General features: G+C 41.7%; 1 protein-coding gene across 1 annotated transcript; it reads right to left on the bottom strand.

The window, feature by feature from the left end:
• Window positions 1–64,945: 64,945 nt before the first annotated feature.
• Window positions 64,946–193,036, bottom strand: TLN2 (talin 2). Its single transcript, XM_026052863.1, has 63 exons — window positions 192,973–193,036; window positions 188,708–188,809; window positions 180,034–180,095; window positions 179,210–179,342; window positions 168,913–168,995; window positions 167,007–167,144; window positions 165,942–165,987; window positions 154,490–154,660; window positions 153,921–154,018; window positions 153,101–153,230; window positions 151,565–151,717; window positions 150,613–150,755; window positions 149,053–149,180; window positions 144,726–144,789; window positions 143,319–143,423; window positions 141,396–141,551; window positions 140,643–140,744; window positions 138,122–138,198; window positions 136,308–136,488; window positions 135,247–135,360; window positions 134,716–134,824; window positions 133,850–134,058; window positions 132,920–133,018; window positions 131,349–131,516; window positions 129,833–130,127; window positions 127,347–127,513; window positions 126,125–126,253; window positions 124,451–124,564; window positions 122,997–123,110; window positions 122,312–122,446; window positions 121,260–121,388; window positions 120,515–120,617; window positions 117,821–118,029; window positions 116,836–116,955; window positions 115,704–115,901; window positions 113,876–114,015; window positions 111,554–111,647; window positions 108,195–108,284; window positions 107,035–107,157; window positions 106,356–106,499; window positions 106,007–106,168; window positions 104,766–104,906; window positions 104,422–104,603; window positions 103,219–103,351; window positions 100,924–101,025; window positions 99,093–99,263; window positions 98,399–98,545; window positions 97,518–97,619; window positions 95,581–95,700; window positions 93,431–93,577; window positions 92,196–92,362; window positions 90,833–91,016; window positions 89,865–89,990; window positions 88,366–88,482; window positions 86,217–86,402; window positions 81,771–81,878; window positions 78,294–78,399; window positions 76,849–76,973; window positions 70,639–70,764; window positions 68,627–68,689; window positions 68,327–68,509; window positions 65,978–66,103; window positions 64,946–65,094 (listed from the first exon to the last, which is right to left on the bottom strand). The coding sequence occupies exons 8-63, from the start codon at window positions 154,623–154,625 to the stop codon at window positions 64,966–64,968; spliced, it is 7,629 nt and encodes a 2,542-aa protein (XP_025908648.1). The 5' UTR covers window positions 154,626–154,660; window positions 165,942–165,987; window positions 167,007–167,144; window positions 168,913–168,995; window positions 179,210–179,342; window positions 180,034–180,095; window positions 188,708–188,809; window positions 192,973–193,036; the 3' UTR covers window positions 64,946–64,965.
• Window positions 193,037–210,467: the final 17,431 nt, after the last annotated feature.

The raw sequence follows: 210,467 nt of genomic DNA, 5'->3' as shown, positions 1-210,467 counted from the left end.
AGAAAAGCCAGAACGTGGATGCAGCAGTAACCGTATCCCGGGTTCAGGAAGGGTCACAGCCAGGCACTGCCACCAGGCCCTTTTGTTGCCAAAGCAGAAGCTTTCCTTATGCCCGACTAAARACGGGATGGTTTCTCACTGCATTCCCTTAATGTCCAAACTCATGAAGACAGTAATAAAAACTCTTAGGTGAAACCTTCCTAGAGACTGAAATCTCTTGTCCTCTATACAGACATTATTCATTAATCCGTACCTATTGGTCACTAGGAAAATACTATTTAAACCCATCAGAACATAAGCAGCAATGCACTTGTGTGGATTTTTAAAAGCACCAGGCAAGGGGGCTGTTGCAAAAGGCTGCAGATTTATTGGCAGCCAACTTTTCCCTTTGCCGTTACTGCGAAGCCAATTAGAGCAGATTAGGGCCTTTCCAAAGCGAGTATAGTGAAGTATTCAAAAGTCATCTAATTACATGGCATTCAAAAACCTTGATGCATTAYGAAATTCTTCTTTTCTTCACTTTGTTCCTTGGTTCGGACGACTTACTGCTCTGTCACCAAAAAATCCTTAAAAAGTGTCGAGCCTCGTGGCTGGGAATCCTGTGAGGTGGCACTTTTGCCGGAGGGTAAAGCAAATATCTTGCGAAATGAGGAGAACAGTCTCCTGTCTGGCTAATGTGGGAGGGGTGCTGAGAGGCTCCCACAGAATTCCCGCACAGCTCCRTTCTTAAGGATGACAGGGAACCTCTGGGACATACGAAAAAGCATGAGGCACACGGGGAGGAAAGGAGCCCAGAGTTAAAAAAAAAACTGCAGGATGCCATGACCTCCACAGAAAAATAAAATCTCGTGTCCTCATTTACATGAAAATGTTGAATTAATAAGCTTTGTTTGTATCAAGAAACCCTGCATCCATGGGGCTGAATTTTAATGGCAATTTAAACTTTTTTTTTTTTTTTTTTTCTAGTAGAGAGAATATGTAAAGCACAAACACGTGCAAACATGCTCATCCTACCTTGCACTAACAGCTTCCCCTGCCTGGGAAGTTCGCTTCCAGCTGGCTAAGAAAGGCGGGCTTAGACATCAAGTTGCTTGTGTAGTCTCTCCCTCTTTAATTGATACCTGAAGAAAGATTGTTTGCAGATTAATTTTGTATACTGAAAAAAAAAAAGTTGATTCTTTGAGATAACATCGATTCTGCAATAGTGCAATTACTATTTTTTTTCCTTCCACCTCATTCATCAAGGATAGGTGCAGGAACTCCCTAACAGCAGTTTTAATTGCTTGTGGGGAAATGAGAGAGGTTAAGAGAAATGAAATGCCTACTGCCTACTCATTTTGAATTCTGGACATTTAACCAGGCCCTTTACAAATCCAGATAGTCACCTAAAGGAGCCAGAGAAATGTGTGTACCTGTAGATGTATATATATGTAAAGAATATATGCACATATATGTGTGTGTATTTCTTTCAACCCTCCTTCTTCGTTACATAAATAGGTGATGGGAACAGGCTCTTAGAGGTTAAGGACTATATGGTGTCGCTTCCCAGGGCAGGCTGGAAGCTGTGGGTATTGTGATGCTTCTGTCAGGCCATATATCCACAGGCAGGGGCAGAGCTTGCCCAGTAACTGGGAAAGACTTCAAACATGCCCTTCCTGGGAAGGCTGGAATTATTTTTTTTTTCTCCATAGAATAGGCAGGAAATGACACCGAACTTCATACTCAAACCGGTTCTGCCAGTTCTCTGAAAAGTCATCTTAAAAGATTATTAAAGATTCAAATTAGGTCAGTCAGAGTGAGTGCAGAGCCCTGTAGGCTTCACCTGGGAAGAATCGGAGTGTTTGCTCAGAGGGAGGCAAAGGTAATAAAATCACAAACTCACTCAAAAGGTCTCTGAGAGCTGCAGCCCTGGGGAAGCTGGAGGGTCCATGCTGGGCAAAGGGAGCCACACACATGTGTGGCCTAACATCAAGCAAGAGGAGACCAAAACCACCTGTATTCACCTGAAAAACAAAGGAAAGGATAGGCAGGCTTTACCATCACAGTTAGTGTGGGGTTTTTTTTTTCCTGTAAGGATCTCAGGGAGCTTTGTACAAAATGAGCCCATGGACAGTATTTCTAGATGTGTCTAAATGGCAGAACCGCTCCCAAGGGCCCTGCTCACACACGCTCGAGCCTTAAGGCACTCAAGCCTTAAAATAGAAGGTCGCAGACGAGCAGTTCTGTRTGCAGCCCAGCGGGCAGAGAGCGAGCACAGAAATACCCCCAACATGCCAGGGACACTGCATCAACGCATGTTATACCCTCTAAAAGACCTTCCATAACATTATAAGGTAACCATCAGGAACATCCTAACTTTTAATTGTAAAAACTAGGAGGTGATGTGTTGGAAAACAAACCTCCAAATTCTTCTAAAACTATTAAAATTTCCCCCCTTCAGAGGGAACATGTTTCTGTCYGATTTGTCATTCAAGAAGGCAACTCTCTGCAGCCTGTGAGCTCCTTAAGGGTAAAAGTATTTATAGGCCTCTCTCCTGCACCTGTCCTCATCTATAACCCAAGGGTCTACTCAGATGCCTCACCAAATGCTAAGGAGCTCATGACCTAACTCATGACCTAAGGTCTTAAAATATCTCTGGGAAGGTTTTTTTTCTGGAAGACTCTTTTCRCCCTTGTTACACTACAGTTAACTGTTACTTTTCAGATGAGCAAAATGACTTCTCCCAATGTTTTGCATTTAAACCTCCCTTTCAAACCATGAGGTTTGGTGTAGTTGGTAGTTACGAAATCCTAACTTCATTCACTGAAAAAATAAACAAGAACTGAGAAATGGAGAGGCAAAAAAAGGGCCACGTTTGGTAACATGTTTTCCCACATCTTTCTTTTTATAGCTTCAGAAAGTCTTAGCCCCCCAGAAGTTAAATTCATCATTGAAAAACAATTGCTAGTGGATCATGCTGGATATATTTGCCACCCAGTGAAAACTGTTGCACTCACTTATTTGCATTTGATTATAGGAAACCTGGTGCTTGAAAGAAATGTCTTTCAAAAAGACACCCAATCCACCTCAATTTAAAGCACATTATGGTGGAAAAGAAAGCAGAAGAAGAGAAGCAGCAGTAAAGGGCAAACAAAATGTAATGTGAAAGAAAAAAAAGGGGATAAAACCTAACATACCCAGACACATAAGGAATTGTGAAYGAACAATTTTGAAAGGACACAACTCTTGTCTGGTGAAAGGTCCCAGTCGTGGCCTTACCCTGGCACACAGGTCGCATTTAACACACCACATCTCCTCCTGATTGACGCTATGGCAACTGACACCAGACCCAGTCCTGCCAAACACAAGTTGAGAAAAAAAGCTGTAGAAATGTCCACTGTGGTGGACAGCAAGAAAGACTACATCTCCAAAAGACCTTAATTCCATGCTCATTAAGTGGCTCATCTGCCAAGGCTTTGAGCTATATATAGATAAATACACCATCATCGTAACATCTACTGCTGCGTCTACAGGATTACAAGTTGTTCTGCACGATAGCTTTGCAGCTTGGTGGGGGATTCTTTTTCTTTGCCCAAAGAAAAAAAAAAAAAAAAAAAAAGAACAGCTACCATTATCAAACCCCAAACAGATTTATAGCACTATTCTTACTGGTACAACAGCGTATGATGGAATAGAGCAGGAATGGAGAGGCAACCAAGAAGCCTGAGGATACTGGTGATATCCAGCCCCTTGTGTCACAGTATGGAAGGAGATGCTGTAGAGAAGTATCAGGGCAGGCAGCTATTTCTCTCCTCTAAGCTGCAACGGGAAGACTGAAAGTGTTTTTGGAATTTCCTGAAACGGTTTGGCAGAATAAGAGTAAGTGAATGAGCAGAAGTTTGGGGACTGCACCCGTGCATGCTCCTCTCCTGCCAGGAATTACCTTTGTCTTGTGGAAGGTGTCACACATCAAGGCTTTCATTTGAATTTGGACAGGATGTAGGAAAATACGCCCACACTCACGTAGCCTTCATTCAACCTACCTGCTCATGCCTGATGACCTAGGAAAGGAGGTGGAAGTCTTCAGAGGTGCCTAGCCAAGAGGAAACACAAGCACAGGGGATTTAGGCTGTGTCAACCTGCATATTTTCAAGCAAATACTTTTTTAAAAGCAATTTTTACTTATTACCATACAATACTGGAACACACACACATGCACAACTCAAATTTATTCCCAGTTAGGACCTATTCCAGGATATTTTTGGACAAACATAAGCAAAACGCTTATTCGTCCCTTAGCCTCCATATGGACACTTGGTGATGCCAGTGAATGCCAAAGGTGCTGATATCTGGGATGTGGGCTCCTGCCTACATAGCATCAGATGGCAATCAGCTAATTTTAACAGCAGCTTTCAGCCAATACTAGCAAGGGCCAAGTGGTATCGAGGCCTTAGATCTAGTTTCTCATCTTGCTCCTCCATGCACTTTAATCCTTAAACTACAGGCCATACTGTAATGTAGGCAAAGAAAAACTCTCTATTGAAACTGAGGATTTATTTTCCTCATCTGCTTGGAGTTTTCTTCAGGGAAGAGAGAAAAAAAAGGGATATTCAGTGTTATTTTATAAACAATTCTTTGTCGTGTAGCAGAACGAATAATATTTTACCCCCTTCACTTTAAGCCTTGCATTTGTGCAGCCTGAAAGTTGTTGCTGCCACAGCAAAAGAGCTGTGGAAATGTTTAGTCTCAGCTCAAAAATGTGTGTGAGTGCAGGTACGGCGGGATCAAATACATCCCTCCAGCATTTCTCTGCAGGCAGTCCCCAGCCTGAGTTTGCTCTTCCCATCCTCCCTGCTAACAAACATGTAGTTCATATCGCTGAGATCTTTGAGCTGGCAGCTTGACATGTTATTCCTTAAACTTGACAGATGAGATTCAGCAATAACAAACACAATAAATCTGTCCCACTGGAAAAAAATACATGTTAATTTGTCCTCTCCTTAGTTCTGTATCCTTTTCATTTGTTGCTTTGAAAGTTTCCACTAATTTCTTAGCAGTTAATGCTTTTTCAGATACATACTCGATGCTCCCATTAGTCTTCCTGCTATTATAGCTACAGAAAGCTGCTTGGGCAGAGCTTATGGACACAGCTTAGGTCTAAGACTAAGAAATATAAACAAACAGAGTTTATATTTACACATCATGTTTTCCCTTCCTTCCAGTGAAACTGAAAAGAAAAAGTCCCTAGTTGTGGTCCTGGGATTCATATCTATTTGATGTGGAATGTACTCGCTAGGCCCCTGAGGGACACACTTCTACGGTCCAATGTAAGGGGCAAATTAGCAGATCCATGGGGAGATCTGAATTACCAGGCTATCTAATTTCCATGAAGAAAATCATTTTTCATTGGAGAAAGATGACTTTTTTTTATGACTTTCATTTGCTTGGGAAGACTAGCCAAGGAGCTGGAGACAACATTGCTGTGGGATGCTGTACAGCAGCCTGAGGGGCAGCAGAGGAAAGATCCTATTAACTATAGTTATAGTTTAGTTATATAGCTATATATAACTATATAACAAAGACATTGCAATAGTTAATTCAGTATATCAAAACCTGGCTGTTTCTGCACGCAGATCACAGTTTCAAGCAGCTTAGAGTGCACAGCACTTTTTCATACCAAAGGTAAAACGGCCTCCATACCTCCAATGTCCACATCAATTTTACTGAATTTCACATTATTTAAAGTAGGTCTGCAGCCTCCTGTCATACATATCCCACCTAATCACTGGTGCTGTAGCAGCGCTTATTAAAACAGCAGCTGCGGGTGCCAACAGTGAAAATGTTTGAAGAGCTAATCCTCTGCATGTCAACATGCTCAACGTCCACCTCGACCGCCGTGTGGCCTGCACGCATTGTTAATGAAGAACTGAAGCCTGGCCCTGCAGGGTCCTAGCTGCTACAGCTGGATCACAGGCCGGAGCCAGCCAGAAGCTCACGTTTCATCAGCAGCTATTCTCACATTTGTTGGCCTACAAGGACAATGAGCTGAGCAGAGAGTTGGGCTTTGCCACTGTCACTCTTGGAAGTTCATGGCTGATGTTGTTGTTTTGCACAGAAGCGTCTTGCCAACGTCTTCCTTTGTTGGACACTGTTTCCCCGAGGTTTTTGATGAGGGGGGGTGACCCTTCCCAACAGAGGGGCACGACTACGCTGCACTCGGACAGCAACACATCAAACCCAGATCCTGACGGAGCAGGAAAGCCACCCCCTCCTCTTCATCTCAGCTGAGCCRGACTCATCCATCCTGGATAGGGACAGGAGTGGCCCTGCTCCGTCCACCTGGTCTCAGCACCCAGAGGACGCTGCTCTGCATGGCAGTAGCTATTCCCCTAAAGGAATATTCAGAAGAGCTCAAAAGATCTTTATCAAATCTTCTTTATTTCTCAAAAAAAAAAAAAAAAAGAAAAAAAAAAGAGATTCTCTCTTTCTCTTCTTTTCTTCAAGAACTTTCTTTCTCAAAAAAAGATCCCACCTCTTAAAATATTGCTATATTGCACAACACAGAGGCAATCCTGGGGCTCCTTTTGCCCAGGCTGTCTTGTCTTCAGTTTTCACCACTGCCCCAATAAATGAATGGGTTTCAAGACAAGGCCTGGCCAGTGTTTGTTCATCTGCTTCTGYGTTACTAGTAAAATTAGTAACTGGCCACTGGCCTGCTACAAACTGAATGCTGATACCAAGTCTGTACTAGGGAAAAGAACAATGCGGTTTTAATATTCTGCTAAGATATTTGCATTTGTGCGTACAATAGATTGGTTGTATTTTAACATCTCTTGGTTTACTGAACTAAATCACATGTCAGGAATTGGTATTTAAGCTGAGCAGCTAACTTACATTAGAAGAGCAACGTGCCTTGTTTTTGTTGGGCCTGTAGCACAAACCCTAACAGTTTCACACATTATTTTCCTTCTGAAAACACAGCTTGAATTTCATTGTGTTACTCTCCCAAATGCCTCTAATGAGAAAGGTATCTTGTACACATTACACGAGCCCTTCCTGTTTGCACTAAAGACTTACTGTATTACTTTGCTATGAAGTAAGATACAGGTGTCTGTTTCCGTAATTCTCTGTGGTATAAATGTATTTCCTGTACTTAAAGCAATGATATCTTTAAAATGCAGTRGTGGTGGTGTTATTTTTTTCCTTCCCACAACATCACTTGTTACCAGGTTCACTTTACAGCTCCTTTGGGCGTGTATATGTATCACATAATGGGCACCTTGTAAAAATCTCCAAGCAAGTGCCAAAGCAGCCGGCGTCAGCACTGCGAGCAGCTTGGCTGAAGAAATACCCRAATGTAGAGTGGCTGATTCAGCACTCACAGCTCTTGCAGGACCCAAGCACTGCACAACGTCCCTGCAAGTCACTGTGGTGTCCCATGCAGGCTCAGCACCTTGCTTGGAGCACATCTGTTATCACTAATACGGGGCTGCTTTGGGCAGCATTGGCTTGGCCTCGGTTTTCTAACAGGGAAACCTGCAAGAACCAACTCTTTTCTGCAACGTCCAGTGTCACACTTGAACTGCACGTTGCCCGTGTTGGCCTGAAAGAAATTACAAGCAAACCTTCTTGAGGAGCACTTACCTGCTATTGGTCTAACTCGGGTGCTTCTCGCCAGGTGCCCCATGCCAGCATAACTTGCTGTTTCACCAGAACACCTCCTTGCTGGGGGAAGCRACACAGGAAAACAAGCCTGGAATGCACAGATTTCTTGCAAGGGATTAAAATCAGCAGGTCATTGGGCAAGAGTTTGCTTTGATGAGAAAGCATCTTCTTATTAGGCTAGCCTGATTGCTCAAGGGGAAGGAGGACAAGGCACATTCATCTTAAGAGAATCTCCCCATAACTGTTGCTAACARCTGGGCCCAGTCCTCAGTGTTAAAATGACAATTGAGTAACTTTGACCTACAAACAGTAAATGTCATTTAAAATACTTCTGTGTCCTAAAGTACATCATCAAGTATGCTAGCATGGCTTTCCTTCACTTTGCCTTGCTCTCCAGGCCATGAACACCCACATGGACACAAGGCCCTTCCTGATCCCATGGCATGTTCCCACAGCACAGGGTGCAAGTGCAGCAAAGCATCATGCAAACAGCAATGGAAATTCACAGGCACTGTCACGGTCAAGGCATTCCCATTGTTCTAGAAGTACCAAGATGAGTGGTGCTAAAGCGAGGTGCTTTGGGGAATTGAAATTCAAGTGCAAAAGAGCTTGCAAGGTCTGTAGAATCTAAGGCAGGCTGCGAGGTCCTGGGCCTGCCTTGCAGCTCCCTGTCCTGGGAGCCTTGTTCCTTCCTGGCATCCCATCTAAGGCTTGTCTGACCCTCATGATCTGACCTAGCTGCCTACATAGGGTTTATCTCCCTGCAATAACACAGCTTCGTGTCAGTGTTTCTCTGCCCCTTTCACTAACAAGAGTCCCTGCTACCTCCATAGCTACGGACTCAGCAGTGACCCTCTTGGGGGCTTTACCTTTTCTATCAAAGTCCACCTTGTGTCATGACACCTGTAGCCGAAGTCACCACGGTCCCTGTGCCACACATGCCACACACCTGCAATGCACAGGCACTCCCTGAAAGAGATATATATTCATTTATTGTTTGCAGATTTTAATAAATCAACCCGTTTTGGCGAAATGCTTGCGAGGCTGAGCAAACGTGRTGTGTAACACGAGACTTCCTTGCTGTTGAAGCGCAGCACACAGGGCTTTGCAAGGCACRAGTGGAGGCTGCTTGCTAACGCAGTGTGTGCTGAGGCCTCTTGGCATTACTCAGTCAATGAAGCAGTTATAGCTCCTGAGAAAATTCATCAGGTCTTTAAAAAGGCTTTACAAAGCATGACTCAAACATCGCTTTAACTGACTGTTCAACAGCTGTGGAAAAATGATGTTATTGCTCTGATCAGCAACACAGACTTTGGTTACTAAGRCACTAGGCTGCCGGGCCAGGCCTTGCTCTCAAGCTTTGCCATAGATGTTCTGTGTGGACTCACAAATCCCTCAGGAAACAGGGATTAGGCTGTTGCTCTTTCTCTATTTGATTCAAATATGAGCACTCATCTCTCAATGTCTTTGTCTTCTTAGATCTTAGGGCAAAACCAGCCCATTTTGCACCTCAGATGCCCCTGGAACAGAAGTTCAACTTACGTTTATAGACAACGTACAAGACAAAACCCAGACCCAGAATAGTGGGCTCTTTGTTACCTCACAGCACATTCTCCATTTGAACTTATAAAAAAAAAATCTCAGAGTTTGTGGGGTTATTCAGTCCTGGAATTCAATGCAGAACCTACACTGCTTGTTTTTAAAGCAAAACTAAACACTGGAGATAAAAAGAAAAATGATCAGGTTAGTGAGTGACTTTCCCTGCCAGCCAGGGGCTTGCAGCTCACAAAATGTTGGGGGAACTCTCCATTCAGGACCGGGAGTCTCAGCTGCCGCATTTTCTAAAGGATCTTAAAATTTTCATAATTCAGTTAAAAAAAAAAAATAAATAAAATCTTAACTTAGAAGATATGTTCTTAATTTAGAGAGAGAAAGACATTCTCAATCTTTTGTGTGTGTGTGTTCTCTGATCATTTTGAATTTTTCAAGCCATGAGGAACTGGCCACATAGAAACAAAAATTTCCTTCCCCAGCTGGCAGAAATTTGGCATCAAAAGCATGGCAACAAAAGCATGGCAGGGACTAGAATAATTTCTGCTGCTATAGTCTTCACAACTGCCTGTTTACTCCAGAAATAGCTGAAAACCTRCCTTTCCGCAGAGAGTTTCAAGTGACTGAGGAAAGAAATCTACTTTCAGGACATTAGAGTGCTTAAATTGATATTATAGGTGGACAGAGAACGTACTCTCCGTGGACACAGTGTCTAATAAATATGTAATTTTTCTGAGTTCCCAAGAAAGCTGCTATCAGAAGTCAATGGGCATAATCAGCTAGGGGCATTGCAAACCCCTCACTGAGTGAAAGAGAGGAAAAAAGAAGATTAAATCTACAACTACCCTTTCAGCGATCGCTATCTTGGGCTGTGATAAAGTGCACAAACATAACAAGAAATACGTTTGCCAAAGGGAGTCAGAATGGGGCAAGGGAGGAGGCAAAGTGTTCTAACCCCCATCAATTCTCTAAATATTTACTCTGAAACCAGAACTATGCGAGGAATCTCCACCTTCAAACACGCAAGTTTTTTCATGCTTAAAAACAGCCAAATGGATGAAAATCAAATTTAAGGAGAAAAATACCCCAAACAACAACAATCACAAACCKCTCCTGGACTGCAGCTTTTAATGCCAAGCTTCTGCCTGGAACAAATTTCAGTGGTTGTACATTAATCCCCTAAGACCAGCGTAGAAATGCTGACAGCTGTAATAGTTCTTCACACTGGTCCTTTCCTTATACAAAGTTGCTAAAATTGGATGTTTAATTATCTATGCCTTGTTATCATGCTTAACTCTAAGGCAAAATGAATACTCACCCCACTCCTTTTCAAGAAAAGCATCAAAAACCTGTAAGCAACCCCCAAACGGGCCGTCTTTGAGCCTGGACCCCTAAGTTCCTTGTGAGGTAGGAAGGACTGGCTGAAGTCCCACAAACTGCAAATTTTCCATTTGGAAAATCCAATGAAAGTTAATTTTAGCCTGTAGCTGGTGGGAACAGAGGACATTTGATTATCAGCAGGGAGTTCTCCAAGTTTGCTGACGGGTCCCTGGAGAAGAGCTGATTTGGGGTTCTCTTTACAGGAGGTTTTGATGCACATCCCTAGAGGGGCTTTAACATATGTAACTTATCTACTTACTATGTTGCTGTGGAGCTACCCTGGCTGGTAAAAGAAGGTATTTCTTTACTCATGTATTATATCTGCCTTAAGGCTGGAAACAGAAAAATGGCCATGCAGTGTTAAAGCTATTGTGCAAGGGAGTTTAATAAAATAGTGGTAAGGGCCAGGGGTCTTTTGCTCTTTATCGGTTTCAAGGGAGACCCAAAGGAGCAAGGGACACAGAACTGGTGGGGAGGGATTTACCTCCTTGCCATCACTCACAAGGGCAGGAATTTCCAGATTTCAGGCTGAGCTGATATGGAGCTGGAGGGAGCAGGGTAATGGTGAAGGCAGATTTTAACTGGCAATCAGCTAGGATTTTATTGTGCTTTTTTACCAAACTCAGCTGCTCCTCATTTCCATCTTAATTTTAGGTGAACCCAAGCTATAGATGCAGTAAAAGTTAGAGATTCAATTTGATAATAACTTACACTCCTTAACAGCTAATTCTGAAGTACAGTAAATTACCAACTATTTTTAATTTGTCTTGGTAATTTCCATAATGGAAATTAAAACCAAAACTAAGCAGCTCTCTCCTAGCTGAGCTATAGCCGAAACTTTCTGTAGAACAGTTTACCATGAGACAGAGCTGTGTTCTGTTTACCATGAGACAGAGACCATGAGAAAACTTACCATGAGAACTGTTTACCATGAGACAGAGAGTGTTCTGCAGGAATATATTCCTATCAAATAGATTACTATATTTTCTATAAAAAAAAAATAGATATTTTGGTATATTGACACTATATTCCAGTTTGTTAAGGGAGAAATCATAACAAACATAGGAAGACAACACTGAAGTTTAGAAAACACAAAAAATGAAGGAGCTTGTCATCAAAGAATATGGATTCTAAATAAGATGAACATTTCATTATTTATAATCCTAAAATCAGAATATATAATTAAAGGCTCTTATATTCAGCTGTTCAGTCACAGAAATTAACAGAAATCTTCAGTGTTTTTGCACCTAAATATTCTCCCCTGCAATTTTAACTGGGTAAAAATGAGAAAAGCAAACAAATTAATATGACATAAAATTCTTCACTTTTCAAAGTGAGGTAATGCACATTGGAAAGAATGGTCTAAATTTCAGCTATCCATAACTGCTCCTGAGCAAGCTGTGGGCTGACCATGGACAATTCTGTTAAAATCTATTCTCTTTTCACTAGCGTGATGTGAAGGTTAACATTCAAGCGGAAAAAACAATATTTATAATATTCAAATTCTAATCTAAAATGAAAGGACTACCTTCAGCTGTATTAGGCTTACCTCCTGGTCAAGCAGTGGACAGAAGCAAAGCTGGGAAGAGATTGGGAATGATTCTAAGGAAAGGGAAAGCTTCTCTTTGCAAAAAGTATGGGATAGAGGAACAAAAATGTTTGTTTTAGGAACTAACAACAATTAAGCTGTATAAAAATAATAAATGGTGCAGGAAAAAGTCTGGAATTTCTTTTTGGCTACTCGCATGTTTGAAGAAAAAATGAGACGTTCAACAGGAAGCTGGAAGACAGAAGTCTTAAAATGGATGAAAAGAAAACATGGACAAAAGCTGCTTAACCCATGAAASTTATTGCTTCAAGTATAGCTGTGGCTGAGACTTCAGCACATGCAGACCTGGGCTGGATAGTTATGTGTTCAACAGGAATCTAAACCACCAAAAGTATCTTGCACATGGCATTTTTGCAGCCCTCCATGCTGTCCCTTTTCCTCCTGAAAGCAAGAAGATGAACCCAAAAGCTCAATCAGAACATACAGCCTCACACTTCAGGGAGGAAGCCAATATTTAAAGAGAAACCTGGAATGTAGGCAGCCTATGTCCAAATTGTGCTCTACAGATTTTCACAATTCTCTCTGAAACATCTGGCTCTGGCCATCAAAGACAGACTTCTGGACGATATAAATCACTGCTCGGAGCTGGCATGGGAAGTCCTGTGTTTAGCTTTTGCCTTCACATTGTGGGTATTTTGCTTTTCTGTTCCCCTATCTGTTAGAGACGCAGTCAAAGCTTCCTGTGTTTATGGAATGTCTGCAAAAGCCACAAGATTTTTTTTTCCTTTTTTTGGGTGGGGAAAACTGACCCAAGTGCTGAATGTTCAGAGATTGTCTCAGAATTCATTTGATGATTAAAAACAGGCTTCAGGAACCAGAATATCCCTCTTTTCCTACCCCCAGATCTATGTGTTGATGTAAATGCATGCACTTTTAAAATGGATGATGGGGTTGTATCTTCTTCTTAGTTAAAGGGGAAATAGAACAACATATTTTTTCCCTAGTAGCAAGAACTTGGCTTGTGTCAGCTTTGAACTTTGCGAGTTCTGTTTCCTTTGTGTTTGGATCCCAGCTGGGCATCCTCTCCCACTGTGCACACACATGCAAATAATCTTCAGTGTTTTCTGTGGAGGGGAAGGAACAGCAARGAAAGAGCCAAATGGCCTCCCACTCCATGCAAAATGCTGGCTACCCCTTTCACCAGCCCTCTGAGAAGGGACTACCACAGGCCTGGCTCTCACTCTCTATTACACTCTTGGACTAAAAAAGTGAGAATTTGTTGAGACAAGAGTGGAATAAAGAGGCAGAACCAACAGTCCAAACACCCCCAGCAATAGAGGTGAAGCACTGSGCTGCAGCAATTCCCTTCCATGGAATACTCCCCAGAAACCACAGGCAGCTGCTGTGTCCTGCTGCAGCCTGGCAGTGCTTTCATCCCTGCTGCAGCACCGAGGCACACGGAGGTTAAACCTCTTACCTGTTCTAGACTAGGCAAGGAAGGACGTGTGGTCAGGCCCTCTGAGTATCAAACTAGCTGATCCAGCTGCTGGAACAGCTTCTTACCTTGCCTTCATCATTCCATCATTCAGGTAAAGATTTCAGGCAGATATGGCCTCGCACCATGTAATACTGAGAAATGAATGTTCTCCTGCAAGTCCTGCTTGTTTCTGACGCATCAGAAAAAAAAAAAAAAAAAAAAGAAAAGAAAAAAGAGAAGCCCCTTTGCTTGCATGGACTTGGCAGTACGCCTTGAAAACCAGCTCCACAGCAATTGCTAGGGAAAGGGGATTTCTGCCTCCTTTAGAAGCCTGCTTGAACACATCTCAAGTGAGATGTCTATACTAGCAGGGAATACTCCAGGAGATCTTCCCCAGCCCTGGACATAAACTGAACTGCAAATTTAATGCTTCTAATTTTTTTTGCCTTCTTTCTGAAGAAAAGTGTCTCYGATTTCCAGTTCTGAATGCTACTAACACAGGCTACCGGCCATGGCACATACATGTCAGACAGGTTTGGAGCACAGGAAACAAAGACACTTCTGCAAGTTTTAGACTCCTGTGAATCTACCTCTGACTTGCAAGACGGAAAAACTCAGCTCTTTGCAGTTCAATGCAGCTCTCAGTAGCTGTTCCACATCTCTGTTTTCCATCCCTCTGTGTGTGCCTTTGTCTACATCAGTTATAAGCTCTTAACATCTGCAGCCATCTGTTCCTGTGATTTTGTTCAGTGTTTAGTGCAATGGGGCCCTAATTGTTATAATACAAAGTAAGTGCAGCCACAGACTCGATTGCTAGAAATCTCTTGTAGAGAGATTTAAAAGCAGGGCTGTGTCCAGAAGYGGTCTCCCAGGCAAAAGGGATTTGCCACCAGGATGATCGCTGCTGTGGAAGGTCTCACCAAAACAAAAGAGGGAAAAAAAGGAAAAAAGAAGGCAAGAAAGCAGAAGCTCAGCACAGAACTGCCTTTGGATGATACTGATGAGACCCTGTGTCCATTAGCTTCCTAACAAATGTTAGTACAAATCTCTGCTCTTTCTCCCATTCTCTTGCTTTCTTTTTTCAATGAAAACTTATATTGGATTCTTTAGAGAGCCCTCCAAACCAAATTTATAGGAACAAACATTCCCTTTCTCCTTTTTCCCATGGAGCTCTGCTCATCCAAAACAGAGCTACGGATTGTCACCTGGCAATACCTGGGCTGCACAGTTGAACTCAGCAAGTGAAGAACACGTTCAGCTCAAACTGTAGAGGAATTTCAGGTATGAAAATAGTTACTCATGTGGGGCTTCAGACGGAATACAGGAGTTATCAGCTCTTGCAAAGCTTAATAAGGAGCACACAGACCCCTGTTTCATGTCACATTCGACATCTCTTGTAGTATATTTGAGCCCTCACTAATGGCACTCCAAGGAAGGAAAATACGAAGACCTTGAACTTTGYTGTCAGCTTCTTTTCCAATCACTCCCTTTACTGCCTTTGCTTCTGTAAAAAACAGGGAAAAAAAAACAGTAAAAGTGATGGGACAAAATCAGCAAAGCACACAAACCCCGCAGAACAGTAAACACCCGGGAGCCACAGCAGTCTAGTTCAACTGCTTGTAAGTGGAAGAAGGTTTTAGCACATAGGTCTGCCCCTGAGCATGAAGAAGGTTAGGGCCTTCCTGCTCGGATGGTCTGATGTTCCCTGCTTGGATGGTCTGATATTCCCTTTAATAACCCTGGAAAAGACTGGAGAGGGCAACGGTATCATTTGTTAGAAGCTGAGATGAGAGAAACTTGGACTATAAAGGGGAGGGAGGAGGGATCAATCCTTCTGGTCCTCAACTTACTGCTTTTTAAAAGGTCAGATTTACTAATTTACTAATGTGACAAGAGACAGCAGCAGCAAGGACTCTGTTTCCTATAGTAAGGAAGATCAGTGTAGCAGCCTGTCCAGCAGGAGATGCCAGGGGGAGAGCAGTCAGAGAGCAGTACTCTAACTCCTCCAAGCAATGCAATGCTTATTCTTTTTCTTTTTTTCAATAGCCATGAACTCAAGGCAGTAATTCTTCAACTGCATAAGCTACCAATTTGTTCTATGAATTATATTTCCCATTAATAATTATGGGAACCACTCCCTGGAATTCAGATGCTTCGCAAGGACAAAACTATTCTACATGGAACACATTCACATTCTGTGCTGATGGGCAGCAGCACTGGCCTCTAACAAATAAGGACAAAAGGCTAATTTTAAAAAAGTAACTTAATCTTTTAACACATCCAGCCTTTATTTTTACAAATATATTTTCAGAATTAGGTATTCTTTCAAATATATGTGCATACAGCACATTCTGGAAAGCATCAGGAAGGAATAAAGGAATTATTATCTTTAAACTGATGGGCCTTCATAATGGCAAGACAGATGAAAATAATTTGAAATTACTTTTCTGGAACAATCATCAAGAATAAGAAAGAGAAACCCATGAAAGAGACATTAACGAAGCACTGGGAAACCAACAATAGGGARTATTTGAGGTGATAAATTTTTGAGAGCCTCTAATTAGATTATTTTCAGAGARAAACTGTCTAGCAAACAAAATTATTCACCATTAGATTATCTCATGATAAGGTCCTGCTGAAAGAAACCAGTTCTGTAACACAATTAGCAATGAGAAGACAGGAACAATCCTCGCTCCTGGAAACTCGTAGGGCAAGAAGAATTTGTCTTCCAAACACACAAATGTTTCCTTTCRTCTGTTCTGATACTGTGTCTTCGCGTGATGCAATTAATTTCTTGAAATACCACTGGGATTTTGTGCCAAACAGCTTTTAGTAATGGATGTCTTGAGCAACACAAGATGTAGAATTATGAAGCCACAAATGTACCAAAGGGCTAAACAGACACTTTTCCTCACCAGCATGTCCAAGGACAAGATCTTCTTTTGGATCTCGAGATTTTTTAGGTTGTATTTTTATTTATAATCACAGAATTTAGCAGAATTAACTCAAAAGATTTATTTTTATTAGGGTCTATAWGTATACTGCAGAGAAATAAATGCAAAGTTCTCTGCTTTGCAGTTGGTTGCAGATCTGTAGGGTACTGGGAGCCCTAACCGGTAAGTCAAAGAAAAGGAAGAAGAAATGCAAAGGAGGCCACAGTGAAGAATTTTGCTACTTAGAGGCATAGAATACAGGATGTTACATTTAAAATAGAGGCTACAAAAAYGTATGCAAAGCCCTGCTAGGATAGTTAAATGTTTCCATAGTGACTTTTTAGATATGGTCTGCACAGGCTATGGTGCTGCACCACAATGAAAGTTAGGCTGGACATTGGAAGGGGAAAACCTGCATCYTCCTGAACTACCCTGTCCTGGTGAGTGTCCGGATGGGCAGAGCCTTCCTTGGGTACCTGGCACCGTGGAATAGAGGCGCATCCACACACAGRGCAGCCCCAAGTGATCCAAGGAAAACAACAGGGGAGGTTTCGCCTCCAGCTGACGGTGTGAAGCAAAGGAACCTGTGCTCAGGGCTGTGCCCCGACAAAATCTTCTCTGCAGTGATTTTTCCTTACAATAAAACCACACTTTTACATCACTTTGTAAGATCAACAGGTTGAGTGAAGTGACTTTGGAGCACATAACCACGACAACTTGCTAGGAATGCAGGCTTTGAGGCAAACTGCAATTTCTGAAGCAAGACACTGCTCCTCCAAGTGCCGTAAATGAAGTACAGTCAGAAAAAGACTTGGGACAAAACGCTTAAAAATTATTTAAATTATTTTTTATAATCTCAAAAAATTGCTTGAAAAAGTACATTAAGTGTGCCAATTCTCCACGGATTAGATAACTTATCTAAAACCAATAGGCAGTGAAACGTCATATCCTGTAGAAATGTCCCAGCTGGATAGGACGGATACGCCCCGGGCTGCTGCTGCCRGCTGCAGACTCTGGCAGCAGTGCCTGGGTGCAGCAACCCTGCGAATTTCCCACAGCAGGATGACAAACATTCCCGCTAGGGCTGTCACCAGCAGCAGACCCCGCTCCCGGACTGCTCAAGAAATCCCTTAATTCCCTCTGCTCCGCACTGACTTGTAGGAAGAGCCGATCCCAAGCCAGCTCCGGAGGGGCCTGGCTTGCTCCGTGACACGGTCCTGGGCTCCGTGGTGCCTCTCTGCTGTCCTGCTGCTCCTTCCCAAACAGAGCCTGCATCAAGTAAACACGAAAGCTGCCTTGCTGCTTTGTCACACATGTACATGGGGACTATAGGCCACGCACCCTAGGAAGCCGAGCAAAGCAGAAGGCACAAAATGCAAGTGTAAAATCAACCCACAAAGGCCACGKTTTTTTAAGGCTTATCATCTAAAACAAATTCCCTGAATAATTTCCTAGGGCACTGCCGCAGGGGATCATGCAGAACCACCCAGATTTCTCTCCCGTTCCCTCTCGATCAGAATAGAGAGAAAAAAGTCAGGCRGGTTTGCAAATCTAATCAATATTAGGTCTGACAGAAGTCTCTGCAACTTGGTTGTCTGGAAGCTTAAAACCATTCGTTTGCTTTTAGGAAAACTATATAGCATCTGGTTGATTAATTATCCCATTAATTATGTCTCTCCAGGTTCAGTGACAGCTACACAGACACAYGAATGTGGTGGCAAACACACCAATGTGCTTTATTTATTCCCTCTGAGGCACGTAAGATAAGTTGGAGCCTATTCATGGTTTTGAGGACAACCACTTATCTCTTGGCATGATTACACTGTCAGTCTGTCAGAAATCTCTAAAATCCCTAACTATCCAGTTATCTATATGGGAGATCTATTATTTTTTTCCTGGATATATGAGCCATCTTTTGGCATTAACAAGACTGGGCAGTGTCAGACACTTTACATGCACCATCTGTGACAAAGCTCAGTAAATAGGCAACTACTGCAGTAAAAAAAAAAAAAACTCATACCTGCACATGGAAGGTTCTCAATATTCAGGCTCCATTTCAGCAGGGAATTTGCTTGTGGCTTGGGCTCTACTGCATCAGAGAGCTACAGAGCAAAGCAGAAGTTAGTTCTRACAAGAAGAAGAAAGGAAACCACATTGCTGAATCTTGTCAGCAYATCACTTTCCTACTGGGCATTCCTTTAGTAAAGAGGTACACGTTTAAATCAGTGTTTCTCAATCTGTACTCCACAGATCACTGTCAGTCTGGGGCAGACAGCAGACGACAGTCTGCAACATAACTAGAAGAAAATGCACCGCGTGCCAGGTACCATGTGCTGTATCCTGTGTGCTGTGTCCTGCAAGCCATGTACCACATGTCRCGTCCCACGGGCCGTGTCCCACATGTTGTGTCCCATGTTGGGCTGCGTCCCAACAGTGCACCCAGGGAGGAACAGGTAAATTCCCCGGGGTGCAAAACGAGGCACTGGAGGCAGAGGATCTTGGAGGCGCCACGTATTGTTTGTGACCCACATTGCTGGCAACATGATGGTATCTCCTTGCCATACAGGATCAAATGCAATTACGATGGCTCCTGGGGAAAGAGACACCAAACATAAAAGCAGCAGCTTTGACTCAGAGGATGCCTAAGCCACAAAGTGCTAGAGATGGGGAGAATATCTGGGAAAGGATCTCTACAATTGCACCCTGTTCCTATATGTTGTTTTAGGCGTCTCCTACTAAGGAGAAGACCCTCGGCTCACGGTGACATTGTGTGGCTGCTCTCCTAAGGTCAGCAATCTGCAACCGCTGATCAGAAAAGCATTTATGCACCAAGTGCAACCACACAGGAGTCTGGGAAAAGGGGGGAATCCAGCCCGTATCTTTGGAAAAGACTTTCCTTCCTTGCTCCCACAAGGAGGAGGGACAAAAGCAAGTTGCCACTAGGGCAGCACAACCCTGCCAGYTCTTGGCTTTGCAACTCTGCTGGGACACTTTTATATCTTTATTAAAACAGGTACAGAGCCCCCTTAAAAAATAGGAGGGGGCTTTATAAGCAAAGTTGGCGAATGTTCACAGAGCCTATCTGGGAAATAAAATAGTTGCATCACCTATAAAAGATTATTTTAGGTGAAATCCAGAATATGAATTGGCAAGAGAGAGGGAAGTTTGAAGTAGCTTGGCATCTAATATTCTATATACATTCTACTATAAATACCAATATTTATGACAGTGGAAAAGTGGAAAAAAGGCATAATTCTAAACTGCTACAGTAGACATCCCCAAAATTACCCTGCTTGCATCTTTGACAAATCTCTGAGCAGGAGCTGTTTCATTGCCTGGTGCGGGGGGCTCTTGTTTTCAGCCTGCCCTCGGGCACCATCCTTACAGGATTCAAGGAATACCTTAAAACTTTGTTTTGACATGATATTGGTTTGCGAATCACTGCCAAAAAACCCCAGTGATAACGTAACGCAGCACATGCACAGTTAGATGTGGATTTCAGCATCAACAATCACCAAAATGCTGCAACAGCCCTAGGGACAACTGGAACTTTGTGGTTCAATGTTACATCATTGTGCAAGGTTTCCCTAACCTCCTGGCTAATATTGGGGTAGAATGCTTAAAATTCCAGGTCTACCTCTTGAGCTTAAGGAGAACATTTGTTGTTGGCGTCGTGGGTAATTCTGATTCTAGTTTGTAAGTTATAATCATCAATTATGCTAGAGATGGAATCAACAAGTCCCAAAGCTGCAACCTTCCTTCTCCCACTCAGTTCATCAGCAGACAAGCAATGCCCTCTTGGTACCACTTGTCTGCTTGGTTTAAGGTACAGGAGATTCACATGGTAAAGAGGACAATCAAAAAGGTATTGGACACCTACAACTGTGGACATCACCTTCAAGGCCAGGGGATCAAGAAGGGTTGCACTGCTCTTCCCTTGGGGATCTACCGGGAGAAGCCAGTGGCCAAGTCCCCAGTACACAGCCCCACGGRGGACAACCCCAGGACTTGTGCCCTGCCCTGTCCCTGCTCTGTTTCTACAATAAACGTAGMTGAGATGAACTACACGCAAGCAAGGGCTGTGGGGGATTTGTGCCACTGCTCTGGCACGCTCTGCCTTTTCCCAACACCTGTGGAAGGTGTTGATAGACTCTCAAAACCAAATCCAAATTATATGTTTTTAAACACGGGCTATTTTCGCTCATGGAGTGCAASGAGGGTTTCCCAGGGGGATTTGTCCACCTTGCTGTATCATTACCCACGTGCTCGCAGCGTGGCCCTGCAGCACCCACMGCACCTTCCTTGCTGTTACCTCAAGGGGTTGATGGCACCAGCTCCACACCACCTRACTAGATCAATACTGCTGTTCACCACTAGCCAGAGCTGGCTCGTCACTCAGGCTGAGGGGCTCCAGATGCCCTGATGGATCCTGCAGCCGTCGCTGCAGTTTGATGGCATCGAGGTTTGCAGGAGCAAGGCACAGACAGCTCCAAGTGCAACATCAACCAGCCACCTAACTCGGCAATCTGAGATGGATCTGGCCTAAATGCAAGCCTGCTGGAACGAAGACTTACTTGTTACTCCTTCCTACCTGCATATAGGCCAGTCTGAATTTACTGCAGGCCATAATTTAAGCTCCCATTTGCATCACAGCATTTATCTCAAGCCAGGCCACTCATTTCCTTAGGCAGCAGCCGCCTTAGAGTCAACAGCTGCTTCCTGCCCTTCCTCACCCCGACTCGCAACAAGCAGCGCAAGGACAATCTGCCCCTTTCTCAGCACCTGMCACGTGCTGCCCCGTTCAGACGCCCATCTTCAGCCCCACACCAGCAGCCCCTTCCCGCTCGGACGGCCTCCAAGGTGCTGAGGGCTACGTGGGCCGAGGTGCCGAAGGGCAGCGCTGGGGCAGGCAGACAAGCGCTGAAGACAACCACTTACCAAGCYGTTCTCAAATGGATTTTACAACCTCTTTTGTCCTGTAGAGCTGTGTATTTAAGGCAAAGCATTATACCTTCAGTCACAGCCTTCCGTTCTAATTATACTTTCTGCGCTAGTCTAGTCTCTTCAAAGAAACATCTCCCMAAAACCCATTTTCTAGGCATTTTATTTGTGAGGCACAAAAAGCAGAGATGAAGCAGCAGATCATGCTCCAAACAGCTTAGAAGGAAATTCTGGGATCCCCAGGGGTGTTGGGAAACATGTGGGTTTGGGATGAAAAGAGCCAAGCCAAGAGCTAGCTGGTCACTTCCAGCTTTCCCACCATTTTGTTCCTTAATGGCCAGCCGGCCTCCGCAAGCAGAAGGAAACGGTAGGATGCACCAGACAAGACTGGGCTCAGCCGAGGGCACCCGGACCCTGGGACGCTGCCAGAGCCCGGGCGGCAGCGCGAGGGGAGCTGGCCCCAGGCCCGGCCTAGCCCTGCAAATCAATAGAGCTGCTTATTTAAACCAAATGGCTGGCAAGGATATCGGCTTCGATTGTTGCAGCCATTTCCAAAAGGAAATTAGTACCGTTTCAGGAGATGACAGCAAAGCCATGTGAGAACAAAAGAATTCTTTCCAACAAACTTTTTATTCGTTATTGAACATGCTTTCAGTTCACTGCTTGAAGCCCAATAATCGACGGCCCCCATTACTATCAGATTTGATTACCAGAAAGCCCCAGAGGCTGCCAGATAGATATTCCTCCCCAAGTGCTCCTGACAGCAGCAAGCTCCTAAATATATTTGTAGCCATGAACGGCATGTGTCCGAGCTTCCCGGTAATGCGTGGGGATCAAATCCCTGGGATTAGCTGTCATGGCTGCGCGCTGCATAAGGGCTGGGCTCGAGCCTGTGCCCGTCGCCCACAGGGGTAACTGCAGCAACAACACTGATTTTCTGCAATCTGCAATGTGAGCCCTCCTTCTAATCTGCTTTTTCCCTTTGTGGCTATAGCAGATATATAAATCACTCCGTTACAAGGAAGGGGGAGAGATGGAGAGGAGAACAGGCCTCCTTAACCCCTCGCCTATGACTGRTGACACAAAAGCGAGCGTTCCTCTCCGTAAGGAGACGCTTTTCATGGCACGGTTGCTCCCTTTTATCTGTTTTCACGGTTGTCATTACTTTTGTTAATAACTTCCTCAGAGATAGAAACATCTTATTTGGAGGAAAAAAATGTATATATAACCTTTGACAGGTTATTGCACTTTATAGGGAAGGATTTAAAATGACACAGCAGGACAAATTTGACAACTTAAAAAGGGCACTGGCAACATGAGGAGAAAGTCTCTTCTTTTTACACCAGGTAACCGCRTTATTTGACAGCGGGTCAGCTTCACGGTGCAATTTTTAAAGGTAAGAGGAAAATGCAGACAMCGATTTTGCCCACTGTCAGTATAAGAATACGAACCTTTTAAACAYCCGTAATTAGGCACTAGGAGACTTCTGTTTGAGCAGCGCTTAAAGATCAAGAGAGACAAAGAGGGAGATATACAGCAAGTGTGAATTATACTCGGACTGCATTTTTGTCATAGCTGTTGCAAGAGTCATGGATTCCAGGGCATTTGTGTATTTTAATAAAACCTGTAATTCCTGACACATAGGGAGCTTTGTCTATGSACACGGCAGCAAAAAGGAGCTAATTTCAAGAGAGACCTAGTGAGCAGCAGCCAATACTTTGCTCTATAAAGACAGGATTCCTTTCGCGCAGCACGAACTCTGTTGATTGAGAAGCATGAGGAGCAACTTACTATTTTTAGTCTGTATTTGCAAGGAAACGAAACCTGGGTGGCTGAGGAGGGCAGGCTGCTGAAAGCTGGCAGGGGACAAGCTCTTTGTCGTGGAGCTGGGCAGGAGATTTATAGGGTAGCACGAAGGAAGCTAAAACGTTCGGGAGATCTGTCATTGACTCCTGCACTGACACATAGTGCCGGAGCCCCTCGGACATAGTGATGATCCGAAAATTGGTGCAAGGCCATTGCACTAACAATCCCTCCACTGGCAATGGATAGTTACCCTTTTTAGATGCAGCTCAGAGCCTCACAGGGAGATGTGCTGGGCAAACACTACTGTATCCTGCATTTTTTTTCCTATTCCTGTAATGCAATTGGAAAAAGCTTTGGACAACCAGTCCATGTTCTTTGTTTGATTTAAGTCTGTCTATTGTCATGATAACCTAGGAGGAAAGGGGCACTAAGGGCTTTCCCAGAGGCTCCCTCAAACTGCTCCTTTCCCGCCGGGAGCTCCCATTTCCGTGTGCAGGGATGGGTGCCCTCGTGTCCCCGCACCCATCCAGCCATCCGTGGGCTGCAACTGAGGCCTCAACCCCATCATTAAATAAGTGGCCTGCCCTGCATCATCCACAGCCAGCAAGCACATGCAGTCGGTGCCATCAGCTCGGGGATAATATCCATTTCCAGAAAAGACATCAGAGCAGGAAATAAGGCTCATGCTGCTCCAGGCACTACCTGAGCTTGGAGTCAAAAGGTGCTCTTGCTTCAGAAAAGCTCAAGTTGTAGCAACAAACAAAAAGGGATTAAAACATGAAAAGATTAAGAAAAGCAGTTCAGAATCTGACCTCAGACACCACAGCACCTCTCTGGAAGTGAGCCAGATTGCTCCCCTACTTCGCCCATAACGATAGCAATCAAAGCATCATGAGCTCCAGCAAGTTTCCTGGTAGAGGATGTGCTACCTTCCCTGCCCAGTACAGTAATGCATCATTAAGAACAGCAATGCATAATTATGTCCCACGTTAGAAGAGCAGACTAGCCTATTTTGGGGCAGCAGTGCAGTTCTGCCCTGAAGAACATGACTGCTGCGTTCAGAGTCGACTCCCGCCGGAAAAATGTGCTACTCCTCCTTGTTGGTGGAACTGGGGCAATATTCCCAGCCCTGTAATCAGTCACGRAGTGCAGACTCAACCTCATTGCTGAAGACGCAGACTGCAAGGAATTGTACAGTGTATAATCAAGAGCATGCAAAAGGCTACTTCTCAGTGTTCAGAAAGGTTCCTATTTATGACCAAAAAGAACAATAATGATATATCTGCTGCAAGGAGTACTGAGCGATTCTGGCCACTAAAATGCAGAGCAAATCCTCACATTTTCCTTTTCCAACTTCCCTCATTACATAGATATTCAGAACCTTGAGGTCACACCTACCATAGACGGGGACGTCTATTAAATCAAATCTAGTGATAGTTGCACTGTATAACTAAGTACAAATATGAGGCTGCTCCAATCACTTCAGTCTCAAGTACAAATCCCAGAACCTGACTAGCAAAATCAATATCTACCCCATGATAGGAAATCAACAGCACAAATGTAAYTTTGATATTGATGTTTCAGTACAAGGACATTGATACTTCAGTGTTTTAGACTGTATAACAGCACACAGAGCAGTGTCTAACTCAAACCTCTCTTCACATTCACTCTGGCTGAGGGTACATGAGGACCCTTGAACAACAGGTTTTAAGGATTGCTACAGAAATGAGAGCAGAGAGGGTTCTTAGCTCAGTCTGAACTTGTTTTCAGTCAAATGCAGCTCATCCCTACCCACACTGGACAGTTGTCCATAACGCAGTGGCAAACAGCAACAAGAGGCTCCCGGCTTTTTAACCGTGCAAAATGCCACAGGCTCTGGCAGACTTTCTGCTCCCATTTCTGTCACACCTCTAWGCGCTTCTCAGTCTTTCATCACTCCAAAGCTGAGGTGCCAACAGCTTCAGTGGGTGGCTCAGGAGAAGCYGACAAGCACAGGAACTTGGAAACACAGGCAGTGCACGCCGTGCACACCTCTGTTTTCCTAAGAAACATTGTGCAGAGTCCACCTTTTTTTCTCAGGCAAAAAGAGGGTTTTCAAAGACAACAAGTGGAAACCTGGTGTTTGAAAGCTCAACCTTTCCACCTAAAATGGGACATGTGGAAACTTGCACCAGGATGCAACACTGCTCTGCCTTCAGGAAACCCCACCAGCACTCTAGACATCAGGGAATCTATGGAGCACTGGTTTGGTGGCAGAAAAAAAGAATAAAAATGAGAATAGGCACTAGAGCCAGCTTGGCAAAGTGCTATTTCTAGATTTCATGCATCAGAACYGCACAACTTGCAGGAAGAGGTGGAAATTTTTACCTCTGCATATTCTCTAGCCTGAGAGAGAATATATGGAAACAGAATTGTACTGAAATTGTGAGGATACATCCTGAAAAATGGAAAAACAACTCATGTCCCATTCACACAGTATAGAATCCAAAAGCATCCGACATTACCATCTACTTGTAAGATTGTCTAGATTTCCTAAACTTAGGAAGTAATAGGTAGGTGAAAAAATTGATCACAATTATGAAAAACACATTTTCTTGCTTATGTAACTAGTATTTCTCCACAGGAAGATTTTTCAAATCTGTAGTTACTTTTGCACTGGCAACTGCAATCTATTTTTATATTTCCTGTAGCTGAAAAACACAAGCAGACTCCTCTAGCCCAGGGCATTTCTCTCTCAATTGTCATATACTGCTGGGCTAAGGCAATGTCTCTTGCAAGACATGATGAAGTTTATTATTATTAAGTAAAACGTTTCTATTGCACTTTAAAAAGGGGGGGRGGGATTTATTGATTTTGAAATAAATCATTATTTGTAATGCACTCTTCCTTCCCTGTCAGAGCCAGCCTGTATCTGAATCTGTTCAGCCAGGAGGAAGCAGGTCTCCATCTCAGGTACAACAGAGGTCCCAAAGAATTAGGGGTTTCAGAACAGGAGATGCGACCATGGAAATGCCTGGTGCCTTTTCCTGTTCTTTGACAGCTGGAGTCTCAAGATCCCCAYCAGGATCTCAGTGCTCAAACTTCCACTGAAACCCTCTTTGGGATCAGGGCTGTAATATCTTTGCATAAGGGCATTGGGAACATGGGAGATGGAAGCATTTGCAGCAAAAGAGCTCCACACACAGAGCTGAGAGCTATTTTTTCTCAATATTGAGTCAGCTCCTGCTGCTTTATGACCCCTAAGCCAGGCAACCACATGAATAAATGCTAGTTCTCTGGGAAGTGGAGCTGTAACTTCCATCCTGATGGTTTGAATGGCACCAGGGCACATGTGAATCCTGCCAGGACCCGAGCTGTGACCTGGGGTAAAACCACCTCTATCCTGGTCAGGTAAAGAGTTTCCTCCTCTTTTTACTGCTGAGGTATAAGCACAGCAGAAGAGGTTTGACAGCCTGGTTCACTGTTCATTTCACAGGTTCCCTCACTAAAATATCATCTTTCTCAAAAAGATCATTCCCCTTAAAAGCAGTTTCTTGTGCCAAAATACCAATGCTTTTCATTTTCCTTGCAAAAGAACACAGAAAGTATTTTTTCATCTGTGCTTAAAATGTCTTCGTGTTTCAGTTCTTCAGTTTAAAAACGATGAAATGGAATTTAGTTACTGGAAATCAGCAGTTTAATGATGATTAATTTAAAGATGTTTTGATCTTTTGGAAATAAGAAAGCTGAAATCAAATATGGTTTTAATTCAAAATTGTAAGCTTTCTTTTGACTCAATTCCAAACGAAATGGAGGAATAATGTTTGCAACATATTTTTCAAAAGTTTATCAATTAAAATATTTCCAATGGTTCAAATATTTATTAAAATGACTTATTTAATATTTCAAATTAAAATATCTCAGAAAGAGGGGAAAAGAAGGCACACTTTCTTTGCATTCTCACCTTTAATTCTCACCTGTGGAATTTCCTCTCCTGCCTTTGCTCTGGCACTGCTGAAAGCAGCACGGGAAGTGGCGCCTCTCTCCTAGGGACCTGCTGGCACGCGGCGCTTCCACGTGGTGCTCGCAAGCATCCCATGAGGAAAGAGCAACATCCTTGAGCAGGGCTGAGCTCTTGATCCCGAGGTGGCATCAAAATTACCCTGCTAAATGCTGCAGGGGAGGCACCAGGGTGAAAAATTGGGGCTAAGCCCAGCCTGTTTTCCGTGATGCATCCCAGGGGCCGCCGCGCCGCGTGTGAAACCGAGCGGGTTCCTACAGCCCCGGCTCCTGCCGACTCTATAGCACTCGGTGGGCCGGCCACCAAGGGAGACTTGCACCACATGCTCATTGAGGAACTTCATTTCTCCCATTTTTAAGCTTGCTGCTGTTAAGTCTGCATAAAAACAAAAAGGAAAAGTGCAGAGGAAAAGTTTTGCCAAGTTGCTGTCAGTTTGGGTAAAAGCAGAGCCCTTGCAATAAAAGCTGGAGCAGATGATGTGCGTTCCAGTCCGGGAGTCCAGTAAATTTTCCCTTTCATCCATCCACCCTAGCCATACCACAGGCATTTATTTTAACAAGCAGCTTGAGATACACATTTAAAATACTTACTTTCCTCAGTCAAAAGTTTCAGGATCAAGGCTTCCCTTTTWACTCTAAAGAATGACTGGTTGTGCCTTAAAGCTTTGAGCTGATGAGGTAACACCAAAAGTTTGTGATTAGCAGCATGAAATAAATGCACTTATCAATTATAAGAAATGTTTGTTCTGCAAATACGAGGAGAGGTTTCAGATTTCCAGCAATTCCCCTTTACCCAGTTCTACAGTCTCACCAGGGCTCTCTGCTTAGGGCTCCAGGGACTCCACGCTTGCAGCGCTGATAACAGGAGGAAGGCTGAGCCATGTGGCCAAAGGGAAGGAAGCACAAGCCAGAATCACAACACGCCTCTGCGCTCGGGGCTAGCATTAATTCAAAGAGTTCCTGGTATCAATTCAAGGTTGCCTTTAAACAGCATGGCTTTCGGCTAGCTAATACATAGGTATCAGCACGCTAGTATCTCCCCTCCAGAAAGCTCTTCTGCAATATGCCTGCTGGTTACAGATAGGTTAATTGGCAGGCAGTGCTCTCATCCTTGCTCATGTTTTACCACAGYGCTGGCAAAAGCTGTCCACAAAGGGAACGCTGTCCGGGCTCCATTTGGAAGCTGCTCTCCTCTAGACCCTCTTGGTTTGCTAGATCTTCTGGCTCACGAGCTGCTAAACACAGAGCAAAACCTGTTTTCAGGGGCTGAAGCTACTGGTCAGTGTTTACTACAGGCTACGTCCAGGGATCCTGCCCTGGAACGAGTCACGCAGTTCAGTCTCTGGGAAGATCTCCAAGGGCTGCTCTTAGTACCAGTAGCTTTTAGACAAGGATCTCGGTCGTGGTTATCAAGTTGTGCTTATAGAAGGCTAAGATAAGCCAGAAATAATTTGCTTTGGCAGCCTGGCAATGTTTGCACAATACCTATTTACATTACACCTGGCTCATACCAACACAATGAGCTACTTGCTTTCATTATCACTAAATACATTAGCAAGCCTGAAAGAATGTGGCTGCTGGAAAGCAAGGAGGATCCCACCGTGAACCTCTGCTGGGAGCAAAGAATTCTTCTTCTGCAAAGTACCTGCATTTTTTTAAACCTCAAAAGCCAGAGCTGGTCTGAACTGAGATAGGAAAAGGGAACTGAGCTGCAATACGAAACCAGGGTAATTAGGAGTTAGCAAACACCCTTCGCACACCAACCAGAGGCCCAACAGATTCATTTTACTTCTTGCTTAGTCAGCTGCTTAGCTTGATTCCACAAGAACTACATTTCCCCCRCCCAAACCTTCCACTCATAAGGGCCATGTCCTCTTCTCCCTGTAAGGACCATCTATTTCCTATAATGAGCTTACTAAATACCAAGAATATCCTGAATATTTTAAAAGCAAGTAGTTATTTCAATGCAAATAAGGAATGCGTATAATTTCTGATATGAATGCAATTTGTTTTTCAATTAGTGACTCCCCATTGGTGAGTGACCTGAGGTTTTCTTGGTCCTCAATGTATTTAAAAGGTTTGTCACCCAGAAGACATAAGTAAGGACAAGCATAATACTTAAACACATTTTTGGACAAAAACATACTGGTGATAGAGTCAGAAATATATCATACTCCTGAGTCTTTCCATACACAGAGAAAGGCACAATACATGATATGGCCTTTGCTGTGCATGGTGCTGAGTTTGATTTTCTGAAGATACAGACTAACTTGGCTGCCTGCATTCTGGCAGCAGCAAGTCACTTCTTTTGATCCTGTATTTAATATAAAAATAACTGATCTTACCGGTGTGTGCAGTGAGCTTCTTGAGGCAGACCCTCTCTCCCCAGYGTTTCCGCAGCCCTGAAGCAAAAAGCCTTCTCCTTTGATACTGCTGCGTCCTCTGCAGGAAACTGTTAAAAAAGTAGCATATGACTAGGAACTTGCCAAAAAGAAAGATATTGAGAAACCTGACTGGTGTTTTCTCATTTTCCAGGACTCCATGCTGAGGAACCCATTCACTTGTGCACACATATTCAAAGGGACTCCAAGGAAAAAGGGAGAGAGCAATAGGTTCTGGGGATCTAGATGACAAATCAGCTGCACACAGGTACCTTGTTTCTCTACTTCATTCTTGCAGCCCATTTGTTCAATTCCATTGCCATGAACTGGATTATCAGAGTTTTTATTTGCGTGATTCTACCCTATGTGCATCCTAATTAAGAGTTGTCTGGGTATGCAGAAAAGAATTAATAAGACGAGATTATGGCAATTTTGCTAATCTTCCTAAATCAGGGGCCACATTCCTCCAGAAAGGTGAATATTCTACAAATCCTAATATCTGCAGTTCAATTGAAGTACCGCATTGGTGCTGGAATGCCTTCTGATTCTGACCTTACATGACACTTTCAATCTTTTCCCCACACATCCCAGTTTAAACAAACCTCCCTTCCCTAAGCCTGCCAAAATGGGTGATTCTCACGCCTTCCCTTTACCTTGGGAGCTGGCTCTGGTGTTCCTCTGGCTGCTGGGTCCCTATAGAAACCATCACGTCTTGCATCACCCGTGCTGAGCCTGCAAACAGGGGCAGAACTTGCACAATAGAGGGAAGCAGTTGAGGTTTCCCCTGAGCACTTTATTGCAGACCCGTCACAGCAATAAGCCCTTACTGAGAGATTCATAGGCCTGTGCATGCTGAAGAAACAGGCGTGTTGCGTTGCTGTTTCCACTGATTGTGAAGGGAACCGAGATAAAAATTGGCATCCCAAATGCAAGCAGACTGTACCTTGCCATGTCAAGGAGAGGACCTCTGTTATACGGGCGACATGCAAGCGCCTTATCCAATATCTCAGCTCATTTCCTGCTCTGTAATTGTTCGGGAGTTTTCCGCCACGGGAATTCTGCTGTTCGTAATCCCAGGCATGAAGGATATGAAGGGAAGCTCTTGGCTGACCGTCCGGAGGGAGCCAAGAGCAGGGAAGATGCTTTATCACACCACAACCACGTGCTGCTGTTCTTATAATTCTGAGCAACAATAAAATTTTCTATTTTGTTGACTTCCAGGACTATCAGGAACAGTCCTGGAAAGGTAAAAAAAAACAAGTAATTTTCAGAAGTGCAAAAGTGAAGTTCGATGCTCTCCCAGCTTTGACCTCAGCAGCTACTTAGAAACTTAACTGCTGCCCGAGCACTTTCCTGGCTGTTTTTTATGCACAACTGTTGCTCCGTTTCCTGTCGAGTAGGACACAGGACACAGAATGTGGCTCCTTCTTATCTCTGAATAGTCGGAGCACTGCACAAATGCCCAAAAAAGCCAAACCGAAATCCAAACCAAAATAAACGTGAGCGACGCTGGAGCTCTTTAGTCTTTAACGCTATCCTGCTCCCCATTCCTTATCTGCAGCTGTGCTAAATGGGTTGAGTCCCCTGCACTCCCGAGATTTGACAATGCTTATTTCCCCCCTCCTTTTTCCTTCTGAGACTGTTCTCACCCCATAATTCATACATGCCAAAGCCCTTCACTTCAGCCGGTATCATCTCCCTCTTGCTTCTGACTTGGCCTGGGATCTGAAATGGACTCCCAAAGGTTTGGGAGGGAAGATCTGAAAACACAGACTCAGGCAGGAGCAGGAATAGGGGGATCTGAATCCTTCCTTGGTTCCTCATTGCTGGACACGGCAGCGCTCTGCAAACAGGCACCTTCTCCACATGGTTTGTTACGCTTGGCTAAGGACCCTGCATAGGTTCCCCAACTGCTAACTTTCATTTTTATTGTGGAATAGGTAATTTTAACAAGAGATTTTCTTTCTTTTCTTTTCTCTTTTTTTTTCCTCCCTATCCCATAAGACTTTTTTGGTTATGGCTGACACTGKTGGTTCATCTTGGTTATGGTTTGGTTATGGCTGACACTGGTGGTTCATCTTGGTGTCAACCCCAACACTTGGGTTGTCAGAATCACTGGGTCAYATTTTGGTGTACATGGTTCTATCAAAATCACCAGAAAAATACGTTAAATACACGTTAAATAAATAAAAAAAGTCACCCCCCTTGTCCTCTTCCTTCCCCAGCTTCTCAGCAGAGCATTTTGGTGACAACAGAACTGCATGTAAGCCCAGATCCCTTGATACAAATATGTATCCTTCAAAAGACAGGGTCCCAAACATACAAAACCCCGACACAGACACACCAGCAGCTGCGGGGACACAATGCCAATTTTCTGCCCAGCGCTGGTTTAGATCTGTCCTCACAGCATCGTGTTTCTTTGCCTACATCCCTGTGAATGTTTGGTCTGACATCAAAAGTAGAAGCTGCTCTGGAGCACAAATTGCTCTCTGAGTTATTTATTCCCGAGCCACTTGTTCAAGTTTTTGAGGTACTATTGCAAATCAGTGCAGGAGCCAAAATGCCAAAATACTTGGGAGGCTCACTTCTACAGAAGGAAATCACTAGGCCAGAGTGGAAAACATTCCTTGGGGCCTACTTGGATATGAACACTGAGGTACATGAAACACAATATAACTGGAAAAACTCCTGTTTTCAGAAGTGGATTGTCCCCAAGCTCTGGCAGATCTGATAGGCTTTAAAATCCACCACCACATGAGAACTTGCATCTGCTTCAGAAGGAAGCCAAGAACGGAGAATATTTCAAACTCTGTCCGAGCAATCTCTGCGTTTAACTTTGCTGCTGCACGAGCTGTGAAAAATCAGAATTTCCTCTGGGAATATGTGCCTGTATGTTGACACTAGCAGATATAAATAGCTGCAAGCTGTATCAATAGCTATTTTGAGAATGGATAGAGTCAAGCATGGGGGTATTAATTCAAGAGAGCAGGAAAGGGAGGCAGCATAATTAGCCCAGATGAAATATGAGAAATCCTCCATGTAAGAAAGGCTGGACAATGTCTTGTAAGGAAAAGCTAAACCACGCGGCTTCTCACAGTGAGGTAAGATCAACAAATCCGTCTGGATTCCCAGCTCTCTGACCTCACCAGCTCTTTAAACCTCACAGAGCTGAGAGAAAGGAAAATGTTGGTAATGCCTTGGTGACATCCCTGAATATGGCCTCCTCTTTCGACTTGCTTTCCCCAGAGGTATGAAACACAAGACTGGCACTCCCTTTCTTAAAAGGGATAAAGCTGCCTTACTATCACGTTCTCATTTTTTTCTCTCTTGAAAGCTGGTCTATATAATTACTCCTGCTCCATCTCCGGTTTGGAACAGCCTCCCAAGTAGCAGTTCAGTAGGAATAGTTAGCATAATGGCTTTTAAGTCCAGGCACTGTAACTTTAGGAGGAGGTCGTAAGTGCTATACTCACATTTCCCCTATTTCCTGTTTTCTTTCAGATTAGGAGTGCCTGATGCTGGCTCTGCACCTCCCAGTCACAACGTGGGAGCCCCCAGGACGGATGAATCCTCAAAGACGACGTTGCACGTGGCTGGTTTGAGGTTTGGGGGTTTATTGTACCATTCTGTTTGCTTGCTGGCTGCACTGATGTGCTGTGCTGGAGTCAAAATCCCACCTTATGGTTGGTGCTGCCTCAGCACACGTGAGCGAATGAGTGTGAGAGAATGGAGGAGCCCCATCGACCTCTTCCTCCTGCTTCCTTAAGCATGAAAGGGATGGCAAGGGCCAGCTCTACTGCCTGCATCCACAGCGTGCCCTGTCACATGGTGGCACAGCTGTGGGTTGTACACCACATATATTGGAGCATAGGAATTCAAATTCCTTCACCTCTCTCTCAAATTTACTGGGTTTTCTACAGGTACTTCTGGTTTTATACCTACTTTTTCAGGCTATGCTGTGTTGCAATCTTGAACGCTGGAAAACTGGTCTCTCCCTAGACTGTTCAGTAGCTCCCTGAGTATTCCACCAGCTTACACTTTATCCTGCAAAAAGATAACAATATATTTTCTCTAAGGTCATCCCTGGAAGCTGAGCCATCCCCTCCATTTATATTTGTGCCACATCTATCACAGAGGCTTTCTCTGACCCCATTCATACAAACTGAAAAACACCCACATAAAAAAGAATATGAGCTGACTGAGAGCAAAGCAACAGGGAGACCCTGCAAACCTTCCAACATCCTGGAGAGCTCTCCTTATGGGAAAGCTGTTACAAATACCATCTGCACTGAGCCTGCTCGGATTTGTGTTTGTCACTGCGGTGAAGAGGAATTCCCACCGCGTTCCTGAACATTTCTGCTCTTCCTGGGACAGGGCTAATTGCTTTATCTACTGAACTCAGATACCCAGAGAACAATAGTAACCTGGGCACTCTGAAAATAGCCAGGAAAGGGATATGAACTGGGAATATTTGTAAATCCAGGACGGTACAGGAAAAATGGTTTAGAAAACGCAAACAAATAGACATACTTTTAAAACACAGTCGTGATGGATATGCCATAAAATCATAAAGATGCTTTAAATTATCATCCCAGTACCAACTTAGAGGGAATCTTACAGGACATCTCTTTTACTTGCACAATGCGTCCTGCCTCCCTATGCTTCCTTTCCCATCATCATTTCCCTCCTGACCTCGAGGTCAATGTCTTGATGCTCTTTGTGCTGATAAATAAATGACATGTGGTTCCTCTCTGATGACCCATGCAGGGCAGGGTAATCATGTTATGCTGCACGCCACAGAGATAAAGAGACAGCAACAAAATGTACGAGTCAAAACGGACCGTGCAGCCAGAAATCACTCCACATTATCCCTCTGGTTACATTCCAGCCTAACCCATTTAGCTCTACCACAGGTTCCCTGAAATAAAGGAAAGCAGAATAGCACCTTTTCTGAATTCTGCAGGCTCCTGTGGTGGCAGGTTAGCAGATTTCCACCCAAACGTACAGCTTTAGTGAGTGAAAGTAGGAGGTTTATGCTGTTCTGCAGGAGATTTATGCTGTTTTGTGAGATTTTGTGAATGTAGAGACAAGCAGCTGTCGTGCACAGAGAAACACACGGCTTCATGCAGATGACTTCCCTAAACACGAGCACAATGCTACAACACTGGAACTTAATGCAGACATCTCTGTGAAGCTTAATCTAAAACTCTTTTCTGAAGCAAAGGTGGGTTCAGAAGGAGATTTTCCAGGGCAGAAAGAGCGTGTGAGGAATCAATGGCGATGCCCAAAGCAGCTCAGGTCAACCAGCCTGTATGAATCATAACATTAAAAACACCTTGCACTTTTAACACAGACAGGAAAGGGCATTCTGTAAATTTCAATGAGTCAATTTGAAAATGCTTCAGGACAACACAGGCAGACACACGTGTCAAACTGGGGCGTTTAATCCCCTTTCCCAAACCAACCGAAATATCTCTAGGAAAAGAATTCAGGAGATGGGATTTGCACCCTCCGTTTCAAGTAGGCAACATCCTCTGCTTTGCTAATATTTCACATACAGTAATACTTTGAGAAGAAACCAAAATTCCACTGGAGAAAAAAAACGGGAAAAGCAAAGAACTGCTTACTTACAAATTGGGAAGAGCGAGCTCATTTATCCTGTTACACAGCACTAAAGAAATTCTAACATTGTTATTAACATAACTTGAGAATATTTCAGAAAAACAAAAACTTTGAGAACTTCTTTTTCCATTTCTAGACTCATTTGAATGAGATCATGTTGAGAGCCACTCAAAAAAAAGAGTAACTAGGGCTTGAAATGAGCTTGAAAGGAAAATATAATTTCAGAAAACAAAAGGTTTAGGTAATTACTTCAGAACACTGTGTTGTGTTTGTTTCTCTCTACATGTTTCCTTTCTGCTTCTGCTCAGGCCTCAAACCGTAAGCTGTTTGGCAGGGGGATCTTTAGCAACTTCCTACCTTGATGCACTGCCTAGCAAAACAGGCTCTCAACTTTGACCCAAACCAAACCATGAATAACCAAACAAAAAGCATGCCAAGGAAAAGGCCCTGAAAACAACTCAGGTTCTTGCAGACCAAGAATAAAATTGTCTCTGGAATTTCAGGTTTAATTTGCCAGCTATTGCCATACTAAGAATTATTGCACGTATGTCCTGAAAAGAGGACAGACCTGTTACACCCCTAGCGATAGAATTCACAAGTATAGCAGATGAGTAATTATTCAAATAGGTGTTTGTCATGAACTATCCACAAACAGAAGCTGCTAATCTAACAGTGACACATCTGAAGAAAAATCTGTTCACACTGTGATTCAGAGACGAGCCATGATGCAAACCCAGCTGCCCTAGTCCCCATTCATAATGACAGCCCCAGGAATATTGCACAAAAAAGAAAGTCCAGCAGCTCGTTCCACTGTTACTTTTTCCACTTTGGAGTCTTTTGTCTGTCTTCAAACCGCTTCAGGGCTCAGGGAGGAACAGGCTCTTATAGATGATGCTCCTTATTGTAGGCTGTCTAGGATTTGACTTGTCTACCTAAGGAAATCAATGAAAACACGTCTTTGGCAACAGTAGTCTCCTATATAGACTGTTGCCGACGGGCAACTCCTACAACAGACCTTAGAATAACTCAGTTCTTTTATTCTAGGCTGTGAAGAACATCCACGCACGTGCAAGACAAGGCTAAGCCAGGGAAAGAGAATCCTCATCAAGGGAGTTCATAATTTTTTACTTTGTGGCTTCACCCAAGAGTTTTCACCTCCTCTGAAAGTATCAACAGTTGATGCTGCTGGCAGAGCTGTGTGATTTCTGAAACCCTTCCCATTTACCCTTCACAAGCTCTACAATACAGTATTGATGTGGTTTGAATTAGACCTTCCTGATAGCATTTAAAGCACTCTTTGATGCATCGCATGTCTTACTGATTATATTTGAAAGACATCTTGTAATTCCTCCTAGCAACATAATTGCATTTTTGATTCATGCATTTGTTTACTGGCGTTTTGATCTGCACTTGGAGTAATTGAGCTGGCGAAGAGCATAAACAAACGCATATGTCTGCTGGAATTTAAAGGCACCACTGTGCTCAGCAGTGTGCATTGCCCTCTTCATTTACTATTTTAGCTAGTCACTAACAACCATTCCTAACCTATAAACTAAACCAAGATTCTGAAAAATTAGGAAGAATTTGGAGAAATTTTAGATCCACCTTTGCCTACGTACAGCTTTTCAGATATTCCCTACATTTTAAGGCATTCTAGGTTCTCCTAGAATTCCCCTCTTTTCTCTGTCCAAGATTTCTGGAGTTGGTGCTGTGTATGTAGGGCAGCCAGGTCACCAAATGAGGAGTGATGACACCAGCACCGTGCACATGTTCCTGCACAGCTACATCCTTTCAGCCAGCCCACTCACTTTTAAGATGGTTCCGTAGGTCGTCAGGCACCAGTATAACCTCTTTTGGTACTTCTTCTGCTATCAATAAGGTCTTCCTCCAGCTTCTGTGCCAACACTGTCCAACAGAACACCACATTGTCATATTATTTTCTCTAAATTCAAGGTATATCAGGACTCAAAAAAAGGCCTACACTCCTAGAAGAAAATTGGCTAAAGCGGACTGAAAAAAAGATCCTGCTTCTACACTGCCTTTGCTCTATAGAAGCACTCCCAAGCTCCCAGTCACATTAGATAAGAGATTTGCAAGTAGCCCACTCTGCTAACTGCTTCTTGCCTTGCTTGCAGCAGCATGTTGGGAAGTACATTATGGGCTGTGCAGCTGCTGTAATTGACAGTCCACCGTTATCAGGAATATGCACTTCAAGCTATCATGAGATCCTCCTCTTTCAGCACAGGAGCAAAGTGGTCTGTTGAAATTGCCACTTGGCAATAGCTTCATGTGTGAACGGCCGCCAGGGTTCAGTACCTGCTGCCAGCAGAAGGTKCAAGGGAAGAGCTATAGGGAAGAGCAACTGCTCTGAGTCTGCACGAGGTCTGTGACCGCAAAACAGCAGGAGRTGAGAATGAAGGATGGGGACAGCTTCCAAATCAGGCTATCGGGCTGCAAATTAGCCATTTGCTAAGTAAACCATTTTCTACTCTGACTCCACACACCTTCAATCGGCATTTAAACATTTCACTTGCCATAAGCAAGCTGACCTGAGCCTTACATGGAATTTATCAGCCTGCAAAGAATGCAGTAAAGCTGCCATTCTTTCTCCATTTGAGGCAACTGTTCTTTAAGTGCTTAGCAGAAAGATGCTAAAAATCCTTAAAGAAATGCAGGAATCCAAAACTCAAGACCAGTTTGTAACAGAGAAGAAAACATTCATTTCTGCTGTCTAGTAATTTTTTCCCCAGAGTATATTTTTACATTGCTAGACATGACATACTAAGAAAATAYGACAATTTTATTCATCGATCTAGCAAAACAAAGTTGCACAGCTCAAGTACTAGAAGCAGTACCAGAAGAAAGGAAAAGATACCTTTAGATGCCACTGGGTTAATCTGTTTCTAGGAAGCGGGCTCCCTATGCAGCATGATGAAGCCCACGGCCCCTGCTTGCTGCGTCTCAGAGCAGCAAGATAAGGCAGCTGCTCCATTCAAGGACTTGCCTGGGAGAAATGTGGTCACAGGATTCACTCCTGCTAACAACCTGAGTTGGTTTAGATGGGTCATAAGCAGTGTGGGTTAGAGGAACCCCCTGCAGCAGCTGGGGCTCTCAGGGGATGGGAATGCAGGTGCAGGGACCAGGCACAGCAGAAGGACCTGGCAGGGGGCAAGCGCTGGCTGTTGTCAGCAAAAGGGACCTCATTTTACTCCTTGGCACAAGACCCACGACAGCCCCGCGGAGTGAGCAAGCTCTGAAAAGAGTCAGAGCAGCCAACTTCCACCTAGATTTTAAAAGAGAAGTTTTGACTAAATAGGCCCCACTAAACAACAACATTTTTGTCTGTATCAGAGGTAGCTTTTGCAATGAAGTGACCTTTCGGAGCTGGATGCATCTTTGCATCCATACAGACAGTCCTAGTAATCCTGTGTGCTGCCAGAATGACTTCTACCTTATCTTCACTGATATAAGCAGGGTAATGGGGGAGGAAGAGTCTGATTTAAGCTAAATACTGATTTAAACTAAGTACTGATTTATACTAAATACTGTRAAACAACCTTTCCATTAGAGTGTTTCACAACAGGGTTTGGGGGCTTCACACTGACATGCAGATTGGAGCTATGAACACTCCATTTCTGGCTGCCAAATTAAAAACTCCTTATCAAAATAGAATGAAGCTGAACGAAAGGAATAAGCCCTTTGCATTTCATTTTCAGAATATGAGATGCACTGCTCTGCATGTGTCTGTTAAAGGTGGTGTGGGTGCTTGAACAAAAGTCACAACATTTCTAAAAAATGAAAAGAAGCAGAGGATAAAGCTAATAAAGTTTTGAGAAAAATGTTTGCCCCAAACCTTCCATTTTTCCACTCTTTTCCACAATTAGTCTTTCAGACTGAAAGTCTCCTTTGCTCTTTGACAGTCTGTCTGTAAGGGATGTTCCTGTCTATCAGCTTTTCACCAGCTTGCAGAGATTGCTACGTGGCAAAATGCCACTAGGTTGGCGGGTCTGTGGGCAAGTGTAGTTGTTTTACCAATGAGACCAGACATAGTTATTCCAGAGCAGCATTTTTTCCAGCTCCAAGTTGTTTTGGAGGAGGAGAAAAAACATTATCTCTTCCTGCGTGCAACTGTTTGTTCTCCAGGTAGGTATCCAAAAAGCATCTCCTGGTGCTTCCATTGAATAGCAGTGAAAGGCTGCTCAAAGACTGGATGGACAGAATAAAGTCCATTTTGGGGCACTAAACAGGTACAGCCTTTTAGTGCGGTCTAGCTCATACCTAAGGGGCCACTTACACAGGATAGTAGAGCAAAAACTTGATAGGATTTGATTTTAAGGCACTGCCCAAAGAAACACTTTGAGAAGAACAAGATYCAGTGTAGAAGAGTAGCTGGTGCCTTCCTCTCTGCATTTTTCTAATTCTGTTCATTTAGTATTACATACATTCAGAACCAGAGTATTAATGTGTTGCTAGTGCCATTAATTGAAATAAGCTAGTGCTTATTAATTCAAATAAAGCTGTGATACACATTCAGGCAGAAATTTGCTCTCCAGAGCTAAAATGTATCTCCTTATCTCTTCCTTACAAGTGTCCTGGTTCCTACACATACAGAAATCCACAGGAGCCTTTACGTGGGCTTTCATGGTCTTTTCAACATTTTGAAGCTTCTCAGGAAATGACRTTAGACATTAAAAATGACATTAAGAAATGTCTAATAAAGTTATCTGAAGCAGCGATCAAGTTTTCAGACTCAAACACAATTCTTAAAAATCTCCGTGCTAGGAAGCGTTAAGAACAGAGTTATTTATCTCCAGTTAGTTTGGGTCAGAAAATGATTGGCAAATGAGGAAAGAGCTTAGGAGAAGACACTTGTGCTTGGCTGGGATATGAGTTTGCTCTCTGTCTCCTGCCTCCTTTTATATTCTCCCCCCAAAAAAAGTTAATATAACCAACCACTTTTGGAAAAACAAACAAACAAAAACACAGTTTAAATAAAATACTAGGAGTGCTTGAACTAAAAAATAGAGCAAAAATGTGATTCTCACCTGCAAAAGCTGCCAGGAAAAGTTGCTGTCCTGCTTATCTGGCACGATGTGGCTCACAGGGGTTTCAAATCTTCTCAGGCAATTTGGCTTTCTTTAGCATATGGCATTTGGTGAATTGTGTCATTTTAACAGTATAATTTCCTCATTTGGAAGAAGGTAATAGATTAGTGCAGGTGCTGCTTTCRAAAATTGCCCCTTAAAGAAAACTCAAACTTTTAAATCTCATCTSGTACTGCAAGTTTGGGACAGTGCCACAGGACAAGAGCAAGGGAATAAATGGTCCCTTGAGTGTGTCTGCTCCCAGGCTTCCTCCTTCAAGAGGATTTCTATCTCTTCTTTAAGTAATGAATGCACATCATTAAACAAGACACCTGTTCTAGGCAGGGTTGGCAAGAGGAATCGAACCAGATCCACTGAGGGCAGCCAGTGGGAAGCCTCTGCAGTGCTGGGATGGGGCCATGGCCAGAGCTCGTTCACCAGCATGATGCTCCATCTCAGTGACAGCAGGCAGAGCTCCTAGCCTCCTGCGGGAGCATTGGGTTTGGAATTTGGGGCAGGAAAAAAGAAGAAATACCCCCTCTCGAGCCTTGGTTTGTTCTCCATGAGGAAGCTGTCCCATGGCTGGATAATGCTCAACACACGATGGCTCAGCTACCAGCTCTGCTTGCTAGCCTGCAAAGCCATCCTCAGCACACACAAAATCCTGGGAAAATGATGCATGGGTTGCAAGCCCAGCCTGACCCCACAGGGCTGGTGCCTCTGCATGGCTGCAGCACCAAGCCAGCCCRCCATGACAGCCATTTTGTGTCCTGGTGGTGGCCATTTTGCGTTCACCACCAAAAGAGCGGGAAACGCTCCCTGCCTGTTCCACAGCACCCGGCTTGGCCCCGGATTAAGGAAAAGGCGGCAAGGCAGTCAAGCCAAGACACGAGGAAAACAGAACTTGACAAGACAGCTCTTCACCTCACCTTTTTAGCCCCATCAGTCTGTCCTTTGCAGGCGTCAAGGCACGCGTGCAGCCAACAAAGAGGTAAGTCATGTTACCATGTCCTTTGCAAGCTGCTTCAGGAAGAGCCTGGCACTTGCAACCAGAAGCATTTATTTTAACTTAATATAGTATAATGCTGTTCCTAAAACCTGTATTTGTGCAGAAAAGAATGGCTTTTTAGTGTCTACACAATTATAGGGCACAAAAATCTTTGTAAAGCAAAGTCTCTGCAACCTCCTGCAACCTGCAACGCTTTGTAAAGCAAAGGTCCTGCAAAGAAAGTTGAGGTAAGCTAGTGTTGTAACACTAAAATACAGTAATCTTTCATATTGCTAAGTACCATTTTACAAGCAGTTGTGCCCAACACATGCCTGCTCAGTTTACGGACTGAGGTAAATCATGTATTATGAGTTACAGCATCTTTCAAAAAATAAAAAAATGAAGAAAGCAGAGCCCTGTATCCTGCTTTACAACATCCCAGCATTGCTACCCGGCTTGGCGGAGCCGGGGCAGTGCTGCTCATGAGGAAACACGGACAGGCGCCCACCTCGCAGTGGCACAGGGCCGCAATCCGGAAAATCCCACAGGATCATGTGCTGTGCATGTGGACAGACCTCTAGACCAGGTGCCAGCAGATGGCACTCAAGAATACAGCAGCAGTACGAGGTCCGGGCGCTGCACAGATGCCACAACACACGGGCTGCAGCCGGCCCTGCTTCCACAGCCAGCAGCAATGAAGCGCTTTCTGTGACTGACGTTTTTATCCACAGATCTAATTCCTGTCTCCAATTTAGGAAATCCTTGCGTGTATGCTGCACGTGACACAAGAACTCTGTCAAATAGCATTTTGAGGATTTTGGTTTAGATAAGGCTGCGTTTTTTGGGGCGTGGGAATGTAGGGGGAGCTGTGTCATTAATAAGCAGGATTATTTTTTATTTTTTTTTCCCCTCCCCAGAAGTTTTCTTGCCTCTTATTTGGGTCCCAGAATTTGGATTTGAGGAAATGGACCCGGAATGGTTATGGGTTAGGAACTTTTGCTTATTTGCTTTAAAGGAAAACTCAGGTCAGTAGCCTGCCATTCCTTACTAAGCTCACTGGAGGTGGTTATTCCTACTCGTTGTCTTACAAAACGCATTAATCATCTTTTGTAGCAATCAATCATCTTGTATAGTACAGTTTCAGCTAAAACAACAGATAGTATCTGCTCGCTGGAATTTTACCTGTGGAACCTAGGTTTGCATGGAAAACCTGGTCTCCACTCACTGATGTGACTGAACTGGACCCTCCTCATGCCCAGCAGCCAAGCTCCCTGCACGGAGGAGGGAATTGCTTTGGGGTGAGGCGAAGGCTACATCTCAACAGACAGGCTATAAGCATGGAGTTGCCCCTCAATCTGCTGCCAAAAACTCTCTTCTAGTGATTAATACCTAGACTCCACAATTTGGAGAGTTTTTGTTTTTCTTTTTAAGCCCCGATGGGGCAATATATCCACTGTCCTTACGCTCTGTGTTCAGAGTGCCTGAGTCATACTTCTGCTTGTATTTCTTTGGTCTAATATGGGCAGGTAAGAAAGAAGTCTGTCAATGCCAAAAGCTTTTTCCAGAACTCTCCCTGTAAGGCTTCAGACTGAGTATTAAAGTCTGGGCTAAAGTCCAGGACACTAAATCCACAGAGTTTTCATAAGCTAAATAGAAGAATTTAACAACATTTCTGCAGCTTTAAGTGTATCCATAGCACTATGGGACTGAGTGTGGCATAGATCTGAAGTTCTTTGAAAGGGTCAAATGCAATTTCCAGTATAAATATAGCCATGCAGTAGCTTAATAACTTAGCATTTAAATTGCATCTGCTGAAAGCTTAGTATACAAGTTAAAAAGGCAGTTCTATTTTGGTTAAAAAAAATGGTTTAAAATGTTAATACCATTTCAAAATATTTTTGTGGTTTATTCTGTGGGCCTTTTCTGTGTTTTTTTTTTGTTTAATAACCCATGGAAATAGGGCTTAATTAGAAAGCTGAAACTTTCATGTTGGTCTCTTCCCCCCAGGAAAGTCAAAAAGCAAGCTCTTGTCACATACATACAGCAGCTCTGAATTCCAGCCTGTAGTGATGTGAGCCTGCCCAAAAATTTATTGCCATTTTCCACAGACTTCACCTGCCAGTCATGAATGTCTTAATTATTTGGGTTTAATTACAATAACTCCAGTTGGGATACCCTTGCAGATGGCTTTTCATTCACACTGCATCTGTTCTGATTGAGTTGTTAAAAGAAGGGGACTGAATTAATTAAAAAAAAACCAAAACTATTTGAGAATCACACGTCTACATTTAAATCTAGGCTATCAGTTTCTGGTAGCCTGGAAATACATGTGTTGAGACTCAAGCCCCAGTTCAGGTACCCATTTGTGTTGTAATTTTAACCAAGTCCTTGTGTTCTGAGGTTTTTTTTTTTTTTTTTTTTTTTTCTCTCTCTCTCCTTTTTCTGGAATAGCTGGTGGGTTTAGTTACACATTTACATGTTACAAATTTGCCTTTCCTTTATATGGAGTACACAACTATCTTTGTCCTGGGGACCTAAGATAGCACTGATCCCCGTGTAATACTGGTGTGTCGTGATCAATTTTGGTTCAATTTTGCTCCAACAGATTCAAAGTGGAAGCTTTTGGCCTCTGTAGCATTTGATTAAGTTTTGCCTTTACTGTCTCTGCAGTCAGGAGCTAGACTGAAGCGAAGGCAAGAGGTTAAAAAATGAGATGGAGTGGGGAAGGAAAGGAAAAGCCAGAAAACAGTGGTGTCTCATTAGGCTGAAGGCTGATACAAAATTTATCTCCTTTGAAACATGGGTATATTGTGGCCATAAGAACGGAGTTCCAGAGCAGCAGTGAAAACTAAGAAAACTCAGGCAAGGAATACATCTATACTAAAAATACAGAAGCACACAGGGGTGTAACTGCCACTCAGGGCTGCAAGGGGTTAGGGAAAAGACCATTAGGAAAAGGCCAAACAAAGAGATAGAGGGAGATGCACATATTGCAAATGAAAAGACCAGCTGGAGTGGTTAAAGGGCAGGGAAAATGAAGTTGTTGCAACTGAAGGAGGGCAGAGAGAACTGGACACTGTTCCTGAAAGGACTGCCCTCTCTTAGACTGTGCAACAACCATGACTCTTCCCATTAAGGGAATAGGAGGGTCATTCCTAGAAAGAGTATCAAGCTCAGCAAAAACTTGCTGAAATAAAACAAAAAGTCAAAGTCCTGTTGGAATCTGTAGAAGAGTAATAAATAGAAATGATGTTCTACATTATCAGGAAAGGTGACCTGAAAGGTAACTGTGCACATCATCTTCCCATGTGCAAATCCCTTGCAGAGTCAATGATCACATAACTGCAGGGGGATTGATCTTTAAGCTTTTGGTCAGAATTTCACAGAAGAAAAGTAGGAGCTTAACTGGAGTGGAGAGGAGAGGTCTGACACTTCAGCTGGAATCTGACTCACTGTGGTCTAAACTTGCAGGACTCCTGTTGTTTCCTCAGGCGAGGGGGAAATTCCAGCAGAGTCTTGATTCTGATCTCAAGTCATTTAATGGCAGGATTACTTCACAGGCTTTGGCTGAACTACTTCCATTTGTGCAAGGGTAAATGACTTCTGCATTAGGGCTGAGATGCCCATGACCTCCCAGTTCTCTAGCATCCTGAACGATGTATGTATTTTAAAACCAGCACAGGCTCATACAGAGGTTGGAACATCCCTGGAGATCACTCCTACTTCAAAACAATTGGCACAGCGGAGAAAGAGTTTGCAAAGAGCTGTGGCTCATTCCACCTGTGCCTTCTGCCCTCTCTGAATGCTGAGAGWTCGCCGGCCTACTTAAAGCTGCTGTTGGCCACACGCATAATTTAGTGTTTATTTTAATACAAGTGAAACAGGTACCACAAACAGCAACTCACACGATCACAAAAGGAAGCGAACGCCAAACGTGCACAGAAGAGAAGAGCATCCTTTGATGAAATTCAGTCTTCAYGAGACAGCCGAGAGCTCAGCCCTCCGTCTCGCCCACGGCTGCAGCGCGATTGATAGCTCTTGGCAGGCAGCTGCTGAGGAGAGGCGAGAGCAGCGGGCTGAGCTCGCAGCCACAGTCGATCCTGGCAGATACGATTTCATAGCCATACTTGGGATTTCTCACTGGGTCCGGCTGCTCTCTCAAGCTGAATAAGGAAGAGAGAGTGAACATTGTCTCACATTGCCCTTTTCATATTGAGAGTATTTGAAATCTCATTCTAGAAAATGACAGAACAAGTCAAAACTGTGACAAAATACTATGATGTCGTTTTTAGCGTTAAACCTTTTTCATCTCAAACACTTCCTTTCTCTTCTTGTCTGAACTTACTTTTTAAAAAAGTATTTTTTTTTCTATAGAAGTGAATGAAAATACTATAAATATCAAAGCAACTTTCTTTCAAGCCTGAAAGATTCCAGCCTAGCAATATAGATTACATTTGGTGTTAAATAGATATCCCCCCTTACTACTACTGTCATGCAAAACTTCAGGAAGGCAAGACTGAGGTCTCTTGAGGTCTCTTGATATTAATACAAATACAATATTCCAGTATCAAATTCTAATGTTAACTTCCCTTTTAAAGGACACAGTGTGCTCTTATTCATGTAACTGGACACTAATGAAAAATGTTAACCCACTTTTTTTCTAACATTACATTTAGGGGATATTATTTTTAGTATTTTCCTTACTTAGGAAACTCTTTTAGTCTTTCTGAAGGTTCATCAGTTATTCATGCAACAGGAGTTAATCATGGCAGATGTAATCTCATTTTTGTATGCATTAAAAGGCATTTTTGTAAGGAATTAAAGAAGCTGATGGGCTTAATAAATGTTTTTAGTGAATTTGCCCTGTGTTACGCAAGGTAAATATCCATATCAAACCTAGTAAATACAAAATCATGATGAAGGGAAGATGTTTATTAATAGTTAAATACAATTGTATCTACACTAGCAAGAGAGCTGGTGTAAGAAGAGTAGCAGATCTGTTGAGTAAAACATTTGGTATTCAGGCCCACTCTTTGCCCACTCTTTGCATGCACTTTGAGGAGTTTTCCTTCAGAATTTCTCTAGTCTTACCTCTGTCTGTGCTCTGACCACATCTCCTGGTTTAGATTGATCTGAAAGGTACCTACTGAATGTCTCTCCAGATCACTGGAGAGAAGCACCGTGAGGTTGATAGTGAGATTCACAAGGAAGTACTATCCTGGTCTGATTTGAACTGTTAGCAAAATGCATCCTCCATCCCTATAGGTTGTGCAAGTRGGGGATGCATTAAGTGCTTTGCTTCTGGTAACAGCAGAAAAGCCTTCAGTACCATTACATGTCAGTATCTGGTCCAGATCAGATCAATAATTTCTWAAATATATATAGCCTGACTTCTTTTTTTCCTTGTGTTTAAATGCTATTTCAAGTTTATTGCTTGCTAGGATGGCTTTAAATCATTTGAGTTTAGACTTCTGGTGGCACCTGAGGCTTGTAATACCACACCATAAATGTACTCTGCTACCCATTATCTTTAGAGCTGAGAAAGTTTCCTTTTCAGTTTTTTTTTCTTTATGAACTGTCTCTGACTCTTTAGTTGACATGGTCAGTCTTTACTTTCCACTGACCTGTAAACTAGAAGGGAAAATAAAATATGCAGAGCTGATGTTAAAATACCATGACATACTTCAGTGGTTTACTAGGGAATAAACAAAGGATAGAGCTTGCCTTTTATAGATGCAAGCTTCTCTGCGCCAGAGTCTTATAATCTGCCTTTGCCAAAGTTTCATTACACACTCAGTGTTTATGAGCCAGTGGAATCACAGCCTCAGTTAACTTCCATCAAAAAAATAAGTCTGCRTTTAAGCGCCTCACCAGAAGAGATTTTCCATCATGGGGAGGCTGTCACGAAGGAATCAACTGCAACATAACATATTGTTGATGAATACAGATATTCTGACTCCTGCTGAGAGACAACATTTATACATAGACATTTCTGATCCATCATAGCAAATACCTTGCTGCATCAATGCTGAGGACAGTRGGCATAAATTCTCGTGCCTAGGGCTCACTGGAATACCTAGAGAAGTGTGATTAAAGTCCCTGCTAAAACTCAGAATGCCATAAACCCCAGTTTTATTACTGCCATTATTCCCAGAAATATTTTTAAAATGCCAAAGCTGTACATTTGCACAAAAATTGCAACAGCTGTGCATAGCTACTCAGAATTAAGTTTATTTCCTTGCACCATTAGCAAACATTTCTTTTCCCTCTTTTCTTGTCACCAYTCTGTTACAGATGCAGATACAACTAAGGTCGTGGTTTAAATTCAGCTCAGCTTCCCAAACATAACTCAGGCTTTGCCAAAACCTTGAGCTGGCAGAATTTTTCGGGACAGGCAGAGAATTTTAAGGCAACCTGAGCAGCTCTATTTTCAAATGCCTCTTTCCCAGCTCCCCATAGAGCCCTTTGATGGCTACCAGCAGCTGCCTGAAAGTACTGAGGTTTGGCATGTCAAGAGGCAAGTGGCAACGGGAGGCAGGATCTGGCAGGCAGGAAGATGATGTATGTTTTGGAGTGCTTCGAACTGACCGCTGGAATGAGCTAGGGAGCAGAGCTTTAATCAAAAGCCACTAGTCTGGAGCTATTTTAAAGCTGCCTCAGCAGCTCACCTGGCAACAGCCTTACACATATGCTGCAGTATTGCAAAACATATTCTCCTACTGTGCTCTGACTGTGCCCACAAAATTATGGCGAAGACTACCACTGTTAGACTTCTGTTGCAGAGTACTTCCCACTACTGCTGTTTTTCTACAGCTGAATGCTAGCTGCAGAGGTATTCACCACAGGCAGTTTTTGAATATGTTACTCAAGCAGTTTAAATAGATTATGTGATTAAAACCCCCTCCAAGATATTCCTAAATCAGGAATAATTTACATCTCCAAATGAAGATATCCAAGGCCCTGTAAAGGTGAAAATCTTGGTCACACCTCTAGCAAAAGAATACAGTGAGCTTTTAATACATATTTCAGTTTCTAAGTCACTTATGTCATTACACCCAGCCTCATCCCTACCATTACAGAAATTCTGCTCGCTGACAAGCTTCCTATCACTCTTGGCTCACGCTGGCTCCAGCAGAAAGGAAGGAYGTGGGCTCCCCGTGCTGAGCTGAAGCCACGCATTGCAGCCACTCCAACAGCAATAGATGGCCRTGCACATTGGCTGATTAAGTAGCCCCAAGCTCAATCTAGCCTTTGGATATGAACAAAAAACAGATGTTTTTGCAATAGCAATATATATCTCCAAACTGTGTAGACTGACATGATCTATGATAAGCTGATTTTAATAAAGCCATTTTTCAGTTAATACTAGTCAAGAGCCTGGCCCCTAAAAGAGCCTAGCCCAAACAGCCATCGCTGCATTTTATAACAGTTGCACTAGTGTGTTTTTCCAGGTAATTAATGTTGGTGTTGGTTTCACTCTTGGAGGAAGGAAAAGAAAAAGGAAAAAAATAATTTCCTTGCTTTGGATTCTTAGTCCAGAATATATATTTTCTAAAAATTAATAAGCAAGGAACCACAAATGTCATGGCTTGTTTACAGGTCCTGGACTATCTAGACCCTGCAGTGCAGAGAGGGGGCACACTTGTTCTTACAGAGGAAAGTTGCATGCAGACCAACACTAACCTTTAACATTTACATCTAGGGATTAGGTAGCTGCTGCTCTCAGTATCAACTGTGAAGCATTTGACACCAGCAAGTGCCAGACCAAGTATTTGACTGATCTGTGGATGATAAGTCTATCTCCTCCAGCAGCAATAACTGCCTCAACCTACCCAGCACCAATTAACATCTTAACTGCACACACATTACCTAAAGATCTAGAGAATTTGACAASTGATTAGATTAGACGGTTTGACATTATTTTTATCATGGCCCTACTCATGTAGTATCTCCCCTCTATACAGRTATGCTTAACAGCATTGTCTGGTAGGGAACAAGCTTCAATTTGTTACTGTTGCCTCTATTTATTAATTTATTTAATTTTGTTCTTTTATTGATGAGTGGAAACATGCATACTCTTAGGTAATAGCTATGCACTAGATTATACYTTTATGCTAAGCTAGTAAGTATATAACATACTATAGGAATACCTAATAGAGTTGCTGGAGTTGCCTAAWAGAACATTGCTGGGTTGGGATGTCCTTTTCAATTGGATACTCAGGCAGATGAACAYACAAGTGCAATTTGGAAGCTGCTTTGAGCTCCTTCAGAAAACATGGACAACACACGTGTTAAATACTAGGGACTTYTCCCTGCAGGACATTTGCTTGGCATCATTCCAGGTCAGATTCAGTTATCATCCCTGTAAAACCCTCTAGGAACTAGATGGCAGGGGATTRCCTTGACCACTGCAGTAAGTGCTGTAAAGAGATAAGGAGAGTCCCTCCTGCAAGCTCCTGTTCCTACGTATGCTCCAGAGCCGTACAAATGCATCCAGATGGCACAAGAGGAAGGAATGAAGGGAAGTGTGTGGTAGGTATTACTGAGGATAGTGATGCACTTCTCTCTGGGAAAGYTAAAGACTGCAGCACTCTCCCCTACCACGAGGCAGTCTGAAACCCTGTGGGATGGACAGTCTTGAGGGACCCCACTGGAGCTTCTGCAGGATCTTCACTGAGTAAAAATAATCCTGGTGCTTTTGCAATGCCTTTGATCCTAAGACACTTCATGCACTAAACCAGCTATGTTAAAATCACACCTTATCCATTGCTGGCATGCTGGCACTTGAAGAGCTGAGCTCCTAGGCAAGCAGCGTGCCACCCCACTCTTGCCAAGGGAAGGAAATGTGGTGAGGATGAAGAAGGCAATTACTCAGCCTGGAATTTGACCAGAACACAGAGGACACCACCCAGCTGCTTGCAGAAAAGAAACTCATTAGATCTCTAGTTACAAAACACAGAGAGATTAAAAATCCCTCTAACACAATAAGCTTTTGAGAGAGGCTTGAAGGCAAGAATTGCAAGTTCTYCCTGAACACCACAACTATCAATCAGCCCTCAGGACTGAGATACAGCACAGCCCTCAGCAGGGGCACCAGCCCTTGGTCCCACCACGGGCAGCAAAGTACCTCAAAGGGCTGCCCCGAGCCACGGGTGCATCCCAGAGCGTGTCAGGATGGGGAGYGTGTCAGAACCTGATGAGACCACTCATGGTGCTGACACTGGCTATGGAATGGACTCCTGCACTGGGACAGCCTGTTATTGGAAGCTTCCCATCCCTTGAGCATCTCTATGTAGAGGGACGTAACCTTGTTCTGATAAAAGAAAAAAAGACAGAAAAACAAGGCRAACTTCATTGAAAGAGACATCTGCAGTGACGGGTTAAAATCCATAGGTGGCTGCAAAACTGAGTATTGGTGTGGGATCAAAAGATAGCACTTATTAATACACACATTTACTACTTGAGTAGGAAAGAAATACACAGAAACCAACTTAAGTTGTTCTAAAACCTCTTTTTTCCCTTTTAAAAGGGCCAGCATCTCTTTCAAGCTGCTTGCAAACTTTGCAGATTGAAAGCAGAGCTCTCTAGTGCATGTCTAGTAGCACTCRGGGAATGCTAGCAGGGTGCAAAGGCTGTACAACCAGATGGGGACTGTGGGGAGAAGTGGCCAAATATGGTACTGCTTTTGCTTCCAAAAAAGCCGCAGGTGGTGCACGTATCTGAGCAGCAAGTTTGCATCACTGCACGCAAACTGGACTATAACGGAGAGCCTTCTCCACGCAGCTCAGTTCTTTACCCTACATTTTTACAGCAAAACCTACAAGTGATCCTGCTTGTTTCGTTTTTGGAAGCAGTGGCTTGGGAAGTGCATGGTAGCAAGAGCAGGTTGCTTCAGCACTGGAGCAACCAAAGCACTGCCAGAGGCTCCGTATGCTGGCACCGGGGAAGGAGCAAGTCTGGCACAGAGGGGGCTTTCAGGGATCTGCTGCAGCAGCCACTGGCATCACAGGCAGCTGTCAAAGACCACTGGGATGGGTAGTGCTTCACTGTGGTTAAGTTAAGAAGAGAATAGAAGAGGTGCATCGTGTGGGAGTGCAGTCCAGATCACTGTGACAATGGAGAAAAGGGTTAACATCTTTACTTCTGCATATGATACATATGTCTGTGCCTGCCTTACCATGAGGATTATTTGCATCTTGGAGAAGAGCTGATCCTGATAAGAGAAGAGGAGTATGCAGACCTGGTGTTAGGTTCCTCCTGGTGGCCTGTGTCCAGCTGGATTTCACACAGCAGCAGCTACCCAGTTAGCCCTACTTGGGAGACTGGGCACTCCTAGGGGAAAAAAAAAGAAATTCTTTGGAAGGAAACTTTCCCTTCTCCTGCTAGTGGTGCAGGTTACCTCAGCAGAGAAATTTCTACAATTGGGGTTCCTTTTTGTGATGAGAGATGGTAAATTCTGAGCCACACCTTGAGGTGCAAAGAAAACCACAATAGTTTAGCTGAGGGAGAGGGGAAAGAGGCACCTCTCCATCATTTTGCTTCCAGGGTCTCTTACACAAACCTGCAGAGGTCCAAGGAGAATTCATAAAGAATTCTGTTTAAGCAGAACTGCCTGCAACAATTTGAAAAGCAAATTAATAGAAATTATTAATAGAAATTAATAGAAATAGAATAGAAACCTCAGTTCAGTGTTTTGTGCCAAATTGGACATCAAGGTGATACTTTAAGGTTTTTTTTTTTCTTTTGTGAGAAGCATATGCACAAAGAACATGGAAGTAAAAAAGTCCTTGAAATAACACAAAGCTTCAGACCCTGTTCAAGGAACAGGTGGTTTTCTCAAAAAAACTGTTTATCTTAGGCTCCTTTTTTATTTTTCCCTAGGTTAGAGGAAAAAAGTTCTCTGCTAGCAYAGGAAATACCCTCTTGTCCAGCGTTCCCGCAGCTGCTGTCTGCAGTAGCAGCACCTGCAGAGGCTCTGTGGGATGCGGGGTACGAGCACAGCTCCTGGCAGGAGGAGGGCCAGGAAGCTGCCCCGCTGCCCTCCTCCCTGCCCAGTGCTCTGGAGAAGCCTGCGCCAGCCCTGTCTTGGAAGGAGGCAACGTTCATAGACGGATCTACTTAGCTCAGCTGTCTTTAGAGAATGTAACAAAAGCAAGTTAAAAGAATGTAACAAAAGGCAAACTAGTATTGACATTCATCCCATTTTCTAAATAATTACGTAATTATTTTACTTCAGGGCCATATGGAAGTGCTGGAGTTAACCCTTAATATCACTCTCTGATGACAAAAGTGGATGTCATTATCTATACCCAGTATGAAAACAGAATCATGGCAAGAACCCCTAAGGTATAAAACAATCCAGATCTCAGGCTTGAAAGCTACAAATAAAATGGAAGTTTTACACAGTGAAATAGGGACAATTCCTGCCTAGCACTAGTGACAATCAGGAGGGGAGATCTCGGCATATTTTGGCAGAGGCATAAATTCCACCCAGTTCTTTGTTCTTCTGTTTCCCACCATTTGTTGAATTCTTCTCCTTCTCTAAGATTTATTTAAGAGCTCTTACAGATGTTTTGTATTTCTTCTGATCACAGTTAAGCACTACTTACATTGTTGTTTTTTTAAAAAAATATGCAATATATAATTTTGTGTTAAGCTCCATCTTTCCAAAACCTGTGTTCCCTTGTGCCTTTTGTTCTCATATGTTATCCATTATAAAAATGAACTTGTTAACCAGAAATTATCCACAAATATTTTTAAGCTTTGTTCTTTCTGTCTGCCTCTATACATTTCACCTAGCTTTATAGCAAAGGGTACTATGTGGAACTGTGGTCACTAGCATATTTGCAGTCTCACACTTGGCCCATCATAAGCTGATATTTATGAAAGACTGTGATATAGTTCAGCCTTGCTTGCTTAAGAAGAGCCCAACAGTAGTTGTGCTGTGGGATCAGGTGATGGAGCCCAAGCAGCAGCTTTTCCAGGCATAGGACCAGCTCACATCACAAGACACACAGAAGCAGGAGGAATCAGAATTACTCTCTGGAGAAAAAGAAATACAGAGCAAAGAATATTCCTATTGCTTTCCACTGCCTATCCCAGCAGCTGGACTATGCGAACAGTATCCGTAGCTGTGAGCTGGCTCTGAGGACCATCGTCYGTCTCTGCTCTCCTCATCCAGGATGAGGTCCCTGACTGCTGCACTCGGCTGTATCCCAGAGCCTGGCTGGAAGGATGCTGTGTTTCGGACTACTGTGCTGCCAGAAATGCTAATAAACCAAGGCAGCCCTGAGCAGAGACCTGGAGCAGAATTAGCAAAGCTAATTGAGCTTGGGAGGCCCAACGGGTCTGTGAGCAACAGCTGGGAGAAAAGTGCTCCAGGAATCTATCAGATTACTATGATGTTTTCCTGCATTCTTCCTTCCTCCTTCCTTCTGCTCTCTCAGCTCCTTTCAAACAAAGCCAAGTTAAGTGGTCCCAGGCACCCATATGCCAGAAACACCAGTCAGGATTGATAGAGATTGTTTCCTTTTCTCTTACATTCAGTGCACGTRCAAGGAAGAAATAGAAAGTGAAAAAGGCAAGTTTCACCCCAAATCACCTCCTGCAAATCAACCACTTCCTCTTCAGCTCAGTGCTTTCCTGTGGGCCAAGAAAGCAGGAACCTGGGCACGCCGGCAGGAAACCCTTCTCCATAAAACACTTCCGCAGCACCTGGACGCAGCTCAGCATCCAGGAAGTGGCAGCACTGGTTGGCATGCGGGGGGCTCTACATGAGCCTCCATGCTCACAGTCATCATGGGGGGATGTAGCCCAAGGTGAGAGAGTATGGCTTGTTTTGTGATTCTACAAAGAGCTTTTTTCTTCTGCATTGAATCTCATCTGTGATGGTGCTTGCGCAGCAGCCAGAAGGTGACCTCGCATCCTGGGCTGCATATCCCGGTGAAATGCRGCAGTGCAGCTGGAGAACGAAGCCGCTGAATTGTCCTTCAGCATCTGGTAAACAATCCATGGATAACTGATGTTATCTTGTCGCTCAGAAGAACAGGAGTTACCACCACAGTATCTACAGCATTTCCAAGGGAAGAGACCACCCTGCTTTGGAGTAAGGTTCAGTCTTATCTGCACCCAGGGCAGTTTGCTTGTAGAAAGACTGGCTGTGAATGAGAAACACACCTGATCTGGGAGCAGATAGGACTAAGAAGATGAGTACACCAGTTCTTCTCCATTTAATGTTATTCTAAGCTATTCTTCAATTATATATCTGTAGACTTTCTGCAAGCAGTTATTTTAAACAGTGCTTAGAGAGGAAGATGTGCTACTAACTCATCAAAAGAGTGGATCTCCTGCAAACCTTTAAGAGGTTATAACAAACCTTTAAGAGGTTGATGACTGCTACAAGCAGGCATTTTCCATGCCATTTTAAATGTTATCCTGGGTGCTGGTTTAAGAAATTCTTACTGTGTGGCTTATGAGAGCAGCCATTGATCCAATAACCTTTATTTTGGTGGGATGAGGCAATGGCCAGTTCCCGCTCAGGAAATGCAGCGGGCTGAGCACAGCATGAGACGAGAGGCTGAAACTCCCAAGTCAGCATTTTGTTTCCATTCCATGGAGGGTAAGATTTCAAGCTGCAAAACAGTCCTTTAAGTTTTCTCTTTTATGAGGTCAGGCTTTTGTATAAGAAAGAGAGGGGGATCTTTGCCAGAGTCCRCACTGGGCTTGCTCATGTTTTGATTTGTGTTATGGTTGAGAGCTCTGTACAGCAGGAAATGCGACTTGGGGCAGCAGCAGCTCAGGCTTTGCTGGAAGTGAACGGGGGCTGCAGCACCGAGACCGCTCAGCGGCAGAGAGACTCTCAGCTCCTGCTGCACTCCAGAGGCTGCATCACTCACATTCCCTTCCCTTCTATGCAGCCCTCAGCTGCAAGTCTCTGATTTGAGCAGTGCCCRACAGGAATGAAGGAATAAGAGAAAAAAAAAAAAATGGAGAGTTGGCCAGGCTCAGAGAAGGTTAAAGATGCCCACACAAAGCGAGTGGGAGCAGGCTGTAACCTCCAGGACCGGATGAGAGGAATCCTGTAGGATATTACATGCAACCATTTCCATCATCTTCCTTTAATCAACTGCAGCTGATTAAAGGCCACAGGGGCCTCCAGGGAAGTTTTAGAAAGTCTATTWAAATTGTTTGACAGGATAAGGGCACCAGAAAGTGTCCTGTAGCGAGGGGTACTTGCGGGAGCAGAGAAGTGAACTGGATGCGTGGCCGACCTTGGTGCAGGCGCCGGCAAGACTGCGGGCACAAGTCTCTGCTGGGTAGGGCACTTTAAAGATACAGCAGTCAGCAGAAATAGCTCGGACACAACTCAAACACTGCAGAGCTGTACTTGTTCCTGACCTTGCAGTACTTCTCACATGAGACACAGCTAAGAAACCATCCCTGTGAAGTACAGTCCCCCTTGAGAAAGTCCAGCAGCATGTTGGAAAAGATTCCCCTTCTCTGGAGGTTCAGAGGAGTTTGGCAGCCTGCAGGGACCTGCAATGTTGTTGAAAGGGTTCCGTTCTCATGAGAYGTCAAGTCTAACTCTGGTTCTCACACACACCTCAGTGACTGCTTGGAGGGGATAGGGACAGGAGGCACGTGAGGTCTAGCTCTTATTGTGAGCATGTTAGCCTGGTTCTAAACCTTGTCTCAAAAACAGGTAGATTTAACRCCCTCTAGGCGATGCTAAATGGACTGGTCATTAATATCTTCTGGTAGTTGTGAATTTTCTTTTGCCTAAACCTATTAAGAACCAACATAATTCCTCTTATGCCAACACCCATCTGGATTTAAATAACTCCCTCTCTCCCACCTCTACACTTACCTTTTTTTTTCCATGTAGACTCCTTCCAGATTCTCTAGCTAGACAAACAAAACTCTTCTCCCCTCTGYTCCCAGGTCAGACTCTCCTTTCTAATTCCAAATTTCAACGCATAGAAGTGTTGCATTCTGACAACTCAACATTTCTCACCACAAAAGAATTTCTGTAGAAGGGAGAAAACAACCAGAAAACCAGACCAAACAACAAAAAAATCCAGCCTGCCCCTAAAAAGTCACCAGGGTTTTTGGCACTGGCCTGAGCATCAGCGCCAGGGAGCCAGCTTGATTCCAGAGGTCCTAGGGCTCATCAGAAGCCTTTGGGCATAGAAGAGCTCCCAAGTGGTTTGAAGCAAACAAGTGCCACTTCCTTGGAAAACCCAGTCAAAACGATGGAATTGCTGTCCGTGAGACAGGACAGAGAGCTGCTAACTCAGGAGCTTTCTCCCCGGCCTGTGTAGCACGTGTGGCAGCTGAGCTTCAGCACGACACAGGATCCCTTCCCGGGGCTGCAACATTAAGAGTCTGCTTTTAGTTCAGAGGAGAACAAAGTCAGAGGAATTTGATCCCAAGTAGCGAACCAAAAAAATGCCAGACATTTTCTGAATGTCTGTGTTATTAGAGGACCAGCCAGGGATGAGTTATTTGTCTCTGAGCTATACAGCTGGTGAAGTTCTAAGAAATGAAGTCACAGCGTTGAGCGTGCCCCGGCTGCAGCAGGCGTTTCTGTTTGAACTCTAAAGGTGGCCCTGGCTGCAAGAAGTGCAAAAACGTCTCACCAGCCACCACCCACTTCTCTCTAATCTCTAAGATCAAAAGGCACTCACAGCAACATCTGAGTTTACCTCATTCTAAAGAGGATTCTGTAATTCAGCAAACGAGTCCTGCTTTCGCCCTCTGCAGTGTCACCACAGGTGTGACAGCTCCTCAACRCTTGGGAAAGGTTTTTACCAGGGCAGTAACCCATCCCAAAAGCAGCTGGATCCAGCAGAGCTGCAGCCTGTGCTGTGCAAATACCACGGTTCATCTGCACCAGCAGGGAATAACTACAGASTGTACATTCCCGCCTTGGAAGAAAGGCTCTGAATCAAGTACCCAGTGCTTGCCTCCCTACCTCAATTAACAAACTTTTAGATAGTCTCTAAGAATGTGAAGGTAATCCAGCACCTTTGGGGTGCCAGCACTTACCTGTTAAAGGGAAAACCAAGCACATGCCCCTGTCCTTACCCCTTGCAAGGCAGTAGAGATGCAGCAGGATCCTTCACAGCATCTACAGAAGGGCAGGAGTCGCTACCTCCGTCTGCTGCTGCTCCCCAGGTGGGTGTTTCTCCAAGCACAGTTTTGACCCGTCTGTGCTGTGATGCTGCTCCTTCTGGCCACTTTCCCAGGACTATTCAAACACCACCCAGGCTGCGCTGCCATCTCAATTCCATGGCAATAATGAGACCCACCAGGCCTCAACAAACCTTTCAGCAAAACCCAGAGAAGCCTCTATCTGCACAGGCTCAGCCCCAGCAGGAAAGCACAGAGAACTTGCTCTTCAGTGTCCGAATAGCTCCTTCTCTGCTCCAAAGCCAGGGGCTGTATCAGCACATTCAGTGCAGAGGGGAAGGGATGGGGAACACCAGAAGGTAACCTGCCGTCCTCACCTGCGGGTGTTACTGGTCTGCTTGGGGACTAACCACTGAGAGCTGCTGCTAGCAAATAGAGGGGACTGTGGGTTAAATGTTTTCTTTTTGGTGGCTGTTACTCTCAGGAGCAGTAATAAACTGCAGTTTTGGAACCGTTCAGCAGATACAGAGTTTTTSCAGATCGAGGATGGGAGTAAGAAACTCCTTCTAAAATGAAGCTTTTGCATCTAGTCYCTTTTCAGATAAAAGGACCTCAGACAAACCAAAATACGAGCAATGTGGTCTTATAACAAAATGCAATCTTGGTAATGAGTCTCCATTAAGAGCCACTCAGATGATTTGGAAGAGAATGGAAATGACTCCTCAACAGTCAGGAAAATAACCACAAATCTCTGTGGCTTGGACAGAGAGATCAGAGGTCCCGCAAGCATCACAGACATGTGCCCAACTCGTGGTGCCAAATCCTGGTCTTACAGGGCAGCTTCACTAACACAGGACCTGGGCCTGCTGTGACTAGTGTYAGCTGATAAATGTCACTGCAGGATTTGATCTTAATTTGCAGGAGACGCTGTCCCTGATTGTGGTGATAAATAACAAGACCAGTACATGACTGCAGCTAAGCCTGCACAGCTTGACACATAYTGAATCTTTCAAGAAGGAAGAGTCAGCCATGGGCACATAAAAGTAGATAGAAACAGATTACGCCAAAACTAGTTATAAAAAAAAAAGAAAATAGAAAAAACATTTTGCTGAAATCTCAGAAGACAAATGAGACAAAAGTTCAGTTTAGGCCTGAAGAATATACCCATTTTGCCTCCTAACATGCCTCAGTCTTCGGTCCTAGGCCAAATATTCCCACAATAACTGCCCTGCGTGAACTTGCTGCATTTCAAATCTAATCATCTTTAAATTGTTAGTAAAGCAATGCATTTCCCCCCCCACTATATAACAAGTAAAATTACAGCACATATATGCATTTATAGCATGTGCTTSAGGGACTCAACATTTCACACCACTTTTGCCATGTATGCCTGTTCTTTAGACACAGCTCACAATCTGCACAGCMCAGAAAAAGAACTAAAAACTCAGGCGAAATCTAGAGAAACTCTCCCAACATTTTTAAAATACAGCGTCATCTCAGCGCTCTTGCTGGTAAAAAATGCAAACAAAAGAGGAGTGCTTGGAAGAGACAAAGCGCTCGACCTTATATAGCTGAAGGCAAAGAATAAGCAACTGCAGAGAGACGCAGAAATCATTAATGTGGTGGTGGTAACGTCCAAGTCTCGCATAGCTGCCGATGACTAAAGGCATTTGTGAGCAAACTTCAAAACTGGTTCTGTGGCTAAACAGCCAGACTGGAGGCCTCGGTGCCTCAGCATTTTGATTATATTTTGTAGGCTGCTTTGGTAAAGCAAGAGRTCTCTTAAGTCCAAAATATTAAAGGAGCCACTTCTCTCATAGAAAAAGTCAGAAAAAATGCAGAGAGAAGTAGAAGAGGGAAGAGAAGCGAGGTTGGTGCCTTAGGAGAAGTGGTTAAAACCTGAAGCGAAGCCAAGGCACTGAGCACAGATTCTTGCAGATTAAATTCAACTCCAGAAGACAGGATGTTTGTCTAAAGCATTGGCAGTGAAAGACGGGGTTGTTCTTGGCACTAATCACAATCRCTGTTTAAGTCCCTCTGCTATATAGTTACAGGGAAAGAATGCATTTGATTTCTGGGGAACTGACCGAGTATAGAAATATTAATCTCCCTCCCCCTTAAAAACTCCAACCACTTGCGAACTAAATAGGAATACAAATATTAACTCTTTCCTGGACAGGGTTACTCCTATTGCTGCTCTGTTTAGTTCCTGGACCACAGCAACTTCCTGAGCTATTAAGTTCACTGTGGCCTCCTTGGAGGACTTGTACAAAGTGGCTCCCTCCCTGCACTGCAGTTTCACTGTCCATCAAGTGAGACATACCTGCAGTGCATCACAAACTGCAGCTGAAAAGCGTTCTCTTCTCATCCACGGTGATCTTGCAACAGGGATTACAGACAGGATGCTTTTAAGCAGCATCAGCAGAGCTGGGGGGACACCCACAGCCTCCAAGGGCCTGAAAAAAAACCAATTTTGCATCCACTCAGCCAAGCGCCAAATCCCATTCAGGTCACGCTGAATAACTGTATTGCTGAGAGAGCACATGAAGGACTGGTTTTTGTTTGTTAGTTTTTACACAGTACAAGTATATGCTACAGCATTTATTCCTAAATTAAGGAATAAATATCTTTTCAGTTCCAGGAGCAGGGGCCGGTAAAGCTTAGTCGAYAACAGATGTGTTTCATTTTATTATGAATGTAAAGCTGGAAAAGGTACAAGTCAGTTCAAACATGGATTTATTGTGTATGAAGTATTTAGCACACTAAATATTTAGTATTTTAAATATATATTTTGAATAATTTAGTCTAAAACATAACTAATSCTTCCATATTCTCAATATTAATGTTGATGTAACCAATGCTGTAAGAGGAACTTCTTCAACCTTATTTGTGTGGAATGTGTGGTAGGGAGCTACCATGTCATCAGCAAGGTGACACGCACCGTGTGGCTGGACCCACGTGACAAGCACCCAATGCCATAGAGTGCGGTCATGYCAGCGCTGTCCCCGGCAGCTGCCACCTCGGCGCGGCGGGAGCAGAGCTGCAGAACAGTGACACYGCTGCCCAAGGTGTCCCCTGCAGCCCCATGAGCAGTAACTGTCCTGGGTAGGACAGGTACTGCAATGCAGACCAGAGCACACACAACAGCAGGGCAACCAACCTTCCCCAAACATCCCAAACAAAAAGCAACACAACATAAAGCATCTGACGCCCTCAAATCGTGTTTCCATCATGCCCTCATGTTTCCATCTTTTGCATACTGCTAATGTGTAGTTAACATGCACTCACTTTTAAGGCATATAACAAAACGTAACAAGCAGAGCTTCAACCTGAATGGTCTCTTCTCTCCCCTGGACACTCTGCGTTTTTCCCTGCCTTGCCGACAACTTCTGCCTTATTTGGCTTAAGTAGCAAAATGATCCATTAGCTGACAACCCTACAACACAAGTCACAAATATCAAATACCAAAAAAAGAATTCCTTAAGGAGCTTATTGTTGGTAAACACAAGAAATACTTATTTTCCTGGCCGCTGGTGACACTAGACATTGGTGTGGCTCTAGACCCTTTTGTGCCTTTGCTTTGGGTTAAAGCTTCAATGGGAAGATGCAATGACGGGAGCTGACTCCAGCTTATGACGACAAAACTGCCTTGAACRCAAGGTTCTTCCAGTGCAACCAAGTTCACTAATTTGAGATAAAGCAGAAGTCTCCAGTGGTTCATGCGGGATGAACCACTAGGATGGTCCCGTGCGGATGGGCGCAGACTCCCAGGATGATGATATTCCTAGATGCCAGGGCTGCCCACACTGTTGGCTCCGCGTARGAAGTGTCAGATTCAAGGGCCTGGCCTGGGTGGAAGCAGCTGACAGACAAGGCAGTCCTCGGATCAAAAAAAAACCAGCGAGTGTTGCTCAGGCTGCAGCTCCAGACCTGCTCCTCCTGCCCAGGCTGATCCTGACAGTGACACATGGGACACGCGTCCCCTGACCGAACAGGACAACTGCTCGTGTTTAATTTGCACCACTGCGAGTACTGAGACCTGCCAACTATGGGCAATAACTCTCCTCCTGTCATTAATCAAGATGCAATTGCATTAGGATAGAATTTTAAAGGCACAAAATTATGCAAAATCATATAATAAAAATAAACTGTGGGGAAGATCAGTTAGTTATGGCACAAGCCATACTTCCCTGGGGAGGATCTTTTACAAGTTTAGCTTGTTTAAAAACAAAAGTCTACTCACGCCTATTTAAGTGATGAGACTTCTTGAATATTTATTCATCCCTTCATTAGGAATTACATGATGAAGCTGCAGAAAATCAAAGGGAAAGGAGCAGATGAAAGARAAGCCCAACCTTCAAATTCTGTTTCCTAACTACTCTTGCTTTTGAGGTTTCTGCTGCAGGAAAAGAGAAGTCGAAAAAAATAAAATGTTTCATTCAAATTATTAACCAGACATTTGAGTAGAACAACACTGGACTATTTGTACGCAGACAACTTTGAGGCATTTTGCTTTTAATTTGCATACAATTTCTTAAAGTGAATTCCACATAAGAAGGGTGAGATACAACAGCGCTTGTTTATCGTTTCACAAGTTAAGAGGACAAAGCAAACACCCGCCCTCCTTTCAGGCAGCCTCCAGCCCTTACCCCAACTTGCCACTTCTTGCTGCCAGCCTCCATGCCCAATCCGAGCATGGACCAGTCCCGCACTCCACAGATGTGCACACGTGGACTTCAGTGGTACTCAGAGTTGTAACAGCAAGAATAAACCAAAATAGAGTCTTTAGATGAGTTTATAACCTCTAAATGCTTCCCAAATCAAGCCCCAAAATTCACAGTAAAAAAATACTTCAGTTCTTCAGCTCAACTGCTCATCTGACTGTGGTTCCTCTGTGGAACAGCTGGTAGCTAAGGAAAAAAATAACACTTTTTGCCAAATACAATGGTGCAATAAATCTGAAATCAAGAGACCTCAAGATAACTGTACTGAAATGGACTTCCCAGTCAACCTGATGGGGGACACAACTGGACCATACTCTTCTCCTCAACACACTGATCAAGTTTTCTAGCTATATAATTTCTGCACTTGACCAGGCTTTTGGTTTCGTACAAACTGGCATGTACCATCCTCGTTGATGACCAATGCCAATTCCTGATTAAAATATATTACATTATTATGCCTACAATAAAATACTGGCTTGGTATTAAGGACAGCATCATCCTCTTTCTTCATACTTAAAATGAGACTTTAAAAAAGAAAAAAAAAGTTAAACAATGCTTGAAAGGGGAACATTAACAAATCCGTTTTAATGATCATTCCAAAAAGAGCGATGGGAATGTGAGGCTATCCAGGTAAACAAGAGAAAGAGCCATAAACTGCAAAGCTTGACACACCAGCAAAGCAAAAGCAGCAGAAAATCCATATTGTAAGAGCTGTCTTTTCTTAGGTCTTCCAACAATAAAAAAATGACTTACCCTTCTACCTCAAAGTTTACAAGAAGGATTTGGTTTTGGTATAGGAATTCCTAACAGAGCTTTGTGACACTGCTCAATGAATTCACTGTGTAGAAGATGAGTGGAGAATAGATCCCTTGTGCTGAAATGGGAGCTACAGAAGCCGAAGGCGGGCGCCCACACCGCAGCACGTCRCCACCTGCAATCCAACCGGGCACTGGCTGCTTTTTTCCTCTCAGTAATGTGGTTTCTCCAACAAGTCTACTGAGTCTACAATATTTCTGTACCAGAGAAGACTTTAACAAAAATAACAAAAAAAAACCCCAAAACAACTTTGTACACTTTAATATTCATTAATTCTCTAATCATTTTTGCTATATATTTAACACTAGTGTGACAAAATATCTGGATAATTATATTTCATGCATGTAACTTAAATGAGGAGCTAGCACTATCTAAACTGCTAAACCTAGCACTAGAGGGTTACTTTTGAGTCTACAAGACGAGTATTTCTGCAAGACCAACAACTAGATGGGTATGCATATAACAGAAGAGGCTCAGCTCGATGTGCTTGGCAGCTATCTGAATGACAGCACAGCCTTTGGAAGGACTGGAGTGGCAACATCCTTTGGCCTAAACACACCTGACCTATTGTTTCGGAAGGCTTGAGTGAAGGTGGAAGAATCTTGCGGATTATTGTTAGCAAAAGTGTTTATGCAGTCAGGCAAAAAGTGTAACTTTTGCTAGTTTGTTTCTGTGGTTTGTATTTTTACTTAGACATGGAGATATGTTTTACTGACTCTACCCATGTTGCTATTGTCTAGGTCACAACAGAGACCTTGAGAACAGGCAGTACATTTCTGCAGCCGACCAGAGACTGCTGCTCAGATGGCTGCTGTTCCTTCTCTGCAGTCCCCTGGTGAGTGCATTTTCAATGTCAACCATGAAAACAAGCTTCCAGGAATCCAGATTTTCAACTAAAGGAAAGTGTAAATCACTTCCATTTCTCCTACAATACCCACAGGTTTTAAAACAAAATACTAGAAATTAAAAGAATAATGAGTTGTGATTATCTTCTGCTATACTGGGAATTTCCCTTTTTCACTTAGCATACATTCTAACAGAAATCCCACAGTACAAACCAGGTAATTTCAATTAAGAAACAAAGCAAAACAAAACACAAATTATTCAGTCCAATGTCAGAGCATGTGTACGTGTGTATAATACTGTAAGAGTAGTCACACATTAGAGGTATATAATTCAAACAGCATTTTCCTTCATGAACCTGCTATTACCGAGGCAGTGACAAAGCTTCCATTTCTCTATTTTCTGAGCTCTTAAAAATGGATATTGCCACATTTTGTGACCCTAAAATACTGCACAAGCAGAAGCTTGTTGGTATCAGGTAAGGACTAATAGTACTAGTGCAAACAGGTACAGACAGTTCCTCCAGTTTTGGGATGAACCAGCTATCTAATACTGAAAGAGGACAGGCAACTTCAAACCCACACTCGTGTTTCTCCACTCAGACGTGCATCCATCTCAGGCTTGGTCTTCTTATCACAAGGGTGGGGTGGGGGCAGAACCACCAGCTCATGAGATATTTATCACATGTATCATTTCCTGGCTTGTTCTACTAATATTACAAATGTCTTGTAACAAGTCAAGGAACGATGAATACCTCAAGCTTCAGGTAAGTGACAATAACATTGACTTAGAACTTTTGGTAAAAAGGGAAGCATTCTCTCCTGAGATAGCAGTCAGGGAAGGAACAGGAATGATGAACTTAGCACTATACCATCACTTGATCATCATGCACCTCAGCTGACCAGATGAGAAAGAACAAGTGTTTATTGCCCTCTGCTCACCCAAAGCTATAGTAGGCAGTTTATTTAGGTAAGTGCTTGGCAARCCATAATGTTGTCAGAGCAGTTCTCACTGTACTGTCCCCCTTTAGCTTATTTCTTTAAAATAAGGAGAAAAAAAATWAAAAAAAGGAAAAAGGAAAAAAATCTCAGCAGGTTAACCCTCATCTTCTCTCAGCTCTGTGGGTAGAAATTTATATTGCTGCTGGCGAATTTGAGCCAGTTTTTTCCTTGCTTCCTCCAGCTCTCTCTCTTTCTTCAGCATTTCTTCTTGGGCTGCAATGATCTAGGAGAAGAAAGAAGCATGAACTATGGTAGCAAGGAAYAGTGTTTATAAAACATTCTTCCTTCCCCATGACACCAGTCCGAGCAAGGCACCAAACCCTCTCCAGGAAAGTACTGAGTATCAACAACTTCAGCAAGAATTGCTCTTTTTTTTTTTTTCTTCTTAATTCAGGCTAGTTCCATGACTGTGCTATGAAGAAGTATCATAACCCCACTTGAATCTTTTAAGGGAAAAACCATCCATGAGCAGTCTTGCCATACATCCAGTATGGATTTCACAGCACAGTGCTCCCCCTTTCAGTGTGGGTGAGCAGAGGTAGGATAAACACTATGCCTTCACATGGTAAATCCMAGCACTCATTCATGCAGGTACCCATAGCATTTTCCTACATCTAGAAACAGCAGCACTGCAGGCACACAGAAAGGACAAAAGTCAATATCTTTTAAATGGTGACCACAGTATGTGCTACTCTGCATTTATAACTGGCAATCCACCAATTGGTATCATTTAACAGCTTTAGGTTTTTGTTGTTCCTCCCCCCGTTCATATTTATTAAAACAGTAATGAAATGCTAGCAATTCTCCCATCTCCTGCTTTCTTATTCTTTAAATATACACAATTAGTATCCCACTAATATTTGGGTATACTTAAAAAACACATGGAAATATTTGAAAAAACTTCTTCAAAAATTATATGACATGTTAATATCTTATTATGTCAGTGATTATTGAACAGCGAGGCATAAAGTGATAAACTACTGATTTCTACCTAGCTTTACRCATTCACCACATTTTATCCATTTCACCACACAGACATTGTAGCACTGGGTTACACTTGCACAGTGTAGCTTTTGCCTGCTTGAGCTCTTCGTGCTTGTACCCACCTGAGCAATGCCACCCACAAACTTGGTTTTGACCACAACGTCGTCATCCTCTGCCTTCCCAAAYGCTGCTTTCTGGGCTGCCCTGACAAGGTTGTCTGACGCTCGCTTGACGGCATTTCCTGCAGCCTTGGGAAAAAAGGAGGAATTTAATGACAACAATGTATATTTGTAACTTCAGTTCTTCAGGGCATCAAAACTTTTCTGCCTTTGCTTGACACCATAGAAAAGATTTAGGGAGTTTTTTTCCTCCTCCTTTTTTTTTTTTTTTTTTTTCCCTTATCCAGTGAGAAGCACATTTATCTTTCAAAATCAATGCTGCAGAAAGGAATGCAAAACTTCTATTAAAGAAGCTAGAAATAGGACTTCTGCTCTCTCCAGTCTAAAATAAAACCGCGGACAAAATCCCAAATTATGTTCTGCACAATCCTGATATGCACTTTTACCAGTGGAAATTCACCACGTACGTAGCCATGATCTTCATTAAAATTGATGCAAATGATCTAAGTRAAAAGTCACTTAAAATTTGCTTTGCTCAGTCTGGACATAATCCCGAAAGAATRGAATTATTTCCATTTATTCTGTTAAATTTGGGCTTTAAAGTTAAACAGAGTCTTGAACAAATCAGAACTCATGGGAAATACAGCTCAAAGGACTTCTCAGAGCTTCTCCTTGTTTGCGGGAGGAAGAAGGGGAAAACAATAAGCCCAACCTCCTATACCTAATCTATTGATTAAAGCTATAAGAAAACATCTGTGCTGGTGGCACAGACTGCTGAAATGCCACAGGAGATTTGGCAGATGCACCAATAAGAAATATTTGGCAAACATCAGCTTCATTGTTTGTTCCGAGATGAACACAACGCCTTGTCAAGTGAGAAAGTTCACTTCAAAGTTGCTTCCCCAAATACAATGCTCGGGTTTGCACAATGTTGAAACAACATCGACTTTTTTTAGAGCTTCTGGGCTTGTCTCCTTCAGCCTTCCCAACTTTTCATATTCCATGTCTTTAGTGACATTTGTCTGAACTGAACATCCTGTTTTCTAATTCTTGTTATATGCTTAAAATTCCTCCAGCCCTATCTTGGCACTTGGATATGGAAGTGTGGGTTGTACTACAGGCACAGCTCCTGAAACCTTCCCCACAGGCCGCTGAGAAACCCCACCTACACAAAACCCTTATCAAGCACTAAATCCTAGGGATAACATTGACGTGACACTGTTTTCTATAAAAATAGATTTTTCATCCACCCATGTGTACATTTATGTTTTCCCCTTAAATATTAAAACTACTGTTACATTTTGAAAAAAGYGATTTCACTTCTGCTCAAACACTCAGTCTTACGTATTTCCATTGGCATTGATTCTACCTATCCATAACCAGCTATCTTATTGAGGGCCATCAGCAGCATCTGTGGGAAAATGGAAAGTTTCCCTCTCCAAGATGCATCACGKTATTGGTATGAAAAGGAGCTGAAGTGGTTGTTAACCGGAAGGCTGGACCTGCAGCACCGGCACTCACCAGAGGCCACAGGTATTTTGAAAACCAGCCCCCTTGAACAGGACTCCTGGGGACAACACTCGCCCCAGCAAGGCAGTGTTCATCAGTAACACTCAAACTAGCTCAAGGCAAAAGGGCCAGTTTCATCAAAAAAAATCTGTCAGAGTTGAGCTGAGATGGTGCATCAGCTTCTGCAGAGATGCTGCCAAAGTGCTTTTTGGTCTGAAAATCATTCTCCTATTTTAGAAGTGTTCTGTCTAGAGCGGCTYTCCTGACTCCCAGAAACAGAAGAGAAGCGACTGCAGCCCCGTCGGGCACTCGGTGCTGACCATGGGCATAACCCYGTGCACAACCGTGGGCAGTCAGAGGGACACGTGTGTGCAGCCAAGGCAAGGGTGCCCCATGCCTGCAGCCCCGCTGGGAGGCTGAGCCCCTGCACAGTAATCCTGCAGAAACCAATGGCACTCAGCTGCTATGGAGTAAAACATAAGAAACAAAAACTCTGAAGCAAAAAGACAACCTACATGTTCCTTCTGATAACACGCACCGCTCCAACTTGTCATTAACATCACACGTGGCAATATCTTGTCAGTTCGTGTGCTCCTGGGAATGATCACTGGTATGCATCTATCAGTGCTGCACTTAGAGCTAGGTGCACACCAGCCAACGTTTCTATCTTTCTGTATCTTTTAGTATTCATTAAAGATGAATAAAGCAAGCAAAATGAGGCAACCTTTAGTTGCTGATGAATAATAAATGCACAAGCACTTCATCCTTAGTAAAAGCTGTCCCGAACCTCACAAAGCCCACCCTGAATCACTACAACTTTTCAGGGATTAAGAACACCAGTACCTGCAGCCTCCTCATGGCTTCAGAGTCATGGTCAGCCTTCACTTTGCAAGCCACGAGCAGCTGTGCTGTCGAAGCTGCGACTTGCTTGGCCGATGAGATGAGCTTCTCCTCGCTAGCGTGGCCTTGCACCGAGGCATTAGCTGCTTCGCAGAGATTGCTGGTCGCTGCTGCCACCATTCTGGCCTAGGGGTTGGTTACAAAATGTGTTCACACATTAGTAAGTTCACACAGGATTCTCACTTGAGAGAAGGTACTGGTTTCTCTGCTATTTTAGAGGTCAACATGAAAGAAGATACTCACAGCAGAAATAAGTCCCTGAGACCACTGTCCGTCATCAGCTGCATTTGCAGGGATTGCTCCAACCTGAAAAAACAATTCGGAGCTGGCTTACAATGAAATAGAAAACACAATGGCTTTCTCTAGGCTCTAGATAAACAGAAGTCTGAGTAAAAAGATAGACACCTGAGCCTGCCCCACAGCACAGAGACTGACCTCCCAGAGCACAAAGTCCAACTGAAAAAGAAATGGTGATTTGCCCTCACAAGCACAGTCAGAGGCTCTCAGGCTTTAATACATATATTTGTGCTACCCCAAGGTTTTGGGCTGCCCTGCTAAATGAATGAGCATCCACAAAAACTCTTTCCTTCCCAATAACAGTTTTTTGTTGTTAAACTAAGTGTGCTTCCATTGCATACCTGCCTGCTCAAGTGGTGCCCAACTTGCACCACTGATTAAACCATCCCACTCTTGGGGCACATTTAGCGATCTGAGATTACTTCACCTCAAGTTTCAGCCTAAGCAGCAGCTGAGTCAGTAGTTCTTATTCCCTTGGCCTTAAAAATAACTTATTTCCATCTACCAACATGTCCAGATTTGCATCATCCCTGACGTGCTTCCAATTTCTGGCATTATGGCAAAATAAAAAACAGACAGCTCCACCTAGACAGCCACCTAGAGTCCTTGTGTCCACTTATGCATTTGAGGGAAGCAACTGATTTTTCCATACAGAAAACCTTTTGCTGCACAAACTCCTGGTTACTATATAAGAGTGAAAGAACCTGCTGGTTACTATAGAAGAGTGAAAGATACAGCAAAACGCCAAAATTCTGGAAAGCAGGTTGAACAAATTACAGAGGGACTGAAGTGATTTTTACAGCATGCAAGTGCTGTTAGCAAAAGACACAAGAATGTGTCTAAGACAGCAGTCACAAGAAGCTAAAACTGATACCAAGGGCTTATATCAGGATATACTGTGTAATTACACTGGTGGTGTTGAAAAAAGAAAAGAAAGCTACACAGCATAATAAAACATGGAGAAAACAGGTCTTATCAAAGTAGACAGCACAGTAATTCAGCTGAAGCAGCAGGGTTGGTCAAAATCACCATTTTCTCGACTGTTTCCATAGGCACACCCTTCAACAGCTAATTATTAATACTTTGTATTATGTGTATTATGAAGTTCTATAGCTACTGCTTATGGGTGGTGTTGTCAGTCAGTAAGGTTAATGTTGTTGTAAAACAACTGCTTTGTGTTTGTGCTCAAAATAAAGCACAAGCCCCAGGAATCCTAGCTGAGCCCGGCAGGCAGGTGAGCTCTTCTGTGACAGGATCCGAAATGAGGGACCCAATCCACACAACTATGGGCCCTGCAACAAACTGCTCTCATGGGCACCAGAGCTGGGTGATGTTCAGGTTTGTACTAACTGGGCGGAAAGGAGTGAGGAGGGAAGCACTGAGGTCTGTGGAATACAAAGACCTGAATCCTGACAAGACCAAAAGGAGAAAGACACAMGTTAGAAGCACAGTTTAGTTTGTTCTAAATATATTTAGGCGCCTGTCCACTTAAATTACCCAATTTGCATGCAGGCCTGTCCCCAGTGTATCACAGAACAAAACACTGACAATTAGTGATGCCCTCTGCTATTCTAGTTAGAGTGCGATTGTTTATTCTGATGCATTTCTTGAATCCCCAAGTGCCCTGTGGGAAAACTCATTATCAGCTTGAATGACAGCCCTTTCCAGAATATAAGGCTATTGTAAAAACAAAACAAAATAACCAAACAAACCAATATCCCTCCCTCCCACCACCCAAAAAAGCCCAAAAGCAATAAAATCATCTGAAAAGCCAAATATCTGACTGCACTTGCTAAGTTTAAGTGAAATGTACTTTTTTGGAACCAATAGAAACCTAGGCCATGTAACCAGTCAGGTAATGGCAAAATTTATGTTTCAGTCATTCCCAAGCTCCCTTCCTCCTGTTAGCAATTTTGTTATTTTCCCCTCCATTATTGTTACTTGTTCCATTCACCCACCTTTCCCTGGGCCACCAGTTCTCTCTGGGCTGCTGAAGCCGACTTCACCAGKGCACTGGTAGCAGCTGCAATGGATTTAGCTGCTTCCAGGATCTGCTCTTCAAAATCCAGAGTCTCATCTGCTTGCTATAACCAAAAAAGGACACAACATTATTCGTCAGAAAGGGATTTCATTCATCAGCGTGGTTTCATGTGCAAGCTCTGGGACGTTATGCAAGCTGAGGCAAGATTCTGAAACACCAGAGTAGATTCCAGAGGAGCTTTGGTATCATTTTCTGCAAAGTYGCTTCTTGTGGTCTAATCTGTGAGTCAGCCTAAGTGGACTTAATAAATATTAAGTAGTTCTTATAGCTGATCACATGTAAAATGGAACATCACTCAGAAGATGCCTCAAAATGATTTAACTTGCTGATACGTGACTTCCACTTTCAGAACTACAATCAGAAAAGTGCAAGTCTGAAAAGAAATCAGTGCTTTTATATCAAAACTGCATTTGCAGGGCTAAAATACTGTCTTCCAGGACTGTTAAAGCRAGTCATATAGCTTATAAGTATTTAAAAAATACATAAAGCATTAAAAAGTGACAGAGAGGTGTATTTTCTCATTCACCTGTGCTAAGAAATCTAATGTAGGTACCATACAAGTGCACGAAGTTAAGAGCCTTTGGAAAGAGCCATCATTCCAGAGAGAGCAGTACTGGGAAGCAGTCCAGGGCAGTCCTCTTGGAGATAAGGARTTCCAAAGGTCTGTCTGGACCAAGTATGCGTTTCCCCAAGCACGTGCCAACAGAGAGCTCAGCTGCTCCTAACCAGCTTTCTTGCTAGTTAAAAGGCAAATGGATTGCTCCATTAAAAATACAATTCTTCCCTGGCTTTCTAATCATTTAGAGTGAATGAAAYAGTTAATGGAATACGTACACCGAAAGGGTTAGGATTCTTTTTCATACAAACCAAATCAAGTTATTTTGACTGTGATCAAATCATAAGCCTCACAGAATCCAATGCAGTGTGACCAGTGGGTACTATAGCGCAACAAAACACCTTATAACAAGTCGGGGTTTTGAAATAACAGGCTTCTTTCAACTTCCACAAGTACAGCATTCTTGTATAAAATAATTATAGGAACAGGAGCCACGTGAGCTTTGGGCTAAAACACAAAATTTATAGAACTCTTTATAAAACTTTTATTTATAGAACTCTTACGTCAATCATGACATCACAAAACAACCAAATAGACCAAACTGATGAGTGGGAATTCACTTTCCTTCAGATTTCTTTTCATTATTAAAATAAACACTAGTGATTTTGGTTCAAGTAGACTAATGACTTAAACTGGCTATCACTGAGCAATATTTTTGATGATATTTTACCTTAACAGACCATTACTGCCATCTTCCTTTTGTCCAAGGCTTCTGATTTCAAGAATTTATATAATTTTTATTGAAATTATTATGCATTATAAATGTCTACTATGATAAAATATTATGCATATTCTTCAAGAGCCAGTGCTGCCAGAAATTCAGACCTAAGGGGAGTAAGCAATTCAGTACCTAGTTATTTTTTTAAGGAGCTATTTGTTTATGAAGTTGCACAAAATGCCCATGGCCACACTCTAATCCATTAGGCAGCTGCATTTTGTACCTCGGTGTTTTTCAGCTGAGAAAAATGGCCATTTAAACTCTCACATAAATATTGCAGGCAAACGCTAAGCAAATAGAGCAACTTTGGAAAGGAGCACTAGGGAATCAAATCTGCGTTACTGAGAACGCTCTTGTTCAGTGGCTAAATTACTGCCGTSCTGGAGCAGCAACTGAAGCTTGGCTGGAGAACGGATAAACCTTAGTATCTCACTAGATAACAGCTTTCCTTGGCTAGGCTGAATTTTTCTTTCYGTTTATGTTGCACTATGGGAGGCAGGAGATAAATTGGTTTCCAAAACTTCCAAATCCTGTATTTACTGTTGTCTTATGACTTACTTCATTCATGGGAGGAAGGGGAAAAAAAGAAAGACAAGCCTCCCAAAACTAAAGGTTTTTATTGACAGGAGATCCCCTCTGTGAAGAATTTAAACAAGCCACATTTGAACTATGAAAGTTGGGCCAAGTTCTCTGGCAAATTCTTCCTCATCCTTCCTTGTAATGGAGAATGCTGAAGAATTAACTATGTCCTAGGGCCAGGGGCCACGCAGAAATGGTGCTTGGGCAGCGCTGTGGAGATTTCTACCCACCTGCCCCACCTCTGAGCCCCCCTTGGCAATAAGGACACACCACAGGCGAGACCTGAGCAGAGCAAAAGGCCCAACAAGAGAAGTGATCGTCCCCTCATTGCCATCGCTGACAACCACTTGTAAATTGTCTCAGGTTCATGCTCATCAGCAGGGCTCTCAGCACATCACTGGTGACAGCCTGCCCCAACATCAAATCAGGAACAACGATGCAGTATGTGACAAATTCACCTTGCAAGGTTTTAATTCCAAGAGGGCAACTTAAGTCCATTTGAAACAAACGGATCAGTGAGACAAGCGAGTAACTCCCTTCCCAAGGAGTCACATTGAAGCTTGTCCTTCTCCACAAGCTTCAACTAATAAGCTGTTATTGACTGTGCGGGTATACATGGATTGGAAAAAGGCTCACCAGAATGGACAATCGAAAATTATTAGACTACAACATCTGAAATAAAATATCCTCAACATGTTGATTGCATCATTTAATAACATAGTTTCAGATGTTTTTCCATTTTTCTACATGTAAGCCACTTTCCTACAGGACCTTTGTGATCAGGGGTTGCACAGATAAAGCCAAGATCAGCTGGAACCAACAACCCCCAAAAGCCCTGCTCAACGTTAGAGGTTATTACCATGGACAAACCATTTTTTTTTTCTTTTGAAGAACTTGTCAGATTCTATTTCACAAAGGAAAACCCAACAAGATAAGTTACTGCACTGAGCCATGGAAAACACAATAACCACTTCAATGAGAGTCAGTTTTTGGCATGGCTGCGTCTCTGTCATAAAAGGCCCTACGTAACTTACAGATGTTGCCAAGAGCAACTCTACTTAAAGGAGCACTTCCATGTATATATTTAAAATCAGATTAGAACAAGAGTCTGCAGGAAGTCTTCTAAACCTGCTTGTGAGCGAGTGCACTCCTTCAGATGGCCTTACACTATGTTATAAACCCCCGGAGACAGGGCAGGACACTGTAGGAATATGTTTGATATATAGTTGGATTAAATAACAACCTAATATATCAAACATATCACACAGAGTCCTGCAGAAAAGGCATCCAGGTTTGATTCATCTTGGGAAAAAAAGGACAAGCTGCTGAAAGCTAACAGCAGGCTACTGTTATTGACTACTCAGGATCCTTGTTTTTGAAGGCATAAGCCCACATGGAAGCATGAAGAAGGTACCAACAGAACAGGGTAAAACACAGCAAAGCTCTCGGGTGTTGTACCTCACCTACAGCACCATGTTTCTTCAAGGACTTTTTTTCCCCCAGTGTTAATCAACTTGTAGCTTAATGTAAGACAATATATATTTTTTTTCTTCTTCAAAAAGTTATTAAGYTTTGGGGGTTATTTTATAGCCAATAGCTTGTTTAAAAGTCAGAGAAAAAAAGGCAACATGTGGCCCTATTGCAGGACATTCAACCCACTAAAAATGGAAAAGAAATAAAGATTCCATGCTCAAAATATACATAGCTGTTTAAAGGAAGTGAGGCAGACAGAACTTGCTTAATGAACAATCAAGCTCTCACAGCTCCCACCTTGGACACTGAGCAGTTGTTGTTACGTGTAGGATTAACAGTATCCACTTGGGAGAGACCTCCAAGCTCTTGCAAGACACCAAGCTCACAAGACAGACCATAACCATGGCTGGGGCTTGTCATTTAGAAGCCAAGTCATTTAGGAAAGAACCTAAGGTGTCAACAGTGGGAAAAGATCTGTCTGCTCTGCAGCCAGACTGCCGTGAATTAATGCTAACAAAATGTGCACCATGCAATAAGGCACGGGCACCCATTTCCAAATTTTCCTGGAGATGACTGTTCCCTGTGGCAAGAAGGATGCTCCAGCAGCTGGAAGTGTGCAAGTYTCACCCTACAACTCTCAATCTAACAAGAAGCCTCCCCCTCCAACTGTTTTCTTACATTACTAGGCTTATTATAATTCTTAATTATAGACTTATTGACCCAATGATTGAAAATTTGAAGTCTAAATCAAATCAGCCCTATTCCTCTTTCCCCAAAACAGAAGCTCGCCCAAAAATAATGAAATCATCAACTAAAAGGGGAAGATGATGGGTTTCCTGTAGGCAGACTATTCTGAAATTAACTACTAAGGACTTGCCTAGATCTTGACTTAATAGTGATTATTGTCACCATTAACAGCAGGCTGGTCTGGTTGGGTTGGCAATTTATTCCAGTGTAGAAGACAGTTACAATTCCTGCATTTCATAGACAACATAAGAAAATCAGCTGCATCAATGCCGCTGYCAGCTTAGACATGCACAGCAGCACATCACAAATGCTGGGAAAGACCTGAGAGCAAAGGAGCCTGCTCAAAGCTGGGAATGCTGCTCTGGGAGGAAAGAAGAACACTGGGGAGCGCTGGTTCTGCCCATGCTGTAATATCAGTAAAAAAGAAAGTGGTAATTGAAACTGCTCTGGGCCACCTACTTAGTACCTTTCATGCATATCACAGTCTGCATCGTGGCAGGGATTTAACATCCAAAGGAGGATGCAAGCATTGTTTAATCCCCACATTAAACAAATGGGTATGAATTTGCCTTTCAGAAAGTGACAAATAAATGGACCAATAGATCACAGGCAGACAGGATACTCAAATTAACATGGTAAATGAGGGGCAGGTGTGGGATCTGTGTTCAGTGGAAAATTACAATGACCTGGAGAGGCTTCGATGCTACAAGGGAAATTGTTTCATGGTTACCTGGCAACTCGCATATGCTATTGTGCAGGGATTGTATAGAAAAGGTGATRGAGGACCCTTCTTCTCTTTACACTAAGCCTGTATCCTCTGCTCTGCAGAACCTCATTAAAAGAACCATTTTTCTTTATGAAAAATGGATGTACTTGTTAAAAAAATGGGGAACAAAGCATTTCTTTTTCATGAGCTAATTAATTCCCATCACCAAAAAGGGGAAAAAAGTGTCCTCAGAAAGAGAGAAGCTACTAAGAGTTCTTCCATCTCATGTTCCCAAATGACAGAATATCACCTGGGCATTGAAGGCAACAATCCTACATGGAATGCTTTTGAGGCCCTGCTTTTTTAAAACACATTTCATTTAACTTGGAAATTAACTTTGCATCGACAAAGCAGCTTAAGAACGTGCACAGATACACAAACCTTTGGTTACAAAGCTACAACATGAGTTTCAGCTTGAAGAAACAGAATTGCAGGTGACATACAAGTTTCTTCTAAAAACCTGCCTGTTACCCCACACTGAGCAACAAGGAGCAATTGTGAGATCCCATCCTGTGGGCCACACATATCATAACAGCAGCGTCACGTTCCCTCAACACCACTYCTGAAAATAGCTGGCCTCATTTTATAAAACATTCAGAGGCACATTTGAGCAATGTGCAATACCACTGAATGCATAGCAAATATGAATTTGGAATATATTTTCCTTCAAGAAAATTAAGGATGGGCAGCCAAACCACGTAACTGATATGATACCAAGGCAAATACTCTTCTAAAAAGAAATTAAACACTGTATGTTTATCTTAGAAGATCTTAAAGGTCTTTTGCACGCTGCTCAATCCCTTCCATATTGTTGCTGCTTTCTCCCACTATGTTCCACACGTTTGTATGAGAACAAAGAGCCTTCAAMGGGATTTAAAGCAAGGATCAAAGGATTTAAAGGAAGCGAGAATGACTTTTCACATCAGGAGATGTGTTCAGAAATAGAAAAATAAACAACCAACAGTAACGATACTGTAACTCTTAAAGGCAGCTCTGACATTGGGTTTTTCTTTCTTGACTTGTGGACAGTTCTTGGGCTCCCTCACTGCCTGGAAAGCCTCTTTCTAACCTCTTCCTTTGGGGTGACGTCCTGCCAGGGCGGCTTTAGCGGCACTAGGAGCACTAGAGCTGGATTCGTACCAGCACTGCGGGCAGCAGAAAGCAGCAGGGCGCCACAAGGGCTGCCAGCATCTCGTGCTTTAAAGAGTCAGTGGAGATGGACACTCACCTTGGGCTTGGCTCGGGGCTTCAGCTGCTCCAGCTTCTTTGCTGCAGCCTCGATGGACGCTGCAGCCCCAAGCAGCTCCGTCTCCGCAATGACCGTTGGGTCTTCGGGGTCCACCCACTCTGTCCCTGCATTAACAGAGAGGAAGACAGGAATTTCAGTGACACTGGGAGCTGCCATTCCAGCAGGGAWGTCTGCAATCGCCCCACGTGTCAAATAGAGTGTGCACAACACAGAACGCCCRTTTCTGTGAATATTGTAGCTTCTGCCACTGTGAGCAAAAGTTAAAGTCATAACAGAAAAAATATTTAGCAAAAATATTCTGTTATGAAAGTAATGCTTAATGGACTTGTGGAAGCCAAGTGGCTTCAAAGGTGTGCTGTCCATGCTGGGAGCAGAACTAGTCATTACTCTGCTCTGGGTGCCAGGAGGGTTTCTACAAGCTCTTCCTCAAACAAGCGGTAAGGAAGTTTATCATAAGGGCCAAGGGGCCACAAGACTCAGCAAGCATTCCTGTTCCAGACTGAGAGAAGCAATGAAAAAGTCCAAATTAAAATCACATGGGAGAAAACTTAAGTTCACAACAACGAAGGGCAAGATGGAGACAGAAAAGGAGAAACTGTGTGTACTAGACGAAGTAAACRTCAGCTAAAATATTAATTAGAATGAAGGAACCGTGATCAGGAAGGCAAACACTGCATTTTACATCAAGARTAGCATAAACCATTTCTGAAACACTGAACTCTAAGGGAAATAATCCTGAAGGCTCCCAGATGAACACTGCAGAAGCTAAATAAGAGTTTCTGCTACAGGCGACCCGATGCCATGGAGCTGCGAACCCAGCGAGGTGGCTCCTGCTGCTGGTCTCGCTGTATTTCCCATTTCAAATACTGAAATGTTACCTACGACAATGTCTCAGCTCAAAGAGYGTGCGGGATGGAGGAATTCTGTCTTAACCCTTAATCTTGGAAGGTTATCAGCAAAACAAAATATTTCTGATAGCAGCAGAGCATATAAAAACTGAAACCCAAACTTGTAAGACACATCAGTTGGGAGAAAGAATTTCACGTACCTGTAAATAATAATTAAAACAGGCAGAAAACATGTTACTTTGCATGAAAAATGTAATTTGATATTAATAAACATGAATAAAAAAATACAAGAAATGAGTAAATGTTGCAACCAAAAATAAGGATAATAAGATTTTAGAGAAGCATTCAGGGAACAAGACGATTCTGATATGTGCTTGGCTTGTTGGTAAATGATAATGGAAAATTAAAAACAAGAACTGCAGAAAAAGTCGGTGTTCAATAAATATACCTGACAGAAACGGTACCTAGACTCTTAGAGCATCACAGAATTTTCGTTTTGTTTCAACAACAAAAGGAAAAGCCACCTCTGGTGTAAGAAGCTCAKCACACACTGGGCCGGCTGTGCGCCCCACTCACCTTTCATTGCCTCTGCTGACTGTATGAGCTCTGTAACAGCCCCAGCAACTCGCTTGGAGAAAGCGGCCAGCTGATGCTTTAGCTCAGGGGTTGGTTTTTGGAGGATCTAAAGAAAAGGAAACAAGCAATAAGAAATACTTGGCAAGGATACTAGAGAACRCTGGAAAGGTCCCAAGACACATGAGTTACATGAAGATCTAATGTTCTRTGCAGCAATCACTGAGAAAAAGAATGAGTCCTGTAAAAAACGTCTCTATGAATATGTAGGAGCTGAGGGTTACACTGCAAACYGTTAAATGCAGGCTAAGCATGAGGCATCGACTCCTGCAAGGGTAGATCAAGAGGTCAAGTCTCCAAAGACACAAAGCAGCTGTGTCTGCACTTCCTTAATGGTCTTCAAAGAGCCTGAGTGCAGCTCTGAAAATGCAGGGCCCAGTAGTGCATGTGTCCCCCTTTGCAGTAGATGCCCGGCGAGTCCAGCTGTGCTGCCCCCTTGGCTCCTGGCAAGGTTTGGTCAACTTTGAACTGTAGCAGGGCAGGAAGATTCAAATACAGTCAAACTGAACTACAGGCTAGAAGAATCCTAGGACAGTTAAAAAAAGAAAACTCATCTGGTGACAAATATTTGACTCAACCCAAAATGGACCACAAGGGAAACACAGCCTGTTGAGGTGCAGCAGTCATACAAAAAATAGGGATGAATTTGCACTTCTTAGGGCTCGGGGAATAACTTCTGCTTCCTGAAATTCAACACTGCTCAAAAGCAATGAACTAAATACTGCTCAAAATGCTGCAGCTCAGAGCCACAGGCACTGCATGGCTGCATGCAGAGCAACTACTGACAACCCACCTGCAATCTGAGTTTCTTGCTCATTCAGGGAGAAGGAAAAGAGAATATTAAAAGTCTTTTCAGGTTAAACTATCTGCCAATGTTCAAACTGATATATGTGTTCTTATAAAACCCARGCAAGGGTGTAAGGTGATTTTACTGGGACTAACCTTTAAACAACTTCTTTAACTTMTGTTAATCTGTTTTCAAGTTAACATTGGGCAGGGGCAGAGAACACCCTGCTGGTGCACACGCTACATGCGGTGGTCACTGGCGTTTTGGTGTTCCTGTGGAATTGGGACAYGTCACAACACAGATTTTAGGTGAAACTTGACAAAGTAGCTCCAACCTCCGAGAAGTCGAGAGCTTCCAGAAACTCTGGATGCAGCTTGACAGCTCCAAATCTCCTGCTACCCCTCTAGTGGGGTGTCCCCCTTCCCAGMAACAGCAAAAACCTGTAAAAACCTGTGCAGTTAAAACCAGCAGCACAGGGGATCCATGGAAGGTGTAGGCCCTTCCTCCCTAGTGCCTGTTACAAAAGATGTCCAGCTGGTATTTAATCCTCACRTGAACCTTGCCAGGTCACAGCATTTAATAACACAAGAGCTGCCACAGTAAATAGAGGTGCTTCACCTTCCCAACAGCCCTGGCGCTGCTTTACACCTATACATATTGCTTATATGTAACTGTAGTTATAGTTTATTGTGCTAAATTAACATCTTTGGCAAKGTATTAACAAGGCAATACACTAGCTTAACAAGTCTTCCATATTGCATTTCTGTGCCAAAATCCCACTGTCTTCAAAGAACGCCTGCTCAAGAGTGTCCTTTGGCATCTCAGCATTGAGACACCCAGACAAACCACATCTAGCCTGACAGCCAAGGGCAGGTCAGGGAGAACTTGCACTTCTGCCCAAAGATACCACCTTGGCTAATTACTAGAGATTTCTTATTTGAGACTATCTATATTGCAAAGGGTTAAATGCGATAGTCTAGCACACCCATATCTACAACCAGCCTAACAGTGATCAGGAAGCATAAGGATTGTCTGCAGCCAAAATTATCTCGCTGTCACTTTCTTCCATGCAAAGAAATCAAGTTGGAGTTCAGATGATAACCCACCGAGACTGTGTACAGCAAGAGAACAGCTCACTGAAACACAGAACAAGCAAACAAACCAGCTGGCTCCCATCCAGCCTGTTTCCCTGCCACAACTAGAATTCAAGGGAAAAGAAGGCACATCCCTGAGCAGAAGTCTGTAATTTACTCCGTTCCACACTTCTCTGAAAGCCATCTTTTTCCATGTGCTTTCCAAATCCTGTTTACATTTATGGAGCAGAACATAGATGTATTGCATGTTTATGTGACTAGCTCTAGGCAAGCTTTTGCAAACAGTCAAGACGCTGTTGTCATTCCATCCATCTTTCTTTCCACGCAAGCATTATGCTCTTCAGTTGTGCCTGTGACCGGGGTCAGAGACACTTTTAGGGGCCAGCAAACATTTAGGGGAGGGGAATTTTCTCAGCAATTTAAGGCCTTATAAGTAAAGAAGCTTTAGATAAGAAAAGTCTCTTTCTCCAAGGAAGTGGAGCAGAACGTGGATGCAAACAGAGGGAAATAAAAAGAACAAAAACTGAGGTCTTTGATCTCTTTGGTATATAGCCCAGAACAAGTACCATGACCTAGGAAGGGAGACCCAATGCAAAAAGTGCAAAAAGTTCCCCAAATATCTCTAAACTAAAAATACATTAGATATCTGATGGTAAATAATTTACTATTGCACAGCACCAAGAATGTCATTTAACAGCTCACTCCTTCTCGCACTCTCTTCCTCGCTAGTGGCGAACACAAGTGTGACTGTGACTTTACTACTATTTTACGTGCATCTCAGCAAATGAATTCAATTCATTAGGCAYGCTGTATTCTGAGCAGTAAATGTACAGTAAATGTAAATGGCTTGGGGATATGCTGATCTGCAGCCAGTGGGTGCAGATTTCCATTTAGGAGGCTTAAATATGTCAATTTAAAGTCACATAAAAGAAASCTTTGAGAGTCCATGGAACAGCTGATCTAAGTCATCACCAGAATTTTGACTATTTTTATTTCAAATTTTGGATTCTCTACTCTCCTCCCAAAGAAAACAAAAACTAAACACGTTGACAGTCGGAGAGTTTTTTGCAGGATGGTGCAGGCTCCATAGTCAGGCTGCCCAGCACTCGGTCCCTGCCTTTTGTTTTCCTGGGTCAGGACTGCAMAAGTCCCATGAAAAACAGGGCTTTCATTAAAGACCTCAGTCACACACAGGTGTGTCCCTAACATAGCTAAATCCAAGCACAGTCTTAAAGGAAGGTTGAAGCATCTAATTAATTCATCAGRGACCATTTCTAGTTCAACTCCTGCAACTCCTCTAAGTTCAACTTGCTGCCCAGACCCGCTCCAGAATTCAATCCMATAAAAGTATTTCTACTCTTGTTTCTCTCTCACGTTTTGAAGAGCTAAGTCTGCTTTAGTTTGTTTTTCCAAATAATGAAACAAACATCATCTTGAGACACCCTGTTAAAACCACATCCCTAGCAGTCACTACAGAGGCCGTTTGGGGGGTTTTGCCCCTCAAAAGGGATGCGACAGAGGCACCGGGGCTGCTCTTACCAGCAGGACGTGCTCCAGGAGCTCCAGGTAGCCCAGGGTACACTCTGTGCCGTAGCGCAGCGCCCGCTCACGAACATCCTCGCTCACGTCCGGGTGATACGACGCTTGCTGGGGAGGCAGAACAAGGTTAACACCCCAAAACGGCTCCCGAYAGAGGAGGTCAACACAGACAGGAGAGCAGGAAGAGGAGACTCGAGTTCTCATCGCATGCGGTGACATCTGCACCAGCCACCTCTGTCGCCAAGGCACAAGCAGAGCACCGCAAAGTGGCAGAGCTCCGGCRCGTGGAGGGGCATGTGAGACACACACCTTTTCCAAGCAGTCCCCCCTCCATGGGATGCAGCAGCTTGCTCTTTCTTGAGCCCCTCGCCAGTCAAAAACGGATACAGAAATACCAGAAAATATCGCATGTGGAAAAGGTCTCGGGGCTGGAATGCGCTCTGGGAGTGCGTATGCTCTGTGCAACTGTGCGAGGTCTGTGCTAGTGTGACCCTTCGCTCCTACTAGCATCAAAAATCAAACCTTGAGTATAATTGGGCCATCCGTAAGTGGGCATTTGCATCTTTCAGGTTAGAAATGTGCTAAAATGATTTTAGGTTGTAGCTTCTATAGCCTGTGCAGTGTGTCCGGAGGGAAAGGGACCAGGAATGGCCCTTGGCTTTGAAGGCCAAAGCATCGGGCTGGATGCAGGAGCGCGGCTGGTGCCTGGTTCAGCCATCCCTGTTCCCTTCTCCACTCCGCAACACAAACATCTTTCACTTCCTTGTACAAAGCCTTGCAAACACAGGAAGAGTGCTACAGGAATAGTATTGTTACACATAAAGTGGAAAAAAGGCAAAACAAACAAAACTTACCTGCTTTTGGGTGTGTTATCTGTTAAGACATTATAAAAAGCTAATTACAGGCTTTAGCTTGATATAAGGTTTAACATAGCAATCAATTCTTAGCACTGAGAGCGCTACGTTTTTAAAACRAGTGGAGAGCACCAGAGTTAGTTCTTTAACCTCAAGACTGCTGGGAATCATAATGCCTGACATATTGAACTTGGTCAGTTCAACCATTTTATTCATAATAAATGAAAAATCATAGCTTGTTCAAGCTCTGTATTTCCAAAATAAGCTTCCAGCTCACTGGAGACTACATTTTATTGATCGTAACTGCTGGTTGCTGATAAATAGAATTTCCTTTAGCATTTCCTCTCCCACCACTCTCCTCCTCCCGCAGCCTCCTATTTTCAGCTAGGACTGAGGCTCTTGCTGCTCATTTACCGGAGGGCTCCCTYGGATGCTCCACGTCCCGGGTACATGAGCCGGGTTTTGGGCTCCCTCTGCTGGGAAGGTCTCGAGGAGCAGAGCGTAAAAAGGCCGGGGCTCGTTGGTTTTTCATCATCCGGGAGCAAAATCCGGAGGAAAAGGGAAGGCAGGAAACAGGGTTCAATTCTCACTGCCTTCACCTCAAACAAGTTTCAAAGGGCCAAGTACCCCATAACAGTTTATTTAATTTTCTGCATTCAAATAGAGCAGAAGGCACCCCAGTGGTCCGTACAAATTTATTGCATGCACTCTAATAGGAACTCTTCTGCACTGAAATATTAGTGTTACATGTGCTACTATAGCAATTGTCTGTAAGGGAGAAACACAAACTTCTTTCCTGCTTTGCACACGCAGCCAGGGCTGCTATCAGAACACATGGGCTGCTTTTTTAAGGTTCAGTGAATCCCAACACAAAACTATTCACTCCACCGCAGACTAAAGAGGTCATAAATTCATTTTTAAAAGAAGTTTTGCAACCTAGAAACAAAACAACATAAATCTCCTTATTAGGTAGGATTGTAAGAGCAGCTTTTCCCTTTCCCAGACTTGTGCAGTGTTCTGGAGCACCTCGAACTGACCCGTGTGCCCAAAGACCAAGACCCCTAGTGCCTGCATATTCATTATTGTATACAAATGGTTAATAAACACAAAATTGTTATCTAAAGGTCTGCTCTAACCTCCAGTAAATGTAATTACAGTGTTTCCATTGACTTTAATGAGAGCTGGCTTGGTTCATTATATCCCACAGTAATCAGTCTATATTTTTTTCAACATGGCATCTAGTTAAGAATGCTGATATAGTAATGACCTCTGTGTAATCATATACAGCAGGGAGAGCACAAGCACACAGATGACCATTAAGAAGTCAAATCCTTTACGTGACTGTCCTTAGGCAGGTTGCACTGAAGTCAGCCTTAAATTTAAATTACCAACAGCAGGGAAGTCTACCATAGTTCTCTTTCACACACACATTTGGTTGTATTTTAGCCTAAAGAACATCAGTTMCTTTATTTCTTCCCTTGCTTATTTTATGCTCTAGTTTCATTGTACTGTGAAGGCAGAACTGTCAAATATCACCCAAAAAGGTGCACCGGATTGCATGGCTTTTACAGCACAGTGAGGTGGAGGCTGCTGATTCTTAACCCTGGGATTCAAGAGGCTCAACCTATCATGGAAATGCCATGTTCAGTAATTAGGTTTTGGAAATGAATGTCAGGAAAACTAATTCCCAGGACAACGTTTTCAGAAACAGGATTTTTCTGAATATTATCTTATAAAAACTATTTAAAGTTTTYATTAAATGGAATAGTTATTTTGTGCTACATCTTGGTGGTGCACACAATTAGCGTTCCTCTAGACTCTTATTTCTGCTTGTTCAATAACCACTCTTGACTTTAGGGAAACTAAAGAGATCAAAACATATCTGTCAGAGGAAGGAGCCCCTTACTACTCTGAACCACAGCACAACTGGTGAGCCCTTATTCTTGCATTTTCCTTACTCATTTAGATTACTGACGTCCAATTCATAAAAGAATGAATAGCCCAAGGACTCCTTTTTAATATATTGCTACAGATAAGTAAAATGAAGCCCAGTGCTTCCTTCTGCAGGCTGCAGTGAAACAACTCGCTCACTGAYCATGAGGGCTTTTCCAGCACCCACCTGGCACAAAGTTTTATCTTGTTGTCCACTAGCAACCCATAAAATATCAATTCCTTATGCAAAACACCAGCAATGGAAACATAAAATGATGAATCCTTTAATATTAAAGGTCTAACCTTAAGTATCAGGCTGCCTATTGTGTGTGCACAAGCTTATATATAACATTTCCAGAAAGAGATGCTTTTGTTCCTGGGGAGTTGCTGCCTGTCTGCAGAGATCCAAGCAGACGTGCACCTCCCCTGGCCTCTTCCCAGCGACAAAGGCTGCTCACAGCGATTCCACRTCCAAAGGGATGTCTTTTGTCATCCCGCTGCACAACTACAAAGTGTTCCAGCCTCTCTTGGAAGCTTCGTTTAACTGAACATTGTTAAAATATTCCTCAGGTAATTAGAATGGTGGTTTAATTTTCCCATGCAAATTAGAGCTATTTTACTCTGTTGAGCTTCTGAGTTTAGGGAACAGAGAGGGTAGAATCAAAACCTGAGGCAGATGAAGAGGTTAAGGACTGCCAGATGCTAAAAACTCACCAAGAAAATGAAGCTAAAATACAAAAAAAAGTCAATTATTTTGTATAAAACCAATTTTAAATTATATTAGAACTTGCATTTTTGTATGATCACATTTGATGATTGTGTTAAAAAAAAATAAAATCAACACCTTCCATCTCATTAGGAAAAGCTCATCTGGGATTGACTCAGGCAGGGATTTGAGCAAATTCACAAAATCACTCACCTCACACTGCACTATTATTTTCCTGTCATTTTCTACACGTTCAAYGGTAAAAATAAATATCATTTATGAACAAAGGCACCATCACTTCTTCAGACTGAAAGAATTGAGTTAGTCTGTATGGGATTTATAAACCTGGCATTTCTGTTTGCAACTAAAACCTTTATACCATCCGAACAAAGCCAAATGAATATTAAGCCCACATATATTATACCACATACACACACCCTCGCACGCAGAGTCTGCATATCTGTTTTAGAAAGTTGCCCAGCTCTGCAATTTTATAAAAGAGAATATCGGTATTGTTAATACAACGGAAAACCACATTTTTCAAGAGCTCAGGTGAAAAAAAGGCATGAGCTGGTGGCTTTGGCTGGAGTGGAAATGACTGCTAAACACAGATCTGACTCTTGCTGCTCACCCGCGGACTCCTAGAATACTAAAATCACATTTTTGGCYCTAGCATTATTCTCACATTCTACTGTCAGCACAGATCCTCTTCTAGTTCAGCAAAAGACTGAAGAAAATAACAGTCTTTGATGAGTTCAAACTTGCCATTTACACCCAAGTAAAATAGTATCAGCGCTTTTTTTGGCATAGCACAGAAAACCCTTCCCAGTGCAGATGTTCCCTTAAAATCACCCAACCCTTTAACTTTCTCAGCTGCAAAGTCAAACACCAACAACAGAGCAGGCCAGAAAGCAACAGGGAAGGGCTGTGGGGGCAGGAGTGGGGGCGCGTTACCTTGCAAGCTGCCAGCATGTCGGCCACCGCCGTGCGGCTCAGGTTGGCCGTGGCGATCACATCCTCCTGCCTGCACGAGTTGCCGGCCGCAACAGCTTTCGCCGTCGCCATGGTGATGCCTTTCGTCATGCGGATCGACTCCTCGGGTGACGCCGTCTTCTCCGGAACCTCGCTGGACTGGAACACCTGGAAGCGAAAGGAAGCGCGAGTGCCCCTGCAGTCCGGGAAAACAACCCAACCCGGGACACAGAGACAGCGCCTAGAGGCGGCCTGCAAACGGGAACCGGCGCGGTTAGGGAATTAGCAGGGTGTTGGGCAGCGTTTGATGTCGTTGCTGCCTGTCACGAGCCCCTTCCCGAGAAGCCTGCACACCTACAGACTGCCGAGAAACCAGGCGGCGAGGGAAACGCGCGGGGAGCCTTAACCCATTCCTTGGCTGTTTGAACTACCTGCACCACAGACGCTACAGACAGCTGSCACAGCGATGCAGCACGCAGAGAATAAATGTGAAGTGAATTATATTCTCTTTTTCATCCTGTCTGCTGCCTCGGTGGGTCTAGTCACACAAGGATGCTTCCCCAGCAAAGGCTGTGCCCTGCCAAGCCCCCTCTGCCAAAAGCAGCCTCGTGCTGGACATACCCAGAACATGGATAAAACACTGAAGTGGCTCTTGAAGTGGAAGTGCAGGAGGGTGCAGCATCGTCTTGTACTCCGTGGTCTCTCTTAGAAACCTAAGGATGTCCCGGTGCAGGGCGAAACATGTGCAGAGACACACACTGCAAATTACCTGACAACACGGAGCACTCAGCAATACCCACAGCCATTAACTGTGGTAACATACGGATAAYAAGAGCTGGTTAATCCTACTTTTAAGCTCCCATTTCCTTTTCCAAGCTTTATCGTGTATTTAATTGCCAGCCCCAACGTCTAGGCAAACACGAGCCTGGTCCTTCCCACGCTCCTGATCCCCATCACTCCGTTCCCACCACAGCCACAGTCATGGGGACAGGGAAAACAACGAGGGGCAGCATTTTGGAAGAGGCACCGCAAGGCTGGAGAACCAAATGGAATAAAGCGCAACCGCTCTGCCCCCTGGACTGTCCTTAGATTAGAATTATGGGAATTATTTAACTTGGATTTTAGTTAGCCAAGTCTTCATGCAGAAGCAGGACAAAACTGTGCAATAAAAAGGGTAAAGTGCCTTCCAGATCAGGTACTAAATCAGGAGGTTTTATTACGTGCAGACACTGCAGGAAATCCCGGTAATTATGCACAGATGTTTATTTGGGATATTTTTAATAAAAACTCATTCCTTCCTTACAACAGCATTGCTCACRCAAAGAAAAATAAATATTCTATGGAGAGTGCTTAACAAGGCAAAACTGTGTCAGCACAGAGGATRAAAATTCTTAATCCACAGACTATACAACAAAATATTTTCTAATGGAGACTGTCTATGCATCTTTTTTCTAAAATTTATTTTAAGCAAAGAAAAAAAACAAAAACCAAAACAGGCTTCCTCACGTACTCACAAGTATTAACTTATGCCACCAACAAGTATTCAAGGCAAACAATAACTGAAAGCAGCAGCTGGATGTTATGCTCCTATCTTAAAGGAGGAAAAACACCATAGTCAAGGCCTAACATTTAATTTGGGAAAAGATTCCATGCTGATTTTAATTCCTGTTCAGACAAAATATTAGATACGAGGTTTCTTATCACTGGTAATATGATTTCATAAGAAGAAACAAAGAAAAAGAAGATTAAAATGCAGGTGCAATAAAGCTTTGATGCTGAAGAAACACTTCCAAAGCCAGGACCAATAAAAAGTGAATAGCCTTTAACTCAGAAAATAACATCAGTAGCAAAAGCTGAATGTCTAAATAACAAAGAACCAGTTGCTTCCAGAATTTTAGGTGGCAGCAGCATCTCAAACCTCAAAGTGAGTCTTGGTGACATCTGAAATGAGATCAGCTTAACTGACATATAAGGGCACTTGGAGAGCTGATTTCCAACAGGTGGTAGGGACTAAATTGCATCCAACTCACCACAGGGCAGTAAAACAGAGTCCCAGAAGCCCCTGGCAGCCTGGCTTCATTTTAAGGGCGYATTTTGAAAAGCTGACACACAAGACTGCTCTGTTCTTTACCGTGAGCTCCTGCTTGATGTACTCTATGGTGGCCTCCAGAGCTCTCGTCCCTCGAGTAGCTTCATCTTCCACTGCTTTCACTGTCTTCAAAAGCGACGTCACATTTGTCACCATAACCTGAAAGAGACAGAGGGGCCAAGTGAAGAGACACACRATTCTTTCCTCCCACCTCAGAGACAGACAAGTCTAACATTAACACCTTAACGTAGCCCAAGAGGCTCCCAAGGCTGCGCTGGCTGCGGGACCAAGTGGGAGCTCTGGCTGCCCACAGGCTTCGAGAGCTCCCCAGAAGTTGCAGGAAAGCAGCCCAACCTATTGCAGATTGGTGACTTCTCAGACGAAGATTTGGCCAAGGTTTCACAAGCAGGAAAACTTCACCAGATCTTCCAGGGCAGATTTCCCATTCAGATTAATTCTCTTAGCAACTTTTCTTCCTGCTTCCTTACACCATAGCTAGGCAGAAAAGGGAATCCAGGTACATTATTTATGTTTGACTGCCTTATCTTTTCTATTCTCTACAAGCAGAAAAACAACTAAACGCCCTCAAACCCGATTCAAAGGCAGAAGCAGTGCTGCCGCTGCTAACAAATCCAGCAATCCGGATGCAGGAAAACCTCACTGGTTCTGTGATCCCTGCCCTTCCCACAKCCGGGTGCTGACAGGCAAACCAAACAGAACGGGCAGCCTCACGGCACCTCGCAATGGAAACACAGAGAGCCCTTCCACGCAGGAAGGGCAAATAAGCAACCAGCTTTCTGGATGAGATCTTTTCTTAGGTCGTTTTTAAGGAAAGCCTGTGCACTGTTCTCCTCTGCTCCAAAAGCAGGAGGCCCAGGTGTTTCAAGGAGGCAGCAGACACAACAACACACCTGCTTTCTACCAAGCAGAAAGATGAAGCCACCACRACACGCACATTATGGGAGAGTTGCTTAAGCCTCAACATATAGAAAGGTTTTCTAGATGCTAAATTTCAGGATGCTTGTGAGGCAATGCCATAATGCATCTCAGACACYGGGAAATGAATACACAAAGAGACAACAGCAAGTGGAATCAGCACAAGGGTTTGAGCTCGGACACTGAGGCACTTGGAAGCRTTTTCTGGAGAAAGGGATCAAACATGGTCCACAGCAGCTGCTGGAGAACACAGAATTCTTTTTTTGCCTCTCATCTCAGCAGCACAACCACAAGCTTTGCCTGAGCATGAGAAACCGTCCTTGGGGACATAGGTTTGCAGAAGAAGGAAGGTTGTCTTCAGAAAGATTAGACCTTATTCATCAAAAACACAAAAATCACCCACCCTGGAGCCTACAAAAAAAAACAATTTTTTGAGTTTTCTTGGAAACTCAATCGCCTCTTATTATCTACCTCAGTCATCCCAAGATGCTAATGAAAAAGATGGGATTCCAGTGAAGCAGAAATTGCTGAAATCCAAGCTTTAGATGTGTAGCTTAATTTGGTGCTCCAAATCCTTTCAAACAAAATGCAAGACCAACTTTTACCTTGGCAGCCCCCTTCAGCTGGTACATGGACGGGTCATCTGCTGGTTTGCTGGCAGCTCCTTTGGTAGCACCAATGAGATCAGAAAGGGCCTTGGCAACATCCTTAATAGCATTGATCAGGACAACCTGCAGGAAAGAGAAATACACCCACATTAAAGGTTCAGGCAAAAGGAGGAAGGGARGATGTGAGCTGTGCTTTTTACAGACCTCCTAAACAAATGCAGTGTTGGTAGGTAAAGATTGCATGATATACAAATACCTCCCAGTAAAATATGCCACATTCTGCAAAATGAGCTGCGTTACTAACTATGGTATTTCAGACACAAAAACTTCCTGTGAAGAAACATAATTCTTCAGTGCCTCAAACAGATTTTTTCCAATTAATCTGCTAGCACAGGCAGATCTGCAACACGCTTGTCAACTTCCATTTCACTGCAACCCGGACAAGAAACACAAGAAATGTGTGACATAATCCACACTGAAGGCTTAAGTTACTGAGCTAAATTAAAAGCAATTCAGATATAGCTACAGAAGCCCAAGAATTCACTGGTATATAAGAATAACACACAATGCAAAGTCAATGAAGAGCTTTTAACTGATGCAACCTATTTACTACAAAATGGCTTTTGAAAGGCGCTCCCTGACTTAATTTAGAAAGAAGAAAGCCTGCACAACACACACACACTTTGCCCAAAGCAGCCCAGGGGCACCACACCTGCAAAATACATGGAGAGGACTCGAACAGCAGCTTGGCTGATTCCCCTCCACGCATGAGGCTCTTGATTGTATGACAGAAGAGCTTGGCCTGACTAAACCTGACAAAATCCCACAGGAGATGAAACGAATTTTCCAGGTTGTTTGGCAGCACAAAGCCCACAAAACCTTAACAAATGAAAGCCCTCTCTCCAGTCCCCCTTTTCAGCTGCCCTGGTCTCAAAGTGCAGCAGAAAAACCCGTAACCAACTCACCTGTGTTTCAGGATCATCTGAGCCCAGGCTGGCTGCTCCCAGTTTTACCACTTCTGCGAGCTGGGTGATGGTGTTAGCTGATGACTGAGCTGCTTGGGCCAGTTTGTCCTGACTTGAGGCAGCACCAGACACCAGCAATTTGGTATCTTCAACTAAAGCTTTTGCTGTTTTCAGGATATTTTCCCTATAATAGAAAAGAGGAAGCAGGAAAGTGGAAAAAGAGAAAAGGAAAAAAACGTGTTTTTTAATGTTATCCTGACTAACAGCTACATAAAAGAGCTGATACGAGTCACCACAACARTGGGCACACATGATAATCTTAGTACAAATAATTTGTTTTTAATTTAATTGCAACTAAAAAAACCCTCCAACTATTTTAAAACAGTTGCATTATGTTTCAGTGTTTCAGGCTGTAAATGGAAAAAGATACAAGGCARTTCTGTGAAATAACCCCTTGAAAAGTAATACACAAATAGGCCCATAAAGGAAGACTGCATTGGATTTTTACCTGCCAAGCTCAACTCTGGCAATGCTGCCTCTTTACCAAATACAAAATATTTGAAGATCAAGAGAAAAAAAATAATGGTGCAAATTAAAATATTCTGGAACAAAAAGACACTGCTGAATTTACACCAAAACGCGGCATTCACCACTGGTCATACCCATTACATTTCCTAACTTTGTTTGGTTGATTTTAAGTGTCCTAAAAGCATATTCAAAATTCACAGTTCTTTACAATTCGAAACCATTGAGGCCAGTCTCCAACATCTGCCCATAAAGCAACTAACGAGCTCATTAACCTAGCAAGGTTAAGGCAAGCAAGCCCTGACTTGGTCTCTGTACAGCAGCAGCAACTTGCCTGTCACTGCATCTCCCCTGTTTCTGGAGCAATAGCAAGGTGGAAAATAACTGCTGGCCAAGCAACATCTGTGCAGGCCAACCAGGCTACTAAGCAACAAGCCAGCGTCTTCATTGTGAAGCCCTGGGTTTTGCTGCAAAGGAAGTGGCAGCCACTTGCTGCAAATCTCAGTATTTTAAAAAATGCTATGGGATTACTGTTATATTCCAGATGCTACTGGAAGGAAAAACTGTTTTCTCTCCGCAGAGGGGAGAACAGGCAGTGGGGCTGTGTCATTTCCAGCATGTGAGCATTACTTAGTGACACAAACAGTGTGACAGTGAAAAGCAATTCTYGGAAAAAAAATGTGTATTGCAAAGTAACATTTATTCTCCTCTACCAATACCCCACGGATACTTCATTCCTATAAATTTGCAGAGATTCCAAGACCAACAAAAAGGAAAAGCTGTGAATGTGTCCCCACGAGTCCCTCCCCCTGGCAGGGGCCACGTGCTCTGTGCCCACCTGTGGTCTGCGAAGGACTCGTTGTTCTCGGCGTTGAGGGTTCCCGCCGTGGCGAACATGATAGTGGTGTCCAGATCCGCAATGATCCCCGACACGGCGCTCGCCGCTGTAATACAGGCCTGGGTGCCTTTGTTGCCTGCTTGGAGGGCAGATAAAACTAAGGAAACCTGGAAACAACATAAAGCAGCATTACAACAAAGCCCCCTTATCTGCCGTTCAATTAAGCTAACTCTTGCAACGCTGATTTGTGTTAAAAACAATAAGTGAAATTAATTTTACAATTTCATTTTTGCAAGTTTTAATAAACCTCTTTCCCCTGCTTGCTCTCTTTGTGCATTAGTCATTTTGATTATTTTTTCCACAGCAGGAAGCCTGCCATTGCTGGTATTTGTCACTCATGCAAGGACAGGCCTGGCACACAACACCTTAACTACATCTGCTCTGAGTATAAATAATGACACTCCATAATCAATAGCATAAGCCCTCATCTTCCCAGTACAGAAGGAAAAGCTTCCCCAGCTACAATAAATAAGAATTCCAATTATCTTGCAACACTCTGCAGAGTCAATAAGGACCTGGCTGCATCTGCTTCAGTRTCAAAATTATTTTCCATGATTTCTGTCATTGCTTGGTAACACGATAAGGATGAAAAACTCTGTGATTCAGAAYGGGCACCAAGACAGTGTGAAAGYGGGCACATCCCTACGAGCTGACGCTACAGAACTCACAGGGTCCTGCTACAGAGGTGGGGTGAGATCTCTCCCTTGGGTAGATACCCACCTTGCACAGAGCAGGACGGCACCACGGTGGCCAGAGCCGGTGTCCATCGCTGCGCGTTGCCGCACRGCAGCGCTGACATGTGGAGGTGCCACCAACCCTCCACTTGCCCAAGGAYGGGTCGCTCACCGCCAGCCACCATCCGCTAAGAAACCTGCTGCATCTACAGGATGTTTTGGGGCATGGTGTCCTGCACGAGGCCACAGCACCATCACGCTCGGCAGCTTCAGCAACACCAGCTAACACAACTGCTGCGGGCCCTTCCCGCAGGGCTCTGCGGGAACCCACACCGGAGCGACAGGTGCCTACACAGGGCAACGAGTACTACGCACCTGAACTCACCTGTGCAACCCCAGTGCATCTGCATAACATCAAGTACAGAAAAAGTGACCCACATGTACAACCTGACCAGGTTAGTTGCTGAGGAGCTTGGGGAACAGGCCCCGTTGGTGCCTCACCTTCTCCGTCACRGCACGAGCACATTCTATCAGCTCCCTCTTGGTGTAGCTGTCCGTGGGGCAAATCTGCAGGGCTCCTGCTTTTTGCACGAGGAAAATACAGCCATGACCAAGATCTTGCACCCGAGTCCTGATCTGGAACCCTATCTAGAGGTACAGGGAAGCAGAGATACAGGGGAAAGAGAAGTCAAAGTGAATAAGCACAGTGGGGGTTTCCAGGAAGTGCATGCATTTGGTCTAGGCTACTCAAAAGGGGTTGAAGAGTATGTGACTTGGTTCATTCTTTGTAGAGCATCACATAAACACTCAATTTACTAGAAATGAGCTCATTCATGTGCAGCAATGACAAAGGCTGCCCTCTCTGCTTCTGCTTTATTATTAATCTTACAACACAGGCTGTGTGGTCCCTGTTCACAAGTGTGCACTRGTTTTAGCACCTGCATGTATGTACGTAAACAGTTTTCTGTGGGGATCGACAAGGAAGCAGAAATCACAGCCATTAGTTTCACAAATGAGATTATTTCTATTTCAAGCAGAAATTCACATGCATGAGGGGTCATCTGTTCAATAGCATCAAGTTGAACACAGGCCACTGCCTTTCATTTAGCAACTTGGCACCAAGACATTTACAACACTCAACTCTTTCAGTATTGAAATACAATTACTAAGTGAAAAAATTATTTGAAAGTCGTTTGGATAATCTGATACATCTGGTGATGGTGAGATACTCCCTCACCCCAGCTCACCAAAGCTTTGTTTCATTATGCTCCATAACTACAGGAATTCCATCAACAGAGAGGGGCTGTTTAAACCTGCTCCAAGCAGAACCGCAGCATCTATTGCAACTGGTTAATGGACATGGGGCAAAAGGCAGGGACTCCTCAACTAGAACGAGGAGCTGAAATTGCAGGGAAAACCCCAGGACATTCTGCTGCTGAGATAGGAAAGCAGCAAAAGACAACTTTGCAGTGACTGTGTCCGCATCTCCCCTTTGGGACAGGAAGCTATACCGAAATCTCGTGCAAAGGTAAGGCAAGAAGTGCACCCGCAATTCATCAGGCCAAGTGAAACTTAGGGAAAATAATACAATAGGGTTGGCTTTTATTTGCAAGCTGGCTGCAAGTGATGTCTGCAAGACCTTTTGGAGATTCTTTGCTACAGAGTTGTCAACTGTTCCTTCAAGCTGTTCTAAAGCTGAATTTCTAAAGCTATTTCTAAAGCTGAATTGAGCTTTTGATAGGGAGTTTCTGTTTCTCAATCAAATAATTCTTATAACAAAACCCAAGGCATGAAAACCCACCCTTGTGCAGTAAAATTTTATTCCTTTTGTCTAATCAYTGATGCTTGTTTTAAAAAAAAATCTGATTACTCTTAACAGCTCTAGCAGGAAACKTGCTCCCTAGATAATTTCTATATATCAAGAAGATAGGAGGACTTCAGAAAAACAGAAGCTAAATCTGTTTTGAATGTTCAATTTAGTTTTGAATGTTCACTGAAAACACCTCATACTAACACCTAACTGCTGTCCTTGCACACCCCTGGGCACGTGCAGTGGCTTCATGGCACTTGGATCCTATGCCTCCWTGAAGAGATGTACAGTTTTGCTGCACCATTCTACCCACTGAAAATAAACTGGGCATCCCAGTTTGGCTGCACAGGCTTTATGCCTTGAATGACCTTCTCACTGAAAACACAGATCTGAAGAGAGCAACCTGCACAGCTAAATGGCACCTATGGTTGTAACGTYGATCACAGCATGGTTTCAGTACACCAGCGTCAGGCCAATTAAAACTCCTCTGAAGGGCAGATGGGTTTTACCACCCCACATCCCTAGCGGRAGCAGGCAGAGGGAGCAAGTCCCTCCACGCTAGCACAGACCAGGCAGCTCCCCTGCCTGGAAACACATTCCCTGCGTTCGCTGTGGAATCATCTCCAATACGCCGGAGAGAATGCACRTTGTTACCACACGGCTCCACACCGCTTCCCTCTCGGCCCATGCAAGAGATGTATCAGACCTGGCCACAACTGCAGCTCGGGGAGGTGAATTTCCCTTGGGATTTGGCTCTGTGTTTGTTCTACTCCCTATGGTAAAAGGCCACCGTGTTGGCACCAGTGTGTACATAGAGAGAAGAGGTCTGAGAACTGCAGACCTCCTCTGGTTCAGCTGTAGCTGCAGCCATTCGGCCCTGGAGGGCCAAATGCCCATAGTCAGTGGTCATTTGTGACGCAAGTCCTCCCAGCTCTTCGGGGTTAGTAACCGACTTAGTCATCTGAAAAAAGAACACAGGCAGAAGAAAAGGACAAGCATGAGAACGACTCGTTAACACACTCCAGCCTAAAGCACACTCCTTTGGGTGGCCACACCAGGGAAACAGGGGAAAACACTTGCTTATTTTAAGGGATCTGACTCCTGGTGAGAATTCCATGAGCAAACTCAGGCAAACATGCTTTATATTAGAGTCACGCGAGTCAGGCACTCGCAGAACGTCAAACAGGAGCAGTTAGAGCTGGTAATTCACTCCTTGGCAAGGGGGAAATAGGGCAGCTAGAGCGACTGGGGCTGCATGGGGCAGCAGGTCTGGCTGGGCACGGACATGGACATGTTCCCAGGACCAGTGCAGAACAAATCCCATCTTTTATAAATACAYGGAGGGTGACAAAGGAGAAACGGAGTCAGAACAACGCAAAACGCGATGGWGGTGTCAGCGTAAAAACCATCTCACTAGGAAAACCTACCTTTTAAGCAAGGATATTTCTTCTCTCCCCAATTTATGTTAGCAAAACCCATGATCTGCCATCTTCACAGCAAAACTAGCTTTGGATAATTTCCTATTGTTTGCAAATAAGCTGTATCATCATAGATGGCACTATCACCAGCATTTCTTGACTGCCTTAYGAAATTCTAAGCACATCTCCATAATCTTTTACCTAGCATACAAGGGAGCCCCTCTCTGCCCCGAAAAACCCTCAAACAAAAACTACTCCCCCAAACTCTTCAAAATTCAGTTATCTAAAACATCACTGAAACAAGGAACACTCAGTTAGGTTCCTCTTTTTTTTTTTTTTTTTTTTTTAAATACAGCTGTATTACAGAAATCCAAAAAACAGAAATTTGCCCTTTTTATTCATATTTGTCACTATTAGAGTGGTCTCAAAAAACTGATCTCAGTTCATAGGCAAGTTAAACAAGAATACACTGTGAAGGGCTAATCTAAATAAACAACAAACATAGGATAAGATTTCAGTGATAATTTGAAGGACTAATCAAAACATGTTGAAATATTTTCCTTTCATTTCTCAGACAAAAGAAGCCAAATAAAATGTATTCCGAAAGCTTACATTTCACTATACRGGTCTTACACCACAGAACTAAAATCACCACCAACTTCCAAGTTAAACATCTTTTCTTTAAACCAGCAGAGAGTTGGCCAGACAGATTTCACATAGTGCTAGCAGACTGCTCCTTAACACAGCTAATGAAATGAGTTGATTGGCCTTTTCTTCAGTCTTTAGAGGACTCTGTTATAAAATATTCTGGCAGAGACAACCTTGTTTCAAACAGAATCAGGTTTCAGGTCAAATGAAACTTGAAACAGAAATCTGCCTCGAGGCCCATGTTGATGCAAGTGATACAAGCTCTGCATTGATAGAATCAAGCACTAATTCCCCCACTTCTCTACTCCTAGCTTAACCACTATATATTTTTGCCTCTTTACAATCATATTCCTAAAAAGTGTCTTTCCKTATCACAGTGAACACTGCTACGTTCTGCAAAGTACAGACTTAGCCTCTTGATGGCTGTTTCCATACTGGTTTTCTTGGACAAAACAACAGATTAGAAACCTTTCATAAACAAAGGTGTCTAGAAGAGCCGAGAGACACCCAGAGACCGAGCACGACTCTTCTGGAGGGCTGCTAAGGCTCAAATGCTGCATCTACAAAACCATAACATCTCCTCCYGATTACTCCTATCCAGGAAGCCTATAGAAAACAATTATCACAACGTAGCGTATAACACTGTGTAAAACACTTCGTGTTCCTTGTGTGTGCTCGACAGCTTTTACTTATATCTAGCCAAATTTCTTACCATTTCTTGTGCTGTTACAGCAATGGCTTTAGAGTATTTCACCACTGTGGTCTGATAATCCACAAACGTTCCTCTAGGATCTGGGGGCGTGCCTTCATCCAGCTTCATGAAAACAGGAAAAACATGAAAAAAATGACCTCATAACAAGTTACTTCTACCATTTAATAGTAAAACTGTATTCCAYGTTCATTCTTATCAGAGATCTTGAAATATATCAAGTCAGTGCACAAATATGTATGGGGAAACTCAGGAAAACTAATGTCAGGACAGACCACAACTTGCACAGTACTTCCAGCACAGTTTGCAAGTTCAAATTTAACTTTTTGTGCAGGTTCCCACCATTTTTTGTAGCACATTAATCTAAAAGTGACTGTGCAATGCTTAACGCTCTAAGAGCCAAGGAGCTTGAGATATGAAAAAAGATTTTTGTAGTCCCTTTGCCTTCGGCAGTTGGACGTTTCCAGCACAAAACTTCTCAGAACGCAGCAATACACTGTGGTCGCTGCCGGCTTCCTTCTGCAACAAGTATGTCCCAACACAGACCTGTCTATCACTGAGAAGACTAATTTCAAAGATAAGTAGATATGGTGATAAACACAAGGGKTTTTTTTTTCTTTTTTTAAATATCGGTGTATGGAATAGACAAATCTTCCCAAACAATTCTATCCACTGGTGCTGTCTATTCTGGCAACTGAACACTCATCCCACATGGCAGTTCCAACTTGCAGCCTGTGCTATTTGTCAAACACTTCACATGTACTGCGGTGGTTGGTCATCACGGTGCCTGGGTGAAATGAAGCAGCACCAGCTCCTGCAGCTGCTAAAGTGTGGGTGAGTATTCAGAGAGGAGGTGAAAAGACACTCCAGAAGCCTGCGCTCACCTTGCTCATGGCCTCTGCGATGGAGTCCACCATCCCCCCGACCATGCCGACCTCGCTGGCAGCTTCGTTCAAGGTGACCATGATGTCATCCACAGCCTCCTTCATGAGCTGGGCCGCCTCCGTGATGGCATCGTGCGTGTGCGACGCCTGCGGCCCAGAGACGGGGAARGGAGGGTTTATTGGGGACCGCGCTGGGCACAAGGCAGCACCTGCTTTGGAAATGTTATTAGCTAAGGCAGCACCTAAGGGCAGCTTGGAAAACCTCCTTCTCCTTTATCAAAAAAAAAGTTTTACGAATTGCTTTCAAGACATGTATATACTAAGGGAACCAATGTATATCCACACTTTTTTTTCTGTATTGCATGCTCTTTGACCCTGCCTATTTACTCAAGCTGCCACCCATTCAATACCTCTTCACTATTTTCCATAGCAGTCAGAATTACTTAGATCCTTGTAACGTCCTCCTCGTAATCAGAACATTCTTCTTTTCCATTAATAGAAAAATTTCTATTAACAGATTAATAATAGATTAATAGAAAAGGATTTCAGAAAAGGATTTTAGTTACCAGCATCAGAAAATAACACAAACGCTTGTGAAAATACAATGTTAATGCACAGCATTTCCACTCTAAAACGGCAGGAATCATTTGATGGCAGTTTCTCCAATGAGCCATTTGTTAGACACTGATCCTACCTTGGGGTTTCCTCCTCCTTCCTTGGCTGCATATAACATCTGTAAGGCAGATTCTGCCAGCGTCTTACTCTGATCCAACACAGTCATCTGCTGCTGATGATCTAACGTTTTGGATGCCACCCCGACTGCTGCTAAAACCAAGGGTTCAAAGTAACTTGACAGCTGCGTAACCTAAGAAAGCAGAGACAACAAAAAAGTTCTTAATCCAGTTGCTTTACAAATGGGACTGGAATGTTATTCYCCAATTAACATCAAGCAGTGGGTTAGGTCATGTAGAGCAGTTCCCTAATGCCTCAAAGCTGTAGGAAACGTCATTTATTACATATTCCTACGTGATTCTGTGGCTCCTCAGCTTCAAATGCTGTGATAGAGCCATGTTTATCCCTTCAGATGGAAACAATTGGAGACACGAGACTGTCAGATGAAGTTACTTTCAAGCTGTTAAGAAATCAGATAGTATTTAAGGGCCTAAATCTCTGCCCAAGGGAAGGATTTCTCAGCTTTCCTTCTTGACAGACACAACACTGGGACTGGGCAGCATTCGGAGTCTTTTGTGGCACACCAGGCTACCCTCTCCAAGCCTCTCAGTGGGGTTCCAGTGCAGACCTGAACTGGTCTCCTACAGGATGCTGCGGTGTGCAGAACTGTGGACGTCACCTTAGGACACAACCTCAGCTCATTACATACAAGCAGCTGCACGAGGCAGCCCGGCCAGGCCGCGCTTCTCACTGCGGAGCAGCAGACGGGTAGGAGCAGCTGCTCCAGAAAGAAGGTTTGCCAGGGAAAGGGCATCTTCGTTCAGTCAACGACCCAGGTCAAAGTGTTTGCAAGATCTAAGGGCACAGTCCTGATAACAAGTTATGCTGCTGGAATTCAGTCTTCAGAAATGTGTGCAGTCAGTGTCTGTTGTCCTAAATTTCTCATCTAATTCACAGTTCTACTACAGAACATCTGCTTCTAGCTATAAACTTTGTGAAAGAAAACAGGAATTTTAGGTGCCTGAAATTTTTTTACAGGGTACTTATCTGATGTGTCATCTATAAAACTGTTTGGTTCCTTTACAAAATACAGAAGAATGAGGTTTAACACCTTCTGTTGGCTCTAAGATAGTATTGCTTTGGGCTTTTTATTCCAGAAAATGCAAAAACAGCAAAGCATTGGTGTACCTGTAACCTCAGTAATTAAAATGTTGATGCCTCTGCAGGGGCTATAAAGATGCTTTAGAAGGCCAGTCCACCAAGGGAAAACAACAGTACTTAAAGCCAAAAGTTGCTGAGGTTTTTGAATTGAAATGTTTAATCCATCTATATGGCTACAGGGATAACAGAGACAGTAAAATCTGAAGACTGAAAATACTTCAGTAAGCCTTCTTTTCTATTTTATTTTCTTAAGAATTAAAAAGAAAATAAAGTGAAATAAAATGTTTGGAATGATTTCACAAATAAGATCTTTTAAACTGTGTTAAAGGAAATAGTGGGAACCAGACCTTTTGCATCAGACAAGAAAAGGAGACTGGAGAAGTCTATGCTGATGTGCTTTATGTGCTTTGATCTAGACMTATCAAATATATGCAGAGGGGCAACACGACCACCAAACCTCCCACGTCTCACCAATCCTGCAAAGGCTCCAGGGTCAGGAAAGCCATGGATCCAAACCACAAGCAGCAGATACAGTACCAAACAACTGATGGCTCTCCAAAGCTGAGCAGAGCTACGTTTGTTAGTAGAGCTGACACTGTTTGCATGGCTATGTAACAGTACCATATGCAACCGTTTACATGGCTGTGTGACGTGCCAGGACTCCCGGGAGCTTTGGGCAGGTTGGGCTGTACCTTGTGCCCRAGCTGAGCTGCCTCTCCGCGAGCTGCCGTCGCTATGGGATCAATAAGGTGCCCGATTTCCTGAACAACCGATGTCAGCTGCTCCTGTAAAGCCTGGCAGAAAGACAAACAGTMAGTTCTTACCCTAACTGCTCATTTATCAAGCTATATCAAACCAAAAAGTTGCCCTCAGACCAAATGAACCACACTATAGGATGATGCAGAAATGCAAGCTACTGAATTTACAAGCCTGTTCTCTTCCCATGCACCCTATTTCAGCCATAGGAGCCCTAACAGAGGCTGGCAGCACCTTAAATGTATAAGGCAAGTCAGAAAGGGAGAAAGGGGACCGCGACAGCCCCCTACCACTTGAGCCCAGAGTGGCAATGCYGGAACAGGGACCCTTCCTCATAGCCACGTGCCTGCCCCCTCCCAACAAACCAAACCCTCCGCTTCTATTCTTGCCCTGTGCTGGTCAGAAAAACCACAGGAGCTCCAGTTAAAACCCAAACAAGCATTTCCAAAGCAAACACAGCACCGGAGTGGAAACTCTGCTGTGCGCTGCAAATCCTGCAGCAGAAAGTCATTAATATAAAAGGRAAAGGAAAAATATGCATCTGAGTGCAAGAGTCAAGGCCTGACATCCTCAACACTGTCTGAGGGACAGAAGGATGAGGGTAATTCTAGCACTTGGTTGTATTTCTATCTTGCTTTACAAAGTATCTTAAATAGTGCTTGTTGCAGATCAGCCCTCCATCCAGAATTAAATGATTGAAATAGCAAAGCCCTACATGCATTAAACATTTTCTGTGGAACTTATTTTGCACCGTTTCATTTCTTCTGATATGTTTCTAATACGCAGCATTACGGTCCAAATAAACCACTGGAGTACATAAATATGGATGTGATTTCAAGAAGCAGCAGAACAATAAAACACTGAATACCAAACACAATCTGGCCGCCAGTTGCTCGCTGCTCACAGGCCCTCTGCCCTAATGGCCCTTACTCCAACAGAGGAAGGCTGAAAAGGCACAGAATTAGCCTAAGTCACCACCAGGCAGGGGGTGGCACTAATTTTCCTATGAACAGACATCAACAAGAACTCAAGAGCTCATTTATTGAACAAAAAATATAATTAAAAAAGGCATTGAAATTAAATCACCAKACTTCAAGTAACAGATTAACTGGAAACCCATCCCGATTCCTGGGCAGCACTGCAAATCTAAGCCAGGCAAACATGAAACATCTGTCAGTCGTGTGAGAAAAGGCAAGCAGAGCAACAGGGAGGTGGTGCTTGGAATGTAAAAATACCATCACTGTATTTGGCAGGTGATTCTGTAATCTTTGAGGACCACATTCCCCATAACCCTCTTAGGTTCTGTGTTAACACGGAAAGAGACATTTGACCTCTTTGGAATAGTAACCAGAACTTGGACAATTTAAAAGCCAAATCCCCCTAACAAATCACCAAATATGTATTTAATGGTATGAGGTGGCTTCAACTGCCTCTTTCCGCTAGGAAAAAATACTGAAATATTTACATAAAGTACTGGAAAAATGAAAAGGCAAAAAAGAAGGAAGGAGTTTTATGCCAGCTTCCCTGCGGGTAATTAGAGATCATTTTCTCCTGATGACTGTAGCTTCTTCATGTACAAGGAAGAAAGACTAGCGTTTATTAATATTTTAAGAAAATTTTCTCTTTAGAACTATCATTTATTAAAATGCTCAGTACATGCTACAAGTAACTACAGTAGCTTTTCACTCATGAATATATTTAGTGCTTATGGATTTYTTTGCTTTGCTCTTTCTGCTTTACAATTTCTGCTTTCTAAATTACCACAATAAATTAAAGAACAATTTTTCCCCCTAATGAAATAAAACCAATTTTAAAGTAGTGTCATTAGGCCTGCTCTGAGAAGCTACGACATTAAATCTTTGCATAAATGGTTAAGAAAACCATCTCTCCTACTCTGTTGGGGTTTTCTTGTTACTTACTCTCTCCTGCACCTGAGAATCATTTTTTTTCCTCTCCTCTCTGTTTGCAGGAAGCTCCACTTCTCACTTTGCAAAAGCCAAGACACAACTGGAGTTTAAACATTTTCAGCTCCCAGCTGCCTCCTTCCCAGGACAGCCTCCCACCTACAGCCTGCCCTGGTTGCACAGAAGCAACTGGAGAAAGCCTCCCACCAGCACGTTTCCCAAAGCAAGGGACTCTGCCACACACGTGGTCCTACCTGGGAGGTTGTCACGGAGCCTCTTTGTGCCCCGGACCGGCAGGATTCGCCTCTGCGGGGCCTTGGCCCTTACCTCGAGGGAGATGTCGTCCCTGGTGGCCAGGCTCTGGCTCACGGCCGCCAGCGACGCCTGCTCGATGTCCCGGATGCATCTGTTGATGCCGTCGATGGAGTGGTCGCACTCCCGCTGGCCCGGCGCCTTGTCCCTGCAAGACAAGGGGCAATTCCAGAGGGGGCAATTCCAGCGTTCCGGCAGGAATCAGCCCTGGCCAAGGCTGCGCCCAAGCACAGCTCCCCAGCTGACACAACGTGACCCACGTGCAGGAGGCAGCACTAGTGCTGTGGTACTGCAGGGGTTTGATGCACACGGAGTCCTCCAAACCTTCCACAAAAATCAGTGCCAGGCTTGGGGGAAAAGGGAGTGAAGAAAATATCAGCTGCCCCCATGGATTATGCAGTCAAGTTAACTGTCTTACATGAAAACAAAGAAGCAAACAACAAAAAGACTCGACCCATCCCAACCTCCTCAGGATAGTCTAGGCATCAGMCACATAAAGAAGGTCAGAATAAAAGAGCAACAGAGACAACAAGAAAAAAGATTATCCTGCACTGTGCAACAGAGCATCTCAGAAGACAAATCCTTTGGTATTTTATTTTACCCTCAGTCGCCGGTATCTTCTAAGAGAATTAGTTTTTGGATRATTGGTCCTGACATGCAGTTGCTTTGATAATCACTATCAAAGCTAAAGGAACTCTAACAGCTTTCAGGGCATTGTTTTCGTAACATTGAGTTGATTTATATTAGGCAGTTGAATAAGCAACAAAAAAAATTTCAAGGAGACACACAGTGTGGTCTTAAGAAATATTCACGTTTTGCAACASGATTCTTTCAACTAAACAGAGAAAAGTATTTGTAAAGAATAAGGTAGTAAAGTTAGTTTATATGTTATCTGACCTAAAATTACTGTCCCCTACATTCCAGATGGTGGTAAGTTTAAGTTWAGCTTTAAACAGAAACAAAAAGCATGGGACTAGAGAAGGAGAACAGAATACAATCAAAAACAGCCCTACACCGCAGAGCAGCACAGTCCTTGATTGTGATTAAACAGTAACTGGTGAGACCTGGTGCACAGAACATAAATAATTTCCATCAGTTGGGAAAGCAAATAAAAAACCAACACAGCAGTATGGGCAACACGGCACTATTATTTCTTTTCCTTTTATTGATTCAGCTGTTGAACTATTGCAACTTAAACATGGAGCTACAGGAGCTTACCTGATGGAGGTGATGAGACTCTTGATGGAATCGGAGACCGTGTGGGAATGGCCGGCTAGCACAGACCATGTGGGAGGGTCTTTCGGATTGATAGCCAGAGAACGAGCAGTTTTGATTAATAAGGATGAACTCTCCAACATGGTTTTAGCAGAAACTAGAATTGGCTCCTGGGCTCGTGATCCCTGCAACGAATAGAGGAAGACAGGGAGTTTCAAACTCAGTTTCATAAATACACTCCAAATTATGGGACTACTAAATCCTAACAAATATTTCAGGCCATTTTACACACAGGTGCACACACACGCAATTTCAATTTTGAGGGTGGAAGGAYAACACCTGCCCACCTCAGTACTGATCTGTGCAGGTATACTGACAAATTCTGGATTTGAAGCAAACGCTGTCAGATTTTCCACAGCCTCGATCAAAGGGGCAGTAGCAATCCTGCACTTGTTGCGGTTATCTTCGGAGAAGTCACCATCCAGGGCCTGGAAAGGAAGTCAGAGTTAAGCTCTGCAGAGGCTGCTTTGCAAAACTGAAGAAATTCTTTAAACTTTTAAAGTGCTCTACATTTGTAACATTGGAGACTGGAAAGTTGCTCCAGATGCACCAAAGCATTTCCTTACTTAACTGCATATTTCTTCACTCAGATGATTATTGACCTCAAACGTAAAACAGCTGCCCTGTTACACAAGACTAAATAAACATTTAAAATAATTGGACTCTGATAACTCTCATAAATCATGCCTCAATACTTCACACTCCAAGGGCTCAAGGGGCTGGCAAATTGATTCCTTCTTGAAGGCTTAGCTTTGTAAGTCAGACCGTTAACTTTCTAGTCTCATTTTCACACAAGTGAGCTAATCTCTTCCATAATCTCATTGGAAAGACTGCAATAGGAAGGACCTTCTGTATAGCATCAAAACAGATCTTTCCTGTCCAAATAGCATAGCTATTTTAAAAGAATGTTAGTGACAGATCAGCTAATGACTTGAAGAGGGATTCAGATTTACTAGTCCTGTGTGCCTTTGAAAGTAGCATTATTGCTTGCAAGAGAAAAATCTTCTCCTACCAGGACGCAGGCAGGTATCTGGAAAATAAAAGATGACCACTAAAAAGAATATTTTAAGCAGTAGCAATTCAAAGCCACTTCTGGTCTGAGTATTATTACTGCTAAGTATGGTAGACCTGTCAGAAATAGCTCCACAAACTCTCAATACTGAACAGTCAAACCACTGATGATAAAGTGGCCATTTCTGCATGGAGAAGCACCATCACGGAGCCTTCAATTGCAGGCTCCTCAGGCTATATTGGCACAACACCACCTTACACTCCATGGGCTGGCTGCCTCTCCTAATAGTAACACGGCCTGATTCTTTCCATTTTGACTACACCCATTCTGAGCGGGGACAGTTACACCACTGACTGTTTTTGAAGGTCTGAAATGGAAAATATTATTTGGTTGGTTTTTAAACTCATTCCGCAATGGGTAAAAAGACACTGCTAACCACTCTGATTCAGTCTCGACAGGAAGAAAGAAAAAAAAAAAAAAGGAGGAGAGCAGAGCACAGCTGGGCGGCACGTGTACCTTGATGGTTTTTACCAGGTTGGCGGTACTGTTTGCAACCTCCTTGGCCGACTGCACGAAATGTCTCTTGGCAACAGGATTCGCCGTCTTGGACGAAGCAATGCGGCAGGCATTGCACAACGCAGAGGTATGTTTGGCCACGATTGTGGCAGCTGATAACACCTGTAAACACAGAGGGTACAAAGAGGCATTCAACAGTCAGAGGGGACAGGAGAGTTACTATAGCCTGGCTGAGGAAAATCTCAGTTTAAGGCCATGGAACAGTTTCAAACCTAGTCTCCCTTTGCTTGGTTCACCAACATGAAGCTCCCCTAAGAGCAAAGGCCTTGCTGCAACCCTCTGGAATTACCTGTGATGGGCTGCTCGCTGGATCCACCAAATTCTGGCAGGCCATCTGGATGGCTTGATTAGCTCTGGCAAATTGGATTGGGTCAACAAGGCCCTGCTGACCAGCCTGGCTGTTGGGATCTGAAATGCCAACCAAGTAAGCAGCCTAGAAACAGAGAAAGGAAGAAAAAATATTAGGAAGTGTTACATCCACCTCAACTCTTGGCTAAGCTGGCCATATATCATTGCATATGGTCAAAGATTATCAAGAAGTCATACTGAAAAGTACTATTAAAATATTTTGACAGTAAATCCCYAGTACCCTCTGAGAACAATCATGATAGTAGTTAAAGTTATGAAATCTAATTAGTTGAAACAGAATTGCCCACTGTTTCTTTAGGCAGCTGATATCCCCAGAAAAGTTAGTTTCTACTAAGATAGCCTGGAAAGAGCTTTGCTGATAACCACCATCAGTTATTTAGTTACTGGATTAGCCTTAGTCAGAAGGGGGGTATTTGGTCAAACTTAAGTAGCAAACCAATATTACTTCTCTTCATTACTCTGTTTTATATCTAAAAAACCCAAAAGCCTCCTTCCCACACTCCTCATGCATTTAATTATTATTACAACACAAGTTTTAGGATAAACATATATACTTGAACTTGATATATATACTTACTTTATAGATTTCAGTAGCTTACCTGAGCTGCTGCCTCTGTAAGACCACAAAGAGCTTTTGATGCAACTCCAACGCATTCACCAAAGACTAAGAGATCCCCAGTCTTGGCATTCTGGGAAATGCCAGCCATAGATTCTCCAAGAACCTCAGAAAGTAACACASACACAAAAGCAAATTGCACAATATGCTTTTCAATATGCTTTTCTGTAGGTCAAGGACAAGTGATTTCCAGCTCTAGAGCTAGTTCCGCTCCACAAACCTTATTCAACTCGGCTTCCAGAAATTTCAGCCAAGTGACGCTTACTAAACCAGGCAGATTGCTCTGTGTAGAGTTAAGGATGAGGCACACAGATCAAAACTGCATTGAAACCCCAAGCATAAGTACAATCACAGCTCAAACACAAGGATAGAGAAAGTACTCATGAGTACTTCTGTTATGCAAAAATCAGGCATACTGCTTATCTGCAGAGCACTGAAAACTTTCAACACATCCTGGATCTCTGCTTTGCCCCCAAACTCAGTGAAACTCAGTAAAATATAAGTTGCATCTAGTTTGCTGGAACCATCTGAAAACTAGAAATCCTGTTAAATTTTAAAGCATATTCTCACTGAATGCTCTTTTCTTTCTTCAAAAAAAGAAGCCTGACTGCAGTACAGCGCCAAAACAAGATGACAGGCACATYCTCAACCACTAAGCATTCTTTTTGTATTAGAGAAGGAAAGGAAGAATTTGAGACAACTCCAACACACTGAGTAATAAGGAAACCAAAAGCAAAGCTTCAATGAAAGATGTATGGCACTGCTTAAAAATAGCATAACATATTTCACAGAAATCTGCTAGTGTGCTGAAATATCTGGACTGCTCAGCCTTTCTGCAAGCTGTTTCACAGAGAACGCAATGATATTTCATTGCCAAGGCTCCCATCTACACGTCAGGCATTTCTAACATGGCTGCAGTCAAAACATATCATGATAGTAGGACATACTGCGTGATGAGGGAAAGCTCTACCAGAAAGTACGTGCATGTTACCAAGACAAAACACCCTCCCAGGCAAACAAACTGGGAGAGATCCAGTAGAGATCCATGTTGGGCTGAGTTACTGCAAACTCCAAACAATGAAAACCCAGTTCATCTTTGAACTAYAGCTCAAAGATGGTACAGGAGCAGGGAAAGGAAATTACCTTGGAGTTTTCCATTACGCCCTCAATACAATCAAAATACGAGAGGTCGCTCACWGGTTCATTGGGGTTGTCCAGCATTCCTTTAACTGTCTGGGGAAAAAAATGCCTCAATTATTAACAGAGCCTAAAATACAGAACTGATCAAATTACACATGCAGTCACAAATGCCTTGATGACAACAGTGAAGTCTTTCCTACAAATGAACATCTCTCAGCAAGCAAATGAGCCAGTCCCTTAGAGCAGACACAGAGAACAAGGTGCTATGGATGAAATGCTACAGCTGCATCAACTGGACTCCAGTAACTAATTCATTTGTGTGCTATAAACCTGCTGGAAAACGTTTTTCACCAATGTCTAAGCTAACATGGTTTACACTGTTTGTCAAGTGACCTAGAGTGGCTGACACAAGAAACCTGATTTTGTGTCAGTTCTGAATAGCCTAAAACATGCTTGCAACCAGAATTAAAACATTATAAATAGAGGCAGAAGTGATAGAAAAAAAATGGCCCCTTTTGTTGAGTGCTGTCTAGAGACGTGAAGAACTACCAAGGTGAACTCAGGTACTYCATCTGTCTGCCTCTCCTTGCTGTCAGCAAAACCCATTTACACTGCTCCTTCTGCCAAAAAGGTAAAGGTACAAATTTAATGCCTTTTTCTGAGGTGAAGTGAATCAGATCCCTCGAAATAAAGTAAAAACTAGGTCATATAATTGCAGAGAAGAATTCTGGCATTTAGATAAAAAGATTTGCAGAAAGCTGCAGAACAGAGGAGATTATTTCTTCCATGCTTAAAGAAAATCCAAAAAGACTTTTTCCACACACAGAAGAATAAACCTCACCAAATATCAGGGGGAAGAGATTTTACCTTTGAGTTTTCCAGCAAATAAGATACTGTAAGAACAAGGAGATGTGAGGAAGAGGTCATATCTAGTGAACAGTGTCCAGTTGGTTCCCATCTGTTTCTCAGCTTCCAGAATTTGCAACAGCTCTTCAGTGCTTCAACCTTATGTAACAGCTTGTAAAAGAAGGGCTCTCCCAGCAACATTTGCACTACGCTGGAGACTGAAGCCCTCCAAGTGCAGGGAAAGGGCACAGGAGAAGACAGGCCAGCCCAGCRTGACCCTGCCCGTTGCAGTACAGCTGCTGCTCCATGGTTACTTCTTTCTGCTGATGGTTGGGGAAAGTGTAGCTCCCTGGGCCACACAGGAGGTCCCCGGACTCCCTGGGGACCAGACACGAAGGTCCTCTCAAATCAAAGCACCTTTCCAGAGTCCCCAGGCAAGGCCACAGCAGCCCAACAAAGCTCCTAGGCACAGCTCAACCAGAGCTCAACTCCTCTCAGGGTTGGAGAGTTGGACTCATGTTACAAAAAGCCCAAATTATCCTGGAATGTGCTGAAATGCCCTTGCTACCCTTTCCATACCACAGGGCAGAACCAAACTGCTTCAAAGTTCTTTTAATGCTACTTAAACAGGTCAGGTTGAGTGCAAGAGAGAAGGAGAAAAGGCTACATCTGCCCCTGTCAGCACAAATGTTCTTGTCCAGGTGTCACCATGTTCACCTAACAACCTAGTGCTGCACCAGTACTTATGGAAACACTAACAAGCCAATATTTTGGAAAATACTCTAAGAAATATTTGAAGTATATGAAAGAGAATATAAGAATATTTGAAAAGAGACCAACTTCAGAACAGCTAACTACTAGAACATAGATTCTATGTTGCACAAAGGATTGAAATCTAATACAAGTGTCACTCCTTTCCACTGCCTTGATTTTCAAGGAAAATTAATTACACTTTTCTCCTGAATTAAAGGCACAWAACTGGATTTAACCTCTAGTCTCCATCACAGCATGCCAGTTCCAAATCGCCTGTCCCTCAGACATAGTAGAATATCTGAAACTACCAAGTCTCCATATCAAATTCATTTTGACAGCTCTACCTCTCATCTCTTCTACCAGAAAAAAGGCATCTAGATGCTTCTTGTCAACATAAAACGCATAAAAAGATTTGATTTTCTATTTGACACTTAACTTGATTATTTACTAAAGACATTTGCCAAACATGACAGCAAAGCCTTGAGGATGCTGCAACCTGGACATGTTTTCCCTTTCCCTCGCGCACAATATACATTCACCGAGTGAGCAGAAATGCACCTTGCAGGGGGGCAAAACCCTGCCCCACAACCAGGCTCTTGCAGTCAGTGTCGACAACAGGGCCGAGCGCAGCTGCGACTTCACTGAGAGCTGCCACTGGGGCTGACCTTGCTGGCCACTCAGTGCAACCCCATTAGCTCAAGGAGGAGGAAACTGCCAACAAGGGCCCCCCGACCAGAGGGCAACCTGGCATTTCTAATAAAATCACCCAAGAAACTTGGTTTCAACCAGAACTGCCAGCATACAAAGCTATGTGGCAGGTTCATTTTGGCATGAAGAAACTAAGATGGGAAAAAGGCAGCTAGAAAGTCCTCAACATTTTAAAGCAACAGTCAGTATTAAACATACACACAGAGAGCTGTGCCACGACTCATGAGGGACCTTATCCTTCCTTCTGCAATATCTGCCCCTTCACACTCACTCCATTGTGACAGGTAACACTGACTCTAATTATAAGACCCAAACAGCTGTTTTTCTAAGAGAACACTTTCCTGGCAGTATTAGGGGACAAGACTGCATTCATAGCAAAGCAAGTATGCAAGTCACTCTGAAGTTTAGATCTGAGAGTAAATGACAAGTACTGAGTTTAACTTAACGATGCTACTTCCTATTATGCTGAGCAGTAGTTTGACTGATGCAAAACCTCAGAAGCACAGCAGGACCTGCTGCCCCTCTGCTTAACCAGCCACAGAGGCTCGCTGCTCACGAGCCAGGTCTCAACTTGCAGATACTGCACTGACAGCTGCTCCACGTTAGTGTGGCTGTTACAAAACAAATATGGAACAAAAAATGAAATGAGAAAAACACAGGAGTGCCAGGATAAAATGTGATAAACACTAGTGGAGTCAGAGGGCACTGACCAGCTGCTATAAGCATAAGATCAGTCAAGACACTGGAGCATCCCCCAGTGAATTGCTAGTCCTGGAATGTCCATCCCTTCTCACTTCTTTTTTAATTGACAGTAAGTGTGAATAATATCTTTTGAAGAGAACAGGAGATGAGGACAGGGCAGTGCAACATCTTGCAGCCAAAACCACAAGATTTTCAGGGATCCTTTATGCCTAACTTGTGTGCAAGAAAAAAAACTTCTGAACAGATACTAAGTAGGAAGACAATGACAACAACTAATGAGACAATGCAAACAGAGGGGTGAAAGCCAATCTTTGGTCTGTTTTAATTCACTATGGCTTTTGAAACAAAAGTACCTCCAGTTCCCGGAGCGCGTTGTCACATTCCTTCTGCCCGGGCGCCTGCTGGGTGCACAGGGTGATGAGCTGGTTGATACTCTCAGTCACAGCTCTGAGGAGAGTAAAAGAAAGGCATTTTTCAAGTTAGTTTATTTTATTTCAGCTTTACCTCACGACCTGTACACTGAAAAAAAGTTTTCAAGCTCTGATATTCTGCTTTTCTATTCAGTGATCAGAGTATAACATCCATAATAGTTGGCCTAAAGATCTCCTCCTTCATAAGCATTACAGGAAAAACACAAAAGAAAACCTAACCCTTCCTGCAGTGTTTGATAATGATCTACCCCTGAAAATCTAATTTCTCAGTGTTAAAATATTACTACTTAGTATGTAACAAACAAGCTTAATCTGAGAGCAAGATTTGTCTACCTCAGTGATGTAACTTATTGGCTAAAATGGTATTTATGACAACAAGAAAATTAATTTTCTTCTGGTCTGATATACTGAATAATTTATCAACTAGCAGCAGAGAAGATAATGATTATTTGTTTTGGTGTCTTTTATATCCTGAGTGCCTGAAAGTAGAGGATTATTATAACTCTTCCTGAGGTGCTGTGCTGAAGCGTTGTGCATTGTCTGACATATCTCACATATCCAGAGGGCTTTTATATTACCAATAGTTTAGGTAGTATTGGGGCAAAGGCTCAGAAAGTCTATGGGATAGTTTCTCATTTATCATTTCCCTTCTATACCCTGAATAACAAAAAAAAACTAGCATTGCAAAGTTGCCATATACACAGAATCAAAGACCAACGCAACACCAGATTCCTGGTTTAAAAACAACAAAAAGCAAACCAAACCCCAAACTTTTTTGTGTATGAAATACCTTGCTCAAGACATTCTGAAACCTGTTACTTAATGTCAAATAAAAGCTAAGTATGGAAGATGACTTTGCTGTTTTGGTCTAAGGCCATTTTTCTTGCCTCTGGGCAGCAGGTCCATCTTTGCGTGAGCCTGTGGACCATCTTCTGATGACTTTAGCCATCACTTGCAAGGAGCCCACCAGCACTTTGAAGAGTCCTAGTGCATTTTACTTGCTTCGCAGTGAATCAAATTTGGAGCTGCAATAGCCTGGCAAAAGCACTAAGGCATAGCTATGCTTTTCCATAGCACATGTGGCTTCACCAACATGCCACCAATGCACGGGATGGATTCTGAATCTCTCAAACCTCATGGTGATTTCTATGCATTAGAAAAAAATCATAGCATTTATGCTTATTAACAGATGGCAAAATCTAGTTCTCCTGCCAACTTCCAGAGAAACTTAATGCAAAATTATCTTGTTCTCTGTTGATTTTTACCAAAGGCAGACAATGCAAGCTGCCTCAGAGGATATTAATGATGAAAATAACTGATAATCAGCTTGAGTTGTCAGCTCTGTAGAAAASACAAACCAGCCTCGTGAATATTACTGTTCAGCAGGCACCTGAATTAACCTGATGTGCATTTCTTTTTTCCTCAACATTCAGGAGCATTAGAACACAGAAAGTGGCCCCAAAATATCCTTCCCAGAAGTGAGAAGGGACTGCTAGGATGCCAAAAACCACATTTGTTTTCCTCAAACAACAAAACTTGAATCTGTACTGCAGATTTTGAGAGGTCAGCAAAAACTGCTCTAGAAGTGGGTAGGACTTTTGAAATGGGTAAGACCCTCAATTAAAACTGGAGTGAAGAGGGAAGCAAGAAAAGAGATGAGATTAATCAAAACTCCACGGAAAAATTAGGAAAAATGACAAAATAAACCAGCTTATGTGTGAGAAACAAAGGAAGCTGYGCAGCTTTTTAAAATTTTCCCCGGAAATAATATAAAAATACGTGACCCGGACCCAGTGGGTCAGGGCAGAGCCTTGCCAAGCTCTTCAGACCTGCTGAACAACATATACAAGAAAACTACTCAATTTCCTTCTGTGTTTGGGATTGAAACACTTAGAATTATCTAGCACATTATCAGAACACATATGGGGAAAAAAAGTAGCCAAAGTACTAGGTTAAAGAAGAATCAGAAGCCGTCCCTTCCGTCCCATGTTTGGTTCAACAAACCACAGCAAATCTTCATCTGATGGTTATTTCCACAGAGTGTAGTAAATCAAGCCAGATAGGAAGCTACTGCAAAAATAAGCAACTTGCCTGGGACCTAATTTAATTTAAAAGTAGTACCGGTTCCAACCACACATTTAACTGGCAGTATCAAAAGAACACATAAATACATTATAAATATTGCAGTGGTAATTTGCAAAGCAAACATCTTAAGAAACCCTAAAGTAAGCAACACATCTTTACCTTGCAGCTGCTGCTAATAGATTCTTGGCATTAGGAGCTCCAGGGTCAACAGAGAGAGACTTGGCAGCCAGTAGCAGCTTGCTGGAAGCCATGGAGATGTTCTTGAGGTTTCCTATCACTTGTATCTGGTCCTCTTTAGTCTGGAAAGCCACAGCAACATAACATTAACTGCAGAGTTTGCAATAAAGGGAGCGTGCTAGAATTTCATGAGCTGCAATTGGAAAGCCAGTTTGTTTATCCACCTGAAGCTGTTGGTTCTGCACATTCCTGAAGGGAACGGGCCAAAGCTGCCGCTCACCCAGACAGGTGCCTCTAGCTCCATTCACACAGCAGAGACAGAAACCAGTATAACAAATAGCTTGATTTCTAACAATAGTGGTATTCACAAAGGAGCAAGGGGAAAATTTAACTACTTGCTGAACAATGCTCTTGTTGTCCAGACCCTCATGTGGCTCTGCCTGGCACAACTGGGCCACGTTATTCAGTGTGTAATGTCTGTATTCCAGCATCTCTGGATAACCCACAAACACTCTTGTATCTAACAGATCACTTGCAGTGAACAATCTCTCATGAAACTCCTTTATTCCATGAAAAAGACTTCCTATAACCTGGCTCTGATAAGCATTAACTTGGACCTGCTATTACTTGTCATTTTTAAGCCACTGCTTGCAATAGAGAATCTCATCCAYGCACAATCACAGGAGAGCACTGCATGATCATGGCAAGCAGCTAGCTGAGACTAAATTCTTCTCTCAATGACCTGTAAAAGAGAGGCAGTTCCTTTTAACCATCTGTTCAGGTTCTTATGTAAAGGCACTGCATTTTAGTCAGCTGACATGAATAGGCTTTTATCTCTATTTCATCTCTATCTCTCTACCTCTTTCCCTCTGCTGCATTCTGCGTAATCATCGGGCCATCCAAAACACCCAACGTTGCTTCTGTTCTGGACACAGACAGCAAGCACCCTCTGCCCAAAGCTCAGCCATTCATAATGGAGATGTTTAATCCACTGTGTGAGCAGGATACACAAATTCTTAAGGACCACAAGGTCATCAGCAAAAATCTCACTTCAAGTAGCTATTTACAGTTCCACCATCTTTGTCTTCATGCAGTAACCTCATAAACCAAGTKCTAAGACTAAGGCCTATGGCTAAGGAGAGAGCCAGTTCTTTAAGTCTTCTATAACTTCAGAGAATCAGCTGATGTCTGTTGCCTACTTCACTTCATGGATTTGAGCCTGAAAGATCTGGTGGAATCAGCAGTCATTGCCTGACYTCTCTGTTCTGCCTACAAAGCATTTGCTTTATAGAGACACTCTGTAACCAACTTCTAAGACCTGGCACRTATCTTAGAGCTGCTGGCTACTATTTCTTTTGGCAATCACTGTGAAGTTTGCAAGTCCTTACTAAGCAGTGCAAAACAGGCAATTTGCAGATTTTTTTTTCCCCTAAAAGTCCTCCTAGCTCACCTTGGATTATATATGCTGTCCTTTGCTATGTGAAATCACCTCCAGAAGAGCAACACTGTAACTCAGTACATCTACAGCTAACTGAGATGATAGAAGATAGAAGCACCTTCAAGATAAAAAACTAAATAGGCRTATAAAGCTACATTTCTGAGGGAGACCAGGAAGAAACACCAGTATGTCATTTTAAATGCAAATAGCGAGGTGATTTCTCTTTATTCCAGAGAGTCAAGTCAGGGATGTTGGAAATGGTCATCCATTATCCATCATTTCTGGGCAGACTTGCAGCCTAACACGTTGTACCATACTCCCAAGACAGGCCTTGTACCAATTAGCACAATAAACAMAGAAAAAAAAACTTACTTGAGCTTGGCCAGCCATTTCAATACCAGCATCAAGGAATTCATCAAAATCATCACTGAATTTTCCAGAGGCTGCAGCCAATTCTCCGCTTTGGCCCCGCGTAGCATGGACAACTTCTCCCGCCGACTGGTTCAGATCTGCTGCTGCCTGGTTCAGTTCACTCTGAGCTTCTTGGAAAGACTTGGAACTTGGTGGTAGCTGGGAGAGAACAGGAACTGCATTTTAAGGGCTTCATGACTGGAAAGCTCAATGCAGCTCAAGAGCACTAATGCAATACAGCAATGAGAGCTTCACAGACAAGCTAGAACAGAGCACTGCATCGGCACTGCTAGCGATAGTGYTCAACCAGAAACCTCTACAACCCTGAGCTTAGCCCTGCTGGAAGCAGGGAGAGAAACGTACGACTTCAGGAGCCAGCTGATACTTTGATTTCAGAGAGGAAGTTTTCAAGGGACAGACAAGGTGACAGTTATTTTATGGTTCAGCTATGAAAGCCGAAGTGATGGGCATTGAAGAAAAAAATATCTTGTTCTCCAAGTCATCATTCATGCTCTTCAGAATCACACAAGCAGTCCTCCTATGATTACAAATGCTGTCCTTACCTGATTTGACTAAACACATTCCACAAACATGTAAAAAGAAAATTCCTCCTTCATTTGCAGAATAGCAGAGCCGCTTGTAGGTGAAGATTATGTTGTGCAAAACACAAAACTTTCCAGGCAAATTACCAGTGCATAACAGGGTTTTGTGACACTGATGCAGTGAAACAGAGACATAACATTCTATATTTTTTACAAAATTACTACAGATGCATCTTTCTGAACTACTCTAATATTCCCTTAACTGAAACAACAATTTCTCAGAGAGCAATCATTTTCATGGTGGAATTGTGTCACAGCTGGCATTTCCTAAAGACAAACTAATGGTGGTCTAAGACAACTTAGATATTGCCTTCCTCAGTCACAAAAATATGCAGCAGACCTCCCCATGAATGAGAATAGTATTTGAGCCTGAGATATGGCTTTTATACAAAACTTACACAAAGTAAACTTAAAGTACATTTGCTATTGAATAATTGACAGACTTGATTTTACTTTTTCTCAAATGATTTGTACATTAAAAGAGATCTCACCGAATCAACAAGGAGTTTCTTGCTGGATTCTCCAATACTCTTCAAAGCCACGTCCACATCCTTTTGCCCCGGCAGACAATTCACGCAGTTATTTAACGAGTGAGACACTGCTTTTGCTACCTACAACACAAGTAAAATATAACCAGACTGAGAATGGTCGAAGTGGTCACTGATCTAAAGGTACAAYCTATAGCTGGGCACTTTGGAATTCTGACTAATGAGGCCATTTTTAAGTCTTGGGTCTTCCCTGGTTCGCTCACCTCTAGTCCTGCAGTTGTCATGAGTCATGTTACCCATTTGATAGYTTAGTCTTGGCCGGGCCGCTTTCTCACTGCTACTGGAACACGGGAAAAAGGTTCTAGTATTGSAGCTAAGGAAATGCCCCTAAGCAGCCAAGCCCTAAAAATTAACCATATATGAACTAGAGAAAACCTTTGCATGCAGCTTTTCTCCAGGTCCTGACCCTTTTATTTAAAAATCACTCTCCTCCTGACAATTTACTTAAAATACAGAGCTCTTCAAGCAAGTTAAAAACAAAACAAAAGGTCTTACTGTTTTTTTAATAGGCACTGGTGCCATCTGTGTAGAAAAGCTGATGAGTTGCAGCTCACACTTTGAATACGTCATTTAGTAACATTGAGTTTAACAGCTCTGTTTTGCAGTCCAGAAGTTCAACAGCTCTATTTTGCAGTCTAGACGTCCACTTTACAAATATTTTGCAGAGTGAAAGCACTAATAAATTGTGTCTTCATATAAGCTCTTTTTTTTGCTAAGATAGAAGGATGCCTTTCAGCACCAGCTGCATTATTTGGCATAAGCACCATGTTACCACCTGAGACTCATTGGAAAGAGACAACAACCTATGATACTCTACACCTGTGATACTCACCTGTATTTTCTGTTTTTCTCCAATTCAGTGCTTTTGCCCCAAGCAATCTCAGGGGGCCTTCCACAACCCAGGCAAGCACCTTGTACCACAACTCACCTGTGCTAATCTCTGCTGACTGTCTGCRTCCCCTGGCGCGGCCAGCGCCTGCTTGGCCTCCTGGATGAGCATGGCAGAGCCCTCCATGACGTCTCGCGCCGAGTCCAACATCGCGTGGGCTGCCACCGGGTCTGTGGTAGACGCTGCAACCCCCCGTGCTGCCTGGGCCAAAGTCTTCAGAGCCTGAGCGGTTTCTCTGGCAGCAACCCCTGYGTGTGCATTTCACCAAAGGCTGTTAGCATCCCCAGAAACATCATCCTTCCCTTTCATGAGAGCTGAGTTTGCAGGTAATGAGCCCATCTCAGAATAACATTTCAAATGCAGTTTAATACATCACTCAATGTGAACATGTTTGAAATTCATAGTATCATTTAGCCAGGGAAATGCCTGTAGTGAAGCCGTAATGTAAATATAAAGAGAACATTCCAGGGCAGTTCTAAATGACCAAATAGGTCGTATAGTGAAGCAAGAGGAAAGAATAAAGTTTAAAAAAGTATATGAGGAAGTTATATTGTAAGCTATGGGTGCAGGTGGTAGTTTCCACAAACCACGTATGTGACTTTAGAGCCACAGCACCTCTGCCACTTCTGAAAAGGTGACAGGGATCTTGAAAAAAAAATAAAAAATGAAAAAAATCTATGTACTAACTTGTAGCTCAAGTTCAAGTAACTTAAAAAAAATAGATCTTCAGTCAGCTCCATATACCCCAACTTCATTCTGAGTAGAAGCAAATGAAAATGAATGAATGAAGCCAGAGATGAGTCATGAATGCATTCCTGTGGTCTGTCCACCGACATTACACGATCTTCATCAGCTCCAGAGCTACAGCCTCTGATCATAAGAGCAATGGATGCATGATGCCTTTTTTGAAATTTAATTTAGACCTTGATGAAAAYCAATATAAAACATCTCAACAGAAGATTACTTATAAGCCAATAAAACTGTAGACAGTCTATTCTATTAGATATTGCTTTAAAGCAGGTCACATTTTTTAGGTGACAATAATGTTGAAATCATGCTATTCCTAGCAAAACAGAACTATCAGAAAGGTTCGTTGACTGTAYGARTCCTCTTGGTTATCCACATTTAGARGTGGTAAAAATTACTAGAATGTTCCCATATCCCTCTTACAAATATTTAAAAAGCAAAGTCAGTGCAACCAAAAACAAATTAGAGTTCTCAGGTCAGGTAGCATTTTAACTGGTAAGCTGTTTGCTTTTCATTATCTTCTAAGCTTTCTGCACTTAAAAAAAATGTTCAGATAGTATGAATTGACAAGTGACACTACAAGCCAAAGCAAAGGGAGGCCGGACAGCAACAGTATAGCACCAGGTTGCTCAATAACAGCCTTTGTGTTTAACAAACCAACATGAGCKCTCTGTAATCTCCATTCAAGTAAAATTTCAGGAACAGTACCTTCATGTTCTTTTCCCTTTATTTACTGCATTAGTAGCCATCTTYTAAGCTTGACTTACTTTTTAGTTTATAATAGCTCTAGAGTAGGAAAAAAGTCTAATTGTTTTGCTTTCAATTAAGTGCTGTTTATATCCTCTACAATCATTTACGGCACAAAATGAAGAGCAATTTTAAAAGGCAGTTGCAGAAAAAGGGAATGAAGCAGCAAAGTTAAACCGTAAAGATTTTATCACTGAGAAACAGCGGAATGGGACATACCACCTACAAACACTGAGGGCTTGCCTGAGCACAAAATAGTTCTTGTTTACCAAGATAAGATAGAAAATAGTCACCCGAGTACTAAAAAGGAGTATTCTGCAGCTGAGTAACAACTTGTTATTGCTTAAGATTTCCTGATTGAACAGCTCTTGTAGCTTGATGTTAAGAGAACTACTAAATTCAGCCACAAGTATCTGCATCCCTTCCCCAGGTATCCAGTGCTAGCTTCTGCATAACTTCATGAAAGAAATAGGGGCCATCTTAATCCAATTGCACCTGCTTCAAGTGAAAGCAACTGTAAGTTATATAGCCCTGATGCAATTATTTCTAATGAAATGATTGCCGTCATGTGTTTCATCAGTAATATTAAGAAATTCCTCATGCAGCATCAGCACTGCTTCTGCTTCCTACAAAAAGGAGATGGAACGTTTTACAAGCCAAGCACAAACCCTCTGCCTCCCCATAAGAAGCATTTTCATAATCAGGTCTTTTCTGCTGCTAAAAAGACACAGGTATGGAAACCGAGGCAACTCCTAAAAAAGGACAAGGACACATTCCCTGTGGGCTTTAACCTAAACTATGCAAGTATGATAGAGTCAGACAGACTAGCTGTGTTGTACCATCTAAAAATGTTTCACATCACCAAAGCATCCTGAGTGTTTTAAAACACAAGCAGTAAGCATGTCCCAAGGACCAGTTTAACCTTCTAAGAGAACACAGCAACATTTTCAGCAGCACTGACCTTTAAATTGCATTACATTTTAATTCTGTCCTTCACAGAGAGTTTTGATGGTGTACATTTTCAAAAACAACAGATGTCTCAATCCATTCTGATTATACACATACAGCAGACTGCAACACTTTACATTAGCAATTTTTAGCAACTTGCAAAATACACTATCTGCATAAAAATCAGGAAGAAAGCAATTCCATGGCTTAAGTAGCCCAGGGCAAGAAAACCTGCTAATAAATAGATTATGCAAAGCAGATATTTCTCAGACATTGGGAATAGAACAGTACCTGTGTAGTGCTCGTTGCCTTGAGCAGCACAAGTTAACAACTGGGCCATTGACGAGCCAACAGCTTTGGATGTACTTCCCAGGTCCTGAGCACATTTCTCGAGCTATAAAAATGGAAAGGACAAAATTCTGTGTTTATGCTCAAGTACAAAACACTTTAAGTGTATGAAAAAATTCCCTACTTTCCCCCAAACAAGATTCCACTTCAGCTACTGAAAAACACACCCACACCCACCCCAGTTCTCTGAAACCCATTAACATGCCTTCCACATCCTGGCTGAAATAAAATCATTTATCTGCTTGTGTGGAAAAACAAAACAAACCCTCCTCCCTTAACTGTATTTTAAAATTAGCAGCAAAAAACCTTTCCCAAACATGAGGAGAGATGGTGGTTTTGGTCAAATTAAAAATTTCRCTATTTAAGCTTAACATAAAGTTTACAGTTCCCTTTGTCATAATAATTTCCTAGTTGAAAAGGAAAGACACTTTGGAACAGGAGACCAAGTTTTAGTTTGTGCAATACGGAAGGAGCTCCTGCTGTCTTACATGTTCTTGCTATAAAATATGCTCTAATTGATATAATGCTAATATATTCTGTTCACAACCGAATCAGTGCAAAATTCTGTCAAAACGACTATTAGTCAAGGCCTCCTGACTGGTATTGCCTGAAATATTTTTTTTTYTTAAACACCCAGCATTATAGGGTTTTGTGTTTGCTTTTAATGAAACTGTTCTTTATCAATCACCGTTTCTCCTGGAAGAGGTTTTAACTGGCCATCCACAGCTGCCATCTTTGCATCTTGCAGTTCACTCTTCAGTGTCTGGACTGTGTTCAAAGCAGAATCAATCTCCATGGGGCCACACGCTTCATGAGCCTATGCAGAAACCAGATCAACAGAACAGTTACCATCTGCAAGCCTTTTCTACTAYCAAAAATGGTAAATGCTTCAGATAGGATGTGCCAAACATCGTCTAACAYGACGGTGGGTCTCATGACTTCAGGAGCACCTGAAGTGCTACCCATCATAGATGACAAATTTCCACACAATCTTCTTAGCTTGTGAGCAGATTAGCACATTGTTAAGAGCCACCAGGGAACGAGCTGTACTCAGCTTCTGTACCTGAACCTTCCTATATGACTCTATTCAGGTACAGAGAATGTACAACTACTGCAGACTGGATTTCATCTTTGAAAACCAGCCTAGGTCTAATGGAGAAACTGCTCATGGGCCTGTGATGAGGCAGCCACACAAACAGCAGTAGATGCATTAAAAGTTAGCTCAGGTGTGCTAACATATGCCCAAATCCTGGGTTTGGTTCTCAGCGTGCACCAGGAAAGAGATTTGTCAGAACCTTTTGTCCCTTCTTTTAATGCTACACAAGTTTTAGACTTGTCGTGTCTAACACAACTACTTCCCTGAGAACTGGAACAGCTCTACAGTCTGCTGTCACTCCTCGGACTGCAGTAGAGAGACGGGTTCTCTTGAGCATGTACAGGAGGTAAACCTCCTTTCCCCATCTCTGCCTTCAGATATAACAGCTTTGAAGGGCTGCTTAGTGCATGTCTCCCTTCAGACACAGCAAAGAGCATAAGATTTTCAGGTTTCTTGCCACTTCTTTCTCCCTTTCAATTATAAAAACAGAATCCACTTGGAACTCAGAGGAAACTAAGCACAGAGATACTGAGCAACAAACACTGCCCAAGCATGACCGTCTCCTTGAGGAAAGATACGAGTGGACCAAGCCATGGCCATGAGCTTGGCCAAGGYGCTCTACCTGATTGGAACTGGTTACCTACCTTTTGGGAGGCAGTTCGTAGCTCAGCTAAGCTGGTGGCAAGATTCTTCGCACACTGACTTAGCTGCATTGCTGCTGCTTGATCAGTCACTGTGGGGACAGCAGCTTTAGCAGATGCCACCATTTTACTTCCAGGCTGTTCAAAAAGGGAAAGAAACAATTCAGGTTTTAACATCTTACTCTTTAAATGAGGCTTAGGATTGCAGGAATAAYCAAACAGAAAATGTCTGTCTTCTCCATTCACCCAACCACCAGGAGGCCTCTATACCTGTAATGCCCATTAACCACACACCTCCTTGYTCCCACTCTGCTCATCCCCTTGCAGCAGCCTGTCATGATACTCCCATGTCCTCCAGAGCAAAAACTATTTGTGCTTTACTACTTGAAAGGTGCATTTTCCCCAAAAGAGAAATGCCACTGACATGATGGTTGATTTTCATATCCTTCAGTTCCCTTGTTACTTATATTCACTATTTTGTTATGTTTTACTCTCCACTGCTTCAACATACTTTAGCCATTTGACCTGAGAAACTAAATTTTCRTTAGTAATTGCCAGCCGCAGCTAAAGAACTTATTTAAGCAGTTCTCAACAGCTCTCTGCTAATTTACCATAAACAAAAACATACAGCATCCATAAAATGCCTTTTGCTCCAAGGGAATCTACTACAGCGAATGATTAATCTCACCTGAAGGAAGTTCTGGCTGGAATTTATCAGGGCTAGCTGGGCACTGAGGTCTTCTGCCTGAGCTTGACTTCCTCTTACCCCCTGCACCAGCTGAGGAATGTGATCTGCAACATGCTGTAGGAAACGAAGGAAGCCTTTAGCAGCTAAACATCCCCCAGGCCCCAAAGGAAAGCCCCCACCTTCCTCCAAACCAACCCAGAGTACTCACAGCTACAATACCCTTGTGCCTGCGCTGAATTTGTTTAGGGCTGCATGGAAACGAAATAATACGAGTGGATTTTGAGAGGCTTTCCGCTGTTGCTTAGAAATCTTCATTCATGGTATCCATTAGTTTAAAAACTATGACAGTCAAGATTCTTCCATAAAATTATGTTGGCATAAAGTATTTTCAGTGATTGCAAAGCCAGCAGTGGAACTATAAGCAGCTTAGATTTTCAAGGGAGTGTTTAGCTTTCAGAAAAATATTGTCTTTTATACTCAGTACCTCAGCCTGCTTCTCCTTGACCTCTAACAATAGGAAGTTTACAGTATGCCTACAACGTGCAGGAACGCCTGTCGTGAAAAGGTGATTCTGAAGCTGCCCCAACKCCAGCTCACGAGACTTGACAGTAACACTTAACTCATTAGGCAAATCAGCCATCTTCCCCCACCTTCCCTAAATTACACGTTTACTGCACTTTCTCTATTGTCTAATAAATCAGCATCCATGTCAAATCATAATGATCTATAATCAATACAGCAAATAAGCTTTATTATTATTATTCATGCTATAATATGAGCTGCCTAGAACACAGTGCTGAGACACACTTGAGGTACAATTTTTTTTTCCAAAATTTCTTAGGAACACCAGCAAGACAAAAAACCTATTGCTATTGCATGCTTTTTGTGGAACATTTAGGTATTTATTCCACAACAGCCTCCGGTGCCATTTGACTGCACAAATCATGCAACAGGCACTTCTGACAATCACAGGGCTGGTCCCGATAACTGCTGGCCAAAGCTGTGCACTGACCTGCTGGCCCTGTGTTCTTGCCACTGAACCAGTTCCTGTGCAACTGCCTCCACCCGCCCAGTGCTTCCACCTTAGCTTCCATCTACAGCAGTGTGCACTGATTTGCAGCACAGCTTTTGCCTGCAGGCCTTGCCTCAGGTAAATCAGYTGGTATTCTGCATGTAAATGCAAAGATAAGTACGTCTGCCACCCCCTTCTAGTAAAGGGGTTAGCAAGGGCATTTGAAACAGGCACATACTCAATAGCTTAGCTTTTCAAACCTCCCCAGTGAGTAATATGTGGAAATTGTGGATAAAACAATAAATGTTTTACAGGATACATACTGACCAATAGCTTTTAAATCTCCCTKGAGATCAAATGATACAGATTACAGAAGGGAATCTTCAGGTTTCCCATAAAGTTGGTTCCCAAGCTATTTGCCAGTGGGCTGTGATGTATTTACCTTGCAGCTCTGCACAAGTTGCTGGTGGGCTGCAGCATTCTTATTGGAAATGGCTGCATTCTGAGAAGCTGCGATTGTCTGAGTGGCAGCAGCTGCTGCTTGCTTGGCTGCAATCTGGGAGAGAGGAAAAGACAGAACACTTGCTAATAAAAAGTCCAATGAATTCAGAGAAAGAAATAGATTATTTAGGTAACATTAAAATTAATAACTAATTTTTTTAACTGTATTAATTTGTCTTGAAGAAACTCAGGGTCACTGCTATTCAAGATGAAAATGAAAAATACTTTTACAAGCTGAATAAAGTTACCCATCTCGACCTTAATAATAACACAGGGAAAACAACATTGGGAACCACAAAGAGTCTAAGCTATTCATCCTTAATATTATGGTTTGGCAATATTACCGAAAGATCTCAGTTTGGGAAAGCAGAGATCTCTAATGACTTATCTCCTTCAAAAGGAGACCAGAAAAAGCCATCCAAGAACATTTAGTGACTTCTGCTGCGACACRAGCACCACTGGCTACAGAATCACAGGAATCGAGGCTTTGTTCTACTAAGGTTGCTCTTAGGAAGGAAAGATGCTATAAAATGATGTTCTACTGGTATTGTTGCATCTAAAAGCACTAACAAGACTCTGTCCAAAATTATGTCTAGGATTTTATCATCAATCTTTCCCTATCACAAAACTAAATATTCTATACAACATCAAATACTTTCCAACATGTTGCACAACACTGCTCTTCATCTGCCCATCAGATAGAACCAAAATGAGGTTTATCCTCATTACATGCATCTGCATATTGAATCCAAACAAAAAGAAACCTTTCTACGGTCTTTTTTCATTTAAGTTATGAAATTACACACACAGTACAATAGTATACTAATTACTAATATTAATTTTCCAAAATGCTTAGGATGAYATGTCTTAGAATAGATTTGATAACCATCTTCCAGAAGATGGTTATCTACTTTGACCACGCTTCATTTCACTAGACTCATTTTATGATTATTGTAAAAGTACAACTAAAAATTATGAATTCTGAAAAGCTGTTTTTATCTGTCCTTTTTTCCTCTATATTTTAATTGAAAACAGCAATCTGAAACCTTCACCAGACAAACTAAATTTTATCTTTAATGAATAGTAAACTGCCTTTTTGCCCTTGGCTGTGCCACCAGCTATTATGTATCTTTTCACTTTTGTTTCTGCTTCTTTGATTCTCTGAATAACTTAACAGCTTAATTGGATATAGTGCAATTTCACATAACTTTGCAGGGCAATTTACATGAAACTCTTGACATAGAGTAGTCAAATCACCAAAGGATATTTTGTGTAAAGGACAGATTCTAGATAATTTAAAACAGTAACGAAATAGTAGCCCTCAGCTGTTTTAACTTTATGACTAACCCCCAAAATTCCTTTCAACTAAAATGCTTTAATCAGTTAACTTAATCAGCAATAGAAATTCCTCAGTTTTTCTGATCYGAGAATTGTATCATCATACGTTAGCACCTCTCACATTCCAAGCCTATTCTACAATAGAATTGACAATATTACCTTCTGCTTGCCTAGCACTCTAACACATGCAGTTTAATTGCTTGAAACTCAATTGCTTGCAATTATCTACAGATATTCCCAAGTAAATTGAAAAAAATCAGGAGATCTAGGTTCCAACCTCTAATCTGTTGACAATTTTCTTCTTGATGGCGTTCTGTGCAGCAGCATTCGTGGCCACCCGCAGCCCCTCTGCCGCTTCCCTGAGACGCTGCTGTTGATCCTCATTTTCAGGATTGGCTGCAGCTCCCTATATGAAAATTTCAAAGCAAAAACCATAAGGCCTCAGAAGTGGTTCCTTGGACAGAATATAGAAGAATATGAGCACCTCAGTCCCAGATTATCTCTATTATAACTGTCTYGATTTTCTTTATATTTTCTTTAATTGAAGTTAGAATGAAAAAGATTAAACTATCCAAACAATGTGAAGCCCAACACCTACTGCTAGTGCAGACTGCAGCTGTACATATGAAGTAGTTTTAGAGACGGTGTTGAACTTTTACTCCATATCTGAGAGTTATTTCTCTCCACCTTCTCCAACAACAGGCATTACAAGGGTTCCTCATTTAGGCACTGAAAGTAACCCCTTAAGTAAACCCCTTGCACCATGTTCTGTAACAGTGTACTTCAATTGTTCCAAAACTGACATTCATATAATCATTTCTTGAAATTTAATATGCCTTTCAGTAACTGTAATTTAATGCCTGTGATTTGATGCAACAGTTTTTCTTCACTTGAAGTCTGAAAAAGTCCTGGAAAGGATATGCTCTGTTATGTGCCTTCTGAAAGCCCAGGAGATTGTCTGGCCTTGATCAAAGAAGGAAGGGGAAAAAGAAAAAAAAAAATGCAAGATCTGGGAAACTACTCAAGGAACATATCCTATCCAGTGATTTTTAAATAGCTTTTTAAGCAGAAAAAAGCAGAGAGATGACTAGATAGATTCCCCTCTGGCAAGAGCAGACAAAAGGAGCAAGCATGGCGAAGGCTCCCCAGACGGAGGAAGCTGTTCCCAAGGCAGACAGAGAGGCTGCTCTGCCTGAAGGGGAAGGGGATTTGGGAGGGAAGGGGAAGAAAAGGAAAGTTTCTTTGTTACTGCTTCTGTCAGTTGTATGGGATTGTTCTGTTGGTTTTGAATTGAAAGACTAGCACAACATTTTGCACCACAGTAGCCACGATGGATGGGAATTACCCTCCAAAGTAATGCAGAAAAAGAAAAAAAATCCAAACAGATAGTTAATAAATAGAATTTTTTAAAGACACCCAAGATAAATGGTTAACTACAACAAGCAAAAACATCTCTACCATCACTCAGTTCTTTTTAAGACCGCTCAGTCTCCCGGTACCTTTGCAGCTTCAACCATGCGGGCTGTGGAATCCGCCAGGAGCTTCGCGGCAGCCAGGAGCTTCTTGGAGTTGTCCATGTCGATCTCGGCTTCGGCATCCGACCTCATGGCATTGACCAGGTCTGAGGTGGCCTGCGCCAGCACCCGGGCCTGCCGCACCATCTCACCTACAGCAGCAACAGTTACACTCTTGCTTCCCTCCTCTGGGCATTTCAGTTTGGGTTTTAAGTCATCGCAACAAGATGAAAACAAGGTTATCCTTGCTGCAATGTTCTTTTGGATCAAAAAGGCTTGGTTAGTTCATGGTTTAGAAGCTTTGTAAACACAATCTTGGATGACAGCATATTTGAGGGAAACAGATATAATGGAGATTGAAGAAATAGAGAATTTTAATTCTAAATGCTAAGATAAAACCCCCAAAATAACATTGCTCAGAAGTAATTCTACAAATTTTGTTCCAGAAAGGCCTGGTCCCAGTAAATTCCAAATTTTGCTTTCAGATTACAGTAGAATTTTCACTGCTTCAATCAAAATTATTGTCTTTTACCTCTTCTGGAATCTCCCTGAGTTTCTCGTGGGGAAGTATTTTCTGTCTGAACAAGATAAACCAGATAAAGAGCCCTGTCAAGAATGACCTAGCACCAGCTAGACTTTTTCAGATTAAAATAAGGGTTAAATTATTGAAGTCCAGTGCTGCTCATGCTCAAACAGACACCAAACAGCGATGCATAAGTGGATACATACTGTTTTTAGAGCAAATTGATTTGATCAGTTTAACACCCACTTGAACTCCTTCACAACACATTTAAGCCATTAAAGCCTTCATCTTTCTGCAGGTTAGCCAAGCAGGCAGCGGGTGTTTGGGTTAAATGTCTCCTGCCAATTTAATGCTCTTCAAAGGAATTATTGACAGGAAGAGAAAAAAAAAATCAAATAAAGCAGCTTTTTTCAACTGTTGTTCAGCATTATCTTGGCTGCTTTGGAACTGAATGCCTCTGACTGGGCTCCCCTGCTCAGACACGAGCAAGAAGTTTGCTAGCAGTTACCAGCTATTCCCTAATCTGCAATTTTGCATTAAATTTCTTAAAACAAAACACAAAATYCCACAATGACGGCTTACCAGGCAACCACTCTAAGCAGTTCACTTGGCATAACACATTTGAATACCTCTTGCTGAAACATTATGCCATCAAATCAAAGAGAAAGAATAACCCACTTGGGCAACATTACAGCAGAAATATCACAAGCCCAAGTGTCTTTGAATTCCAAACAGCTCCGAGTTGGACCCACTACAAGGAGGCAATAAATCAGAAGTGCCAGCTGGAATCGGAACGTCTTCTGTGAAACAGCAAGTGCAGTGCAGCAAGACACTCAACTGAACACAAAATAGATGCTCTCTACAGCTCGCTCTCTTACTGCTTCCTTCTGCACAGATGCYGCAGGATTTATAAATAACAAATATATAAACTTGATTACTATTTATATGCACAAGAAAGTGTGTTAGTGGTTCCTTACAACAGCTACCAAGCTGTAGAAATCTTTCYACAACTGCCATTTGGAAAATTAAGAATGGCTTCACAGATAACTCTACTGGGCATTTCTTTAAAACCTTAACCCCTCTGATTTCTATCTTTCTTTAATTATTTAAAGTAACACCCATAAGAGTAAAGATGATTCCACTGCAAAAGACTAGCTGGTTCCTATTTTGACTGTATCATGAATGTAAATACTTAATTTCTTGGTTTTGTATTCCTGTATCACAAATAAAAGGGATGAGAAAGGAGACTGCGAAGCCACACCATTTCTAAGATAAAGARAACTGGATTTAAAGAAACTCATTTTAAACTTGATAAGAAATGTCCTGATATTGAAGTTGTTACTGCCCCTTCGTATCATTGATAATTCAGAACATTCAAAATATACTGATATTTCACTATTCTAATGAATCTCCTAGATCTTCACTAACTTGACTTCACATTGGGTTAGTTAAATATTAAGCATCTTAAATTTGGTTGGTTCTGGAAGGAGAGACTCTTAGAAAAATCACTGGAAAGACAAACGTAAAGTTCCAAAATCCACAACATAAAATTCAAGCATCAAAATCAAAATTCATGCAGTATTATTATTGGTAGACAAATAAAATCAATCATTGACAAAATACCTGCTTCTAGATCTGTCTTCATAATTAAAAATAAGACATTCCTATAATTTTTTGACGAAACACAGCAGTGGAACAGACAACAAAATACTAGATTGCTCCTTTGGCATAATATTAAAATAAATATTCTGTGAAGATCTCTCATTTAGGATATGATTAGAGTATTTTCCTATTTTAACATTATGGTTTGAGTGACTGCTCCTGGGGTCGTCATCCTAGAAGCACAGCACACCCGACAGAAGGTTTTCTGGATCTGCATTATTAGCAATTTTCCCTTCTCGGGGAACCTGCGATTCACCAAAAGCTCCCATCCATTCGAGAGACTCACCGGCATCTCCCATTGAACTGAAAATACTCTCTGTGACACACATGATGGTATCTGTAGCCTGGTCATAGCGTCCAATGGGCTCTCCCCTGCTTGCAAACTGGCGGACGTGCTGCAAGAGGTCATTCAGGGCCTGGCTCACCACGCCGGCGGCCGCACTGACCTGCTTCAGTAACTCAGTGTCGTCGGTGGCAGCCTGGCAGGCCCGCACGCAGTTCTCCACGGAACGGTCCACCAGCTTCCCCGCCTCAATCAGCTGTTCCTGGCACACTGGAGAACTGATGGTGGGACTCACAACCTTCATAGGGAAGGGATGTGGGGTATTTAGAAGAGGTTTAACTCAGAGTTTCCTCATTACCAACAAAGCCAGTGTTTTTGTTTGTTTGTTTGTTTTACTTGAGTTCACTTAATGTTTTCCCTAACTGGAAACACCAGAGCACTTAAAAAGGTTCTACTGAGCTTTCCATTCCTGTAGGTAGCGTCACAGTACCTAAATTAGGAATACTGGGCATTCTATTGGATATTCAGACTCATAGAATCACAGAATGCTTAAGGTTGGAAGGGACCTCAGAGGTCATCTAGTCCAACCCCCCTGCTCACACAGGGTCACCTAGAGCTCGTGACACAGGGCTGCGTCCAAGCGGGTTTTAAAGATCTCCAAAGAAGGAAACTCTAGATATTCCTATAATACTGGGTACTCATACAGTACATTTAGTCTTACTTTAGGTGCTCAGATCAGAGATCCCTCCAACCTGTTTCATGCTTTTGTCAGTAGCTACTGAACTCAGCTAACACTGGGCAGTGGTTCAGAAGGGACAGAAGGCACAGAACAAAGCTACCCAAAGGAGCTCTGTCCASTGGCACACTTCTGTAGCCTGGAATTCCCAAGTAACACAAAATCTGAATGGGAATGGGTTTGTAAACACCAATCTTACCAGCCTCATTTTGTTTAAATAAACCTTGGCAGAAGGAAATGCTACAGATTGGCACAAGACAAAAAAGCTGAGTAACCTACAGGTGTCGGTTAGAAACAGCCCTCTCCCAGTTTGTTCAGGCATATCCAGGGCAACACAAAAGCTGTTCACACCTTACGGGAATAGGACACGCCACCGAGTGTTTCTTCCTGACCTCAAAAAATTCAGCAGCAGTGGGAATACCAAGCCACATAAACAAGCTTTCATACATATTCATCACAAAAAGCCCCTTTTTTGGCAAAGCTATAAATAAGGAAATATTGAAAAAACCCTTTATATCGGCAATTACTTTCAATATAATCTTCTGGGATGTTTTACAATTAACCCTAYGAAAACTGACCTTTAGACAAAGCAAATGTGAATTGTTTCATGTCTAAAATTAAAACCAACAGGTTTTCCAAAGGTAAAAAGGGCAAACTTATGGGTGACAGAAGTTAACTAATCAATAGTTCCAGTACTACACAAACGCAGAGCCACRCTCACAAGGTATATTGCCCAAGACCATGGAATGTACACCCAAAGCGATGCCTCGCTGCCAGCCTCACCTTGGCACAGGCCACGAGCTGGGACGTCGAGAGCGCGCACTGCGTGGCGGCCGCGATGACCCTGTTCTGCAGGACGGTGTCCTCGGCCACCTGCGCTACGTTCTTGGCCTTCAGCACCAGCATGGCAGCGGCGTTCGCAACAGCTTTGGCCAGGCTCATCAGAACATCCTGATAAAATAAGGGGAAAGCAAAACGAAATATAAACAAAACATAGCATGCACTTGGTCTATGTTGACAAACGTGACAATCAGAAAATACTGCTATTCAAGACAAAAAATACACCAACAACAAATCCACACATGCTCCTCTACTGACTTGAACAGTTTACTTGACTGAATGAGCATTGAATTGAGTTTTGAATTGACTAGGCTTCTATAAAGAAACTACATCCCAGATTTCTACATCTATCTCTCCRCTTCTTGAGTGCACCACTACTGCAAAAAGCTTGTGGACTTCACTCCCAAATACACACACAAAATACCCACAGGAAGGATGGAAACCTTGAAATGCAATCAGATAACTGAGGGTAGAGAGCATTTGAGTTAATACACACAGCAATGATCACTACTGCACCTTTTTTGAAAAGATGCAGCTTTCAGCCACATTATTTGCATGTTCATAACATAAATATAGCACCATAAACTACTGCTCCAAAATATAATCCRTAATAGTTTCTAATTCCAAAATCTTCTCCCCACTTATAAAAACACATCTAGCTGTTACCGAGGAGRCACTCAACAATGACACTTGAACATAATATTAAAACACCGTGAGGTGCTCTGTAAAGGTACATGCTGTTAAAATTACGTGGCTTTCTCACTAGAAGACTATAAAGATACACTTAACTAGAATTTTGTCTTTGCAGCAGAAAATTTTTATGTTCACTCTTTAATAAGATAAATTTGTTTTGTTTTTAGAAGTGAAGGCCAGACAAACCGTTCAAATTCAAATGAGAACTGTGAGGAAGCTTGCAAACAGCATTACTCGTGGATAAACGCCTTCAAATTCCTCTTAAGTACACTCCAGAGACCCACCTGGTGCTGTAAATAACTTCCCTTTGGTTTTGCCTTCCAAGGCAAACCTGTTCCTGACACTGACTGAAAAAAGTGCAGATGTTTCTAACAGAGCACTTAAGGACGATGGTTTCAAATCAAAGGATAACTGTGCTATTAAGACATGCAAGCATTATGCTTTTAACAACACTAATCTTAAAAGATAGTGTTTCTAATACAGTAACCTTTTTCTAAATTTACAAAAATCTTGAATAGAGTGGAATTTGAGCAGGATGCCAACAGCAGGAGCCATACATCTTGAACAGAGAGGATATGSTAAACAGCTCTCCACGAAGAAAGAAAACATCTATATGGCACGCTGAATAAAGCAGGAGTTCCTATGCAATTATCTGCATCATTCTGTGATACTATAATAAAAAGCACTTTCGCAACGAGTTAATTATCATTAAGCAACATAAAATCTAGCATTTCCTAACACTAGGATGCCTGATTTTTATGTAGTGGCTTCTTCATGACAAAACTGCACAATTCCCAGTAAACCACAGCTCCCCTCCTTACCTGGAACCTTTCATCTGTTTCATTCTCTCCAATTTGCCTCAGGAGCTCCCCGCTAGCTTGCCCAATACTTCCAGCTGCTGTCAAAACTGTCTGTCGAGGCTGGAAAAATGCAATGGTGAAACAAATTAAATTAAAATGAACACACACACATTCACACACCCATATTTTACTTGAATTTCCAGATTTCCTCGAGGAACCTGTGCATTAGCATCAACATGACAGAAACCAAACAACCCCATCCCTCAAAAAATTACCACCCATCCAGCACCACACACATAGTATTAAGCAACAGAAATTTGTTAAACTGCTTTTCTTTTTTCTTTTCCATATACAGAGAGACTACATGGGTTTCATCTGCAGTGCTCCCAGAAAGTGAGAAGAACACAGAAGAACTTTATAATAAACATTTTTGCAGTAGCTCAAGAGAAAGAATGCATAATGGACAGTCAACTGATTTTACCAGAAGTAGATTTCATGTTCTTTAACCAAAATACATGAAGAAATTTAAAGTAAACTGACTGCTAACTCATACCAAAGCATCAAGCTAGTCAAGATGGTCATGTCAAAGTTTCCTAATTTCTGGAAAACTAGAGGTTATTTTCTTATCTTTTTATATGCTAAAGCATACAGCAAATAGAGGAAAAAAATCAGCAACAAATACATCTTCATTTCCCGTTAATTTGTGATTGAAACATAGTAATTTTTAAAAGTGGCTTTTAAAAGAACATAGCACCAAAATAACTCGAAGTATTACATAAAACTGCATATAAGGTAGAGCATTCCACTATATGGACAGATGCATAAAGATAAAAAGTCAAAAAACCTGCTTGCATTGGGGACATCACACAGGACTGAGCAGCTGAGGCTTAGAAGCTCACATGTCTTGCTGCAATTTCAGAGAGAATGTCTGARGACATCTCATGTTCTCACCTCTCCTGAAGTGGGCTGCACTGCTTTCAGCAGGTCTGAGACAGCACCAGCCAGCGTCCGAGCAGCTTTCAGGAGATCTTCTCCACTTCCAACTTCGTCATCCATCAGGGCAGCGAGCAGTTTCACACCTTTAGACATCTCAGTGAGGTTTGAAGAGATGGTTGTAATTGCACATCCCACAGCAGTGTAATCGGTGTCAACTGGGTCACCTGTCGAGTAAATTGTTTTTATGAGTAGAAAGCTTCAGAGATTTATTAAAAAAAAGAAAAAGCCATCACAACCTGCAGTCTGGTGAGACCAACAGGTACATTTGAAGACGGTCAAACAATATCTAAGGAACTTAGGTGTCACTTTTAAATTTTAACTCTAGCATTTTTCCAGTGTCTGTATTTTTCTAATAGAACTTTTTCTTCTCCCCACGCAATTTGTTGAGAAGTCCACAACTTCATCTCTTTCCTGTTTCAATACTAAAAAGAATCGAAGGTAACACAGTATGAACCCCCTTATGCCACTTAACTCCTTCAACTCATGATATGCACAAATAAACATCTCTAAYCTTTCTCTTAACAACAGTCTAATTATATTTTATCTGCAATAACCTTGCAAAATTTCTACTTTGCACAATTCACTTGGTGAATAAACAAAGTACAATTCCTTGGTCACTTATACTAGTGTTACAGATGATAAATTGAGGATTAACACTGCGATTGGGAGAATCTATAGGCTTGTTCCACAAATCACTGTATTTAGCTACTGTGGTATTTGAAAGAAAATGTATCCCCAGTTGTATCCCAGTCAGTCTCTATGTTATTTAGCTTGATGAATGTGTCTGAAGTCTGCCAGAGAGAACTCCCTTTTAAATTTACCTGCTGTAAGGTTAACAACAGATGCAGTTCCTGCAGTAATAGCATCAACCTGAGAGTGTATTTCATGTTTTGATTCATCAACCTTGTTCTGAACCCATACTCTTGATGCCTGAAGAGCAACAAAACAAAAAGATAAAAAAAACCACACAGCTTACAAGAATTAAGGACTGCAGCGAGGTCCTGTAAGTTAGGATCTCATATAAATACAAAAGGTAACAGTTTCTCTTGCAGAATCCCTCACTACACAATTGCTGTCGTAGTTCAACAGCTGCCCTTTAAGGTGAATGCCCTAAAGACAGTGTATCCAAGCAGGCTAAAGATTTTTGACTAGCAGTTCCCATGAACAGTAGGCTCACACAAACCTGTGCATGSACAAATTCCTTAATGCAAGCAAAGATTCTTTCCCCCCCACCTCAAAATGCTACTTAAAAAGCCACAGAGATATCATTTCATACGGAGGCAGAATAATCCCTGGTTTGAAAAACAACCTGGTCCCGAAGACGCATTTCCACGAGGATGAGATCAACTCACCATGTCCTGCCCCAGAGGTGGCAGGTTATCAACTTCGCTGAGGTCAGCCTGTGCCTGCTGAACAGCGTGCATACTGGTGTTAATGGTGCCCATCAAAGCCTGCTGAGCTGAGGTCTGAAAGGCAGAGCAGGGAAACACTGTGTGCATGTTCCACCCAGTGTGTCTGGTGGCTGTTACATTGATGGTAAGAGGCAGTGAGTTACAAACACATCAATCTGTTTTGAATAGCTAGGCATTCCCCAGCAGCTTCAGCCTGTGCTACATAGAAAGTGAAGCTCGCTTCAACACTACTCACGTTCTTGTCCCCACATATGCCATTTTTCACTCCTCTGTTCTTGCATTTTACRTTATTTACAAGATTACGAACTTTCGCAGATCAAACCATGCCCAGGCACATRAAAGTACCAAGCTGTGAACCTGGCCTGTGTCCTAGGAATTCAAACATGCATAGTGAATTTATTGCAGGGATACCACTATTGATTTCCTAGAACATAACAGTCTACAGGTGTTACCAAAGACAATTCTAAAACTGAATTCCCATCAATATGAATAAGCCAACAGAAAACTGAAGTATTTTAGGCAGAGTAGGATGGCCATTACACAAACTACATCTCTGTTGGCATGACAGGGACATTGATTATATACTTTACAGACTCTCTAGCCCATTGATAGTCTTAAATTAAAGGAGGAAAACAAGCACCAAGTTCAAACCTGCCTGAGCACTAGTAGAGCAGTATGTCGGTGACAGGTAAAATATCARCTCTTTTCTTAAAGTGCTTTGCTTTTACTCATCCTTTTTCTAAGCCTTGGATAACAGTTTAATGACTTTGAAGTAAAGGGAAGGCTGAAAGAGCCATTTTAAAGAGGAGAGGGAGAAGGAATAAGTCAAATGAGATATCCTAAAAACTTCAGGGATGCTCAAAACGTGTTCAGTAGGACAACCAGGTAGCCACACACTACACATCCTTTTGCTCTTAGCAACGCGGATAACACGCTGCCTCTTACTGCGTGTGGCACAGGCCACTTGCAAACGCTCCTAACAAAGCAAGAAGGCTCCTCACAAGCGGGGGCATGTGTCCTCTGTGCATCTGCCCCAGCGTGACCTGCTGCTGGGGTGAAGGCATCATGCCAATGTTGAAGGTCTCCGGGCCGCTGGAGCCTGAGCGCATAACGGCCGGCAGCGCCACGGAGCCGTGCTCCACCTTCCCGGTGCGGTTGAACTGCTGCTGCAGGATGGTAGATCTGGAAGAGCCAAAGAACAGAGAGAGAGTTCATCAGCTCCTGCAAATTTGGATATTTTCCTATTAAATTGTATTGCAGAACATCTGGAAGAGCTAGGGAATTGTGAGAAGTCTTTATCCAACCATTTTAAAACTGCATTTTAGAAAAGTTAAATTTGAGGCTTTTGAAAGATCACATCTCACAACAGTAATGAACAGGCAGGGAAGAACAATCTTGCTGAATGTGGTACCATAGTTTTGCCCCTCTAAGATGCCTGGCAGAGATCAAGATTTATGGCACAACAGACTGCTGTGTTTCACTTGCATCATTAAGCTGATCAGTAAAATACAGAAGGACAGACACTTTGGAAATGTCTATGCAAGCAATTCCCAGATCCATATCTGGATCTGGAATAAAAACGGATGTTCTTCCTTCATCACACACACACACACACTAATCTAAAAGCCTGGCGATCTATCAGATAATGGACTGGGAAGGGTGTTCTCAAGCATAATAAARTTATTGTTATCCACGGTCATAAACTGCTTTGCCAGCTGTCCTGTTCATATTTAAATACAGTACAGGCTTTAGCAGCTAGAAGTGTTGGCAGGAATTCTGGCTTTCACAGCAATAACGCGTTACAAAAAAAGAGCCATTTCAGTTATGGAAAAAAACTTTGCGTTTATCTTGTTTGGGGTTTTTCTGCCCAGGACTTCACTAAGAGTATATTCTGGAAGCCATTTGGAAAGGATAGTGTCAAAAGGAAGCTCATCTGACACGTGTGACCTGTCAAAAGTTGAAACTTCACATAAGGCCACATTAAATACCTAACCAACCCATCTCCTGTAAACCATATGTTTAACAGTAAATCAAATACTTTCTCACACACACACCCCATAGATATTGTTATCCTTAGAGCTCCAAGAGCAGCCCCAAAGAAGGGGCTCATTACAACCCAAATTGCCCTAAAACTCTTTCTCTCTTTCACTGCACAAAAAGGTTTAATATTCTTTGTCAAGAGCTCCATGATTCTACATTTTGCAGCTCACCAGCAACTCTGTTAATCTCCCATCAGAACCACCAATGAAGTCACAGGCTGATCTAGCAGGGCCAAAATCTTATCTTTACCCACAGCAAGTTTCTGACCAGTTTGTCTAGAGTGGGTTGGGATACTGAACCAGCAGCGTTCATGACAATGCAATTAAATTGATAAGACTCAAATTCCTTTGGAAGACACCAATTTAGCAAACAAACAACCGAGATCTTGTAGACTTCAGTGTTTCCACAAAGACCAARCTAATAAAATATTCTCAACTCTGCAATCTTTCTTTCTTCCTTCCTTCATCTTAATTGAATAACAGCCAGAGATCCATTATTCAGGGGTCAAGTTACTATGAAAATACACATTTGCCCCAACCAGTAATTTAATAAAGAAAAGCATGCTATTTTATCTCAGAATGAAACTGGGAGTCTGAAGAACTGCCTGGACAAAGTACCTTTTTCTGCTAAAGCATTCTACAAGGAAAATAAATAATTTTTAAAATTTGCTCTTCAAAGTAATAACTGTTCTACTTCATTTGAGGAAAAAGACTACCACAGCTAAAAGGTGTCACGCTTACATAAAAGGGTATTTCCTCCTGTTGTATACACTCACTTCTTAGGTGAAACAGATTCTTCCAACATGGTCGATTCCTCATCACCTTCAAGGCCAAATCTATCTTTACTCTGTTTCTGGAGGAGAAAGAAAAAGAAAAAAAGAACAAGATAGACACTATGCTTATTTTTTTTTTCCATTCTTTCCAGCATTGCATTGGTATTTATCAAAAACCTGATCAAATGATCTTGCTCAATGCTGAACATCACCCTTTGGCAGAACGTGAAATGTAACCTGTGCCTCTGAGGAGGGGCATGTCAGCATCCAGCAGCACAGCTATATGCCCTGGAAGATGAAGTGCCCAAAGAAAAAAGCCTATTGCAGCTGCCCAGGGTAACAAATCAGGGTTTTTCTGAATAAGACTATGGAAAATAATGCTGCGATACCCTCTTTACTTTCCAGAACAGCATTATGGAGTTAAGAAGCACAGCACATCCAGGCACAGGTATGGCATGCTCATCTGTTCCCTGCCCTGTTTCAACTCAGGAATGTGGTTGGACTGAAATTCAGCTCCCTAGCACTAAATTATAAATCACCTTCAGCAACCCAAAGTATTACTACCTATGGCTACCGGCCATGGGAGATATATAAAGCTACCTACAAAACAATAAACATAATGCTATATCAAAGTCCTTTTATCGTAGTTACTTCAGATGTCTGACTTCTTGAGGCAGTTTTTCATGCTGGTATAAGGGAGGAAAGGTTTCACCATGTAAAGACTGTCCATTCCTCCTGGTGACCTTGGAGTGCACCTGCCTGGGTCAAACACCCTCTGCTTGCTACTTTATATGAATATTCAGCATGCAGAACTAGAGAACCATTCACTACGGCCTCAGACACATTTAATGAGAGCTCCTCACACAGATCCATGCATATCCACCAACTCTATCCAGAAAAATTCCTTACCATTTGATTTTATGCATGTACTTAAAACGCCTACTCCTCAGCAGGACTGCATCTGACTTCCATATTAACATAGTTAAAAAATAAATAGATAAAAGCTACTTCACATTCCCTGTCCAATGATGTATCACTGGCACGTTGTAGGGCAAAATTTCCTTAACACCAAACTAGTTTAGCAGAAAAAAAGAAGTGGTCACAATCCACAATAGAACACACGAGCTGAAATCCCTCAGAACGCACCAAGAATAAACATTATGCAACTGAGAGTAACAAAGCCCAGCTTAAGGCAGTGGCACAGTGGTAACTTGGACTTGACAGCTAGAAACTGCATGCTTCTCACATGAGTCAGGAAGCATCAGGGGTGTTTATTACTTAACCTGTTCCTACTTCATTCACTTCAAAACTAGCTGTGTCAGCAGATTGTAAAGAAGAAATCAAAGGATTGGCTTTAGAAAGGGAATATGCACATCTGCATTTTATCAGCATGGAAAGACTGCTTTACTTTGGAATTAGACAATGAAGCCACTAGTGAAGTCATTTTTTACATCATCTATGGAAAGCTGTAGTTTATTTAACACACATTATATCCAGGACTGAAGTGGGAGGYGCTTTAAAGAACTTTAGCAAGCTGCCCTCGGCCTTGGATTTCACTCAACTTCATGTCACATCCCAGACTGTTCTCAGGAACAAAGGCAATAGCTCCTACTGAGCTGCCTACTTGGCTGTCATTTCTTTAGCTATGAAGAATTTGTTATAATTGATAACACTAATTCGTTTGAACCTTAACTAAAAATTCATCAGAAACAAACAGTTATCCAAAGCGCTACACTAAATGTGCTCAAGCAAATGACCAAGCTCTGTGCTTAATGGTAAAAGTTGGTATTTTCTGTTATCAAGCTTATTCATTTGTGAATATTTTAAATACTGGAGGTATATACCAGACTCTCCTGCTTGGCACACTTCAAAAAAGTTTAAAAGACAGCCTTTATAAACTCTCATTTTCCTCTGCAAAAATGAAATATATATCTCTGCTTTACAGATCACAGCATTTCTTAGGTAATACTATGACTTATTCCTAAAGTCTGGCCAAAATACTTCAGCTTTGTTGCAGAATATACATTCACCTGAGGGCAACTATATGATAGCCTTTAATGTAGTTCAACCTGCTGCTTCCATAGAATCTCTTCTTCCTCCCACCTGGTTCACCACTTAAGTTCCCAGCTCAATATCCTTAGTTGAGGAGAGAGACTCTGGCTACTGCAGCAGCTCCCCTGCCCAAAGATGCTGCAGTGAGGTCGACCCACACTGTCATTCACAGCTTTGATTTTTTTCCCATAAATAATCACCTAGATTAAGCTAAAGGAATATTATTTATACCTAAAAAGACCCAAATTATTTACATCTAAAAATATTTACCTGAATTATTTACGTAAATTTAGGTATAAATAATTATCTAAACATAGGTATAAAAATACCCAAATTATTTGTACCTAAAAATAAATTACATGAAACTATAAAATACAGAATTAATTTCATAAGACACTGTATGTGATTTTTCTACTTCTGTTCTTACTGTACTGATTTTACTGCATTTTTATTAAATGTCATCCTAATATACCTTCTTCAGGATGATATCAATGTAACCTGCAATTAGTTGAGAGATCTGTTCTCCTTCAGTGGTCTGTACTGAGTAATAGCTTTCCTGATACTCGCCAAAATCCTGGAGGTGAAAAAAAGAGAAGTTAACCCTTCAGAACCAGAAAGTAAAAAAGAGTGAAAAAAAAGAAATAAAATTAAAGATTTAAGCTTTATTTTGTTTTTATTACATTTTAATAAAACCAACAGTCAGTGAGACTATTCCAAGATTCATAYAGTGAGTAAGAGATCCTTTTTATTACAGCTTAGTCATAACTGTATAGAATGAAATGCCAAAGGACCCACAGATACCTAACCTGACTGACACAGTCACTGGACAATGGAGAAGTTTTCAGAAACTCCAAGTGTAATCATTCACACCATTAATAACGTGCATCTAATTTCTCAAGTGAATCATCAGTTTCTAGTCACCGAATCTTGCTCTACCACACTGAACACCCCTTTCACATGAGATGCTCTCCTTATAATGGGCTAAATAAGCTAAGAAACTCACCATGTATATGCAAGTTCTTTAAATTCATAAAGGTAAGATGTTTCCATGACCCATCAAGCTTCACTTATCCCCATAACCTGCACATGCAAGTGCCCTAAGGATTAAGCAGGTCTTAATAAYGATGGCTTTCCTAACTGAAGAGTGGTTAGGCAGAGAACACATTTAAGCTGTGCTCTTTGAGAAGAGCTTGCTCCTCCTTCCAAGCAGATACAGGCAGATTACCAGGGTGAAGCTTTTGGGGGAGGCAGCCCAGCGTTTCACAGTTGTCAGGGGCCATTCCTGCAACACTTCCTTGGTCTTCTCATCCACGCGCATGACGGAGTCTTTGGTGACCCCCAGCAAACGAGGAACCAGCTTGTTTTTGCCTTTCATTTTTTCCTATAACAGAACATGAGGGATTGTTTTACATTCAAATGGAGCATGCCAGAGGAGAAAGGAAAAAACATGAGGGAATATACTGGAGAGAGGGAGAGAGAGAAGGGGAAGAGAAAAAAAAAGAAGCAAATGATTTTCCAGAATTGTGTTAACATTAAGATCTGAGATCTGCCAATTGGCTGCAATTAATTACTTCATTATTGTTTTGATAAATACACCATTGGGAGATGACAACACAGAAACAGCAGAGGACTGTAGTTTCTATCTAAAGCGACTCTTATGTCAGTTATTAGCAGTATTTAGCACAAAGAAATGAACAGCAAAAAAGCTAATCAGAAGATTAATGTATTACACAAGAACAAGTGAAAAAACCAACCAGCTCAGAAAAGCAACATGGTATGTACTGAAATTAAGAACCAGCTACAGGTCTTTGGCAGCAAGTCCCAACATCACAAGGCACAGAGCTCATGCAGCCCTGGAACGCTAGTGCAAGTCCTCAAATGCTGGTGTTTAAGAAATCAGCGATCCAGAGGTAGTGTTTTTGCTTAGAGTAAGCTCACATTGTTACTCTTCTGACATACTTAACATGCAATAGGTTTTTATCTCAATGATGATAAACTTAGACTAGGTACAACTCAAATATTTGACTTGTATAGAAATAGAGTACATCAGGAAAGGGCACCTACTACCTTTAATTGATCTAAGTCGCTGTTTACTGAGCTAGGAAGTAACTATTACACATGGCAGCACAGTTGAGCAAGCATGAACATTTTTATATTCAAAAATTGCAACTGCATYGGATCTATTAGGTAGTTGGGAAGACACTCCCCTTCCCACTCTTCACCTTGCAAAAAGAGAGATTTTAAGGAGAGAAATTGTAAGGCTGCCAGATGCTGTTTGTTAGTGTCTTGGGCATTATGCCCCTCAGCTTTTCAAGGCTGGGAAAGAGGAAGGGGGAATCTGTCAAGCTGATCTCTAACAAATAGCAGAAAGATACCTAATCAACAACATACATTGTCTGAAGTGGATATTGTCTTATGASACTGAAAAGCAGCATAGCGTGGAAAAATTCATCACCGCCACCTCGCTCATATTCAACAGCTCCTTTAGAGAGCTGAGATTGCTTTCTCCATTAAAGGTGTCTAAAAAGACTATTTCACTTAAAGAAAGCAAAAGGAAAGGTCATTCTTTCACTATAACTGGTATCCTTGGCAGATTTTTCACTGTATTTGCACCTTTTGTTTGYTTTGTGGGTGAAAACCTGGTTTATGTTTATTCTTTTTTTCCATCTCAGTAATAACTGAATGTTCAGACACTAACACTTCAGTCCAGTCTGATGATCCCAGCAAAACATCAGTTTCTAGGTACAAAATTTGAGCTATATTTTTTGGGGTTTTTTTTGGTTGGTTTTTTTTTAAATACTTTTAGGACCACCCAGGCCTTCTCTCACTAAGGGCTAGGAGAAATTAATCATGCAGCTGATGATCTTGTCAGATGCAGTTTCCACATGTAACAGATTACAAGGTTTCTGTAAACCTTTTCACAAATGATGTACTTTGACAGTAAACAATAGAGAGTTAACTTAGAAAATAAAATCATGGCAGACGCCAGACTGCCTTTCTGGAATTCAACACGACAGGGATGTAAACTGAAATTATCACTGTCCCATGTAGTAAATTCCCAACACAGCTTTCAAGAGCCTGAAAAAAAATAATTTGACATTTTGTTTAGGAGATCAAACATACATATGGCCAGCAAAATCCACGTTACCTTAACAAGGAAAAAGGACACCCCATAGGTCCGCAGGGAACGTGCTAGCTTCACATATTTCACTTTGGCTTCTATTTCAGTCATCTCACCACAGTTTTTGTGCTCCTGTAACAAGAGTTAAGTATTAGGTAGATATAATCCATCTGGAATGACAACTGACAGAAATAATTCCATGAAAAAGCAAAGAAAAATATATGGTAGCTTTTATTTGTTTAAGGATGCCTAGTTAATAAGCACTGCAATTAGAATATTTGAAACCGTGCTGGGTAGAGACAGCAGCAAGTCTGTATCTCACAGCTCCTCACACTCAGAAGACACAAATAACCTGGCTGAAAGGAACAGTTCTTTGACCAAAAGCCCAAATGCAGTCATTGCAAATAAAGAAAAATCACTTGACAAACTCAAGAACTTAACAACGTAGGAAAAAGGTGAGTTTTTCAGAAAGGCAGCTTGCTGCTGCTGAGCCTCTGCCCAGTTCAGTGCAACAACTCATGAATTTCTCGTCCACATCTTGATGTCATCATTGAAGCTACCTGTACATATCTCCAATGGGAAAAACTACATGCTCTGAATCCCATACTTGGGAATGAATTAATAAAATAATTCTGGCTGCAACTACAACATTATCACCACTACCAATTGAAGGTAGTAACAAGGCTGTGTTAATCTTATCTCCAAGGCAGTGTGACAAGCTGCAGGTCCCATAGACCTACTGAGACACAACGTTCCTAGACAGAGCCTAAGAATCAAAGGAAAGAACATGAGCTATTCTTGCTGTTCAAATTACAAAACCCCAAATGAAGATCACAGGTCACTGGAATGTTCTTCTAGAAACTCTATAACTTGGTTACAGCTGTTAACCTCAAAAATTTCCTCATCTGTTTACATTGCCAACTTTTTACCTCTCTCAGCACTGACATTTAGCACAGCTAAGACTATTTCCATCAGTATTACTATGCTCCATGCTCAATTGCCTCAGTGTTTTACAGCATRGTGCATTCCAGGCACATCACTAAAAGTAATACTGAACTCTATTATTTGAAGCTCATGCTTAAATGATGAATGCATGAAGGGGTCAGTGGAAGAAATTCAGCTGACTTTCCTAAATGCACTTCTAGTTGTAGTAGAAATAAACATCCTTACATAACAGTGAGACAGAATAGGGTCTTAACAACACTGAATATTTGCTTGCTCTCCTTCAGAATAAAGTCAATAATATTAGTGAAAAAAAGAAGGATTAGGACAATAAATCCGGTGAAGAAAAGCTAACAGATTTCTTAGGCAGTCTTTCTTGTGCAGTCAAGTACATATACAAAGTACATACATAGGTACAAATATCCCCTCTGAAAAAGTGCTCATGTTTTTCTTAAAATAGAAATGTTTGAAARTTTTTAGCTTCACAATTACCTGAAATATTCTCTTTTCAGCCCCTCTTTGCTTGGTATATTCTTTAGGGAGGAACTCTTTTAGGCTATGGAGAAAAACAAACAAAAAATGCTAGTTAATGGTGCTTTCATGAACAAGGATGATTTCTACACTCCTTTATCAGCACTAAAACCTCCATGCTTCCTAAAATGGGCATAAAATACCTATTCAGTGAAACAAAACCRTAGCTGACTAAGTAGGCTAAGTTCAAGAGAATAACTGGCTTAATTAAGAGAAACATTTTGGCTGCATCCTCACGTGATATCTCTTCATGTTTTGAAAAGCCATCAARAGTAAATAAGAGCTGGGACACTTTCCACAGTTAAACCCTACGATGTATTTGAGCACTCCAAGGGTTCACATCCATTTCCAAAAACACTGACTGGGGAAAAAACAGGAAAGCCTAGAAGAAGGGGTAAATCAAAACTTGAGCCAGTTCTGTGTCTAAGTTCAGGCACTGCTATTACTTTCCAGTAGCACTTTGATTTATTGATGTGCAGGACAGATACTCCTTTCCTCTCAGTTTTCCAAGAAATGTTAGTACAATGATATKTACTGAAAAACTGAAAAGCCAGTAAGTGGACACTTAATACCAGTCACTATCTTGAAAACAAAGTAATAAATAACTAGGCCTAATTTTTGCAGCACTCAGATAGTAAGGTCTCAGGATACAGAATAAACTAAGTCTCCATGATAGATTTGGGTCAGCATGCATCTTCTAATGTCTCACAATGTTGTCCAGCTGCACCTCCTTGCTATGCAACAAACCAAACAATTTATCTTGGCCAAACATCACCTCAACTTCAAGATATATCATCATCATGTTTAATGGATGACAGCCCTTTCTGGAACAGCATCTTCCCAACTGCCACACTTGAGTGGGATGAAGTGACACCGTCTAYATTCTGCAGCTCATATTCAGCCTCAAGTGAACTGTATTTCACAAACTTTGGGATGYTCTCTCTTGAGTTCAGTATAAAACAATAGAACTCCCCAGTTCAAAGAACTGCCCTCTATGATTCCCCTCTTTGGAGTACTAGGAATAGCAGCAGAAGGAAYGATGCAAGAAAGTCCTCATTTTGATTTATTCAGTGCATAAGTACATTACTAACACAGAGAGCTTTGGCTTCCTACTACTGTGGAGAGCTAGACAAGAGTTTTGAGAACAGCTTCCACTCTGGATTTTTAATGAAGGAAGGTTAAAAAAGTCCAGTCTGTTTTACTTTGTTTCTGCAGACAACAGACAAAATAATTGCAAGATTAAGTTAGGATGCCATGCTTTCTTCAGAAATACTTCCAGTCATGAGATCATTCACTTGGTTCATTCCACAAACTCTGGCAATATAAATAAAAGCATAAGCAAGAGATCTTACTAATGGCTCTTCCAATGTCCAAGCAATTATGGTTTACTAATACTTGATGATGAAATCTCTTCTCAGGACTTATACGAGACAGAAATGTGCAGGGGAGTATTTTGTAGACAGGGATTGAATACGCCTTATTAGTCTGGAAAATGTTGCCTCTATTCAGAATTTGCAAGTTTAGTTCACTTAGTACAGTTTAGTTAAAACTGCTTCCAAGGCTAATGAAAAACAAGCAGTTAAACTCTGTTTAATTCTACAGACCAGATTTATGCATACGAATGCAAGTTTAACCAATACACTTTGAACTCTCATCTTTTATTAAGAGGAGTTAGCTATTTCTTAGCTATTCCTATGTAAAAAAGAAAAGAGCTATCAGATGACTTTAAGAAGGTCTGCCTATCTTATTAATCAACATGTATTTCCTTAAAAGCAGCCTGCCAAACAAATCTTACTTGGAGAAGGAAAAGATRAGAAAACAAAGTGACTCTTTCTCCACTACGCATCAGCCCTTACTTGCTCTTGCCAACGAGGCTGGCAGTTAGAACTAATGCTTTTCCCTTTTATCAACCTGTTTTTCAACTTGCTTTTCCATTTATCAACCTGTAACGACATATAAGCCACCTTCACYAGAAAGGTAAAATAACAGCAATAAACAGACTCCAAATTTATTTTAATACCTATAATCAAGGCATTGTCACTTTTTTTCACAACAAAGTTTTACTTTTTTTAACAGGTTGTTTAAAAGAGCTGGCAAGACCACCCAAAGTATATAATTTAGTCTTACTTCTTTAAATATACATTACTGCACTGGACAATGAATTTATTTCACATTAACAGAAAAAGTTTATGTACACATTTTTATTAGACTTGCATTTTAACTGTTTTTCATTACCCTAAAGGTATATCCCAGTGTTCCTGGAAAGTGTAAGATATGAGTTTGCCCAAGAGATTGGATAAAAGAAGTGAGCTGATTGCTGAGCACCCTTGGAAATAAAAAGCTGGAGTCAAGAGCTCCCAGTTGCTCCTAACAGTTGGTCTGTAGATGCAACTCAAAAACGTAACCCTCCTCCGTGCTCTTCTTCAGAGCTATTTGCAATTTGATAGGCTACAACTTTCACAATTTGCTTTGGCAAAAGCTTCTAGGAAATTGCAGCAGCCAATATCAGTGTTAACAAGTTGCATTCAATGATCTTCATCTATGCCAAAAATCATTTATCAGTGACAAAAAGTCAGGACTGAAAAAAAGTCCATATAAACATCCTGCAAACAAGCAAAACTAAACAAAGCTGCTTTAAAGCAGTGCTAAAAAGGAAACAACTCTACTTTGCTAMAAAATGCTTTCTGTATGAGCAGATGGAATATCTTTAAGGGAGTCTGCTGTGCATTGAGGTTCCAATACTGAATGAATAGATGCTTCTCAATCATATTTTAAATGGAACTATAGTATAAAGTTCATATTAAAGATAACTGYTTCCATACTTGAACAGAAGCAGTGTTCTTCCAAAGAATAAGAAACAGTTGGACAAAATCTGTGTAAAAAGGCCCCTCAATTTTTAAGGGGATGAAAACATGAAAACAACCAAGAAAAATGTTTTCTGAAAATCTGCATTCTACACAATATTAGCTTGTCATGTGGCAATAACCTTAATGGTTCCACGTCAGAATACTTTTTTGGAGGAGCAATGGAGGGAGAAAGAAAGAATAAATATTTAGTGGACAAATCCCAGAAAAAAAGGTTGCGTAACCATGCACAGCCCAGGAAAGTGAGCATCGGGAGCACAGCGAGGCTGCTGCAATGGTGTCAGTAGCTCTGTCAGGAAAGGCTCCCAGGCCTCTCTGCAGCAAGGCAGAGATGACGAAGAAAAGCAGATCACTCTAAYTGGAACTGAAGCAAGTGTCTGCATATGTGATTTGTTTGCATAACCGAGCAAAATGTAACAGCTGCTTCAGGGAACTCTTTCAATAACAATGTGTTTTGAACAACCAAGCTGGTAGCAATGCATGCTCCAAAACATATCATTWAAAAAAGGATTTCCCAAGGTGCAGACTCAGGATCGCCAAGCTAAGTATCTAGAGGTCGGCACCCACCATGGATTTACGCAACAGAATAAAAACCAAATACAGACTCAGTTTTGGGCATCTTTAAGGTTTCTGTGAGCTTCACACAACACCAGTGCTTGAGTGACTGCTCGGTAAATAGCTTTTAACTTCCTTCATTTCCTTTCTCCACCTCCTCAGACAAAGAATACRGTTCTGGACTTCCCTTTTTACAATGTCATAAGACAGTGAATGTGTATGATTAAYGTCACTAACAAAAAAGCCTGGAAAAATTAACCTCTGTGCACAGTAATACAAATATTAKTTAAATAACTAACAGCTTTCCATTCRCATGCTTTTCTAACAACTCAAGGATCTGTCACACGTACTTGTTAATGCTTAATTCACAGATTGCAGTACTAAATGAAGGCAAAAGCACACTTCAAAGCAAGAGGAGAATCCCATTTCTCCCAAGTAATGGGGGCACAAACTTTTTTCACACACTCAGGTTTAAACCATGATGACCGACATGTGGCTCTTTAGCTTTTGAGAGGCTCAGCATTGTCCCCATGCAGGACCTCACATGACAGAATGGGGCTGCACTGAAGCAGTGGAAGCTACTCAGTAGCCTCAGCCCTGAGAGAGGTCTAGCATGGCCAACACCACATTGTCAGGGACTCCAGATGCAGGTAACTGGCACCACTGGCACAGACAGGGCCATATGTTGCCTATCAACCACTGCCAAAGGTTCCCTCAGCAGCTGAGACTGTTGATTTATGCAAATAAATCTCCTGCAGAAAACACAGATCTAGATACCTCTGCTTTAGGTACTAAACTGTGTCTAGGTTTAGTGACATGGGGTTGCAGTGAAGTGACATCCAAATTTAGAAGTTAGCAAAAGTGTTTACTCTAAAAATCCAGGTTTGTGTTTGTGTTCTACATGAGGTCCAAACTGGATCTGTGCTTGAAAGCCTCCAAACTCACAGGCCTTCTCAAAGGAGACGGGATGGGAGCCATTCAGAATGTCATCACGAGCCTGTAAGAGGTAAACAGAGACACATCAGTCAACYGCCACATCTCTGAAATTTCCTGAAAACTGGAACATAAGCCAGTAAACAAGCAGCACTTCTTCCTGCCTGAGTGTCTTTGTTACTCCACTGTGGACACGTTTATGCCTAAAAACAGAGGCTAGATTCTTTTCTGGGGAGTAGCTTGAGACTCACTGGAACTCTGAGGGTGCTGGTGCTAGTGTTTGTCATCTAAGTACTCAGCACACATTTCCTTCGTTATGTGTATCTGTAATACACAAGGTGTACACACATACTCACATTTATATGTATTTAGGTGTATATAGACATATAYACATGCACACACAAACTAGTAGATATTTACCTACATAATTAGTGGGTAAAATAGAAACAGTATAATAAAAACAGCACAAGGAGAAGGCAAGCCACATTTTCTCTTTGTTTAAATTTAGTATTATAGAAGATGATTTTATAGCTCTGGAAGCAGAAATCTCTTCTATTCACACAACAAAGACTAGAATAGCAATATTAATGCATACTACCATATCAGTCAATTAAAGAACAAGATTCTTCACAATTTTCTTGTTTCCTAAACAAGAAAATGGTTCAGTGTGATACAAATACAGTGAATTCAAAGAAAAAAAGGCCAGCTTTATTGGATCTTGTAGTTTTAAAAGAATTTATAGCAACTCTATTTGAATCAGCTGAAAGCAAAATAATTGAAGATCCTATTAGCTTTTTCAGTCACTTCCCCCTTCATTTTTTCAAACCATAGCACAAAGTTCAGAAGGCTACTGTTTCCAGCCTGCATTGGAGCCTGCTGCACGAGATGCTACTATGGAGGAGAATCTTCTGCAGAAATACTCCCAGCATGGCTAGGGTATTGCATCTCCAGCAAGTGGGTGAACCTAAGGGGGCTCAAATGATATGGCCCTTTTTGCACATTACRCCTGCCTGTCTTCCACAATCTGGCTCGTACACTGAAGTGGGTTGTGGAAGAGGCTCCTGCACTGATTGTGCAGGAAGAAAAAACAAGATCAACACAGAAAGCTGGGTGTAAGTCTTTGAGGAGATACCAGGTTACACGTAAAGCATTATCTACGAAAAACTACCACCCCAGATTCCTGAAAGTCTTATCCAAAGACAAGATAGATGTACTCAATTTTAAGGAAGCCACAACAAGGAACACAACAGTAAGTGGCTCTATATTTGATTCTGCATTACTGTGCTTAAAGTATTTGATTAAAAACAAAGACTCTGTTCTTGGAGTTTTTGGATGTTCTTGGAAGAACAGACATAAAATCATAGCAGAGCCAGAAGTCTAGTAGATGGAGTATTTCAGCAAAGGAGGGGCCAGCTATTCAGCATCATTTATCTCATGGATTTACCTAAGTTTGCTCAGACAAGGCAGAACAGGTACCASTGCTCCACATTACATACCTGAACATAAAGCAAGTTCAGCTGAACGGGATCTCTTGAATCTACATTCTGGTCCGAATAAAAGAATTTTCTCCTTAATAGCAGTGTTTCATTCTCATCAACTCCTTGCTCTCTAAATGTTCGGCTGTGATCTAGCCAGTTTACTGCAACAGTACCACAGATACACATGTTTGTAAACATGCAGTGCTGCCACTGCTGGTATGAAGATCAGATAATAAGGGAAATTCCACAGCTACTTTTATTTATATTTCTAGTCCTCGGTGTGGAGAGTTGCTACAAATCAGAGCTTATTTACTACAGAATGAAATATCATGAACACTGTTGAAGGAACAGCTACAGTAATATTTAAAATGTTGAAAGTTGCATTGTAAAACAATTTAACACCTTTCCTCCTAAAAGTGTCAATTCTTCTGATCACATATTGATCCCTGAAAACATTTTAAAATACCTTTTGTAGTAATGTTAGCAGCTAATATAAAATGCATCACTGTTCTGATGACATTTTATTAAAAATAAAAACAAATATTGTCTTAGTCAGGCAGTAAACTCCACTTATATTTAAAAGGTATACTTTCAAAGACAAAACTAATTTTATTGACTTTCAGTATTAAGTTTGAAATAAGAAGGCATCAATAGCTTTATATTCTAGTTTAATGAAGAAAAAAGGGAATCAGTAGAGAGCTTCCCTTCTTTCTTATAAATTATGACCCCCTCCCTCCATCCACCAAAAGAGAGCACAAAAAAAATTCCAAGCGACCTGCYGACTTTCTCAGCAGAGACAAATGGTCCATTTAATTACACTTGAAAATAATCTGTTGAAACRACATTACAAATACACAGGTGCAAAATACAAGAACTGAGAAAGAAAGAAAAAACGCCTTCCCATATGTTTTCTTACATAATTCCATGAAAAAATATTTGTCTGACAGTTATCATGGAATATACCACTTACAATCATCATCTGTATGAAGCTTTGCCTTCAACTTTTCCATTTTTCTTTCATCACGCAACAATGTCCTATCTTTCTTAAGTGTCCCCGTGCTCTCTTCTTTCCTCTCTTCAATGCTTTCCTGGATTAAGGAATATTCTTCATAATTGGTTATTCCTGCGAGTATAAATAAATCCAGATTTAATAATACTCAAAGGAACTGCAACTGAAGGAGAGATGAAATATTCTTTTCCTTAATAGTAAAGATATCAAGATGAAAGATTGAAACAGTAAGAGGAAAAGGATCCCCCAAATGTACTACAATTTCTGTATTCATGGTCCACTGTCCATGTTTGACAATCCTTTCAGAACACCATTACTTTGCTGTATTTGTCACTTTTAGAAAGATATTCAATTTTTGTTTTGTTATTTTTCAAGAGAAGCTGCAAGATTAAGACCATGAGGTATTTTAAATTAGCAGTAAGTCATGAGATGCAGACAAGCTGAGCTAATATTGCTTCTCAAACACCAGGTAACTTCAGCTTACCCAACAGATGTCAGGGGAAAAGAAGAGGAAAAAAAGGCAGAGCACATGTGAAGAATCTCCTTCTTCAGGGCTTTAAAACTGTCAGCTATTTCTATGAATTTTACATGAAACCAATTTGAAAGTCAGTTCAAAGCCCCCAGCCTACGTGCTACATTGCTCTCATTTCTTTGCTCTGCTTGCTCGCTCTGTTGTTCAGCAAAGCATGATCATGTTACACAGGAAAGCAAATGAAATGCTTGCCTACATGACCACATTCATGAAAATTAGCCAAATTAATTTTTAAAGTAAATTAGTTACAGCACATTAGAATCCTGCATAGAAACACTCACTCAGAATTAAAATGGACTAATTTGAATTTAGCTTAATTCACTTTCCAAGTAAATTAATCTAAATTAAGGCCACTTGAATTGTAAATGAGAATTAAGCACGGATTTAAGATGATTTAAACTAATTCATGCTGAATGCATGTTTATCATTAAATTTGTATTAGTTTTCCAAAATGCCTCAATTCAGATAAATAAAAAAGATAGATTATAACCAATGTGACACATTTTAGACCAGATGCTCTGGATGGTTTCCATATTCAGTTTCACAAAGAATGCAGTGTTGTGGTCAAACCTATAAATTATAACATGAAATCCTACGTTTAGGTTTATTTTCATAATTAACAAATTTTTTCTTTTGTCATTACAATTAGGTTTAGTGTTAATTCTCTACCACACAGCAGGAAAGCACACGTAGAACCAGCAAAACTGAACAAGTTAGAAGTGTCAGATAACTATCTGCTGTCTACTTAAGTAGGTTAGAARGCAGCTAAAATGTTCTCCTAGCTTTTAAAAGAAAGTCTGAATAATGGCTTTTAGAAAAAAGTTTGATAAATACTGATCGCTAAATAAAACAAAAAAGCCTGTCTTATTTAATCCAGAAAATACATTTGGGATCCAAATACGGCAGGTTGTGTGGGGTTTTTTTTGTTTTTTTTTTCTTTTTAAATAGACAGGTCTCAAACTCACCTATCCTGCTGCAAATGGTAACCAGTAGTTCACCAACTGTTTTGGAATCATCCACCATGACTGTTTTTACTGAACCATCCAGCATCCGTATTTTCTGAGGTCTCTGTTTCTTTTTGTACTCCAGTATATCCTAGGGAGTAAACAAAACTGTTTCTAAATGCTTTTGGAAGCCAACACAAAACAACCCACTAGAGCAGAGGACTGAAGCACTGTTTCTCCTGTTCCATTCATTCCCACCCCTCCTGAATAAGTTGGGTTTTGTTGTTGTTGTTTTGTGTAAGTAAATTTACTGAAGAAAAAGACTCAGAAGTGACTCCTTGTAGTTGTCAGACTCCTGAACCATGAGTCAATGACAATGTCGTTTTTCATACAGCTTTCTTAGCTAGCAAAACTAAAACAGGGCAGGATATCTCACAGTATGTGTGCGGCAAAACGTGATTTAGCATCTGAAGAAATTGCCTAAACTGCAGTGGGACCTTTGACCATTAATTTTTAAATGCACAGTAAAAGGCAGCCACCTTTCAGGCACATTCAAACCTGCTATGCCTCACCAGCTATCTGGGATACAGCAAGARTAATCCCTATACAAGAAAAAAGCTGAATCACTTCTTGGTACTACTCAGAAGCACAGCATTGGCTGTAAATGACAGACAAGGAAAAGAACAACCCTGTGTCCTAGTTCCCATATTAGTTTATTTTATTTAGAATTGATATTGTCCTGACATGCACAGTGTAACAACTGCTTCTACACCCCTCTTCTCTCCCCAGTCATGTTCCCTAAAAATAAAGGTTGATGAGAAACAACAAACTTGCCCCCTACCCCATTTCTCAGCATGTAATAATCCAGCGTTCTTCCAGCTTCCAGCCATATACCTTTTCGAGGATCTTCGTCTGACAAGAACAATCCATAGTCAGAGGCTGTGGAACAAGAGAGAAAATTGGACTTGCATGGCATAAAAAGGTGGCAGGGGAGAGGAGAACTCCCATGTAATAAAATCAACATAGTCACTACATTGAGGGGATGTTTCCATTTCATTTTCCTCGTATTCTTCAACGTAAGTAAAAATATTTAAGTATTAGTTGCAGGTGGGGTGAGAATTGCCTTTCAGATAATTTATGTAAAAAGTCAACATTGCACAAAAGTTCTATTTGCAAAAACTTCTGCCTTACCTAAGAAAAAAATAATGCAATTAACTTGATCTTTAGTCACTTCACAGATACATATGCATTCTACATGTCACTCCAGACAATTTTGATTTTTATTAATAACTCACTCCCAGGACTGCCTAATAAATGGACAAACAAAACAATGCTACTAGATGAAAAGAATATGGGCCTCTATTTTCAGTTCAACCAGTTAATTAACTGAAAACAAATTCAGGAACCCACCTTGTCCTGTTTGAGCCTCTGGCACTCGTTCCCGAATGACTCTGCACGCGTCGTACACTGCAGTGGATGGTTCAAACTGCATCGTCTTCACCACGTTGCACTGGCGGACACAGATCTTCAAGGAAAGGGCCACCATGGTGTCAAATCACACGTAAGCTCCTACTAAAGGATCTGAAAAGGCAGAAAGGACATCCTCTGATTTATGCTTTTAATGCTCTAAGATTCAATTTTTTATGAAAGATTTCAGGTGAGACTCTTACAAATGCAATTCTGCATAAAGTCACATTATCATCAAGCTAGAAACTGTCCAAAACAGTTATTTTTCTTGGCATATTGGAAGCTCAKTTTTGGAAGGGGGCGTGTACACCTCCTTGAAAACTGACATTTTGTTTGAAATATGTCAAAATGCTGCATGAGGAACACCATGAGCTTTCCAAGAATACTGCCAAAAGCAAGTCACTCACTCCCATCATTTTCATGACAGAAAAGCAACCACATTTTTTAATTTTTTCATTCCTCAATGCCAAACATTCAATAACAAGTGACAGGTCAAACTCTCTGTAAATATGCAAGATGGATTTCAGAAACGTTAATATTTCCTCTTTTTCAGTGCCAGACATTAAAAGAAAAGGGCAAGAGGGAAAGGGGACAGATGGCTTTCCAAGCAAAGAGACAACTTATTTACAAACTGGGAAGCTGAGAAAGTTTCCTTGAGAAAAAGGACTTGCTCCCTTCTTGCCTCCCCCATTTTCTGCTGGAATATTTAGACTAGCTAGTAGCTATAAACAATGTACAATAAGTACTTAAACAAAAGCAGAATTTTCTTAATACAAAGCGTCTCTTCTAGGGATTACCTAACAGCATGTGTTTTTTTTCCTCCAAGCCTCCACACAGAACCATAGATATTTTTTACCCCATTGTGCAGCCATCCAAAGCTTCAACTCCAAGCTATTTTTCATTTCTGTTCTAACCCTGAAACCTTGCCGAATTTGACAGCTCTTGTCTGCAGAGCAGGAAGCTCCAGATGCTTTTTGTTCTGCTTGGTTTTGCGGATGGTCTGGGTTTCATCTCCCGAGCCTCCCTTGCTGCCGTGACAGGCCAAACGGCTCCTCCACCCCTGGACTTTCCACACTCATCTCCAGCAGCTCTTCACAGCTTCTGATAAAATCTCCTCTGCAAAAATTCCTTGTGCATATTTTAGCTAGGAAAACTCGGGAGATGCCAAGGACTGATTAACAAATGATAATTTAAACAGGACAAAATGCTATTTGTTTTCAGCACAAATTTAAAGTCTAATTGTACCCTGTTTTACAGCACAGTACTATTTAACAAATCCCTTGCAAAGAATAGTAAGGAACCATTGCCTACATTTCATTGATGGTGAAAAACAAGCAAAAAAAAACCCCAGCATACACCAAAGCACAGAGCTCAATGATCAAACACTTACTGAGGCCCCAAACACAGATCATGTCTCCAGTAATAAAGCTTCGGAGAATCTCTGGCCCTCAGATGTCCTCCCCTGAGCAGGGCTGCAGGACGGCCCATCCATCTGCCTCCCAGCCACCAAGTCATCCCACCTACCTAATATTTCGCCATCCTGCCAAGGCTTTGCTTTCTACCAGTATGAAACCTTGAAGAAGTTCACAGTGACAAATGATGAAGGCACTACTTGACAAAAGCAAAACAACAATTCCATCTGGAAAAGCAGGGGGAAGGAGAAAAGCCATAAAGTACATGAATGCATATACCTCGAGGCTTCCCAAAACTTTCAGGACATGGTAAAAATGTTTTTTTGAACCAATCATTCCAGATGGAGATCACAAAAATAAGTCATAAACTCTCCCTACTTGATGAATTGATGAAAATGGTAAAATGCCATTTTCTAGAAACACCATCTTTCAAAAGTAATCATTCAAAATAGCACCTGAACAAAATAAACGCAATAGAAAAATAAATCTCTCAGCAATATTTCTACATTCCACTGAGATTTAATACAACTAGTTTCAGTTTGGTACTGGACCATTTATGGATAAGCAAAATATAGAGCATTTTAAAAACAAAACAACCTAATAAAACACAGCTTTGAACAGTTGCTACCATGCAGAGTGGCCTCAGGAAGTGTGCGCACATGTGTGCTGTTAAAAAAATAAGTTTGGCTCACTAACCAGTCAGAGAAAAGCTCTGGAGCAGCCTGGCCAGTTGCTCCCACAGCAGTGCTGGCCAAGGGGCCACCTGGGCAAGCTGGCTGCTAGCCAGCATCAAGAGGCCAGTGACCAGCCTGGCTCCCTTCACCCTCATCCTGGGCAACAGGCCCGGCCAAGGCCAACKTGCTGCAACCCTCCGACTCTCCCTCTCTGCTGTTTGCTTCTCTTAAGAAGTAGTGAGATAAAGCGACAGGAGGAAACAGGTAAGTTTGGGAGAAAGGCTCTGTCTCCTCCTCTTTACATTTTATTGCACAGGAAGGTGAGTCCAGAAGGGCATTCCCAGAACAAGATGCATTGCCCATTAAGACAGTAAAAAGGATATTCATTTTTCTAGAAGCTCAGGAGTTCCCAAGAATAAGCAGCTAACTTACAGTATGAATGACTTTGGAGAAACAGAAATAACCACTCAACACATTCAACAGCTGTTCAAAACACACAGCAGAAGACAACCAACCAGCCCCACACCCTTGAATACAGCTGGAAAGGCAAGGTCCCCTGTGCCCTGTTCAGGAAGGAGCCACTCAGATGCCTCCATCCCTGTAGTTAAATGCTCATAGCTGAGCCATCCCAGCACAGGGCAGGCCCTTCCAACAGACCCAACTACCCTTCTTTTCAGTTCAAAACAGAACCCATTTGAGACATCATTCTGCACAGCAAAATGACCAACTTGGTAAGSAATGCAAAACAAATGATTGGCCAGTCATAAATTAACATATAGCAGGAAAACTCTACACCACTCACCCTTCATTAGCAAGAACACATCCCATATAAGTTGGTGATGTAATATTTTGTTGCTTAAAGATAATTTTTTTAATCTCAAATCCTTGAACGCTTCTTCATTAAAAGAAACTTTCTGAAATTCCCCCCAAATATCTTTACCAAACTGAAGAGCTCTTCATCTCTTCTAAAGAAAGCACTTTGAGCAAAACAGAAGAAATGAAAAGATTTACTTAGCTGAAAATACAAATATTCGCAGATCTCAGCATTCTATTTGCCCTAAAATAAAGTTTAAATGCTTTTCTAATKATTTAATTATTCTACAAACAATAAGCCAGAAACAATAAACTTAACAATGACAGGCAGGTCACAGAATAATAAATCAAAAAAAGAGCTAACACAGTGGTTAACTCTTTTTCAGAAATATCACCAGTGTTCAAGCACACTATCCTTGAGTTTGTTGCACTGGGCACTCAGTTACAATTGCTTTTCATTCTGGTCTCATGCAGAAGCCATGAGGAATCCACACTAACTTGAAAGCTTACAGGCCAGATAAATATGATGGGTGGGAGCTTTAGATACCAATAGGAAGTAGATCTGCTGACATAATAAATGACAAATGWGACTGCCCAGCTCTGCTGCACTGGAACAGGCAAGCAAAAAAATAAAGAAGYATTACCAAGCTAAAAGCAAACAATAAGATATTGGGAGAAGCCCTTATGACATGTACTGAAACAAAGTTGGAGGAGAAACCACTTAATAAACAGTGACCTCCCCAGTAATTTGCACACCCACAAGGGATTATTTGTAACYTTCCTATGCCAACACTTAGGGGATGGATTCCTGGTGGGGCAGTGACATTGTCCATGTCTYTTCAATTGCAATACTAAACAGAAAAAAAACAATGATTTTTATAATCTCTGCTTATAAAGCAAGCAAAACAGTGTTCTTATTCTCATATTTCACATCCTTGCAAACAAAATGTTTTAACTAAGTATACCATCCAAAATAASTGAAATCACTGCATTTCTTCACTAGACAAACATGAAATATCTAACACTAACACTGTCAAATACGGACTGCACTGCTCCTGTTAAAGCAGGGTTTCAACTGCCGCTCTGATGGTTAAATGTAAATCTCTGCTATGGTTTAGCAGAGGTTTGTCTCCCTGGAGATATTTCTTAACTGGTTCATTTAGGCTTGAGCAAACAGAAATCTAGGTCATGAGATTCCACAGTCTAGAAGCTTGCATATATGCATGCTCACATCAAAGCTAAATATTTTTATACTAGATGGACTTTGTAACAAGATCCAGTGGGTCAGAAACTCTGTACTCTCCGCATTCCTGCCATTTAGATGTCAGTRCAGAGCACCAGCAAAACAAGACATGTGATATTTGAGTATCTTACTTGGTTTACAACATTTCGAAGATATCCTTACCASTCCAGCGGATGGCAAAAATTCCTTAAGGAAGAAGTAAGAATACAAGCCCTGCTGCACTAACTACATTTTATTCTGCCAAAAGTATGAATTCCAATGGAAGTGTGAACCCTCAATGCCAAGGATGACACAACCACAGTGCCAACACTTGGGCAGATGACTGCTCAGATATAATAAATTATCAAATTATCGATGACAATTGAACTAGTTAGTCCAKGCTACTCATAGCAACACATTAATATTATATCATTATGCTGTGCAAGGTCACACCATATCCTTCCAGGTAAGCTTGTCTTCTCCTTACTACTCTACAASTGCTCATGCAGCTCATCTGAAGCAAAATACATTCACTCAAATGTGCTTAAGAAAGTGGTGCTACTAGTATGCTTAGAATTAGACCAGGCTTAGCCATCAGCTCACTCTATAGAACCTGACTGGTTAGTTGCAGGTTCCCTAAGTGCAATGTGTCAGGAYTCCAGCAGGAGTTCCTTGATGCAGAACACACAAAGTCTCACCCCAGATGCTCTGCTTTACCAGATGTGTGTGCAGAGGTGCTTCAGGCAGYGCTTCCATCACTGATGCCTCAAGATCATGTCTGGGAACTGTGCGGTAGCAGTTGTGCTGGCAGTGAGTTTACAAGGGAGTAACAGCATGCACTCCTCCAGCAGCCCAAATATACAATTCCAGTTTGCCTCAAATTATCTTGAGGATGAATCAACAACAGTCAACCAGTGAACCAAAAGCCAATGCTACAAATGGTATCAAGTAGAGAGACACTGACTTAGGGCCCAGGTCCAAAACTCTCTGCCAATGGTGGGCACAGCACAGTACCTAGAGCAACGAGACAAAGCCTTCAAGGCTTCAACAAAAACCCCAGCTCTTCCTTTCATCAGCTGTAACACAACAAACAAGATCGTACTGCACAAAACATACTTCATTTTATATTWGTAAGAAACTGAGACAATTGAAATCCAAAGATTTTAATACTCCCTCCGAGAAAAACCCTGTTCAACCATCATACATAATAAGAGGTCTAATAAGTTAAYATTTAAAGTCTTCAGGAATCCCAGAAAAAAAGAATGTTTACTTGTAGTTTAAAAAGAGGCATTAAACCACTTGGAACACAGTAAAATGAAGGTGTCAGGCTGAACTGGGTCAAGTTCAGGATTTTTACYGTAAAGTTTTAGCAGACAACTAAGGTCTTGTCTGTTAACACCTAATCATACAGCAACAGTATCCATTTTACTAAATATCCAGCAAAAAAGTATCCTCAGGCAGAAAGCTTGGTAAGAGACTGAACTAGACTGTACTTTAAGAGTCCCACAGAAGACATTCAGTTCATTAGTAACARTTTCAACTACAGTTTGTTTTTTGAAAAGTCAAAACGCATATTTACCAAGTAACTCACGTGAATGTATCTTCATGAATATGAATTATAAGGGAGCACTGCAGAATCATGATGGCTCTCAACAGATTGAAAACAGCTTTTAATCAAAGCAAAGAGCTTTACTGCAGATTAGGCTGATGAGCAAGAGTCTCCAGTCTATGACTAAAGCCTTTGGAGGGATCTCTCCTCCAAGGCATTTGTTCCTATTTGGTGCAAACACTGCAGGAAAATGGGGAACATGATGGTCTGCAGTAATCATGAGTCAACATCCTTCTGCCAGGTTCTTCTCCAAAAGAATTGCTTTCAAGATTGAGACAAGTCCTTTTATGAGGGTGCTTGGAAGGACAGTGAAAGATGCTCACAGATGCCAACAGTCTAAGTAACATAGTAAACACAGCGCTAGAAGTGATTTTTTTTGAGAAAACTAACACTGCTTGCAAGGCTCATGTAGCTCTATGATAAAGACTGCAACTTGCGTGAAGTGCAATACATACGCATTTTCAAAAAAATATTTTCTCCTCTCTAGTAGTTTAAGAGTAGACAGGTAAGTTAAATAGGATAAAAATAAATGAAGATTAAAAATATTTTCTGTTAAAAAGTTAAGCCAATGCAAACATTTTCCAGAGAAGCAGATTTAAGTATTTTAATTATTTCATCCACAGATTCTAATTCACACTGACAATGGTAATAGCTTGAACTACCAAATGGGCTGTTAAATCCAGGTTTGCCGAGTTCTGCATATTTGCTCTATTTTAATGATGAAMTGCTACAATCTTTTGAATGGGGGTTAACTAAGCTGCAGCATCTGGATTTGRGAACATTCACTTCAATGCTTCATTTTATTGGATTAATTCAAAAGGAGCCACTCAAGGTTCTGAACTCTGCCTGTGACTTCTTGGCAACTGTCCCAACCCAGGATGACATAAGCCATTTCAGAGTTGTTAATTTAGTCATTACATGACACAGCTAGGAAATGAGCTAATGGGTCTATCTACTGTGGTTCAAACACACTCTGCATGTCCTCAGGCTTTTTCAAAGTGATGCGTCTAAACAGAGTTCAGAATACACCATTAGTGTTTTGGACAATAATACACCGTGGCCATTTAACAGAATCAAATGCTTTTTAGACACCAAATCAGTATTGCTAGAAATCAGATAAAAATGCCCAGGTGATGGAAGTTCTCCCTGAAACACCTCTGCACACACATCTCAGGGGCCTGGCAAAGCAKAGCTTCTGGGGTGAGACTTTTAGAGCGTTGTACATCAAGACAAGCACATTGTCGTTTTTCAACATCTAACAGACATTTGAGATAAAACTACCACATAACGGAACTTTGTTGCTGACGTGGATTCCCTGAGACCAAATGAGGCCCAGAGAACAAAGAAAACACCGGTAAAGTTATTTGGCTGACATGATGGCCAAGCTCAGGACAAAATAAAGGGAACAGCACACAGAAAAAGTGTAAGAAATACACATCAACATAAGCACAAGCTGAGCAGCAGCTCTATGAATCCATATTCAGGAACTGCTTTTTACTTTCCTGTTTTGTGTCCATGTTTTCTAACACATTGTTCATTTTTTATGTTCTCTCTCTCTCTCTCTCTCATTTTTTAACATTTGATTCATTTTAAGCAATGATGTCTCTTCAACTTGCCATGACCAGACACAGCTGCTGCAGTGTATCCCACCATCATTGCCATGGACAAACTACAATGGCAAATAGTTCATCTATGACACTCACAATAAAGCCAACTGTTACCCGAGTCTAACTTCTGGTTAGACTTCCTCTTAAGTGCCTTGGCTTGACTTTGTATCTGTCATAATATTCAGACAACCTTTGCTCATAAGCAATCACAATCTGAAATCAATGAGTGAACTCATTTTTAATGTAAATTACTATTTTGATTAATTTTCATGTTGTGTAGATAAAGGGTGCAGAAGGAGTAAAATGTACAAGAAACACTGCATGTTGGTGATGACAATAATAATTCAACATACCCCCTTTGCTAAAAAGCACTCACAGAACCATACAATAATGACATTCCACCCTGGCACACCCTCCAGCAGCATACGCTGCAGTTTGTGCAGTCTGCAGATTACAAGATGCATTCAACAACATATGCCCAACTTAGCTACAAAAATAAGAGGAAAAAAAGAAAGAGCCTCATATTCAGGCTCTAAGCAGCAACAGCATCTTCAGGTCTAGCTAGATTACCAAAGAATTTTCACAGGGTATTGTAGCAAGCTTAAATGAGTCGAACGTCCCTTTCATTTACTGATGTTACCAACTGATGAGAGCGAAGGAAGAGGAAAGAAGGAAAAACAGGGTGTCTCGGTTCTTAGCCATTGATAATCCATATGAAAGTTTCTGGAATTGGTCTTGAAGAAAAACTAAATCTCTGAAGAGACCATGACAGAAGCTAGAGTGCCTACTACTTTTGGACACTGGAGACAATAGAACAGGTCATAAAATACAGATGAATTTTTAGTTGGCTGTGACAGCATGTGTATATACATCAATCAAATAASACTTAGTCTGGCACCCTGCCAGTAAGCATGCTGAGCTAAGGTCAAACCTGCTACAAGTACCTGCTACACATGTTCACAAGGAGGCTGACAACAGAATTACTACAAATCTCTTCCTAAAAGTAAGAGACTGTGGAGGATGGAGTCTGTGTTCATGAGGTTCACTTGTTTTTGGTAGCAAAGCCCGTTTCAAGATTAATGTAAAACACTGTATTTCGTATGTCCCACCACTATTAGTTCTCATAGGCACCTTCGGGTTACTCATGTAAGAGGAGTGTACAAGGATGTACTACCTGTGAAGAGCACACTTACTCAACTCCYATATACTCATACACATGCCCACATACACAGATGTATATGAACACACATACTTTCCCATGCACAACTAAGAATATCAGGTTAGATATGTATACCTGTAGCACAAATACTAGCTTAACTACAGCAAAATCTGTAGAATTGTAGCCTCAATTGCCCCTTTAAATTCACAAGAGAATTATCAACTACACCCCCCAAAGAATCCCTTAGAAAAAAATGTAGTTGTATCAGAAAAAAAGGAACCTACCAGAASCTTCTTTGCCTCAACTGCTCAGACAGGGATATACCTTCAAACTCAGAAAAACAACTGACCAGAACACATTTCATTCCTATACTCTGCAATATATCCAGCCTCTCGAAAGATTTCAGTCACAGTTTGTCATAATGAACCCAGAAGTATCTCAATTTGAGACAGTAATAAATATCCAACAACAAATTGGAAGTCAGCCTGAGAGCATACTTGAAAAAGTCACAGGCACTATGTCTTACCTTTGCACACAATTCCAGCCAAGGTGTCCACATATTCCACTTGATTTTAGCCTTCAACAGCTACCAATTTGGCCACCTAAAAAGATACTTATCAGGTAGCCCTCAGAGATAAATGATTTCTTATTAATGGTTATTTAGGTGCAAATCAGAAGAGAGTCTTAAATAGTCAAACCTGCATAAAGTGCTCAGCAATGCCAGCAACTGAGCTGCAAATCAGGTACCGACACCTACTCTCCCTGTAGGGTTTCTACCTGCAGATTTTCCACTTAGAAAGATTTTATGCTAGGGAAGGCTGCAAGAAGTAGGGCAACAGGATTTCCCAGTTGGAAATTTCATGGCTTCAGGACCAACAGTTCCAAGTTTTCAGTTTAAAAATACTTTTTGGTTCACATCCTTAGAGGGAAAACCACAACAAAATGACTTTATGCCAACCTATTGAAAAAGACTTAAGAAACAAGCGTTGAAGACATTGCTGTCGCTCCAATATGTTATCATTTCATATTCAATGGCTCACTCTCAGATTCATTTCAATTTCTGCAGCCAACATCACAAGGCTGATTTGGTTCAGTTTTCCTTCTCATACACTTTCTATATGTGCCAAGCTCCTACCCACGTGCCATTTTTTTTTTTTTTTTAACCAATGACTTTAATTAAAGGACCTTCTAGATCATCAGTCAGGAAAGATGCAAAAAGAAAAGAGATTTTGACAAAGACCAGTCGAGGCAAAAGCAGCACAAGAAGATTCATTCATTTCACCACCACATGAAACTTCTCCAACCCTTTAAGTAACACAGCTCCAAGCAGCAAGACTCATGCAGTCCCATTTGTTAAAAAATAATCAGGCTCAATTTGCCACTCAGCAAGCTGGCCCAGCTAGGAATCAGCTCTTCTTGTCTGTGARGATTATTTATATGAGCCCTTTACACTGTATATCAAACACTCTTCATCTTAAGCTTTTAAATATGTTCTGAAAACAATTCTTAGCTTAAAGAAACAATACACAGAAAAACACAAAGCCTAAGCTATTATACTGAGCTATACTATTATACATTATATATAATGAGTATTGAGCAAAGCTTGAATCTATCTTAGACTATTTCATAGCCCCCCTCCTAAATTCCCACCATAAAAGCACAAGGAAGGTTATTTCTTAATGGAAGTCCACATCCACATTTACATCATCACCTCAAGGTTGTGTTCTTCCGCACACAGTGCAAAGCACTGGATGTTTTAATACACACTATTTCTGTACAAAGCACAAGGCATACAGRAAAAAGTAATGCCAGTACTCAATGAAAAATCTGTTAACTCTTTTGTACTTAGTGCTAGCTGAAAAAGAAGATACGAATGACAGTTGYCCACTTATCTGTGCAAATACACGGTATGCTACAACTCACTCTCTTCCTCCCCCATCACCTCTGAACAAYTGACTGCTCTAGCCATAAATTTAAGACTCAAGCAATACATCATACATTTAAATGCCTCCTTTATATTGTAACAGCAGCCTCAGCATCCTTCAACTCCAGCTTCAACAGAAAGTTCACTGTACCGGAAGCTCTGAATAATATATTTACAGTCTGATGAATAAATAACAAAAACCCTCAAAAATTTCAGTAATTTCATCAACAGACTTAAGACAGGAGAATAAGAAAATGTAATTACCATTTTCCTCATGTAAAATAAGTACAGAATACTCCCCAAAAACACATTTAGGGCATTAAAATTTAAAGTAATATATTACCATGTCTATCAAAGAATAATAACTACAAACACAAGTGATGTTAGCTTTTTTTRAACACCACAAACAACTGCTTTTTGCAAGATACTTACCTAAAACACTGATTATTAAGCATTGTACTATATCTTGTACTACCTACCTGAAGGAGGTACAGGATGCACTAGGATTCTACTGCATAGGCATGAGATTACTTACATGACCTACTTTTTCAAGCCTTTTACATCCCTCTCATTCCCACAGAACTGTTCCATTATATGAAAAAAATCCTTATGCTACTGTATTTTATTTTCTATTCCCTCAGATCTACCTTACTGTTACTGCAAAGCAGCTGCACTGCAAGACAGGAGTGAAACAATGTTTTCTTGCACAATACTTCTCCTGCTTATCACAACCTAACCCCGATATCACTACTTTTCGATCCATTCTCTATTTGGCATTAAAATGATCTGCAGATTCCTTAACAGTTTTGAGCTGTGTTTATGTTCTATTTCGTGTAAAATACTCACCTCCTCCAAAATAGGAAAAGCACCAAAAGACTGGAATTAAAAGTTAAAAACAAAGCAAACCAAGTGCTAAAAACCGGACTTTATCCAGCCTCAGGAAGAAATGCAACTTTATTCTAGTTTCCTACTTACTTATGTGCTGTGTCACAGCTATGCTCTTCACCGAAGTGCCTATTTCCTGTGGAAAGAAAAAGTACAGTAGTTGTTTTAAGTACAACTTCMAGGCTTAAGGGAAACTATTAATACAACTTTAAAGTAATACCTGCAGCTCTAGGGCACTGTTCTTGGAAAGAGACTTGAATTCTACTACTGATTTGTCTACATTACCTTCTGGCCCAGGCTACTTCCCCCCCATGCTTTGTCACAAACAGCACTTGAATACAAGAGCCTTCCTCCACCAGGCATTTATTTACACAGCGATTTTCTTGAGATAAGTGTCATGCACATTTCAAATTGCTCATCAATTACTATCAGGTTCTTGTCCTCACAAACACCATAGGGTCTTCCTTGAAGACACAGAACCAAGGGAGCAATACTCAGGCTTCTTGAAGCCCAAGATCTAATTGTGAACTGCCTGCCCTCTGAACTGCAGTGGCTGCAGCTAAAGATAGGTATGCTAAGGTATAAAACTTATCTTCAGAGTTAGTCGATAATTCAYGTATTGTATTATTAATATTGCCTTAGAAAAGGCTGTTCAACCATCCCCACCACTAAGATAGCAAAAATAACTGGTAATATATATAGTACAGTAAATATGACTACMTTGTCTTCAACTTTGTAAAATGACAAGTATGTTTTCATGAGATCACCTCCTAATAAAACATAGCTTTTTTTCCCTACTTTTTCTTTTAAGAACTGATATTATTTACTGAATGTGAATTCAGTAAATAAAAAGAAGCCTGGAGGTCCATGCTTCTTAAGCAGAAAACCCTTCCTCACCATCTGTTTTTTTGATTTAAAAAGTTTCACTCAACACCCAATGAAAACATATTGCCTAGCTCTTTTTCCAACTGATATTCCTCTGGCATCTAGTTAAACAAAGAGACACATCAGCATTTTCTTTTCACAATCCACCTATAAACTCAGCAGCATAAAGTATTCTGAAATTTATACCGCATCACTGACAAGTGAACAATCCCCTCAAAGCCTTATAGTGGAGTTTACTTCAACATCCCCAGGTTTCTCATGTCTTAATACCTTGAACTATCTGATGCAGCAAGACCACTGAGCACTGGCAGAGAGGCAAGCAGCAGCTTCCTTGGGCATTTTTGTGTTAGAAAATTCCAAGCAAACACCTTGTCATTATCCCTCAAAGTCTTCCTCTGAATGGGATTTCTGCAAAGAGAATTGCACAACATTAAAGCCAGCCAAGAGCATTACAGCAGTTTTCAGATTTTGCTTTCCTTCCAGGGCCTGCATGCAGAAAGGAACCTGAAGCTTTCCTTGGTAACAGTTTATTCCTATTGCTTATTGACAGTAATTCCACAGGTGAGTATTTTCTGCCACTCCCGGGACACTTTTAGCTCAAAATTGTATAAAACAACATAAGTTCATTTCCAATTCTCAAAGGTACTCTCTCAAGCTATTTCTACAGACTGCAAGAGATGTAATCTAAACAAACTTTAGATTCAGACTTATGCTTACCATACTGGGCTCATAGGAAGCGCTCTCGAAAAGATCTTACCTTCCCATATTAAGGCATGTCTTACAGCTGTCAGGAAATGAAAATCTCATGCAAAGAGGATACTAAATTTCTAAAGGACATTTCATTCTCAAGATGACTCTGCTGCTGTTCATTTAGATATACTAAAGTTAGTAATTCTGGCATATTTGACAAAGAGAAAAATCTGTGTGTAGTTTGAGTAATTCATTCACAAAGCAGGCCAACAGGGATGAAGTGAAGATGCTTACTGGGGAAAAAATCTCCATTCGCAAGAAACCAAGAATGCTCCCAAAAGGATCCACCATGTCTGATGAGTAAGTATTTACTAATACAGCTCAGTCACTTGGTCAGCCAAACATAATTAGCATGACTACAGTGAGAAATAATATTTTATTAAAAGCTATTGAATATCTTCATCCATATTTGATATCACACTTGATGCCCATGATTTGCTAACAGCATCAGTAGAACAAGGAAAAGAGAAGCATAGGCAAAGAGTATTTAATGCACCAATAACTCTTAAAAGCACAACAGTTAAAGAGGGTCTTCCTGGCAGGTTTGATTGCAAGAATGCTTTATAAATACTTGACTTTACCTACATAATTACACAAAGTGCTTGCCAGTATTAATCATTCAGCCATCTTTAGCAATATACCTACAATAAACACTATATTCTAAATAATTATTTGCTTATTTCACTTTACATAACCTTGTCTTTTGACAAATTTGACAAACTACATGCTATATTAATCGTAGGCTGTTCTGAAAGTTCATTAAAGACATTTTTCAAACATGGAGGATAGTAGCACAAAATTCCATTAGTGACCTTTCAGTATCATGAGCACCATTTCCAGATGTGGATGCAGAGCCAGAGACACATTTAGAACAGCAAGGTCAAGATAACACCAAGAGCTTGAGAGGGTAGAGCAAGATTCATCAGCACTTCGCTCAAAACYAGCCTTACCATGTTATATATTTGCTTTTCAAAGCACAAGAGTAGACAATACAACAATGACAATAACTTGGTCATTTGACTAGTRATCACTTTTCCATGTTTTTTGGCACGTTTCTTACGTATGTTACAGTAGAACCTAGTTAGTCATCTTCTCAGCTGTTAGTTCTCATATCAATGAAAGGCAATGTCTTTTCTTTTAGGACTTAAAGAACTCAGGCACTTATACCCCTTAGTCTTCTGGAAGCTGGTTAAAATAGTCAATAAGTAACACTCTCCTGGCTAATAATCATCATGTTGACTTAAGCTTTAATACCTGCATATTAGATTTATTCAACTCAACTTCTCTTTAACGAGCATAGTCATATCTTGAACTATTTTATGTATTCACTAAAAAAAATCACACTGATCTTTAAAAGCAATAAAAAGATCAACGTGTTTCCAAATGTCATTCTATGGATAGCAAGACAAGTTAAACAATATCTTACCTTAAACTTAAAATTCATTTAGTAGAAAATAAGTCTGTCCAAAAGTACGGCCCAATTATGTGGAAGGCTTTCTGTAACCAAGTCTGCAACATWAAAAAAAGAAGTTGGCTGCCCATTYTCCAGCCATTCTTTGCTACTTCTGAAGTAGTCAGCACACTGGGAAGGAAACAACTCAGAAAGACAGGAGTTAATTCTTCTCTTCAAGAAGTCAGATGGGGCATTGCCATAAAGAACAATTTTTAACTTCAAGAACATGAAATTCAATCTAGGTTTCCAAATAACCTTCATTTAAAGTTCCTAATAAATGACCTCTGGATATTCAACAGCTAAATACCTTTGAAAATTTAACAGAAAGTTTCAGCAAAAACCTGGCTCCAAATGAGAACTACATTTACACAATTACCTCTAAAGATTGTTATTACGCACTACCAATGTATTTGTTTTAAGTCTTCTGGGAGAGACTTACTGGGGAAACCCCTTYGCATCAAAACCCCTTACCCCCAGCCTCTAACAAGGAGCCCACTGYTATTGGTAAAAGTTCTTATTTGAAGAGATTTCAAATTGGTTTCTCTTAGGTTTTCATTTAAATGAGTTCTTTACTAAAAGACATTTATTTAAATGTTTAATATCTACTAACGTACCGCTACTAAAGAMAGCATGAAACCTGGAGCTACCATACCACAACTGCTACACTCTCCTTGGTTAATAAGCACCAACAGTTAATTTATACAACTTGGGTCTCACTTATGCCTTACTTCTATCCCTGATTTTGACYTTTAGGTGTTGCAATACTCTAAAACGAGCAAGATATTCCATCAGCAGAAAGTAAACACAATAACAGCATACGGACTATCCAACAACTCGACACTATTTCACTGATCCAAGTAGACTATGTAGCTTGAAGAAATAAAAACTCATTTTTTTCTCTATGAAGTATCAGGGGAGAACTTATAGTGGATAACCCATTTCAGAAAGCAAAACAAGTCAACATGCAGAAACATTTCTTATCCCTCAACACATATAATTGCTTAGTTTGAGACTTGAGAAGCTGCAATTCATCAAGCAGACTGCTCTAACTAAATGGCCACTGGTTTTTCCTCACATTTTCAGCTTCCTAACATTCACATAATAAACTGCTATTGACTGCCAAATGCATGCATAGGAGGGTGACATTGATGCTATCACTAAGGTAACCACAAACCTACATACTGAAGCCTTGTAAAATAAGCTAACAATTACTTGCATTATAAAGGAAGAGACAAGTGTTCTCTATAATTTTCCTTGGATTTTCTGCCTGTCACAACTGAGAAACATGTCAATCTCAACATATGGAGGAGATGAAAAGTTTATGTCAATACAGAGCTGGCATTTGAAGAGTAAAAGCAAACTTTAAAACAAAGAAAGGAAGGAAACAGTTTTCCAAAAAATACTTCATCTCAGGTGACTACCCCAGACAGTAATGGAAGCTCTCAAACAGAATCAAGTTATAATTTGTATCCTTTCTTAGGTTGCTATTCAGGCCAGGCACTCCCAAATTACCAATGAAGAGCAAAGAGAAGTGGACAATGCTCAACAATAATTAGGCTCCTAAATGCTATTTATTAAACTTGAAGGGAACCACCAGTATGCATCCCCAGGACTGGGAGGTAGTCCAGCAGTGTCTGCCATACCAGCTAACGTCAGAATATTACCAGGCCAGGGGAGTTGCAAACGTAGCTACTCTACTCCCATCCCCACCTTGAGTTTGGGCCTTAAAGGTCTTTTTCCAGCACAATAACTCTCTGCATCCCTCTGCTTCCTGAGCAGACCTTAGTAAAGGCAACTGAAATAAATGCCATTGTACTGTATCTTACTATGCACTAAATTCAAACAAACCACCGTATCTGGTTTCTGGCTTTTCCTTTTAGTGCCCGACACCAACGTCTTCCAGCCAATTCCTCCATTTCAACTCAGCATAATGACTGGAATCAAGCCTTCCTTTAACACAAAGTACATGCATAGAAGCACTGAGCAGAGAGCAGTAGCATCTTTACTGAAGAGCATGAACCTGCATCTAAAAAATCAGATTCTACAGTATTTGGCAATCTGTCATATTTCCAACATCACCTAAGTCTCAAGTGGCTTCTGTAAGTCTGAACAAGCTTTGCAATGCATGCAAAACATGACTGTCTTTATTATTTCTATGAATTTGGTATTTGTCAGGTAAATGCCTTTTTTCTCCAGTTCAGAGCTCCTGAGGAACAGCAGAAAGTTTGCTACCAGAGGAGCAGTCATTAGTCTTCTACTCTACTCACAACTGTCATATCAACTCCAAACGGCACTTTATGTGGTTTAGAAAAACAAGTTCTCATTTTGTTGTCCAACAGAAATATAGAATCCTGTTTAACATGAGGCACAATATTATTCCTTTGGGGTGGGGCTTTCTGAAGTTAAACGGTAAATCATTTTATTATCAATGCCAGAAAAGCTGCAGCAAATATATTCAGTCACGCTCAGTAAATTCTTTGAAACATATTTGCCCTGCACAGTATGTCATCCTGGCACCACATTGCAATGCCTTTCCTTTGACAACACCAAGCAAATTTGAGCAAATCAGAGGGGCCATCTGAGGCACAGGAGCATCACCCTTCACTGCCCTGCTGCAGTGCYGACCCCACATCAACAGACCCAACTATTGCCCAGCCACAGTGTGACCAACACTCAACCTCGAGTATGACCATGGGAAGCATCCAGAGACTACAAAGAGCAGCTCCTGTTAAGGGTGACAGATTTTACTGGCTGCAAGGAACGAACCACAGCAATCAGTCGTGTTCCAGTTAGGTGAACCTGCTGAACCTCAGCAGCTCCACAATACTTGCTTTGTCCTTATGAAATACCAGTAATTGAACTATAAGCAACCAGAATCTAAAAGTCTTTATATTTTTAGATAAAGGACTTCCTTTATCTAAAGGACTTCCTTTTCTTGAGTATTAGGTAATGAATTACCAGGTTTCACACACTAGACTTAAATAAGCCTCCATTAGGGTTGATTCACACTTCCCTTCAACTTACCCATCCAAGAAGAGTGTTTCAATCCACGAGAAAACAGTCGCAGCCGGTTGAGCTTTCCTGCTCAGAAAAGCAGAGATAATGTCTACGCACTCCAAACACCACTCAACCTAAACCCAGTTGGGTTTAAGAGGAATTTACAGAACRAAGTTCTTAAAAATCCTTGATAATTACAGCCTATAGCAGTGGCTGCTCCCACAGCTACCAACATTTTTAACAGTGTTTTCACCAGGACTGAGTTCAAGACTCTGAAGAAGTCCCTGTTGCTCTGAGCGAAGCTAATGGCCCTTGCTGAGACTTAGTAACTGATTTCCAGAGCTCCAGACTGTGCTAGTTGCACAGGAACAATCAACTCAAATCCTGAGTCTTTACATAGCATTTTACATCATTTCAGTGAATAGCTARGACTTAATAAATTCAGTCTGCAAAAGTGTATTTGATCATATTGAAAAAAAAGATTCTTCAGAGCATTTTGCCTCCGTGCAGGTTCGAGGCAAGATTAACTCAGACGAGAGCAGGGGCATACTAAAAAGATTTAATAAGACCAAATGTCTGGAAGGCATCTTTGTTTCAACACAGCCTGCTGGCTACATTATGTCTGGTTTAAAAGTTTTCAGTTTCATTTCATCTTTTCTGCCTGCACAGATTCAGTGTTTTCCATTCCAAAGCAAGAGATGCAACACTTCTACCAAAGCCAAGAACAAGTCCATGCAGCACCAGGACAGACACACTGACACCACTCAGTGATGCAGACTCTGTAGGTTGCATCATGTAATACTAGCTGCACAATTCGAAGAGGGGAGGAGTGGGAGGATAAAAGCTCATAATAGCATCTTAATATAGGCTTCTTAAACATTTTATATCTAGGTATTGTGTAACAGATCATTCAGTTAACACAGAGCAGTTTGTTACAAGCCTAACAAGATATATCAAAGTCATAAGCAACACCTAAACTCCCTCCAGCCCCTATCATTTGAACAAAACTCATTTCTTTCTTATTTGCCAGTTTCTTATATTATAGCACAGTCAGCATCAGTCTCCAACAAAGATGTTTAAACCTGAAGCAGACAGAAGGTAATGTTTCACTGTCACAGCACCAAAATTAGCTGGGCACTTCTACCATATAAAATTGCACAAAGTGCTGTCCAACATCACCGGGATGACACTCTGAACAGAAAAGTTAGCACAGTTTTGGGCTGTTGTCCTGTTGGAAGAATTCTTTTTATTCAAGCAAATGGAAAAATGACTCTAATCTTAGATCATCGATTGTAACAGTCTCCAAAAAGTAAAAGCAGCAAGAACTGATGGACCTGGTAACRCAGGCTTCCCTTCAACAGGCTTTGAGAAAGCCGTTTGCTTCTGAATATGAACACGTTCCCTTTAAAGACCTCCTAAAACTAAGCTCACTTGCAAAACTAGAGTAATGATTGACCAAAAGTCAAAGCCAAACRAAATGTCTTTTTTAAACCTCTTCCACAGTACTGTACAACATACTTGTCTACCATMTCTAGCTGCACTATTAGCTCAACTTACATTAGCAGCTGCAAATTTTCAGTTTTTGAAATGATTATAGCTCACCATAACAGCAATTTGCCCCTACAATTACTACTGATGTAAAGATCTTTTCAGGGTTCTTCAGAGAAAGCACTGCCTAGATTATCCAACATGGAAAAGTTAAATTTGGAGCTTGTAAACCAAGTTAGAAATCAACTGTGTGCTACTGACAGCTAAACTATCTGAAAAGTCTTCTGCTCCACCAAGATTGAAATATGTTGTCTGCATTTTATCAAGGGATACAACAAGTTGCAAGGTTGTCTCATGTACAGTCTGCAAGGTGAGCGCTTCCATCTCAAGCACAGACATGAAATTCAGTAATTTTATACAAGTCGCCCTGCAAACAAAGTTAGGTGCAATATGTATACTGCTTCCAGGAGTTTAGATTATGTCTCAAGGGCTGCTGCCTAAGCTGCAAATGCCAGAAAATATTCAAGTTACTACCCTCTAACTAAAACAAAGAAATACCTATGTGTGTGTTTACACATACACAACCCTAAGTTGCAATTCCCAGTTTTTCACCGGATTCTACCAAATTATTTATCCCCCATTCCAAAGGTCTAATTCAAGCTGCCTGTACATAACAGTCTGCCTGCTCTGTTTATTCTTAACACAACTACGGTCTATTTATACAGTAGCAAAGCAAGCAAACAATTTACTCTCTTGGCACGAGTAAGGGAAGCTTGCCAGCTTTCCAAATATTATTTTCTTTGAAAGCTGGGCCGCTCTATATTTGCATCCAAAGGATTAGCAGACTAACAGTTCAGAGAATCCAAAGTGTTAGAAATAACTCAGTAAATATAAAACTAGGATTTTGATTATTATATTCTCTCCCTTGGCCTAACAGATCGAAAGGTTCTTTTTTGGGATAGAGTGGTTTGTAAAGTCTCCCTTTTCAGATCTAATACTTAAATATTTAACTTCAGCAACCCTTACTACTCTGATGAAGCGTCCCAGATTCACAAACATATTAAATGCTCAAAGTTCACGTTTGCATACGAACTGAGAATGTTTGGAGAGAAAAACATTTTTGAAGTGGAATGACCCAAGTTCCCAAAACAAACTCAGCCCCCTCCTCCCCTACACCCCCTGCCCTGGCGCAGGTTTAATTCCCTGCCAGACCTCAGCAAGATGCCCAGGTCTGAGCAGCTTCACAGGCTTTCAAGGGAAATCAAACAGATGGAACAGGTCCAAGGCCCCCTGCATAGAAAGCCAGTTAGCAGAGAACATGCAACTGCCATGTTTACATACATACACATGTCTGAACATATGTACATATGCAGGCACATACACTGCCATTCTTAAGTTTTACACATTGCATACTCATTTTCCAGAAAAGCARGTATCCTCACAAGCCCTTCTACCAAGTTTGCTACAGCTTGAGCTTTGAGGTCTTTATGCTGCACTCCCTTGCACAGCAGTATTTTCAATACAGTCAAGTCTAGAAGTTTCAAACACCAGGAATTTCATCTGAAGTAAATTCAGCTTTAAAACTCAAACAGCTAGGAAAAAGTGACAGGACTCTAGAATATATTTTATATATTTTGTTAAGATAGAGATAAAAAATAGTTTGTGCTTGAAGGTTTTTTTTTTTTTTTTAAAGGCAGCTAATTCCATTATCAGTAACTGCACAAATAAAAACACACCCAACCCCAAAGCAGCATGTATAAATAGCACCTACTCACACAACCCCTGTGCACAGCTCAGTCCTAAACAAGACGAGTGGCCAGACCTGAAGCACATGGATGTCTTCTGTCAATAGAGGCTGTCACTCCAGGCAAGCTCCCAGGACATTAGCAATTTAGAACAAAACCAGATATACTAAAAAAAACACCGAAATTTGGTTCATTAGGACCCAAAGTGAAATACTTGCTGGCCCCAAGAACACTGTATTCTCATCTCCAAATTAGCCCACTGCCACCAGCAAGCATGCTAGAGCTCTCCCAAACACCTTACAAAAGTACAAAAATAGGGAGTTTTTTGAAAATTTCTAGGATAGATTAGATCTTATTTTGTATTGCTAGATTTTCACACTACTGATCTGAGATCAAGCTTACTCTATAGTATTTCAATCGCAGCAGTTTTCTATGATTTTAAATCATTTTTGATGGACTGATCTCTCCAAATAACATAAATTCACAGAAGTAGAGCAAGTCATAGCCATACAGGTTCCTGTATCAGGAATGTGGTCCCTTGTAGGAGGTATGAACCTTTTGATATTGCTTTAAAAAGAGGACAGGAAAGTAAAATGCAGCTTTGTCACCACTCCTGATTAGTGGTCAYGAGCAATTCAGAATTCAGTAGCTCTACAAAGTGAGCTTTATAACTGTTTTATACTTTAGTAGATATACATAAAGCAAAGTGCTCCGTGCCTACCCTGTCTTAAAGAACACTAAGGTAACATTTCTGAGTAGAATATCTGTGTCCTGACATCACTGCATTTCGAGGTCTGTTACCTTCATCACGCCAAATCAACTCCTTCCAAATGAAATATGCTTCGACTTACTAAGGCCTTCATACAGACATCAATTTTTCAGTCCCAGCCATTTCATGTCATTTTAATTGTTTTACTTCAAGCCCCCTAAAGGACAAAGCTGATGTTCTGCAGTGTCCACAAGCAGGTCAAACAGCACTTGCTCTGTCCCTGGAGACAACCTTGCCTGGAAAAACTATTTAAATGGGGGAAGAAAAAGAGACAACACTGAAAACTTATGCAGAAAATTTGTGCTATTTGCACTCTTCTTTGAAGCTACAGATAAATTGTATGTGTATATATAATATATAAAAAGACTTAAGAAATTGAGATATTCCATCTCTGGAAAGACCTAAGACCTCCAACTAGGTGTTTCAGGGCTGCTGCAGTGCCTCTGCTGCAGTGCCTCTGCTGCATAGGAAAATATACAACAACTCTTTTTCAAAATGCCTTTATTACTTAACATTCCCAACCAGGTTATTTCAGAGCAGCATTTTTTTATTATTTTCTTTTTTAATATTTTGGGGGATTCAATAAGGAGCAGCTAGCTACATCCTTACCTGCGTCCACATCCCAGAGGTTTTCTCTCTCAGATGTCTTGGACAAATGGACTAAACCAGCCCTCCAGTTGTGCACAGAGGTAGTCCAGCCCCAAGTACTACTGACTGCCCCAGTCTATTTATACACCATCCTGGGGCTGYTTGTTCCAGTGTTGCTCACCTTGCACTGTGGTTCATCTGTCAAGTAGCTCCCACAGGTAAATTATTTTCCCCATACCAGCCTCCATATCTTTCTAAGATAGCTCTATATCTTTCTAAGAARTTTAAACCAGGCTCTTTCCTACCATCACCAAGACATTTTGCTAGAGAGAAAGCAGTTAGCCTTTGCTCTCACCTAAGTTATTCAAAGACTGAAAAAACTTGAAGAATTCAACAGTCTCAGTCACTTGGAGTGAATCAGTGGTTCATTGTGGACCCGCAACAGCTGCTGTAAATTCAAACAGTTCCCTTCACTGGCCACTAAGTGCAGCACAGCATGGCTGGGATCCATACAGCTGCAGGGCTCCACTTTTAAAACTATGTCAGCAATAAAGCTGTGAGTATAGGAGAATGGACTGACTCATAAAACTTTAGAAAACAAAAGCCCCAGAGGAAAAAAAATCCTCAATTTTTTCCACTCATTACCCTAGAGTTTCAGCCAAAATATGCTAARTAAATCCTGATTTATTTTTCTATCTAGTCTTTCTCAGAGGTCACTGTGACACCATTGCAGACTGCCCAGAACGAAACCTCTGGAAAGCAAGAGGCCGAGCATTGCAGCCGAGCTCCGGGTTGCCACAGCATTTCAGGCGTTTGAGACTGCACAGCTGACAGGCAATATTAACTCCCCAGCTTGCACACACACTGCCTACCCACGGGACTGCTCGTCTGCAATGTTTAGTGCCTTCCACATTTCCAAATAAGAAATTACTGTTACAAATCAGCTGCACTGTCTTAGCAGCTCTGCTAAAGTCTCTCTGGTTTCCATCTCAGAGCCTCAGTTCAGGGTACACACATTTCCTGCATATTTTTTTTTCAAATATACAAAGATCATTTTTAAGTTTTAGCCAGAACAATCTATTTAACAAGAAACAATAATTAACAAAGCATGGTTTGTATTACAGTCTGCCTGAAGCAGACTGTCAAGTGTTTGGGAACTTCATATTGATTCCACAAATGATATTTCCTCATCTTTTTGACATTCTCTAGAGCAGAATCTGAAGCACTGCACTCAGCATCTGCACTAAAAGCAAAACTCAGTCATCAGGATTTACAGCCCGTTCTGCACCTACAGTTTTGTTAGAGCTAGCACATTGGTGAGRGCCACCCTCACTGTCCCAGGCACATGGAATGGGACAAGAGCAGCCCCAGCTGACACACAGGCCTACTCAATCAAGTGAACAACCAACTACCAGCTCCATCTTTGTGACTAAAGAAAGAACACTAACTTTGGGTGTCAGCAACCTGAAGCATTTGCCCAGCTTTTATTCTCAGAAATCACTGATATTAATTAAAATGTAAGAGCCCTAAGACAACAAGCAATTTTCTTCAACACAATACCAAAAAAAGAGCATCAGCTCTCTTCAAAGACCACAGGACCACTAGAGCCAACAATAAGYGATTGCCACAGAGCTGTGCAAAAGCCTTTAGGTGAACAGAGCTGGGGTGCAGGTCCCTGGACACTGGTGCTACATTAGGCACTTGTAGCTGAGGACACAGCCCTTTCCAAAGCCTGCAGGACAGGCAGCAGCAGCAGCGCTGCATTTCCATCTTCACCGTTGCTCTGCATCAGTTTTTACAGGTTTTGGCCATGAAAACCCAAGTGCTCCTGATGATGTTATGTGATATAATCCACAAATGTCAGAGTATTGCAAAAGCAAAATTGACATCCAATGGAGAACCAAGCAAGAACCCTGAGCTACTGTTGGGCACAACACTGGGCAATAACTGACTAAACCACAATTAACAGGGTCATATTTAAATAGCATGCAAGCTTTTTTTGAATGACTACCTTGAAATGAGGCACTGCATATAGACAGAAGTGTTTCTTAAAAACCCTACCCCTATCAGTGTAATCCAAGAGAAAGAAAACTGCAAAATGTCCTTGTAAATCAAGCATTAGCTTGAGAATTCAGAACTACTTTCTGGATTGATTTCTCTCCAGCTGCTTTCATGAATGATTGACACTCAAGCCTCCCACAACTGTGTGCTATTTGCTACTTAGAAAGTGCTTAGCTGTGCAAACAGATGGACAACAAACTTCTAGAAGCAATTTCAGCCAAAAACATCCAAACAAAGCTTTTCTTTTGGACTAGCACAGCTGGGGAGGGCTGCAGGGGGTGAGGAACCACCCTTCTGGCAGACACATTTTCCTCCTGGCTTGCTGCCCCCAGCTTGCAACAGGCTTGCAACCAGCAAGCACTTGGAGAAACCTTTTTTTGAAGAACAGGAGACAGATGAGCCTGGGGGCATGTGGCTGGGTAATCAAGTCTTCTACTTGAAAGAAGCACCTGCAGGACAGAAGGCCAAAATGCAACACAAGTTTAGTATTGCCTAAAGTCAAARAATGTACAGAAGAGTCTTTTTCTTTTCCAGGCTAATAATCACTTCCAGAATTTCAGATTCCTTTGACATATTTCTCAAAGGCAATTTATACTCACGGAAGAAACCAAAGATGCCCTACCTTCAAAACTCTGAAATCTCCAGAAGTGCCCAGCAACTCAACAGTGTAACCAAAGCTGACCTGCTGGGTCAGCTCTTTGTCTTCTGAGGGAGAAAGAAAACAGTGTAGCTTCCTCTGGTTGCAAAAGTAAGGTCTGGGGACATGGATCAAGGAAATAAAGCTTCAGATAATGACTAGATGCAAGGAAGTGCACAAAATGCTCTGATCAACAGCCTGCATCTCAGAGCTTTCCTACCAAGCCAGTTAGAGAAAGGAGATAAGGAACRTAAGCTTTAAGAAGTTTCAAATCTAGAGTACAGGGCCTTGAAAACTGTGACCAAATCTAAATCACCAAATACTTCAGAAGAAAAATAATGTGCTTGGTATGCTTTACTTTCTAAGTCAYAGCGTTCTTGCACAGGGTTGTGCATTTCAAGTCTCAGAACATTTTCAAGGCAAAAACCTAGAAAGCAACAGATTGCTTTCTAGGACTAAGGACTGCTTACTTACTGGGAGTATGCAATTAGCTGTAGCCTTACTCACTATGCAGCATTTCAACGTAAAAAAAACAATAAAACAGGCATAGCATCCTGAGTACCAAAAGAACATTAAAAAGAAAATTCTGATAAATTTCTCCCCATAACATATTTGCTTGATTAACTGTTCTTACTGATTTCAGGATATCATTCTGTAGTAGTCTGTGTAAGTAGAGAATAAATCTTTTCTAGTAAATTGCTAAATAAATGAAGTCTGATTGGAAAACAATACAGAAAAGCAAACAACACAAAACCAGTTAAGCAACTAGAGATCTAAGAATAAAAGCAGAAAAGGTAGTTGTATCTTACCCTAATAGACATCAAGTAAATTTGGAGAAATGTCAAACAGCACATTCCTCAAATATTAAAACCTATAAAACAAGATCAAAATGAACAAGATTTTTTTGCAAGGCCCTATTTTTATATATAGTTCACTCTTTTGATAAGTTGGATAATTTAGCAATAAGCCTCATGTTCAGCTTTGYTCCAGGGAAGATCACCCTGGGCATAGACATTAAATTCACACACAGGGCATATATAACATTTTAGCCAAAGCACACATCATGACCATCATGATCATGACCATCCTCATCTTCTTAAGACGAACAGGAGGCAGAACCTATAAYGAATCAAGAAACACAGAGCTTCATGTCGCAAGAAATACTGACACTAAAYACAAGCGTTTAATGGAAATACCTCTGCATAAAAACAGGGCATAGGATGATGCTCATGCACCACCATTATGGAATAGGTTAAACCAAGTCAGCTGCCAGTTCTCATACAGCTGTGTCTGCAAGGAAATTGTCTGCACAACTTCTCCCTCCAACCGTGGCTCAGCTCACATCTGTGATTGTGATTTGTCACTTGCCACTAATATCTTGAACATAAATCAGGCTGCCAAGAAAGTAAAGTGACACTTAAGCCTGCTCATGTGCCCAGTCTTTGACAATTCTGGGACAAGAGAAGAAATGCTAAGAGCTTTGAATATGGAGGAAAATAAGCCCTGCAATACCCTGAGCTCCAAAGAGGACCAGCCAAAAAGAATACAGGACCTTGGAGACTGTAGGCTTCACTGTAATGGAAACTAAAAAAGCCTGCGAAAATAGCACATTTGCAACCAAAAACCACTGTTTATGCCAAACAGGGCTGAGCACTTACAATAATTGATAACACAAAAAGTTACCTAGGAGAAGGTTAAAGCTTTGCATCTTCCTGTGTGGTTATTAAAACCCAGCTCTAATGCAAATTCTTCAGGACCAATTTCCACTACAGTTCCTGGCTATTTCCTGGAAGGTACCACTGTACTTGCCAGCTATTCCTTGGAAGATGCCACTGTAGTTCCCAACTGTTCCTTAGAAGATGCTGCACAAAACRAAGCAAGTTGGTACATGAGCAGAGAAGACAATGTTGGCAATTGAAGCACATTTCTGTTGTATGAAATGGTCAAATTCCAGCAGTGACCTGACTCCTGTGCCTCAGTGGGCTGATGAAAGCTTACACAATAGCTGCATTTTGCTCAAAGAATRAAATCCATGTTTTGGTGGCTAATAACACTAAAATTAAAGTTTAAAGGCCCTTGCACCAGATGAAATAGTGCAGCAACCAAAAATCTCCAATAATGAAAGACATTTGCAAGAGTTCAGCAGGCTCTGTGACCCAGTTCCCAAATGAATTCTTCCTCCCACACAAGCTGCAAATTTGAATGATGTTCCAAATAAGTATTTATTACTCCAGACTTGCTGCTGAAGCCAAGACCTTTAGGCAAATCTGAAAGCACATTTTCCTTCAACGAGGAAATATGCTCACAAAGAAATAACATTTTAAAATCAAAGGGAGAAATTCCAAGACAACTATTTGCTGTGCTCAAGGTACCTGCTGAAGAGACCTGCAGAGCTGAATTTTTACTAAATCAGCAAGTACCCTAGAATTTTCCTCAAATATCTCAAGAAAATATGATGAGACTCACCAGAAAATAACATCAAAACATAGCTCTTCCATCACAGCAATCAGGTCTTTCTGGAGGATGGTGGTCTGCACCACACACAGGAATATTTCCACAAGTACGCACAAAATGCAATAGAATAGTTTGCTGTGCCATCACTTCACATGTTTTATGGCAGTGACATCCTCCTAAGGGCCTTGCCTGAAAATCCGGTTTGCCTACGTGTCTCTTGCTTTGATACCCCGCATCTCCCCTCAGCACAGTGCGTAACAGGAGAATCTGTCATTCTGCAGAACCCTCCAGGACAACTGATACCACTTCAGATGCCAGCCAGATCCAGCTGTCAGAGGCACGGGGATTCTCTTACCTCTGCAACACACCACCATCTCAACTGCATAAAGAAAATAATCCAAGCTTCAACCTAGAGCAGGGTCCAAACACCAGGATTCCTCCAAAGCATTGGAAAACTCATTAAAACCAGTCTAAATAACCCAGGCTTTGTAAAAAGCACCTTTTTCCCCCTCCATACAACATACCTTCCATAACTACATCAATTTGAATTACTTTATGTATGTATGTATAATTACTAATACAGCAATACACCCTGACCATGCTATTGTCACACTAACCTTCAGTTAGAGCTTCCYTAGTGGAATGGTGTAAGACAAACTGAAGCACTTCTGCCCAAGGGAACAGGTTGGTTTTTATTCCCATCTTGCATGTCTTACAACATTACATAAAACACACCAGCCACCTACAATTGTTTAAACTCCATCTGACACTTGGACTTCAACATTTGCATATCCCCTGAAAGCAACATTGTCATTTAGTTCCTTGTTCCACATTAACTTTATTACACTGATACTTACACACCTCATAGTATCTCAGGAGACCATATGAATAAATTAAAGTTAAATGACTCTACCACATCCAAATAACTGTTTTCCTCATAAGAGTGTAAAAAGATCAGTCCTTCTCATTTGCAGAAGTTAATTTCTCAATGCTGGACTTGCCAGAGCTATATTTAGCTGTACTACAGATCTCATCTCAAGTTACAGCACTATTTAAGTCTAAAAAGCAATGCAGGTGTTAATGAAAGCTKCTAGAGTAAACAGCCAAGTCCTAGTGGAAAGTTCACGTGGATGACACAAACTCCATTTATACACAGGCAATTCCAGCACTCCACAGAAGGACTTGGGTATCTTGTCGACACATCTTTTTGCAGGCAAAAATTCTCATATAAGTTACCTAATAAAGCCTACTATACCTAACATCTAGTAAACAAGTTGCTAATTCTTCAGCTTAAACACAGTGATTAACAACTCTCCCCATTAGGGACTTCCCAGAACAGAAGGGACAAAAGCAGGGACCATCCTTCCCGCAATCCATACAACCTTCCTGGCTTTTTTTTTTTTTTAACCAAATCCTACATCCCTGAAATTACGAAAACCTGTACGAACTACAAAGGGAAAAGGAATAGAGCATTTTGTATGCCGAAACTAGGAAATATTTCATAGCCTACATTTCAACAGCATGACAGAGAACTGGAAAGAGAAATTATTCTTTTTAGAATAATTTCTTACTTARGAGTGGTTTAAGTCATGGAGAGCCCTAAGAGCAACTTTCCCACCCTTTCAAAAGGCCAGAACAAGTAATCTAAAAGYCAAAAGGAAGAAAACAGCAGGCTGAAGAAAAAAGAGACCAGAAAGATCAGCAGCAGTTACTCCCTCTATGGTGCTTTTTGAAGAGACAGACTCTAACACACACACTAGGCGATAAGAAGCTTGAGAACAGTCACTAAACCACAAGGGACTGAAAATCTGCAACCCACTATTTGTGGCTGTCAAAATTGTTGCCTTAAGTCAATCCACTACAGAGCTACAGATTTTACTGTGCTTCCCAGGAGCTCTGTCCTTTTTCCCTTTTTTCTTTCTTTTTAAGAAAATAACAGAGGAAAAAGTCACCAATTTCCATACTCAACACCCAAACTCTTGGTTAAACTCACTTCATTTTGATACGCCGAGAAGAAAGGTCTTATTTTCAAGTATGTGTATTATCAGATATATTAAACAGATGCCAGCTATTTCTAGTGACCRGTGGTACAACTGGCCAAACAGACATATAACAATTCAAATGCGACAAATTACAATTGGTGCTAACTTGAAGCAGCAAGGAATAAGTATTGAGAGCTTGCAGAAAAAGTTTACAAGATTGAAAAAAATCAGAAAACAGGGCTATTCTTTAAATAAAGAAAAAACAGAGTTGTCACAGTAAGGAAACCCAACATTTAAGATGTTGTTCCTCAGTTTTCCTATTGCAAAGGGGCAAAAAGCCAAGTCTGGCCATTCAGACTGCCAAAAAGCAAGAACTGACAGCACGCAGGTGATGAATGAGCCGAGTGTGCTACAGGCGGAAGCAATAGTGGATGTGGAAACACAACAGCCAAGATCTCCACACATTTTTACAATGGTAGCTGTGACTTGTAAAGCTGAAAAGGTTGCTTAGGCCTCAGTACTCATTAACACRATAAAATATTAGATCTGACACTTTTGCATAGCCTGTATTAACTCCATTAGCCTCCAATACAATCATGTTCAGGTAAGGACTTGTCCAGTAAAGGACTTGAATAGTTAACTCAATTTAACACTAGCATGGCAAAGAAAATGCAGATTTTTAGGCCCACCTGAACTTCCTGTTAAAATAACCTGGGAAACGCAATAGTTCAAGACAGCCTCTAGCACAGCCTGTCAGGGATCAATCCCAAACAGAGACTTGTTCTCAAGCACCTTCCTTCTTGACAACAAGATTCCTTGAAGGGAAAGATCTCCAAAGTACTTGGAGAGTCCAAACATACAATTAAAAATTAAAGAGCCTCTCACTGCTTGTAAACTCAAAGCACAATAAAACTTACTTAATTCTCTACTCAGTGCAAACTGAGTTAGATTCCTCAGTATTTTCATTAAGTGCTAAGATCTACAGATCTATACTTCTTTCTGCCCTCACATTTAACTCGACTGTGACTGACAGCCATGGATACCTTCAGTCCAACAGGGCTTTAGATTCTTCGCCTCATGGGCTGCATTTCACCACACTAGTTATCCTGACCCAAGCAGAGGAGCATCAAGGCTGAACTTCTGAAAATGCTAGAAGTGTTACAAAGGAAAAAAACCAAAAACACCCTGATTTTTTTAAATCAACAAAATCAAATTCTGCTCATCAGAAACAGTATATACTCAACATAACTCTACCACAGCTCTACCACGTACCACAGCATTTATCTTCCCTTCTCTGCCTTTACTTGCTCTCACGCTTGTACACACATACACCAGTCCAGACTGCCACTACTTGGACACCTTTCAGCCATTTGACTAAATCACTGAACAGCAACAAGAACAGCCTGAACAGAAGCAGTTAATGCACCTGGACACCACAGACAGGCATCCTAGGCAGTATTCCCAGCTCCCCTGGCAAAGCCATAGGCAAAATCACTTGGAGACAACTGATGAAGTCCAATCTCTTGCTGGAAGACTAAGTGATCTTCACCTTACCCCACTGCTGGTGGGGCAAACAACAGGAAGAAACTATGCTGCTGAATAAATGTTCACCTGTTGCTTATCAACATTTTTCTCCTATCAACATTTCATTAAATGGAAACACTTAATGCCTCCTGAATTGTACTCTAAGACAACCTCATGGTTAATCTTGAGAATCTACCATTGCTTCCTTTGAATATTTACCTATTATTGACTGAGATTTTTGTGGTAGTGACATGTTTAAATCTCCAAATGTAAAACAAAAGCAGGATTCCCAAGTATATAAAGGCAAGAGTATTCCTCAACTTGCACAAGCCTTACCAACATATCCCYGTAAACCAGCTCAGCCAGGTAAGCTGAGAGTATTTGATGATTGTCAATCATGTCAACAGCTGCAATGCTGACTAGTCTAGCCTTAAAGTCTTCTAAAACAACAACTTTAACCTGATCAGGGCAGCCSTGCACAAAGCTCCTACCCATCACAGGAACAGCTGCACAGCTAGGGAAGATGGAGGAAAAACCCCACACAAGCTGCAAAGCCAATTTCCACAGTTTTTGCACTCTTCAACTGGCTCCTCACGCAAGGCAGTGAGTCACTGATCTAGCCAAGGAGCCAAGTTTTTGGGCTGCAATCAAAACTGCAATTCAGAAAGCCGCTAAAAGGCTATCTCTGCTAGAGAGCTGGGAAAGGCTCTTTTCTACAAGGCTAGAAGGGAAGATACACAAGGCGCTCCCATTTCTTAAACTCTGAAGTCCTGAGAATTAAATTCCACTAATAGTTTATATTACATAATTTCAAAGAAAAAAAGCTGAATATTCCAAGTCAAGCAAGCCCAACCTTAACTATTTCCTTCTCTCATCTCAAGATCATCTTTCCTAAAGGGACCCCTTAGGAAAGGGCCCTACAAATCACAGATGCATATGACAACCATCATCCAAGAACAACTGGCCCAAAAAGTCTTTTCAGACTTGGCATTTTAGTACTAGATCTGGCATGTCAGAGGTGTTGCAACTCGGTGCCTCTATTAGTCCTTCTCATTCCCATCAGATTCCAGATAGCAGAATCATGTCAAGAGAATATAGATCATGATAGATGATATAAAAGCAAATTTTCMATTATGCACCACATGTAATCAGTTGCTCCTCTAACTCCAGCACATTTAGAGAATCAGTGGCTCATAAACTGCTTAATTACATGGCAGGCTAGTTTTCCATGCAATTTTAATACTCATGGTGGATAAATTTARTGGTGGATGTAATTTCAATATAAAATAGCTGTTTTTAACAACAAAAAGAAAATCCCATATAGAAACTATTAATCTTTGAATTACCAAGAGAGGGCCCCTTTCAATTACATTATTTCACTGTCACTAAAAAGTAACTTTCATCCCTTAGCCATAAAACGTGCCTTGTTCTGATATTTAGCATTAACAGCCTGTATTTCCTCAGAAGTTTCCAAAGAGATAACCAACCCTGCAGTGCTACAAGCATAAGCACAAGCTACATCTTCTGGCACATCCTGAAATTAACCTGCCCAACCTGCTCATCTATGTTTCTTAGGTATGGAAAAAAAATTCTAAAGCTTAGACCAAACTTCTCATGATTTCAGAAAGTAACTTTAGAATTTTCTACATCTAATAGGAAAAGAAAAATAAAAAAGGAAAAAAAATGGGGGAAGGCTGTATCATCTTAAAGAATCCAGAAGATTAACCAATGCCAATGAATGGATTATTGGGAAAAATCATGACATGATTAAAGCATAAGTGCTTCTAGGCAAAATACAAATTAAATCATTTAAACTGTCCCCCACTTAAAACAGAAATTAATGAGTCATTAGCAACATCAGGAGCTGAAAAAGGTTACAAACCTGAAAGATACCTAGATAAACAGTATCAATATCCTGAACMTGCCAAAAGATGTTAGAAATCCACCCGACAGGGGAAGAGGAAAGAAAAACAAGGGAAAAGGACTAGAGAAAGCAAACAGCACAAAATGGATGATTTAAGCATTTTTGCCGTGGCTGCCTCAGGAGGCAAAGAGCCTCTAGGACTGAGCTCCAGAGCTGATCTGTAAGTATAAGAGGCCATTTTGCTGAAGCAAGTTCAGCTCTAAAAACTGAACTATGAACTGCTGATTTCCTAGGATCCAACTGGAACAGAAGTCAAAGACACTTTGCCACCACTACGGCACAAACAGCAAAATCGTTACAAAAAAAGGAAGTTTCAGTTGCACGCTGAACTTTGCTTGTAGCTCAACTAGTCAGCCTCTGAGAAGCAGCCACATAACTTGGAAAGCAGTTCAGCCACCCCCGTTAACACCAGATTGGGGCAAGCTGATTAACACTTGGGTTTGTCAGGATGAACATCCCCTCCTTGGAAGGGGAGGCCACTTTATAACTCCATCCTCACCTTAAGTGTTTATTTTTTCCCCCTCACAAAATTCAAAGAAATGGAAAGTTAGCACATGTTGGGATTTGCTATGGTCTATTTAAATAGACTAAACTGGAAACCTGCTTATGGAAGTTAACCTGCAAACATATGCACTGAGAGAAAAAAAATAAGTGAAGCTTTCGATTTTTAAACTTTGAGTAATTTCCTTGTCTTTTCAACTCTGAAAAACTTGAGTGTTCCTCTCAGTGTTCAGGACATTTCCAAGTTAGGAGCTAACTCACAGTTTCAATTTATTGTGAGGTTCAAGCTGTCAAAGCTATTCCCTATTTGCACAATACATCTTCACACCTGCAAGATAATTTAGCATCCACCAAACCGACCTGTGAAACATTCAGTCAAATCATTCTTGACTTCACAGCTCTTCACAGCTCAGTAGGAAGAGCCTTAAGACTCCATGGAATAGGGATTCATCAAAAACAAGAGTAACCTGTCAACTATCAAGTTCACAAACAAGATTCATAGTCAAAACTTCCTATTTGGTTCCTTTTGCTACCTGAGATGGAGAACCTCAACACTTTTACATTCTCTTGGGTGGAAACATCAAACCTTCCTTTCCACAAACTCCACARGCAGTGCAAGTCTCAAGGGAGTTCCCTGAAACCTGCTAAATTGCYGTGATAGCTGTGACTGCCAATACAGCCATGGCCCACAACACAAGCAAGTACCAGCAGGGTAGCAGGGACCTGAACCATCTTTAGGAGGGAAAAATTCCAGACAAGTTTGAGCATCGATACCTCAACAAAAYAGTAATATTTAAACACAACCCATAGTATGAATCAATAGTATTTGCACAATTTTCTGCCTTTTCTCCCCCATTTAGTCTTTAAGAGATAAACACATAAAATGCAATTTTAAAAGACTGCCTGAAAATTGATTATTGATCAGCTACATATAGTATTACAGAGAATAAAGCAGCAGAGAACTCAATGCCACTAGCAGCTTGCTTTGCAAGGCTTCACAAAGCCCATGCAACATCACATTAACTAGTGCTATCTTTACATGAGCATGCAGCACCATAAATGACAGGAAAGTATTCCTCGCTGCACGGTGGTACTTACAGATTCCTTTGTGCTGATCTGGGAGCTTAAAATACAGGCACAGGGCAGCAGCAGAGTCCAGCAGCGTGCAAGGCTTMGATGTTATCCCACAACATAGCACTGCTGGGAAAACAAGGGAGGGGAAAAGGAGGGAAGGGAAAAGTTGAAATATTTTAATCTGAGAGTTTAGTAAAAGCAACAGCATGTTATGACACCGCTTCAGAATGAAAGGCACACCCAACCACACAAAGAAAAACTTCAAATGTGTCAGCAAAGCGACCCATACTGCAGCCCAAACTGCAGTTAATAGTAACCCAGGGCAGTTCACATCACAGAACTYAGCCAGGGGCACCTGACGAGCGGTGGCTGCCAATCAAGCATATATTTTGTATTGCAGAGTCAGAGTGTGAATAACACTCCCAGGAATGTGAAGAGCTGAAACAGGTAAAGAAAAAGGAAACTCCTGATAGATACGCTCTAGGTGACTCTGCTTGAGCAGAGGCTAAATAGTCTCCAGAAGACCCTTTCACCTCAACTATTCTGGAATGCTATTATTCCAAGTGCCTTTTGAAAAAGTTTGCTTCTCATTTAACTCAGCTATCCAACACCAACATCTCAGAGACAAAACTGAGCATAAGCAAACTACGAAACAAGTCACACAACAGCCAGTTAAGGAATATGCACTGCAATGTAAAGAAATATTCACAAGAACATTATAACACAGGTGCCACTATTAATCTGACAAGAGCAGCACTGTYTACAACTGAGGGGCTTTTTCCTGGAGCCCGTGCCCCTCTGAAGTRGGGGAACCAGACTATATGGATCTAAAATAACCTTCAACACTTGCTCCCAAACTTCCAGCATGTTCCAAGTTTAAAGGTTTGCAGGGTGTAAATATAAGTTAGAAGCAACTGATGGCCTTAACAAGGGATGCACAYACATATGCAACCACACATATGCATGCAAATTTACACAATACACAGGGTATCTTTTACTCCTCACTGGTTTTATCACTTCCAGCCTCAGTAATGAGCATTGTTACAGCAGGCTCTTTGGAGTTCCAAGGATTATTTTACAAGTGGTTAGCTTTCCACAAAAAAAATCTCGGAAATGAAGTCATTTGTTTGTCTTGAAACTATAGCAGCCGTCATTACCATTCATTTTAACACAGTTGCTCATCTGTATAGGAAAGCTGAACATTTCCAAAGCCATCAGTCACTCCAACAGCACGAGTGCCTGCTTGCTTGCCCTCCAGTACAGATGGGTATCAAGGCCCGCTGCTCTGAAACTACTCCTTGCAATCAGCAAAAACAGAAAGTCACATAAAATACTAGTCTTCAGCTATGACTGAAATAAAAGAAAGCAAGCCCAACAGGAAAAAAGCCAACACCGAAGTGCATTTCTTTGGTTTTAAGAAGATATAGGTATTTTGTGGACAAGATTAATGAATTCAAAGCAATTTCACCTCAAAAGTAACAGAAAAGTACAATGAATTGTATCCAATATAACTGAAAGTAGCCCAGAAAACTGAGAATTCAGTTTAATTTATACTGTAATCCATCTTAAGGTGACTTACAATTAGTCCTTATAGGAAGCATAATATGCCTGCTGACAAGAGACAGCAAACTTACTACACTTGAATTAGGTAAAAAATCCCTGCCCAAAGAGCATCAACTGAGGTAACAAACCTCAATTTCTAACCCAAATAACATGTTAATTGCACTGAAAAATTTTCAGCTGCACTGCAATTTTGATGTGTGATGCCAATTGCAGAAGCACACAGCAGTTTCATTTGATTCTGCTTAATATGGCATGTACAATTAACAAAGTTCAACACGATTGAGTCATTTAACTGGTATTTAAATTACCACTTCTAACCCTACCCAAATCTAATCTCAGTCGTAATTGGCACCATAATAACAACACCTGAGATAGACTAGATCCTCATGTTGGTTTCTTGCCCTGTGACCAATATATGCAACGGAATACACAGCATATATTCACTTTCAGGAATACCCTTTGAATAAAACTCATAACAAAACTCAAAGCACAAATGCCTCAAAAATAAGCATCTTGGAGATGCAATAGTAGAAGTTCTCATGTACACTACACTACAGCTTCAATTCCTGACAGCTCCAAAAGCATCAATAAAGATATAGCTGACCCAACCAAGTCCATATTTAAATTTTAAGAAAAACATATACAAGATAAAGACAGCTAATAAAGAAAATCCATCTCCCAAGAAACTTCCTTTTTTTTTCTTTTTTAATCTRTCAACTCTGCTGTTCAGCTTCCACTTGCTCAAGTTAGAGATATTAATGAATGTCAGGAAATGCATTAGCAGGAAGCTGTCTATTACAAGTGTTTAAATTAAGCTGTAGCATGCAATTAATACAATCACACAAGAAACTTAAGTAATTAGACTGAACCTGGCTCAAATAAATATTTCCTTTCCAGAGGCCCACTGCAGCAAAACAACAAGACTAATAAGCCCCATGGAAGACAAGGAATGAATGATGCCAGCTCTAGTAAAGCAGAGCTACAACCTGAACCCACCTCAAGGCCAACTTGAGCATGAGTGCTTGGACTCCACTTCATGAGTGGAGCAAGTTGCTCACACTCCTATACCAGCAACGCACATCTAGATTGGCCAACATCTCCTGTAATCACCACATGCTTCCCCAAGGAAACCTAGAAGGATGCGAGTGATGACAGAGAAGTCCTCAGACCAAGAAAGTCTCTTTCCAAGCAGGACTATCTGTCTAGACCGCAGCACCACATGGCCTCTTTAAATCCTTTTTGGAGAGGAAATATCCATGCAGAGTTGCTCCAGAAGTAGTAATAAGTAGCTCAAAGAGGCTCCCTTTCTAAATTCAATCATTGCTCAGGTATAGCAGTAACTTGAAGCTCAGGGTCAAGGCTTCTTGCCTTTTCAAACCCAACTGCAAAAGAGCACTCATARGCATGAAAAAAATATTTTGCATGCAACAGAGCTCTGACAGATAAAGTTTTATGAAAACCTTCACAATGAACAGGCATCACAATTGTATGATGCCTGCATGATTGCCTTCTGCAACAGTTGAGTGTCATGTTTATATTCCAGGTTAAGGATATGAAAAACCCCTTCCATCAAGCAGATGACAACTTTGCCATCTCTTAAAGAAATCATGCTTCCAAAATTCACTCATTTCACACATTTAGTTAGGTGACCCTGCATGGACAGGGAGGTTTGACTAGATGATCTCTAAAGGTCCCTTCCAGTCTTAAGGATTCTATGATTTCTAACCAAGTCATCCACACTATATATTTAATAGGACAGAATAACATTAATTTACACAGGATTCACATACTTCATTACAATGTTCACAGGGGATTCCAAAGAGTGAGTGGAACAGACTGTCCACATCAAACTGGATGACCCAATACCCAGGCTCAAGCATAATACTCCACAATGGCAACTTCCACAACTTATCACAGCTAGAGAAGCTGCATTTCATTTCCTAGTTGTTTCAGCTATCAAAAAAGAAGAGTTAGATTCTCTCTGAAGTGTAGGGTAACAAAAGTTTCTCCATAGAACACTGAACAAAACAAGTGCTCCCAGTCTTAAAACAGTTAGATCCTTCCAGTAACTCACATTTGAGAACTCATTTGCCCCCTCTTATCAAGATGCTTCCTCATAACTKAAAAAGCTCTAAGTCCCCACAACCACTGGAACACATCTAAGATGCCAGAGCTCTTTGTCAACAACAGTAYGTAGTAGTTGGTAGTCACATAACAGGCTTTCATGAACACGAGGAACCCACCAGCCTGGCTTACAACAAAACCAGGAACGTTTGCAAGCTCCGTTGCTCTGGTTTGATAGCTAGCTTTGTCCTGCACCCACTCTCATGGAAGCCTGTACTCCTAATAAAGGCTACAGATACAATTATTGCAGTGTTCTTTATTCAGCTACCATTCATTTGAAATAAATACTGGCTTTGTTATCAAGTTTGAAGTATAAAAGGCCTACTCCACACAGTTTGTGCAAGCAAACTGGAACACAACAGCTTAAACACCTTCAGCTCTAATGGCTTCACATTTACAGGATACAAATTCATTAGTTTGCTGTCAAAGCCCCCATATTATGGTGGAGAACTGTCAATATATTAAGTACTGGACATAACATGAACATACGCACTGGTAGCACATAACAGATGTTTTCAGGCTACTGGGTTGTTCAGATCCCAGTTCTGTCAAGACCACTTCGTGCTTACATTGCACTGCATAGAATCAGAGACAGGCCTCACCTTTTTTTGATGTTATTCTAATTATCCCTTACAATTTAGAGGCTTATGAAGTCTTGTTTCCTCTGAGCATTGGAAAATTCTCACTGGAACACGCCTAAGGAACTCTGCTCTGCAAGGAGAACAATTAGAGACAATTATATTCCATCCCCGAGACAAGCACAATTCCCCAAAGTACTACAGTGAAAGGCCTTTCAAGGGATAAAAACAATCTTTTCAATTAATATGGGGTACTACCTACTACACAGTTCTAAGAGAAATCCTAAGCATATGGTCTAGAGAATGAAACACCTCAACTTAAAGTGTCACATTCAAATATATTTAAGCAAAGGAGAACTTCTGATCTTGTCACTCCCTCTGCCCCCCACCAGACACATGGTACCAGATTCCTTCTGAAACCACCTCACACCTACATGTGTTATTTGCCTTTCTTAGAAGAAAAATGTTAGTAAGAACAAGCTAAAACTAGCTCAGAGATCAGCAACAGGGATGGGAGGAAAGCACCAAGATGATCAAAGAGACAGGCCATTTGCTTAATTATCGATGGCACTCAGCACTACAAAAAAGCTCCAGTGTCATGCTGAGCTAATAGCACTTGCAGCACCACCACCTCTCCTTTTTTGAATTACAGCTCTCTTAAGGTTAGCTCTGTTTTCAAAAGCACTTACAAGGTGGAAAAATGCAGCCAATGGCATTGGAACTAGAATGGGACAGAAACAACTGCTTAGCCATCYAGCAGTCTCCTGCATTCAGAAGACAATTTGTGAACAGATCCCAAGCCTCAACCTCCAAACATCCAAACCTGACTCAGAGCATTACATTGACCATCCTGGCCCCAACATGGGAACCTAGGAGAGGAACCAGGGAAAGCAAGTGGATTATGTTTGTAGAACTAAACTTTCACAGGGATTTCTATCTACCAATTGATTATACGAGCAATTAGAAGACACAGCAGCTATGAGAGTACAACTCTTAGCCAGTGAGCATGTTGGCTGAAAGGGAAAAGCAGGGGATATGAAGGAAAATTCTACTTCCTCTTTGACCCTCAGGATTAGAAAAGGTACATGAACTTTTAAAGCCACTTGAGATAACTGCTTAACCTTTTCCCAACACATTTTCCATTATGCAGACTCTCAGCTACTTCATCTAAGGGGAGTTAACATCAAGCCAAGGGCTTGTACACAAGGAAGTTGATACATTCTCCAAACTGCACCAAGAGCAGATTGCAACTGGGTTGTGTATAATTGTGAAGTTATTGGCAGGCATAAGTGTGAGAAAGGGCACAAGTTTTTCTATATGCCAACAGTAGACATAAAAATTAAGCACTATGTCTTCCCTCTGATGGATTTGAGACATTCTTAAAAAACACCTAGCCATAAACTTTAATTCTTCTAGTCTTCAAAGCAGCAACATTGCTGATCAGGTAGACATTTGTAACAGGAACAACTTTTTTAAATATCATGTAGGTGACATAAAACCCACCAAACTGCAGTAAGAAAGATGCAGGCCTAGTTGTGACAGCTCTACTGAGAGCCCTATTAATATACAAGTTACATTTCCCAAGCTTCATGTACAGTAGAGCTTGAGGAGATACTGCCTGCCTCACCACCCTAAAATAACTTGGCCCAGGAAYGTAACCAGGACATCTTACACTATGTGAGGTAGGCATGTCTAGGATGTATTCCAGGGCTTTCCATTCAAGAAGCTAACGGAGGCCAAGAGCCAGGTTTAGCGAAAGGTCATCCACTCACAGCTAGAAACACACACTCATCAGCAAGGCCTGAAAAACAATTCTGGCTCTTACCACATTGACCCCTTTTGAGTTTATGTGCTGAAGCTCTTTTAAAGCTGACCATCRGCTTAGGGCTCCATTTCTGTCTGTGTTACCCAAAAAAATGAGCTGCACAGACTACCATACAGAACAAGAGTATATGGAAAAGCATGTTTTAGCCTGAAATCACTAGAACCACCTCACCACCAGGAGGTAGTTTTCCCAAAGTCAAAATAAAAAGGCAGCTAGTTTTGAGAAAGGGCAAGAAGCTCCTGCAGGGTAGTTCTCTTAAGGCAGGAAGGACAGAGAATCTCACCAGCGCCACTGATAGGATAAAAGTCTAGGATTCTGCAAGAAGAAAAAAAAAAAATCAGGAATGCCCTGAAGACCATGCAAGGAAACAAACTCAATAAGGAACAGATCTAGAAGAGTGGACCAACATTAATTGTTTTGCCAACATTTTGAAACAAGTGGCATTAAGTAGTTCAAATACCAGTCCAAAAATCCAAAGCAGTTCAGACAATGAGAAAGGGTCAAGGATAAGCAGCAAGGGACAGGAATGCTGTACAGAAACAGTTGCAGCTCCTAACCCAGTTGTGTCAGTCAGGAGGAAACAAATCAAAAAATGCCTGATATTACTTGGTCTGACACAAGGGAGAGGATGGAGGACTGACAGGAGCCTGCCTGCACCTCACCCTTTTCACCCTTTTCCTAACAATTTTGTTTCCTGCCCAGGTCCTGCTCCTGACCTTTCACAGTAGGCTGAGTCTGGTAGCCACCATGTAGTATAAGGAGGGGTTTGAACAGAAATAGAAAGCAATGAATGGGGATGGGCAGCAGGGGAATCTCCTTCCTTCTGCCTGCTATTTATGACTGAAAGCAAGTAAGGTCACTGCCAGTTTAACACTCAACTCTCCAAGAAGCCTTCTCTTCTGGGGAGGGAAGCAGCAAAAGGCACAACTGTTTCAAACTAAGYGTTCTGAGGCAGAGATCAGAAAAATTTATAAGGAAGACAAAAAGCTTTGACCATTTCTACAACAAGCTAACCGCAAAGTCTGCATTTGGCATTTTGTTTATAGCTTTTATTTCAACACTACTTCAGTAAAGTATTTGGGATAGAAAAGGGGTAGACAAAAATTAGCACTGGTTTCCTTATCAGCGGCAGGAAAGCATGGATCCCATACTGTTGAGCTAGTGTCAATCATCTTGTTGACTGATAGTACCCTTGACACAAAGCACACTTAGATCTTGGGGAACAACTTGAGCAGGATCATCTGCCCCAGCTTCCAGGCCAACTCAAACCACCTGTATCTAAGTGCTGAGCCACTCTTCACGACCTCACAAAGATACATGGCAGGACACTGTCAATCAAGACTTCTGTCCTGCTGTCAAGCAGAATCTGACCCAGTCACACTAATTTACATAATGGACATAAAAACTTTGCCTTTGAAGCTGAGAAGGGGAAATTCAATTTGCTAGGCACCTGGAAGCCCTCTGGCAACTCACTGCCCAAATACCTTTCTACCTCATCTGCATCAACATCGTGTTATATTGCAGCCCATTTATGCCACTAGTTTAGTAAAAATGAAATGGTGGACAGCAATGTATCTGTGCATGTTATAGAGTGGTTGGTACATCCTCTTGCACACAAGAGACCAGAAATCAATTTGTTGCACTGTTGGAAGGGTCATGAATTATTCACAGCCATAATAAGCAGCTGAGTTTTGCAATTTTAAGATATTTTTGTCATTTCAAACAAGATATGCTTTGACATCAAGTATACTGAGTGCTTAATAAAGAACAAYGGTAAGAGATCTGTTCGACAAATTTTACAATGGAAGTTTCATGTCTTATGACAAGCAGCTATCAAACCAATACCATCAACAAACTAATTAGTCTTGAACCAAAATGAAAGGATTTTCAGAAAACAACACACAAATGTGAAGCCAATGCAAGTGTTGTTAAGAGCTGCTAATAAACTCAAGCAGAAACCAGATTTTAGGGAATCTTAAAAATTTATACTGGCTAGATCAACATCCTCTCCTGTTGATTAAACATAAACAAACTTCACAGTCACAGTGCAACAGAAGATCTCCTTATGTTAGAGCTACCAGTTAGGTAAGCAAGCCCCATATTTGGCCATTAGAAACAAGAAGCTGAAAAACACGGAACAGTTCTGCTTGCTTTACTTTTATATAAATTTGGAACATATGAACCTAAACAAGGCACAAGCTGAGAACAAGCCAGAAGCAAAACAAGCATCCTTGCAAATTCTTCATCCATAATAGCATTAATGCTCACAAAGCTGAAATAAATTGCAACAAATCACATGGCAGTGCAAGATGGGGTCAGCTACATCATGTAATACCTTTCATCAGACTTTTGGGTTTTCCCCCCTTAGCACCCTAAATACAACCACCAGAAGCTGCATATCACTTGCTCAGAAGACAAATCTATTACAGTTGGATTAAACATACAGTTTGGTGAACGTATTTATAATCTGTCATCACCTCATCTTCATGGGCCACATCCATGAACTGCCATCAAGGTTTATCAACAATCTGAATATATTAGGTTTCCTGGAAAAGTTCACAGCTCCCCAAATTAAAAGATTGACATTTACATTGATGCACCAAACACTGTCCTCTGGAACTCWCAAAAACATCATTAGACCACAGCAATTCAGACTGGTCACTTCCATCATGTTCAGCAGGTCTAGAAAAGGTTWCTGGTGAAGGGGATGTGAAAAGAGGCTTTAATAACACATGCTTAATAATGCTGCAAATTCAAAACATAGGTCAAAATATGCTTTGCAAAGATAGTATTACAAATTCATTTTCCAAATCCAAAACTGACATTTGGGCTTGGGAACTCATTTGCTGTGACACACAACTGCTTCCCCTTTACCCACAAAGGTAAAGGGGTTACCCTCCCCTTTACCTTTGACAGAGCAAATCACATCTGTAATGCTGAAAAAATAAATGAAATCCTGATAACTCAGCCACCTCTATATACRCAATGAAAAGAGTTCTCTAGTCTCTGCACTTAAAATGTGCTGCTTGTGGTTGCAGTCTGAGACTTTTATTGCAGCAAGCATAACCACATCAATCCTACCACACTGCTACCCAGCTCTGGTCCCTGAGGTGGCAGATTCCACAGATTAGCTTCATGCTGTGTGAAGAGAATGAAGTATCAAATGACAGGAGAACTTGGCCTTAAACTACAAGGCTTTGGGGAGCCRGCGAGGGGGAGGTTGTTTTTCAAGAGAGAGGATGCAGAAGCAAGAAAGGATGCTGGTAATTTACTGATGCAGGGTAGGATGAATCATCATTCTGCCTAAGAGCTTCTTGAAAAAACAGAGATGCAAAATTCAATTCACATCTGGATTCTCAGGCAGCTTCAGCACAAGCAGTTGGTCTTGCCTTAGACTTAATAATCATGTAAAAGCATTCAAACATCAATATCACATACTCCTGAGTCTCCCCATTTTTCCTCACTGCTCAAGAGAAACAACTTACCTTCCAGTTAGATTATTTCTATGCTTGATAAGCCATGAAACTATAGCTCATTTTGAGCATCAACAATACAACATTAGGACTGATACATCCTGATGTGTGGTTAAAATATCATAACCAGTCAACTGTGAAGGTCATAGGTTGTATGACATGCAGCAAAGTTGAACATACTGCAAATGCACTTATTCTACACAAGCCTTGCCTCAGAGTTCTCCTCATGCTTCAAAGGCTTTGACTTCTCACTCTTTGAACAGAAAAGATGTTCAGTAGATTACAAGACACCAGCTATATGCTATTGCCAGCGTAACTTCAGATCTTGAATAACTTCCACAGTCCCTCAAGTGTAGCAGCTGTCAAACAGTAAAGTTATTCTTCTCACGCTTGGCTGAGRCAGACAAAACATTATTTATGAAATATTTCAATTCTGTTTTGTAAATCATTTTTCAACCCTATCAAGCTTCTTCAATAACAGGAAATCTTTCTCTACTTGACAGCTACAAGCCCTCCTACTACAAAAACATGCTTTAAGTTTTATATTGCATATAGACAGCCTTCCACATAGCCTGAAGATCCAGTCTTCCAAGTTGTAAATATTAGCCCTATAGAGCTTAGCTGTAACCTAGGGTCCTATGAAGTCAAATAGATTTTCTTAATTTTCAAGCCTCACTGAGACTTGTCACAAGCAATAACTATCCCAATCTGAATGCACTTCTGGCTTATATCACTATGAACAGTATATTTTAAAAAACTGAACACAAAGCAGTTGTATGGRTATCTCAGGGAGACAAACCTCAAAACAGCAGCTCAGAAAATGCAACCCTGTTCAGTCTGAGAAGGTATTATACATCAACACACAGTTTAAACTCAAGTGCCCAAATCTCTTCCCATCTCCATTTTGCTTCCTGCAGGACTAGAATTTTCTTTTATTTCCGATCATTAAATATCAAATATTAAGGAAGGAAAAGCATACACAGCAAAATCAAAGTGCACATGGGGGAAAAAAAATCAAAGCTTTCTCTCCCATGACTGAGGAATTTCAAAGCTGTGCTAGTTGGTTTTCTCCATTACCTGCTCAACTCTGCATTTTGCCTAAGTATTTTTCTTCTCAGACCTCCAAAAACCACCTCTCCCTTGTTCAGTCACACAAGGCACCAACTGCACCAAGACTTGCCTCCAAATTTGCCAAGAGGCGGCATTTAGGAACTCCTACCTGTCAGCAGGAGCGAGTTTCACTGGCAAGTGTTAGTACAACCATGGGTTGCAGCACCCAGCAGACTGGTTCAGAGGTCAGGTTAGTTTAACACATCATATATTCTTCTAGCTTAAAATARGCTGTCTCTAAAACAAATATTTCAGCTGGTAGAGCAATTTTCTTCATTACGCTAGGAAGAAACATCATATCATTCATTTGCAGTACAACATCTAGACAAGAACCTTAAGAGGTTCTCAAAGTTTAATATTACTGAAAAAGCTGTTAAAACTTAGACTGTCTTTATCTCCCTACTGTGGAAAAAGCTGTCACAGTCCACTCACATAGTAGATAAAGCTTTACATAATACAGAAGTTTTCTTTGACAGAATACCTTCTATTTTTAATCAAAGCCCTCCTGAGGATTTCCTTTTTACACAAGAGAGCTTGATAGGAGGCTTTAGATCACCACACTGATTCATGTATTGTACACAGCAAAAGGGAGAGGGAATTTTTTTCCCTTCTGTGCCAAGTAAACTTTAGAGTATATTGGAGTGCATAGCAGCAGTGTCTCCCCAGACCTGACTACTTGAGCTGTAAGATATCCCACAAGCTTGGCTCTCAGGGCAAAGCTTGCATCCACTTTGAAGCCTGGTTTGTTCCTCCATCAAGCAGACAACCCTGCAATGTAAAYCAGGAGTTGCTGGAAACACATATTTTCAGTGGCATTAGTTTTTAGTCCTGCTGTTTCAGTGCAAGTCTCTTCCACAAGCCACATTTCCCACCAAGAAAGGCTAAACAAAAGCCAAGACCAGCCTCTGTCCTAATCATTCCAGCTTCACTATCACTCACGCAACTCTTTCCCTAGTTAAGGGCTCAATATGCATACTCTGATCAAGATTGTGACCCAGCATTTTCTGGGACTGCATTCCACTAGTTACCAAGACAGTCACACTCCTTATGCAGACTTGATGATAAAGATAMAAGGTTTTCATTGGCTTGAGGAATTTTTCCTGTTTAGTTGAATATTTCCCAAATATTGTCAGGAAATAAGAGCTCTTGTTCCAAATCACTTGAGATATCTGAAGTACAAATTGCTTAAAGTTCAAATGATAAATTCCCAGCAATCACAAGCAAATTTCAAGCATCTATAAAGTGGCCAGAATGAGGAAGAGGAGAACAGCTGAACCATTGGGAGTCAGAAAAACATCCTAGTTTACTTGCCATGTACAGGAGCATTCACAGACAGCTTCCTGTTGTCCACATCCATTCTAAATGCTGAAGTTAGATTCTCAAGAACAAATGCAAAGGAAACCCTGAGTCTCTGTTATTTAGCTTGCTTTGCTTCTCTTGCAGAAGAAATTAAATCCTGACGTAAACAAATACCATATAACATGTCACAGACTCTGGTACCAAATATCAGCTGCTACCATTCTATAAATTTTCTGCCTCAACATAGAGATGACCATTTTGAGTATTTGGCTGCAGGAACACAGGRCAGGTAGCATGCATGAACAACTTGGCTTCAAGCAATGAAAGACATGCTCTAAGCAAGAAGTTCTAAACTAGTGCATAGTCCCAGAAAGAAAAGAGATTAGTCAATATAGTACAASTGCTGTAACTATAGCTAACGGGAACAGCTGCTTTTGTCAGTCCCTTTTATCTGTGTATTTTCTGCTTTTATATTTTTCCTTTAGATTTAACTTCCTTGTAAACAACACTAAAGAAAAAAAGCAAGTCTCTGCTTAATCTTCCCCTTTGGCCCAAAGGGGTATTATCTGCAGTCCCACCTTGCTTCTGCATCCTCTTTGGGGACTCAAGTCATGCTTCATTCCTAACAACTCAGACAGCCGAGCTGCACGTGGAGAGATAGACKTATTGGGTGGGTACCAAGACATTATTGGTGCCTGACAGCAGACATCTAGCAGGTACCTAAAATTTATCTCTAAGGGAAGACTCCGTAGCCTCAGGCAGGAGGCTGAGAACTACACTGCATTAACTGTTCAAGTGAACTAAATTTGCTGTTCCTCCTTAGAAATCCCAGACAAAAAATATCTTCAATAATTTAACTTTTTTTTCCTAAGAGTTTAGCTGGCATGACCTAAAGCTACACATCACTAGCGTGTGCTCATTACTATCTGCAAGCTGTCACAACCCCAGGTGTCACATTCTTAAGTGCCATGTTTGGGRGCACAGAAGAGTGAGGTTCGCTGAAGACAAGGAACTTGAATCCAGGAAATGCACAATTGTTTTAGGACCCTCTGCAGYTGGCATCTTGCCCAAGTCACCTCTTTAGGACCTTAGGTATTGTGAAATCAGTCTCACACACGTATACCAAGATAGATTTGGTTTCTGCTTCAAAATCCATAYGCATCATCTGATAGGGCCATGGCACAGCTCATTTAACACTTTCTAACATGCACTTCTGCAAGTTGACAGGATCCTGAACTCGGGTCTAGGSAAATAGGCTTTAAATGCTCTTTGATCATCAGCATTTAAATATAAATGTGTCTGTTTAAACAATGACTGCATCATTATTCATGGCTTTGTTATGAGCTTTCCAGTTCCAGTGTATCAAAACAGGCATTATTTATATTATATATATATTATATATATATAATATATATTATATATAATTATATATATATTTATATTATTTATAGTCAAGTCTACATTGTCACAAAACATAAAATAAACTAGAGCTTCACTGTTCAGGTAGGGTGCACACAGCCAGGTGGTATGAACCTAACATGCAGGCAAAAAAAATATGAGTAGGATATTGGAAGACAAAAATCACAGCATCTTGCTCCACTGAGACAGGCAAAAGACATATACTAGACCCACAAAGATGGGCTACMTGTGTCACCACCATCCTGTCCATAGATGATGGCAACTAAATGCTTCATATGCACAARGCAGACAAGTTGAGGCACTCAAGCATGGTAAGCACTATAACATAATGCATTGCCAAGAGCTAAGAAAAACAGGCTGAAGAGAAAATACTGCAAGAGCCAAGAGAACATGACCTGGACCCCATGAATAAATGGGCAAATAATATTTAGTAAAAAGAGTGCAAAGACCATCCCTCAAGCACAGCCTATCCATAAAAACACAAGTGTCGCCTCYAGTTTGAAGCTAGGCTAACAACTCACTTGGTTATTCCCTCTATGCAAGAGGCCCCCCCAAGCTACAGCACTAGCCTCAGCCCCAGAATTATCTCAGTTACCTGGCTAAACTGATACTGGGGAAATAAAGGTGTTTTCCTGCTCAGGCACTGCCTGAAAACACAAAGGCAGCRCTGGCAGCAGTCCCCCCAGGAAGCACAGGAACACATATACACACACCCCAAGCAGCTGCTTCACTCCAGGTTCTTCATGACTCCTATGAAATCTTCTAAAGCAATTCTAGCAARGCCAGCATCAGGCATGCCTGACAACCACGTGTCTGCCTGCAAATGATGCAGCTACTGAATATTAGTCATTGAGAATSATCAGTTGCACTTTTAATAAAAATATAGCACTGAAAAAACTATATGCACTAGTACAGCTGCTACACCGACATTTGCCATGCAAGTTGTCTGCAAAGTAATGCAAGAAGGCAGGAAATGCACATGTACTGTGACAAACTATGCACACAAACCCTGCAACAGCAGCTTCCCAGGTCTTGACAGACCTGTCACCTCTTTGGAACCTCAAGAAATTCTCCTTCAAAACAGGCTGACCCTGAGCACAACACTACCCAGTTGCACGAAGCCTTTAAGTGGAAAATCCCTATATACACAAAAGCATTTCTAAGTTATGTATTTAAATTCTCCCACTTGCTTCTGGAAAAACAAATCCAAGTATAAATTAATTTACAAATTACTTGGGCACAAGTAGTGTTACAGGTAAGCAACTCAATATAAAAATTTAGCATCAGAATGACACCCTTCCTGGGCTCAGTTCACCATATGGCAACAGAACTAAATGTGTAATCATTTATGCCTGACTATTTTGAAAAGTTCAAGTGATATTAATTATCCAGAGGTTATATACTTCTACAATCTCTTAAGCTCCAAAACTAAAATTATTACTGAGAAAAAGCTAAGKAAACTATTAGTGCAGTTAATAACATGGACTACCAAGAATTAATAAGGCACCACACCACTACAGCACTCCTTAAAAACATGKAGGCTTCAAGGGCAAGACAGAGCATCTCTTCTGTGATGACAGTGCAGTTGTCACTCCTACATTAACTCAGGTCCAATCACTTGCTGAAACACCAGCTCTATTGCATGGGCTCCACTGGAGACCAACTAAGACAAGAACATTTAAGACCACCCAGTGTCAACCTGGCCAACTACAATCACATTTTTTGTTTTGAGGAAGTAATTCTCTGCTCTAATGTTTATCTCCTTTCATAAAGCAACAAACTGAAYCTCCACCACCACCAAAACTGACAACAAAATGCAGACTAATACTTTTCTTATAATGGAAGAAAACTTAAGACTGTTTTCCAATACYTTTTGGACTTAACCAGTTGCTCCGCTCTAAAGCCATTCCTTTAAAAGGTCCCACMGCTTTTGCTTTATTAGTATTTCTCCTTTATTTTCACCCAAATTGCACTTCTGCTTTTCTCCAAAATGGACCYGTACCTGCTTCAGCACCTCCTTAAATCACCACCTGTGTATTGATAACCTTTGGCTTAGAAACATGCAAAGCATTTCTGCTCAGGGAACACTTGATTTTGTTGGGCAATAAGATACAGATGTAGAGCACAGATTTTAATGGTACAACCAAGTATCACTTTTAGGACAGGCAATTTCTTCTCTTTCTGAAGAGACCAGACAAGGCTGGAGTTTTCAAAGGAGTGAAACCTCTAAAGAGAAGTCAAGGCCGTGGCTGATTGTAATGTAATCCACATGGAAATAGTGCATTTTAACTTAAGCTTCCATTTCTAGCTTTCAGTTTAAATTCCTCTCCCATGCATGGGTGAGATTTTTCAATTCTTGGAACTCTAATTTACTTCTTGTAAGGGAACAATAATAGTATTAGATATGAAAGCATTTTTCTTCTACAAGTATTCACAGCTATTATGGAGTCATTTTCACACCCTGGCCTTACAGTTGTCTCAGCACTGGTCTGCTCAGTTCCTCAGGGCATGTCAATCCTCCTAATTAGTTGCAGGCTTTGTTTAGCTGTTCCAAATGATCTGCAACAACTGCTGCATGCATAATTCACCTTAACCACCCACTTGTACCACCAAGATATTCTTCCGCCTTCTCTTTGACACCAATGCCCTGCTCTTCCATTCAGTGCTCCCTGTAGGTCAGTTCCAGCTCTGACATGAAGTTTCCAAGAATGTCTTSTTGTCCCCTCACCACCTTCCCTTCAGTCTCCATTTTCATGTTTTGCTTGGTGGGATTCTGACTCTTGAGTCAAGGAACAGAACTGTGGAACTTAATTCCCATGGTTTCTTGTTTCATCTTCCTTGCTTTTTGTGAGGCAGCACAGATTAAACTTTGGCTGGCACCATGACTGTCACAGTAATTAAYACAAAAATGTTGCTGAAATCCTTCAACTATGCAAGAAGTACAAGGAAAAAACAATTCTAAGAGAACTACTCAAGGTAAAATCATGCTAGAGCAAACCAGACTTTCCCCAAAGTGTTCATGAAATATCATGGAGCAATTTCACTCAGCAAATGGTTGAGCTGAAGTTCAAGCAACTCTGAATAACTTCCAGCATGGACAAGCCTGTGCTGCAAGGCAGCAGCAGGAAAAACTTCAGGATGGTGGAAATGACACTTCTGCCTGCTGCTCCCAAATACTGAGCACACCGTTGGCACTCTGGCTTTCAGACTGTGATGTTAAGCGGTGACTCACTTAACACAGCTCTTYTTCCCTTCAAGACCAACCTTCAAAGTATTATTTTCCCAGGTGCTAGAAGGCTTGATGTCTGATGGTTGCTGTGATCAAGAGGGCTGCATTTTTCAAGACTGAACCACTCTCTCTCACAATAGGTATCAGTAGGTATATAGTATTCTCACCCTGTGAGAAGTGACCACCTACATGCCCCAGCACAAGACAGCCATTCTGAACATAACAAGGCAGCTCGAGCATGGAGAGGAGAGAGGCTAAGGCTTTTGGAACCCTTTGACAATTGCAGCTTTTGCAACAGATACAGCCAGCACCATTAACAGATTAACTTCCTGCTCCCGAAACACCATTTTGTTTAACCTGGCCTTTGCTTTTCTGGTTAAGGACAGAGAGCACAAAATGTATCTCACACTCCAATACCATCTGCAAATTCTTTTGCACTTATCCATTATCCTTTCTTGCCCTCTAAACACAAAAACCTTACACAAGGCTCATGACAATCACCACAGAGCCCCTTTTTCTCACCTCCCTGCTTAAGACTTTGTTTCATTTAACCCATACACTGGTCAGTATCATCTTATGATGTAAGGTTAATTACAATTTTTTCCACAGGCTTCATTCTTCTATAACTTTGGTCATGTTTCTCTTGTCCTCAGCTGCTTCTGGTCTGGYTGGAATCACAGTGCAACAGGACAGGCAATTCAGCTACAACAAGGCTCATCTGGCCCGTGCCACAACTGCAGAGGCAGCCACCGAGCTTTTTTTTATTGTTAAATAATAAAAAATCCAAGGTGGGTAAATACCATAAGGGYTTGGATTCTCCTTTGGGCTCCATACATCCTCTACTGCTGCACTTGGCATTTCCCAGGAGTASTTCAAACACCACAAAGTGACTTCATTTCCCATAGCCCCTTTTCTAAAGGGAAGCCGGGCATTTCTCTTTTCCTGCCTGCAGTCCCCGGGCCCGGGAGGGCTGCCCCAACTTCCTGCAGCGTGACCCGGCATTCCTGCCAGGCAGGAGCAGCTCCCACTTGATCCCCTGYGAGTTCTGACACCCTCTCACCAACAGGACCCCATTCCAACGATCATTTTCTTCAATTGAAATGAGAAATAATCTAAAACTTATAGCTAAAATCCCACATTACAGCAGTTGCAGGCTACAGCGAACTGCTGCATTGAAACTCTGCTTCCTGTTCTCACTTTTTCAGGTATTTATTTGTGTATTCATTTCATGGCTGAATTTCAATTTATTCCTAGTATTTGAACATCTTCATTATGTCCATAGCATTATGAGTTTTAATCATTTKTAATCATTAATCATCATTTCTGGCAGACATTCACTACTTGCSTTCACTACACTCCAATCCTCTCCCTCTGTGCCAAGCACCTTCCTRCTGTTTCTTGTTGCCCAATGTGCAGTTCATTAAAATAGTCAAAGGTAGAAGATCTGAAGTACTTCAATTGCTATTATACTGTCCTGCCATCAATGCCTTGGAGGCTAATGGATCATGTCACCAGTACACATCTGAGATTCTTGCTTTATTTTTCCTCCTACTACTAAGTTTCCAGATCTGCTTTATGCTCGTGCTATTACTGCATCTACATTCAACTGCTTCAAGCAGTCCAGAAAACGTACAGCTTGCTAAACAGCACACACCACCACTATAAACAAACTACAAYACAAACTAGGCTCAAAGATTAGATAGATCAAACTACTGTATTACAGATAGTGACTCCCAGAAACCTGAAATCACTAAATAGGACAGACATATGTTAACAAGTATTAAACAATTCTGAAAGCCTAAGTTGAAGAAAATGCTATAGTTTAATGAACAACCACATCATGGCTTTTTAAGCAAAGCCCTAAACACTTTTTGATCCCCTACAGCAGGGAAAACCCCTGCCATTGCTGATAGAAAGGTAAAGTGTTCCATTTCCTGAACAGCTACACRGCCCAGGTAGTACCATTGATTCTTTATCACCTTAATTGTTATTTGCTGTGATTTAGAACAGCCAATACCTGCTGCAGAAGGTATTTCCTTCTCCTTCCCTAGGAGAACAGCCTTTTTTCCTTTTCCCCCATGCAAATACAAAGCTTCAGCCTTGCAAAAGATGGCAGATAGAAAGACATCAGACTCATTTACAATTTACACCTTCTGCCTGCCGCCCAAACACAGAAAAATGAGCTACCCACCCAGAATGCTAGGGAAGCAGTTTCAAGTACCAGCCTGACCTGTCCTGGCAGAAATTCAAGAGGCTGCTGCCAAGTAAAGGGACTATGAGCAAGAGATTAGCACCGYGGTAAAGATTTTAAGATGTGACTTGCCATAGTATGTGCACCATCACCTTGTAAAGCTGGAAAACACACTGACTTTATGAAGATGCTTTGGGAAAAATGTGCTGGAGCTTTAAAACTGAGGGGGTGGTTCTCCAGGGACAATCCCAGCTTGCGGCTGGAACTGGAAAACATCAAAATGTTATCACAATTACTTCAAGTACACAKGCTAATTCAGACTCGGTTCTGAGATAAGTATGTGTACATTCAACACACCAGAGAAACGCTTCTTTCACACTGCCATGAAATGGATTTGTAATAGCATTAGTAGAGTCAAACCTGGAACATTCMCTCTTCATCTTTCAAAGTCTGGTGCCTCTATCCAGGCTGACCCCAGGCTCCTTCCCCTCTTCTCTGCACCAACCTCACTTGAAGTATCTGCTTACCTTGCCTCCAGAAARAGCTCTCCATGATTTGCTAATTATTCATCACAGGATTTCAGCTGTCTCTAACTATATAGAGCTTACAGGGCTGTCTAGCTTGAGTCTAACATACACAGCCAAACTTTAAATAAACTTAAAAAAATTGTTAGCTCATATATAGGACACCAAGACATAACATGGTGTCTATACTCAACCTCATCCACAACAACCCAATGGCCTAGATTACTCTCAACACCATGGCCTCCAGAATTCCAGAGTCAGGCTGCTTCCTAAGACAAGACTCTCCTTTATTCTTTGTAACTGATGGCCCCAACACTTCAGTTTATTTCTGTGGCCATATGTGGTCAAAAGAAGAACGTTAGCTGCAAATACCTGCATTTCCCTTTAGGTGCCAATTATTGTTTCCAGCTATATACCGGTAAATTTTGTTCCACTTTATGAACTACAACCCAAAAAAATGAAACAAATGAAACTAATAAGCAAAAGGCTTGAGACAGCTTTCCCCTATTTGCAACAACACCCAGCCCTTTTGCTTGCTGCTCTCAGTTGGCATCAGCACTCTATTGTCTGCAGAAACATCCATAAACAGACTCGGCCCATCTTCGGAAGATTCAAGACCAGAAAAAAACGCTTTTGTTTTTCAAAGCTGCATATAGTGTTCTGTAAAAACATTCGCACCTTTTCCTAAGGGCAACATGTTACAAAGGCAGTGCTTATACAAGAACTTCCTAACCAGAAAGTTAAGGTATTTTTAAAGGCAGCGATTTGTGGAGATCGATCAATTTACCCAAGTGAAAGATGTAGACAACTTGGCACTGAGAATCACTTCAAACATCTTCATTCCTTCAGCGCTGATGATGTTACAGATGCTCTGGTGCTTAAGCAAACGATACCGCCCATGTTTCAAGGACAATCACTATCGCCATGGCCATGCCAAGAGCTCTCCRACACCGCAGGGCCCACCACAGCACCAACGGAAGTGGTGTCTGTACAGCCGACCAGCTGTGATGACTAATTAAGCACTGACATTTTTGGAAGCTGTCCAAACCTCGCATTTGCACACATCTAATAATATGTATTATATAGGATAGGGTATGAAGGAGCACGGGCCAAACAGTAACACTTGAGTCCATCCTTGCTTTGCAGAGTCAAACCTTTGTGGAAACAATACCAAATAAGAGAAAGTTCTCACAGTTTTTTTTTTATTGTCTTACATCAAATTTACGCAGTCCATGCCATGCCACAAGTATCAACAGCCAGACACTTCTTTCAAGTCTATTTTCCCCTCTGCAAAGACTGCTTGTATAGACTAGTGCAATTTCGTATTTATCAGTTATATTTTAACTAAAGATTCATTTGCTAATGCTAGTAGAATTCCGTGATTAGATTAGTTGGCAAATGATGAAAGCAGTCTCTATAAAACTGCATAACAAACCAAGCTCAGTGTTAAATTACTTAATCCTTTGCAGTTCAAATGCAAATTCATCTTTCTCAATATCTTTGAGCCTTTAACCACCGTACCCATCACACACACAAACCAAAAAACCCTTACCCTCTGAGGCACGACTGCCGAGCAATGGCAGCATTTCAAAACAACTTAAATTAGGCTGTAACACATTCCATTACATGATATAATGCAACAGATGTTACTCCAGAAACACGCAGGACAGTTATTCAGAAGTATTCAGGGTGAAATCCTCTAATTTGCATGGTGGAATGAATGGGTTTTCTATATAAAATTGCTATACTCAATGCCAAGCTCTATACTGAAATGCAGAGCTTACATACCAGCCAAGTTCGTCAAGGCAACTCGCACTTACATCAAACAAAAAGGAGACAAGATGCATTTTTACCATTTTACTTCAACTCACCAATTTYGCCACCAAGAGCCAGACATAAGAAGACAATTCCACTTAAACCATGGGTTCTGCAGCACCCAGGGAACAAGATCAAGCATCATGAATTTCACATGTAATGCACATTGAGAGATGGGATTTCTTCCTTTTCCTCACAGCTTGATGGTACCTTCCATCTCCTGGCACCATCTTTCAAGTCTCAAAATTGAGAAACTACAGCAGAAAAGGTAGTCTGGCCAACTTATTACATGGCTAATTTTGGTAATGACCATTCTGRTGAAAGAACGGGAAACAGGTACAAAAACTTAAAGAGATTTATAATGACCACTGGCTGCTTTCTCCCAAACTTGCAGCACGTGTGAGTCGCTAAGAGCCCACATTCACAAGAGAAGTGAGCAACGCTTTACGTAAGCCTAAGCTGGGAAATCACCTGCGTGCTCGCTTGCTTCTCAGCCACCAGGACACGTCCACAGCCCAACTCCGGGTGTCCGCAAGCAACCGGGAGGAGCCCTCCCGACCTGCGCACGGGCACCGCTCCAGCCGGGCTCCCAACGAGGGCCACGTCCCCTTCCCCTGCACCGGGTCCGGGCTGG

Source organism: Nothoprocta perdicaria, unplaced genomic scaffold (genome assembly GCF_003342845.1).
Source record: "Nothoprocta perdicaria isolate Ctin4 unplaced genomic scaffold, notPer1 scaffold_113, whole genome shotgun sequence".
Taxonomy (NCBI): domain Eukaryota; kingdom Metazoa; phylum Chordata; class Aves; order Tinamiformes; family Tinamidae; genus Nothoprocta; species Nothoprocta perdicaria.
This window is presented reverse-complemented; position numbering and strand designations above follow the sequence as displayed.